The sequence below is a fragment of the Polypterus senegalus genome, chromosome 3, assembly GCF_016835505.1.
Source record: "Polypterus senegalus isolate Bchr_013 chromosome 3, ASM1683550v1, whole genome shotgun sequence".
In the NCBI taxonomy this organism is placed as follows: Eukaryota; Metazoa; Chordata; class Cladistia; order Polypteriformes; family Polypteridae; genus Polypterus; species Polypterus senegalus.
Window position 1 is genome coordinate 261,626,651 of NC_053156.1, and position 260,835 is coordinate 261,887,485.

At 37.4% G+C, this 260,835-nt stretch overlaps 2 protein-coding genes across 7 annotated transcripts; both read right to left on the reverse strand.

Moving 5' to 3' along the window:
• Positions 1-2,393: 2,393 nt before the first annotated feature.
• On the reverse strand, positions 2,394-130,035 carry mpv17 (mitochondrial inner membrane protein MPV17). 3 transcript variants are annotated; one of them, XM_039749010.1, is made up of 8 exons: positions 129,970-130,035; positions 118,983-119,067; positions 70,756-70,871; positions 67,082-67,174; positions 54,594-54,689; positions 14,022-14,054; positions 9,888-9,940; positions 2,394-3,212 (listed from the first exon to the last, which is right to left on the reverse strand). In XM_039749010.1, exons 2-8 carry the CDS (start codon positions 119,053-119,055, stop codon positions 3,143-3,145), a joined length of 534 nt encoding a protein of 177 aa, XP_039604944.1. In that variant the 5' UTR covers positions 119,056-119,067; positions 129,970-130,035; the 3' UTR covers positions 2,394-3,142. The 3 variants fall into 3 exon arrangements, with proteins under 3 accessions (XP_039604944.1, XP_039604945.1, XP_039604946.1); XM_039749011.1 differs by lacking the exon at positions 129,970-130,035 and adding an exon at positions 128,969-128,987; XM_039749012.1 differs by lacking the exons at positions 2,394-3,212; positions 9,888-9,940; positions 14,022-14,054 and adding an exon at positions 49,780-49,909.
• Positions 130,036-137,268: 7,233 nt separating this feature from the next.
• On the reverse strand, positions 137,269-224,534 carry si:ch211-243j20.2 (uridine-cytidine kinase-like 1). 4 transcript variants are annotated; one of them, XM_039749014.1, is made up of 17 exons: positions 224,399-224,534; positions 215,861-216,060; positions 200,459-200,565; positions 191,797-191,967; positions 188,225-188,296; positions 182,571-182,760; positions 178,461-178,522; positions 167,699-167,718; positions 166,228-166,266; positions 164,680-164,778; positions 162,629-162,722; positions 148,314-148,376; positions 146,980-147,102; positions 145,116-145,223; positions 142,442-142,598; positions 139,263-139,363; positions 137,269-137,561 (listed from the first exon to the last, which is right to left on the reverse strand). In XM_039749014.1, the coding sequence occupies exons 1-16, from the start codon at positions 224,479-224,481 to the stop codon at positions 139,287-139,289; spliced, it is 1,665 nt and encodes a 554-aa protein (XP_039604948.1). In that variant the 5' UTR covers positions 224,482-224,534; the 3' UTR covers positions 137,269-137,561; positions 139,263-139,286. The 4 variants fall into 4 exon arrangements, with proteins under 4 accessions (XP_039604948.1, XP_039604947.1, XP_039604949.1 ...); XM_039749013.1 differs by having other exon boundaries at positions 137,342-139,363; XM_039749015.1 differs by lacking the exon at positions 166,228-166,266 and having other exon boundaries at positions 137,342-139,363.
• Positions 224,535-260,835: the final 36,301 nt, after the last annotated feature.

Here is a 260,835-nt window from a genome sequence, read left to right on the forward strand (position 1 = left end):
GAAAGCAGATAAAAATCAGAAACACGCTCAATATGTGTGCTGATTCCAAGCAACTTATTAGTTATACAAAGTCTCAGTAAAAAGTCAAAGCATTTTGGTGACTTGATGCACTGGCTCAGAGACTGATCTCTCTCTTTAAGAGACTTCTATCTTGTCATTATCATTGTACAAATAAACTGCAAGAACGTAAAAACAATAGTAAAAGACAAGTTTTACTAAATAAATGCATTTTATGGTGTCCTTAACTCATACATTTTCTTCATTCCTGAGCATAATTTATAGTCCCCATTACACCATTCAACCTCTGTATGTATAGGACGGCAGAAGCATCAGCATGCCTATTGTGCTAAGGAAGAGGAACACTGAAACACTGGGAAATGGTTCTTATCTGTGGCATCGGACTAATGCAGTGCTATTGGTAACACCAGACATTTCCAACTGACAAAGTAAATTACTTGGTTTGTTAGGGAAGAGGAGCTGCTCTAGTCCCAGAAAAGGACAACATCTAGGATCCTTGTGTTTGAACAGAAATGGCAGCAAATGGTTGATCTAGGGAATCAGTTGAGTTTAGCAGAGTACATCTGCATGACTATCTTGAGATCTGACATTTCTGAGGTATCTGAATTGACAAGACAGGTGCTTATGCTGGGACTAACAGCTACCTGGGAAGACAGAAGGAAAAGGGCTAAGTACTGTATAAGGACCTTGTGGAACACTTTCACAGCCGGAGTGGAAGGTCTGATGCAAACCATCATGGGCTATAGGGGGTTTGCAGCCAGGTCCCTCAATAAAATCTACAGTTTATGGGGGATTGGGAGGGTTGACCAAGAGCAGAACCGTCAAGAGTGAAAGAGAGGTGGCAAAATGTTCATTTAGATGGCTGTGTGAGAGTACAGCCCTGGGACACAGGGCCTGATTAGCTCTTGCTCACCAGATTGAAAGTGTCTGATGTTAAAAGACCTGAAACACCTGAAGATGTATTTTTTGAACTAAAGTAAATTTAGGTCAAATGTCTTACATACTTCCTGATAAATTAACTTCCATTGGAAACCAACACATTAAAATGAGACTCATAACAGGGAGGAAAGGCCGGCATTTATTACATGAAGAATGTAACATGGTGCAGTAACTGCTGGATGGAACACACAATTATCTGTGCTTGGTCTGAGTCATGTGCAGAGTCAGTAGTTGATAGGAGCTACAGTGAATATTGTGGGAGCTGGGAGGTCTGGATTTGGGTCAGCTAAAATGAGACATGGCTAGGTATTTATTGGGCAAGTTTTCATTAATATTCCCACCACTAGGACATTCATGTGGGAAGTGCTGATGTCTGGAAGGTCACAGGTCCCTCCCAGGGCAGGGCAGACACAGTGCTACTTACTACCTTCTGAGATAAGGCAAAGCCACATGAGAATTTAAGATGCTTTTACAAATGGCTCTCTACAACAGGAGAAGATAGGCAGACTCATTTGTTCTTGGAAAAATAAGATGGGGCGCTTTATAAAAATATATTTTTACTTGAATTGGACTGGGATGCCTTCCATGTGGACTTTTAGAACTTCTTTGATCCAGTAAACTCCTTCAGTGAACCTCCTAGCACATTCTAAAGACATGCAGTAGTCTCAGATGAGGTACTGGCACTAAAGAGCTCCAATGGGTGTGTGTGTATGTGTGTATATACTGCTTCTGTCCAAAAGGAGAGGGCACATTTTAGTTTAGGCGTTCAGAATTACACTGCATGTGCACACTGGCTGTTCTGCCCCATTAGCTGTGCAACTACAGTATAGCGACTGATTATTAGAATGCACCTGCTGGGTAACTGGAGCCACGTAAGTAAGGACACTGCTGGCTTTGGAATAATGAACGTAAGCACGTACTTAGGCTGCACTTTTATTAATTCGTAAGAAGGCAGGTTTTGTTTACAGGGAGACTACAGTATGACACATCCAGGACTTGTCCCTACTTTGTGTCCATTGCTGCTGGCAAAATAGGCAGCAGAAACTCGGTAAGAAAATGACTGAATGAAAAGGCAAATGCTGTGCATAACCCCGGCTATAACATTTACTACTAACCAAAGTTTCATACCAAATTTATGTCAGGAATAAACAGAAGGGAAAACGAGCTATATTTAGCCCCGTATTAAGAGCATGGCCAAAGGCTTTAATTAACTTTTCAGAATGACTTAAAGAGCACCTGACGTTTAACTCTGAACTGCAGGCAAAAACAGCTATTAAGTTTTTCCCCAATATTACTAAAATATGATTAATATGTGTTAAATATAACAAAGAATATAATTAAATTCCTTGGCCATAATTACAAAGAAAATAGTTAACCTTTGATTGCAGCATAACACTAACAGTAAGTACTTTATTTAAAATAAAAACAGAACAATGTTTATGATAAGAGGCAGATTTATTGAAATTTTAATGTTAGAAATATTGATCGATGTATACAATTACCATTCTGTCTTTTTAATGCAGTATAATAACTTTATAAAACACTGTCATCCCCCTTGTATGGTAAAACTATAGTTTACGATCAAAGAAGACGAACTAAAAGACAACAGGTAGAACAAATGAAATACTGTATATCAGTTACAATGTTAAGTGACAGAAAATGAGAGAATTACATCTGCCGACATATGTAGAGGCATAGTCATTTTTGAGACTGGCTGAATTGCCACAGTTGGTGTTCTACTTTTCATTTCTGTGACTTTTTATTGTAGTAGACAAAACATAATTTCAAGACAATTTATTGTATTTTCATGATTTATGTGGTTTATATGTTTTGCCAAATAAATTTGGCAGGAAGCTGCTTTTAAAATGCTTAGTTTGTTAGATTTGCAACAATGTAAAAATGGGGTATTAGGCATGAATTACTCATCTTTATGAAAAGCATGCTTTTGTGTTACTTGTAAAAAAACAGACAGCCTATTAACAATATGAGATGCTGTGCCTCCTGAACTAGATTTCCAAATAAAGTTTAGTTTCAGGGAACAACACTAAATCCAGAGGAAAGTAACATTAGCCTAAGTATGACAAAGTATAACATAACAGCACTATAGACTTAATACTGATGAGTGATGCCACCGGGGGCAAATTATACAGATTACTGAGGTAGAAACATGATCCCCATAAACATTTCACATCTTATTCGCCTTCCATGACAGGTATGAATTCCAAGCTATCGCCACAATCTGAACTACTGCCAGCCTAAATGGGTAAAAAACAAAAAAAACAGTAGAAATTCAGTTACAGTGCAAACCAAGATGCCATTAACAAGAACAGCAGCATCAGTTCCAACACTTATAGCACATAAAGAAATATTCCCAAATCATTTATTTCATTTTCCCCTTTTTTAAATTCACCTCCCAGTAATTACTCAGGTTAACTTATGGGCTTTCATAAATGGGAACACACTTTAAGAGTCTCTAATTTTGGTAAATTTCATGAGCAAGGAAGACAAAATCACAGAGGATAACATTCTGAGGAATTTAGGTGGACACAGATGGACACTCTTTATTACTGCCGACTGACAAAGAGTGTTATTTTTAGAAGTATGTGTGGATCATTCAGTGTTGTGGCCTTGTCATAAAACAAGACAGCCAGTATGGATTGACAATACATTGTAGGGAACACTCATTTATGCCAGGTATTTTAAAACTGAAAATGAACCTGATTTACTGTCACCTTTGCATTGTGTGTAGGTGGTAATACATCAGTGACTGAGGATACAGAACTTAAGTCTATGATCTTTAATTTGAAGATTTTTCTAAAATCCTTGAGGCAAATAAAGAGTTAAAATAACACTGAGCTACACGTCATTTGAAACAGTATATATCGTTCAAGTAAAAAAACAATCTTTCAAAATTATGTACTGGATTAGAAATGTTTTTGCACTAATAATTGTGAACACAGATTCAATTTTCAGTAGTTTCTAAGGATAAAAAATCACTGTTTTTTGTTAATCATTATTCAGCATTTCAGCTCTCAGTCTTTTCACTGGATGACACTAACATGTATTTTTGTGCTTCAGAGTACCTTTTAAAGTATTAATGGAAACATATTTGATATATTGGATAGTGAGGACCACTAGACTAGGAATATGTGATGCCAAATTAAATAAAAATCAAAATTCCTTAGTCTGTCTTAAATCTTGAAAGATTTTTGAGTGAGACAAAACCATAGATTTGAAATAACTTATTCGAAGGAAGGTTGTTCTGCACATGAGTTAGTAATCTATACTAATAGAAGGCAAAGCCCTCACTGACTCACTCACTGACTGACTCATCACTAATTCTCCAACTTCCCGTGTAGGTAGAAGGCTGAAATGTGGCAGGCTCATTCTTTACAAAAGTTGGGCAGGTTTCATTTCGAAATTCTATGCATAATGGTCATAACTAGAAGCTATTTTTCTCCATTTACTGTAATGGAGTTGAGCTCGAAAGCCGTGGGGGGTGGAGTTTCGTGTGACATCATCACGCCTCTCATGTAATCACGCATTACGTAGAAAACCAGGAAGAGCTACAAAAAGCGCTGAAGAAAACATGCATTATATAATTAAGAAGGCAGCGAAACAATTAGAAGCGAGCGAGTGACATATAAAACCATATTCAGCGGCTCATGTGAACTGACGCAGTGCACAGACAAAAAGCAACAGTTCCAAAGAGTGCTGAACAAAAACCGAATTACACTGCTACACTCAAATAGACAAACCACACGCCGTGGCACAATAGTAGAGCCTTCGCCTCTAGCGCCGACGTCCGAGGTTCGATTCCCGAGAGGGATGCACTAAGTATGTACGGCGCTTCTCGATTCATTTTAGCCTCGCATCCCCTTGGTTTGAGACGTATGAAAAAATATGCGGTTAACGCAGAAAGACAGATCACCAATTGAAGCTTCATGAATAATGGATACTTTATTCGCGATCAATGATTGTTTTGGTAAAGCCATACTCAGTGTATTCATTAGATGAACGGTAAAAAAGTAAGAGCGAGGGGAGGGTAACTTATTGAGGCACGCAGGCAAAACCACAATAGCACGTGGGCTCAATGTACTGTAGTGCGCGTCAACTCGATCTGAATTGCGATCACATTCGAAAATATTTCTTTTCAAGTTCTATTTAGTCCATATGTGTCAAACTCAAGGCCCACAGGCCACATCCGGCCTGGCGTGTAATTATATCCGGCCCGCGAGATCATTTTATATACTGTATTATTGTTATTAATGGCCCGGGGATATGAAGCGCTGGTAACACAATAGACTACAGATCCCATAATGCAGCGCTTCAGCTGCCTTGCCGAACACTTACGCGTTAATCAAGTCTAGCTTATGATGCTGCAAGTTATTGCAAAGCTAGCCCACACGATGCCAAAGAGAAAAGGTGATTCTGAACATAGAGCCTTTAAAAACCGATGGGAGGCTGAGTATATGTTTACTGACATTGCCGGTAAACCCGTGTGTCTCATTTGTGGAGCTAATGTGGCTGTAATTACAGAATTTAATCTAAGACGGCACTATGAGACAAAACATCAAGATAACCTGAAAGACCTGAATGCAATGCACAAGATACAGAAAGCAGAAGAGTTAAAGAAGAATCTGACACTTCAGCAGACGTTTTACCGTGCAAAATCACAAAGTGATTTCAAGTGAAGCTGCTTTTATGGGAGACACAAATGCACCAGTGCAACTTGCCCCACTTTCCCTGTTGCCAAGTAATGTTGAACCAAGTCGCACTACGGTGTTCCCAAATCGCACTTTGCTGATAAACTGAGCACACTGCGCACTGAGTTCACACGGCACTTTGGTGACTTTGAAGAACAAAAAAAGAATTTTGAGTTGTTTACAACCCATTTGCCGCCAATGTGGAAACTGCACCTGTGCAGATTCAGATGGAGGTGATTGAGCTGCAGTGTAAAGGCACACTGAAGGCAAAGTACGATACTGCAAGGCCCGCACAGTTTATTCACTCCATTCCCGCAAAATGCTCCAGCTCCGTCTACATGCGGCTCGAACCTTGTGCATGTTTGGTACCACATATCTGTGTGAGAAGCTCTTCTCAGTGATGAAGACTAACAAAACAGCACACAGGAGTCGCCTCACTGATGAGCACCTGCAGTCCATCCTGAGAATCTCCACAACACAGAACCTCACACCAAACATAAACAAACTTGTTGCCAAAAAAAGATGCCATGCGTCCAGCTCTGATAAAATGACATATGAGTAAAGACAACTGAATGATTTGATTTGTTATTGCTGAAAAGAACAAATTTTATTTACATTTCCAGGTTTTGTTATGCATCATGTTCATATTTGAATTTGTATACTTTTGACAGGATATATTTTTATGGAGAGCAAAATCTTTGGGGATATTTAAAATTTAAGTTTATTTTTTATATAAAATTACATAAGAGTAAAGAAATTTGAATGTTTGTTCTTTTAACGTTTACTTTATTTCTAACTTGTATAATTTAGACAGGATATATTTTTATGGAGAGCAAAATATTATAAGTTATTTAACTCTTTGAGGGCTGAATATTTTTTGCAAAAAATTATGGTTTCCCACAGAAATCAACATAAAACGTCTGTTGCTGCATGCTGTGTCTGCCAGTTTGCCAAGAAGGGTGCGGCATGTGCTTGCCAGACTGTCTTCACGTGGCTGGGACAACAGCAGCGGCGGTCACAGTCGCAGTGCATCACAATTTGATTTCTACCTCTTATCATTGCTAAGTGGCAGTCCTCCCTGGGGAACATTGTCAATACCACGACTAGCTGGGGACCGATCAGCTGAAGCTGGAACCTCCCATTCGTTTTCGATCGCTTGCATCAAAATCTGAGTCTGACGAGTCATAGTCCAGTTCAGAGATAATATGCAAAATGTCATCGACAGAGTTTTTCACATTCGCTTTGATCTCTCGCGTGATGTCAGCACCATTTTTGCCGTTGTGTGCGCCTTGCTACTCACGTGATCGCAGGGAATCTCAGTCAAACCAATTAATCTAACTTTGCTTCTAGCAATGAGAGTCAATCGTAACGGCTGGTTTTGTCACAGTTTACAGTTGATTACCATTGTCAACTCCTCCTTTTGACAAAAGTTGACATCAGCCCTGAAAGAGTTAAGGTTTGAGTTGATTTATTCCGGAATAATATTCTGTCGACTAAATAAAAATTCCTTCTATTTAAAATTTAAATAGAACTTGAACAGAAACAATAGTTCATAATATCCGCGCAGACGTGCACGTAAGAGTGGGAGTCATCCGTTTTAACAAGCAGCGTATTGCACTGATACAAAATAGCCTGCCCATTTAATTATTTAGGAATGGATAAATAAATTAAGATTTTGTACAAATAATGTTTTTCATTTTTCTTCCTTCATGGATTCTGGCACCCCCAGCAACATATGTGTGTGTGTATATGTATATATGTATGTATATATATATGTTTATATATATCTGTGTGTATGTATATATATATGTATTTGTGTGTATATATGTGTGTTTATGTATATGTATGTGTGTATATGTTTAAATGTATATATGTATGGATATGAATATATATGTTTATATGTGTGTGTGTGTGTATATATATATATATATATATATATATATATATATCATATATATATATATATATATACAGACACTCATAACAGTGACAAAACAATTACATTGACAATCATGTTACGTTATTTTCAAAATGTTTCCTTTTCTTTTTCATTACTTCTTTAACACACTACTTCTCCGCTGGGAAGCGCGGGTGTTTTGCTAGTATAAAAATAAAAACAGACAGCTTAAACACCATTAATTTCTTAACATTGCTTTTTCATTAAGGGGTTAAGCAGAGCTGAAGCCCACACTGACAGCCTTGGAACGTACACACATACAGTACACTGATTCAGATGTGCTGCCCTTTATGCTAACTGCCACTTTTGGGATGTTGGAGAAGACTGAAGCACCCAAGAGGAAATCCACACAGACATGGAGAAAATGTGTCAAAAAGATGCAGTGACTCATACAAAATGACTGTTCTTTCTTAAAAAGTCTAGGCTATTAACTTTGTTATCACTTAAACTTTAGTGAAATTAGAGGGCTCTGCCCCTTGCTCGCCCACCCCTGGGTTTGGTTTACCGGATAAACAATTTAAAGAGATTGTTATTTTCATGGGAATTGTTACATATGCATTATTTTCACTTTTACTTTAAAACTTTTGTAAAAACAATATTTGTCCTTTATTTCCTGCCCCAGGTGTGGTTAAATCTCTTTCTCGCAGGACGTATAACGCTGCTTGTGCTGTGAAGGGGGGCATTGAACGCATGCTAAAGAGATGCACTCGGATCATCTGCTGGCTTGCTGCAGGCGAGCTGCGTGTTCTGCTTGTTGCTTGACGTTGTTTTACGAGCTGGGAGCACATGAAGTGTGTCTGCCAAAAGCATTCCAACAACTGCTAGGTTAGATGTCCGTGAACTTTTTTAAAATTGTTTGTAAGTAGGGCGTGATGTGCGAAAGTCACCGTCTCACGGGTTTTGCTTCCTAAGGTTGTAATGTCTAGTCTTGCGTGTCGTCAAAGTGTCTCTCCGAGATGATCTGGTCTCACGAGTCTCCTGCTCGCGTTATGAAGGGGGGAGCCGAACACACGTTAAGAAGATGTGGATGGATCAGCTGCTGGCTTTGTTCTCCTGCTGCTGAGGTGCGTGTTCTGCTTGTCGCGCTGCGCATCGATCATTTAAAAGCCTGTACAGCAGCTGCCCTCTGTCTCACTGCCTTGTCTCGTGGGACGTTAAAGTGTCTCTCGCGGGACGTCAGATTGTCTTCTGAGAAGATCACGTCTCGTTTCCCTGTCAAGATTTTTTTTATAATAGATGATAACACAGTATCTGTTAATTTTAGTGGGTTTTTATTTTTGCATATACAATTATTTTATAATGCAGAATACTGCCAAAGAGTTGGCTATTTGTTTTTGATTTAATGATTAAGTTTCCTTTTATTTATTAAATTAAAATTACTGTATCTTATTTTACATGAAAAAATGTACTTTGTATATATTTTTGAAATATGAGGTACTTTTTTACCATTTTATAGAAACAATTAACATATAAGGTAGGTGCAAATTGAATAAAAGAACTGATCCATACATCACCATGTTCTAAAATAATAATGCACAGCTTTTAAAACAAGGTGTACCGGTCTTGGGTTGTCTCATTTCATTTATGAGAACCAGTGTCACTACTTTACTCGTAATTTAAATAAATATACATAATAATAAACATTTAAATGATTTAGTGTGACCATCTGTTCATATTGTACATCCTCTTCTGTCTTTTCCAACTGCATTAAGATCACACAGGAAGCAATGCTGAATGAGGTGACAGTCTATCACATGGTACACCCAATCATACTGAGAAATTTAAAATTGAAAAATGCCCCAACATGAAGATCTCTGCAATGTGGGAAGAAACCCCTGTGAGTTATAGAAGAATAATCCCAATTTACACATAAAGGAACATATAAACTCCAAACAGTGGTCTAATGCAGACTTTGAGGGCATTAGGCTGCAGTGCAAACCACACTACCACCGTGTCACTCACACTTAAGTTTTATGAGCCTAAAGCATTTTTTCTTGCATAAAATCTATCAAAAATGGACTTCAGCGCTGAATTTCTTATGTAAATTTAAACAGTGGATTGAAATTATTGACTTGAATTCATGGTTGTCTTCAAGATGGAGGAGGAATGTGCACAAATACCTTATAGTAATTTGGTCTAATACAAAATGATATTGTTAAATCAATTGAACATTAGGCATCTAAAATATTTGGGTGATTCCAGACTTTTGACCTATGCCGTATACAAGTTACATTTAGTTTATTTGACTTATATTATATTTTGGTTACCTGTGATGTAGTGGTATAAAGTAGAAATTAGCAATCTGCACTGGGGGCCAAAGCTGAAAGAAAACATTACAGTAATATCAGTGTCAAATCCAATTAATCATATACATAATTACCAAGAATAAAACAAAAACTTAACAGTTTTTCTCACACTGAGATCATGATAGATAAATTAGTAAATATGAGATCATATCAAACATACAGTAAATGCATATCAAAAATATCACTAGTCAGGCTAATACTACAATATTTTTGTTACATCTTGACAAAGGAAAATCATATTTTGTAAAAGGCAAAAAGAAAGAAGAAGACAATATTGGTTAAAATCATGAGACTGCTGAAATAAAACTAAAAGAATTCAAGGATATTGTCAGTCAAGAAAAACTTGAAAGACTATCATTCATTTGATTATTAAGAATAAATAACAGGTAAAGTAATAAAACACAAAACGGAAAATGTAGATTACCTGTAGTGTCCACCATGCACTTCTAGCTTGTAATTGTAAAGTCTGCAGTTTTTAGGAATGCCATGTTATGACTAAAATTGATTTGTAGCATTAATAACCCAGACGCCCACACTCATTCACACAGGAGCACTTTACAGACACTGTTAACCTAACAAGTGCATCTTATCAAAATCTGTGAACGGAAAGTCAGAGCATTTATAGAAAAACTCACAGAAACAGAGAGAACATGAAAACTCCACACAAAGAGTGACCCCAGACTCCATGAGCAAAGCAACAGTGCTAATCAACATTCTTGTGCCAATAAAAATAACATATAGTAAATACAATTTTGGGATATTTTTGGGTGGTAGGTCAACTAATTTCTCGAAAAGCTGAAACTTAAGACATTGATTGAATCCCATCAACCAAATAATAAGATTTAATGAGACAATGACAATTTTTCCATTATCATGTATGTGAACACTATAGTTAAATGACATATATTTGGGAAGGATGAAAAAAGTGGAATGCTGAGTAAATTGGTGCAATAAAAATGATCGTACTGTAATTATCAAAAAGACTAAAGAATTGATATTTGACTTTAATTGACAGAAATCTGCATGTTTGCTCATTATTGTTCTGGAGGAGTAGATAGAAATAGTTACTGAATATAATTACTTTGGAACTATCCCAGATAATCTAATTTGAAATATTAAAACCAAAAATATCTACTCTAAATGCAATAAGTGCTTATTACTTGTAAACTCAGACTGTTTAAAGTGGACAAGAACTTCAATGTCCTTTTATTGCAGTCCTGTCTGTCATCTCTTTCAACTACCAAACATGCAACCAAAATTATTGGGAGCTGACGAAGATGATTTGGAGGTGAGTGTCAGAGGGAAACATCTCAGCTGTTGACAAACATCCATTATATGCAATACTAGTCGCATTAAAGACACACAAACTGCTTCAGAAATTCCCTTTTTCACAGTGCCAAACAGCTTTTTAGTAAGACAATATTGAAAATAATACAGATCTGAGGTGTGGAATTTTATATTAATCATGTAACCATTTTAGGTAATACTATTAGAAGTAAATAGCAAAATACTAATTTTTAAAAAATGTATAAATATTTCAGTATCTTTTCACATGGTTATCTCTATGTATATCTATTTATGTTTTTCTGAGAATACAAAATTCATGTTTTCTTATATAAACTTATTGAAATAAAAAAACAGAGCATTGAGTATTATTACATCCTTAATGTGAAATATATACCAAATTGTTAATTGAGGAGCAAAAAAATTATTACAACATCTGGACACTCAAAAATAAAAGTTAACAGAGTTAATTTTACAAAAAACACAAAAGCAAAAACCTTGTAAATATCTTTACAGATTTTTTTTTTACTTTTTGATCCTATGCAGAGTATTATGCAATATTTATTAACAAAAATGTCTGTCTGTCAGTTAGCTGAAAAAAATATTCTTTCCATTTATAGTCGATAAGTCATTAGGTCAACTACTTCCAAATAAATAAAAAAATAAATAAAAATTAAACTGCTTATTGTCAAACATTCCTAGCAAAATTAAACAAGTTTGTGACTTTTACTTTCAGTCTGGGACACTGGCAGGTACAAACATGAGGAGTGGTCTCCAAGTTAACATCGGAGGGTTTTTATTACAGAGTAATGTAGTTGAAACAGGGACATTTAAATACAACGTTGGGACAACTTATCTGTTAGATACCAAGATAAGCTTCTCGGAATGAAAAATCTTGCCATGAGCAAGACTGGAAACCTTAGAAATTAATGTATCATTTTTATTTTTGATTTAAAAGCTTTTATTTGTTTTTTGTAATATTTTTTCATTATATTTATGACATCACTTCAATGCCCTATTTTTACCACCGTTTGCAGCATTATTTTCATGAATGTGGTCATATTGTCATTTTTACCACATTCAATGCAAGTTATGTGATCATCGAAACTGTGATATGACTCTTGTTATAAAAGATGGCAGCATGCTAAGATTTGCTCTGTAGCTTTGGATTTATGAAACTAATCAAATTAAGTTTTGAGTTGTATTTAGGAAAAGGATATAAAATAGTTTTATGAAATTTTTGGATTTTGATTTTTTGGCTTGTGAATTGTGCTTAGTTTTTTCATCAATTGATCCTTGCCTACCTAATAACTCAAAATAGTCCAAGGGACCTTGCTTCATTTTTCAACTAAGCATAACATGTCTCCTTTTGTTTGTTAAATGTTTATGGTGTTATGATTAGAAACAATCACCAAGGGCCATCCAATCAAAATCCAGATAAAATCACTTGTTAATTGTTTTTTCTCTTTCTAAACACAGAAATACTAAGTTGCAAACAATGATAACTTTCAAAGCAATACAGATTTGTCTACAGGCAGCAGGGCAAATTTGACTGCTTTTTTGCAACAGCAAACTAAAACCTTACAAGGAGTCGAGCACTGCATGGTACAGACTGTTTTTTGCTCTTTTGAAATACATTTAGACTTAGTTTGCATTTATACAGACATTTAAATGTTTTTAGTACTAGAAATATTAGACAATGAGTTGCAAGACAATGGCAATACAGAACTAAGCACTTAAACAAGACAGAGCTGAAGATCAGGCTCAATATCTTTTTTATAGCCAAGAAGTTGCCAGAATATTCTAGTTACAGAGAAAAAGCGAGGGAGGTTGTGGCATCTGGGATAACTAGTGTAAATTATGTATTGCATTAATTCTTTTAAACAATATATGCATAAGTTGATGAGGAGAGTAGCTATCAAACCCTGCTGATTCCTGTCTGTCACAATTATTTAACATCTGAGTGCTGCCATGCTAGAAATTATGAAACTATCTAACTTCTGTAAGCCCACCAAGCTGGACAGGATGCAAGCATCAAGACCTCACAAACATACCACAAACTTGACAATAAGTCTACTGTACTGGAGCTTCGGCAAGTTATTTTTACCATTTTACCATTGCAATCTCACTGGTAATAATACAAGTTTAGTTTGGCCAGTTTATCTTTATGGAAACTGAAAATTCATCTTCCACATTTGTAGTTTCTTTTCATGGCTCAGATTCTTGCTTCTAATTCTTTATTGCCCAGGCATGAAACTATACGTGTCCCCAATGACAAACTGGCATCTCCCTCATTGATTTTTGCCATTGGTCGAACTGACTGAGCAAGAAAAATAAAATATACAACTAGAAAAAGTGGAAGTATACTTACAAAAGTATAGCAGGCAAAAATAATTGTAAGTAACATAGTGGGTGACAAAAGTGGATGAACTAAATCACTTTTTAACGTTTTACTTTGGAGAAATGAAGTCTACAATGGTAAGTGTAATCAGGTATTCTCATTGAAGAATTCACAGAAGAACCTGACCCTCATAAGTTGAGTTACGGGTGTATAAATGTAGTTATAGTGACTGATCATAATGGATCTGCAGTGTATGAATACTGTATGTACCTAATAATCGAGAGAGAGTGAGAATATATACAACATAAAGCACTTTCATGTAAAAATTATTAAATTACATGTATAAAATAAATATTGATTCAGTCATTCACATGAGTAAAAAGAAAACCTTTCTTGACATCAGAAAAAGTTAATGTCCAAGTTATTAGCAATCTTTATAATAAACAGTCAAAATTAATTATTTAACTTACATAATAATTTGCAATGAGTGCATCCTTATAGTCCTGCAGAAAAAAGAAAAACAGAATTTCAGGAATTTACAACCAAAGCTATTAATGTAGTTCTTCAATATTGTTTGAGAACTAAACAATGATCCCTTAAATTCTGCATGAGGACAAACAATCTGTTGGTTAGGATAACATGAGGAAGCCAGTTTTTATGTAAACCAGTGCAACTCCTTTAGGTTTGAAGAATATTTCTTGAGAGATGAAAGGTACACCACAACAACATTACCAAAATTCAGTTTGTGGCAAGCTACAATTTCACTGTGTTTGTTTGCATACCAATATTAAAACTATTACTTTCATTTTGTTGTAGTAGTAGAAATAATAATTGTGGTACAATCTTGTGTACGGAGTACAGGTGGTCCTCGGGTTACAACGTTTCGAGTTTACAACGCTCACTCCCATAAAAACTTAAAAAAATTGAGACATGAGAAGGAATAAAGGTAAGGATTTTTTTACACTCATTTTTTCTGTTACTACAGTACAGTATATTTATGTCCTTTTCTTTTTTCTCAGGCTTAGATTATGTTCTAGATCATGATTTTACAAATGTGCTAAGATAGGTAAGTGACTTAAGCTAGAGTGTGTTTTGACTTACACCAAAATTCGGGTTACATCACTGTTGTAGGAACGGAACTGTGTCGTAACCCGAGGACCCCCTGTACTGTGAATTTCTTATGTCTAACTAACATGTGACATTTTGACACACTATGGTGCCATGAGTATTAAAATACATAACACATATCAGCTTAACTTATACAATGTACTTATTAGTCTATTTCCATAAGTCCAAAAACCTCTGTCATTACACATGAGCTTGACAAATATCAAGGATACAAGACAAAGTAGGTAACACGGTTTCTAATCCAGTTTTTTCTTATATTTACAGGACTGACAATTAGATAAACTTTATTTATCCCATGAGGAATTCAAATGCATACAGTAACAGAAACATAAAGACAAGAATACAGATTCAGGACAGATAATACATTCATTCAATAAATCAACTGATAAATATATAAATAAACTTAACAAGTTTATTGGGAGGAAACATTGAATTGCCTGATATCACTGGGAGAAAAGACCCCTAGAGGCATTTGTTAGCACACCATGGTGGAATGAGCCTGGGGCTAAAAGTGCTTGAAAAGAATGCCTCTTGGAGGGTATTTCTCTTGATGGCATTAAATTTTGCCATCATCCTGTTTTCCACAACAGCTTCCACTATGTCCTGGGTGCACCCTGTGACAAAGTAGGCTTTCCTGGTAAGTTTTTTTTTTGGGCATTGTACTTCTTTTGCGCTCAAGAACAGTCTGCTTTGGCTCTTCTTGTCCAGCGCTACTGCTGTTAGGCCAGTCCAGTTTGCTGTTCATGTAAACCCTCAGGTTCTTGTAACTCTGCACCACTTCTATGTTCTCCCTTAAGTGGTGACTGGTCTCAGAGGCTTCTTGGCATATCTGAAGTCCACCACTAGCTCTTTTGTCTTGCTGATGTTCAGTTGCAAGTTGTTGTCCCTACTCGACAAGAAGTCTGCAACGACTTTACTGTACTCTGAGTCATCTTCACTATTAATGCAGCCTATGATGGACGAGTACTTTGAAAATGTCTGTAGTTGGCAAGTGCTGATATTGCTCTGGAATCTGTTGTATAGAGGGCAAACAGGAAGCGAGACGGGACAGTTCTCTGAGACATTTCAGTGTCGCACACCACCATTTCTAACACCCAGTCTCTCAGCCTCATAAACAGCTATCTGTTGGGCAGGTAGGCCATTATACAGGAGATTGTGAGAGCATCAAGATTCAAAACCTTTTTTTTTTTCCTAGTCAATGAGGCAGAATGGTGTGAAAAGAACTGGAAAAGTCAAAGAACAAATGAAACCAAACAAACTTGTGTAAAAACTATTAACAACACTTTCAGTCTCTGCATCTTCTGGTGGCTCTGGTATAATAAAGACCAGTACAGGATGTCATTAGACCAGTGAAACTCTTGAGAACTCATTGTCTGTTCAAAAGAAGTGACTTTTCTGTCAGTCCAACCTCTTTGTTTTTCTTTAAACTGGGATCGTGGCTGAGTCCCCAATTCTATTCACATCTCTCTCTTGATTTATCTTTTCATAGCTTACAAAGACTGAAACAGTGTTGGAAAAGCCAGAATGTGATTTAAACTGTGCATACTGTAGAAATATTAGCGTGCCCAATACTCCAGAAAGTTCAAGCTTAGAGTTTACAGTACATGGGAATACTATACATGGATTTGGTAAAGAACTTATAGCTTGATGAAACACTATGTATGCCTGTGTTCTGTGCTTTATTATAGGTATATTAGAATGATAAGATTACTAGAGGTTACAAGGTTATCTAAAACAAGATCTATAATAAAGTACTGCTGTTATTTTACAAAGTCTGCATTAATTGAGGGCTACATTTCTTTGTATTAGAAGGATGCAGCTTTTTATCTCAAGCACTAATAATGCGGCACATACCTCTGAGCTATTCAGAAACATACAGCATTTTCACAGGAGCATCTAGTAATGAAAGATTGTACAGTATATGTTTACGCGTGAAAGAAAAATGAAGAGTGAGACACATGGGTATATTTGGAGATGTCAGTTTCTGCAGCAATGATCTAAACATGCAGAAAAAATGTTCCTGATGTATAATTTATTTTGACAAAAGACAAACAAGCTATCAAGCAGATCAACTATTGTTAGAAGATACCTCATTTTGTTTTCTAAAAATACACACAAATCCAACAGCAAAAAGCCAAAGGAGTTTTTTTTTTATCTTGCCTTTTGGCTATTGATGAAATAGTAATGAAGGGGATAAAGGATGTGCAAAATTAGATGGCAATGATTGGTAATTACTGTAATTGTGAAAAAGACCAGTCAGCCAGTATCTTAGCCTGCAGGAACTGATTTACTGATTTGTCATATTGGGCTCCACGACTGTCAATATGTCCTGTGGGCCACAGTATATACAGTATGTGTGGGGTTCACAAAAATTGTGGTGTATGTAATGCAATATTAAACTAAAAACTACTAACGTAAAATTGAAAAATAACTGCATTACTAGGTATTACGCAGTACTTGTTTGACTTATTTGTAAATCAAAAAAATCTTGAAATATGACTTATAAAATATATTTTATAAAGTATATAAAACTAAACTAGATTTTACTTTTAACAAAAACAAACACATACATTTTGAAAATAAAATTACCAAACTTTACTTAAATTTAAATATTCACTTAATAATGAATACTTCAGTGGTAAAACATAGACATACGCACACATGCTTACTGCTTAGTCCATTTATCTCATAAATGCTGAAACTACACTGGTGGAATGTGACATCAATCTTCCATGACAAACTTTGCTTTCTATGAGAACATCATCTGGTGTTTTGATGACAGTGGTGAAAAACACACTCATGGGTGCTGCTCTATTATCTTCCTTAAGTGTTTAATTGGGCTGGTGATAGCCATGTTGTTTGAGTTATATTGTTAATGTTCTTTCTTTCTACTTGAAGCTTTCAATAGACTGAGCTTAATGACATTTCTTCTTCTACTTTAGGAGAACATCTGTAGTCACCTAATCCAGAGTAACTTGTCTCCATTCCTTCCAACTTTAGTCAATGAATTGACATCACAGTCAAGAAGTCAGCGAATTCTCCCACATTTGCCCATAGCCAGGGATGCCTTCTGCTTTTATTTCTATGCCAACATCATAACCAGTTTTTCTTGAAATATTTAAACAGTCTTGCTAATCCTGGTGAAATTATCAGCTATATATCAAAGTCTTTTGGGACTCTTCTTTCAGGCAAGAAACTCAACATGATATTAAACTGGATGTGTGCAGCAATTTTAAATATGACCTTAACCAAATAGAAGTTGGATATTTTTAAAATTTATTTTAGAGTTAGGAACAGACACAAGACAGTTTTCGAGCACACTACATAAACTAGCTGATTTGAAAATCAAGGTGTCTTTTGGGTATGTGTTATCTTAAATTGGACTTTAATAATGCAGCAGAAAAGTAAAAGACAAACAGGTCAAATTCCGTTATAACGAACTCCCAGGGACCTAAAAAATATTTCGTTATAACGAAAATTTCGTTGTAATGAGATTCTGTATTTGTTACTATAGTGCTTTCTTTAACCTGCGCCCAGGCGTTTGCAATCATTTCAATAGCTTCTTTTGTGTTTATTTTAATCTCCTCCTTGCCTACAAGTTATGCTGACAAGAATTTTTCTCAGCATTTCCTTGCAATAATATACTTTCCCGAAATGCGATTGCAGCATCTGTGGAAGATTGTTTGTCCATTGCCGGGGCAGGGCAAAAACAGGCTCATAGCGCTGCAGTGAAGTGACACAGAAGCAAATCATAAAAGATCAGGGTCGCGCTATAAGTCCCTGTCTTGTACCCCAAAACACGAGGCTGAGTCTCAGTACTTTAGGAAAACCAACTTTATTCAGCTTGAAACAGGAACAGCACACTTATTTATTGTAGCGTGATCTCAATCTCTGCTATACACAAATACAGCAGTCAGGCTGCATCACCCATCGATACCTTTTCTGTTTGCTTTGGTGGAGAGATGCAGTATAGCTGAGAGACGCAGAATATCTTTGAGCCAGCTGTTGCCCCAACAACAGATAAACAGTCTTCCATAGACACAGAGATTGGACTTCACGACGCTCTTCGGTGTGTCGTCCAGTTAGGGGAGGTCCCAAGAGAGTTTACAAACCTCACATTTACCTTGAATGAGTGGCACATTAATAGTAATGTTCCTTGAACGAGCATCTCTGAACCTCATAAAAACTGCTTTTTCGACGTCTTCAAATCCAGCAGTTCACATACGTTTGCAACCCGAGATTTTTTTTGCTCGGTCTTTCAAGAAAGTTGACAGTGTCGATGGCAAAATTCCGAAATTCACTGGCAACGTCTTTTTTTTTTTTTGCCGCAATCGAGAGCTGCAAAAATGTAACTTTTTTTTCTAATATGAACTGTTATCGTTTTTTCGTGTTCACCATTTCTATAGGAGGGTGACAATGAATTAAATTCCAATGGATGGTTTTTAAATATTGACGAGCAATAAGTAAAAGGTATCACTGCGAACCGCAGGAAAGAAAAAGGGCAAAAAAAGGAACGAGGAAAGTTTGAAGATCTGTTTGGGGATCATTATGCACAACTGAGCTGCGGCCACAAAACTAGCAGCTCTGCGGATGATTCATTCAGGCATTTCAAGGTCTTTTAGGCACTTCGTTATAATGAAAGTATCTGCTGAATGTACTTCGTAGTAACAAGATTTCTATAGACTCGTGTCATATGGGAAAACAGTCGAGACCATAAAAATACTTAATTGTAATGAAAATTTCATTATAGAGATATTCGTTATAACGGAATTTGACCTGTACTATATAATAAACATGTTTAAACTCCAAGACCATTTCAGTAAGAATTTCCTTATGCAGAAAAATGATAACTTTCTAAAATGAGACCAAAAGACTGTACCTTAGAACTATTTCTAATTGTGTAGTGTTAAAGAAAAAACACAAGCAAGCAATAATAGTCGATAACAAATTAAATTAAATTCAAAACTGAAACTTTTTTTGCTGATGTTTCTGATTCACTCCACGAGGTCAATGTTAAATCAGATTTAGAATATAGATGTTTATCATTTCTAAAACTGAATCTGCAAACAACGATCTTATTTGAAAAACATAAGATTTTTAGTGTAACTTTTACCTCGATCAAATCAGTTTATATGGTAGCCATAACTTGTGCAGTGACTCGGGTTCCAATAATGTCTGATGCAGGAAATTCTACACACATCCATAGCATTCTACTCCACAGTCTGAAGAATTTAGTTGGATTGCGAGAAGATGTTGTTTAGTTTTGCTTTTTAATATACATTATTCAGATGTTTGATGACAGTAGTCCTTTATTCTTGTATGCAGCTTGGTCAGCACTGTGGGGTACAGCCCGGACACAGACAGGTAGACATGATGTTGATCACCACACACACTGCAGCATGTGCTGCAGCACCAATCACCCCTTTAAGTCCAGGCCATTCACACACTGCCTTTCTCTTCTGACCGCCTCCACTCCACTCCTCTCCTCTAAGACTTTGTCCTTCTTCCACCCGACTCCAGCCATCGTATGGAGGGAGGCGGCCCCTTTTATGTCCACCCGGTTGTGCTCCAGGTGTCTTCCAGTGACCTTCTGCCGACATGCCCTTGTGTGGTGGAAGCACCGGCTGTGTACCCGGAAGCACTCTGGGTGTCCACGTACTTCTTTCCCCCAGCACTTCCAGGTGTGGCTGAAGTGCTGAGGTCCAGGGCTCCGAAGGCAGCGGGGCGCCTCCTGGCGGCGACCACGGGCTCCTACAGGGTTGAGCTTCCAAGCTCCCTTCCCGTGGTCCCCAAAGTAACCAGGGCGGTTGCCCCCACATGGTCTGGGGAAGGCGCAAGCCTCCTCCGGTCCTCCTGGGCATCCCGGCCGGGTCACCTCCCTAGCTGTCTCTGACACCACCTAGGGATCAAATGTGGAACCATTTAATAATTTAACTATATTTTATTTTTAATATTTATTTGGGTGTAACACTTAACCACAGTACATGTATCAATAAAACAATGATTCTTCTATCATGTCATTAATTAACTGAATTAGATACATGAGACATTGGGTAATTGAGAATGACTTGCTCTTAAACTCAGGAAGATCACTTTTCATTAAAAAAAACCAGATTCTTTTAGTAACTTAGAAAAAAGAAAGGTAATAATGACAGTTCACTGAGCTTAAACTTCAATTTGGATGAATCCACCACATTTCTGTACCAAGCTCAGCTTATAAATATTTCACACTTAAAGAGGTTTCTTAATATGACATTGTAGTTCAGTGTAGTTAAGTCATTTGCGTGGTTTACTCCAAAGCCTTCCGTTTTAATGGACTGCCTTATTTTCTGTGCTCCCAGGATAGGCTACAGCTCCAGTGAGGCAGAACCAGTTAACCAGTTACAGAAAGTGAATGGATAAATGATAAAATCCAGAATAAGAAAACATACTTAGATGATGGCTTCAGTGTTCATAATACCTTGAGACAAAGCCACATCAATAAGTTTCCTCATCCTGAAGTACATAATTTTGTTTTGAAAATCGTCACTATTTCATTTAAAATGTTCTCCTATGTATCATTATTGGCATCTCATAGCTGTTCCATTTTAAATCTATGCCTTGGTGTGCTAAATTGCTAGTTTGCTTAGGGGAGAAATTAAACCAAAATACGAAACAGCCAATAATCTGTTGAATAATTGTCAGGCTGCTTGCACCATTGAATTGTTGCTTAGTAAGCTGCAGTCTGACTTCTCCTGAGATTTAATTTGCTGCACATCAAGGTTTAAGAATATCTTAGTAAAACTATTAAAACTGACAAATGACAAAACTGTATTGAACAGGTACTCTAGAATAGCAAATGAGTTACTTTATTGCTTTACTGTCTTCTTCGTCAATGTAGCCCTTACAATATCTAGTCTTTCCCTAAATGGCTCCACTGGGGTGTATATCATCCTTGCCTTACTACTAAAATAACATTCCTAACAGTGCTGTGAACAAAATCTACATGACTGGGCTACAGAGGCATTCAATATGCTGCTCTTATGGTCAAATGTCTCAGGACAAGCATCATGGTCTTGTGTATCCATTAGTTATTTTTGGTGGGCAGTGTATTGAGTGCACTTTAGAGGAATTTGGCATGCTAAAAAGAAAACAAACAGTGATATACTTCTAAGCCCATTTTGACAGATTCCTAAATAATTCTACTTTTTTATATGAACGGAAAACTATTAAGCCAAATCAATTGTAAGGAGTAAAGTGAGCTGATTTACATTCAGTTACTGAATTAAAAATATTCAAAGAGGACAAAAACTACAAAAACAATAATCTTCTTCTAGCCAATGGTTTTGTATTTAATATATTGGCAAAATCATTCCCTCCCCGTTTTGGCATATTATTCCATTAATGTAACTTTCTTCAAAACATGTTAAGTCTAGTAAAAAAAAGTTACACAGAAGATATGAGCATTTAAAAAATGAAAGTATATAGTATTTACAGTACACTAGCCACATTACCTGTGGAAGACAGGTAATAAAATAAATTCTAAAATATTTATATCGTTTGCACTATGTGTACCTTCACCCTCGGTATCCTTGTGTGTCTGAACTGGTGCTCTGTCTGTCGTGTGTGTTCTCATCAAATCTGCTTCTCAGACTCTGTCATTTGAGGCAAATTGCTCACTTCCTGTCTACTTTTATAACTCGTGCCTTTGAAGGTAACTCTCAGCGTGCTTTCTACATCTTTATTTCTCCTTTTGTGTCTCACACTTGCACTTCCTCCTTCTATTAAGTCACCAAAGCCAAATCGACCAATCAGATTGCTCTGTGGGACCAGACATATACACAGACCATGGCAATTTATTACAGTATATAGTAGACACCCAATTTATGTTAAGCTGGTAAAAAAAGTAAAACTAAACCTAATTCCCAAAAATGGGGAATGTTTTTCATTGGGTTGTTTTCTTTGTTAGCATTCTACTGTTTAGCTCATCCTTAATTATCCATGTCTACATGGTAATTCTGTTTGCACAACTGAAACATGTTCAGTATTTCAAGTAAATTGCCCTGACTTGAGTTGCAAGGTACTGACATTCTTAAACTTTAATTTTGGTTTATAAAAATAGCCAAATCTAAACATCTCAAGAAAAACATAAATGTTTGTTGTCATTTTGTGAAATGTTATTCGTTATTCCAGGTGACAATTTTCTAAGAAGATTTCAAAGGTGCTCACTACTTGCCTTGGGAGATGAATGCAGACTGGATGTAACCAGGATAAAAAAGAGTGGAAGGCTCAGATGCACAACATAAGAGCACAGGTACATGAGAGTCTGTGGCCTGAGAAACAGGCACCTTACAGGTCCTAAGTTGACCGCTTTCTTTAACAGTTCAAGCCAAATACTAGTGCCATCAACAAAACATATACAGTATATATACAAGTATATTAGAGGTATCAGATCAAACGTTGCTGTTACAATGTAATTTGAATTTATTTAAAAACGATCTTATTCAAGGGCAAAAGCTAACATTTGATTGTAAAAGAATGGTTGCTTTTTTCCTGCACAAATTTTGGCACTGAGTTACTCCAGATGTGCTCTCTAAAGCCGCAGTATTTTACTGGTCTGTCTTTGTACTTCACGTCCACCTTCACTCTTTTGGTTATTTTAATGATTAGCTTGTTATCTTCATTAGAAAACAATTACAGCTAGACCCCTTCATGATTTAATTTTATTTTTTTTCCCCATTTTTTGTTCTATATCCCACTACTCTGTTAAAGAGCATCATTAGTGACAGCCAACATGCCGTGCCCTAATATTGGTCTCCGACATACATGGCTGCTGGCTTGATACATAATTTCTAAAACAATGAAGTAATTAAAAATATTTAGGCCACTTTTATTAAAAAAATTGCTGCATTTAACTTGATACTGTTCTGTAAGTCACACAGGAGTCACTTTTCATGGTGAGTCCACAGGTGCCGACTGCTTTTTATTCTGAACAGTGCAATTTAAATGGTACCCAATTGCTGCCCATTGGACATCTCCAAAATAATAAAAAAGTCCGCCTTCACCCTGACAATGTTGCATAGGTCCCATCTTTAGCAATCAGCTGGTGTCCTGCTGATTTTGTGTCTTAGTACTGTATGGGATTGAAAGCAGGGCTGGGGTGGCACCTAGGGAAAAGCATTTAACACAGTAGGGTTAAGTTACAAGGGTGAGGGACAGTGCTTTTATGCTCAACAGGCTGAGCCGCCAAAACTAGACTGAAAACTAGATGCCATTGCAGATACTTCCCTTTTACAGGGTGCAGCTTCTCAGGATTTCAATGACTCTTGGCTCTGTGGCTAAGGATCTGCACTGGCAATCGGAAGGTTGCTGGTTCGAATCCCATAAAAATGCCAAAAGAGACTCTGCTCTGTTGGGCCCTTGAGCAAGACCCTTAACCTGCAATTGCTGAGCGCTTTGAGTTGTGAAAAAAGCGCCATATAAATGCAAAGAATTACTATTATTATTATCTTGTATATAAATATTTGTTGCCTGAGTATTGCAAGGATTTATTTATTTTTTGCTGTTGGTGTTTGTTCTCACTGTAGCCGATCACCTGTTCCTATAACAATAAAGAATTAGAAAAGGCATGTACAAATGCAAATGTAACACCCAGAATTTCTAACTGAAGTTCAGATACAGTTAAAAGTTTACTTATTTTTAATTTGAATATTCAAACTGTTCTTTTTTGGCTAATTTATAGCCCTAATAGATAACTAATGTACAGAGAACTTTATTATTTGAGGAAGGATTTAGGGAGCATAGGCAAGTGAATCAGCCACCCCATGAACAGGCCTTACGAAGTATTAGGGGTTTGTTGTGCCTTCTTACTACTATTACACTAATACTAATTTAGTCTGATACCTCTCCTATTTGTTTTTTTTTTTCTGTGCGAAAAAAAATCAACTCAAAAATGGTTAACGGAACATAAAATAAAGCTTCTGCCTAGCCATCTCAGTTCCTGGACCTAAACCCCATTAAAAACCTGTGGGGTGAGCTGAAAAAGACAGAACCTAGGACTCTGTGAAGAGGAATGGTCTCAGATTCCCTGCTCTATATTCTCCAACTACAGTATATAAGATATTATAGGAAAAGACTATGTTGTTTTATTGGCAAAGGGGGTTGTACAAAATATTAAATACTGCGATGCCAATAATTTTGGCATGAGTGGTTTTGTTAAAAGTAATTGTATCTTGATGAGGAATTATTTTTTTGTAAAAATAACTTTACTTCAATTAAAACTTTTAGTGTGAGATTAAGGTAATTCATTAAAAGGAGATTTTTTTTTACCCTTTTTACTCATCTTTACCAGGGTACTGAATATATAAAACAAATTACACTAAATAGTGACAAGGTTTATTGGTAGTACAAAAACAGGACTTAGGAGTACATCAGGTAAGCTTCTTAGCATTTTCTACTAATTAATATGAAGGCCTATATTTTAATACGTTATATATCAAGGTTTTGGAGAGTGGTGACATGTTGTGTATTGGTTGGACATGCAAGTAAGAATTTCATCATACTCTGTATATGAGACAATACCACTACTGCTGGTTCTGACACTACATGACACATTCAGACAACAGCTGACTATCAAGAAATCTGTAAGATTTGTGTGTGCGTGTGTACTGTATATTTGAACAGCTATCTATTTCTGTATTAAAGGGCTTCCTCTTTCAGTTATGCCCCACTCAGATATGATAAAGTAGAAGGAGAGAAGCCAAATACAGTTCACATTTGCTCTTCCTGTGGAAAAAAAAAGCTCGGCCATAGTTGTAGCAGGGAAAAGGAATACACTTTGAAATAAATATGAAGTGTTCGAATATGTCTAGGCTAAAAACATAATTGCCAGAGTCATATCTCTTGATTTGCAGTGTTCTTGTAAGTGGCCACAGTATATACTCATAAATATATTAGGTCTTTAGTGTCTTCTTACTTTTTTATTTTAAAGATTAAACTTCATCTAATTTAATTTGCCTTTCATTCATATTTATAGAAAGACCAAACTCTGGAAATTCAACAAAATAAATATATATTGAACTTCAGTTGTCTTCAGTCCGTCCTGAGTAAAACTGTGAAGCTGACTCATTAGTATTCCACTGAAGATGTAATGCATTGTTCAGTAGCTGGTTTGTGCTGCCCCCTCTGCAGGCTGTTCTCCTTTAGACTTTGGTCTTACACCTTTCTGTTGATCAGTTTATTTGCAAAAAGAAAAACAAAGAAGAATTCTGCCTTGAATAATCAACAAATCCAGCCAGGCCTTTAATCTGCCAGAAAGACCGAGCATCATATCAGGCCAGGGCTTATCCTTAGTTTTTCTGTGCCAATGTGTGGATGCACCACAGCACATTTAGGGTAATTTGGACTGAAAATACAAACTCACTGTATAATTATTATTTAAATACTAACTTTTTATATTTGAGGTGAATCTACTGTATCTTAAGGTGGAATTGCTGTTTATAAATTGTTACCATTTTTGTGCTCTAATCATAAGCAGAATTTCTATACAAAAAACATAAAGCCTTCCAAAACCAACAATGTTTCAATCTCCATAACCTCGTTGTAGCATACATAAAGGTCTATTCATTCCAACATTTTCTGTCACTTGGTTCACAGCAAATGTGTCATTTGCTCCTTCTCTATTCTGGCACTGTAAGTCATTAACCTTGTCACCTCATTTTAACTGAATGGCATCTGTTATAAGAAGAATTAAACAGCTACTCATTAACAAACACCTTGTCCTTCTTTAAGTAAAGCTGCAAAAGCAAGTAATTTACAGGTACTCATATGCACTGTAGCATATTTCTTAAAATCAATTAAATTCAATGTTTTAAGAGTCAGTTCTCAAAGAAAAGGTCAGAAGACTAAACGGTGACAATACTTGAAGTAGACGTCATAGTTCTCTTGGATATACAGTGCCCTCCATAATGTTTCGGACAAAAACACTTTTTTTCCTTGATTTACCAATAAGCTGCGCAGTTTAATACAAACTAAACCATTCATACATGATTTAAGTGCACATTGCTGACTTTCATTTAAGGGTATTTGCTTACATTTTTACACTTTTTTTAACATAGTCCCTTCCCCATTTCAGGGAAGCATAATGTTTGGGACAGAGAAATGGCAGGTACATTAAAGCAGTCATATTTAGTACTTTGCTGCATATCTCTTACATGCAGTGACTGCTTGAAGTCTGTGATTCATAGACATCACCAGGTGCCAAGTATCTTCTCTGGTGATGCTGTGCCAGGCCTCTAAAGTAGCCATCTTTAGCTCTTGCTTTTTCGGGGGCTTGTCAAAACTCCAGTGTTGTCTTAGCAGTATGTCTGGGATTGTCATCTTGTTGTGAGATGAAGTGCCATCCAGTGTGTTTGGAGGCATTTACTTTAATTTGAGCAGTTGTTTCGATACACCTCAAAAATGTTATCCAGAATCCTGTGTCAGAGCAGGAGATAGAAAAGTATATAATGCCTCACCAAAGGTGAGATTGCAGTCAATTCAACAGGTATAACACATGGATAGATCTTGGGTTGTGGGACACTGTGTTAAGACTGAGTATTTTCCGAAAACGTTTAGCACAGGGCCATTCCAAAGTAGAAGTGCAGTCCTTTGACCTGTTACATGGATCATATATATATTCTTCAGGGATTTACTCTATTATTGCTAATTTCTGATGTAAAACCAAAATCTAATATTAGATAAAGGACACCATTCATAAGCAGTTATTAACTGCTGGTTAAATCAACCTTATTAATGGGAAAATAAGAGTGATCTGACAGGACTCAACCAAGCTTGGATATATTCAGCTCTGTTCAAAATCAGCCTCTTGTTTGAACCTCTCTCTGACTATACATCCATCCATTAAACATACACACACACAGACATAAAGATACAAATGTAAAATGATGTTCCCTAAAGCATACAGCTTGGACATTGGTAACTTTTATTTTTCCATCCAAGTTTCATTTACCAAATGTTGTGTAAATAATTTTGAAATCCTCTCAAAATTGGAAAGCAATGTGTAATCTATTCATAATTTTCCATGAAAAGTAAGGTATCTGTTCAAAAGAGGCTTCTGCATCAGGCTACAAGAAAACATGTTTAATGTACTAAGCTATTGTACTAGATTGTTTGGGTACTTTAATGTCTATGTATATAATTCTATACAATATGTTTGTGCAATTATAGCATGTGTACCTATTTGTTATGTTACAATATTAGCTCATTTGATTGGCTGTTTTTCCGTCTTACAAATTGTCTTGAACTGTTTGCCAGAAGGGAGGAGTGAGAAATGTGCAGGGTGGTAGAGGTCTTTAATTATATTTGGGTAGTGACTGGGATTAATAAGCTTGTGAATGTAACTGGACAGGCCAAAATACGGCTCCTGCATCAGGCTACTGGGCTTAGTTTCTTTTAATATGGGGAGGAGCTCACAGTAGAACCCCATATCAAGAGGAGGCAGTTGTTTGAGTAGAGGTGTTACTAGGATGACATCCTGGGGTGTGCTTCTGGATATGTAGGGAGGCAACCTAAATAGCAAAATAAATTAAAGCTATACTTCTGCAGAATTTTTCATTAGGAGGGAAAGTTACCCTTTTGGTTGGGCATTGTCCACCCCTCGGCCATCCACAGCCAAGCCCCTGCTTAGGCATGTGGTTTGAATTATTCCTAATCATTGTGGAGGTGTACAAGGTGCAGTCCACTAGGAGAAGATTACTGGAAAGGCCCAGGATGCACTAGAGAGAGGATCTTGGAACTCTCCAAGTGTTTTGAAATAAGATGCTGAAAAGAAGATGTCCTAGTGTTTCCACTTCAGCTTGTTGCTACAATGAACATCACTACTCTACAAGGAGTGAAAGTGAAGTGCAGATTTTGCAGTTTGAACATAACCTTCATAAAATACTTAGCTTTTATTAAAAAGTTCCTGAACCAGCTTTTTCCATTACATGGTGATATGAACCTGGTTCCTATCCTGGCAGCATCAGATGTAAGGCAAAAAAAAAAAAAGGAACCGGATGCCAGTCAACTGTAGGGCACAGTAATGTTCACACTTCGACTTTCTCAAAGAAGGCCAAGTTTATAGCTGTCAGTTAAATATAATAGGTTTAAGAGAGTGATACTATACAGTTCAGTGCCTTTTGTATCCCTGCATTGCTTCAGATGTGAAGGTGGATTTAAATGCACACTTTCTCCTTTAACTACACTATAGCAGTATAAGCAATCAGCAATGAATGGGATGCAGAACACACTCCTGCCCAAATCCATATTTATTGTACCCATGACAGTAGTACTGTACACTGTGTACTCTACATGTGACACTTTATACTACCAGTATGACAATTTTTACTGGATCACATCTTGCCTGAAGAAGGGGCTTGAGTTGCCTCAAAAGCTTGCATATTTTAATCTTTTTAGTTAGCCAATAAAAGGTGTCATTTTGCTTAACACCTCACTACTGGACCAATTTAAAGTCACCAATTAACCTAACATTCATATATTTTGGATGAAGAAGAAAAAATTAACTTGCTCAGGTATATTGTAATCAGGCACTGCAATTTGAAACCAGGTTCATAAAACTAAGATAAGACACCTAAAAGTTTGAGAAAATGATACACATACAGAATGTATCTGTACTTTTTTTTATATATAGCTAACAAGGAAACTTGCAAAATGTTGGACTTAAGTCACATTTTATGGCCCAATGCTAAAATGCTAAGTCTGGTGTAAATAAAACCATAATCAGTTCCAAGAACTGTCACCTGCTGTACTTCAAGAATTGACATAGGATGAGTGTTGCCTCTAATCTAAGGGCTCTAAACATCCACAACACAAAGTCCTGACAGGACCCTAATATAACTGTGTAGAGTAGGAAAATGAAGAAATGCAACACATCACATTTATTTTAACAAGAAGACTTGTTAAATAAAATGTCGGTGTGCTCACCTAGTTAATATGCAGCTCATTTCTGAAAGCTGTCAGGCTCTCAGCTATGGCTGTAGCATCTTCCATGCATTTTTGCCATTTGCCTGATTGCTTAGGTATGCTACAAGTTCCTGATGTACCAGATTTGCAGTAATAAATTTTCACTGTTACTTTTCTTCCTGACAATTTCTTCTTTTATCTAAGAAACCACTAAGTGACATGCCCATTACACCTCATAATATATCAGTGCTCTCAATGATTAAAAAAGAAGAACAAACCTCTAAAATAAAACAATGTATAAGCTGGTAATGGTCAAATGAGGCCATTATTCTGTGCCTTACTGGACTAAACAACATGAACACATCAAATCGAATATAACAAATAAGAGCTTATAATTGAAGGAGTTGAATTTACTTAGTAAAAAATTTATTTTACTGTAGAGGTATCACACCATCACACAGCACTTTCTAACACACACACCTGTACTGGGGTTCAATTCAAGCTGCTGTAAGAGACTATAAGATTATAGAACAAACTCACACAAAGATACAATGAACATGCAAATAACTCACTATGCCAATTCAAGTAGGTACAGATTAAAAGCAAATTAAACAACATAAAAATACATCATTTGATTAAGGTTTATATAACTCATGCTACACAAAAGCTAAAATAAGAAATGTGTTACATGAGCCAACTATGTACTACACACCTGGGCTATTGCAAGTTACAGTCGTATACGCACATTTACTCCAACTATACCAATACGTAGGCATGTAGTGTACAGAAAAAAACTACACAAGCATGAGGAGAATTTACCAAATGCACACAACTAGCCAAGAGTCAGGCAGAAGTGCTATGTATTGATCTACTGTAATATAAACATCATTTACAATTTATTTAAAATATGTCACCAGATAATGTGAAACTGTGCTAGAAACCGAATGATAAAATGAAACTTACAGATAATGAATTTAAATCAGCCACAGACAGAATACATCCTTCCACAAACTGTAGCATGGATTAATTTAGTTTAGAACTGCACATACATTGCACTCACCTCTCCCAGCCTAGACAGTCTAAAATCTATCTGGGATTAGAATCTACCTGTAAGAGAGATGTCAACAAAGTGCTTGCTCCCAATTTTCTCAGTTACCCTTTGGCTTCAACCTTCTCAGATGTTAATTTTTACTGTCATCTAGTAGCTGAATGTGAGGCAATAGTGGATGAAATGCAACAGCCTAATGAACACAATTAATGTGACAACTTTCACAGTGCTGCTTTACTGACACATTCTGGCTGAATCCTAACCTGCCTTTCACAATACAAAAATGATGTTATATACTACTTAAACATTATTAAAGAAAATGAAATATATGGCAACTCTTAAGTATTGCCATCCATATGTGGCACTCTTCTTAATTGATCAGTAGCTTGCCTTACCTTAATTGCTGCCAATCTCTTTGCTTTGGTTCTTTTTTTGTTTAATATTTATTTTGATCCTCTTTGCACTTCCTTTTGACTACATATAGTATAGTATATGTAATGTATAGCCTTTCTTCTTGGTCATTTAGGGGCATTAAATACCTTTTAGAAAAAATATCTAACACATTATTTCAAATTGTTTATTAACTTATAATGCAGGAATTGTACTCAATTTCAAACCACTAGTATGTAGCATTGGCTTTACAGGGAACAATATGAACGTGACACTGAGAATTCACGTCTTTTACTCTCTTAATTTGATAGACAGGAATTCAGTGACCCAGAGGAAGGACAATAATCTGCCTATGGTCCACATCCCAGTCTCCAGGACATATATAACCCCTTAAAGCAACAATATGGCATCTCAGTTATAGATGATCACTGAAGACTTTTCTAACCCAGGTACTTTTTAATCTTCCTGCTTAACAATAAATGGGGTTTTTCTTTTAGCAACATAACTCTTTTCAAAACTCTATTGTCATTCTTTTTACTGTATACGCAGTATATATATATATATATAGGTGTTCTATTGGATTTAGGTCAGGAAAGTGTGGTGGCCAGTCAATGGTATCAATTCCTTCATCCTCCAGGAACTGCCTGCATACTCTCACCACATGAGGCCAGGAATTGTCGTGCACCAGGAGCCACTGTACCAGCATAGGGTCTGACAATGGGTCCAAGGATTTCATCCTGATACCTAATGGCAGCCAAGGTGCCTTTGTCAAGCCTGTAGCGGTCTGTGTGACCCTCCATGGATATGCCTCTCCAGACAATCATTAACCCACCACCAAACTGCTCATGCTGAATGATGTTACAGGCAGCATAATGTTCTCCATGGCTTCTCCAGACCCTTTCACTTCTGTCATGTGCTCAGGGTGAACCTGCTCTCATCTGTAAAAGCACAGGGCACCAGTGGTGCATCTGCCAATTCTGGTATTCTATGGCGAATGCCAATCGAGCTGCATGCTGCTGGGCAGTGAGCTCAGGGCCCATTAGAGGACATGGGGCCCTTGGGCCACCCTCATGAAGTCTTTCTGGTTGTTTGGTCAGAGACATTTACACCAGTGGCCTGCTGGAGGTCATTTTGTAGGGCTCTGGCAGTGCTCATCCTGTTCCTCCTTGCCCAAAGGAGCAGATACTGGTCCTGCTGATGGGTTATTGACCTTCTATAGCCCTCTCCAGCTCTCCTAGAGTAACTGCTTGTCTCCTAGAATCTCCTCCATGCCCTTGAGACACAGCAAACCTTCTGGCAATGACACGTATTGATGTGCCATCCTGGAGAAGTTGGACTACCTGTGCAACCTCTGTAGGGTCCAGGTATCGCCTCATGCTACCAGTAGTGACACTGACTGTAGCCAAATGCAAAACTAGTGAAGAAACAGTCAGAAAAGATGAGGAGGGAAAAATGTCAGTGGCCTCCACCTGTTAAAGCATTCCTGTTTTGGGGTCATCTCATTGTTGCCCCTCTAGTGCATCTGTTGTTAATTTCATTAACACCACAGCAGCTGAAACTGATTAACAACCCCCTCTGCTACTTAACTGACCAGATTAATATCCCATAAGTTTCATTGACTTTATGCTATACTCTGATTAAAAAGTGTTCCTTTAATTCTTTTGAGCAGTATATATATATATATATATATATATATATATATATATATATATATATATATATATATATATATATGACAGCAACACTCATAACAGTGACAAAACAATTACATTGACAATCATGTTACGTTATTTTTAAAATGTTTCCTTTTCTTTTCATAACTTCTTTAACACACTACTTCTCCGCTGCAAAGCGCGGGTATTTTGCTAGTAAAGCAATAATTCTTATAAAAGTATACTATTAATATGTTATAAATCTACACTCAAATAAACTCTATTTATATCCAATGCATATTGTTAATAATGGTACCTACTTTTAATCACAAAATACAACATTAACAGATTACAAAATGTTCGAAATGTACTGCAGTCATTAGAATTCTATCTTGGAGCAAATGCACTTTAGCTAGCTCAATTATGCTGGCTTCCTGCCAAAAACAGAATTGTGTATAAACCTCTGCTATTAACTTAAAAGCTGTCAAAACCATAAGACAACCGAGCTCTTCTGACGCCAGTGTTCTTTTGTCCCAAAGCTTCACTACATGACCCTTGAAGCTCACTGATTTCATTGCACCTACTCTCTTAGCTACTTTGGTAGGTCTGGTTGCTCCATTCGATTGATCATGATATTTAAATTGAGACTGAAGGTCCTCTCTTTGATATGTAGTTTACATGCATGTCTTGCATAAACTCTCTGCCTCTCAAGTGATTTACTTTATTCTTATTAAATTTACTCTTTTACTTTCACTCCTGGTTCAAATAATTTACACTGCATAGATGACTGAACTTTATTCTTTATTTGAGGTTATCTTGCTTTTCAGGCTTCTTTTATTATAGGCCTTTTAAAAATTGTATTCTAGAGTTTCAATCCAGTACTACATTTGTAGTTATATTTGTTTTGAAACATTCCTTGTGAAATATTCTGATAAGCTGTATATATAAAATCTTAGGCATTTTATCCATACATGTTCAGTTTAAGTGTATTGAGTGAACAAACTAGGTCATAGTTGGTCATATTGACCTGGGATAATTCCCAGATTTGGCATTTGTGTAATAAGCCAGGCTCCTTTTTTTGATCACCTCTTATAAATATTTTTTATTTTAATTATTTTTTAAAAATAAAACAAGTGTAGTAAAATCAATTTGCCATCAAGGAAGTAAAAAGAGTAATTGAATGTATTACAACATTTGGCATGTAATTTGTTGCTGGTAGGTTATGAAAAATGCGTCCTGAAAATTTTTAGGTAAAGAATAAGGGTGTTATACTCACTAACCATGGCACTAGAGGGTTTCAATGTGCTGCATGTTGATTAGTGCATGAAAGTAAGAATTTCACTGTACCCTCTTCATGAGACAATAATGAGCCTAGAAAATTATACAAAATCATTAGGGAGAGATAAGAAATCCACAGTTGTCATACTGTAAATAAAAGTCTGCTAAATAAATTAAACAAACACATTATGAAGCATCCATATAGATATATAAATGCTGTGATTCTGCATTCAATTTTGGCATCAACCTCAATTTAGTTTCCATAATGTTTCCAGTTTTACAGTACAGACTGCTTCATTTTTTGTAGAAGAAATCTGTTCAAATGATTGGGAGTCACAACATTTTGACTTCCTATTTTATAAAATTTTTTACTGGTCCTTAGAATCATGGTTTAAAATGTTTGAATGCATTTTTTGAGTGTAGCTCAAAATTGACTTTCTTGAAATTCAGTGCATAAAGCCTTTCCTTATAATTTATTAAATAATGGTGACGGAGAGCTCACTTGTTAAGGCATTACCAGGAGAATCACAAGGTGGTGCTGGAATGTTTAAAATAACACAGAGTGCCTCAGAGGGAGAAGCACACTGGGAGTAAAAGTTGTCCTGCAAATGCTACTGTGGGAATGCAGCGACCATTGCTATAGTGGGTACACATAAAAGACAATAGACAGAAGCAACAGTATAGGAAATTAAAACACAGTCTGGGTCAAAATATGAAAAACTAACCAAGGCAGTACAGGACAGGTCATCCAGCAGATGCCATTGATAGAACATTCGTCACAAGCTAGGGGATCAAGGGCTAATCACCCATTTACGATTGAGAAAATAACCAATAAGAATCATTCCACTGTCCCTGTGTTACAGGAAGTGGGTTTCTCCTTTTAAGGAGAGGCTGCATGGGAGACTTGCCTTTTAAGGTGCACCTGATATCAGAGGCTGCAAGACAGAGTTTAAACCTGTAATTCAAGTCCTAACCTTACCCCTGTCTCTGCTGACACATTCATGGATTTACTCATATGAATTCACACTGGGACAATAACTTAACTTACTTTAATTCAGTGGGTTGAACAAAAAGATTGCATAAAAATGTAAGGGAACTAAAGCATTTTTTTAACACAATCCCTTCATTTCAGGGGCTCAAAAGTAATTGGACAATTGACTCAAAAGGCTATTTCATGGGAAGGTGTGGTGAAATCCGTCATTATGTCTTTATCAATTAAGCAGATTAAAGGCCTGGAGTTGATTTGAGGTGTGGTGCTTGCATCTGGAAGATTTTGCTGTGAACAGACAACATGCGGTCAAAGGAGCTCTCCATGCAGGTGAAAGAAGCCATCCTTAAGCAGCGAAAACAGAAAAAAACTCATCCGAGAAATTGCTACAATATTACGAGTGGCAAAATCTACAGTTTGGTACATCCTGAGAAAGAAAGCAAGCACTGGTGAACTCAGCAACGCAAAAAGACCTGGACGTCCACAGAAGACAACAGTGGTGGATGATCGCAGAATCATTTCCATGGTGAAGAGAAACCCCTTCACAACAGCCAACACTCTCCAGGGGGTAGGCATATCGATATCCAAGCCTACCATAAAGAGAAGACTGCATGAAAGTAAATACAGAGGGTGCACTGCAAAGTGCAAGCCACTCATAAGCCTCAAGAATAGAAAGGCTAGATTGGACTTTGCTAAAGAACATCTGAAAAAGCAAGCACAGTTCTGGAAAAACATTCTTTGGACAGATGAAACCAAGATCAACCTCTACCAGAATGATGGCAAGAAAAAAGTATGGAGAAGGCGTGGAACAGCTCATTTTCCAAAGCATACCATATCATCTGTAAAATATGGTGGAGGCAGTGTGATGGCTTGGGCGTGCATGGCTGCCAGTGACACTGGGACACTAGTGTTTATTGATGATGTGACACAGGACAGAAGCAGCAGAATGAATTCTGAGCTGTTCAGAGACATACTGTCTGCTCAAATCCAGCTAAATGCAGTCAAATTGACTGGGCGGCGTTTCATGATACAGTTGGACAATGACCCAAAACATACAGCAACCTAGGAGTTTATTAAAGCAAAGAAGTGGAAAATTCTTGAATGGCCAAGTCAGTCACCTGATCTTAACCCAATTGAGCGTGCATTTCACTTGTTGAAGACTAAACTTCAGACAGAAAGGCCCACAAACAAACAGCAACTGAAAGCTGCTGCAGTAAAAGCCTGGCAGAGCATTAAAAAGGAGGAAACCCAGCATCTGGTGATGTCCATGAGTTCAAGACTTCAGGCTGTCATTGCCAGCAAAGGGTTTTCAACCAAGTATTAGAAATAAATATTTTATTTCCAGTTATTTAATTTGTCCAATTACTTTTGAGCCCCTGAAATAAAGGAATTGTGTTAAAAAATGGTTTAGTTGCCTCACATTTTTATGCAATCTTTTTGTTCAACCCACTGAATTAAAGCTGAAAGTCTGCACTTCAACTGCATTTGAGTTGTTTCATTTAAAATTCATTGTGGTAATGTACAGAACCAAAATTAGAAAAGAGTTGTCTCTGTCCAAATATTTATATATTATAGCTGGCTTTATTATTATTTTTTTAATTACATTTCTTTAATTAAAATAAATATTATTTAGAGTAAATATTGAATTAAAATAAAATAAATGCATTTCTTTAATCTGACCTTAGTTGCTTTGTGCACACTGTTTAGTTACATTAAAGAATTTGGGTTAAAAGATAGACTGGTGGTTCTTACTTATGGCTTTGCACAATGTCATAATAAATGGAGAATATGGTGATTCTGTGGTTCTTCATTGTCATTTCAGTTCACTGTAGAGACTACAGCAAACCTCACATTGATAGAACTGGGCATTCATAAGTCACCAGAAATATTTAATTGTTAGTGAACAGTGAGTGATGAGTGATCCGACCAGTGACCTGATTGACTATGATGTGGTGCAATGAAAATCACAAAAAAAGTGTAACATGCATATGACAGTTTAGAAATACGGCCTGGTCAATGACAATTGCATGATTGCAAGTTTAAACTTGTCATATTAATGCAAAACCTTTCATTCCGCAGAGTTGGCAACTAATAGGACATAAATGTCATTCAGAATGACAATTGGTAGTCACCTGTCTCCAGACTCTATGACATGTCTGAGTTGCCCTCTGTTAAAGGCTACCTGCAAGCATATTCAAGTTAAAATGGATGTTCTCACCAGGTCATGCTTTCCAAAAAGGGATCAAAGGTGTGCTCGACCTTTCAAAACATTAATTTGTTTAACTTTATTCGACACAAAACCACAACAGCTACTTCTGCCTCTGTGGTACTAAACATCCATTGGTCATATAGCAACCAGAATTGACAGGTATTCGTTGTGACAGCTTTTGATTAATGCTCCTTCAAAAAATCCATCTTTGTTTTATGAATGAGATGCCACCACATCTCTGTTCAGATGATTAATCAGCATGCCAGATCTGCAAAAAACATTATTTTAACATGTTTCCAAGTATAGCAGCTTAATCTAAAGAAATTCACACTTGCATTGTGTTGCATGCATAATATAAGACTGAATGTTCAGTTGTCTGCATTTAAATTAGGTTAATTCACAATGTTCAAAATATTTATTACAGTATTAACTAAAGCTTAGAATAACTTAATTTATAACTTGAGTTATAACATATATCTGATATCATGCCAAACTAAGGAACGCCTTTCCTTGGTTCAATTAAAATGTACTAATGTTAAACATGTTTATAGTATTTTCAAAGTATTTTTAGTGTCCAGTGATTATGCAGTTAGAAATATTATACTCATTCACTGTTGAAATTCCCTATTAAATAATGGAAATAAACAACAGGCCATGAAGATCTTACACACATAAAGTAAAGTTAAATCCATGCCCTTTATCCATTTAGTGCAGACAGCAAAAAGACAGACAGCTGTGCTTTGCCCATTCTTGTGCATGCTTTTAGCATTGAGAGGTGTAGCATGCGTGATTACACAAAAATCAGCAACTACAAGAGTAAAACTCAATTTTCAATACCTGGAGTAAAAATGATTTCTCTTCTGATTCAGTTGCTCTTAACAATATATACTTGAAATATTTTTAAGGAAATATAAGCACTGTGTTTGAAATACATATTGCAGGAACATGGTGGGTACAATATTCACCTTATTATAATGCTTAGAGTCCAATATTTGAGAATCAATAACAAATATTTTATGAAGAATAATATGCTGAATTGATTTGAAATGACCACTGCTAAAGCTGCTTTCAGACTAAGCAGCACAGAGTGTGTGTAACTTGCTCTCTTGCTTTTTAGATCACTCACACCATAGGCACATCATGGCTTCACAACTCTTTTTGATGATATATTTGTTTTAAGTAAAAAAATACAAAGTGAATATGAAACAAAGTAGTAACTTATAGTATATGTTATATAAATACAATTAGAAAGACAATAAAAGCATAAGAATAAAATACTACACCTCAAACAGTGCTTACTCCAAAACTAACAAATATAATCACTTATAACCCCCAACCCCAAGGGTTCTGTGTGAAATAAATCATATGGTGAGGGTGTGAGTTTTGATTAAGAAGAGGGGAGCAAAGCATATGTATGAATGTTGTAAAGCACTTTGAGCTACATTATTTTTATGAAAATGTGCTATATAAATAAATGTTGTTATTGTAAGCTCTTTAGGAATGCACAAGTAGCAGTACGGCATAACACCTTTCAGGTGTTTGATATATGTGAACCAAATTGAATTGAACAAACTGGGGATTAGGTTTTTAGGTACAAAGGTTAATACTTTTTAAAATGATGCCCCAAATAATAAGCAGATCAAAATAAGGAGACATCATAACTCCAGGTGGTATGGTAAGAAAGTGATTTACAAACTAAAGAATACATGTCAGAAACCACTTTTGCAAAGCCAGCAATGTGGGGGGGCGGGGGGGGGGTTGGTTTGAGAACTGAGATAAAAATATGGTAATCCTCACAAAGATAATGAAACTTCCAAAGTAGCAGCTCACCAGAAAAGAACTCTGATGTTCAAAAATCCTGTAGATACCAGGAAAAGAAAGAACACATATTACCATTTATAGTCAAAAAATGATACTTAAAAATGGGGGGTTGCTTGTGTAGTTTAGGAATGGGGCTCATATTTTTCTCTACTAGTCACCAAATATGATTTACATATAACAGGATTGGGGGCACAGTATATTTTTGGCCGGCTTAATTTTGAAGCTAGTAACCTTCTTTTAATTTATTTGGAGCAGCAATTTCCTTCTTAAGGGAAGTCCATGGAAGAGACTCTGAAGGGCTGAACTAGTTTTTCGTGGGACAAATACTGAATGCTTAATATTTCAACTGTAGGTCAGAAAAAAAATACCAGTATTGCCTCAAAAAGAACAGAGTATTTTAATGTTGGTCTTTGCCTCCTTGAAAAAAATACAAAATTTCACATCAGGACCAATATGCATAGGGGAATCATGGCACTCATAAGTTAATTTAGACAATTGCTAAGTCAGACTTGATGAATGTCTTTGCCATGTTTATACAACAGTAATTTAAGTTATATAATTTAGTAACAAGCAGGTTTCAACTCCAATATACTCAATTAGTATAGAAATAGGAATGATAGGAAGAAATTATATTGTTTTCCATTTGAGAGAAAAGGTGAATATAGGTATTCAAATAGAAAATAGGTTTCAAATATTTGGAAAGACTGATGATTCATTTCCTAGGAAGATGAATCTATATATAGTGATGCGTGGATGTAGGCATTTATAATGTTCATGGAATAAGAATAGCAGGAGTTGTAAGCAATGGCCAAAGGTTCCAAAAAACAGAGCAAATAGAAGAGGGTCATTCACATTTCAATTGTAATATAGAAGGCTGACACTTTTTCATAACACTCATCCAATTATTGGGGAGCAGATGAGAAAACTAAGATACAATACTTACGTCATAATCTAGCAGAATTTGCAACCATACACCTTTACACATATACTGTAGTTTCTAGTAATTATATACCAGTATTTTAATGCAGAACACATTTATGGTTTCTCAGGTGTTCACACTCTTCCCCTCAGAAACTGTATTAATTTTACATTAGGTATGCATGAATATGTCTTATTTCAAGTCACTGAATTACATATTGTGGCAGATGGCCAGTGCTTGCCTGGCTAGGATGCCTTCAGACTAGAAGGACTGGGTGAGAGAACATGCACAGGGGCATTATTTCCCCTGGAGTGCTGGAAGGCAGCCCCCTGCACTGCAGCAGTGCCTTGGATTCCGACAGGGCTCCATGGAGTTGGAGTTCAACACAGCCCTGTTGGGTTCTCTGTGTGCTGCAGAGACACCAAAGCCCTACTTTGTTGGGCTTCCGCCCCACCCGGAAGTACTTCCAGACCACGCTAATGAGCCATCGGAACTACTCCTAGGTGCAGGACAAAAGGAGCCTACTGCTACTGCTCAAGGAGCTAGAGTTGGGAGGCAGAGGATGAATATTGCTGGAGGAGGACTGGAAGCAATCTGAGGAAGAAGAGAAAGACAGAAGAGAGAGAAAGAGAGAAAGGAATACAAAGAAAAGGAGTGTTGTGTGCTGCTTTATTGTGCCTGTTTTATAAATATTCTGTGCAGGTGGAAAGGCGAAAAGAAGTGTTTCCCACAGCAGAACAAAATGTGTGTGTCTGCTTATGTCAGGTTTGTGGAGCTGGTCCGCGCCTGTAAAGCTACAATATATTTGTTGGTGATGATTCAGGTGTAGTTTTATTTTTTCAGACACAGGGCAAATGTTGTTCTTTAAAATGGGTGTTTTACCACTAAAAGTAGTAAGCTATTGTACTGAAGCCACTTCGTCTTCATGTATGGTTCCTACATGCTCATGCATCACTGCTATCATCCTGTGTCACACAAGGTTATCTTTGAACTTTGTGCGGCAAAATTTCTTCTTAGAAGATATCAAAGTGAAATACTGCAATACTTCTGATTATTTGGATGAAACATAAAGCTCAACTACTCTAGGTTCCACCACCACCTGCACCTTTTCCTGAGATCTGCTTTCCCTCTCACAAAAACGTTTACGTGTATGTGACATAATTAGCTGATAAAAAAAAATTTGTAGTCAGCTATTTTTTTAATTTATGTTCTTGATAGCATTAGTTATTGAATCTATACTAATAAAAGGCAAAGCCCTCACTCACTGACTCATCACTAATTCTCCAACTTCCCGTGTAGGTAGAAGGCTGAAATTTGGCAGGCTTATTCCTTACAGCTTACTTACAAAAGTTGGGCAGGTTTCATTTCGAAATTCTACGCATAAGGGTCATAACTGGAAGCTATTTTTCCCCATATAATGTAATGGAGTCTTGAGTTGGAGATGGCGTGGGGGGGGAGTTTCGTGTGACATCATCACGCCCCACGTAAGTACGTAGAAACAAGGAAGAACTCCAAACAGCGATGAGCACAAAACGCCATTTCACAATTGAGAAGGCAGAAAAACATTATGAAGCAAATGATGCATACAAGCATATTCATAAGTACAGCTACTGCGGAAACAAAGCACGGCGTGAACCGTAAGTTTATATTAAATTAAGTTCATAGACAGGCTGCCACTAGCGTTTGTAATTTAGTGCCTGCCCATATAAGGCCGTCCATCAGCGGCAATCCAATACAAACACTGCCGGTAAATGTTCACGGGTGAAGGACTGTGCTTATGCAGAGGAAGATGAGATGGTCAGGGTGGTGTTTGGCACAAACTCATTGAAACTGTGAGAGAAACTTTTAAGTGCCGGGTCTTAGCTGACATTACACGAGATGGCACCAGTACAGCTGGGAACCTTCGATGCAAGAACACCAAGCGGCTCACGTGAACTGACGCAATGCGCAGACAAAAGCAACAGTTCCAAAGAGTGCTGAACAAAACCGAATTACACAATTGAGAAGGCAGCAAAAAATATGAAGCGTCTGATACATAGAATCATATTCATAAGTGCAGCTACTGCGGAAACAAAGCACACGGTGGAAAAAGTGAATGTCCTGCTAAAGGAAGACAGTGTAAAAAAAAAAACGTGCATGCAGTTTGTCACATCTCAGATAAAGAGGAAGACGAGCTGTTTATTGATGCAGTAAGGAACTAATCGATGAATGAAACCTCTTATCTTTACAACGATTGACAAACACGGAATGTAACTTGAACACATCCTACAAATACGAGCCTGATTGAAAGAAATAATGATAATCAAATCCTTGATGACAGCAACATTCAATAACACTCACAAAACAATTACTGTATATTGACAATCATGTTACGCTATTTTTAAAATGTTCCCTTTTCTTTTTCATAACTTCTACTTCTCCACTGCGGTACATGGGTATATATATATATATATAAAAATGTATATATATACCCCGATCTATACTTTAGCATAGACAAGCCACACGCTGTGGCGCAATTGTAGAGTCTTCGCCTCTAACGCCGACATTCGAGGTTCGATTCGAGAGGGTGTACTGACTATGTACGCTACCGATTCATTTTACCTTCGATCTCCTTGGTTTGGGACGTATGAAAAATATTAGGTTAACGAGAATCATGTTACGTTATTTTTAAAATTTTCCCTTTCTTAGCACAAGCACAGCTGAGAAGCTTCGATGCATGTACTCCATAACGCGTTAAAAATAACGATTTAATCACACTTTCAATTCCAAGCAAACGGAACTTTTGTCAATGCATGATTTCCTGGTACATCCATTACACTGATGCACACATCACAGCTACAAAAATGTTAGAGTCGGAATAAAGCGCGTTCCTACGACTGATCATTTCGACTACCCGAACGAAGCCTTGATAAAAGCATGGTTTTGTGCACACTGAAAAGCAAGCAAAATTAGATGCATTACAGAAAGCGGACTTTGTGGCTCTTACTGGGGATCATTGGACTTCCGTGACCGTTAGTAATTCTAAATACATCTAATTACAAAATGTTCAATGATCACACTGTTTTAGCCTAATGTACAAAATAATTTTGGCTAATGTTACTCAGAGTTTAAAGAGTAAGTTGGTCAAATTACCTTTTATGTTTCTGACTTATTTTTTTAAGAAGAAAACTGCACTTTATGTTGAAATTTTGGTTATTATTATTTAAAGACAATACTATTCTGAAAATGTACTTAAAGTACTTAAACTACCACTTTATTTTTAAGTCTGCCCAATTTTAACCAGGGATGATATTTTTGTTTCTGTTTTGAATTCAAATGCAGTTTAAAAGCTTTTTTTCAGAAATTAAAACAGCTTCAGTTTACAATATTCATGTCCATGTCTATTATTTGATTCTGTCGCCCACTAAAACCTTTTTAAATTAAAAAAAAAACATTTGCGATTTGGGGCAAATTTATGTGTGATTACATACGATTAATCAAGATTAATTCTTACACAGCCTCTAATTAATTGGATTAATTTTTTAATCGAGTCCCACCTAATATATATATGTAGATATATATATATGTATATATATATATATATATATATATACTGTATATATGTATGTGTATAGATGTGTGTGTATATATATATATATATATATATATATATATATATATATATATATATATATATATATATATATATATATATATATGCCAGCAACACTCATGACAATGACAAAACAATTACATTGTCAATCATGTTACGTTATTATTAAAATGTTTCCTTTTCTTTTTACTTCTCGCTGCCAATCGCAGGTATTTTGCTATATATATATATATATATATATATATATATATATATATATATATATAATATAAATAGATAGATATGACAACAACACTCATATCAATGACAAAACAATTACATTAACAATCATCTTACGTTATTTTTAAAATGTTTGCTTTTCTTTTTCATAACTTCTTTAACACACTACTTCTCCGCTGCGAAGCGCGGGTACTCTGCTAGTATCTACATAAACTCCATCCATCCATCCTTTTCCGCTTATCCGAGATCGGGTCGCGGGGGCAGCAGCTTGAGCAGAGATGTCTAGACTTCCCTCTCCTTGGCCACTTCTTCTAGCTCTTCCGGGGGAATCCCGAGGCGTTCCCAGGTCAGCCGGGAGACATCAGACATGAGTCCACCATCAGGAGAACACTGAACAACAATGATGTGCATGGCAGAGTTGCAAGGAGAAAGCCACTGCTCTCCAAAAAAAACATTGCTGCTCGTCTGCAGTTTGCTGAAGATCACGTGGACAAACCAGAGGGCTATTGGAAGAATGTTTTGTGGACGGAGGTGACCAAAATAGAACTTTTTGGTTTAAATGAAAAGCGTTATGTTTGGATAAAGGAAACACTGCATTCCAGCATAAGAACTTTAGCCCATCTGTGAAACATGGTGCTGGTGGTGGTAGTAGTCATGGTTTGGGCCTGGACAGCTTGCCTTCATTGATGGAACAATGAATTCTGAATTATATCAGAGAATTCTAAAGGAAAATGTCAGGACATCTGTCCATGAACTGAATCTCAAGAGAAGGTGGGTCATGCAGCAAGACAACGACTCTAAGCACACAAGTCGTTCTACCAAAGAATGGTTAAAGAAGAATAAAGTTAATGTTTTGGAATCGCCAAGTCAAAGTCCTGACCTTAATCCAATAGAAATGTTGTGGAATGACCTGAAGCGAGCAGATAATGTGAGGAAACCCACCAACATCCCAGAGTTGAAGCAGTTCTGTACGGAGGAATGGGCTAAAATTCCTCCAAGACGGTATGCAGGAAAGATCAAAAGATACCGGAAATGTTTAGTTGCAGTTATTGCTGCAATGGGGGTTTCACAACAGATACTGAAAGCAAAGGTTCACATACTTTTGCCACTCACAAATATGTAATATTCGATCATTTTCCTCAATAAATAAATGACCAAGCATAATATTTTTGTCTCATTTGTTTAACTGGTTTCTCTTTATCTACTTTTAGGACTTGAGTGAAAATCTGATGATGTTTTAGGTCATATTTATGCAGAAATCTAGAAAATTCTAAAGGGTTCACAAACTTTCAAGCACAGCTGTACATGGTTGTAGGCTTCTTGTTTATTCACAAAATAGTGTTTGATGTAACCCAAGAACCCCTTGTATTTCCACTAAAAGAAAGAGATAACCAGTTTCACATCACAATTATTCTTTTAAATTTAAAGTTTGGAGATAAATGTCTATTCTTTAGTAACCTTTTCTGAGAAGCAAAATAATGTCATCTATTTCTAATTGGAACACAAACCATGGTACCATTGATCTTCCTTTCCAGTTAGCATTGCATTGCTGCTCCAGTCTTCACTAGAACTTTAAACAATTCTTGACAATACTCACTCCTGCAGTTTTACCAGTATGGTTTTCAGTAACAAATGCTGCAATGTGACTTGAGTAATGGAATGCCTTCCACCATGAACATGTTTCTTTTCCCTTTAGACAATTTCTAGTAAATGTTTCTCTACGCTTGTTGAATTAAAATTCCACAGGCGGCAAAAAATATTTTTGCTAACATCTTTGATAAGTAAGATCCTTCTCCATTTCCTTTGCAGGTTCTCAGGAAAATGTTATTATTAGCATCAGAAGCACTTATTAACTGGTAGCATCATCTCTTTTTTTATGTAATTTCTTTTTGAAAGTACCACTCTATACATTACCTTCTAAATGTATTAAAAATAAATACATAGACCTGTGTTTCACAAAAATGACAACTGCGAGTTCTCTTATTCTGCAAGCACATTAGAATGCATGAGACAGTTTAGTACAAAGTGCTATAATAACATTACAGATTAATTTAATCTTTACTAGAATTGAAATTTCAAATACTCTGATATTACTAAGTATGGAACATCTAGACTGTGAGCCAAATGTGAGCATGTGGCTTGTAAGATTTCTGCCAAACTACATCTCTGCAGAATGCAGACAATTTAATGTTATATACAGTAGATTTGGAAAAAAAAAATTAACTTTGACTGTGCCAGAATCACTCTTTAGATGTCACCAGCTGCCCCTTTTCGTCATTAGTGCTTTCATTTAGTATTACAGAGGAGCTACAGCAAAAGACGCCATAGAGCAGGGGTGCCCACACTTTTTCGGTTTGCGAGATACTTTTAAAATGACTCAATATATATATATTGAGTATACTTCATACATAAAATATATGTTGTCGTACCTTGCTTAACTGAATAAACTTTATGGCACAATAACAATTCAATACATTTATGGTCACTACAGTATTTGGATTTAATAATCTTCATGTGGGAAAAGGCTGACTCGCATAAATAAGTAGAGCCGAATAATACAGTCAAGGAGGTTGCACATTTCCTCATGTTTGGGTACTTTTCCTCTGTGAGTAAGTTCCAAAACTGTCCAAGAGCCCCAGACTTCAGCTGAATGTTATCATGTACTGTCAAAATCTCATCCTCCACTGTAGAGAAGTTTTAGGTGAAACAGTGTTGCAATTTTTGATGCGAATGAATCACCCTCAACATCTTCCCTAAACGGATAGCACTTAAATGTAGCGATTGGCTCAAGTAAAGCTGAGTCTTGAAACCGTCTGTCAAAGTCTGACAGGCAATTTTCAATCTGCTCTGTAGCGTATGTTGTCAAGTTGCTCACATGTATATGCTACAGAGCAGACTGAAAATTGCGCCTCCAGCTCTGACGCAAGGTTTTGGATGTTCCCCAAATATCACCCAGAACGATGCTTAGGTGTGTCTGCCTTTGCTTTTGAATTCAGCCAGGTGAAAAATGACGGCTGCCCGATTAACTGCGATTTTAGATCCCTCTCCTTTCTCTTTCTCAGATTGCTTTTCGGAAGGAAGTCAGTTTCGTAGTTTTTATGAACAGTTCAAAAGTGTCTTTCCACATTTTCCTTCTTTGGAATAACAATGATAGATTGACAGATCAGACAGATGCACTTCGATTGTGACGTTGTGAGAAAAAAAATCCTCTTCCAATTCCACATCCAGCCCATACCCTCCCCAAATATATATATTTTTTTAAATCCCTTCTTTAGCTGATATAAATTGGAAGGCTAACTAGATCACTTAGATAGCTGGAGTTTTGCAGTAGCTTGCGTGTTTGATTGTGCATGCGGGATGACCAGTGTATTAGAAGAAAAGAGATCTCAGACTGGCCACCCTGTATGTCAATCAAGTGGCAAATGCCATAGGGAGGATATACGATAGACTAACATTTAAAAAAAAAAATTTTTTTTTTTTTAATGCAATGCATTCTACCGGTCGACTGTAATCGACGCATTGGGCACCTCTGCCATAGAGGATTATAGCTTAAACAAGAAATAATTCTGTGACAATGTATAGTTACTTTTTTATATGCACAGCTGGGGTAATTCACTGTTATCAATAAGCTCATCGCAGTGTTGTTGAGCACTTGGTTCTTTTTTATTGATATTTTGTAATGTTTTCAAAAAATTTTCATGAGCTGATATTTTAGAATTCTTGTAACTTGTTTGCACTGAGACATTATGAAGGATATTCCTTTGCCTGATTAAGCATCAGGTAAAACAGATCAGCTCATCATTCCGAATAAAGTATGTCAATTTTGCAGTATTTGTTTTTAAGTCATTAACTTTAAAATTTTCCTAGTTGCACCAGCATTGAAAAGTAATCCATACTTTAAATGACACCTACAGACTTGTACACTATATTTCTGAAATAAGAATGGCTGGAATAATCATATTAATGATCCTTCCTTGACTTGGATAATAAACACTGGTCGATTTAAAGTAATGTTTCTTCATATTCTCCTACATCATAGTCAAGCTCTGCTTTTCTGTACATTTTAGTGAAATTGCCATTTTTTTGTTATGTGTTTTATTTTTGCTGCTTTAGTACTGCATCTCCATTTGGTACTCTTGTGAAGTGAACAAGATATTCTTATTTATATTATTATATTTATTAAAATAATATAAATAAATCTTATTATATTTATTTTGTTGCCTTTCATAAATAAGTAACAGTCATCCCCCCTTACCGTTAATACAATTGCTGATTTTCTCTACTTTGAAGAAGGAACAGTAGTTACATCCCTTATTAAAAATCTGAATTTGCCCATACACAGTAGTCGACATACTCTGTTGATATTCCCATCTTGTTTAGTTCAATTCCCTGAACAGAGATTTTTCAGACCATGCTCATCTTGTTAATTACTTTTAACTAATGATCCTAGAGTGTCCTTGGTATGTCAGGGTACTGCATGGCAATCTCCAAACTCATTTTCATGACTGCTGCCTCACATTAAAACTATACTGATTAGATTTTTTTTAACTTCTTTCTAATTGCACAGACCAATAAATCTATTTTAACCCATTTCTAGAACTATTGTGCACACTTGTGATAGTTACAGTATAATCTTTTCTGTTAGTTGAGCATTACTGAAGAAAGCACAATGTTTTAACTATATATAAATGCCAATCATGTATAGACTGCCTTTGTGTCATGAAGGAAAGGCACTCAGAAACAGAAGGATATAAGCCCCTTCCATTGGCTTCACAAGACAGGTTTCCTATCATGATGTGGGGTTGAGTCTTTGCTGTAAGCTAGGTTATGATGGCACCTTGGCATGTATAGTTCAGTTTTAGTTTGTATCACAATTTTTCATTAACATCATACACCCCATAATGCCAGGAGATGAACTAATATCAGTAAAGGTTTTTGTATCTTGAATTACAGAATACTTGACAGACAGACCACAGCTTATGAGGCTATTTCTTACTATTGTGTGTTTGAATGGATTTCCTTATTTTCTAAACACAAGGAGCAGACTGCACCATCATGTTTCCTATACTTGGTATAATGTATGGTAATGGTAATAGTAATATATGAAGATGATTTCTTGATATCTTTTTTGCAAGTTTTTTGATAGGAAAGAAATACAATTGCAGCTGGTGCCTGATGAGACAAAAAGATGCCATTCCTGAGTTGTAATTAGGAGTCAACAACACTGGAAAAATGTGTGAGATCTCCAAAAGTGCCACAAAAAGCAGAGCAGGACCTAAACTGGCCAACTTCAAAGAGGCCCACCCATGCAGGCTTCAGGTGACAATCCCCAAAAAGGGAAAACTGCTTTTTAAAGTTCAAAACAAAAAACATCAAAATGCAGGAGGAAGAAACCACAAAAACTCCAAGTTGTAGAAATAAACCAAAATGATAAATCTTTATAAATGAGGGGTTTTAATCATTAATTAGGAAAACTATGAAAAAATGCTTAAATGAAAGGGGAAGGAGTTGCATTAAAGGCAATTCACAACAAGTCCCAAATTGCAATCCCTAATCATAAACCAGTAACCAAAGCAGAAAATAATCAGTAAACAAGAAATTATTGAATTAAAAAACAATACTTAATATTTACTTTAAGCGACTTCAATAACTGCAGCTGAATCTTCTTCTCAGTGCTACTTATAAAAACAGAGGGACGACCCAGCAGCAGTGATGTTAGGGTGGCCCCACCTCCTGGAGTTCCATCCACAATGGGCCCATACTGTTTGCCATTTAATGGTCAACATCCATCCATCCATTAGCCAACCCGCTATATCCTAATACAGGGTCACGGGGGTCTGCTGGAGCCAATCCCAGCCAACACAGGGCGCAAGGCAGGAAATAAATCCCGGGCAGGGCGCCAGCCCACTGCAGTAATGGTGAACATATTATTAATAAATAATAAACAAACTTAAAAGAAACAACATGAAAAATAAAATTAACACAAAAATAAAAAAAAAACATAAAATACTCATTCATCCTGGCCATAACACTACACCCTGTTATGGTATAAAATTTAGAGCTGTCTAGACCACCTGCTTCAATGTTCAGAGTGACAGTTGTCCATAGGAAAGTTCAGGAAGTTTGAAAAGTGGATTCATATGGTGCCTTTAGTCTTGATGCTTCAATATCAGTCTACAGTGATCAGAATCAGAAACAGAATCACATTTATTGACCAAATATGCACACATACAAGGAATTAACTCAGATCAGGAAATACAGAAAAATATGCACATTAACTATATCTAAGAATGTTGTGAGGTATTGAGGGGTTTGGGGGTACCCATACCGACCGAGGGCAGCTTAATTAACCATTTGTGAAACTGATTGACTGTGTATGGGCTTTTTATATCTGCTTGTTTTGTGTAGTTTAGTCTATAGCAGCTGGCAGATGGGAGAAGTTCATAAAGGTTATGGCCTGGATATGAGAGGTCAATGAGGATTTTCCCTGCCCACTTCACTACTCTGGAATAGTACAGGTCCTGTAAAGTTAGAAGACTAGTGTCCATGATCTTTTCAGATGGATGGGCTGAGAACATACTCAGTGATTGCTGTGAAGAACTTAATCAGCAACTCCTGTGGTACACTGAACTCCCTCAGCAGGACGTACATCCATTACTATACTTGAAAAACTTGAAAACTTGAAAGAGTACATGTGAATGTGTGTGTGGCTGTGTGTATGAGATCATGTGGTCTAAAGAAGGAAAAAGTCAAGATAAAATAATTCTTACAGGACACAGAAAACCCATCATAATGTTATGTGCAAACTTTCTCTTGTTTTCTATATTATACATAAAAATGACAACTATAAATTGGCTCTATGTGAAAAAATGTTGGTGCGTACATTAGTGCTGCACTGTGGTAGGCACAAGTGCCTCATGTAGGAGAATGCACCTCCTTGTGCCCAAATAAGCCAGAATGGACACCAGCTCCCACAGAGATTAGAAAATGTATGAACGGTTGTTTTGGTATTTACAGCTATTCATCATCTAGAAAATATTAAAAGCTCCCAATTAACAAAACATTTCTGAAAATGTAATAGTCATAGAGGGTTGGAATTCCATAATTTGTAAGCTTAGACTGATTACTAACACACCACAGTTAAAGGAACATGCACCAAGAGAAATAAACATTAATCTGTCCTGACTTTAAGAAGTAAGTCATGTCTGTTGAAGTTAATGTAGTATCACATGTAAGGGCCAAATGAGTAAGTTGTAATTCTGGTGATGCAAAATACAGTACAGCTGCTTCCTGAACCTGCTGAGAGAATTTTTTTCAAACCAGAATGAAAGTATAAGTATAGTCTTCGAGCACTATGTAATTAAGTCAAAGAAGAGATAAGAAAACCATGTCTTTTTAATTTTCTTGAAGATTTTGTCAAGTATTTATGTTACACCCTTATTTCTCATTTGTTTTTAGGAATTTTGTAAATTTTAGTCAGTTTGTATTTATTGCTCCCATTTTCCTGAAACTATTGATACTGAACCTTTAAAGAAAACAGCAAAAAAACATAAAATATTAGGCTTTCACAGACTTTTATTTTTTCATTGTTTGTCTGAGAGAATATCAGTTTTCTTTTTTCTTTTAGTTTCACCAGGGATCCTGTTCCTAACTACAGTCCTAATGCTTTTATGGATACTACCAACACTAAACAGTGGGAAAACACTTTAATAATGCTACATGGGCATTTTGAACTTTTTCTGCTTTAGAACTTTTGGATAAAAGTTTAACCAACTGTCAAAAAGTAAAAGTTGCTAAATAAGTTGTTACAGCAAATAAAATATTCTAAAGAGTGGAGCTGCAGTCTTAGTCTACACTACATTAAGCAGGCAGTAAATATTGGAATTTATTATCTAATCTGAAATTCTGAATTGGATTAAGTGGGCGTATGTGTTTTACAAGTGTTATGCTTGATATTGGTCATCTGATTTACCTTGATGACACTTCTAGCTAGGAATAATCAAAAACTGATATTTAAGCAATATCCAAACACAGATGAAAGCAGAATGCTACTTATAGGCAGAAATGTGTGTTAAAATACCAACAGTTAGCAATTCTTAAAGGTGTTGTTACCATGATAAAATCATCTGATATTATATCCTAAATAAATTTATACTATACATTATAGAATACTAGCCAAGAAATTTAATTTAGGAGCACCAGAAAGTGCAGAGTCTACATAAAAGACAGGTGACTAAGGAGGTACTGTATATGCTCTTAAACACAGTGAAAGGTACAAAACTTCCAAAACAATTTAGGCCAGCACAATAGCATGATGCAATTATCAAGAAGTGCTAACAGATGACAGCATAAACAATGCCAGAATTATCATTAACATTTTTAGTATGACTAATTTGGTGTTGAGGAAAGACTAAAAACAATATATGAAAAGCATACACCTTCAAGAAATAAAAAATGAACTTAGAAGAATCCAAGTAAATGAGAAATATGATCAATAAAGATGCCTTCTATCCTGCTTACTTTGGAAAATTTCTTTAGTCATGCAAGGTGGACCACATTTTAGAAGTGAAGTTTCATCATTTCTGAAGTACAGTATTACCTTCAGCTATACCATACAGTATGTATGATGAGATAGGCAATACATGCAGCACGACCATGTTTAGCTTATCACCTTTGCCATTTAAACAGTGACTTTGATATAATCTTTAAAAGACATAAGAGACCTGTGCGCTAATAACAAATGCTGCTCATCTCAACTTAATTTGGTATATCTTTTGATATGGAGGGCCAGAAAAAATATTGCTTTTGTAAGTTCAAGCTGTTGTTTACAGTCAACATAACCAATTAATTAATACATACCCTGTGTAAGAGCAGACAATATGGGTACAAATTTCAAAGTATCATTTTCTGAGGGTGGCTCTTTATACCACTTGTACTGTCATCAGCTGCACTACTCTCCATGCCATAACAATTCCAAATTAAACAATTAACCAACTTTTTAAACAAGTATACTGGACTTGCTTATCTTAGAAATTCATTCTTCCTGCATTTCACAAATACATAAAATATTCATTATCTGTGTCTACCAGAAGGGAGCATTTTCACTCCTTGATTGATAAGGTTTAAGTGCTGACAAGCTGTAATTACCAGATTTATTCAGGAGTTATTTTTGCCTGGGAAAATGTGATGTAAAGAAAGATACATGGATGTAATTGCTTAGGCATAGCTTATTATCACTATATAACTGTTTCAACACATGTATTAGATGCATTTATGTTTTTTTGATGTGATGGTATAATCTGCTTAACTGTAAAGGTAAGAACAGTTTGTGGCTAAGGTGTCTGGTACACTTTAAATGGCACAGGTTTTAATTTTTTTCATCTGAATGGATCTCTTCAACAGTTGAGAAGCTAGATTTTATGATTTTTTTTGATCTTTGGAATGAAAGAAGTTAAAAAGTATCCTCCCATTTCCTTGTGTCTCTCTGAAAATATAGGCTCTTCTTTTCCTTCTTCATTAACTTTTCCAGAATTCATTAAATATTTCATATGCTGGAATTATAACAGACTTGTCATGGAGCTCACAATTCTCACAAAGGATATTTTACAGTAAACAAGACAGTACTCCTCCAAAATGCCCAAGATGCTGTATATGATCATTCATTCATTACTGATCAAAATGCTATTTTAAACAAATAATTTCTTAACAGGTCTCAAAAAATATTAAACAATGTAAGATGGCTAATGCTCTCAAGCTGTGTTACACTCATGTCTTTCATGCATATGAATCAATATATAGTCATAAGATACATTCATATTGCCTTCAAACTATTAAGGGGGGAAATTGTAGCATGCAACACTAAAAACCCTCTTTGGAGTTACGCTGAACCAGAATAGCAGGCAGCAGTTCTGTGAACCATATTTGAAAGCTTAGACTTGTGTATTTTAAGGCCTTAGAGACATATTTCATTAAACTATTTAGGTGCATTCCTTTTATGCTTATGCAACTAATCCGCAAAATAGTTGTACTAGTGCTACAGTACCCCCACATTTTATTTTTATTAGTGCCAGGCTATTTAAATCTACATCATAAGATGAATCATATTTAGTTTCCAGCCCTATACAGAAATTGTTTGTGAAAATAAGTAATCCACTTTCTATGAAAAAAAGGGCCAAAAACCAAAGATAAACATGTTTAAGTACTTTTTGTTAGATTTGGAAAAAGTTGGTCTTTGAAAAGATCTCAAAGTCTATATTATACCCTGGCAAAGATATTCCCTTTATCCAGATGATTATTAGATAGTTTAAAGCCAGATGACAATCTACCATAATCTTGTCCCTCAGAATTCTGACTGTGGCAGATTTTCAGTTTAAAATGTATTTAGTGAAAGCCTATTTAAATATTAAAAAAATTGTTGTTTCATCAGTCTGTTTAGTATTACACATTGCAGCAAATTTTTTAGTTATAGAAAGTGTAGTCAGTTGGTCAGCTGAGTAAGGATTGCTGCTGGCAAAGAAAGATCTTTTAAAAATGTTGTGGAAAGACAAGTACGGCAAAGGAGAACTGCAAGCTCTGCAAAGGCAGTGGACTCTCTAGGTGCAAATTCTCTGCAAAATGGAGGGAGGAAAAAAGAGAGAAAGCAAGTATGGTCATTAAGGACCAGAACCAGGGGAAAATACATTTTTAAAACTGAAACAAAGTTAAAGTATCTTCAAAGTTAAATAAAGACTAACTTTACAACAAGCTGTATATCAATATTAACACTCAGTACATACAAAACTACACTAATTTGTAATGCAACTATATAAACTGTTCATTCTTTTATACTGCATAAAATAAATGACAAAAACAATCATACCCTCTTGAGTTTGTTCCAGTTTTCTTCCAAACTTAATCCATTCAAGGCTCCAGTGATTGTTAAGAAACAAGCCAGAAAGCATGGGGCCATTGCACCCTAGAATTAAATAATATTGTCAGTTTTGAACAAGCACAAATTAACAATTGACTAATATCTCAGTTCAGCATACTCACACCTACAATTAAAAAATATTCAAACAAATATTTAAAATAAATGCTATCATCTGGAAAACTTCTTCAAAGAACAACCTGTGGAAAAATTAGACAGTCCCTTGCCATAATGTATGTTGCATAAAAATTACATTGGTAGAAATTTACTCTGACAAACTGCTTAGATTAATTGCCTTTAAATGTGTTAATTGTTGTTATTACATGATATGGAATTAGAATCATGCATATCTTTCAGTCCTTGGTCCTCGTATTCATTTGTAGTTCTGAACTGAATATACCACAGCCTATGTAAAAGATAAGCTGGTGCCCATCCATTACCTGTTTAAATGACATGGTGAGGTGCAGTTTATGATCTTTTTTCTTTAATTAAAACTTGAGTGAGCTACAGGCTTATGAGCTGTCTACAGTGATGTTGAGACAGAGAGAGACAGAAAATTGAACTGTGGTTTGTTTCTGTGTTGGGATGTTTTCTGCATGTATGATCATGCTCTGGCCTCTAAACACATTCATGATCAAATTGTTGCTTATTACTACAATTATTAATGGAACATTTACTCAAGCTCAATTTTTTAAATCTCATAGCTAGAAAAAGAAAATCACTGCGAATGGAAAAAGTAAATGTATTTTGTTTTTTCTGCACTATGGTTAAAACATATTCCACCTTTTTTTTATTTATCCTATTTTCCATGTTAAAAATTATATGGTATTAAAATCTGTATGCTAAATCAATCTTTGGCCAGGAGCTGGCATTACCTGCTGCTTAATTTTTAGAGATAACTTATAAATGCAATCTGCCTGAGACTAACTTGACTGTTAATAAAAACCTAAAAAAATATCTAACAATGAAATTATACAAAACTTGATGAAAATTGTGACATTTGAATAATGTGTACACAATTTAAAACAGAAAAAGAAATGCTTATGGACGAGATATAGACAAACAAAAACTACCCTTACATAGCACAGTACAGTGCATCCGGAAAGTATTCACAGCGCATCACTTTTTCCACATTTTGTTATGTTACAGCCTTATTCCAAAGTGGATTAAATTCATTTTTTTCCTCAGAATTCTACACATAACACCCCATAATCACAATGTGAAAAAAAGTTTACTTGAGGTTTTTGCAAATTTATTAAAAATAAAAAAACTGAGAAATCACATGTACATAATTATTCACAGCCTTTGCTCAACACTTTGTCGATGCTGCTTTGGCAGCAATTACAGCCACAGGTCTTTTTGAATATGATGCCACAAGCTTGGCACACCTATCCTTGGCCAGTTTCGCCCATTCCTCTTTGCAGCACCTCTCAAGCTCCATCAGGTTGGATGGGAAGCATCGGTGCACAGCCATTTTAAGATCTCTCCAGAGATGTTCAATGGGATTCAAGTCTGGGGTCTGACCAGGCCACTCAAGGACATTCACAGAGTTGTCCTGAAGCCATTCCTTTGATATCATGGCTGTGTGCTTAGGGTCGTTGTCCTGCTGAAAGATGAACCGTCGTCCCTGTCTGAGGTCAAGAGCGCTCTGGAGCAGGTTTTCATCCAGGATGTCTCTGTACATTGCTGCAGTCATCTTTCCCTTTATCCTGACTAGTCTCCCAGTTCCTGCCGCTGAAAAATATCCCCACAGCATGATGCTGCCACCACCATGCTTCACTGTAGGGATGGTATTGGCCTGGTGATGAGCGGTGCCTGGTTTCCTCCAAACATGACGTCTGGCATTCACACCAAAGAATTCAATCTTTGTCTCATCAGACCAGAGAATTTTATTTCTCATGGTCTGAGAGTCCTTCAGGTGCCTTTTGGCAAACTCCGGGCGGGCTGCAATGTGCCTTTTACTAAGGAGTGGCGTCCGTCTGGCCACTCTATCATACAGGCCTGATTGGTGGATTGCTGCAGAGATGGTTGTTCTTCTGGAAGATTCTCCTCTCTCCACAGAGGACCTCTGGAGCTCTGACAGAGTGACCATCAGGTTCTTGGTCACCTCCCTGACTAAGGCCCTTCTCCCCCGATCGCTCAGTTTAGATGGCCAGCCAGCTCTAGGAAGAGTCCTGGTGGTTTCGAACTTCTTCCACTTACGGATGATGGAGGCCACTGTGCTCATTGGGACCATCAAAGCAGCAGAAATGTTTCTGTAACCTTTCCCAGATTTGTGCCTCGAGACAATCCTGTCTTGGAGGTCTACAGACAATTCCTTTGACTTCATTCTTGGTTTGTGCTCTGACATAAACTGTCAACTGTGGGGCCTTATATAGAAAGGTGTGTACCTTTCCAAATCATGTCCAATCAATTGCATTTACCACAGGTGGACTTCAATGAAGCTGCAGAAACATCTCAAGGATGATCAGGGGAAACAGGATGCACCTGAGCTCAATTTTGAGCTTCATGGCAAAGGCTGTGAATACTCATGTACATGTGCTTTGTCAATTTTTTTCTTTTTAATAAATTTGCAAAAACCTCAAGTAAACTTTTTTCACGTTGTCATTATGGGGTGTTGTGTGTAGAATTCTGAGGAAAAAAATGAATTTAATCCATTTAGGAATAAGGCTGTAACATAACAAAATGTGGAAAAAGTGATGCGCTTTCCGGATGCCCAGTACATAAAATACATCATAATTTTTAGGACTTGTTCTTGTTGCTACATTCATTTTTGATAAAAACATTAACTTGCCTCATAGTAGTGCATACATTTAGCCCTTTGCGCCCTTGGGTTAATGTATTTATTGATGCTGTGGTTTGGAAATTTGGTTAGTGTTAGGCCTTTTTTAATTTGATTTTCTTTAAATGCTTTCAACATCTGGTTGTGTTTTTCAAAATTATAAAGTAATTTTACTTCTGTACTTCTTTGGATTTCTTTACTTAGGTTTAACCTTTGGAATTTTCAATATTTTAATTTCTATTTATTTTTAAGTTCTGTTTTCCACTATCAAGATATTTTAATGTAAAGGTTTTTTGTGTTTTTTTTTTTGGTTTAGGCCTTGCCATTAGAGATCATGCCACAGTAATAAGGATACAGTCTGAGCGCTGGGAGCAAACCACTGGAACCACAGAGGAAATTCAGGGAGAAGGTTTAAGAATTCTGAATTATTTTTTTCCTTCATCAAGCAACACTTAAATTCACCAGAATAATAAAGTGAAAACAGCATTTTAGAAATTTTTGCAAATTTCTAAAAAAAAAACAAAAAAAAAACAAAAAAAAACGGAAACGTCACATTGGCATACGCATTCAGACCCTTTATGCAGTACTTAGTTAACACGCTTAACATGCTTCATAACTAACTTCTCTGCAGATCTTCTTAAGCTCTGTCAAGTTGGATTGAGACTGTTGGTGGACAGCTATTTTCAGAATTCTTTAGAGATACTTGGTGAGTTCAAGTCCATACTCTAGCATTTGCAGAGTTGTCATATGCCAGTCCTGCGTTTTCTTTGCTTTGTGCTTAGCGTCACTGTCCTTTTGGAAGGCGAACCTTCAGCCCTGTCTGTGAACCAGAGGGCTATAAAGCAGGTTTCCACAAGTAACATCTACGTGATTTTCTCTGTTACGCTTTCCTTCAACCCTATCTAGTCTCTAAGTCACTGCCACTGAAAAGCAATCCCACAGCATGATGCTACACCTACCAGGCTTCACTCCAGGCTTGACACTAATCTTGTTGTCATCAGACCAGAGTCTTTCAGGTACCATTTACAAACTATAAGCAGGCTTCCATGTGTCTTTTAGTGTGAAGAGGCTTCTATCTGGCCACTGTGTCATAAATAGGTGGAGTGTTGCATGATGGTTGCCCTTAAGGAGGTCTCTCCAATTTAAACACAGGTTTTCTGGCACTCGGCAAAAGTAGCCATTGGGTTGTTAGTCACTTAATTTCCAGCTGGCCATTGCTACAAAGAGCTGAGGTTATTCCTAACTTGTTCCATTTAAGAATTATGAAGGAAAATGGGCTCTTGAGAACATTCAAATCCCCAGGATTTTTTGCAGCCTTCCCCAGATCTGTGCCTCAACACAGTTCCATTTCTAAGCTCTAAAAGCAATTCCTTTGATCTCATGGCTTTGTTTTTGCTGTCATACACATTGACAGCTGTGAGACCCTCTATAGACAGGTGTGTACCTTTCCTAATCATGTCAATTGAAATACATTGACCACATGTGGACTCCAGACAAGTTGAAGAAACATCTCAGTGACGATCAGTAGAATCGGATGCCCCGAGTTAAAGTTCAAGTAACATAGCAAAAGGTATCAATACTTGTGTCAATGTGAAATTTCGATTTATTTTTAATAAATTTGGAAAAAAATTTTAAAATCTGTTCTCAGTTTGTTGATTCTGGGAAAAATGTAAATGATTTTAGAAGAAGGTAGTTACAATAATTGAAGAACATAAAAAATATACCCATTGATGCAAATGACAGTGTCTGTTAGATTACTGACTCATACTCATTGCTTTCATATTATTACATGTATTGGTTGAGATTTATACAATACCAGATTATAAGATGTTAAGTCCACAACATGTCGTTTTACAACAAAATCATAAATATACAAGAAAACTTTTCAGCTATGGAATTCGTCAAACATGACATTATCAACTAGCAATGTCTTTACCATACATCAGCAGGGTGAATTACTATTGTTACATGAATATCATGCTAAATATATTGTTTTCAGTATAATCCAACATATATATTAACAGATCCATCTTTAAAACATATTGACGTAATTGTAATTTAACTTATGGGAAACCAAAAGAAATTACAGACAAAAATATTCTTAGGAGTTTTAAAGCAGAAGGGAACATAACATGGTGTTACCTAACTTTCATCTTCACTATTGAGTTGTAAACATATTGTTGACTGTATAGGGTGTCAATGAGCTCCAAACTCCAGACAAAACAGGCAAAACACAAGTCCCAGGTTTAAATAAAGTATTTATTTTCCAGAATATACCTTCTTACACATTCTTTTTATCCAGAATGCAAATATAAATAATTCTTTTCTTTTAATTCTTTCTTACTTTCTCCTTCCCCCCAGGTGTGCTTTGCCTGACTCCACTCCTAACTTTGACTAACCAGGAGGAGGTGGAGTGGTTCCTTTTCATCCTAAAGTCAGTAGTACTTTTGGTGCAACAAAATTGACACCTGGAAGCACTTCTGGGCAATGCAGGGGAGCCTGGCCCTAACAACTTTCTTTAGCAGCACCCAAGGAACCCAACAGGGCTGCCCACCAGAACTACAAGCTGGTGTCCAAGCAGGAGCCATACCAGAAGAATGTCACCCCCCAATGTATTAGGGGAACACATGGCCCTAGAAGGCCATTCTCGTTTTGCCTTTCTGCTGTGATAGCCTCCAAGCTGGGAAAGGTACCACATAACAACACAACTGGGATGTCTGTCCATCTGCCTTTAGTTTATGTATTATGAAAGTATGGAAGAAATCAGAATATAATGAACATTGACTATGTTGTTGAGTCACCACAGGTATGTGGTGTAATAAAATAAGGGCAAATCATTAAAAACACAAAATGGTTAAACACTAAATGGTTTCCTACATAAAATGTGTTGCAGAAAATATGCCTGAACATCAAAAAAAAATGCAAATTGCTAAGCAGCATATTATTTAAAGAGCAAAACAGCTAACAGCGAAAGCAAACAAATTTGTAACTGTTAATGAGTAACTAAGCACAACAGGGTGCCAGATGCCAAGAAAAAAGAAAAGTGAAAACATTTCCATAGGAGAAATGATGCTATATGCATACATTAATAACATAACACCTTCTTGAAAGAAATTGTTTCTCAAATTAAGCTGGCGATACCTTGATAATAACTAAACTTAGCAGATCTGAGACACAAGCTGTACTAACCAATTGTGGTTATGTCGGTTCTTTAACTCACAGCTTAGGAAGATAAGTTTTTATTTTTTCATTCTCATATTTTCAGATGCTATGCCTGAAAGAATTTAATTTCAAAATAAATAGCAGTACATTTTTTAACTGAATCCAAACATATACTTTTTTGACTCAGCTGATACTTTATTATGTAAGATATACAGTAGTGTAATGTTGCTGCTTTTTAGATTTTATTTTGATGTTTCTATGCCTATTATTTGTACACCAGTAATGGGAGTACACTTGACTTGAGCATTCCTAGTTTTCATCCTCTACTCTGTACGCTTAGCATTCGTTTTCTCAGAGGTTGATGTGCTTACTGCTTCCTGAGCAGCTCTTCTCTTCTTTTGTCAGCATCTTTTTGCGTTAAAACTGAAAGTCAGTGTTTGTGTTGCAATTACTTAGTATGTTTTCCTTAATTTTTCACTTAAGTGCCTCTTCCTCAAGAATGATTTAAGATATGAAGAGGTAGGGAAAGTGACAGCAAAGGTGGTAGGGATGAGAATGGCACCCGGACCCATGTGCCGCCCTGCTGGCCGCTGCCGAGAGTTGATTCTACAATAAAATAAAATAAAAATAAAAAGAGAAATAACCTTGGAGGTCAATTACCACCCTGAAAGTGGATAGTAGACATCACGTAGTATAGGTGTATCAAATTTCAGTTCAATAGGTCAAATGGTTTGCGAGTTACAGGTGATTTAAAATCCTTGACAGACAAATGAACGGCCATTGTAGCGTATTATATATAAAGATTGTGGTGAGTCAAACCCTAACTGTCAATGAGGCAATGTTTTTTTGTGTAGGGAAAATACATTACACTGATCTGTGCCTGACAACACTTATAGATCTGCCTATGCCATTAAAAATAATTTCATTAGTCTGAATAAAAGGATTCATTAGTCTGTTTATTTAACTAGATATAATAACAAAGCACAAGAAATTCTTTAGCATACTGTCTGCAAATCAAATAAACCTTAAATGTAAGTGAATTAACTATAGTTTTAAGTTCAGTTAAATCACATTATTATAGAGTAAACTAAAAACAAAAACTCATAAAACTGTCTGTAGCTAACACTCACAGATGTGCATGCCTATTGGCTGTTGCACTGCTGATAGTGGGCACACCACGAGAGAAGGGAAACAGGACCAGGAGAAAAATAGGATTGAAAACTAAACCAAAAGGTCAAAACAGAAGAAATCAATAATACCTAGCACTTAAGCCAAAATGTCATCCAGATTCAAAACCATAAATTAAATAAATAACTTGATAAATTTTTAACACATATGGTTTGCTATTCTTTTAAAAATTCACAAAGAAGTTCAAGAGGCTAACCTTTATACCCTATGCACACAACTCTAGATGTCATTCCATAATAACCACTCTACAAACCTGAACAAAATGGTTTAGCCCAAAGAAACAAACAAGCTTTAAATGACAGGTTTCAAGTAAATTAACATTATTAATAAATACAGTGTCTAAAAAAAGTATACAGAGGGATAAAACCTGAAAAATTAATTTTTGTGCAGAGAATGCAGATCACAACATCACCTACATATAGCTGTTGACAGTAGTACAAACTCCACCTAAGCAGCATTTAGCTGAGAATTTTTATGCATTTCTATGCCCACCAGGGTCATTCTTCCAGAGGCAATGCTGTTCACAGAATTGAACCCAATAGAACAGTTGAATGTTGCAATTGTTTACACCAGCTCCTGATGTATAAATGATTGTATATACCACATTCTAATTGATATTTTCCTAGCCTGGATCTTGTCTCCTCCATGTCCTAAGTGGCACTGCACCCAACAGCCACCCCTTGCTTTATAGAGAGTGAACCTCAACATGGATTTAATGGACTTTTTCAGTTAAAGTCAAACAGAATCAAGTAAAGATTACAAAATAGTCAACTAACCAGAACCACATTTACTGGAGAATACTTTGTTCAAAGTAGGTTCAATTTGGACAGATTAAATAAAAGCAAAAGAAAAAGGCAGGTACAATAGGTAGGCAGAAAGAACTTTATTTGTCCCCAAGGGGAAATTTGGCACAGGATAGTAAGGGGTATCTACTATAATGCTTTCTTTCACAATTTTAATAGTGTTTTTGTAGTGACTGCCTGATTTCATTAAATAAAAACAAAATAAACCAAATTTATTTTAAAGACAGATATACTGTATCTGCACCTACAAACAGTACTCAAAAAATTATATTTTTCCAGCTGGCTAACAACACAGCAGTATTTTGGTAATAATATATCCTAGCTTGCTTCCATCTGTTTTTTTTTTTTTAAGTGATTTATTTGTTTAGGCATTGTTAGTTCGTTTATCACATCTGATTTCCCATACATGACCAACAGATGGTAGAGGTGAACATGTCAAGGAAATAATTAAATTGATGAGATCACTGCAAGCAGAAAGGCACATGAACTAGGTAAGCTTTGCAACATAAAAAGTTCTTTGAAGAATGAAACACTGACACAGAATATAAATGTAAATAGGAACATTTATTAGCTGTCAGAAATAGTAAAAGAAATCCAGACCTATTAGTTGTTCCCTGAAGAAGGACCATTTGTAATACTCTATTTCCTTTTTTCAGTTTTTGCTAACTTAAACTTTAAATTCAAACCTCTGGCAGTTAACTGCCTACCTTTTCACCATTTTAGGTCATTCACTGCATTTCAACTGATTAAATTTGAAGAAAAGCAGGAAAACTGAGGTGTTCTAAAGGTTTTGACCAGTATTATAGCTGAAAACACACAATTATAAACAGGATAAAAACTATATCTAGCGGTCAAACCACTGCATTTAAAAATTTGATAAAAGAAAAAGACTATGCCAATTTCAGAAATTTAAAATGAGGCTTAAATGAAACAGCTACATTACAGGGAAGGAAGCACAAGGAAGGAAGAATCTTTGGGGTTTTAGAAGTAACACAGACTGCTGTTTATGTAAATATGGGAATTTATATTTAGGACAGGATAAAATCTGTTTATCAAAAATGTTGTTTCCCATAAAGTAACTTTTGTGTAAACAAACTATATGTCAAATTTAGACGCCATTCTTTTCTGTCATGCCAGCAAGTTGTTTAATATAAAAGACTATGCAGAGCATTCTGTATAAATAATAGCACCAACCCACAGCTCATGTGGTACTGGTTTTAATATTCTTATTGGAATCTTTGAAATGGAGGAATGTATTTGAGCACCCCTAGATATTTTCAAGGAGCCCATATGTTAATTTAAAAGAAAGCTTTATCTGAAACCATGCACCTCATATTCAGGGGTACAGTTCACCATATCTAACATGTAAAGAATAATAAGGAGAGAGAACACAAAACAAACAAACAGAATTTCTAAAGATAAACATGGGATTATTGAAATACATATAAAGAAAGAAGCAGAACAAGTTTACTTAATGGTAGACAGAAAATGAGAGTCAGCCACTTTCCATGACAGAAGCAATGTCACTGATTTTTATTGAGATATAGTATAAAATTTATATTGGTAGGCTGTAAAAGGATTGAAGGTATTGCTAAAACACTCAGAACTGTCATAGATGTTAGGCCACTCCATCACAAGAAATAATGAGCTGAGTATAAAAAAAGAACCAGAAGTTTGAAAACATAAATGTATATTTCCGTACGGATTCCCCAAAAAAATCTGATTTTCAAACATAACTTTTTAATTAAATTATCTTGACAGAATGACATTAGAATGTCTACAGTATATATTATTCTAACACCTGATTTACCACATCAGTTTGAATACTGACATCAATTAGACATTTTAAGAATAATTTCTGTTTGACTGTACTTATTTCAGAACTATTTGAGATACTTTAGAAATGGAAAAGCAAAGCAGTTTAAAAAAGGATTAATGCCATTTTTATTCCTTTCCCTTGGAATTAGGCACTTGGCACACTCCACTTTTGAATTGGGCTAATACAATCACTCTACCAGCCACTAAGGACATGATTTAAAATGATTTTGAAAATTGTCATGTCTAAGATGAAATCAATGGAGAAATATTTTCATGCCTACTAGGAATTGATAATTGATGAACGTTTGTATTTATTATTTAGTGGTAGCCCGTGGGTGAGACTGCAATTATATCATTTTCTTGGATGTAGCATTAAAGGGTCAGTTTACAGTATTAATTATCAAGAAGTGAACTGAGAATTGTTTTCTGTTGTGTAAATTTGGCTTCACAATCACTCCTAAGATGGTGACAACTGGTGTACTCGCAGATGGGATTTACTGTAAATATAAAGGGAAATTGTGAGCCCATTGGGTCACAATTGCAGCATCATCCATAAGGACTGTTCTATCACCCGCCCTGACTGCAACTCTCCAATTGTGACACACTGGGCTGGCTACTTTGAGCAGCTGTTTAAAGCTGATCCTCTGGCTAGGATGTTGGGTCCAAGGTTTTTCTGGCCGATCCTCCAATTAGCTGTGAACCATCTGAGGGTAAGGAAGGCTGCGGGGATCTGTGAAATCTGGGGTAAACTTCTCCAGGCTGGTGTTAAGGCTGTCCTCCTTGCATTGCAAGGAATCTTTGCTTCTGTCTGGGAGATGGGTGTCTTCCCAACTAACTGGAAAACAGGACTTGTCATCCCTGTCTAGAAGAGGAAGGGTGATCGCCTGGATTGTGGCAACTACAGGGGGATAACACTGCTGTCAGTGCCAGGTAAGGTCCTTGCTAAATAGGATCGGGGATCACTTGCTCACCTACCAACAACCAGAGCAGTCTGGTTTTATGCCTAAGAAGTCTACCATCAACCGCATCCAGGCTCTGAGGGTTCTCATGGAGTGTAAACGCAAACATTGGCAGAGTTTCAATGCAGCATTTGTTGATTTTCATAATGTTTTTGACTCAGTTGATCGAGTTGCTCTGAGGCATATCCTAAGACTTCGTGAGATCCCCCCAGCATTGCTGGGTATTATGGCCGGCCTGTACACTGGTACTACGAGTGCTGTGCAGAGTGGAGGAAGAACCTTTGCATTTTTCCCAGTTGATTCTGAGGTTCGTCAGGGGTGTGTTCTTGATCCTACTCTGTTTAATGTCTGTATGGACTGGGTGTTAGGCAGGGTCATGGGGTCCAGCAGCTGTGGGGCCTCTGTTGGTGAAGAAAGATTCACTGATCTTGACATTGTCGATGATGCTGTGAGCTTCATGGAGTCAATGGAGGCTCTAATTTAGGTTCTTGAAAGACTTAGTGAGGAGTCTGAGCATGTCAGTGTTTTGCATAAAAAACAAAATCCAGTCCTTTAATGACCTCTTGGGCACAGCCATTAGCAGTGTGTCTGTCTGCGGAGAGAGTGTTGACCTCATTGAGAGGTTTACTTACCTCGGCAGTGACATTCATGTCTCTGGTGACTTTTCCTATGAAGTCAGGAGACGGATTGGGAGAGCATATGGGGGTCATGAGGTCTCTGGAAAGGGGTGTGTGGCGCTCCTGATATCTTTGCAAAAAGATGAAGGTGCAAGTCTTTTAAGTCCTTGTTCTTCCTGTTTTGCTATATAGTTACAAGACATGGATGCTATCCAGTGACTCCTTCAGTACTGTGTCTGTTCAGAGAATCCTTGGGTATAGCTGGTTTGACTTTGTAGTGAACGAGCAGTTGCTCACAGAGTCTTGAATGATGCACATTACCTATATTGTGAGGAAGCGTCAGTTATGGCACTACGACCATATGGTATGATTCACCAAGGGTGATCCCGCTCACAGGATCCTCATTGTGGCGGAAGTGAGCGACTGGACCAGGCCAAGGGGAAACCCACGTAACACCTTGCTGTGGCAGATAGGTGGTCATTTCTGGGGGTTGGGACTGGATACTGTGTCTGCCTGGGGGACTGTCAACTAGATCCCCAAGTTGTTTTGTGTGCTGGGTGCATGCTCCCCAGCCTGACCTGACTGCACAGGGAGAAATTGATTGTAATATCCTATACAACACTACTAACACATAGACTTATCTTTTTAACTGGAAGAACCCCTATCCACTTTCTAAAACTCAGTGGGTAAGCAACATTGTGTATTATCACAATTGGGGAAATGTCTAATTCTGTTTTATGTTCAAAACATTTTATAAAACATGGCAAGAATTTATTAATATAATCTTAGAATAAGAATGCCAGGCATGTGACTGTCTCTCTTGTGCAATTACTTGTTCTGTTACATTTTAAAATGTTATTTTTTTCAGCTTGTATATGTTCTTTTTCTCTTTTCAGGGAAGTTTTTTTCTTTGTATTTTTACTTTTGTTTTCTCTGGATTGATTTTTTTCTGGCAACTTCAGTCTTGAGGTATGAGACAACCATATATGAGGCAATTCTCTACAGTATTTCGGTTTAAATATGCCAGAAACAGATTTTAAAAAGTAAGCACAAATCTAAATTTTTAAATTTTGTTTTATTACTGGTGAAAAATAACAAAACATTAACTGACCTGGTCCAAGATCATCTTTTTAAATGCAACAGTTTTGTTTCCTCCAGGAACAAGATAATCAAGAGCCTTGTACCATCCTCCAATAACTGGGCCCTAGTAGAGTGAATATAAAACATAATATTACCACAAACTTTTATAAACCACCATGTGACATTTAATTTAAAAAAAGTAGTTAGGAATATATGTGTTTAGTCTGATCAACAAGTAAGGTTTAAAACAGAATATAAATGCTTTTATACTTGCAAGTGAAATAACAAATTTATATTTTTATCTGTCGTATTTGCCAAGTATGCTGTCATACAGTGGCCAGGAACACACGAAGGCTGTAGTACAAAACACACCATATATAATTTTGTCTTCTTGAGGTCTGTTCAAGTCCCAGGTATTTTACGACACCAGAGCAGGTTAAATAGGAGATAAAATCTTTTCTGGTAAGGAGAAAAGTAAAAGACTTAAGCCATAAGGAGCTTTATCCTGTTACTAGTCTATAGATTGCAAACATAATGAAAACTGCAAAAATGACTTATAAAAAATGTTTGCATTCAGCTTAGCAGTAAATGAAAACTTTAAATCCACTTATTCCTATGAATAAATGAAGTTCATTAAACACTAGAGTGATGATGAAAATGTTTTATTTCATCAGAGCAATTTCTTAAAGTATAAAAGAGACATGATACAATCATAAACAACAGTTTTATTTAGATAGCAATTAACCAATCAGAACAAGAGGAATACAAAGTCAGTTCATTAATGAAACAAATAAGAAATGGTATACATTACTGTTCCTTTTTTCACATGTTTCATTTTTAGAGTAAAAACTTCTTTATCTCCTTAGCTAAACTGTAAACATTTTAAATTTTAGTTTTAGAGAGTTTTGAATTATTGTTGTGTACTGGTAGACCCCTTTATTGTTTTTGTATAAATCGTATATGTATGTATCTATGTATGTACTGACTCTAACAATGCTTGTCGCATAGTATGATGTCCCTTGGGTTGTTTTATTTTATCTGTGTAGCAATGTCCAATATTTTTCACATATTTCATTCTGGGATAATAAAAGTCTATCTGCCTACCTAAATTAAGTACAACTGCTTTATGCATAAGGTGTTTTCCAAAACAAACAAAAGTGTAACAAAACCAGTCATTTATCATGCACTTTTTTCAGTTGTTTCTGTGCATAGCTTGAAATTTGATTTAATGCATATCATTTATTTGCATCACAAAGCAGTTTATGAATTAATTACAGACATTTGGGGGAAAAAAGATGGAATTACATATTGCAAAAATAATACTTAAACATTTTTTTTTGCAGAATACAATTCATATTTGGATCCGTGTAATGAAAAGCAATTCTGCTTTATGCGTTCCCCTCTGCTCCTTCACAGTAGGTAATGATGATAAAAAGACTTGCTTTTTTACTGCAGTGTTCAAGTGAATGTACAGTTTTCTAACATGGGGGTTAAGACTTATTACTGTAGTTTTTCTAGCTGATCACTTGAGCATCAGACAAAGGTATTTATGGCTCTGCTTCTTTAACAGAAAAGGACTACTTTATGTATGTACACAGCAAAATATATGGTAATACCTGGAAAAAAAAAATCACTATATCAAAATCAGTTATCACAAGTACATTATATGAGCAGGAAATGTGTTTTACTAAAACTGATGCATTAGGCAGTGTAGATCAGTGGCTAAGGCTGGCAGGTTAGTCTCACTATGTAACTCTTGAGTCATTTAAAATGCATGTTCAATGAGCGTAGATAATATTGTCACGTAATAACCAGACCACTACAGGCTGAAGTATTGGGATACCAGTATAGTAACCCCATTTAGTACTGACAAAAAGAAAAGTTAAACAAAAACAAAACAATTATCAATCACTGTATCCAAACAGGATAATAAGAGGTCAGAAAACAATCATGGTTATTCAGAGTTTCCCTCACTTTATCAAGGATCTAAAAACAATCCTTTCCAGTGTCATCATTGTCCATATACAGTAGAGCCTCTCCCAAAAGGAGTGATGGTTTATGAAGAAGGAGAAGATGTGGTCATGCAAAGTCCTTGTTTTAATCTTACCAAATCTAATGACAACAGGTGCTTTGGTAGTACATTAAGAAAGGTTAAATGTGTCTATTAGACAGTGTTCTGTGTAATTATGTTTACTCTGTTTTGGGGCTAGTACATTTACACCTTTTTCCCAATTGTCTGCAAATGGTCATATGCTTGAATTTTCCAAATATAAGGTCTTTTAAAAAAATAGGTAAGTTCTTTTGGCCTAAATAATCTCTTGACATCATCAAAATTATACCGTACCACATAGACTTGTCTTATCTGGTCTTCAAACAAACATGATTATTTAAAAGCCTCCTTTTCAACAAATACTCGTATTTATCTGTTAAGAAAAAATTGAAATTATATGATTAATTGGTGTTCCTTTAATGAACTTAGGACTCTCAGGCTGAAAGACAGCAGTGCCAACGACTATATCACGGTAACACTTTGTAAGAATTGCAAACCTCATAAAAAGAAAGTAAAAGATAGCTGTCTGTAAAATTTTACATTACATAACAAACCATCTTAAATTTGCTTAAATCACTTAATGCTTGCATCGGGCTGGAGCCCATCCTGGTAGCACTGCACGCCAGACAGAAAACAGCCCTGGATAGTGTAATTAAACATTACTATCATGTACTTAATGTGTACTTTAAGTAACAGTACAGGTGAATATGTATTTCTTATTCTCACCCTACAGTTTCGTTTGTATTTATCTACAGTATACTGTATACTGTCTGAGATGCACAAAAGTACACAGTAATTATATCTTGGCACAATGCAGTTAAGCGGGTAACTCCCACAGCCAAAAGACATGATTTTGTGTCAAATGATGATATGAAAATGGACTGGAGCTAATAAGGATAAGTGGGTAAATGTGTCCAGTGTTTACTGGCATGTCTGCAATGGTTAGTTCCTGCCTTTTATCCATCCCTGATAAGACAGCTTCTGGCTTTCAACCCTGTACTGAAAAAAAAACATGTTTACAAAATGAATGGAACAAAGCATCACTTACATAATACTAACAGAATAAAAAAGTATATAAATAGTGTTTATATTCAACATATTAGATGAAGTTACAGACACTGTAAATTAATACATGCATTCAAATCAAGTGTTCTTGTACCCATAAATCCCCACATTCTGGAAACTGATATACTGGCATCACTGAATGACAGAGAACATATAAATCATTTGGGATGTTTTATGGTCTCTTTTAAAGCACTGATTTAAAAATAAATAAAATAACAGTCTGTTCCTCCAGATTTTCAAAGGAAAAACAGAAAGAGCCTAACGTCGTCTTGTCACAGCATTGCAGCAGTTCTTGATGAGACAATAACTGGCACTCAGTATATGTTTGTGAAAATACACCTTGTATTATCTCTGCCAATGCAGCTGCTCAATTCTAATCATTCATCTTGTATCTTTCATATAATATTTGTACAGATAAAAGGAATAATTTTCACTAGAAACATACATTTACTAAATATCACATAATTCGGTATTAAATGGTGTTTATAATGTAAGCAATGAAACCTCTATTGTACTTTAATAACATCCTCAACCAAGAAAATTCACTAACAGCTGTCTGTTGAAAATTGTTGAAAGGAAAAAGTACTTACCACAAAGAAAAAGCCAATACTCATCATCTTTACTGTCCTTTTCACATTGTGATTTCTAAGTCCTTTCTTTTCCACAACTTGCTGTGAAATGACATCCCCTACACCCACAAGTGTTCCTGCAACAAGAAATATAAAAAGGTTTCATTAAAAATATAGGACATTTTATTCTAGATAATCTTTTCTAAGTTTGTTTCACTTTTTGTAATATGCATTGGCTAGTGATTTATACATTTATAGCATCTTTCTAAACTTAAACAGCAATTTATTTTAATTGATACACAGATGACAAGCTGCTGCCTGGATGTCATGCACTGCAGTTCGTTGGTAAATTTAAAATCCATTTATCCGATTTCTAGTGTCTACAATCAGTGACAAGCCAGAACAATTCGAATTTTAAATAAGATTGGTAACTAGTAAATAAATTTAGGAAAAAAAAAAACATTGAGAAATACAGTGCTCCTGTAGAAAGGTTTCTGCTTGTACCGAACCCAGAAGTAAGATACCAACTTTTCCCTAATTCAAGTAATAAAATCAGTCACAGATGTTGTATTAGTGACCATTCAGTCCATCAGACTTATCTTATTAGCTAAAAGTTAAGTTGTCCCAATATAGTTGTCCCTTTTAACAGAATAAACCTGTAGTTTGTTCCAAATTTCCATAACCCTTTCTCTGAAGAAGTGCTTCTTGGCTTTTGTCTATATTGAGCTTTAATTTCCTCTGGTGTCCATAAATATATAATTCAGTAATTAATTGAAAAAAAAAAAACAATTCTCATGCGTCAAATTTATTAGTTCCCTGATGAATTTTGAACACATGTCTTTGGCCCAATGCAGCCTTCTCTACTCAAAACTAAAGAGGTTTAGTCCCCTAACATACTTTTTACATCCTAGGACGTACTTGTTTGCTCTTTGCAGTTTCTGGAGCTGCTGTTTTCTGTAGTGTGCACACAGTGCTCCAGTTTCAGCCTCATTTACACATTATACTGCCTGACCAGGTCCCTTGATTTATAAGCAATAGTTTTTACAAAGTAATCTCACTTTTTGATTGCCTTTTTAATTGTTTATGCACATTGCCTAAACAATGAGAAAGTTGTTTCAATTTAAACATCTAAATCCCTTTAAGAATTCATGTTTCATTTTGCCCCCATGACATTTTTGGTACTTGCCTCCACTATGGTACTTTTTCTAAGTATTTGTCCATTTTCAGGACTGTTGTAATTTAGATGCACACCCACTTCTGAGTTCTCCTTACTTGCCACATGGCCTTAGTAGAAGAAAAGACTAATTCAAGAGTCTGAGGGCTATTGCAAGCTGTTGGAATTAGTTACTAGTATAGGTGAATGTTATAAAATTCCCCAGAAAAGAACAGTGACAAAAGTATAGGCCTCAAAAAATTCTAGGCCAGACCAATACTCACCTGGTCTAGAACACAAAAACAGACCTCACCCATGTAGCCTAGCCCCAGCTCAAAAGTCTGGCTTTAATTTAAAATAGTGTTATGGGTTTAAAACTTCAAGAAATCACAAAATTAATGAAAATTGATTTTCTGAGAAGAAGATAACAGTAAACATCTAGTGTTTATGACCAAAACAAAACCGAGCTCCTTTATTTTTCAAAACAGTATTTAAAAATCAACTAAAAAACAAACAATGCAAGACAAGACAAGGGAACAGAAGCAGAAATACTTAAAAAGGTTATACCTAAAAAGTAATCTATAATCCAATCCCTAAGTCACAAAAACAAATATTAGGAAAAAAAGAAAATCTAACAATACTCAATAAACTTGATCCAAACTTCACAACTCTCAACAATGTTCCAGAGGTCCTGACTATCTGTCCTTAAGCTGACAGTGATTGTGGTTCTGTCCCCTGATAACTTTATTTAATGGGAAAGAACACATAATAAAACACGAATGCCGACATACTTAACAAGCACTTCATAAAAAATAACGTTACAAACAAAACACACAACTGTACTAAACACATTACCAATAGCAAAATATACAAAAATATATTTAATAAGAAGCAAAAATATTATAGAAAACAGTACTTGAGCCAAGGACAAAACTCTTGCTAAACCATAACATAAATATCTTGAAGTAATTTAAATGGGAAACTTCAGCATCAGCCACTGGGAAACCTGGAAAATCGGAGAGCCTGCAACAGTCACACAATTTCCATTCTAGTGCTGCCAAGTGAATGGTCCTTCTAAGAAATAGCAAGCTACATAAAACAGTAATGACAGGAAAAAATACCCATTGGGTCAGCACTGGTAAACTGCACAGCACTGTTTTTTAAAGACACTATTTAATAACATGTTCAGTCCAATTCAACTATAAACTAGAGTTTCCTTTTAATTTGTCAATTTGTGTAAATATTTAAAGATCTTTAAAGGAAATAATTTTCCCTTAATGTATAACAAATTCAAATTTTCAGAGTACTAAAACTGAAAAGTGATTTTTCATTGCAATCATTTTTTTAGCTTTTCATTTTTCATAGCACTTTTCTATCTTTCCACATGGATCTATACCTTGTTTATCCAATATACTGTAAAACATCTAGCTGAAATGTATGCACCTTTTTTATTCCTCTTTATATAATACCTCATGCATCTCTCTGCTCACCTGCCTATGAGACTAGTATAATACAAATCATCAAGTAAGGCAGAAAATGATTTAATCACTCTCTATGACTACATTTGGAGTCTTACTTGACATCTGCCTAACATCCATCCATCCATTATCCAACCCGCTATATCCTAACTACAGGGTCACAGGGGTCTGCTGGAGCCAGGCAAGGCAAGAAACAAGCCCCGGGCAGGGCGCCAGCCCACTGCAGGGTGCACGCACACATACCCACCCACACACCAAGCACACACTAGGGACAATTTAGAATCACCAATGCACCTAACCTGCATGTCTTTGTACTGTGGGCATCTGCCTAACATTTCATTTCAATTTGGCTTGTTTAACCAAAACTTCATTTGCAGTAAATAAGCATTATTTGGGAGAGATGATGGCATAGTTCTGAGCACTGATGCTTCATATGGAGTAAAAGCCCTGGCCTGATCGTTGTCTGTGAGGCGTTTGCATGTTCTCCCTGTGTCTACATGCCTTTTTTGTGTGTACTCCTCTCAATATTACTGTATTGAGTGTGGATGTGAAGGCTGTCTCTCTGTCTGTGGTTGCTTCCTGCCTTTCTCCATATGCTGCCAGGATAGGTTCTCCATTTGGTTCTCTGAGAATAGATAAATGCAAGAATGTATTAAATAGCCCCAAAATTAGTCAAACACTTTCACAATAAGTTCTAGCTATGGTGCCTCATATCACAGAAGCTGACAATTTTAGTCATGGGTATGGCTGTCAATTTTAGGGTCCACTGTGCAACATCCATGCACTGCACTACATTGTTAATTATGCACAAAAAACCTTTAAAAATGAATGAAATCAAGCCCCACACAATGTATTTATAAGATTACAATTCAAAATAATAATATACTCTACCAGCACAAATGGTTGTCTTGTTTGTAATGTTTATCTTCCCACACCTATATAATTTCTGCATATGAATACATTTCTGGGCATCTATATGGTTAACTATTAACTGGAAATGTTATTCTGGCAGATTTTAAAAGAGATTAAAAAAATCTTAGGGCCATAACATGTCTTAAAAAAATCACTTGCCACTTGCGCACAGACATAATTTTATTTGAGAGAGCAAAAAAAGAAACTATTTTTGGGCCAAGAAATGTCCATCCAGAACTTGTGCATCACTGATTTAAATCTTGCAAACACTGCCAAGTAAATGCCATTTTTAAAAGGTTTTATCTATGATGACTCTTCTAGAAATCAAAAACACCCACTGCATCACAAACAGGCACCTTGTATTCGAACACAATGTTCTTCGTTTTTATACCATTATATTTCACTGTGGCATGTATGATGATACTGTAACAATGCATCAAAATATCAAAACGTGTGTGTGGACTGCATGTATACTTATTTATTAGATATTTTCAGCTGTACATTTTATTCATCTTATCATTTTTAACACATTCTCTTATTTAATCTACCATTTTAGCTTTCCCCTTGCTCCTGTGTTTCTTTATGACAGTCCCAAAATATTTACATGAACTTTTAAACATTTATTTCTTGCATAGATTGATTTTTTATATTGTAACCACATATTACATTAAGACCACCTTCTAGAGGCTAGTCCTGGACTATATAAGTCCTCTTGTGAAAGACCACTCAGACCCTTGGCAGTTTGCATATTGGACTAAGATCGGATGGGAATATGCAATTATAAATCTGCTTCACAAGGCTTATTCCTTTCTATTTGGTCATAGTTGGCAGCCCTTTGAGGATTCTGTTTTTTGATTTCTCCTGTGATTTCAATACCATACACTCATTCACATTAAGGTGGAAGCTCAGGGATAAGCATATGAATGAGCCCATGGTGTCCTGGATAATGGACTGTGTCTGTGATGTAGATGGCAGCAACACCAGAACACACTTTTTCTGTTTAGCCTCTACATCTTGGACTACAAATATAACACCAGGTCATGTCACTTGCAGAAATTCTCAGGTGATTTTGCATTAATGGGGTGTATTGACATGTTGGATGAGACAGAGTAAAGTTATGAGTTGAAGAACTTTGTTTCTTGGTGCAGGGAAAATGCTCTCAACCTCTGTACATTCTAATAACCAAATGACATGCTGCCTAAAAGCACCAGTGGCTGCATGAATGTTTTCCAGTCTCTGACCATCTTCTTCTTTTTTGCTTTCTGTTTTGGCAAGATAGACACACCTCTTTTGTGTTTGTACGTTCCAAAATACCCACTTTCTTCCCCTCTCCTTGTGGCTGCACAATATAATCTGTACTTTAACTTAAGCCTGCCCCTTTCACTTAGGACAAAATCAAACCTTTATTTTGGTGGGTTGCAGACCACTATGACTGATTCGCACAGGAAGTCACACTACTCAACTGGCAGTTATTATATTTCAGCCAGGTTTCCTCCCCTGGCTGGCGTTCAAATGCTGTTTTTATGTTTATTTTGTTATATTCTATGTCAACAGCGCTGATTATATAGATTCCTTATATGGAGGTGTATTCTGCTGTTTGTTTTTTTGTGGGTGGTTCCCCAAGAGGTAGGTACACTTGCCCATCACTTGCAAGGGTCTGCCATCAGCTCTATAAAGTTTGAGGACAACCCATAGTCTCTTATGGTCCATTCTGCATGTGCTTGTGGTGTGATGGGTTTAGTTGGATTTGTGATTATTCTTATTCTCGACTTTTTGAGACCTTTTGATCTGTTTTTGACTTTGTCTCTTGGATTTTGTATTTGGATGATGCTTGCTTTTAAAAATTGCAGAGTTTGAAGGAACTGTCTTATGTATCATTTTGCCTTGTGCTCCTTGGAGCTTATATTGTGCTACAGAACATTTTGTATAAATAAATCTTTTTATTTATAAAGATTCTTTGTTTCTCTTTCAGCAGACTTGCTGATAGGGTTGAAGGTTTCCTAATCTATTGGCCATTTTTGAGTATTTTTTGGACTTATTTTGCTTTGGAACTCTGCAGGTCATAACAGCAGTCACAGGTGCCTGATATAAATGTCCTTGACACTCTAAAATTATGTAAATTGCTTAAGGAATAAACAGATGTTTCCAGCTGTGCTCACTAACTTGTACAGGTACACATGGGAGTCCACTCTCACTGGCTGTATAACACTGTGGCATGGCACCTTTTCAGCTCAGGGCTGCAAAGCACTACTTTGGGTGGTTAAGTGGGCTTGCTTTAGAAATGCAAACAGTATTATTAAAACCTCAGCCGTCCTACTTTACTAGGACACATTTTAAAGGTATACTCCACCCAAAAATATTTATTTTGCATGTTACTTACCCACCTCTCCCCTTAATTCACTGGTCAAGTGTCCTGTCTTCAAATCAAAAGTGCAGTCCTATGTGAATGGGAGGCCTGTTTGTGAACTAGTTTCCTCTTCCTGAGATATTTATTTAACAATATGTTATTTTAACAATAGCAAAAAATATATGACTGAATGACTTAACATACTGATTATGCAACACAAGTAACATGAAATGTTTTTCATGAACATTTTTGATATTGTTTACTGTTCCATGTTAATCAGAAACATTTCTACTTCAGTTCACCATGAAAACATGAGATTAAAAAATTTCTTGCCCATCATTACAAAGGGGTAACTAACATGAAAAATATCATTTTTCGGTGAAGTATTTCTTTAAGGAACAGAAGTTATGTGTTGACTCTACATACATGATAATCACCTGTTTCAGCATCATTTGGCCTATGCAATATTCAATCTGTGGAAATCACGATATACAGTAACAGTTTTTGGTTAGAGTTTCAACTATTTTCACAGATGTTCAATGGGATTTAGATCAGGACTCATAACAGTTTACTTCAGAATTGTCCATCTTCTCATCTATTCATGGGCAGTTTTGGGAGTTATGCTTTGGGTAATTATCCTGCTTGAAGATCCAAGACCTTTTACATAGACAGAGGTTTCTAACATGGGACTGTGTGTTTCATTCCAAAATGCCTTGACAGTCTTCCGATTTTATTGTTTCAAAGAGACAAAGCAAAGCAACCCGAAAAAATCAATGAGCCCCCTCCGTATTTCATGGTAGAAATAGTATTCTCTTCTTTGAAAGATTTACCAAAAAGCTCTAATTTTGTTTCATCTGTCTAGAGAACAATCTCCCAGAAGGTCTGTGGCTTATTGACATGCATTCTGGCAAACTGCAGTCATGACTTTTTGTATTTCCCTGGGTCCGATTTTCATTCAGAAAGCCACAGATACTGCAACTTGAAACTGCTGAGCCTTGAGCTTAAAGGTCAGCTTGGACTGGTTTTAAACTTTTCCTTGGTTCATTATTAACCATTCAAACAATCTTTCTCTTAAATCTTGGGGCAATTTTCCTCTTGCTGCCATGTCTAGGTTTGTTGACTAAAGTCCCATGGGTCTTAAACATCTTTATAATATTGGCAATAGTTTTCATGGTGACATCAAGCTCTATGGAGAGGTCTTGTAGTCTTTACATTGACCACGCTTTCCACCTTTAGTGTGGCACATACAGTGACACAATAGGTAAGTAAATACATTTCTCCATTTAAAGTGGCTGAATGAGCGATAATAAGAATCACTTAAAATTATTATAAAATTGAAGACACCTAGAAATTGTCTGCTTAAAGTATCAGACTATAGTTAGTGTGTGTGTATACAGTATATATATATATATATACAGTATATATATATATATATATATATATATATACACACAGTTGTGCTTGAAAGTTAGAATTTTCTGTATTTCTGCACAAATATGACCTAAAACATCATCAGATTTTCACTCAAGTCCTAAAAGTAGACAAAGAGAAAAACCACTTAAAGAAATAAGACAAAAATATTATACTTGGTCATTTATTTATTGAGGAAAATGATCGAATATTACATATTTGTGAGTGGCAAAAGTATGTGAACCTCTAGGATTAGCAGTTAGTTTGAAGGTGAAATTAAGAGTCAGGTGTTTTCAATTAATGGGATGACAATCAGGTGTGAGTGGGCACCCTGTGTTATTCAAAGAACAGGGATCTATCAAAGTCTGCTATTCACAACACATGTTTGTGGAAGTGTTTCATGACACAAACAGAGGAGATTTTTTTTTTCAGAAAAAGAGTTGTTGATGCTCATCAGGCTGGAAAAGGTTACAAAACCATCTCTAAAGAGTTTGGACTCCACCAATCCACAGTCAGACAGATTGTGTACAAATGGAGGAAATTCAAGACCATTGTTACCCTCTCCAGGAGTGGTCGACCAACAAATATCACTCCAAGAGCAAGGTGTGTAGTAGTCGGCGAGGTCACAAAGGACCCCAGGGTAACTTCTAAGCAACTGAAGGCTTGCAGTCTGCAGTTTGCTAAAGATCACGTGGACAAACCAGAAGTCTATTGGAAGAATGTTTTGTGGACGGATGAGATCAATATAGAACTTTTTGGTTTAAATGAAAAGCGTTATGTTTGGAGAAAGGAAAACACTGCATTCCAGCATAAGAACCTTATCCCATCTGTGAAACATGGTGGTGGTAGTATCATGGTTTGGGCCTGTTTTGATGCATCTGGGCCAGGACGGCTTGCCTTCATTGATGGAACAATGAATTCTAAATTATATCAGAGAATTCTAAAGGAAAATGTCAGGACATCTGTCCATGAACTGAACCTGAAGAATAAAGTTAATGTTTTGGAATGGCCAAGTCAAAGTCCTGACCTTAATCCAATCGAAATATTGTGGAAGGACCTGAAGCGAGCAGTTAATGTGAGGAAACCCACCAGCATCCCAGAGTTGAAGCTGTTCTGTAAAGAGGAATAGGCTAAAATTCCTCCAAGCCGGTGTGCAGGAATGATCAAAATTTACCGGAAACGCTTAGTTGAAGTTATTGCTGCAAAGGGGATTGGGGGCTCATACCAGATACTGAAAGCAAAGGTTCACAAACTTTTGCCACTCACAAATATGTAACATTCGATCATTTTCCTCAATAAATAAATGACCAAGTATAATATTTTTGTCTCATTTGTTTAACTGGTTTCTCTTTATCTACTTTTAGGACTTGAGTGAAAATCTGGTGATGTTTTAGGTCATATTTATGCAGAAATATAGAAAATTCTAAAGGGTTCACAAACTTTCAAGCACAGCTGTGATAGCGTGTACAGTGCACTGCAGAAGAGCTCATCTTAACCTTTTGTCCTCAGCCTTCAACAATGTCTCTAAAACAAAAATCTGATGCGTGCTGGTGATACAGTAAAAAAGAGAAAAACCATCACCATGGAAAATAAAGTATAAATATAGGAAAATAAAGTTACAGTCGGTCAACAATAGCATTTATTAAAATAATGTACCTGTTCCAACTTACATACAAATTCAACTTAAGAACAAACCTACAGTCCCAACCTTGTACGTAACCTGGGGACTGCCTGTATATATAACTATTTATTTATTTCTTTATTTAAAGAGTTTATGTTTATATATATATATCATGTATATAAATACTTGTCAACCTGCACCAACTCACAAGTCAAGCAATATATTTTGGAATTACATTACAAATCTATTTACATAATAAAACCATACATTTATGACAGATAATTTAAGGTTATATTATACCATGTAAAAAACAACTATGAAAACATGCAAAAATAAAAGAATATAAACAAATCAATTGAAATTATCTTGTAAGGTGCAACTGTTCAATGTGATTTCCTTAAAAGGAGCAAAAACCACATAAACATTTAATGACTACATTTAAAATATGTGTTATTGAGCTGAACAGCTATTGGTGTTCCAGCTGCCACCCTGTGGCCATTTCAAGAATAATCATTTATGAGTAAATATCAAAGTACTCTCTAGTCCAGAGTGATGTCCTAGTAGAAAAATAACAACACAAAATGTATGTACTCATGTATATTTTAATGTCAGCATGCAACTTCGCATTGCATACAACGGCCACACTTAAAACTTTAACAATAATCCATAGAAGAAAAAAAATTATGTCAGTACAGAGCAGTGGCAGTTTCATTAATGTACCCAAAAGTCAAAACTGGTGACTCTTACCAAATTGATCCATGACCTTGTATATTTATTGCTACTATCTGGTATTTCTATCCACATGATTTGTCACAAACTGAGATTTACCATACATTGTAATTCTTTTCATTTGCAGTGAATGTGAAAACTGAAACCCCATTTTGTTCTAATGAGCAATTGTGAATTCCACTTTGAATATATGTAATGCTATAATTTATGTTATAGCCATAACACCACCAGATGCATGGAATTTGATTTTGTCAACTTTATAGAAGTAAGCCATAGCCAAAAATGTAACATAAACACAAAAATAGGACGGCATGGTAGGTCACTTCCCGGGTGATCCCTGGTGGAATTTGCATATTCATCCAATGTCTGCATGGGGTTCCTCAAAGTATTCTTAAAGACATATAGGCTAGGTGAATTGGTGTTGTTAAACTGTCCCTAGTGTGTGTATGTGTTCATCCTGCCACAGACTGGTAAGCTGCCTTATGCCTGTTGCTTGTTAGTGTAGGCTCCGGCTTCCCCAAGACCCTACTCTGGATAAGTAAGTTTAGAAAATAAATGGATTGATAGAAGAACAATGGCATCCATCCATCCATTTTCCAACCCGCTGAATCTGAACACAGGGTCACTGGAGCCTGCTGGAGCCAATCCCAGCCAACACAGGGCACAAGGCAGGAACCAATCCCGGGCAAGGTGCCAACCCACCGCAGGGCACACACAAACACGCCAAGCACACACTAGGGCCAATTTAGAATCGCCAATCCACCTAACCTGCATGTCTTTGGACTGTGGGTGGAAACCAGAGCGCCTGGAGGAAATCCACACAGACATGGGGAGAACATGCATAAAATATATGTAACCATAGGAGACGTGCAAGTAAGAATTTCATTGTAGTATTTACACATAATAATAAACTCGAGCTTGAACTTATTTCTCGTTGGAAAGAAAGCTACATCTCATAGTAGAAAGTTAAAGGCAACTGGACTTGCTACATAATCTTGATAGCATTTAGCCATACATTTAAGAGACTATATCAGCTCAAATGAATGGTGGGAAATTCCCCAGCATTTAAAACTCCATGGGTGATCGAACCCTTTAGTCTTGTTTAAAGGCACATTTTAAATACATGACTAGAGGAATAAATTGGGGTAAAACCACTGGGCTAAAAATGTTATGACTACCAGCTGTTAAGTTAGAGTCACCTTACTGAAACTGTGACTTGGGGTGAAACGTTTGTGGCAAAGATGTAACGACAGCATTGTTAGCTACTTACAACAAAGGTTCAAATGTTAAGAATTTTCCCATCATTCAAATGAACTGATTAATGACAAAACAGTTTCAAGATTATACAGCAAGTTCAGCTCCCTTTAACTCATTATTACAAGATACTATATCTTATGACCAGGAAGACTGAAAACTTTCATAGATAAAAGAAAAACACATTTAGTTTAAGCTTTCTTGATATTATTTATATTATGTTATTATTATTATTAAAGATTATTAACACAGGAAGCAAAGTGTATTGCAACTGTGAGCCATAGTTTTAAATAGGTTTTGTTAAAGTCTTCAGACTGTTTTGAAAGTAAACTGAAACAACATCTAGAAGTATGATAGCGAGGGCAAAATGAATTATCAGTGCATCATTAGATAGGTTTGATCAGCATTTTATGATTAAATAAACATATAAACAGGTATGATGTCTACACATAAACTTTTAAAGAAAAACAGAGAAAATTGAGGCATGAATGGAAAATAGATATTTAAAAGATACCTTGAGCTGTAACCAGTACTGCTTCATATTCACAGTATTTGAATACCTGCATTTTATTGAACTTTACTTATTTATTTTATTTAAGTCAATTCTTCTAAACTATGGAAAATTAGCCAATACATATATTCTCAGATTCTCTTACTGAGTTTTTCTGGGAGCAATAGCCTCGGCAGCAATGGACACCATAGAGAAAATTAACATGGATGGGAGCCATTCCAGGATCCACTCACACACAAATACGACTTAGTACCACCAGTTAATCTAATATGCACGTCTTTGGGAATAACAGGTAGAAAGGCTATAGAGACATAAGAAGAAATTCTACAGATTTGGCATCTGGGAGTGACATTCTCATATAGACTGCTGGATTTAGGAAGTTTCAACCCTAACAGCTATGCCACCATCTATGGAAAAAGTTAACTGAAATTGAAGTACCTGACTTGCTATAATATAAATTCAAAATTGACCAAATATGTCATTAAGTAATTAGCACAGGCTTATACATAATATAAAAATGTAGCTGATTTTCTAAAATTCTAAGAAAAATGCATAATTCTTCTTTGTGAAGAGCAAAAACTGACACTTAGAAAACAAGCAATGGGCCCAAGTACCCTTATTTAGTTAAGGTATAATATAAAAGAGTTTAATGGTAACCTTAGACAAGGATGGAAAAGTCTAGCACGGGAAGAATTCAGTGTTGCATATGCCTGTGTATGGAGGTCTTGCTCATTATGGGGCCTCCAGAAGGGCCGACATTAGATAGCAGTCTAATTTCCTGTAAATAAAAGTTCTTACATTAAAGAAAAACTTTAACAAATATGGGTAAATATCTCAAGACAGAAATGAAAGGGGTCAGTTATTGTATATTACTTTACTGATGTGTGTAAGGATATTTGATAAAAGTCAATTTGAAGACAAAGTAAATGTTCTTTCTTTTCAAACTAACTCTTGTCTTTTCAGATTCGAAGGGAACAAACTCTGATAGTTGCAAAAAATCTGAGAATTAATTTTGTGAGCAATCAAAAGGACTGATATAGAGAAGGTGAACACGTAAAGATCACAGTAATGACTTGTAAAGAGATAAAAACAAAAGCAGTATGAATGGGGAAAAATGATGAATGAGCCAAAGATGAGTGATCATTCATGCTAGAGAGGAGGACATTGAACTTGGCAAATAACCAAACTTCATTGAAGATTCTCTCATCCCAACTTTACAAATGCAATGCCTGTCGAAATAAATTTGTTCTGAAAATCAGATTGACTGAGCTGTCGGAAAGCAGCCTTATAGCCATTCTTTAGAAAATGTCAGGAGCTTCTGTTCTGAACTAAGTGACGTACATTCCCCCCAAGGTATCGATCACATCAAAGTACAGCATTTCAGCTAAATAAAGGGATGCATAATTCATTACATCAGAGACAGCTACTTATTTTGCAATACTGCACAGACTGCATATTAATGCTATTACTTTTTTTTTAAATGCCACATTGATCAAGCTGGTCACTACCACTGGCCAAAAGTGGCCAAAATTTTGCAAAAGCCAAAAACAGACTACAGTTCAAATGCTTTAAAATTCAATATTTCATTGTCTTTAGAATGGTTACAACTGAAAACTATTGTATAAGTGTAAATGAATATGTATTAGGCTTGACATTTTGACTACCATTTAACAATTCTGTACCAGCAAATTGTAGCTAGTCCAACACAGTGGGATAATCATGGTGTATACAATCTATAGACAATTAGATGATTCACAATAGTCAGTCTCATAATAACAGCTTTTCTACATCACCAACAGTCCTGCAGCATGATGCTTCCAGTTATTAATTTAAAAACACATGCTATAGTTGTATAATAGTCAGGAAAAACATAAAAATGAAGGGTCTAACAGTATAAAAATCTATTTTAATTTATATTATGCGCTTAAGAGCAGCTGTGATACCATTTAGGTTGAAAATTGGTTACATATGTGATTTTTACTAATGGTGTATTAGTAACAATAGTGGGACAATAATAAAATATATGGAACCCTTTATGTTTGCTGGAGATCGTTACCCACTTTCCATTACTGGAGCCCTATAACCAAATTGACTGTTATTTTCAGTTCCTGTTACATTCATGTGTTATTCCATCAATATCTGAGGCTCCCATCCACACAATTCAATACAACCTCAAATGGTCATGTAGAAAGCAGTTCCTTTCAGCTTTCATTTCTGTAAATATATGGCCAGCCACACTGTATGCTATGGATACAAGTTACCTGAAAATCTGAGTCTGCTTTACTCTACTCTAATATCTCACTACAATCACAGTAAGAGCAGCAACCCTAATTAAACAAATACTTGTCATTCAATCTATCAAAAACAAGTGCATGTATTCATAAAATATGCAAAAAATACATTTGTACTAATACTATGAAAGTGTTTATTCAATTTAAGATTACCCTTTTTTTCAAAATCACACTTAAGTATTTCAATTATTAGTACAGCGAAGTGACTGAAGCTATAAAATAAACTATAGATGGCATGTGTTATTGCTGCTTTCTAAAATCCATATTAGTAGCAGCAGCAGCATGAGGTGCTAAACGTGAATAATAATTTAAAAATGCCTCTTTTTTACCATCAGTCTTTGTTCAGTTCCTAGCCTTTCTCCTTCTTTCTGATTAGGGTTAGGGTCTGTATCTTTCTTTTAACTCTACATTCAAAGAACCTTTAAATCACAACCTGAGGCTATTATTAATCAAAATTCAGGGTCACTATGCTAAACATCACTGTAATCCATGCATAACAGTTCCCTACATTCCCATCTGTATGCTGACTTTTAACAGACTCCCCTGTGGTGTTATGGGTCCACAGCTCGTTGAGCAAAGGCCATTTTAAATAAATAATCAACGCACCCGAGGCGGCTTGGTGAGGGGGGCGTTGTTGAAGCAAGCCGTGGGTCAGTTGGCGATGTGGGCGTTTCTCACCGAGTGCACAGGTGAGGAACTGCCCACATCCGTGATTGCTCCCATGGCCAATGGCTGCAGCTGCGATGGCCCCTCGCGTTATAAAAAAAGAAGCGAGAGTCGGTTTTGGGGAGGATGAAAAAAAAACAAGATAAGGAAAAGAAGACGGAGGTTGTAGGGAGCGAGTGAGGAAGCAGGCGGTACAGGAGAAACAGACACGCGGAGCGTGTGGTGAGCGCGCAATCGAGCGCTCGTGGGCAGCTGCGAGGAAGCTGGGTATTAGGCCGACACCCAGGCGTTTGAGTTGATGTTGCTCCCGCTGAGTGACCAGGTAGCGGGAGTGACCAGGTGAAAGCGACGAGCCGCAGAAGGCCGCGGAAAGGCAGCGGAAGTTGGGAGGCTTGGTGGTGGAGTCCCCAATGTGTGCGTCCTGGTCATTGGTGGACATCAAGTCTCGGGGACTGGGATGAGAGCCAAACCGAAGCCAGGGATAAGGAGGTCTCCAGTCTCGTGGTTGTGTGAAATAAGGTCAGCTGCAGAGAGTGTCTCGCCTGTTGCGTGGGCCCGTATGGGAGAAGCAGGTGAGGCTCCAGTAACATAGAAGATGCACTGGGCTTGTTGTTGTTGGTTTTAAGAACTGCTTCCAGAGGAACATTTTAACCTCGTTTTAAAAGGATTGTGTTTTTTCTATTTATTGTTTTAACCTCCACGTTTTCATTTTAAGGATTATTTATTTATTTGAACTTAAGAAGCACTGCACTTTATGGACACTTTTGTTTTGATGGACTGTTTTTAATAAAAGCACTGTTTCACTTTTAACCATCCCCTTGCTCAGATGCTCAATTATTGCCTTCACTGACTAGCTCACTCGGTTTCATTATCGACGGTGTTGGGTTCAAGGGTTCCCAAACAGCAATGGGAGCGTGGAGCCAGAACCTGCATCGTCACCTCCCCTTAATAACTTCAAAGTAGGACTTTGAATATGGAATAAAAAAATGACTAAAGAGAACTGCAATCTCTCCACTAACACTAAAAACCTGTGCAATCCCAGTCCCTCTGTCACTCTGGATGATTATGTATGTCAGTGTACAGTATGATTCTTGTAAACAGACCACACTCAAGCCTTCCTGGATTAGCAGATTTTTTAGCTAAGCAGATTTTGCTCACCTGTTTAGCCTCAACACCCTCCGTTGATTTCTATTTCCTGTTCCATGTACTTGTGGAGTAGCCTAACCTGTTCAATTTATATTCCACTAGCAAAATACCCGCGCTTCGCAGCGGTGAAGTACTGCCTTAAAATTTTTATTAAGAAGAAAAGTAAACCTTTTTAAACTGAGGGAAAATATACCAATAATTATTTGTTAAGGATCTCTTTGTATGCCACGATGTCAGTTTGGTCCTCCGGTTATAATATGACCAAGCTGTGCACTGAGCTTACTCTTGAGCATGCAACGTACAGTTGGCCATGTGAAAAGCAATCTTGCCTCAAATCTCACAGCTTGGATTGCTGCTGTCATAATCGGTTTGAGTTTCATGGTTTGTTTCAATTACGTTAGTATTTGCTGGACTTGTGTTGAATTGACAATCGGCATCTGTCAAGCATTGCAAGCATACAACCAGTTTCATCGATAACTTCGCATCGAGCTTTTGAGAGTTTAAACATTCATAAACATCAAAATGTCCACTACTCAAATCGTCACCTGTGAATGTAAGATGTTTAAGAGGCATTGGCGGTTGTCCAAAAGTGCAAAATATTTGGCCATTTCGGTACACTTGAAAGCGACAACCGAACAATTCAACGGCAGCCATCAACTCACATGCAGAACCATAGGTGAAGGGCTTAAGCATTTCACTCTTATAGTGCTCCTGTGTAGTATAATTATCTACTGTACCATCATCAGTCCACACCTTGAACCTGTCCCAGTCATTCAATACATAAGACGCAATGTTCCTCCAGATATCAAGAGTGAGTCTGATATGGCCGTGCAATATGTAACACAAAGAATGGAAAAGGCAGGCACCATCTCCGGGCATGGAAACCACTCGGTAAGTGACAGTTCTTTGATCGATGGTGATCACCTCGATAGACATGTTAATGGGGGTACAGTTGGAACGATAAAGGAAATGGGTACCTGAACAATGTAAACTAAGTCTAAAATATCTATACAATAACTATAATCGTAATAAACAAACAATAAAACAGCGGAGAAGCCATGGATTAAATAAAAAGGCTGCGGTTATCAGCAGGGAGACGTGAATACCGTGGCAAAGCAAGGAAGGGAATATACAGGCAGACAGCCAACAACGTGGGAGGCGTGGGGATGGGGGACCCAACGCCCCCTCACACGACGACTGAGCTGCAGGCTATGGACATATATATGTACGTAAGTAGGATTCAGTTAGCGTTGGGAACCTGCGTACCAAATTTTTTGAAGATGGGCCTATAAGTAACAAAGACCGTTGGAAAGTTTAATATGGCGGCCAACAGTGGCGTCATACCAACGAAATAAGTACATACATTGGTTCCGGTTAGCGCAGAGAAGCCGCCTACCAAATTTCGTGAAGATGGTGCCATAAATAAGAAAGTTTAACATGGCAGATGTTGTCGACCATTATCACCGTTACGCGTAGAATTTCTAAATGAAACCTGCTTAACTTTTGCAAATAAACTGTAAGGAATGAGCCTGCCAAATTTCAGCCTTCTACCTACATGGGAAGTTGGAGAATTAGTGATGAGCGTGTCAGTGAGGGCAACAAAGACTGTTGGAAAGTTCAATATGGCGGTCGACAGTGGCGTCATACCACCGAAATAAGTATATAAATCAGTTTCGGTGAGCGCAGGGAAGCTGCCTACCAAATTTCGTGAAGATGGGACCATAAATAAGAAAGTTTAACATGGTGGACGCTGTCGACCGTTATGACTGTTACCCGTAGAATTTCGAAATGAAACCTACTTAACTTTTGTAAGTAACCTGTAAGGAATGAGCCTGCCAAATTTCAGCCTTCTACCTACACAGGAAGTTGGAGAATTAGTGATGAGTGAGTGAGTCAGTCAGTCAGTGAGGGCTTTGCCTTTTATTAGTATATACTAGCAGAATACCCGCGCTTCGCAGCGGAGAAGTAGTGTGTAAAAGAAGTTATGAAAAAGAAAAGGAAAATTTTTAAAAATAACGTAACATGATTGTTAATGTAATTGTTTTGTCATTGATATGAGTGTTGTTGTCATATCTATATATATATATATATATATATATATATATATATATATATATATATATATATAGCAAAATACCCCCTTGGCAGCGAGAAGTAAAAGAAAAGGAAACATTTTAATAATAACGTAACATGATTGACAATGTAATTGTTTTGTCATTGTCATGAGTGTTGCTGGCATATATATATATATATACATATATATATATATATTTATATATATACACACATACATGTGTACATATATACACACACACATATACTATGGGGTGCCAAACAGGCAAATACATAGATTTTCTGAATATATAAAGTCAAAACTTGAATATATAAAGTCAGCGTCAGAATATATAAAGTGATCGCTGGAATATATAAAGTCAAAACCTAAATATATAAAGTCAGCGTCGGAATATATAAAGTCAAAACCTGAATATATAAAGTCAGTGTCGGAATTTATAAAGTCATTCCTGATTATATAAAGTCAACATCGGAGTATATAAACTCACTAGCAAAATACCCGCGCTTCGCAGCGGCGAAGTACTGCATTAAAATTTTTATTAAGAAGAAAATTAAACCTTTTTAAACTGAGGGAAAATATGCCAATAATTATTTGTTAAGGATCTCTTTGTATACCACATTGTGAGTTCGGCCCTCCGGTTGTAATATGACCAAGCTGTGCGCTGAGCTTACTCTTGAGCATGTAACGTACAGTTGGCCATGTGAACAGTAATCTTGTTTCAAATCTCACAGCTTGGATTGCTGCTGTCATAATCGGTTTGAGTTTCATGGTTTGTTTCAATTACGACAGTATTTGTAGGAATTGTGTTGTAGACATTCGGCATCTGTCAAGCGTTGTAAGCACACAACCGGTTTCATCGATAACTTCTCATCCAGCTTTTGAGAGTTTAAACATTTATAAACATCAAAGTGTCTACTACTGAAATCGTCACCTGTGAATCTAAGATGTTTAAGAGGCATTGGTGGTTGTCGAAATGTGTAAAATATTTGGCCATTTCGGTACACTTGAACGCGACAACCGAACAAATCAGCGGCAGCCATCAACTGACATGCAGATGCATAGTTGAAGGGCTTAAGCATTTCACTCTTCTAGTGCTCCTGTGTAGTCTAATTATCTCCTGTACCGTCATCAGTCCTCACCTTGAACCTGTCCCAGTCATTCAATACATAAGGCACAATGTTCATCCGGATATCAAGAGTGAGCCTGATATGGCCATGCAATATGTAATAAAGAGAATGGAAAAGGCAGGTGCCATCTCCGGGCATGGAAACCACTCGGTAAGTGACAGTTCTTTGATCGATTGTGATCACCTCGATAGACATGGTAATGGGGGTTGGAATGATAAAGGAAATGGGTACCTGAATAATGTAAAGTAAGTGTAAAATACCTACACAATAACTATAATTGTAATAAACAAACAATAAAACAGCGGAGAAACAAACAAAAAGGCTGTAGTTATCAGCAGGGAGACGTGAATCCCGTGGCGAAGCAAGGAAGGGAATGTAGAGACTGGAGTGACAGACGGCCTTATATAGGCAGGCAGCCAACAACGTGGGAGGCGTTGGGATTGGGGACCCAACGCCGCCTCACACGGTGACCGAGCTGCAGGCTTTGGACGTAAATATGTACGTAAGTAGGATTCAGTTAGCGTTGGGAAGCCGCGTACCAAATTTCTTGAAGATGGGCCCATAAGTAACAAAGACCGCTGAAAAGTTCAATATGGCGGCCGACAGTGGCATCATACCACCGAAATAAGTACGTACATTGGTTTCAGTTAGCGCAGAGAAGCCGCCTACCAAATTTTGTGAAGATGGGGCCATGAATAAGAAAGTTCAACATGGCGGACGTGGTTGACCGTTATGACCGTAACGCGTAGAATTTCGAAATGAAACCTGCTTAACTTTTGCAAGTAAGCTGTAAGGAATGAGCCTGCCAAATTTCAGCCTTCTACCTACACGGGAAGTTGGAGAATTAGTGACGTTGGAAACTTCAATATGGCGGCCGACAGTGGCATCATACCACTTAAATAAGTATGTACATCGGTTTTGGTTAGCGCAGGGAAGCCGCCTACCAAATTTCGTGAAGATGGGGCCATAAATAAGAAAGTTCAACATGGCGGAAGTTGTCGACCATTATTGACCGTTACGTGTAGAATTTCGAAATGAAACCTGCCCAACTTTTGTAAGTGAGCTGTAAGGAATAAACCTGCCAAATTTCATCCTTCTACCTACACGGGAAGTTGGAGAATTAGTGATGAGTCAGTGAGTGAGTGAGTGAGTGAGGGCTTTGCCTTTTATTAGTATAGATTCCTGAATATATAAAGTCAAAGTCAAAATATATTGATTTAAACGACTCTGAACTGAATGAACTAAGTTAACAAAAACATATTCAGAAAAATAAATTAGAAAAACACTGTTCGGTTAATGTTTTGAAAGTGATGCATGTGCCCTGCCCAGGATTGGTTCCTGCCTTGTGCCCAGTGTTGGCTGGGATTGGCTCCAGCAGACCCCCATGACCCTGTGGTCGGATTCAACGGGTTGGGAAATGGATGGATATTCCATTGCTGACTTTGTATATTCCAATGCTGACTTTATATATTGAAGTTTTGACTTTATATATTCCAGTGCTTACTTTGTATATTCTGATGTTGACTTTATATATTCCAGCGCTGAGTTTATATATTCCGACGCTGACTTTATATATTCAAGTTTTGACTTTATACATTCCAGCGCTGACTTTATATAATCAAGTTTTGACTTTATATATTCGGGAATGACTTTATATATACAAGTTTTGACTTTATATAGTTAAATTTAGTCATCATTGCATAACTTTTTCTTTACCATAGAAATTTAAAGACTAAATCCAACTTCCATTCCTACCAAAGATATTTCTGGCGACTAAATAGAACCTACTTATATCCAAATTCGAGCTATTGAGCTGTCGCCTGCCTGCCTGAATAAGTCACCCTCACTTCGCTCTCACTTTTTTACCGTTCATTTAATCATGGCTAGTGGTGGAAAATTTATAAAATGGAAGGATTACACTGAGTATGGCTTTACCAAAACAATTATTGATGGCGAATCGATTATTCATAAAGATTCAATTGGTGATCTGTTTTTCTGTGTTAACCTCATATTTTTTCATACTTCTTCTTAAACCAAGGGGGTGCGAGGGTAAAATGAATCGGGAAGCGCTGATCAATGTAATCGGTGTACCAGGAAATCATGCATTGAAAGAAGTTCCCCTTTGCTTGGAATTGAAACTGTGATTAAATGCATTATTTTTCAACGCGTTATGGAGCACATGCATCAAATCTTCTCAGCTGTGCTTGTGCTAAGAAAAGGAAACATTTTAAAAATAACGTAACACGATTGTCAATGTAACCTTTTGTAAGTAGTGCCTGGAGGATTCAGTGTGGAGAAACTCTAGAGACAGCGTGTGTATTAACTTGTGGATTTTTCTGTGAGTATTTGGTAGCAGCGTCACAAAGTCACTTCCGTAAGACTGCGTTAGCTGCGGAGCTCAGCTCAGAGCGAAATGAGGTGAATGGGAGGTGAGATGATGACGTGACTCCCCCACCCGCCTTAACTGTCAATCCCCCACAAACACAGTCTCTTGGAATTTGCATAAGCACAGCCCTTCACCTGCAATTTTAACTTAGTTACAAAGTGATCAAAACTCTTCATATTATTTGGAAAATACTGTATAATATATCAATGATCTCCTTCTCACAACCGAGATGACGTGATAGATATTTGCCAACTGGCAGACCAACCACAAGTGTTACTTGCTGGGTAACCACCCAAATAATCAGATTGCAACTCAGACCTAAGAATATAAATTACATTATATATGCTGTTGGACTGATTGCCACTAAACAAGTAAATAATAACTTGGCTTTGTAATGTATTACAATGTGGAAAATGATTGTTGATTTAACAAACAAACTGTGTTACATCAGGTTTGCTAAAAGTAAAAAAAGTGAAAGAAGAAATTATATGTCTTTTAGTTAATGACAACATAAGCAACGATGAGCAATGCAACCATAGATGACAAGTGTAGTTTAGGAATAACAATTGTATTTTAGATGTAAGAAGAAGAAAAAGCAAAGCATTATTAAGAGCAAGAAATTGACAGATACAAATAGGAAAACAGCTAATGAACTCAAATGCATTGAATGAAGTACATAAATTCCTGGCAGTTAATCAGTTATCACTTCAGAGGGCAATTACTGTACAAGATCAAATGACAGTAAATCCCAATAACTCCCAGAAATGTCTTTCATATGGCAGGATTCTGGACAACTCCTTTCTCTTGCCTCTCCACATACTATGGACATTCTTTAACTTAACATCTCTGCATTTGTTCTCATTAGAAGTTTGTTTTACATAAACATGCCACAAAACTCCAAGGGAAAATAAAGAATGGCTAAATTGAATAGGTTTTTGATTAATTACCGTATTTTTCGCTCCTTAAAACACACCTGACCATTAGACGCACATAGGTTTAGAGGAGGAAAACAAGAAAAAAAATATTCTGAACGAAATGGTGTACTAATATTTAATAAAATATAGCAGAATAATACTTCAATCATGTAAAGTCAACAGCAGCATTAAGAACCATCATCACTGTCATTAACAAATGAGGGGAGACTTTAATGTTCAAGCATTCTTCTAGTTTTCTCTAAACCCCAAGACCTCCTCATCGCTAGTCTCAGAATTTATGGAGCTCAGTTGCTCACAATCACTTTGCAGGAGCATGTACCTATCACGTGGCATAACCTGTCCAACCTGTCCAGAGAACAAAGCACATTTTGACCAATGCTCCCTGAAGTTATATCACCAGTCTAGTCCCATCTATATTTGTAATGCCACAAAGCCCTTCATCTTGTCTTTTGTTATGGGTTTCCAATGAATGAGAATGTGGTGCAAGCGCAGCCCGTGATCCAAAAAATGGCTCTGCATAATTGTTTGTGTCATCTGACAGTAGCTGAAAGACAGCCTCAGGAAAGAACAGCCTGAAGTAGTCCAGCAGCTGGTAATCTGTCAAGTCCAACAGCAAGCTATGCTGTCTTGTGAAGTCTGGTAGCCAGTTTTGCTCCCACGGATCAAGGTCTGGGTATTCCTCCCACACGAACCTTGCCGTAGGTGTGTGCAACGGTTGCTCAAATGTGTGCAGCTTGGGGTGGCATCGGCTGGTGTCCGATCAGCTGATGCTAGTTCCTTACTCTCTTGCTCGATCTCCTGATCACTGTCAACAAAATCAGATTCTGAAAAATCGGAGTCCGACTCAGCGTTAATGTGCAAAAAATCGTCTGTTGAGTATTTTGTTTTCTGCACTCACTTCGCTCCATCGTGAAATGTCGATGCCATCTTGCCTTTGTTTACATGAACACGCAAGGATTAGATGAGTCTAACATTCCTCCAAGCAGAGAGGGAATGCCTGCAACATAACGGTGAGTTTTGTCGCCATTAACAGGTGATTGATGCCCTCTACCCCTGGATGTTGACTTTTGTCAGGTAATACACATCACAATCTGTGACGCAATATTTGGTCCATAAGACACACAGACATTTCCATCCTTCTTTTGGGGAAAAAAAGTACGTCTAATGGAGTGAAAAATACGGTAATTGATCAAGACTCCAAGCAGGTGAATAAGCATGTTATAACTGTTTAAGCAAAACTCTGAAGCAAATGTAGGAACTAGTATTGATGCTCACTAGATGGTTACCTTCCCACAGGATACAACTTAATACTTATTGGAGCAAATGTTATTTTAGTGGTGAGAGGTGGACTGATGTTTTCTGTGGGTAAAAGATTTAAGTGTGAACACAGTAAAAATTGGGTGGAAGTGATACTAAAAATATCATTCCTATACAGTTTTAAACCCACAGGTTCAAGTGCAGATGAGAGTACAAGCACAACAGAATTTTTAGAGACAAAGCATTTAGTGTGCATGTAGGAGTTAGTGGCACTTTGGATGGTTCTATTTGAAAATGACATTAAAAATTCAGACCCATGCAGCATCTTAGTTTTTACTGTTTCTGAAGGGAATGTCAGTGACAGCTTTAAGTAGGGCAAATGCTCGACTCCCAGGTAAATGTTCATCATTAATTTAATATAAAAAAAAAACTTACACAGTGACTTACTAAATGGCCAAATGGCAAAAAATCATACATCCTAGTGAACTGAACTGGGGTGGCGAAGACTATAGCAATAGCACTCTAATGGTTATATTACAGTGAGAAATGTATTTTTGAAATGTTGATCATAATATTAGGGGCAGTTTTTGTCCCATCTTGCCACTGATATTTGTTGATTTTTCATATAAAGTGCAGCTTTTGAGAATAAATGAATAAAAGTTTTTTATTTAAAAATAACTAGTTTTATGAACCACTTATTCAAGAGGTTTCATTTTTAGCAAAAAGAATACTTTACTACACAAGTTCTTTGAACTGTTATACTGTATATACAATATTGCGAAGACTAAAACCCAATGTACAAAATAAGCAAAACTGCTGATTACAACAAATTTCCAGGGATTCCTGTCCTTGACAACACATTCTTCTAAAAGTAGGTCTCACTTGACATATCTCTCCCATTTGAGTAATTATCTTAAATATATCTGGCAACATTCCTGTATACTTTCTTCAGAATTTATATCTAAAGATACATCTAAACAAATACACAGACAGCATTTAGTTGATTAAATTGTCCACTGGGCTCCACACAATGAAGAAGAATATGTATCAAAGAACTGAGCCAGAGCCTCTTAAAATCTTTGACACCTCAGAGGTCTGATTTAAGACCTTAAACATACTGTACCTACTTTTTTTTTTACCTTCATCATCATTGTCGTCACTGTTGTATTGATTATCAATATAGCAGGTTTGCCTTTAAAAATGAAGACCTTAATTTTGTATATTAATAGTTTTTATGTATTTTAAGGTTTTTTTGAACACTCAAATGCAAAACTGGACTCAGTGAAATCATTTTTTCTTTATTGTGACTTTTATTAACTATAAACTAGTTACCAAACTAGTTTGTGAAACAATCCTTTTAGAAATTTTTCAAATCCACAATGCTACTTTTTTAAAATGCATATCATAGTGGCATGGTGGGTAATGCTGTTGTTTCATACATCCAAGTTTTAAATTCCTTGCCTGGTCATTGTTATGGAGTTTGTACATTCTCCATTATTTACATGGGCATTACAATTTCACTTGTATAGGCATACAAATGAGAGAAGATAAAAGATGAGAAATGTGTTTTTTTAGGTCAGCATATTTATCCTTTTCCTTTAAGAATCTTGTTTCATATGTGCAGGAAAAACAGCAATGCAGTCTGAAGACATGATCAAAAATCCATTACTCCTAATGACCTCTCAAAGACAACTCTGAGGACTAAGGAGACTTAAAGGAATACTCCTCCCAAAATTGACCTATTTTGCTATATGTTACTTACCTTATTTAGTTTGTTTTGGTGGCTGAGAAAAAAACCTTTTAATCTCATGTTTTCATGCTGAATGGAGATAAAACATCTTGTAGAATATAGTGTCTACTGGACAACAGCAAACAATACTAAAAGTGTCCATTAATAAATCTTGCATTACCCCCATTTCAAGTTATTTTGCATCTGATTCCCTAATTGGGGTTTAAGAAAGAAGTGCATATCTGGCTTATGGTATAGCTGCATCAACAGATAAATCTATAAGGCTGTGATACAAAAGAGGGTGCTTTATTAAAAATAATAACACAGCAAAGGACACAAATACAATGAGATACAAAGTATTAAATAAACAAGTAAAGCTGTTCCACTCATTTCTGTCTTGCAAGGTGCCTCATGTCCTTGCCTACCTATAATTTGACCTCCCTTTACCAAACTCTTTTCGTGACCCTTCCCCTGGCTTTTCTTGCTCCTGCCAGTTAAGTCTTTTTTTTTTTTCGTCTTATACAATTTCTTATATTAGGAATTTGTTCGTTTTCGCATACCCCTTGGGGTCAGAGCGCAGGGTCAGCCATTGTACAGCACCCCTGGAGCAATTGAAGGTTAAGGGCCTTGCTCAAGGGCCCAGCAGAGTAGGATCTCTTTTGGCAGTGACCGGGATTCAACCTTCGGGATACCTGCGCAGATCCTTAGCCTTAGAGCCACTCTTTGACTCTAACTCCACCCTGAACTCCAAACCAATCAGTCTATGACTGACTCTGGACCACAGGAATGCCTTACTTTGAACTCCCTGCACAATTATGGGGGATAGTACCCCTTGGTGATAAATGTCCAGTTCCAACAGGATAAAAACAAAGGTTACCACTGGTGTCTTATAATTTACTTCTGTCCTGAATGGAGTAAAATGAGCTGCAGTCCCAGTCCCGATCATATCCTCCTACGCTGTATATTTAAACATACTATTAATATACAGCACCTAAATATTTGCAGATTAGAATATTCTGAATGGTAAAAACAGCTTAAACATATTTAGATAATTTAAATGCATTTCTCTTATTGACACAATATTTAAAAAAAAAAAACTTTCATTAGATGTAAATTCATTCATGACTTAAGAATTTTAATGCAAATAAAAGTTAAATATTTTAAATTATTTAACCCTGCATTCATTCCCATATTCCACAAATTACTTCAAAAATTCTAAATTGCATCTAAAATATCAACATAGAAAAGAGCAAGAAAAAAAATAACCTGTGAAAGGTCACAATGAGTTCCACATACGTATTGCTATTATATTTATGGATGCCTTCCTCCTCTTTAATCAGTTAATGGAAGTTTTTTTTTTATTATTTCTGTGATCCAGTAATTGATTCATCATTGAGATTAAAATGGGACCTATGAGCTGACATTTTATTGTTCCATCAAAGGAATAGACTGAACTACATACAAATATACATTTCAACAGTACAATCATTAAGCATCTGCTATACAATAAACCAATTAAAATCAAAAAAGGACTGGCAATTGTCAGTGTTCATGGTTTTTGAATGGTTCAGTTATAAGTTCGTCAAAGCCGGCAACATTAGATATTGTGTGGAAGTTTGTTTGAACCTGTCTATAATGTGCTCCAAATGTGTACTGCTTACATCACTTACTGCATTCAATGTTCTCAAGCAATACTTAATGCAAAACACACGTGCAACTTAAACATTTGAAGCTCACAGTGTAAATATGTTTTACTAAGCGGTTAACAATATGTCATCTTTGCAATGTTGCTTCTAAGCAGTTGCATCCAATGTGTTACATAGATAAATTGCTTTAGCTAAAAAATGATTGTGAAGAATCTTTAATAGGAAATCTAGGAGTCAAATATTTGAGAGCTATCTATTTTTAAAACTATTGGCCTTGGTTAAGGATTCAGAGTTAGTAATCTATAAAAGGAAGCCTCGAGTTCCAAGTTTTCACAAGACTCCAGTTCCTCCTAGTACATGGCTGGGCAATTACAAAAGCAGCTGCGAGATCCAACTCCTCCAGCATGTCTGGGCTGGCCACTGATCTCCTTACATTAGTCAGATAGCTAGTACAACTCCACTAGCAGCTGTCCAATCAGGATCCTAACCTGATGTCAGTTATCAGACTTTTGCTTACAAAGCCACAGCGAAGCCCACATACTCTTAATAATTATACACCCAATTCAAATGTACCATGTTTCTCTAAAATACATGAAAAAACAGACTCCACTCAGCTTCATTCTCAACTTATGCAGCAGGATATATTTGAGAAAGTCCAGTCTGGCTTATGCACCATAGTACAGAAAGCACTAACAAGTGTTGTAAAAAACATTCTAATATCCTTTGATGAAGGAAATTCCACAGTAATTATGTTGTTAAATTTAAGTGCAGCATTTGACACTATTGACCGTTCTATTTTATTACACAGGCTGGAAGATGACATTGCGCAGTCAGGCACTGTCCTTGCATGGTTTAGTTCTTATTTATCAAATTTTTACCAGTATGTGCTGAAATGTGCTGGCAGTACTCCATTGTTATACTCAGAAGTGAGATATGGTGACCCACAGGGCTCATTATTTGGACCTTTACTGTTTTCACTTTATATGCTTCAATTGGAAACTATCAGAAAACATAAAATTAATTTTCACTCACATGCAGATGAAGCCCAGTTATATCTGTCTTTTAGACCAAATGTCCAATTAGCTGGAGTTGACTTAATGGAAAGTTGTCGTGATTTTTGAGTCCCACAACCCTAATCTTAACCAAACCATAACCAAGCAGAGCTCTGGTGGTCTGCAGGTAGACTGTACTGCTTTTCATTGGACTGGGCTCCACTAACTTGGAGCTCCAGGCTGCAGAGATATATACTTTCGATGATGATGTCTAACATCATCTTCAAAATACTTGTAATGACTTATAAAGTTTAAATTCCACTATCTACGCCTCCCTGTAACCTGAGAGATTCCCAAGATCTTCTGATACTAAACTTTTCACAATTTTAATTTCATATTAAAAACATTGATTAACACTGTTTGCAGCTTCTTTGTGACTCCTTCCCTCTGAAACTGCCTCCCAGGGTCTATTGATGGCACTGCCTTAGATTTAACATTCATTTTGCGACTAATTAACTTTCCCTCTCATATTTTACACCAACAAAGCTAACGAATATTCTGTTTTCTCACTTCAGTATCTACAATGAGAATGTGCAGACCAAATATTGTCAGCCCTGTCTGTCAATCTACTCCAATATACAGTTACTTCAATTTTACTTTGTTAGGCCAAAATAATGCCTGTTTCTCTGGCATTCTACTAATATTTGGAAGGTCTTGTATTGCAACTTGTTATTTTTTGCCTTAAACTGCACATTTTTGTGTTCTGTGATGTCTTTACTCAGTTAAAGGTATAACAAAACAGAATCATTCTTTGATTGACTGACTAGCCCACCTACATAGTAGCAACAAACACATCTCCTCTCCTAACATTCTAATTATTTCTCTAACATCCAGGGCCTCTTCTCCCAGTGATGAGCTTTTGCCTGCTATACCTGGAATCAAAGTGCCTCTGGAATAACAATAATTTAACCCTAATACCGTGGTTACTTTCAGCCATGCCACAAAATCAAGTCAGGTGCAAAGGTGTAACCTTTTTCTGGGTGCAGGGGTCATCATGACCAAACTGCTGATGCTTTCAGTGTCCCTGCACCCTGCAGACTTTAGTGACCTTAAAAAGGGGACATCTTCAAGGTACACTTATACCGGAATTTTTCCTTACAAGAACAGCACTGTCTCACTCTTTTGTGCTGGGGTTTCTGTTCTGGCCTTTACAAACTGGGTTTTTTGATATACAACATGTTTCCAGCTTCTTCAACAAGCACACCAATGTCATTAGCCATGGAGATTTTTATGGCTTCATGCCAACTATCCATGCCCTCACATTATACTGTTTTATTAGTATTAAACCAGTATTAAAATGAGGCAATGTGCACACTTTCTCCAGTGTTCACTAGCTACAATTTTTAAGCAACACATCTTCAGGGAAAGCGATTTCTATTTAATACATCACTTGTAAACAGGCATTTCTGACAAAATTGTACTTCCCACTGTTAACATGCCATTAATAAAACACACAATTAAAACAAAAACAGTTTAAGTTCCTTCTGGGTTTATCTAAATTGGTCAGGATTCCTTAGTATTTACTTTGACAGAATGACTGTTTTTATCACAGGTTACCCAGTTCTCTCACCTCCTTCATCTATATACAAATCACTTTACTTTCCTAAAGGTCTTAGCCAACCTTTTCTACTGGAAGAGGGTGGTCTTCTGCCATAGCCATTTAAACTTCAGACAATGTTCACATCTGATAATCCTCTGGCATCAGTTCCAATGCCATGGGTAGCTTAAAACTATTAGGGTCAATTGCCTTTCCAATAAACAGATGTTACCTTAGATCAGGCATCCTTCAATGAGATACTTAGTCCCTCATTCACTACTATCTATGCGGCTCTCTCCCTTCATTATGGTAGGTCCTTATCTTTGCCATTGAACAACCATTTATACGCCTATATACAGTAGAATTATCATATTCTTCAGGGATTTGCAATTTCTACTTTTCTCTGCTTTCTGGTTTTTCTGTGGTGGCGATTTGTACCACCACTACCATTTGACTGATGCACTGTGCAGCCACCTGTGATGCTGGAATAAAGGCAGTCGCCTCTGCTGTTCATGAGAACGAATGCATTTGATCCTCTCAGATGAATCCTGAAAGCAATGAGGAGTGACGTAAGAACATTTATGTTAGATAGAATGCCCAGTAGAGGCTGGGCAGTCTTTTTGGCATTGGAGCCCCTGCAGATCTTGTTTTGTTCTCCAGATTAGCTGGAATTTTGTTTGTTTTTTCTGTCTTCCTGGTCATCTGACTTTATCATCATACTCTATTGTAGAGACTTAAATATGATATTCTATATAAGGATGTTACTTTTCTACTAATTATATATTTGTTTTATAAGCTCATGTTTTTCCTTTGTTACTTATTCGTTATTATTCTCACCTAATCTTTTTGTTATTTCTTTTCTTATAACTTTCTATTTAATATCTTGTAAAGCACTTTGAGCTGCATTCTTTGCATGTGCTATAATAATAAATATCATTGTTGTTACATTATTCAATTTTACTGGCAGACTATATAGGGGAAAGTTGCTTCCCTAGTCAGCACACTTCAAAGTAGTTGATCTGGATTTGATTCCCAGCCATGGTATTTTCTCTTTAATCAAAGATTTCCCCCACCGTCATTGCTTCATGTCACACCAAATGATGCAATATTATATTTTTGGTATTTTTAATTGAAATCTAGGGACAAAGGCATAATAAAAACTTGTAGCTTTCACTCCTCTGGCATTGGTATCTCACACCCCTCAAAGTTTTTGCTTTTTGGTTCTCTTCTCTTGTTGCCATTATCTCACCTTACAGGTAAATCTGTCATTACAGGTGCCGGTCATAAAATTAGAATATCATGACAAAGTTGATTTATTTCAGTAATTCCATTCAAAAAGTGAAACTTGCATATTAGATTCATTCATTAAACACAGAATGATGTTTATTTCTTTTAATTTTGATGATTATAACTAACAACTAATGAAAGTCCGTAAGAGGTCTGGGATTGATTCCATGTGTGGAATTTACATTTGGAAGCTGTCACTGAACTCTCAATATGAAGTTTAAAGAGCTGTCCATGCAAGCAAAAACAGACCATCAATAGGCAGAGAAAACGAAACAAACCATTTACAGAGATAGCAGAAACAAGAGGAATGGTCATATCAACCATTTGGTATTTTTTAAAAAATAAGGAATACAATGATGAATTCAGCAACATCACAGGGTCTTAAAAAACACAGAAGACAACTGTGCCGAATGATAGCAGAATTCTGTCCTTGGTGAAGATGAACCTCTTCACAGCATTTAGCCAAACCAAAACACTCTGTGTGAGGTAGACCCATCATTACCAAAGTCTAAAATCAAGAGAAGACTTTACGAAAGTAAAGAACGAGGGTGTACCACAGGGTGCAAACCACTGGTAAACTTCAAGCATTGGAAGTACAGATTAGACTTTTTTTAAAAGCCTGTCCAGTTCTGAAACAATTTTTTTCAAATAAAGGAAAGATCTATAACAGAATTTTGGAAACAGAAGAATATGTAGAAGAGAAGAAATCGCTCATGATCCGATCACATCATCCCATGGTGGAGGCAATTTTATTGCATGATCATGCATGGCTGTGAATGGAAGTCAGTCACTGGTGTTTATTGATGATATGACTGTTGGAAGAAGTAGCAGGATGAACTCTGAAGTGTACAGGGCTGTACTATCTGCTGATATTCGTAAAACGTACAGGACAACACTTGATGGTACAGCTGGACAATGAGCCAAAACACACTGTAAAAGCAAACCAAGTGCTTTTCAACGCAAAGTACTGGAATATTCTTCAAAGTTCAAGTCAATCAACTGACCTCAACCCAATTGGACATGCATTTCTCTTGCTGAAGACAAAACTGATGGTAGAAAGTCCAATGAACAAGCCACACCTGAAGACAGCTGCAGTAGAGGCCTGGTAAAGAATCACTAGGGTAGAAACAAAGCATTTGGAGATGACCATGGGTTCCAGACTTCAGGCAATCATTGACTGTCAAGGATTTTCAGGCAAATATTCAAAATTATCATTATACCTATGATTATATTAGTTTGTCGAGATACTTTTGAGCTTTTGAAAATAGGGGGACCATGTATAAAAATGTCTGTCTTTTCTAAACAGCACATACATTATTTTTTGTAAACCCTTTGAATTAAAGCAGAAAGTCTTGATTGCTTTGTTTCAAATCCATTGTGGTGGTGTACATAGCCAAAATCATGAAAACTGTCCAAATACTTGTGCACCTGACTGTTTAGTTATTTCAGGGTGGTGACTGGGCAGAATTCATGGCAAGTTCATGTGCACATATTTACAAGATGACTATGATTTATAAATGGTCATTTGAGTACAAATGTGCATATGCCAGGTTTTATAAATCAGATTTATTTTTTGCTGCATGCATGTTCCTGTTTTTTGGTTTGTGTTATTTTGTTACAAATATGCTGGAGATGCAACTCTACTCTAATTAGCTTGCTCCATTTCATTCCACAGCTGTTTGACTGAACAGAGATCTCGTGAATATGGTGGTCAACATGTTCTTATAAAGTTCCAGGAACTTTAGTTTTGTGGCATGAAGCATTATTCACATTAAATATTACATCAGCAAATGAGTAAAATATTTGCCATGAAGAGATGTGCTTTATTGAAAAATAATGTTCAAATATCCTACAGACTTCAAGTGATTACTCTCGTTACAAAAAGGTCCCCACACTACTAACAGCCTTGTCTACATTTGGCAGTCTTAATTATTTTACTTATGCAATTTTAGCCATATTCTTTTCTTTCTATTACTACATGTCTGCAGAAACCTGAATTCATCAATTTTATTTTCTGATTATATGGTGTCCTATGTTTGCATTTATTAGCCCACATTCTTGTTTTGCATTGACAAGAAGAATTATTTTGAGTCTTTGGCACCCACACCCCATCTGTGATAAGTTAGGATTAGTTGTTCATTCTTTGAGGCCTGTTTTGGCACCATTCTTATACTCGATGCATTCTGCAAAATTCTTCACTTTGAGGAATTGTTCCTCCATCATAACCGAAGCTAACCGCCAACTGGAATTTAGCTTGATTTATAATGCAGGCTATCATATAAAAATGAGGGTGGGATGTCATGCTATCACCAGAACTAAAATTGTTATTTTTATACAAACTGTCACAATAAAGGTGTCAGAATCACACTGGGACTCCAACGCTCTTTTTTCTCTTATTCACCTTGTTTGGATATTTGTCTCTGCATGTTTACACCTGTGTTTATCACTGGTCTTTGGTAACATTTTTTTAAAGTGGTTCTATTTTAGTTAATTACCTTTTGTTATTAGTTGTTTGCAATTAACTTAGTTTTATTTGATTAACTGGACTTATGACAGCAGATGCTCAAAACTGTTGTATCTTAACAAACAGCAGGCTTTCCTGGCTTCACTTAAAATAGTGTGGATGAAAACGTCCAAAGTCAGTGAAGATGCTACATCATAGTGGCAGCATCAGCAGCAGGGTTTGATAATTGATATTTTTTTTTAAAAAGGTATGTAAATGAAATGTCTACCAGTCCTTTGGCTTATTGTTTGCCTTCTTGTAGCCTGTTCCTGCCCAGAGGTTTGTACTTGTTAAGAGCCTTGCATTGTGCAGTTAAAATGTATTAATTCTAAAAAACTGGTGCACATATATCAGCAAAGTCATTTAATGCACAAATCTTAATGATACACTGATTTCTGATTATTCATTTTTTCCCCTTTCTTGCTCCACTTGACTATTATCTGAATGACCAGAATCTATTTGCTGCTCTGCAGAAGTTTACAACGTAGGTTGTGTCAGCCTTTTGCTACCTCTTTTATCATTATTGGGTGTTTGTTTTTCAATTCCTTTTTATAAAGGAAGAGAGCACAGTGTCTTAGTGTGCTACTCCACCAAACTCAAACTACTTTTTCAAACAACTATATATATAACAGTGAAATTCTTTTACTAAATAACACTGACACATCCAAAGTGATGGCTTCTTTATATCAAAATATTTGTGCAGGACACACCTTTGAAGCCTGTAGAGACTATTGATAGCACCGGTAGAGACTCTTAAAATGGAGTTAAATAAATCATGTAACACAGTAGAGTTTTTATTTGGAAGATTTTTGATTTTACAGCTGTTTAAATTCATGCTTTCAAAGTCTGTGTTGTATCTGCATGTATATGCTGTCACTAACTGGAAAGAACAGGCAAGTACAACTTACACAAAGTAAAACATCATTAACAGAACTTCTTAATTAGAGAATGTGTAGCATCACGCCCTAAATAGTTTTCAATTTGAGAACTTTTTTTTTTTATGTAACAAGTGGTGGAAGTGGTAGACCTGCACTTATAGGTACCTGCATCTGTGGCGTAGATATAAAAAAAAAAAAAAAAATTAAAAAGCAGTTTAAATAAAGTAGGCTGTCCTATCTTCAGCGTGGATTTATATGGGAACTTGGAAGTGCAATTACAAAAGAAAGACCTACAGTAGTTAGTCAATGTAGGAGGCAAAATAGGACAATGTTAAGACTGGAATTTGGCATTTCCAAAAATGCTAACATTATGGCCACATCGATTTCAGAAACTATTACAATATTTTTTTCCAATGTTTTTCAGCTGCAGAATGTAAAACTGTCCATATGTCTTCACCTCTAAACCAAAATGCAGCTTTGGTTTATTCCTAAACTGTAGTATGAAATGAGCAGCAAAAACCTGAAAAATAAACTAGAAGAGTGTACAGTATATTGTACCTGAGAAGAAATCTAACAAGAAATATAATGAACATTCTAGAAGCAATTTTTAATCTTATAAATTACAAAAAGAGACAAATATAACAAAAAAAAAGTTACTTTTGTAACTGCACTTATTTTCCAAGAATGCAGTGGGGATAAGATACGGACCCCTGGGTCCTGAATTGGATGATTCAAATTTAAACATTGATGGATTAATGAATAAATTCCTTTAATAAAAAATGGCACAATATATGACTCCTCACTACTTTTTTCTTCCTACTTTATTCTTACAAAGAAATTACATCAGTACTTTGTTTCAACTAAAAAAATAAAACATTTAAATGCTGTAATGTTAGCAGCTTATGAAGATTCACATCAACATTTTCACTTGCCTCTTTTGAGAAATGAAACCCTAAAAAATTCACAAATCCTGTTTTGGATATTAATTATAATATATACGTAAAGAAAAAGTTAGCCTTCCAAACCATTTAGGAGATCCAAATTCTGACTAAGAATAATGACTTTTATGCTTCTTTGTCTATAGCAGGAACTTAGCCTTTGTTCTTCATTACAGTTAGTCCCATTACACTAAGAAGAAGCAGTCAGAAAGTCTCTGTATTTTTTTTGAATGAATCATAAAATGTATCATAAGCGTACATTAGGTTAATTAAAATCATTACATTAAGCATGAGCTTTTCTAAAATAGAGACATTTTTGTTATTAATAACATTCTTACTACCCAAGCCAAGAAAATGAAACATTATGCAAATCATGTCTTTTTCTTGCTATATCTGAACATCACTCCAATCGACTGAGAAAACACTCCAAATCAGGCAAAAACATTTTTCACAGTGATAGTCTGTATGGGTTGATTTTTTTTTTTGCTTCTTTTCAGTAGCTAAACAATATCTAGATGTGTTCCCATGAGTCATACATCAAATATAAACTGTAATGAAATTACATGGCCTTTAACCATTCTTTCTTTAGACACAGCAGTATCTTGCCTGGCAATTTTTCAGAAAGTCTTTAATACAAGCCTAGACCCTAAACCCCCAAATCTCATCACAAGAGAAAAATAAAACATACACATTTAGATTCTGAAGATTACATAAAGTATATGCCTTCAGGTATCCTTATAAGTAAGTAAGCAAGTAAGTAAGTAAAATAAATAGACAAAACTTAAAGCATTATCTAGAAACCACCTATCCTTTTTCTGCACTCAATTTTGCTTGGTTTAAGTAAGCCAGAGCCTAGGGCTGACGTAAAATGTGTGTATGAAACTCACAGCTTTTCAGAATGTGTGGGCTTCTTATAGATACTGGGATTCAATTCAATTCATGCATATTGTTTTTTCCCCCACAGAGAAATCACAATAAAACAAAAAGAACTCAGCTGTCAAATGTGACTTGTACAATAAATAAAGTCTGTACAGGCTTTTACAACATAATCCTGTCATATATCAAAATGGTAACAATACCCACAATTTGTATTTTTAATCAAAACTGAAAATATTAAAGCAGTTTTAAAGAAATTGACTCTAAATGGACTCCAAAAATAGTCTTAAAAATCGCATTACCCAAAAGTATATCTTTTACTGATTTTAAATTTTATTGTGGAATTTAAAAAAAAAAAACAAAAAAAAAAAAAACTCTGGATTCACTACTGAAGGTCTCTTTGATATTGCCAAGATTCCAACACGATAAGGCACCCTGGTGTGAAGCTTTGTGCTTCTGGTTGATATTTATGTAAAATGCATATACTACCTCATTTGTCTCATCTTTTTTTTAGCCATTGCTCCACATAATTCACTTTGGATACATTAATTGCATGTCAGAAATATTTACACTATGGTATTGTAAATTAATTTGATTCTGGTATTTAAGGATTTTAGAAGGAGTGTCTTGATACCACTTGTGGCAATAAAATCTGCATTCTCCATATTCCGTGCTAGTTTCAGGGTAAATAAATTGTGACCATTATGTCTATTACAGCAAACACAACACTAACACTAGAAATCTACAGTAATGAATAAAGGTTACTGATGTGCTCGTGCAGAGTGGATAAATATGCCTGCATAATAAAACAGAGCTGCACAAAACCTGCCCTATAAAAAGTGAGTCTTTGTCAAAACATTTCATATTCAGTTTTGTAATATAGTAACATTTATATAAGCATCTGGCAGTGAATAAAGGGCTTACAAAAAGAAACATAGCAATAATTAAATAAGAAATGCATTAGAAAGTTAAACAAGTAAAATTAAAATTTTTGTCTGTGAATTTCCATCTTTTAATTCCTTTTCAGACTTGCTTTTAATGGGCTACAAGGAATAAGAAAATTCTGAATGGTAATTCATTAAGATAGGGATTAGTGGAGACAGCGTGACTCTTGGTGCTAAGTGACACCCTAATAGTGACACCGTTACAATAGCACTCTGGGACCATTTGCCTTTCTTTTCTTTTTTTCCCCCAACCTACAGTATTTCCACCCAAAGCCCAACAAAAAACCTTAATTTATTCACAGTTTATTAGCGATTCCAGTGATGTCTGCTAGAAGAACCCATAGTAAGGTTTCTAGCCTAAGAATAAAGCTGTCCATATCAAGAAATGCTCAGATGAAGCTGCAGGTAAGACTAATATGGAGGCCAGACATTTGCTGTGGCACAGATTGTTGCCATGAGAATCTCCAGGGATCTCAGCTTTCAAGAAGAACTAGGCACACTAAACCTCTAACTGAGATCAAAGAAGAGTAAGTAAAGACTACTATGGTGTTTGTGGGTGTTGATGAACATGACAAGTGGATTCAGGGTTTAGAATGACAAGCATCACCTTCAACTTCCATATGAACAGATAAGAAAGACAGAATTTGAAGGAAAAATGCTAACATGTTCAGCATCAAAAATGCTGAAATGGTGGTAATATTTTTGGAAAAACTTTGGCCAGTTATAGTTGCCAGGCTATATGACTTCTCCTTAATGACTGAAAGGTGCCAAATGGCATACTCCTAAAGAAAAATGTTCATGTCCTCGGCCATGACAATGAGGATTATTAATTTTGCTGGCTGTATTCTTTGCAGGCCAGTAAATTAATTTTCTCCTTAACTTTCACTCAACAAAAGATCAGGCTAGGAAGGCTGTGACTCCAGAACTGAAAAGAGGTTTTCATATAGGGTTGTAGCCATTTACTTGAGCCCAGCACGTCTCTAGCAGGCTCATGCCCCGTTAAAACACAATTTATGATGATCCAAAGCAACCTCTTAAGGCTAGAGAATTTCCAGACCTTCTTCTTCTTCTTTTGGCTGCTCTCGTTAGGGGTTGCAACAGCAGATCATCTTTTTCCATATCTTTTTGTCTTCTGCATCTTGTTCTGTTACACCCATCACCTGCATATACTCTGTCACCACATCCATAAACCTCCTCTTAGGCCTTCCTCTTTTCCTCATGCCTGGCAGCTCTATCCTTAACATCCTTCTCCCTATATACCTAGCATCTCTCCTCTGCACATATCCAAACCAACGCAATCTCGCTTCTCTGACTTTGTCTCCCAATTGTCCAATTTGCGCTAACCCTCTAATGTACTCATTTCTAATCCTATCTGTCCTTGCCACACCCGGTGCAAATCTTAGCATCTTTAACTCTGCTACCCCCCAGCTCTGTCTCCTGCTTTCTGTTCAGTGCTACCGTCTCCTACCCATATAACATAGCTGGGCTCACTACCGTTCTGTAGACCTTCCCTTTCACTCTTGCTGATGCCCATCTGTTACAAATCACTCCTGACACTATTCTCCACCCATTCCTACTGACCTTCATTCCTCTCCTCTTCAGAGAATATCTCCACCTCTCCAGGGTCTCCTCAACTTGCTCCCTACTATCGCTACAGATCACAATGTCATCAGCAAATATCACAGTCCACAGGGACTCCTGTCTAATCTTGTCTGTCAACCTGTCCATCACCATTGCAAATAAGGACTCAGAGCCAATCCCTGATGTAATCCCACCTCCAACTTGAATGCATCCATCAACCCTACCGCAGACCTCACCACTGTCACACTTCCCTCGTACATATCCTGTACAACTCTTATGTACTTCTCTGTCACTCCCGACTTCCTCATACAATACCACAGCTCCTCTCGAGGCACCCTGTCATATTCTTTCTCCAGGTCCACAAAGACGCAATGCAACTCCTTCTGGCCTTCTCTATACTTCTCCATCAACATCCTCAGAGCAAACATTGCATCTGTGGTGCTCTTTCTTGGCATGAAACCATACTGCTGCCCATTAATCATCACCTTACTTCTTAACCGAGCTCCCACTACTCTTTCCCATAACTTCATGCTGTGGCTCATCAATTTTATTCCACTGTAGTTACTAGAGTCCTGCACATCCCCTTTTTCTTAAATATCGGCACCAGTACACTTCTTTTCCACTCCTCAGGCATCCACTCTTTTTTCAAGATTCCCTTAAACATTCTGGTTAAAAACTCCACTGCCATCTCTCCTAAACACCTCCATGCTTCCACAGGTATGTCATCTGGACTGACGGCCTTTCTATTTTTCATCCTCTTCACAGCTGTCTTTACTTCCTCCTTGCTAATCCGTTGCACTTCCTGATTCACTACCTTCACATCATCCAATCTTCTCTCTCATTCTCTTTATTCATCAGCCTTTCAAAGTACTCTTTCCATCTGCTCAACACACTCTCCTTGCTTTTATGTTTCCATCTTTATTCTTTATCACAGTAACCTGCTGCACATCTTTCCCAGCCAGGTCCCTCTGTCTAGCCAATCGGTACAGGTCCTTTTCTTCCTCCTTAGTGTCCAACCTCTCATACATAATTTCCAGACCACTGGCATATTTTCTCAATAATGACTTCTTCAGTTTTCTTAATCCTGTAAGTCACCTTGACCTTATCCCATAAACGACTTTGATCTCTTTAATTTCTTCCAAGGCTTATGATTTCTCTGCTAATTATCCTGGCTTTATTTTGCATGATAGATTTTAAGTCTTGCATAGCACCTGTGGCAATGACTACATCAAGCCCACAATGATGCTCTAATACTGTTATCATCCTTTAGTTACATTCAAAACTTCACTACTGTTTTGCATTTGGAGATGCAAATCACCCATTCAAATATACAGTGCATCCGGAAAGTATTCACAGCACATCACTTTTTCCACATTTTGTTATGTTACAGCCATATTCCAAAATGGATTAAATTTTTTTTTTTCCTCAGAATTCTACACACAACACCCCATAATGACAACGTAAAAAAATTTTACTTGAGGTTTTTGCAAATTTATTAAAAATAAAAAAACTGATAAATCACATGTACATAAGTATTCACAGCCTTTGCTCAATTCTTTGTCGATGCACCTTAGGCAGCAATTACAGCCTCAAGTCTTTTTGAATATGATGCCACAAGCTTGGCACACCTATCCTTGGCCAGTTTTGCCCGTTCCTCTTTGCAGCACCTCTCAAGCTCCATCAGGTTGGATGCGAAGCGTCGGTGCACAGCCATTTTAAGATCTCTCCAGAGATGTTCAATCGGATTCAAGTCTGGGCTCTGGCTGGGCCAATCAAGGACATTCACAGAGTTGTCCTGAAGCCACTCCTTTGATATCTTGGCTGTGTGCTTAGGGTCGTTGTCCTGCTGAAAGATGAACCGTCGCCCCAGTCTGAGGTCAAGAGTGCTCTGGACCAGGTTTTCATCCAGGATGTTTCTGTACATTGCTGCAGTCATCTTTCCCTTTATCCTGACTAGTCTCCCAGTTCCTGCCACTAAAAAAACATCCCCATAGCATGATTCTGCCACCACCAGGCTTCACTGTAGGGATGGTATTGGCCTGGTGATGAGCGGTGCCTGGTTTCCTCCAAACGTGATGCCTGGCATTCACACCAAAGAGTTCAACCTTTGTCTCATCAGACCAGAGAATTTTGTTTCTCATGGTCTGAGAGTCCTTCAGGTGCCTTTTGGCAAACTTCAGGCGGGCTGCCATGTGCCTTTTACTAAGGAGTGGCTTCCGTCTGGCCACTCTACCATACAGTCCTGATTGGTGGATTGCTGCAGAGATGGTTGTCCTTCTGGAAAGTTCTACTCTCTGCACAGAGGACCTCTGGAGCTCTGACAGAGTGACCATTAGGTTTTTGGTCACCTCCCTGACTAAGGCCCTTCTCCCCCGATTGCTCAGTTTAGATGGTCAGCCAGCTTTAGGAAGAGTCCTGGTGGTTTCAAACTTTTTCCACTTATGGATGATGGAGGCCACTGTGCTCATTGGGACCATCAAAGCAACAGACATTTTTCTGCAACCTTCCCCAGATTTGTGCCTCGAGACAATCCTGTCTTGGAGGTCTACAGACAATTCCTTTGACTTCATGCTTGGTTTGTGCTCTGACATGAACTGTCAACTGTGGGACCTTATATAGACAGGTGTGTGCCTTTCCAAATCATGTCCAATCAACTGAATTTACCACAGGTGGACTCAAATGAAGCTGCAGACACATCTCAAGGATGATCAGGGGAAATAGGATGCACCTGAGATCAATTTTGAGCTTCATAACAAAGGCAGTTAATTCTTATGTACATGTGCTTTGTCAATTTTTTTCTTTTTAATAAATCTGCAAAAACCTCAAGTAAACTTTTTTCACGTTGTCATTATGGGGTGTTGTGTGTAGAATTCTGAGGAAAAAATGAATTTAATTCATTTTGGAATAAGGCTGTAACATAACAAAATGTGGAAAAAGTGATGCGCTGTGAATATTTTCTGGATGCACTGTACCACAGCTGGTAGTAGGGCGTGGCTACCTCTATCCTTTTATATCACAGATACTGCTGCAACCAACCTGTGCGCCATGAGAGCTGCCCAGCAGTTTGCTCTTTTATTGTGCTGAGCTCAGTACTTGTAGTACCATACGAAACCTCTAATGCCCCCTCTGAGCTGCAGTTATCCTTGGTTATTAATGTGTTTTGTTGGTTTGAATCTTTGCAAGTGTGTTTCATTGCTTTGTGTTTTTTAAGGATGTAGGGTCGGCAGGATTGCTGTGTCATGTCTACATAAGATATGGGCAAACTTTTCAGGTGTTTTGTTAAACTGGATCACACCAATGGGTATGATGAGGTAGGTGTTTGGGACAGTTTGTGGATTGGTATGAGGTTTCAGGTGGGTGAAAGTGTTGCTAGTTGAGAGTGTTGTCAAGTGGGTGAGGCTACATGATTGGGCCATGCTTTCTTGCATCATGCACTTTCATCACCCTTATGTTTAATTTAAACTCTGTACCCTGGAACATCCAGGCTCTCTAAAAGTATTAGAGAACAAAGTCCTAGATTATCTCAGTCAGGAAAAAATAAAATATTGCATTTGTACATAAATCAAAACTAGTTAAGAATGTGTCTCGATTTGCAACTAAGCAAGATTATGTGGCTGCTATTTCCCTTTACAAGCTGATGAAAATATGCCATTCCAATTTTAGTGTGACATGACCTATGCCTGAAAAAACTTGGTTCTGGTACTGACAATGCTGGCAGATTTTGATATTGGTTTAGCAGAGATATGCGGAGGATTATTATTCACCCTTTACTCCCCAACTCCGTACCAGCAGTCATTTTTAAACAACCTAGCAAAGTAAAAATGAAACTTCAAAGGCTCTGAATTAATTCTTGGCACTGATATAAATTCATATTTGAATCTTCTGTTTGTCAAACTCCATGTTCCCCTTCCCTGTTGGGCCCAACACTCCAAACATATCATTTTCTTTAATATATATACTGAAGTTTTCATATTGGATAATTTATTACAAGATGTTAATTCAACAAGACTAAATACATTCAAACAATGATTATGGGTGACCAGGAGCTTTGATTTGTATAACTGAATGAATTTCAATTGTAAAGTGGATGAACTGCAATAAAGAACAAAAAAGTGAAATATATTAATACATTTACTGTTATGGGAATGACATGTGAAAACTAGTACTTCTGGACCACAGACAGTTTACACCACAAGAAATTTATACTGAGCTGCAGTCAAATTTAATTCCTGAAAATCCTTGAAAATACTGTATATTGACAACTATCACTCAAGTAGAACACTTGTAACCCCTGGAGCTCTCAAAACCACAGTCACAGTTTCATTGTCCATTGACCAAATATAGAAAGTTTGTAACAGTTGACAATATTCCCAGGAGAGACTATTCTGCTAAAATATCTACGGAAGCAAAACATACAATTTTAATGAACTCATTAAGAAACCTAGAACAATATCTGTACTGTATACCGAATTCTCCTGATGAAGGTTAGTGTTTGAATTTTCCATGGTGTTTGAGAAAAAAGAGTAAGAATGTGGAAACCACTGTTAAGAGTAAATGTCTCCAGTTTATCAAAAAAGAAACCTGATAATCCTTAAGAGTTCTAGGTTTGTAGGCAGATGAGTCACAAGCTGAACTATTACCAAGCATATGACTAGTAAGACTAGTAAGAGAAATGCAAGGAAGAATTTTACTATACTCTGTAAATAAAACAATAAAACAGAAAAAGTAACACTACATTTGACAATAAGAACTCCATATCATAATTTAAGAGAGGAATTGGTAGTGCCTTAGGGATGCCATACTTACACAATTTTCCATCTTACTCTGTACCACAGAATTTTTCAGGAATCATACAAGAAAATATACTCATAGACCAGTCAAACGTAATATCTAAAGCCCATTGAGATGTTGTGGCAGGGTGAGAATGATTCATGCATGAAAACACACAAATGCCACCGAGAGGAAATAGTTCTGCAAAGAGTGGGCGGATATTCCTTCGATGTGTTGTGAGAGATTCCTCAGTAATTAGAGAAAACATCTGCAGTTATTGTGTTAAAAGAATGCATAATCATTTTTTATATCCATTGGAGCAGCTACTTTTTACATGTGGACTTGGCTATTTCATAACATTGTTCAATAAGTAAAGAAATATGATTCTGTATTTTGTGTTATTTGTTTGCCTCGGGTTCCTTTAATCAAATATTAGGTTGTGGTTGAAGATCTAAAATCATTCAGTTTGAAAACTATACAATACTGCACTAAATCATAAGGGATTAAATACCTTTTTTCATGGTACAATACATTAATAAAAAGTGACTTTTTTTTAAAAAGTAAATGATCCCAAAGAATGAACTAGGCAATATAAATGTGTCAGCAATATGGGGAAAGGAGCTATGACCCAGAGAACTGATAGTACTATTTACGGCAGTGTCTCAAACCAACAGTGGACATAAATGGACCAAGCCACAAAGGAACAACTTTTGACATAAGAAAGTGACACTAAATCTCCCCAGAGTAATTGTACAGAAGAAAATGGCCAGTAAACAGAAGTCAATCTAGTTAACAGAGCTCACAATGAGTCTGACATGTACCGGGAGATAACTCCAATCCTATTTTCTATTTGTATATAATGCAAAGTTGACTGACTGACTCATTCATTCATTCACTCACTCATCAACAAAAACACTATTCTCCATTTAGTTAAAAAGCTAAAATATGGCTAGATTACAAATCTAGCACATAAGGTAACTTCTAATAAAGGATATTTCAATATCAATATTTAGGTCTAAGCCCCCTCAATAGAAAAACTACATGCCCCAAAATCTTAAAAATGCTTTGACTGATTTGATTGAAATTCTATGACGTTACAGAAAAAGAAAATTAGCTGATCCATTTTTTTATTTAATTATTTTTAGTTGTCATTATTTATTAATATTATACTAACATTCATGTTGTGTGCTACACTGACAGGGAGCTTTATGTAAACAAAGGACACAGTAGAAGCAATTGACGGGCCAAGCCAGCAGCCCCTCTGACCAATACAGTGGATGGATGGATGGCTGAAGAAGGTGCAGTGTCCTTGACAGGAAAAACTAGACATGGTCACAATTGGAGTTCAGTAAAGTAAGTTGTGAAATGAAAGGAGAAAGTTTAGTGAAGCTCAATGAAGATGTAAAGCTCAATTGTTACCAACACTGTATAAACCTCGAGTGCTGGTGCCAGGCACAGTAGCTGTGATTGTAGGTGTTGCTTCACTGGAAGCAAAAATGGAGAGAGACAGAATGAGAGGTGGAAGTTATGTCCTTCGATCCAACACAAGTCAGTTTACACTTAAATGGTCCCCGACAAGCTATTCCATTGTCATACACATTTATATCTATGGACTTTAAAAGGGGAACCCCTCCCCCTAATCTGATACATTCACATCTGAGGGCTTTAAAGGGGAATCATATACAACTAATAAGAAACATGAAAGGAAATACTTCAATGAAGGACATATACAAAAAATAAATCTGTAAACATAACATATACTCAAATCATTCATTATTTCTACTGATTACCCATTTCAAATCAAAAGAAAATAGTTTACTGCAAAATTTTGTTTTGCAAAGACCTTTGACAAAAGCCAAGTCACAAGGAAAGGCAGAAATGTTTTACTCAGGGACAATTGTATATAACATATTCATGAGTAAGCAGCTCCAGTAACCTTATAAGATTACTTATGAATTGAATGACAACTTTAAACAAGGTGACTTAGAAGATCTGAGATGTAACTGGTTACATTTCTTTTGTTTTTTCAATTGGAGCACGGGCAGGTCAAGTGACTTGCTCACAGTCACACAGTGTCGGTAGCGGGATTTAAACGCGCAATCCTCAGGGATTAGGTCCAAAGCCTTAACCACTACACCACACTGCCTGCCAATCAAATTAATCCTCGGAAATTAAAATGCCAATATTGTATACGGAAAAGTACTTAGTTACATTTTACTTTTGAAACATCCGATTAACTGACAACACTATAATATTGTCTTATGAGATATTTTAGGCATAGTTGCGTAACACAGTTAGTTGTTTCAATAGAAGAACTGTGGAAAGATGAAGCCAAGCCCAGCTGCATCTTCCTCTAAAAGTAAGTGTTTATAAATAGATTAAAAATGAAAGCGGTGTTTACATAGAAGACACTCCATAGAAGACAACTCCAACCACTTCACCTGATATGTTCACATATGTTTAAAAGAAAAAAAATGTGTTTTCATGAGGTTTACTTTACATGACTGTATATCTTGTGATAAATAAAAGCTAAAAAGCAGTGAGTTTGCAAACCGTGTATGCTGAAATTAGCTGTCTCCCAAACAAGGGAAATTTTCCCAGCTATTTCATTTTTAAAACAGTTAAGATTTAAGACAATGCAAGAATAATAAAGAGAGACAAAACAGGGCCCTCAAGCACAACACTGAGTTACTGTACATTCCTAAGGGTATAGTACAAGTCTAAATAGGTTATTGTCAGCACATATAATTCACTAATGAGGCTGGATTACTGTGCAGTTTTGCTGTCAGAATTATAAAACAGTGCTAGCCCAAATCCAAAGCAGAGCAGCCACACGTTTTAAGACTGCAGGGTATGAGCTATGAAGAAAGACTGAATGAGTTTAAGCCAAACAAAGTGAAATATGGTGGAGGCTTAAGAATAAAGAAGAGCACATTTTCATTGGTTTCTCAATACTAGTTTAAAATAAGTAAAATAAACTGCACACCAACAAAAGCACACAGAACAAAATCATGCTGACAAGATCGCAGCATGCATAAAGAGAAATGATCGCAACGTTTCAACAACTGAGATGAAGGAAAGACCCCTTTTATAATAATTCTCCATCACATGTATAGCATAAAATAAAAATTATTATTTCAATTATGATATCTAAGCCTCTTGCAAATTGTGAGTTTACTACTAAAAAGATTATGTTTTACATAAAAATAAAATATGTAACACAAGGACAACATTATACACAAATGAAGATATAACTGCACTGTGTAATTTACTGTATGGTGCCACCTATGTGCAACATCTAGCAAGATGTCCAAACTCAGTCATATGAGGTTACAAAGAGCTGGCAAATGTCCATGTTATACTGTTTGCAAGCTCAGGATGTCTGCTTCCTTTTTTAAGTTTATGTTCCCATTGATTTGGGAGTGGAAATTCTGAGAAGGAAAGAGAAAGAAAAAAACATCTGAGAGTCATGGTCACACAACAGTTTGCACTGATGCTTCACAGGCTCTGTCTTTGTACATAGTGCATGTTCCCCTTGCATTCCAGGGTTCTTCTCTCAAATCCAAAGTGAAACATGCTTGGTAAATTAGCAATTCTGAATTGGCCCTGTATGAGTGAGTGTGAGTGTGTCCACAAGTGTGCTTTGCAACATGCTGGTTTATTTATGCCTTGTGCTCTCAAGTTAGGCTTTAGGCTCCCAAGATTCTGAACTCAATTAGGTGTTTTAGATAATGGAGAGATGATTGTTTGACAGTTTGCTATATGCACACTACAGAGGAAATAATTCCTGTTATATACACATTGACATGGTGTCTACAGTGTTTTTAGACATTGCTTTATCCAGCTCTTCCTAAAGATTTACATATTTAAATTTTAATTTATATTCTTAAGTATATTTAGATTTTAACTGACATGTATCATTATTATTACTACTAGAAAATTAAAGGCTGGGTGTAACTATAGGGTGGCATTGTGGCACCGCTGTTATTTCTACTACGTCATTGCTAAAGATTACTTGGTTTCAGTTTTGGGCCCAGACACTACCTACATGGAGTTTGCACAATTTCCTGTGCACATGTGGGTTTTTTTAAAATTTCAGTTTATCCCCCACATCTCAAAGATGTCAGGTTTACTGCCAATTCTAAACTGGAGCAGAGTGACTGAGTGTGGATGTGTGTAGAAGTGTTTTTCCTGTGATGAACATGAAACTGTCCTTGGATGGTTCCCACCCTATCCCCAGGGGTGATGAGATAGCGTTTATCTTGCTGAGACTGTGAACTAGACAACCAGAAAATGGATGAATGGATGGACAGGGTCTGGCAGGAATCCCACTGTCAACTTCTAAATACAGTCAGAGTCTATAAAAACATTGCATTAGTATTTACTGAGTTCCATTTAACAGGCTTTCTAATTAGAATAAATGTAAACAGGTTCTACACTATTGTACTTCAACAAATATATCACCTGTAGGGGGAACATGGAGGGACAATGCTTAGTGCTGCTGCTTTTAAGGATCTAGTTTCTTTGATTCGAACCCCAGTCCCATTCACTGCCCACGGGGAGTCTGGATATCCTCTGTATGTCTGCATGGCGTTTCCTGCCACATGCACAAAGAAATGTAGCTTAGGTGGGCAAGTGGTCCTTGTGAAGTATTGCTGCCTGGTCCAGAGGGTTTTTATCTTGAGCTTATTGCAATCAGGATAGCCTTTATGAAGTTGTGAACTTGATAAGAAGGTCAGAAAGTTGACAGCTATATGAATGGATGTGACTAATTACTAAAAAAAAAAGTAAAACACCTTCTTAAAAACGCCTCATTAGTATAACATGAGTTACTTTTGGGAAAAAAAATCTGAAAAGCTTTCTAATTGGAACAAATGAAAACAGACACCAGCTTCTTTATATTCCAACCCAGGTTTCGTCAGCAAGCAGTGCACTGTGTACACACTAGTCTGTGAGAGAAAAAGGACATGTACTTTCTTCACAAAGTAAAATAGGGACTATAACAATAAATAAATAATTAATGAATCAAAACTACAAGCTCCTGGTCTTTTGGGATTCCACTCTCAGGACTGGTAAATATGCTTTAAGAAATTGTCTTGAACTTTAAACTTCAGATGACAGCCTCTGAGCAAAGGCAATTAACACATTTAATAAGTAGTGTCCAGAACAAACAACTTTTTAAAAGAAAAAAAACTGAATGGTCTTCCTACCAGCCGTTAATATTTGTACTTTCCAGGGGTGTTTTGACATCAGCACCTGATAAGACCTCCACAAGCCAGCCATCTTTCTTTAGGTCTAAAACAGCACAGATATAGCACATTTTATGTTACTAAGTAGCCTAAGAAGTTGTCCGTTAGCATAACAATGTCATTATCTCATATATAAATACATATACAGTTTATATGTGTATAAACACTGTAAAACTATATATTTGACTATATAGTTACACAAACACAAAACACACTGAACAGGATACATCTACACAAGCAAAAAAAAAAAACAAAAAAACCAACATATACAGTGTTCACTGGCATTTCAGCATTGGGGGGCAGTGGGGCATTTAACATCAGACATTGTGCAAAATAATAATAAGCTTCCCCCACATTTTACTTTATTATTTAATTATTTAAAACATACCTTAATCATTAATTCATATGCAACTTTCTGTAGTATTCTATGATATGGTCAATTTAATTATTTATCTCGAAAGATATTGTTTTTTTGGTGTTTGTGAAATTGTCTTTGTGACAGGTGCTGCAAGACTATTTACAGCTGAAGGAGCTGGACCAATTGGCCCTGCCGTGTTCTCTATGCCCTTGGGGTAGCGTGTGTGTGTGTGCAACCTGAACTTTAATGTCTAGTCATGGGGCTTGAAGGTCACAATCTGTATTTCAATGAGGGCTGCCTGCTTATTTATTTATTTATTGTGAATTTTCACTTCCAGGTAATGCTGTGCAGTACAACAAAGAAGTACCAAAATTCCAGGTCCATCTGCTCCGTTAAACTAGCTTTAGCAATTTGAAAAAAAAGAAAGGAATTTAATATCAGGAATGAATCACTCCAAATATACTATGCTGCATCTTGATTTTCACCCATTTGATAATGCCACCAAAAGAGTGTAAGAGCCTAAGTGTACTCCCTTCCACTTCATGGAAAAGAAGCCAAAAGGATGCCCCTGATTTAAAAAGCACAGAGTCTCAGTGTAGAAAGAACAGGCATGTATGTAGAAAATCATTTTTTTTCATTTGTTTAGTGCTGGTAATGGACAGCCCAGCAGTCTGAATGTTGTGTCTCCGTTAGTCTAGCTTGTTTTTTCTCACCTCAAAGTCTTTTGATTCTAAACTTGAGGTTATGCTGCTTGAGTTTAGGCAGTTCTTGGTCAAAAGATTTCCTGAACAGCGAGTGGCTGTGAAGCTTTCACTTTCTTAACAGTGTTTAAATTTATATGTTTATAGTTTGTCAAGAGGCAGGGCCTGTTAAAGCCCATTGCGGCACTTCTTATGTGATTTTGGGCTCTACAAAAATAAATTGTCTTTTGTCAGATGATTATGATAATGCCAGAGGGTATCACAATGACCTGCTTCCAATCAAGACAGATCAGGCACCAGCATCCCATTGTTTAATTGATTTTTTTGTGATGTAAAAGGTTTATGAACCTCCACGTTTTGGAAGTCATTAGCAAAACAGGAAAAAAACATTAGTAGTTAGGTTCATTCATGTTTACATTAGAGAAGTCTGCACAGATATAACAAATCTCTGGTATGGCCCAAAAATATTTTCTTGCAAAAATGGTTACTCAAAAAGTACCAATGTAAGACCTCTAACTTTCAATCAGAGCCCATTTAAAATTGGCACAATAAAAAATGGCTGTAGACTAAACTGGCTCAATGTGCATGAGCATGGATTGTGCTCTGTTATTGAGTGTCCCCCTTTTCCAGAGATGGTTTCTTGTCCTGCACCCAAACAATGATAATCTTTGGCTCCTTACAATCCTGAAACTGGATTAAGTGGTTTTAGTAAAAGAATTGACATTTTGGCAATTACATGATGAACAGACCAGCAGCTGGAGAAAATTATTTGTAGAATAAAAATCAGTAGAGCTGCAGTCAACAAACACCATGAGTAATAATAATACTTTACGTGTATGTTTTCTCACTTCTCAAAGTACTTTACATAGTGAGTGGGGAGCTACTTCAACCACCACCAATGTGCAGCACCCACCTGGAAGATGCACCAGTACACTCCCCACACATTAACTGTTAGGAGGTGAAGAAGTGAGATATGGATAGTCAATTAGAGATGGGGATGGATTAGGGTCCAGAACGACCAGGCTGTGGTGGGCAATTTAGCTAGGACATCGGTATAAGAGCCCTGCTCTTTACAAAGGATGTCCAGAAATCTTTAATGACCACAGAGAGTCAGGATCTTGATTTTATGTCTCATCTGAAGGCTGGTGCCAACTTTACTGTATAGTATCCCCATTACTGCACTGGGGTATTAGGATCCACATTTAGACCACAGGGTAAACAGCCCCTGCTGGCCACGCCATCACCTTTTCCAACAACAATCCCAGCTTTCCCTGGTTGGACTCCCATCAAAGTACTGGCCTTTCTCTAACTGATTTAGCCATTTCAAAGTTGTGGGGAGCCAGTGCCTGTCTAACAGCATTAGGTGCAAGACAAGAAAGAAACAACCTTTGATGAAGTACTCATTCACTGAAGAGCACATCTACGTAACACACTAAAGTTCCCTCAAACAGAAAACAATTTGAGTTGCCATTTAACTGGATAATACATATTGGAAAAGAAAACTGGAAGGGAAGCCCACATAGACACGTGACAAACATGCACATTCTGTACAAGCAGGCTGAGATTTCAGACCAGGACTTTGACATCAGCACTGACCAGTACTGCTGTGACCTGGAGTTGTAAAGCACATAAGTCCTCAAAATACTTCCAAAAATGCTCACTATAGGAGGATTTACCATTAAACCCAAACTAAATATAATGGCAAACACACGATCTCTATAACATAAAAGATGTGTTTTTTCTAAATGCTGTGCAACAAAAGAAAGCTCCACAGAGAACAAAATGTAAAATGAGTTGGCTGTAACAAAAGCAATCTGATAGCAAAGTCCCAGTACAGTAAAGTCAGAAATCCAGAAAAATCAACAAGGAGCTCAATAAATGGCACAAGAACTCCAAAACACATTCACAATGAACCACAGGGTATTGTGGGACATCCCCCTTCTTTATAGGGCTGAGGGAAGAACCATGCGATAATGGACAGGTGTTCCTGCCTCTTGGGGAACCACCCACAAAACACATGGAACATAGGTATACATAAATAGACAAAATCAAAAATAAAGAATAACGTATGTATATAATAAACAGAAATGTAAACACAAACAAAAGGAGGGGAATCCATGGAACAGTATTAGTTGATGTAATTAGTAAAAAAGGATATGGAAAACGTTAATTCCATCCATCCATCCATTTTCCAACCCGCTGAATCCGAATACAGGGTCACGGGGGTCTGCTGGAGCCAATCCCAGCCAACACAGGGCACAAGGCAGGAACCAATCCTGGGCAGGGTGCCAACCCACCGCAGGACACACACAAACACACCCACACACCAAGCACACACTAGGGCCAATTTAGAATCGCCAATCCACCTAACCTGCAAGTCTTTGGATTGTGGGAGGAAACCCACGCAGACACGGGGAGAACATGCAAACTCCACGCAGGGAGGACCCGGGAAGCGAACCCAGGTCTCCTAACTGCGAGGCAACAGCGCTACCACTGCGCCACCCACGTTAATTCCATATTGGCAGAAAAGCACTGATTGGTCTGAAGGTTATGGAGGCAAAAGATATAAATATACATTGTCACAGGAGGCTGGGGGTCACCCAGCCGGGACACCTGGATGGACCGATAGGTGGTCTATATGTCCCCCGGGCCATGAGGGGGCAACCACCCTGGACGTTGAGGGGACCACAGGGAAGGAGGCTCAAGCCCAATGCAACCCATGGCCACTGCCAGGGGGCACCCCGAGCATCGTGGAGCCTGAGAGAGCAGCACTTCCGCCACACAAGGAAGTGCTGCTGGAAGAGTGTCATCAGACACCTGGAGCACATCCGGGTGGGAATAAAAGGGGCCGCCTCATTCCAATCAGGGAGCAGGACTGTGGGGAAATGGTTTCATTCTTCACCAGGACAATGCGCCTGCTCACACAGCACTTTCTGTAAAGCAGTTTTTGACGGAAGCACATTACTACACTTGAACATCCTCCATATTCGCCCGATTTAGCACCATGCGACTTTTATTTTTTCCCAAAAGTTAAATCAATGCTAAAAGGGACACGTTTTGGGTCAGTTGATGCTGTAAAGAAGAAAACGGCGGATGTGTTAAAACAGCTGACAGAAACTGATTTGCTCCATGCCTTCGATCAGTGCAAAACAAGACTGCAGCAAATGTATTAGTGCAAATGGGGAGTATATTGAAGGGGACAAGCATTAAATTCGTAATACATATAAATAAAGGTGAGTTATTTAATCAGTCTCGTTATTTAATAGACACACCTCGTATATGACCAGATTTCAAATACGTCTAGGAACTCTTGTAATTGAGTCTCAGGATTCCAAATTCTAAAGTAGTACTTTGTATCTTAATAGGTTATTTTATTTGTTCAAGCCAATCAAGCATGCAACTCTCTAAATCAACATCTCTAGCAGTTTGATGATTTGTCTGCCGTGATGAGAGTCTGCTAACATACCTATGCTTGACAGTTGCTTCTTGACCTTGCATCCATTAAATGGAAGGCAGTGTGATAGAGCAGATAGGCACTCAACTTTGAGCCGCAAATCTGCTGGTTAAGCTCCATCTCCTATTCATTATGTGACCGCAAGCAAGTTAACCTGCCTATGCTACAACTGTAAAGGTTATATATATATGTAAACAACAAAAATAAACACTGATCTTATAATTTGGCTTGCATCAAGATGTCAGTCAAGTAACAAACACAAAGGACACATCAGGATAAGTTTGGTATTTTTCAAGTTTCTTCACAAACAAGCAATATATGCATTTGCAACACAAAATTATGTTCTGAAATTAAACACCTTATATAACTTTAAAAATATACTCTGCCCACATTGGCTATTTAGATTGTAGTCTATAGGGCACAGAGGAAAAGCTTAAAAACAACACCAATATTACGAGATTCTGCCATTTTAAAAGAAGACAAGCTGTGTGTGATAGCTCAGCACTTAGACAACTGCAATAACCTTTCACCCCTCACGGAATGGTGGTTTCCTCCTGACAGACCAAATCACAGTAAAATTTTGGTGACATGTAGCTGCTTTTATTTTGAATTACTTCTGTATTTAGGTGACAATTTGCACAAACAATGGAAAATTTATCCTTACCACAAGAAAAATAGTGCCGGGAATATGAGATAAAATTATTCTTTCCAGATCCCTTTAGTTGTCACAAACATGCTTTGGAAGCACTGAAGGAACAGATCAATACTTGAAAACGGTCACGGCTTGAAAAATGGATATATTTGGTATGTTTTCAAGCTTTTCTTCCATGTTCCATACCCTGCACTGTAAAGCACCAGGGTGTTTTTTTTTTAATTACAGAAACTGTTAAACGTAGAGCACAATTTTCCCTGGCAAATACATTTATATCATGCTTGTGAATAAACAACTTCGACTTGAAAAATACCAATCTTATCCTTTAAGCTAAATGACATTTGGTTACAGTGTCAGTTTAATTTTAAGCATTAAATCCTTTTTCAAGTTCAGGATTATTGTCATGCTGATATATAGTGTATCTAGGTAACACACAACAGATACACCTTTTTATTATTAAAGGATAAAATTCAGTAAGAGTTAATCACATGTCAGTAATGCTAATTTGGTTAAAACACCAAATATAATTCATCCATCTATCAATATTCCAATTCATCTATAGATCATGAGAAGAAAGCAGCTACCCCTATGAATTCATCTCTCTCTCTCTCTCTCTCTCATATATATATATATATATATATATATATATATATATATATATATATATATATATATATATAAAATCAAACGTCTGTCTGTCCACTTTTCACAAGAGAACTACTTAACGGATTTAGATAGGGTTTTTTTTCTATAATTTGCTTGAGCATACCAGTTGATTTCGCGACATCTCTCATCGCGCCAAGTATCATAATTCGCTTGCGGTACTGATTAAGTCGTGCAAATCCAAGAGAGACACAGCGGGCCGAGAGGAGGGGGCAGGGACCTCCTCACTCATGTGCAAGCCTCTGGGCTTTTCTTACATCCGCTTAGCTAGCGAACAAAAGAACTACTTAACGGATTTAGATCAGGCTTTTTTCTAGAATTTGCTTGAACATTCTGGTTGATTTTGCGACTTCTCTCATTGCACTAAGAATCATAGTTCACTTGCATGAGCGATATATTCACGCTAATCTGAGTCATAGGCTGCGGGCCAAGGGGAGGGGGAAGTGTGACGTCAGGAGTAGGGAGCCGGGAAGGGCACTCCTCGCTGTCCTGTTTCACTTCTAAGCAGGCGAAGCCGTGGGTGACAGCTAGTGACTAATAATGGACTAGTACATTACACACTGGACTGTAAAGCACAACGCTGCTAGTTCAATCTTCACCTCGGACTACCTAATGATATAGACATTAAATATTATAGTTCCCCAAAACTACAAAATATACACAAAACAATTGCACTAAAGCTTTGTTCATGGCCACTAGAAAAAGGCACCTTAAATATTGTCTTCCCTTTTTTTGGAAGTTTGAAGGGTAATTTAAATCTTTTCAGTCTGAACCTGCTTTCTGGGGTGCTGAATTTTGTAAGTGATCAAAGATTATCTCCTATAAACTAAGATATAAAAATATTTCAACTATTTATGGCTTACAGTGTATGCTTCTTGCTTCAGAACAGGGATGATAAAAATAAAAATCAATTATTGCTTTTCACTGAATTTCTACTGCCACAGAATAGTATAGCTTTGGACATTCATTCTCACCTAGTCAACCTTTACCAGGACCAGAGAGTCCCAGAAATGAAGGGATTGTGTTAAAAAATGCTTTGGTTGCCTCACATTTTTATGTAATCTTTTTGTTCAACCCACTGAATTAAAGCTGAAAGTCTGCACTTCAACTGCATCTGAGGTGTTTAATTTAAAATTCATTGTGGTAATGTACAGAACTAAAATTAGAAAAAAGTTGTCTCTGTCCAAATATTTATGGACCTAACTGCAGGTACTCGCTAAGAAACGGTTTTCAAAATTTCATGGTCCAAGCGCGTTCTGTCTGTATGTCTGTCTGCTTTTCATGAGAGAATTACTTAACGGATTTAGATCTGTTTTTTTTCTATAATTTGCTTGAACATTCCGGTTGATTTTGCGACTTCTTTCATCTCGCTAAGTACCATAGTTCGCATGCAGTATCAATTTATTTATGCAAATCTAAGAGAGTGGCTGTAGGCCAAGAGCAGGGTTGCAGGGCATTCCTCATTCACTCGCCAGCCTCTGTTCAAATCAGTCTATGTCTCACCACGTGTTGAAGTGCACCTTGTCTCCGCTTAGCTAGCGATACCCGTTTGTTCAACAGACATTATCACCTACAGATTGTTAAGGAGTAACGTTTGAAGTTTTTGAGAGAGAGATCAGAGCTTCATGTGTTTTAGAGGGTAGCTGCTGACTGCCAGAGATATCATTTTCTCTCCACACAGGGAATGCTCTCCCATCAGAGCTGAATACAATCAGATACTCTGCCAACGTCTATTGACTTTTAAAGTTTGTCCTGTTTCAGCCACAGGGTACAGCTAATAGTAAATTAGGCCAGTGAAAAATTACTAGGGCCTTAAGTTACAATGATTGCTAGTCGCACACACTCTGGAGTCCCCAGCTTTACTCTTCTCCAGTGAACAGCGGCTGTTGACCCTGTGTTTCCAGGAGCAGGACGTGCGGAGTACAGGCTGTCACAATGTGAAGCATGTAAAGAAGAAAGCCATTGCCATGTTAGTGACAGTTCTTCTGAAATGGCCAGTGAGTGCCTGACGCAGGAGATTCCAAATTCTACCATTGGATAAACACATGAAGGTGATGACTTTTCTCAAAAGAGAAACTGTGACAACACTTCTGAACATGCGTGGACAAATAAGAGCTTTGGGTGACTGCCGTTTACTAATCTCAAGACATACGTATCAGTTATAGATGATCCCTCACAGCATTTCATTGACGGCACGTTACATGGAATTTTAAATGAGCCCAGATGTGCACAGCAGCGGCACACACTGAAAACAAATGCCAGGGTGCCCGTGAGGTCTGATGTCAGTTGATGTGAGCTGCTGGCTTTCCTTGCACTAAATGATTAGAATTCAAAAGCCTGGCAACAGAAGTGCCATTTGAAATCCCTCATGGACAGACGATCACAAGGGAAAACATGTTAGCTTGTTAAGTTTATTTTACTTCTCATTACTTCACACAATAGTGAGCAATCCCTTTGGAAACTAAAACCACTCCTTGACACACTAATGGAGAGATTCAATAGGCCTACACTCTTAAAAATAACAGTTCTAAAATTAACAAAAATTCTACACTGAGTTGTGAGGCTCCTCATCGAACCATTTCTGAAATATTTAATGTACCGTAGGCTACCTGGCAGGATACTAACAGATCAAGACCAACACACTTAGGCTGTGTTACTGTTCGCAGTGAGAATCCTTTTAAAATCAGGAACCCATTGGCATTTCACAAATCTGGTATCATCTATTTGTGGCCATTTACGCAAACTATTAAGGATCAAAATAAAGTTTCTCTCTAGAAACCTTAAGTGGATATTTCTTTTGAAAACAAAAAATGGTTTCCTTGTGGCACCACTCCGAAGGACCAGTCTTATTTTAGGAGTGTACATATCTGAACAGAACATTGCTGCTGACAAATCATTTATGGTTTGGAAAGATTATTTGGCACTGAAGTGATATAAACATTACTTCATTACTGAGCTGGACAGCAGGTAAAGTTTTATTGGTAGTTTGACAAAAAAAAAAAAATCTGCAAATTGAGTTACATTTTTTTTAATTAATGTTTGTTTTCATTCATTTCTTACTTTTACCATAAAAGTTGCAAATACCTGATACTAGGAAAATAAACAGGTAATAATAATACATTTTATTTATATAGCCCTTTCCCATGCTCAAGACACTTACAGAATATAAGAAAGAACAGCAGGGTATACAGTATATAGCATTGTACAAACAAATAAATAAATAAAGAAGATTACGACAGTAAATTCAGAGAGAGCATAACAGACAACAGAACTGATGGTCTCACACACACACACAGGTTACATGAACATCTTGACAGAGAGGTAAACTGAGAGAAGGGGAATGAAGTCAAGTAGAGCTAAAAGCCTTCCTGAACAGATGAGTTTTGAGTTGTTTTTTAAAAGAATTCATGGAGTCAGCTGACCTGATTAATTTCGGTAGGTCATTCCAGAGTCTGGGCGCTATACATCTGGAGGCCCTGCTGTCACCCATGGAGTGTAGATTAGTGTGGGGCACAACAAGATTGCCAGAATCAGAGGACCTTAGTGAGCGGGCAGGCACATAGTGATGGAGAAGATCACTGATGTAGTTTGGCGCGAGGTTATTTAAGGCTTTGTAGGTTATTTGTAGGATTTTATATTCGATTCTGTAAGACACAGGGAGCCAGTGAAGACGGAGCAGGATGGGTGTGATGTGCTCGCTGCTGCTGGTTTGAGTAAGGACTCTTGCAGCTGAGTTTTGAATAAGCTGTGATATAAGATTAAAAGGGGCGCCTGCCAGCAGCGAGTTACAATAATCTATGCGAGATGTGATAAAAGCAGGGACAAGTTTCTCAACATTAGAAAAGGAGAGGAAGGAGCAGGTGCCAGAATAATGTTTGTAAAAATGCTTCCTATAGAACACTATAGAAGAGTAGAGCTTGGACTCCATTGGTACGACTTGCTTGCAGATTTTGTTACATTTGTTATAATCAAAAGGGGTAACCAGCTGGTACCCCGACCTTTTGCTCACCTACCCTAGTCTGCTTTCCTAGCCACATTCCTATAAATAAATATTGTTCATTATCTCAGATTATTTTGGTGGCTAGTGGTACACATCTTTCATACTCTCACATTACTCACAGCTCTTGTTGAGTTCCTATTCACACTTCCGACAATACGTTCAGATACTTGTTTTTGTGGGGTTCCTTCAAAACATCTTAAATGACAGTTCAAGCCCAGGGTCCACTGATCCCTAACGTTCCCTGCATTTATCAGTTTCTTTATGTTTTCTTCTGAAGGTCAGCAATAGAGGTTAAGTAACACGGTGGGCAGCGGCCAGAATACCAGCCCACTCCTTCTGAGCAAACACATTTATCAATTTTTAACCTAACTCGCAGGTTCTTTTAAACTAACACAAGCAGAACGCGCACTGGACTGCTTTCAAACTCAGCTGTCTGATGTTTTAGGTTAACACACTACTAAATTAACTGTGAACAGATTATAAAGTTTATACAACTTAATGTAAAGCATGCGAGTGTTAACAAAAAAAACAAACGAACTTTTAATAACTGCTTTTAAAGTTACTCTTTCTATTCGAAAATTTGTAAGAAACAACACTGAAATGTCCCAGCAAATAAAAGTGGTCACCACACTGCTTTACTTGCCATGAAAAAGATAAAACCTTGGAATAGATGGTTGGCACTCCTGAGGCTACGATACAGAAAGACGGACATGCTAAAGATTGTAAATGCCGTTTTCTGACTCTTTGGTATTTTTAGTTTATTTTGTGCGAAATGCACCGAGAAGCCGAAGGTCTATCTGCTCAACTCTGAGTGCCGCAGCTCGGTGACACTCGCACGGTGGCCTCTCGTAGACCGTAAAGGGTGCGCGTAAACGTTACGGAGACATCGCTGAGCCTCCATCGAACTGCACGTTTACTTTCCGCAGACACCGGAGTGTCAGAAAGGCGCCCGCGACCTTCATTTGCCTTTATTTGTCCTTACTCTATCGTCGTGCTCCTAAATTCTTCATCATGCTGCTTAATTTCAAAGATAACCTGCACTCGTTCCCATGACTTTTAAAACTAATCGGTAACTACGACATCAGCAATGTATCATTTATAATGAAAAAGCAAGGCTCACTTCTTTCAAATGGCCAGATCCCTCCCGATGCGGAAAAACGTCACGGGGCGGAACTGTGACGCGTCGTGCAGAATCTGAACTCTACACGCGTCTTTTTACTGCCCTCTGCAGGCAACTTCAGAGACTGCAGTGTTAAGGCAGGGAGACGACTCGGGGAACAGAGAAAGGCCATCGGGCAGACGGACACACGGCGCGGAATGTGCAAACTCTCGTGAATAAGAAGAAATAAGTGGCTCAAAAGTAAGCCCCCGTCCTGTTCGCCTCAGATTGCAGTATATACGCTGTGTAGAGTAAACTAGCCACTGCAAAGCGCCATATCTCCGTTACACGCTGCTTGACTTCATAACGCCATGATTTATGGAAATCAGATCAAAAGTTGCTCTGAAGTTTGATGTAGTGAGACGTCAAGCAAAATGACACATTGTATTGGCTAACTACAAAGATTACAGTATGCAGATCTGCCTGAAGAAGAGGCCCGAGTTGCCTCAAAAGCTGCATACTGAAATCTTTTTAGTTTGCCAATACATTGTGTCATTTTGCTTGACTTCTCACTACATCCATAATGGCTGCAAACTGCACAAAAGATGCACGCTGGCCACAATACGCTTCTGCAGCCATTTTTCGTCAATTTGCCTATTTTAACCTTTTCTTTTTTTCTTTGAAACTCTTGTCTGTAAGCCCAGTACCTTGAAATCGTCTTTTCTCTTAGATCCAGTTTTTCCTCTTTTCTAAAGACATCAATAGACACCCTTGTATGAAATCTTAAATTTCTTGGCAAAGTGTCACATGAAAAAAAGACAAATAAAAACGACAGACTGACATGTTTCTTGAAAGAGATGTTTCATGTGCCCATTTTGTTAAGCGGTGCGTTAAGCACGTCAGCACTGTCCTGTGCTATCTCCTGATGGCGACTGATCCAGTTAGTCACACTGGGCCTTGATTACAGGGTGCACCTCTACTCTGAGATCTGTTCTAATGTGCTGCTTCTTTTTTTTAAATTGACTGACTATAACTCAAATGCCTGAAGTCGAGACGTGCTGGTCAACAAAACTTTGTTTGAAGTGACTTGTGTACAGAAGATCACAGGTGAAAAACATGTCAGCTTACCACTCAGGTGTTTGCCTTTTATTAACAGCGACTTATCGGTTACTTCATAGCAGCAGTACAAGTGAGATATCATTTTTAAACATAAAAACCCGTTATTGTCCATCTCTCTGATAGAGACCTTTACTAGTGCGTGGTTGTTGGCCAGTCACTCGTGCTTTGCAAATGTCATTTGGCAAGAAAACAAAAAGCACTTTGCTGAGCCGGTAGCATCTCTGCTGAACAATCGGCAAAGGTAATGAGCCTGAAAAGAGTGCATACACCTGCTGATGTCTTTTCATATCTGCTGTTTTTTTTAAGTATATTTTATGTTTTTGTTTTTCATAGCTGAAAATACTTGACATTGTGAAAAGTAATTTGGTGTATCACAGTAACATTTTAAAATGTTTCCCTCCCTTTCTCCTTCTCTTTCTTTGGCACTCTCTGTATGTCATCAATTTCTTATGTCTCCCAATTTCTCTCTGTCTAATTAATATATATCCACCTTAATAAACGGGTAAGTGTTATAGATGCCACAGGGGCTGGATGGGCATCCTGGCCAGAAGAGGGAATGGTCCCTTACTTGGATGGGAGGCTCCTAACAGGCAGAAGGGCATCCTGGCCAGGGAGGAGAAAGGGATCAGACCCAGAAGAGATGGACAGTCAGCCCACTAAGAAGGAAAGATGTCACTGGGGACTATTTTCTCCACCAGCACACTAGATGGCAGCAGCCCCGGATATCCTTGCCCAGTGGGAAGCTGCTGGGGTCATTGGGTGCCACAGGGAGACAAACTCCCTGTTGCAAGGGACTTCTGTGTGACCCAGAAGTGCTTCCATCAGGCAGTCGCCCTGGCGTAGGAAGTACTAGCGGGTCTGTAATAAAAGGGACCGTACTCCCTTAATCCAGGCAAGGCAGAGCTGGGAGGTAGTGGATCAACACTTCAGTGGAGGAGAGTAGTGTGGTAGGGAGATGGAAAGTATTGTGGAGAGGAAGACCTGTGTTTGTATGTGTGCTTTTGTTACTTTTGAAGGTAGTTATAATAAAACCTTCCATTATTTGAACCAGAGACTCTTTGTGTGTTCATGTTTGGGGCTCGCCGATGCCCTGGTATCCTTCACAGTGTCTGTTTGCCTCGCTCAGCCTCTGCCATTCCAACAGATGGTGCATCACAAACATTTAGACTGCCTTTACGAATCGTATAATAATGGGATATAACAGAGACACATGCATTGCAGTTGTCATTCCAGCAGATGGTGCATCACAAACATTTGTAGTAATGCATTTTATTACTACAAATGTTTGTGATGTGTCACCTGTTGGAATGACAAATAAAATAACATAAACGTTAACATTGAGGTGTACATTGATTACTTAGATTTCAACCTGCCATATATATATATATATATATTTATATTTTTTTTTTTTTCAGGTGCTGTTTCTGTGTTTTTGTGCTGTTAATCATACACTTATTTCATACTCTCACACAACTTCCTGAGTGGTGGCAATTCATTTTTAGCGAACTCATAAGCGTTGACATTACATATTAATTTTTTGTTTTGTTTTTCCCTCAGTTCAGCTAGGTGGGAACTGAACATTTGTTTTACACGCATGGAGCCCCTTCCTCAAGTCCCCCTCATGAATGGTAATCACAAATAGCAGGGTGCTTTGAGGAGAGGTTTTGAAATGGCTGGGCTAACACACACAAAAAATAAGTGAGCGATAGATAGATAGATAGATAGATAGATAGATAGAAAAAATAGGGTACCAGCCTGGATTTTTAAAATGTGGTGTTTAAGATGTCATGAAGAAATCTGAAGATACAAATTGAAGGAATAAAATGCAGGGAGAGATCCAAAAAGATGGCTGTAGCTGATGAACGACACTTAGCTGTCATTTACTTAACAAACAGAAGGCGATCCAATGAGGCAAGTACTGGTTGGTCACTGATATATGATAACAATCAGTCATGTTCATTTTTCATTTGTCTGGGTTGTGGGGTAGGCCAGCAAGACAAAAACTTTTTGTTTGGAGAAAAACATCCAAGCCCAGTTAAACAATACAAAAAGGTTTACCTGTCTCTCACAACCCATGTGGAAAAATGTATTATAGTCTGATGACACCAAGGTTGAAGTATCTGGCCATAATTAAAAAGGTATGTTTTTCACAAAAATAACACATCATCAAAAGAATGCCATACCCACAGTGAATCATGGTGTAGGTAGCATTATACTTTGGGGCTACTTCAGCTGGAACTGAGGCTTTTAGTTAAGGTGGATAGAATAATGAATAGCTCCAAGTAGCAGTCTATTTTAGCACAAAACCTTCAAGCATCTGCTAAGAAGCTGAAAATGAAGAGGAGCCTCACCTTTCAAGCATGGCAATGACCCAAAACATATGTTAAAATCAACAAAGCAAAGGCTCCATCAACTGGACATGCCATAACCCAGACCTTAATCCAACTGAAAATCTGTGGGGTGACCTGAAGAAAGCTGTACACAGAAGATGCACTCGTAATTTGACAGATCTAGAATTTTTTTGCAAGGAGAAGTGGGCAAAAATCAGCAAGTCCAGATGTGCCAAACTGATGGGACTCTTACCCAAAAACACCTGAGTGCTGTAATAAAATCGAGCGTTGCTTCAACTAAGGAGTTTAGGGGGTGTGCACATTAATGTTTTGTATGATGCTTTTTCCTTTTTCACTAAACAGTTTGATTTGTTGTCATCACACTTTTGCAATAAAAGTGGATTAAGTTCTAACAGGATTTATCTTGGTTTCATTTTTTTATTACACAGAATCTGAGATTTTGGCAGTGGTGTGTAGACCTTTTATATACACTGTATTTCTGTTGAATATTTTACAGTCGCACAGGTGACAAGACATCAGGGCAGATTTTCAAGGCAATGACGATCACATTTCTGAACACTGATTGACTTACTCAGAAGGAGTTTCTTTCCTGTGAACAGACTGTTAATCGGTGACATTACACTAAATGCTGAGGTGCTCAAGAGGAAGGAATCAGGGAAAAAAAATGTCCAGAGAAGTGGTGGACGCAAAAAACTGCACCTTGCACCATAATAGCTCACTTGCACACACCATGTTGTGAGTCGCAAAGCTTTTGACCAAAAACAATGTGCTTGCTGCTTTGTACCCCTTATATGTTCATCACTGTGACTTTTAGTTTCCAAAATTAAAATTAAGAGTGGAGGGCTACCATAGAAGAAATCCAGGGGAAAAAACCGCAGGAGCCCTAGACATGGTAGCTAGGAGTACAGGGAATGTCAAGATGAATGGGAGAGGCGCTGGGACAAGTGCAGTGGTGCTTGAAAGTTTGTGAACCCTTTAGAATTTTCTATATTTCTGCATAAATATGACCTAAAACATCATCAGATTTTCACTCAAGTCCTAAAAGTAGACAAAGAGAAACCAGTTAAACAAATGAGACAAAAATATTATACTTGGTCATTTATTTATTGAGGAAAATGATCGAATATTACATATTTGTGAGTGGCAAAAGTATGTGAACCTCTAGGATCAGCAGTTAGTTTGAAGGTGAAATTAAGAGTCAGGCATTTTCAATCAGTGGGATGACAATCAGGTGTGAGTGGGCACCCTGTGTTATTTAAAGAACAGGGATCTATCAAAGTCTGCTCTTCACAACACATGTTTGTGGAAGTGTATCATGACACGAACAGAGGAGATTTCTGAGGACCTCAGAAAAAGAGTTGTTGATGTTCATCAGGCTGGAAAAATGGTCGAGGGTCACACCAGATACTGAAAGCAAAGGTTCACATACTTTTGCCACTCACAAATATGTAATATTCGATCATTTTCCTCAATAAATAAATGACAAAGTATAATATTTTTGTCTCATTTGTTTAACTGGTTTCTCTTTGTCTACTTTTAGGACTTATTTATGCAGAAATATAGAAAATTCTAAAGGGTTTCCAAAATTTCAAGCACAACTGTAGATAAATAGAACTTTAGTTGTCACCAAAGGGAGTAAAGCATTTCAAGGAGAGAATCTTAAGGTAACCAAAAGGGAAAAAAACATTTTTAACACAATTTGGGAATTTTTGGGTTCCTTGTGCGTGTGTGTATATACGAGTGCCGTTCAAAAGGTTTCCGCACTTTTTTTAACATTTCAAACCACTCATAGATGACTCTACAAGACAGAACTTTAGCCCCATGCTGAGCACACATGCGAAGATGAATTTGTGTTCCTGGCACACTTTCTGCTCACTAAAAGCGCATGACAGAACGTTGTTCCTCTTTGGTGCAATGTAAGTTTCACAGCCATCTTCACCACGGGGTGACAACTCTTATACTAACTAAACTGTAAGGGTAAGCCGGTTTGCCAGACAGAACTATTCACATGACACTGTCAGATACGATCAATTACTACTGCTATTCCCGTCTTCATTGTTTACAAAAAAAATATAAAAGTCAGCAAACTTAAATATATGCGTGCGTGTGCATTTTAGAATAGCAAACACCAAAAGGCACTTTATAAGACAAGTACGAATAAAGTAAAGGACATGCTGGGCTGGTGCAGTGGTTTGTCCCACAAATCCAGAAATGTCTGTGCAGACCTAGCAGCATGTTGTCCCCAAAAAACAGCATGTCACTGTATTTGAGGACTCACAGTCGTCTTGCTATGGACGCATGTGGATATGTGTGCTAGTGTGGACAGAAATGGAGTGGAGGCCTGTCCAGAACTGGGCTGCTTTGAACCCAATGTGACTTTGAGACTCAAAGATTGGATTCAATAAATGTATGAAGAAAATTACACCATTAGATAAATGACAAGTTTGAAATTGTTTTAACATGAAAGCAAAATAAAAAAGAATGACCCAAATGTGCTTAACAGAAAAGGGCGATAGTCACCACAGCCAAGTCATCACTAGTATAGCGTATTCTACTATCAGTTGCTGTGTTAAGTATCACAGATAAGATGGAAAGGTGATGTAGAGATGGCTTAATGATTCTCTCTGTGAATTTTTCATCACTCTGTGCTGGTGTGAACATCCCTTACAGTCCAGTTAAACAAATCATTAAGAAATGGAAAGAGTAGGACACAGCTATAAATCTAAATAGAGCAGACAATAGGCAAAAACTGAGTAATCGGTAAGAAGACGACTAGTAAAGCTGGCCCCCAGGAGACCTAGGAGGACTCTGAAGGAGTTAAATCTACAGTGGCTGAGACTGGAGCGGCTCTGCATACAGACACGGCTGTCCAAGTGTCTCACCAGTCACAGCTTTATAGGGGAGAGGCAAAGACAAAAACACACAAGACATCTTGGTTAGAGTTTACCAGAAGGCCCATGGAAGACTCTGAGGTCAGCTGGTAGAAGGATCTATGGTCAAGTGAGACACAATTGGCCATCAGATTAAACCTCATGTTAAACTGCACGTTATTAAAAATAAGACCATTCCCACCGCGAAGCATGATGGCCACAGCAACATGTTGTGGGGATGCTTCTTGACAGCAGGACCTGGAAGGCTTGTGAGGGTAAAGTGTAAGATGAATACGGCAAAACATTGGCAAATCCTTGAGGAAAACCTAATGCAGCCTGCAAAACACGTATGCCTTGTGGAAAGAATTCTTTTACAGCAGATCTATGACCACAAGCATAAAGCCAAAACAAAGACATTGGGTAAAACAACATGTATGTCTTGGAGTGGCCGAGTCCAGATGTCAGTCCAACTGAGAAGTAGTGGGTGGCCACTCACAACCCCCAGCAGCCTGACAGAGCTTGAGGGGTTTTGCTAAGAATGGGGAATTACTGAAGTGTCCAGATCCACAAAGCTGACTGAGAACTGTGCATGCAGACGTGAGGCTGTCAAAATAAAATATCCATCATGAGAATACAAATGAAGTTGGACAATTTAAATAGAACTGCATTATAAATTTTGTATTCACCCTGTTCAAACTGTTATTTTATTGCAAATCCAGACTTTTAAGGGGAAAATTGTGAAAACAGAATAGAAGATACAAAAACAAAAATATTTTGCTTTTTCAAGACACTAGTATGTACAAATATTGTCTTGATAAAAGTATTTTTCAAATAAATTTATTTTGTAATTTCTTTTTCAGTTTTTTCCCCCCAAACTTCATATGGGTTACGTGGATGGAAATATTTTTGGGTTTGAGTTGTGTGTCTAGGAAATGCTGCTTGAAATAACAATTATTATGAGATAAGGCACAAAGATCTGCAAATGGAAGCTGAATACACAGCATTTAATATGAAAACTGTGAAGTATAAACTGACATTCAATGACAACAGCAAATGCAAAGCATTTTATTATTTTTGTATATTAACAAATAAAAATCAATCCTACATCCTACCAACAAAAGGTTTTACAACAGCCAAGTAGGAATGGTAGAACTTCAAGATCTTTCAGCATTCAAGTATCATGACGTAATTTGGTCAAAGGCATCACACTTTCCAAAAAGGCCTCGAAACATTTGGCTCGATTTGAAGCGGTGTCTTGGATCTTCCAACATATCTTGTAGACAAGAATAATTAAAAAAAAACCTTTGTGTAACACAGTAAAACATGGTGAAATCAACAGAAATAAGACTCAATAAAACAAAAAATACATAAAATGTAAAAAGAAAAACACATACGTGTAGGTTTTATATTAATAGTAACAAACATACGAGGCCATGGTAAATTTTAACTTTATACAATGGTGTAAAGAAAAAAATAAAAATCCCTAAGATTAATAAATAATTCTTGATGTTTTGAAGATGAATACAGCTATATTATTTTTCTTTAAAAAACATGTTTTAGTGATTCACTATGCTAAAAAATAAGCCATTTATTCAACTGCAAATGAATAAAAGTCCATCAAGCCAGTGATCTTTTGAAGTAAACTATTTCTATATAATCAAGTTCTAGTAGAGTAGCGCATGTCAAATGAATAGAGAACTTGCTCAAGTTTCACTGCTTAATGAGCACCTGTCAAATCTGGAAAGAGAATTTTAACAAAGAAACAGAACGTGAAAACATAAGCAGTTCCTTATTCTACATCGAGGCCTCCAGAGAGTTAAAGAACAAAGCTGGAGGTGTTGAGAGTTTGCTAACGTTTATCTTCAGACTCGTGCTCTAGTAATAAAAGAAGATCAGGTAGAGATCGGATCAATTCTTTCTATATCATTTTCTACTTTAAACGTGCATATTTTTAAAACTTTTACATTTTTCAGTGGTTATATCACTTACAGAATTTTTGCTTTAAATGAATGTATTTTTCCCTTTGTTAGAGCACTTTAAATTTGAAATGTTACATTTGCTAAGTCAGGCAGACATTTCCTATCTTCTTATAATACCAACTGAAAAAAAAAAAGATTATGACTTTTAAATATCTGGAAATTCTAAAGGTTTCATTTTAGAAAAATGCTTTAAAAATCAAATAAAAGCTTTTCTGTTGTATCCAAGCCCATCTGGGAAAGTTATATTAAGAAAGAAAGCTAAGTTAATTATGAACACTGTAACTACATCAACTGAAATGTAAAGATTACATTTTAAATTGTTATTTTTTAACAGTTAATAGTTTTATGTAAAGAATAAGTGCTTTAGTACATGAAAAGAAATAACAGCAACATCTTTAAATGAAGAATGTGGCTTTTTTTTTTAGAAAGTCTAGAGCATGAAAATTAAAATCAGTCCGTCTGAAAAATCGAAACACTTAAGTAAAGCTCAAGGTTGATTTTTTTCTTATAATATTACATATAGCAATATAAAATTGTCAAGCCTGCTTAATTCCATTCAGGGTTGGGGGGGCTGGAGCCTAAGCCAGGAGTACTGGGTGAAATGCAGGGTAGAGTCCATGGCAAGGTCCACTCCCCAATTTAACCTCTGCAGGTATGTGGCAGGTAAAGCAGATTACCTGCAGAACACCCCAGACAGACATGAAGAGAACGTGCAAACTCCACACAGACTAGAAACAATTTTCAACAGTCTGACAGTGCCATTAGAATAAATTATGCATGTATATATCTTTGATTATATATAAATATATTAAATAAGCTGTAATATATTTGGTTTCTACAAATATTATAGGCATACTATATAGTTTTTTGTGAAAGAAAGGAAATGAAGTTGAAATATGGTCCAGTGAATTCACAAAGAACAAGCATCTGTGATAAACAAGAATACAGGGACAGGAACTACTGGTTTCAAGCACTGAGCAGATCCACAATGTCACCTCTGATTTCCTGGATATTCTTTGTTAGTAGTCCATACTCTCATCACTCTCATACCAGTCTGATGGTGCATCTGTGCCAAAATATCTGTCCCCAAAATTACCTACAAAGAAGGGAAAAGACAAAACAAAATCAATTGCATTTAAAAACAAAATAAACTCCTAATTGTGTAACTATGTTAATGGTGTAAATTAGTGCTCTGCTACAGTATACAATTAATAATTACATTGCCATATTCACATTAATCTAAATGAATCCAAACTACCACATTTTAAAATTACTACTGATTTTTTTTTTAAACGAGTAATGAAATTCAGCATAACAGGGTCAAACATATATTTCTTTGCACGCACCATCTTAAGAACTGAACAGAAAATTCTACTTATGTTTTCTAAAATGAAAATACAAACCTGTCCCTTATGATCAGCCAGAAAAAGTTTTGAGTAAAATTCAGTTAGTATACAGTAACATTGTTGAGCCTGTTTAATCCAGTTTGGGGTCAGGGACAAAGAAAGAACTAACCGTGGAGAGGAGCAAACTCCTCCATGTGACACTGAGCTGGACTGAGCAGGTTAGAGAAGAGAACGTTATGTCAATTACTGTACTTGAAGCACCCATTCTTAATAGGTTGTTATTGACAGACAACGTCTTGGATGCTTGTTTTTATTGGAGAAATTAGATCTAGACCCAAATACAGTATATATTAAAAGTCAATGGGGTAAAAAGAGACTGAAAAAATGACGAGTGGATTATAACGGTGTAACAGGCTTTAAAGTCTCCCTGAGGGTGACGGAAATTTCTCCTAACTATGCTGGACTGATTACTGTAGTGAAATGGTGATTTGACCTGTAAGTCAGTCATGCTAACCACAGCACCACTGTGCCTACCTAAGATAAAATTAATAGAATTACTAGGGGGATCTGCCCCCTGCTTGCTTTGCTCGCCAACCCCTTTGTTTAATTGGATATACAATTTTAAAAGCTTTTTTTTTCTTTGAAATTGTTGCTTTAACTGTTGCGGGACCACAGATTCTCATAGTGTACGTCCATTATTGTGTAAATCCATGTTTTGAGCATTGAATTCCGAAGGCGAAAAGACTTTGTTTTTCACTCTTTGCCTTTTATTTCTGACCGCGATTTGTCCTGCAATTATTTCAATCACACCTGGTTCTGATGATGAATCACCTTTTGTTTGTGCTAATGTGATCTTTGTTTTTGATACTGTAGCGACTGACGTAATAAAGTGTTACAAAAGTTCTACTTGAACAATTGCCAAACACAACTTTCTAGCACCCTCTCCAACCCCTCCTCCTCCGGGTCTCACACCCCCTTACCACATCAATCAATACCCTGCTATCAGTCTTCCATGCTGTACTCCGCCCTCCATCAATCGGACATAACAGTCACTTAAAACAAAAAAGGCTTCAACTTGGCTGGGATGATACAATACTTTCAAATGTTACTGCTTTTATTTTAAAGCTTCATTAAAAACAATATTTGGAATTACCTTCTCTTCAATATCGCATTGAATTTTGATTCCATCTTTGGAGACACATTATGACAACACAACGTATAACTGCCCGTGAGTGAATATTGTTTCTGTTTCTCTAATAAATAATCCGAATTTTTCTAATGTTTGTTCCTGTGATTTGTTAATTGTCATAGCAAAAGCTATTCTCACAGTAAATGCTGCAATACAGTATTTTCGAATTTTACTGCTTTCATATTCTGTACCTTTCTCTGCATGTGTATCGCGCCATCGTTTGTTTGAGCCTTTCGAATTCCACTGCTTTCATAATCTCTTATCTGCCTTTTTTTCTCTCTAAACGCTTTTGTGTCTCTTTTCTCCGCACTGCTCTTTCTTCTTTGCTGAGAGCACATGGCTGTGCTCTTATTTGATAAGAAGGGCATGTCTTGCAAGAATCTCATGTTCCATGTCCCCGCGAGATGGCCCTGGGACAATCTCTTGGTACCAAGTCTCATGTTTACGGTCCCCGCGAGACGCTCCGTGGTCAGTCTTTTTTGTCTCGCGGGTCTTTTAAATGTCTTCCGAGAACTTTCGAGAAGATCACGTATTGTCGCCCTGGAAATGTCCTTTCCAGGATTTTTTTGTTTACATATAGAGACAAATATCAGAAAAAAATTCTTGCAGACATTGGCAACAGGAGGAAGGAGCATGCATTCACTGTGGCTTGACCCCCACTGATTCCACTGCAATTACAAATGGAAAAGAATCACTTTTACTGCATATGGTTTAAATAAAACCGCAACAAGATAATTTCTTAGAGGGCATGAATATTAATTTTGATGAATAAGCATGCATGCTACATTTTATCTTTGAAACAAACCACTCATTTAAGCACTGCTCACATTGCTGAATTATGCAATCCCACCTTTTTCCAGCTAAGATGTACAGGAAAATACAACATGGAATAAATCAAAGTGCTGTAACACTTCAGTCAATTCTTCTATATTTAACCTGCAGTTAATTCATAATCTGCTGCAAAGAATACCAAGACTGATGATATAACTCTTGTTCATACATCTCCACATTGATTCCCAGGAATCAACAGTTACTGACCCAGAAAGTGACCATAATATTTTACTATTGTCATAGAGTCCGTACAGTTTTAGACTTCAACATGGGGCGTTTCAAACTGGTAAAGACAAAGGGTTTGGTGGCCAGTTGTTTAGCAGGATTGTGATTTTACCTGTTACGATAAACTGTGGACTACCCAGTCATTCATTTTCTCCAGAAATGCTCTTTTTGTTTTCCTCACCTCCAGTGAAAATCATCCACATTTATTGTTAGCTGGAATTTATAAGCGTGACTTTGTTTATATTTCAGCCAAACATGATGATTTTGGTATTATTATTTATTTACCTTAATATGTATGCATCTATGTACGTGCATGTTGTATGAATGCAACATTATTTTGGGGAAATTTGTTTAACTACTCTGAGCCTCCACATCACACCAGTCCACAGCACAGCAAGTTTCGACATGCACACACTCATATGGGCAGTTTTTAGTTTTCAGTTTAATAAGCAGATTTAAAGTTTATAGCACATCTATTTAATGTTGGTCGTACCTTACCTATTACTAGCTATAAAATTGATGCTTCAATACACAGAAATGTGTCTCAGTAAAGATGCCATATCCTCATTGAAAATAGCCATACCTATTCCAGGAATTATGTGAAATTCATCATTGACTTTCTTATCCACAGCAGTGGTGATTATTCGAACTTTGGGAAACGCATAGGCTACAGAATGTACTCCCATTTCGGCCATAAGCAGGGAAAGTAGGAAGATTTTATCCTCTTGGACATCATGATCCTGGAAAATATTAAGAACAGCTTTTTACCAACACTTACTACCTCTGATATTTATCAAACAAAAATAATTTACCATGGTTTAACACAGAGAAAAATGTAACATAACACAATTCTTGGACACATAGTATATCTTTATGTTATGTTCATTGGGGTAAGGAGATGTTGATGGAAGCAGATTTACTGTAGCTGAAACAACTTCAAGCAATTCCTGACATTAAATTAAGATATTTGCAATACAAATTCGTTATTAAAATTTTAAATTCACTTGTAAAATTTTATTCAAAAAAACATGACAACATAAAGTACAACAAAATGTTCACGTAGTGTTAAAATTTCAATAGCATATTATATGTGGTTCTTTTGAAATTGCAGCTGACAGCACTGAAATAATGATAATCACCATGGAAAATAATTCTAAAAAATGCAGATAATTAAGTGAGATTATTAAGTTCAACAGAATGTCAAAAAAAGTATTAATAAAATTATCACTTGCGATTTGTGGTGTTAAGGATGCACTAAATAAGATGCAAGAAATGCGATATACAATTATCAATGTGCAAGCAAATCATGTGTGTAAGGCTGGCTAGCAAGACAAAGATGTGTGCATCCCCAGACAAAGTGCATAGTTCTTCAGTTCTTTAGTGGATTGTAACATTTTACAAAATATAACATATAATAAGTTTGTGTTTATATTTATGGTACTAAATGACAAAAAATATTAATGTAAGATACAAAAGAAATCCAAGAAAACACTAAACGACACAGTCCAATAATGCAGATGGTGGTGTAGTTATGAAATCCCCTGTGAACAGCCACCTGAAAGTTAGGTAAAGTTTTGTCAGACAAAGAATCTTTCCAACCTAGACAACAACTTAAGAACAAGCGGGCACAAAACAAGAACGTAAATCCAGAAAAAACTAAAATCAGTTGTGCAATGAAGTGTTGAAACAACAAAATGGGAGCAGATGATGTGTTAGTAAGTCCTGGACTGACTGGGGGCCGAGGATGTTAAGAGAGAGGTGTAAGAGAGGAAGATGTACAAAAATAGAAGATTTTATTCCACAAAAATTATTTTAAAAAGAACTCACAATTCCTTGTACAAAAATATGTAAAGTGAAAATAGCCAATGCTATTCTTACAAAGGGAGTTTCATCTCGCTCAATGCAGATAAAATGAAAACTCATACATAATACTCATTACATAACCTCAAATAAAAAACAATCTAACTTATTCAAACATAACTGAGCATGACAATACATACATCCAAGATCATTAAAGAAAATGAAAACACTAGTATACAGTTTCTTCGACAACTAAACTTAATGAACAGTCTGAACTCCCGATGTGGCTGTCGTTCTGCACTCTAGACTGACCATGGCTGCACTAAGTCTCAGCGATGATTTTAAATTCTCAGCCACAGCCAGCATTTTAACATGCCATGTGCAAGGCTCTCATCTGAAACTGGCAGCGGAGAGATGAAAACTTCCTTGAGAAACTATCAGTAAGCCCTAAACTTGTTGTGCTCTTTTGTTTCACTGAAACATACTGTAGTTAAAAGCTGTTTAATGTTGCTTGCAAAAGCGCTCCTAAAGCATCTTGCTTCGTCTACCACACTGTTGGCCTGCTGAGGCTACACTGTCACATAGCTCACTTTTAAAACTAGTGCCCTCATTTCATTTCACCCAGCAGCCCTCACGGCAATCACTCTATAAGTACTCGGTGTCACAGAGAGCCAGATATTAAATTTATAGCATAGACTACAATTAAAATATCAAAACTGAATGAGATGACATTCTATTTCAGAACATACAGTACGTCTACACACAACTACACACAAATTCATACACTGATTACATTTTTGTCCTAAAAATGCACATTTATTTTGAATTTAGTCACCTATAAAAAATTTAATTTACAGTAATTTCATGTATGCTGAAATGATCTACATTTTCTGCACATCCAAGCTAGAACTAGTGCTATGGACAAACCATAGAATGTGAACAATAAAAATGCCTTCTGAAATAAAACAAAATGCATTATGACTTAGATGTCCTAGATGACCTGCATGTGAAGCATACATAAAGTGCTGTGTATTCATCATTTTTGTTCTTCCAAGTACTGACATAGCATATAATAAATTGAACAGATGTAGAAAATGTTATATACATCATAACAGCCTAGAATACTGTCAGAAAAAGAAACATACTAAACTACAGTAATTACTGTTGAAAAAAACCTTGAATGCACTAAATGTTGGGTGAAAGTAAAATTTATGTAATTAAAAATGAGGGCTACATTATAATAAACAAATCCAGCTCCATATTACTTGTCTGCGATTTAACACTGCTGTTTTGTTTAGCACAAGACATGTACTACTAGATATCATAAAAGCAGTTTTGGGCTATCAAGGCCACTTAGGGAAATGTTATGCTACAGACACCTTGAAAATTAAAAGCAGTAAAATATATTTTCTTTTTTTCCTTGTAAATTAAAAATAAAAGAGTAAATCGAATCCTACCAGCAAAACTCTGATGGCCATCAGTGCTGCTGCTCCCGTAGAGACAGTGCTATCCATTAAAATCACATAATCCTCACTTATATCTTTTGGTAACCTTAGATAATGCAACTGTTGAAAAATAAAAGAAGGCAGTTTAGGTGTAGTGACTTCATTAGATTCACTCTCTTTATGTCCCTGCAACTCTGGGTCTGGTGATGTTATGCAGTTCTCTTCACAGCCATGCAACAGACATAGTGTAGCAAAGAATACTACAGTTTCCTGAATACACATGCATGTAATACTATTAAGCATCCTTCCAACTTTCAGATTAAATAGCCACAGATATTACAAAAATTAAATATTTTAAAGTAAAAGAATACTTTCTCAAAAAAGGCTTATTTACACATGAAAGGTTGCTGTTAAGGCAGAAAAGTTATTGTATTGGGATTAAAACCATAACTGAGCATAGTGCAACTGGAGAGAGTTTGCACAAGCTAAGTTTATAGCACCATAGGAAAAGTTTTGACAAGAACAGACTATTATGCCGAACAGTTCTATTTGCTTGTACACTATTATCAGAACGAGATGCATAAAGCAAGCCATGGTTGTTCATGTTATCCTAAATTAATAAGATTCATAAAAATACTGTTTGTTGTAATGTTTAAATCTTTAACTATTGAGTACTCATCTGTGAAAATAATTTTTAAGCAAAAAGATGCTCCATGACCTCCGCATTCACTCAGTCTGAATCTAATCATGTAGCTTTGAGATGAGGTATAATCAGCAATCTGAAATGAGCTAACTAACAACAATAATGGGACACAAGCATTTCTGCACTGCTCTTTAGATACCTTGTACAACTGTGCCCTGATGAATTCAAATATGACATAACATTTAATAATGCTGCTATTATCCTATTTTCAATACGTTACTAAAATGACAAATGGCAGTTGAAAACTTTACAAAAAAACGGGTTTCTTATGTTGTTTTTTTTACGTTCTTTATTACAGTAAATATGAGGTGATTCATAATTATAAACATTATTAATTAACAATAAAAATAAATCAACATGATTTCTAACATTTCACTTGTGTTACTCCTACTGCATTGTGAAGGTTTAAGCAGAAACAGTACCAGATATTTTCCCAAATATTCAAACCACTGAATGAGAAATGTATTTCACAGAAGAAACAAATTAGTAATGTTTTTTTTCCTTTTATGGATTTTTCTCAAAATATTAAGTCTACTGAGAATACTGGATTTAATGTACAGGAATTATATGTTTATAACCTGTTAAAGCATTTCTCAAATTCAGCTTGCTGTACAGTACTATCTCTGGCTTCCCAGTCCCTGTCTCTGTTTGAAGTCTTTAAACATTACACACACTTAATATGTGAAATATTCTGGTCAAATCCCTGAATAAAATCATTTACACTATTATCCCAGGAATATTGCAGCTTTATGTGTATAATGAACCATATGTTAGTGAAATAATTTGATCTTCAGGTAAGTAGCAAATAAAAAAAAATAAGCCTTCACTCTCCTGAAAAACAAATGATTATTTGATTTGACTAAAATTAGTTCCTTATGCAGCGGATTCATACAATGAGACTTCACATGACTTTATATTGCATGCAGGTTCTGCCCTATCACAACAGCAGAAGAAGCAATGTACTGTAAATACAGAATATAACTAATTATTGTCCCTGCGTTATAAAACAATAATATACTTTTCTCCTTACTAAAGCTTAGTAAAACACAGGAATACACATACAGCATTTCTATATTATTTTGACTCATCTGAAGATTTTACAAAAAATATTTATATATTAAAGGACAGCAAGTGATCTGTGCTTCCTAAAATTGGGTGGGGCTCCAAACTTACCTCCGGCTCCCCAGTGTCATGATTTGTTTGGATTAGAATCTTCCCCAGCCGAATATCCTTGCAAACAGCCATAAGAGCCTGCTCCATGGTTTCTCCAGCTCGGAGAATGGAAACACCAGTTATCTGTAGATTTCAGCAGATTATATTATCAAATATACAGTCAAACAAATTAATTTGAATAATAATTTTGTGAATTTATTTATCTTATAACCATCAAGTATTTACTTGTATATGTATTAATACTGCAAACACTGAACAGCTTACACATTTTTTAATACTTAACACAATAAACATCTGAGTAGACTTTGTCTTTTTCTAGTCTTGTGATCACAGACATAGTAAAGAGGCCATTCTTCTAAGCAGATCACCCTTATATTCAGAAAAAACTTGTATTTGAACTCTATATGTAATCATTGTAGTTGTATTTTTAGAGTGTATTATCCTATATACTTATTTAAAACTTTTGTATTATTATGTGAATCCTAATCTGTTTTAACCCAGATTTTGGGTAAAAGTTCTGCTTGTTCTTGAAAGTGTAAATTCCAGGGTTAAAAGGTTTAAAATGATTACAGATTTTAGCACAGCAGTTTAAGGATGCCTAGTATTAACAACAAACTGTTAAATGCTGAAGCAGATGATGAAATTTGTTTGCTATGCCTTTGCTTTACCCAAGTCCTGATACCAGCTGACATTTTTTATTTAAAGCACCATTCCTCTGCATGATTAAAACATCATATTACACACTTTTTTCAGGATATACAGTATTCAAATTTAAATCTAAAAAAAAAAAAAAATTATTTTACAAAAACATAAAACTAGATAAAAATTCACACTAAGAAAAAAGTCATACACTTTAAAAGACACAGTAAACACAGCATTTGAATGATCAGTGTAAAAGCAGATATGTTTATCCATTGATTTTATAGCTCATTTATCCTTCCAGAGTGGATATAACAAAATGTACAAGAAAGAAACCTTTGATGGTATGAAATATTTTAGATGAAGACCTGATTCTCTAGAACATAAAATGCACACTCTTGCACTATTCTGGGTGACAATTAACAGTTAATTAAGTCAAAATGGATGATACATGGGTTATAAAACATGCAGTAACTTACAGGTGAAGAGAAAATGATTTGCAGTGAATGTCAATTAGTTGTTCTTTTCCCTTATACGCCCTTCAAACATGCTTTTTCTATGCTTCTGTCATTTGTACCTCTAAATTTTTTAATATCTGCTACAAAGCAAATTATCTTTTAAGAGTAAACATAAACTGTAACTATACTAGCAAGATCACTTTCATTTTGCTGGAGAGAAATATTTCAAGGTCTTACCCTCTTACCACTGAACCTTTTTCCTTCATATATTGACCCCTGTGGTGTCTCTACAGTGACAGCCTAAAAGAAATATTGAGTCAGAGTTATTAAATTGTAAGTATTTTTCTATACAGGTTATCTTCAAACAAATGAAAGAGAGAGGTGTGTAATTCTATATAGTGGTTGAGGACTTAAGCAGATATTATGGTAATGTTACTTTAACATAAACAAGGCTAAAAGCAAGTAACCAAAAATATTTACTGTATGTTATCAGGCAATAAAAGAGACATCTGTTAATGTAAATGTCATCTATATAATGGATTCAGAAATAACTTAAGACTCCTTTCCTTTCTACAAACATTGTGTTGTAGATTTAGTTTTAAATGGATTAAATTTCCATTGTCCCCATCAATCTCAATAACCCATAATGATACAAAGTTTTGCAGAATTATAAAAAATAACAAGTATACATTTAAATGTTATTAAAAACAGCCAAAAAGTATAGCCTGTAAGTACTGTGTAAGTATAAGACTTAGTCAACTATTTATATTAAAGTTCAAAACTAGCTCTAATAAGCCATAATATATTTCTTTAGCACTTCAGTGAGGCAGTATTAAAAGATTAAATCTAAGCCAAACAAATGGAATTCATTTTATTAATTTTATGTTGATAAAGTTACAATTTTCTTAAATTTTAGTTTCTAAAATTAAACCTACTACCTGTCCCTTAGACCCGGTCCCAACAAAACTGATAGGAAATAGAAAGCTCAATGGCTGTTCTGACAGAACCCATTCTTAACCACAGTTCATCACTGTCTGCCACAGTTCCTAATGCAATAACAGTATCAGTTATCAGACCATTATTGAAAAAACATCAAAGCTAGACCCATATATGCCTGCTTTATTGATAGATAGATAGATAGATAGATAGATAGATAGATAGATAGATAGATAGATAGATAGATAGATAGATAGATATTCAAGTAAATACATAAATATATACACATACTTTAATCTGAACACATACTGGGATGACTACAAAGAAAAAAAATTCAAAATTCAAAAGAAAGTCATAGTGATGCAGTACACAGACATATTGTTGTTGGTATAAAGGAGTCCCAGTAGCATTTCTTTACACACTTTTGCTCAATAATTTGCTGGTTGGAAAGACTCGATGTGCAGCATTGTTCATAATAACACTCAGTTTCACCTTATATCGCTTTATTTGAGAAATTCCAGTCTAGGTTCCACACCAATCATTGTACAGAAATGGCACTAGCCTGTGTTATAAACAACATTCTAATACCCTTTGATGAGGGAAATTCAAAAGTAATTATACTGTTAGACTTAAGTTTAGCCTTTGACACCACTGACAACTCCCTTCTGTTACACTGTCTGTAAAATCAGGCACCGTCTTTGCGTAATTTAGTTCATATTTATCAAATCAATTTTAGTACATTCAGAAATGTGCTGAGAGTACTCTGTCATTATATTTAGAAGTTTAATACAGTGTCGCACAGAGCTCAGTTATTGAACTTTTACTGCTTTCACTTTAAATGCTTCCATTGGGAACTATCTTAGAAAACATCACATTCATTTGCACTCATACACAGATGGTACCCTGGTATATCTATCTTTTAGACAAAATGATGATGTTTCTTCAACAGTGTCATTAATTAATTGCATCAGTGAATTAAAATAGTGGATGAATGAGAACTACGTATCTCTGAATATAGGAAAACAAAAATGTTTCTTTTTGAGGGGCATAACCATATTCTGTAACTTTTTAACTCAGTTGGACTAATGCTTAGCTTTACTGAATTAGAACAGAACTTGGACAGGAGAGTGTTTTTTAAAAGCACACATTATAATGCTATCTAAAATCTTTTTTTTCCATTTTACAATTTGAAAATTAAGACAATTTCTAAATGCAGATATTGAACAAACTGAGTAATTAATTCATACATTTATTTCTATTAGGATTGACTACTGCATAAATAAATATGTCTGACTGCAAATCTCCAGTTATTGTTTTTACACTGGCCTCTTTTTATGGTTAGAGTTGATTTCAAAATCCTCCTTCTTACATATAAAGCCTTAAATGGTCAAGGCCCTGCTTACTAATCTAAACTATCATTACTCACAAGCTAGAGAATGCATTAAGATCTCAAGATGCTGGGCTACTAAGGATTCCAAGAGTTAACAAAATAACAGAGGGAGGCCAAACTTTTAGTTACAGGGCACAAAGCTACAGAACAATCTGCCTGCTTATATAAGAGATGCCCCTTCTGTTTCAGCTTTTAAATCCAATGAAGGGTGAAGACTCAATACTTTAGTACAGTACACTCTGAGTAGAGCTGGTGACTAAACTGTAATATTATATCTGTGTTTGTTAGTCATTTGTACAAAAATATATTTAATGCGATATGTATAAACTGTTACTACTACTGTTCTGCTTCTCTTCCTGGAATCCTGCTGTGGCACTTGGTGCTAGTGCTGTACTACCATGCAGTTTTCCTTTCCATGAAATAACATATGAGAAATTTGGTGCCTTTGAATCAATGAAAATAAAGATTCTGTTCTCAGATTACACAATCTAGCACAGACTATACTGTAGAATGCTCAGAAGGGGTGGGCAGCCGGTGGGCCCATGTCTTTGACTCTGCCTTTTACCACTGAAGACGGACTCCCAGTGGTTCATTTTCTCCAGGGATGCAACTGACTGGAGTTTTTGTTTTCCTCATATGCTCTGTCAGCTGGCCATATATCAATAATTAATTAATGGATAGTTACTCTGTTTATGGTAAACAGTTTCGAACCATTGTGTTTAATGTCTTTTTAAACAAATTTGTGTCTTTATGTACACTCATTTAGCTACAAATTTGTATTTATATACCTAACAACTTGCCACAGCACTCTACGCCTGCTATCAGTGACAAGTGCTATACAAAAAGAAACTGAATTGCATTGAATGTATGAAGGGGTCATCACTCACTGCATCTAAATGTTTTTTTATTTGACATGGGAAATATTTCACATGTATCTTTCTTGGATATTAATGTGATTGGATGCTAGTGGTGTTGCTTTTATGATATTGTGATATACAATGCATTGCAACAGTACTGGGAGGAAGGTCTACTGGACATGAAGATTAGGGTGAACACCACCTCTATTAGTATGAATATCACATCTGTATTTGTTAACGTGAGGAAAAATAGCATTAAAAATTAGTAAGACGGGTTGGGTCTGTGACCTACACACTTTACAATACAAACACTCTAATACTATAGTACAGTAATGATGAAATATCAGTATGCTTGTAATAAAAAAGAGAATAAAAAATCAGCTGGCATTAGGAACATTCAATTAATAACTGCTTTTATGTGCTAAATGAACAAATCGGTGAGTCACTGTGCTCCAGATCTTTTCCATTGTTTGAACCAAATGATTTGAATCACTTTAGCAGACCAAAATGCTTATCAGTACAAAGCAGCTGTTTGTGTCTTACTTTCACCTTGTGGAAAACAAAGCTAACCAAGGACCTTCACTATTCGAAAGATTGCTTGGCAATAAATTTGCTATTGTAATGAAATATACTGAGAGAAAGTATTCATCTCTACCTGGTAGTCTCTATTTTTGCATATTTGTCACAATAAGTAGAGTCAGATCCTTAGACAAAATGTACTGTTAGATAGCCTGAACCAGAATGTGCACTGCCTATACAAAAAAGTTATTTCTGCCTTAGTTACTCTTTCAAGCAGCTGATCAAAGTTACTGGATAATTAGACTCAGCTAACTGAAAACAACCAAACTTGACTGCAGTCAGCCCAGTCGAATCTAAACCTCACCATATATTGACCCTTACCATGAGGGTGAAATAGTCTCCACAAGGTTTCCTGAAGAACACTGTGGCTCGATCTAGAACATTATGTTGTTGAAACTTACCAATCAACAGAAGGGTACAAATCCATTTCTAAGGCTCTAGGACTGTCCAACACCACAATATTCTCAGGAAAGATCATCGTTCCAAATTTACTCCAACAGCACAGCAATGACTCATTCAAAACGTCACAGCAGATCTCAGAAGAAAATTCAAAAAATTACAGGTGCCTCTGACCTCAGCTAAGGTCAGTGTTTATGACTCCATGATCAGAATGAGAAGGGCAGCAAGGCTGGTAACTCTGCTATCCAAGAGTGATTACCATTGCTTATCTTTCATTTGAAGCAAAACACTGGGTGATTCTCAAGCTTTTTGGAATTATGTTTATTGGACAAAAAATAAAAAATACAACTCTTTGGACAGTACATGTTCTACTATCTCTTGAATAAATTAATATAGCATTTGACAGTAAGAATACCATACCTTCAATAAAACCCTACAGTTAAGGTGTTAGTGTGATGGTATGGGGAAACTTTGCTAACTTAGAACATGATTGAAACTCATGCCATGATTGAGAGAAGCATAAATACTGCACTTTACCAGAAAATTCTTAAGGGGAATGTCCAGTTACCCGACTGTGACCTGAATCTAAAGCTTAAATCGGCTATGCAGCAGTACAACAAACCAAAACGAAAAAGCAAGTCTACAACTGAATGCCTCAGAACAAACTGTTAGAGTGGCCTAGTCATAGACTTGAATCTAATAAAGATATTGTGCCATGACCTGAAAAAGAAATACCAAAGAGGTTCTACAGAGAAAAGTAGGTTAAAACACCTCAAGTGTTATATGAATGACTTATATCAAATTATACAAAATGTCTTCAGACGCAATTATTATTGGTAAAGGTCCTGCAATCAATGCTGAAACTATGGGGACAATTACTTTTCAACAACAAAATTTGTTCCTTGAATAAAGAAATTATCATTTAAAACTGCACTGTGTGCTCAATTAAGCTTCTTTTGTCTAATATTGCATTTTTTGAAAGTTCTGATGCAACTCATTGTGTTAAATATGCAAGAAGGAAATATCTTTTCACAGCACCGTATGAACACAAATATTGTGTGGACAGATGGCTAATCACCAAGCTAATTAGAAAAAAGGCTTGCTATACACAAAAGCTGGCAACTATTTTGAATGTATGCAGGACAATTAATAGGGATTTCTATTTGTATTTATAAATGCAGCAGCTGACAAAGTGGAAATTCTAATGTTAAACATAACCTCTACTGACCGATACATGCAAAATACTGCAAAAGATACAAATATTGCAACACTGCTAATATAATCAGTGTTTTACTGTTTTGAAGATGTTATGATTTAAAGATGGTGGAAAACTCACAAAAAATACACTCACCTAAAGGATTATTAGGAACACCATACTAATATGGTGTTTGACCCCCTTTCGCCTTCAGAACTGCCTTAATTCTACGTGGCATTGATTCAACAAGGTGCTGAAAGCATTCTTTAGAAATGTTGGCCCATATTGATAGGATAGCATCTTGCAGTTGATGGAGATTTGTGGGATGCGCATCAAGGGCACAAAGCTCCCGTTCCACCACATCCCAAAGATGCTCTATTGGGTTGAGATCTGGTGACTGTGGGGGCCATTTTAGTACAGTGAACTCATTGTCATGTTCAAGAAACCAATTTGAAATGATTCGAGCTTTGTGACATGGTACATTATCCTGCTGGAAGTAGCCATCAGAGGTTGGGTACATGGTGGTCATGAAGGGATGGACATGGTCAGAAACAATGCTCAGGTAGCCCGTGGCATTTAAACGATGCCCAACTGGCACTAAGGGGCCTAAAGTGTGCCAAGAAAACATCCCCCATACCATTACACCACCACCACCAGCCTGCACAGTGGTAATAAGGCATGATGGATCCATGTTCTCATTCTGTTTACGCCAAATTCTGACTCTACCATTTGAATGTCTCAACAGAAATCGAGACTCATCAGACCAGGCAACATTTTTCCAGTCTTCAACTGTCCAATTTTGGTGAGCTTGTGCAAATTGTAGCCTCTTTTTCCTATTTGTAGCGGAGATGAGTGGTACCCGGTGGGGTCTTCTGCTGTTGTAGCCCATCCGCCACAAGGTTGTGCGTGTTGTGGCTTCACAAATGCTTTGCTGCATACCTCGGTTGTAACGAGTGGTTATTTCAGTCAAAGTTGCTCTTCTATCAGCTTGAATCAGTCGGCCCATTCTCCTCTGACCTCTAGCATCAACAAGGCATTTTCGCCCACAGGACTGCCGCATACTGGATGTTTTTCCCTTTTCACACCATTCTTTGTAAACCCTAGAAATGGTTGTGCGTGAAAATCCCAGTAACTGAGCAGATTGTGAAATACTCAGACCGGCCCGTCTGGCACCAACAACGATGCCACGCTCAAAATTTCCCATTCTGATATTCAGTTTGGTCTTGACCAGGACCACACTCCTAAATCATTAAAGCAACTGCCATGTGATTGGTTGATTAGATAATTGCATTAATGAGAAATTGAACAGGTGTTCCTAATAGTCCTTTAGGTGAGTGTATACAACAAAGCTACAAAAGCAAAATGGGTAGATACTTCTGGTGCTTGGCCTCAACAAACTGTGTTAGGAAGCAGTAAAGTTAATATTATTTTGTAATTGGTCTAGCTCTGGGGTCGGCGGCCAATTTAGAAGAGGAGCCTCGTTTGGTATTTTATAAAAAAAACTTTTATATGATATCAACAACAAAGTTTAAAGATATTATTTTCAGTGTTTCATGGACTTTAAAATGACTGCCATGTTTGGTGAACTTTACAACAAAAACCAAACTTTGTACAGCAGTAATCCTTTATAAATGTTTTAGTAGTATTTCCATTTTTAGCACACCCTAAAAATTAAAAAAAAATGAAAGCTATGTGAATTTCCCCTTGGAATTAATAAAGTATCTATCTATCTATCTATCTATCTACTGTATTTCTGGTATTCCCTCAATTCTGTAAGAGGAATTTCTGTTTTTAATCAACTTGGGGCAGCAGGTATGCAATTTTCTCATTGATGCAATTGTGCATTTATCTGGAAAAAAATATATAAATGTTGTGCTGATATATTGCATGCTGAAACATTGTGTTTGCCTAAAATTTAATGTGCCTGCTTGATCATGGCTGCAAATTTAAAATATGTAATTTACTTGTTCAATGTGATTTTTGTGCCTGTACATCTTTGGATGGCTTCTTGCCGTCTAGACTGTACAAAAAACTTTGACTTTCAAGTAAGATTAGAAATGTCCATTGATCAGATGGCTTCAGAGTTTACTTTTGACACAGTTCATGCTTGAAAAAAGCCTTTTCACAGAAATACACTGACAAAAAAAAAAAAAACAGAACTCCAAACACATACAGTGGGATGCAAAAGTTTGGGTAACCTTGTTAATAGTCATTATTTTCCTGTATAAATAGTTGGTTGTTTACTGGATTTACAGAAAGTGTGCAATAATTGTTCAAACAAAATCAGGCAGGTGCATAAATTTGGGTACCGTTGTCATTTTATTGATTCCAAAACTTTTAGAACTAATTATTGGAACTTAAATTGGCTTGGTAAGCTCAGTGACCCCTGACCTACATACACAGGTGAATCCTATAATGAGAAAGAGTATTTAAGGGTGTCAATTGTAAGTTTCCATCCTTCTTTAATTTTCTCTGAAGAGTAGCAACATGGGGGTCACAAAACAACTCTCAAATGACCTGAAGACAAAGATTGTTCACCATCATGGTTTAGGGGAAGGATACAGAAAGCAGTCCCAGAGATTTAAGCTGTCTGTTTCCACAGTTAGGAACATATTGAGGAAATGGAAGACCACAGGCTCAGTTCAAGTTAAGGCTCGAAGTGGCAGACCAAGAAAGATTTCGGATAGACAGAAGCGACGAATGGTGAGAACAGTCAGAGTCAACCCACAGACCAGCACCAAAGACCTACAACATCATCTTGCAGCAGATGGAGTCACTGTGCATCGTTCAACCATTGGGCGCACTTTACACAAGGAGATGCTGTATGCGAGAGTGATGCAGAGGAAGCCTTTTCTCCTCCCACAGCACAAACAGAGCCGTTTGAGGTATGCTCAAGCACATTTGGACAAGCCAGCTTCATTTTGGAATTCAGGTGCTTTGGACTGATGAAACTAAAATTGAGTTATTTGGGCATAACAAGGGGCGTTATGCATGGAGGAAAAAGAACACAGCATTCCAAGAAAAACACCTGCTACCTACAGTAAAATATGGTGGTGGTTCCATCATGCTGTGGGGCTGTGTGGCCAGTGCAGGGACTGGGAATCTTGTCAAAGTTGAGAAACGCATGGATTCCACTCAGTATCAGTACATTCAGAAGACCAATGTCCAGGAATCATTGACAAAGCTGAAGCTACGCCTGGGCTGGATCTTTCAACAAGACAACGACCCGAAACACTGCTCAAAATCCACTAAGGCATTCATGCAGAGGAACAAGTACAATGTTCTGGAATGGCCATCTCAGTCCCCAGACCTGAATATAATTGAAAATCTGTGGTGTGAGTTAAAGAGAGCTGTCCATGCTCGGAAGCCATCAAACCTGAATGAACTAGAGATGTTTTGTAAAGAGGAATGGTCCAAAATACCTTCAACCACAATCCAGACTCTCATTGGAACCTACAGGAAGCGTTTAGAGGCTGTAATTTCTGCAAAAGGCGGATCTACTAAATATTGATTTCATTTCTTTTTTGTGGTGCCCAAATTTATGCACCTGCCTGATTTTGTTTGAACAATTACTGCACACTTTCTGTAAATCCAATAAACTTCATTTCACTTATCAAATATCATTGTGTGTGTCTCCTATATGATATATTTAACTGACATTTTTTATCGTAACAACCAATGATTTATACAGGAAAATAATGACTATTAACAAGGTTGCCCAAACTTTTGCATCTCACTGTACCTCTTCATGTCAATAAAACTATCAGGTAAACCGACCCACACATCAAAGACAAGATGGTCCTGCTTTGTATGTTCATGCATGTCCTTGTAACAGTGGTTCTGCACTAAAGCAGCTTACAGTCTCTCTAAATTCTTTAAATCTGGATACCTGGGTGCTTCTATTGATCTACCAGTTCAATTTCAATACCCATTTGAATAATCCTAGGAAAGCGTCAAACTGCCAAGTGAATTCAAGATAAATGAAAATACAGATTTTTCTTTCCTGAATTCCAGAAATCATGGGTTGAAGATTCCTTCATCATTACAATTGTTTCCTTCATTTTATTTGCATTGTGACATCTGAATGTTCGCTAAACTGCTTCAGAGAAGGAAACTGGTTCAGCACAGTACCATCAATATCTCTTTCAAACAATGAAAGTTTGCCCTTAAATATATAACCTCTTCTAAAAACAAAATAGTTCAGTTTCCCTTGAATTGCAGTTTCACATTAAGGTCATTTAAGTGTAAAGTTACATTGACCAAAAAATAAAACTTTTCCAACCAAAAAGGATCATCTAGATGAGTTGAGAGGTAACCCTACTTGTGTAGAAAAGCTTTAACATGCAACCTGTGCCGTGTTATCTACACTGCATGACATCACACGTTACAGAGAAATAGGGAGATGACTGCAAATCTTTTATTGCTAACTGCTAATATTGTTGATCATTTTCACAGTCCTCTCTCTGATCGTCTTTGTGGAAAAAAGCAGGTCCTTAATTTTCTTAATTATATTATTTTTCTTTGTGAAATCAGTAAATATGTTTCGCTACTTTGTTAAAAACACTCATTAACATATTAAGCATCGACAAAAGGCTTTCCATGTTTTATAATCTCCTAAGATACCATAAAATTGGCAGCAACCATGGATTGACAGAGCTACCTCATTCTACTCAGCTTTTAGTTTCAACTCTTTCACTGCTGCTTTCCTAGCATCTCGGAAGGGATACGTTTCAAAGAAAGTTGAATGTTTTGTTGTGAAATGTCTTCAGTGATTGATTGATTATTGATTGAAAATTTCTCTTGGCATATTAAGCACATGGATAAACCTGACAAGTAGCTGTGACTGCATGTGCCTCTGTCCATTCATCTCTAAATTCTCTTAATTCGTCTTTTATGTTCTGCTTTATTGGCATTTAGAGAACTCTGTTTCAGCTGACTTGTATCACAATTTATTTACATCTGTTTTGATACAGTTTTACTGTTAGGCTACTTTCCAAAATGTCTACACATGCTTAAAATTTAAAGTGGTACAGCCTGGACCGAAATTATCCAGTTAAGCTGTTTTGTGTGGAAAATCTTCAATTTTCCAACTGCAAACTGTGTATTAAATTTAAATTATTTTGCTCAGTGTGACACCACATGTAATGGCAAGGTTGGCATCAGACTACACAGTGGGCGTCTTGTAGTTCAGGACCTACCAGGATCAGACTTGACAGAAGTCAAACATGGAGACACAAACATAAAAAGGTGGTATTTTCCAAAAACAAAAGTAGGTTTTATTTACAGGTGCACAAAAACACAAAAATGTCCCAATCAAAAAATAGTGAATAATATTTACAGTGAATTTGCCAGTCCCAAAATGAAGACAAAAATGGATGTACACAAAATGGTAGTCTTCCTAAAGAAAGAAAGCAATCAGGAAGAAACTATACACCACGAAGTCTAAAGAATCCCAAAACATATTTACAAGGGTAAAAAAAGTATAAATGCAAGAAAAACAAAAAGCACCACAAACTCAAAATCAATATAAATACTTACACCAAAACAATATAATACCTAGGAGCTATCTATACAGTAATCCCTCCTCGATCGTGGGGGTTGCGTTCCAGAACCCCCCGCAATAGACGAAAATCCACGAAGTAGAAACCATATGTTTGTGTAGTTATTTTTATATATTTTAAGCCCTTATAAACTCTCCCACACTGTTAACATTATTAGAGCCCTCTAGACATGAAATAACACCCTTTAGCCAAAAGTTTAAACTGTCCTCCATGACAAGACAGAGATGACAGTTCTTTCTCACAATTAAAAGAATGCAAATAGATCTTCTTCTCTTCAGGAGCAGAGAATTTCAGAGGGAGAGAGAGAGAGAGCTCGCAAAGAAAAGCAAACAATCAAAAAATCAATACTTGTGCTTTTAAGTTTGCCGCAGCAGTATCTTCTAAGCAAACAGCCCCTCTGCTCACATCTCCTCCGTCAGGCGCAGAGAACGTCAGAGAGAGGGCGAGATTAAAGCAACAATCAAAAAATCAATACGTGTGCTTTTGTGCTTTTAAATATGCCGAGCACCGCAATAAACAGGCATTTTTTTAGAGGAGCGTCAGTATCTTTTAAGCAAACAGCACCTCTGCTCACAGCCCCTCCGTCAGGCGCAGAGAATGTCAGAGAGGGTGGGAGAGAGGCAGAGACAAGCAAACAATCAAGCTCCGCGAGGGATGCATATCTTATAGCATTGAGGAGTTTTAGTTAATATGTAATACATGCTCTGATTGGGTAGCTTCTAAGCCATCCGCCAATAGCGTCCCTTGTATGAAATCAACAGGGCAAACAAACTGAGGAAGCGTGTAGCATAAATTAAAAGACCCATTGTCCAGAAATCCGCGACCAGCGAAAAATCTGTGATATATATTTAGATGTGCTTACATTTAAAATCCGCGATAGAGTGAAACCGCGAAAGTCAAAGCGCGATATAGCGAGGGATTACTGTACTTCTATACAAAAGAAAATATATAAAGTAAGACACAAGCTGCTGTTTGGTACACTAAAAGAAATCACTATACCAGGGAGTGGGCAAAGTCATTCCTGGAGGGCCACAGTGGCTGCAGGTTTTTGTTTCAATCCAATTGCTTAATAAGAAGCACTTATTGCTCAAGAAACACTTCTCCTTCATTTTATTTGTCTCACTCGTTAGGATTTTGAACCCTTATTGCTTATTTTTGTCTTAAACAGCTGTATTCTCAGTTTTTAATTACCCCTTATTAGCAATAAGATGCAAATGATAAAAGGAACCATCTTTTCTCCATTTACCTAGTTTCCATTTACAACTGTGTGTATTTATCATGCACTATTTGGTTCAATTAAACACTTGGAAAGAAAGTGAAGAGAAAAAAGTAAAGGACTGAGAATTACTCCTCCATTTTTGACTCCAAATCATTTGGATGATATCCTTAGAAAAGAAAAGAAAATCTAGGATATGAGAATAACCCGACATAGAAGAGTTGACACACTAACAAGGAATGAAATAAAATTATTGGCAAAAATTATTTTGTAATTAAACGGCTGGGTTGGAACAAAAACCTGCAGCCACTGCGGCTCTCCAGGAGTGGCCTTGCTCACCCCTGTGCTATACCAAATACACCACTGAGTCTAAAGATGATTCTTAAAGGCAGGATGTGCCACTTATACTTGGGGAACAAATCTTATGGCCAATCCTGCGACACACTTCTCTTTTACACCAACTGCGACTGACGCAGGTACATACTGCACAAGGGCTACACTCAATTACTGCAAGATGTGAGTGAGTAGGAGTGCAAGCTTGAGCGCATCCCGACACGCTCCTTTCAGATAAGTCGATATGTTCTACAAAAGTAAGCTACTTTTTCTTTGTAACCTTACCTCTGGAATTTCTCTTGGAGATCCCATTCTCACACGAACGCATGCGTGCACAAAATTAACTAAACTAAAACGCTCCACACTGTTATCATTATCCACGGCAGGGACTAGGGAGACAATCGCCTTTATGATGGGCCATGAGCAGTGTTCTCCAGCAGGCCTGACCTGAAGGTGTGCCTAACCCATTATCGGCTTCCCGCTGTGTGAACCTGCTGAAGCCAAAGTTAAAATACTCATGAAACCAACCCCGTGCTTCAATGATTTAAACAGGTAAATGCTTTAACTTTTTATTTTGTGCAAGTTGTCTTTGCAGTATTCTTAGACCTTTTTTTCTTTAACGTGCCTTTTTTCTTTTTATATGCCTGGCAGAAAGAAGTTGACCACATTCAGATGAACCAGGATAAACTGAATTTACAGGACTTTTTATTATAGGCATGGCAAGCATGCTTTGTATAGTACTAGTAATTAATGCACTTGATCTAGTGACTTTCTTTTTCAATTACTTTATGACCTTGGAATGGAAAACAGGCACAGGCACAAATTAGTTTATAGCTTGAGAGAAAGGAACGAATGCAAAGGTACTTAAAAGATAAAACACTTTGATCAGAGTCTTTTGTTAACAGGACAAGGCTGGCAATCAAGGCTGGCTATCAAATATGTACAATGTCACATGTTATGAAACCTCACAAGTGCATTTTAACATAAATGCAACTCGTCTGATGGACCAGAAGGGCAGCGTCAGAGATCAATAGATATGAGATCATCTGAGTTGGACTTCAGAAAATGTAATCTTCTTATATAATACGCTACCATTGCTGCCTGTTTGTCTGTGCAGGATTTTAAATCACCTGTAGCTTGCACACCATCTGACCTGTAATTTGGTACAAATATACTATGTGACGTCTACTATTCGCTTTCGGGGTCATGATTGACCTCCAAGGTCAAAGGTCAACCCAGGAAGATCAGGCTCAAAAATCAAATAACCTGTAGCCAGAAATTTGGTAAACATATTCTACACTGAAACTCTGCACTACAGCTTTATATTAAAAGCGAAGAGTTTTGGAATTATTACTCTATTTATTTTTATTTTGTTTTATTGTAGAATCAACTCTTGGCAGCGGGCAGCGGTGTGATGCATTAGTACGGGCGCTGTTCTCATCCCTACCACCTTCGCCGTCACTTCCCCTACCTCACAAAGCAGCAAGTGCATCAACCTCTGAGCAAACGAATGCTATACCTACAGAGGAAGAAAGTCAACTATATTCACTGCATGTTATTGTGCAGTGCGCCGTTACTGGTCTATTAATAATACAGATTGCTAATCCAAAAGCAACCCAGGACATTGTGCCTGTGTGTATATTTGTGTATGTGTCAATGTTCAAGTAGATGAACCCAATAAAAATTTATGATAAAACTTCAAGATAATAAGCTAAATTAAAAAGATGAACATCATAAGCCACCATTAATCAATACATGACAACAGCAGAAGCCTCTTCAGATTTTTCTGAAGTGCTATGAAGTCTCCGCAATGTACTCACCTAATCACTACAAGCAGCATACAATAAGTCTGGTTCAGAGCCACAAACAGACAGCTAAAGTGCTGCATGCAGCTCAAAGCCCATGGGTTCCTGAACCCCTGTCTAGTTGAACAATATATTGAAAACAAATACAGACAAATAGAAGCTCATAAACAATGTAGATATTACATGAATGTGAAATTCTACATTTGTTTCTTTGTGATAAGGAAGCAAAGTGCAAGAAGCAGTATACTGAAAACCTATTTTCCTTCAAACACAGGGCTCACCTTGAGTGGTAAAAAGGAGAGCGCATGCTCAATCAAAAGCCTCATTAATCTCTTAGAGTAGAAAATAAATTCATCCCGATTTGTGTCCTTATTCCTGTGAGAAAAACAAATAATGATTTATTACATAAAGCATGGGACTTTGTATGTCAATTATAAAATAATTACAACATTAGCCTAGGAACTCGAAATTGAGTTAGGTTTAAGAAATATTTATAGGCATCTCAGGCTCAGCTGGTGACTGTTGAATTCTTGGCAGAAGCTTTATAACAGTTCAAGGACATTTTTCTACATTAATGAAATACTTCAGGATAATGATCAGTAAATAAGACAGTAAATGAAAAGGTAAACTTTTTTCCTAATATTAAAGCTGATAAAAAAAGGTTTGATTATGATAGTGTATCAATGCCTTTGAAAAAACATTTCACATTTAAACTGTATTTTACCATATTCAATAAAATGAATATATTTTTGTGAAACAGGACCACTGTCATAAGCACTTGTGTTTTATTAGTGGACATTACAAAGAGTGATGAACATTTTCCTCAGCTCTGTAGGCTTCATTAATATTCTGCAGTATAAATCAGCAAAGAAACTTCGGCTATGAAGTAGTACAGTATACATCAGAGGATACAGTACACTGGCACCCATTTAAAGAAATTATTTACAAGTGCATTAAATGTGACAACTCAAAACTTAACCAACTGAAGCTCAAAATGACTTAGTAGAACAAACAATTTCAGACGTAAGATTTGAAATTAATTAAGTAGATAAAAGTATGTATAATGTTTGATAGGTATAGTGAAGCTGGTGAAAGAAAAGTGTACAGTAAGCTTAGGGTGGCAGAAGCTGGTTTACAGTGGCTGATTAAAGGCAAACTTTAATAACAGAAAGAAAAGGAAGTTAAGATATGGAAGACTAATGAGAGAAAGTTTTAAGAAGGTGGTATTAAAGAAGACACAAATAGGTGGAGCCAGTGGGAAAATAAGGGAAAAATTGGTTGCAGAGGTATACGATCAGTGTGGCAGCATAAGATTTGGTGAGAAAGCAAAAATGAGAAGAGTACATGGTGAAATGAAAGTGTGCAAGAGGCAAAAATAATATAGGAAAAAGACGGAAAGAAGTAGGATCTGAAAGGGTTGCTAGGTAATAAGGAGGAGTATAAAGCAGCTAAAGGCAAAAGGACCAATCAAAGGGCAAATGGGAAAATGGGGGCACAAAAAGCATTAGCCCCAGATGAGGTTTTAGTGGACATGATCAAAATAGTGACAAGACAACGGAGTGTAATTATTGACCAGATAGTGTTGCAATCAGTATGGACAAGAAACAGAGTAGAAAAGAGAATACCATTTATTACAAGTAAAGGAAACAATAATGATTGTGTCAAATATAGGGGATTCATGGGTGGGTTGTATATACTGTTGCACAGCATGAGGAATGAATAAGAGTAATGGTGGAAGAAAAAGTACAGGAAAAACAATTTGGATTCCAGAGAGACCCTCTTCTAAGCCAATCCTACTGAGTTGTACCCATTATTGCATAGGTGCACAACTGGAGGAAGGAAACAGCAAATGTAATGCATGACATGGATAGAAGAATTAGTTTGAAAAAGCAACACCACAATATGCTCAGACTCAACTTAATCCAATTAAGAGCAGCAGGGGGAAGAAGTCTATACCAGCAGTACTGAGTGCTTGGCAGAGACTAGTCAATGGCAGGGCCAATTCCAAATTAGCTCTAACATGCACCGCTTTGGGAACCCCTATACAAACTCTTTATTCCTTATTTTCTACTTCACAAATAGGAGAGATAGCGAGAGAGAGAGAGAGAAATGATTGCAAAAAAGAATTTAGTATATATTCATATATTACTTAGTATATTCAGACAAGCAGCATTTCATACATACCTGTATTATAAATTTTAAAATCACAGACTAGAAACATAAAGCAAAAATGAACTATGCAAATTTGACAGTTATGCAGGAATGTTAATTATCAGTAAATTATTATGTGAATTAAACAAATCTACTAAACAGTAATGGTTATAATGCATACCTGATTATGGTGTGCATACCCCGCACCTGTGGTGTGCTCTCCATCACACTAAGCATTGTTGGCAGGGGCTGTCCTTGATGGGCAGAAGCCAGGGCTGCTCTGTATAAGAAAAAGGGATGTAGGATGGAGAGAAAAATAAAAAAGACTTGCTTTGAAGTAAGAAAACACTAAAACAATTTCAAAGCAAACTCACTGCAAGAACTTAAGCCAAATAAATAACTATACATATATAGTTATAGCATAGTTATAACACATAACTATATATATATATATATATATTTATATACACACACATATATACAGTACATGTACTTTATGGGAGATGGGAGTAGATGTTAATCAATTCAAAAGTAATCTACACCTTTCTGTAGAAGTAATGGAATCAGATTGGATGTTTTATTGAAATTGTTTCCAACCACCTAAAGAAAGCAGCAAACAGAAAAAGAAAGACCCGGAATGACAACTTTGGACAACAACCAAATCGTGTTTTATCCTGAGTTTCTCATAAATTAATATGAAAGGTATCAACTGCTGAATTTTTATTTACGAAAATAAGGCATAAAAATTATAAGGACAAAATTTTCTACTATCGTTATTATGCCAACCAGTTCTGTGCAAGTTAATAATCTGCACAACTTGGGCAACACATTTGTTTTAATCTAGACATGTCATGTCTGTCATGACTCGAAACATCACAGTAATTATAAAAATATTTTTTGTTTTTACAGAACATTCGTGAAAAACGTGTGCTACAACAAACTCTTTTAATAATGCCAATTAAGCATTTTTTTTTTAAATACATTTTAGTAAGAAGTAAATACTTATGCAGAACCACAAGACAGAAGCACTCTGTGGAAGGGCATTGTTAATTAAGTCTTTTTTTTCATTTTGTTTTGGTTTATTAACACAAAATCGGACAAAAGGCAATAATCACAATATTCTGAATTGGTCGGAGATCTTTATTATCTTTTTATCTTAAATATAACTTTATTAAATATTTAATTTTTTTTTTATATGGATTAGATTATCTGTATTTGTACAGGCATGTGTAAGCATATTTAAAAAGTTGTTTAGGATGAAGTGTGGTAAGAATCTGGGCTTCAATATTAGCCTTTTAATGCATCACTAACCAGCATGCCACCATCCATTTAACACTGTCTTTAAAACTCACTGTAGTGTGGGACCAAAGTAGTCTAAGGTCTCTTCCAGATAAAGAGGAATATATGCACAAAGCTGGCCTCAAAATCTGAGAAAAGGCACTGTCCTTAAAACTCACTATAGTTAAAAAGAAACCCAAAACCAAATCAAAAGGGAGCCCTGGACTCAAAATTCTGAGTTGCAGTGTTGCCTCGTGTCTCTTCCTGACAAAGTGGGATATGGGTTCCAAAATTTGTTGAGACTGGACCAGGATTGTGGAATTAAATAAAGAACAAACAAACAAACAAACACACACACACACACACACACACACAAACACAGATTTATATATTGACTTTGAGATTTTGCATTATCCCTCTGTTTTATTCTTGGTAATAATGCACTACTTACTTTGGTACTTCTTTTTTAGCTGGCTTGCACCTTTCATATCTGTTCTGACACACCAAATGAAAATGCTTTTACAAACAAAAACATTAAGCTATAGCCAAATTGAAGTGTCAAATATGTGTGAGTAACACACTAAATCATTTGCTTCATTTTTATTTAAAATGAATTTATTGCTAAGAATTATTCAGGATCTTTCAGTAAAACTTAAAAAAATTACAGTATGTGTGTATTGTGGACTTCTGACGGAAAACATAATTATTACTCTATGCAATGCAAATAAACTTCTGCTTTCTGTTTATTGTTTCTGTTTGAGTACTTAGGCTATCTACATTTGTTTTGTCATGAATATGAATTTATGCCAAGAAGATACCTTAAAATGGAAAACTGATTTTTGAAGTTTAGATTAAGTCCACTTGGGCTGGATGTTTTGTTTATGCAGATCAAAGTCCTTGTTTCCAGCACAGAATACATGTTTAGACTAGTGTCTCAAAAGTCGACAAAACATACATTTTATAATTTAATAACCGAAAATAATAAAGACTACATTTAAACAACAAAAAAGTAAGCAATCTCATTTTATAAACTCATGTTATACTTTGCTTCCAATTTAATTATTTACCAATGCAAACATAATGACTAATCATACATACCTAACAACAAGAACACACCATAAAGATGAAGCAAATGATTATTTAAGTTACTTATACGATTAATTAAAGATGTAATCAGTTGTCAAAAATTGTCATTCGCAGAAAATAGGTAAGATCTGGGTGGCAAAGACCTAATATAAAATATAGCAGCAGGTTTTACGCCATGCTTGGCTTTGCAAAACAATGAAATATGAATGACTCCCAACAAAGAATGTTTACTTTACTAACAGCATTTACAAAAGTACCAAGACACGGTGGCACTTTGACTATTGTACATCACACTAAGAAAACAATTTCTTAATGGTATTGTGGGTTTTGAAGGAAGTAAATAAGTTAAGAGGCCAAATCTAAAATTAAATTGTATTTTAAAAAATATTTTGCAGGACAGCCAACTCAAACCTAAAAGAAACAGGCAAATGAGAACCAACTTTTTTGGGAAATCAGATTTACAAATGCAAAGAAAGTTAAAAATACTACAAGTGTCTATAGTGATTATACAGTACTTTAAAGCTAATAAATACATTTTAAAAACTGAAGATAACTGGCTATTTTTTTGCAATGAGTTGCTAAAATGTAAAAAAAAAGAAACAAAAAAAACAATTCTTTTCAGTTCAATTCAATTCTGATAGTGCTGTAATCCACAAAAAAGCAAGTTATTATATAAATATCTGGTGAGGAAAGCCAAAGCGCAGGGAACCAGGTAAACAACAACAAAAAAAAGCAAGCCAAGCAGCAAAAAATAAGGGTAAATTAGAGGTCCTGGATGATTATTTGCACAAATCAAGCTGTAAAAAAAAAAAAAAGATGCATGGGTTTATCCTCACATATCCCAGCGTAGTTTCCTCTGTTGAAGTAGACAATTATTCAATGCAGGACAATTGATGTAATATACAAAGACAGAAAAAAGAAACAGTTGAATTAGACGGCAGCACAAAGAAGAGCATAAAGTAGATCTGACAGAAAGCTAAGAAAGGGGTGGGATGCAGCAGAGTCTCCAAATCTCAAAGCCTTCCTTCAATTTCAAACTGAAAGAAGAATTTAATCTTTGAACCCTCTTTGCCAGGGAATTATTTTGATGGTATGAAACTCTCAGCTGTGTGCACTTAACTTTCCATGATCTTAAAACACCTGAATTTATAATAAATTATTTTTCAGATGAAACATAACATGTTCCTGTAAAACATGTACATAGTGATCAGTGCATGAAGGTTTGTGTTTTCATATAATTAGATGATTAATCAATGCTTTACTGTTTAGATTTATAGGAGGACTGAACATTTTAGCTAAAAGTTCAAATGCTATACATGTCATTCTAATTTAATTTGGTCTTTTTATTGCTGGTTGTTTCTTTGTCCAGGATAATTAATACTGATTTCTACAAATTACTCTGTTATGTGTGTATAGTTTTCAGTTAAATAAACTACCATAAATGTAAAAAATTGAAGAATGGCATTTTATCATCAGGTAATTAGTCACACTCTTCCTAAAATCTGGTTCAGAAATACATAAGTTACTATATTATATATAGTGTTATGAACAATATATTTTCTCAGTTTTAAAGAAGAAGGTAAGAAAACATAAAACAGCATTTGAGAGGAAGTATATACTATCAAAATAACATCAGCCTGATGTCAGCAATAGCCATAAACCAATTATTTCTATTTATGAAAAGGAGAGATTCAAAACTGAAAGCACTTAATGACTTCACTTAATATATTCCTACATAAGCATTTAATTAATGTTTAGTTTTTCAGAATTATAGTTTACATATATTACTACTGCACAGAATATTACTTTGCCCATGGAAGGTACTGTAGGGGTCTCAAACTAAGCTCACAAACGGCAGCACTTTTGTAATAATAGCCTACTTCTGTAACATAACTGAGATCTTTTTATTGCTACCATTTTTTCTTCTCTTTTTCAAACTTAGCCTGTCACGTGGTATTTAATAGATATCTTTGCACCTTTCATTGTTTTTACAACAATACATCCTGACATCTTAAATACTGTTATACAAGAATACAGTCATGGTTTTGAGAATGCATTACTAGAAATTGTTTTCTTCATTAAGCTGGAAGAGTTCAAGAAAAGTTATTAAATAATGAACTCAACAGACAGATTTAGATTTTAAGTATATACAGTACGATTTAATCTTCTTATGATCAGGATGTCATATGCTCCTGTAGCTTTATATTAGAAATTTTCTAAACACAATTTAACGGAAATTATAGAACTGCTCCCTTAGCAAAAGTAAAATCAGCCTGCTAAAATTAAACAGGTTTACATAAGTAATACACGAAAAGATAATATACAAAAGGTAAACCCCCACTAACTTAAGACATAGATGTAACAAGATCAAATTAAAAAAGGATCTCAATTATGAGGCAGAATTAACCACTTATTAAAAACAGCTGCAGTAAACAGCAACTGCAGAATTAAAAAAAAATACTAAGCCTGAGACCGCTACTATAAAGGTACAATAGCACTGTTGTACGATTTATGCACGTAGTGAGCCCTTTGCAAAAGCAAAATACAATTGTTATTAAAACTTACTGTAAAATCATTTATAATTACAACAACATGAAATGTTAAACAGAATGCCAATTTAAAAAAATGCCTGTTGCATATGTCATGTGTACTTTTGATTTTGCTTCTCTCCATGAATTTCACTGATTGACAATATTTAATAATATTAACACTGAAATAAATAAATAAATAAATAAATGCAAAGTTATGAATAAATTGTATATGAGACAATTTTACATTACCCTCAGTCATACCTCACAGTGATTTCACGCTGAGATGGTTAGAGTACATTCGGTCAAGGTTTAGCAAGTATTTCATTACAAACACACATAGGGAGGAGAGAAATAAAAACAAAAATATATATGTATATATAAATAATGAAATGTCACTCTCAGGAGCCAAGCCATTCAAACAATCAGAGCAAAAAACAATGTTGCAGCCAGACTGCAGTTGCAGATTAAGTTTACATGCAATTAAGTTCTGTCTCAACATTTTGCCAGAAGTATATGTAATTAAAAGTGGTTAAATATCAATTTCCTTTTCTCATTTTTAGAGAATAAACATAACATTGAGAATGAACTAACATTAAATTATTAACCATAAAATTACTGGCATTGCAGAAACATTGGTTGTTAGTCAAAACAAATTACTAACACTTCTTATAACACTTGAATAAAAAGAAAATTTTATAAAATGAGAAATTTTATGCAGCCTCACGTTTTTTACAAAGAATACATTCTAGGGATCAACTATATTTACATGTATAAGTTAATGCTAATTGTTTGTTTCTGTTAGAAATCAGATCCATTGTTTCAGAATAATCTTGAGTATGCAATTCAAATTATGCACATGGTATGAATCTATGGATGTAATATGTAATATATAGTGTAATAGAGATAAAAAATATATATCAAGTCATACTCAAGTGCCCAGCAAGATACAAATAGTCTAAGAAAGCCAATGAAACAGCAGGTCATAAAGGAAGTGGCCGAGAAACAGGAGAAACTAAACCTGCATCATTCAAGGATTTATTTTGTTTTACTTAACCACCTGTCATATTCAACATCTAATTCATCCAGCACTTGCACTGTGTACTGTGAAAAATATAATTTTTTTGGAGTATGACACTTTTATAAAATAAAACTTATTTTTATAATCGGTGGACTATATGGATTGAAGTATGGCAAGTGCTTTTATTGTTAAATCAGTAAATTAGACCTATTAAAAATTAAATTATACTATTCAGAAAACAGTAATATCTGTATTCAGAATTTTTTCAATACAAGACTTTTAAAAATGAGTAAAAATGTTTAGATAGCAATTTATTGTTTCAGCTTATGTGTTTACAATGAACTAAAAATGAGAAATCTTTTTTTCCTTATAGACTTGTACTAGGATGAAATATAAAACAAACATCACATGCTGTATAGTACCCGCTAAGACTAGTGCTACTATTCATGGTAGCTAAGCACATTTAGGTAGAAAAAAATGTTCAAAAATACAACAATAAAAAGCCACAATAACCCATGGCAAAATGCACAGACTGAAAAAATCAACAATGCCGTATTTCCTTCAAAATAATAACCACACATTATCAAAAGGACATAATTTTAAATGTGGATCATACGTAAAGTAACACTTTAGTTTGTGGCGTTTTTTATGTATGTACTGTATTTCTCATTTTCATATTTTACATTATAAAGATTATGAGTTAATTAATATTCAGACAACTATACTGTAAGCAGTCAAATCTCTATATAACATTAAATCAGCTTTAAATTCAATAGTCTAGAAAACTCAACCAGTAATTATTAGACTGGTGTTAGACCTATTCTAACTCCTAATGAACAATGGAGATGTAAGATTTATGTATTATAACAAGCATATATTAAGTTTCTTTTAAAGTTTTTCTTTCTACCATGGTGCTTGTAAAAAATATTAATGGAAACAAAGCATACTGAGGCAAAGTGGAAAAGACCATGGGCATATAAACAAGTCACATCATAAAACCACTTCTGTATTGCAAATTATATTTGTGTACAATTTCAATATCCTTTAAATAAATGTTTAATACTCCTACAATCAGGCATGGTATGGGATTATTTTAAACTGCATTTGTAGTAGTTTTGATTACGCAGTCCCAGGCTTTTGTCAAAACCTTGGTTCTATAAAAATTTTAAAATAATGGGAAAAATGGGAAATGACTGAGATTGTCTCCAAAAGGACATTAAACCTCTAATTAACATGTATAAAATACCCTTCCTCACTGAAAAGTTTAAGCACAGGTTTGGAACAGAAGCATCAAATGATATGTATGAATACAAATGCATGTGTATTGTTTAGTTTTGGAAAAATTTTCATATCTTTGGAAAAATAATCTCAGTGGATCTAAACTGTAACACCATTTTAGTGCTGTTTAATTCTACATTTGTTGTTATCATTAATTAAGTAGTGTGCTAATAGTATTGTGTATATTTTAAAATGAAATAGCTTTCTACTTGGCTGATGGGAGTAGGTGGTTACAGCAGTAGTGCTACTTGTACATTACTAAGTGAACTATGACAAGAGTGAGCAGTAGGTGTTAACAGAAATGTTGATGTCTACATTAGTTTTCTTATCAGCTGACAATTCATTAATACAATGAATATATTCAATTAGTTTATAACAGAAGAACTGTCACATAAAGTACTTGCATTTAGAAATTCAAAATATGTGGCCTAACATAGATGAGATCTTTAACAAAAGCAGGTTCACTCAGCTGTGATGTGATGCTTACCTTGGCATACATGTGTGCAAACCATATACAGGTAAAATTCCGTTACAACGAATATCTTTAAAACTAAATTTTCATTACAACAAAGTATTTTTATGGTCCCGACATCTTCCCCATATGACACGAGTCTGTAGAAATCTCATTATTATGAAGTACATTCAGCAGATACTTTCAATACAACAAAGTGCACAAAAGACGTTGAAATGCCTGAATGAATCATCCACAGAGCAGTTAGTTCTGCGGCTGCAGCTCAGTTGTGCACAACGATCCCCAAATTGACACACTAATTTTTTTTTCTTTCTTCAAACTTTCCTCATACCGTAGATCCTGGAATACAGGCCGACCCGGTATATTAGCCGAACCCCTTCTCTACCTACTAAATTACATGTATTTGCCGATGACCGGTATTTAAGCCGACCCCCTTTTCCAAGCAAAATTTTCTAAATTTCCTTAAAAGTGTCTCTTCGGGTATATTTATAATGTTTATCGGCGAGAATTTGAGACTGTCGGCATTTTTGATATACAATATAATGTGCATAATTTACCAAAACACCAATCATTTTTCTAATGTACTAACAAAAAAGTTATAAAAAGTGCCAAGCCTACTTCGATTAAGCTAGGAGCATGGCGGCACGCAAGGTCGCAGCGGCTCAGGGCTCTCCTTTTCAGTGCACTTTTTTGTTGTTTTGTACTTTTTTGTCCTTGTTTGTGCACGATCGGTTTGGCAAACATCCGCTACACCATTCAGAACCTTATAGACATCGGTGTCCAGAGCCAGACATCTGTTTCGAGTGTTTTTCATCACACGCACAACATCCCAGACAACATAGCGAGACCAGCGGGCTCTCTGTGGATTGTTGTCGGGTCTAGGAGACAACACAGACGGAGGAGGGAAAGAAAGCAGAAGCGGGGCCGCAGATCCGGCGTTATGCTAAAGCTAAAAAACAACCATACAAGCCCTATACAGAACTTTTTCTGCACTGAAGGAGCTGCTTTTAATCTCATTGTAGATGCGTATAGTGACAATAAAAGGCATTCTATTCTAGAAACAATTTCATACTGTACTCACCATTTAATTTGACATCTTTGGGCTGCAGTAAGGAGGAGATATTTCCACACAATGTCCATCTTCGTTTCGATTGCGATCGCTTACTTTTACCTTCTCTTCCTTCCTTAGCAATTATGTGTCTTGCTTGCATGGTCTTAATGAATTATATATATAGGTAAATCACTGCAATGATGGAAATTACATCCACAAACACCTGTATCTGGGCTCCGACTGACGCTACTAACGCTCTCGGTTGTTTGTTTACAATCGCAAGCGGATACACGTGACCGCATCCGTTTCGTAACGCAAGATGTTGATCGTAAATCAAAACAATAAATTTCATTTTAAACTTCCCGATAATTTATTATAAATTTTATTAATAAAATCAACAACTAAAACACTTTTTTGAATAAATTCCTTATTTAATTTAAAGTACTGGCATGCAAAGTTACTTCATCTGAAAGATGGCTCTGTGGTTTCGTCATTATTTACTTCCGTATTCATCGGCAAAACCGGCATTACGCTGGAAATCTTGAATCTGAAACGATACTCGTTGTATAAACCGACCCCCAAACTCCAAGCCAAAAATCTAGGACGAAATTCTCGGCTTATATAACGGGATCTACGGTACTGTTTTTTTTTGCCTTTTTGTTTCCTGTGGTTTTCAGTGATACCTTTTGCTTATGGCTCGTCAACATTTGAAAAACATCCATTGGAATTTAACTCATTGTCACCATCCTATAGAAACAGCAGACACGAAAAAACGATAACAGTTCATATTAGAAAAAAAAAACTCGATTGCAGCAAAAAGAAAAAAGTTACCAGTGAATTCGGAATTTCACCATCGACACTGTCAACTTTCTTGAAAGACTGAGCAAAAAAAAGAAGAAAAATCTCAGGGTGCAAACATATGTGAACCGCTAACGTTTGAAGACGCCGAAAAAGCAGTTTTTATGTGGTTCAGTAATGCTCATTCAAGAAACATTCCTATTAATGTGGCATGCATTCAAGAAACTGGAGGTTTGTAAACTCTCTTGGGACCTCCCAGAACTGGACAACATGCCAAAGACAGTCCCGAAGTGCATCTCCACGTCTGTACGGGGCAACAGCAGGCTCACCGCCAAAGTAAGCAGAAAAGATCTCGATGGGTGATGCAAAGTTAGGAGCACGTACATTGTAAATGCAGATAATAGGATTACTTGCACTGCATGAAAAGAGCTGTATCCGGACAAATATGGTATGGGAAATCTCCGCTAAACTCTATGTCTGCCAGATGTATGAGGTAGAGTGCTTGGAAAGGTAGCATGCAAAAGGAAATTTTACCTTACGTATGTGGATGTATACAGGAATCGGTGGAAGTTTCAAAGAATCCTCACAGCTAGCAATGAGGTGTGATGGCTGTGAGGTGTAAGAGCCTTTCATATGTTAATGACTATCAAGTAGAGGTGTTGTCTTTGTTATCATAGCCAGGTGGGGGGATTAGCAGCAGGCTGCATACTGCTCTTCCCGAAGAGGCTATCCAGCGTCTTGATGCGCTTGAGTGTAAGTTCGGCGAGCAAAGACCGCAGGAAGAGTCAAGCCATGCGCTTAAAAGAGTCAAGAGGGCGCATAACGTAGGCATTGCGGTGAATTGAGCTTTATGTTAGCTGACAATATAGTAGAAAATTATACCTCGCCAAGTTAGACTAAGTTAGCGCTTGGCTACACATCTACTTTTGTTCCTTGCGTCTAGCTTATTTAACAGTTTGTCACGTCTGAATTATACGATGTTGTTTGAAAATTCTTTGTTTCCCATGCGTGTATCTACCAAAGCGTTTTTAATTCAATGTTACAGGAAGCTGTAAGGCGCCTCCATAATTCGTAAAACAGCCTGCACAAATATGATCCACAAACTGGGTAAGCAGTGTTTTTTTTTATATATGCTATGTATGGGGTTTTATGTAATTATTTTAAATGTAATTAATGACACTACTCTCTTTCCACACAGAATAAGTTCACCTCATAACCAGGCAGTAATGACATATCTGCTGGAGGAATTCAAGACTACTTTTACAGATGCAGACCCTGAGTGTATAAAGGGTAATTTATACACTTAATATTTGTATATAAAGGGGAATTGTTATTATAATTATGTTTATATCCCCTTTATTGTTGTCCCTCTAATAATTTGAATTGGTTTTGTCACTTATATGAATTATTTTTTCATTCAGCATGCTGTAGGACTTACTATGAGACATTGCGGAGGAAATACTCTTTGTCTCAGCCAGGAAAGTCCCAGCTAAGAGACTCCATTAACTCTTTGAGGGCTGAATATTTTTTCCAAAAAACTCTGTTTTCTGAAAAGTACACAAAGCAATGGTTTCACACATGAATCAACATAAAACATCTGTTGCTATGTGCAGTGGTTACTGTTGGCACATGTTTGGCATCCCTGGCGACAGTGGCTGTGCGGGGGCACCTTGATGGTCAGCAGGAATGAACGGTGGGCCAGCTGCCTGGCTGTTTTCGCACAGCAGGTGGGTGGCGGTGGCAGTCGCAGTGTGACGCAATATGGTTTGTACCTCTTATCAGCTACACAAAAGTGTTCAGTACCACGATCAGATGGGGATTGATCAGATAAGGCTGGTACCTCATTTTTGTTTTCGATATCCATCTCCAGATCACTTGCATCAAACTCTGAGTCCGACAAGTCAGAGTCCTATTCAACGAAATTATGTAAAACGTCCATGGAGTAACTTGCTTTGCACATTCTCTTTGGTCTCTCGCCAGATGTCGATGCCATTTTAGAGGTTGTTTGCTCTTTGCTACTCATGCACACATAGGGAATCGAGGTTGAATCAACAAAGCCATGTAACTTTCCTTCTAGGAAAGTGAGTCAAACTAAAACATAAAGGGCGAGTTTTGTTGCAGTTTACAGCTGATTACCGTCCTCAACCCCTGAATTTCGACAAAAGTCGACATCAGCCCCGAAAGAGTTAATATAGGGGCTAAAAACCAACAAAGGAAAAGACAAGTAAGTGTACAAATTAATATATATATATATATATATATATATATATATATATAGTTTGGTACATCTCTGGGTGTTTTTAGGGATTAACATATGGTGTGTTTTGCAGTTGCTGGAGTCCAGGTCTAGAGTCATCCAAACAGATGCAGAGAGAGAGAGAACTGTGGCAGACTGCAATTCTGGACCTGATGTCCGATGAAGAGGATGCCATCGTTAATGGAAGACCGTTGTGGGTTGTGAGGTCTCCACCTCACAGGAACCCACAATTGTCTGAGCTTTGCCAGCACCTTCAGTCCAGATTGGAGGCGGATACGCTGTCAGCGTGTAAGAGCTGATGGAATCGGGCCAGAAGAAGATTCATTTTTGGAACTTTAATAAGCACTGGTGCATGTTTGTTTCATTGTTTTCAATTTACTTGCACCGTCATATTTGCACATTTTTTTCTCCATATTTTCAGGTTTTTCTTATTCTTACGTTGTATATTTATTAGTGTTTGGTTTTATTTTAATAAACACATTTCTGAATCAATTTTATTCTCATTTTTTAAACGGTGTGGGGGATGTACAGTACAGTGGGGGTGGGGGTGGGGAGTGTATATGGTCCGTCTACATACCTGCCCAATAACCAATCAAGTCACTAAGCTATGAGGGCTTGGGTTGGGCTAAATAAAAAGTGTGACCAATTGAAGTGTTTTTTTTTTGGTTTTTTTTTAAAAGACCAATGTAGAACAGCAGAGTTGTGCAGAGGTGTAAAATGCAAATGGTTCTTGAGGTATGAATGTCTCCTTGAAAGAGCCTTGAGTGGATTATTTGCCATGGCAACAAATGGCTGTACCATGGAAGAATCCCTCAGCAAGATATATCCGAATTGGTATCAATCCGGAAGTATCCTAGGTTGGTGGAATTTGATGTATACGCTCAGTGGTACTTGTAGATACTTCCAAAAATCAGTGGTGCATACAGGAGTTTCCTAGTACAGATACACTTTTCATGCAGTGTTGGTCACTGACCTGGCCACGACCCTGCCTGACTGCTGTGTCTGTGTATAGCAAAGTGGCAGATCATGCTACAATAAATAACTGTGCCGTTCCTGTTTCAAACTGAATAAAGCTGGTTTTGCTAAAGTACTGAGATTAAGCCTTGTGTTTTGGGGTGCAAGACAGGGACTTATAGCGCGACCCCGATCTTTTATGATTTGCTTCTGTGGCACTTCACTGAAGTGCTGTGAGCCTGCTATTGCCCTGCCCCAGCAATGGACAAACAATCTTCGTACTTCAGCATGTCGTTCTCGTTGGGTGGGGAGTGGGGGGAGATCCCAAAAGTGTTCAGAAACCTCACAATATGAAGAAAAGGAGGATTCAGCTTCTGATTGATAACTGTGCTGCACACAACATGCTTCCACATTTAGATAATGTTCACATTGAATTCCTCCCACCCAATTGCACAGCAGTGCTTCAGCCATTGGATTTGGGCATCATTCACACCCTGAAAGTGTATTATGGCAAGGAAATGCTGGGAAAAATTCTCGTCAGCATAACTTGTACGCAGGAGGAGATTAAAATTAACGCGAAAGAAGCTATTGAAATGATTTCAAAAGCCTGGACACAAGTGAAAGAAAGCACTATAGTAACAAATGCAGAATCTCATTACAACAAAATTTTCATTACAAGAAAATATTTTTTAGGTCCCTTGGAGTTCATTGTACAGAATTTTACCTGTATTTTACTAATGAAAGAGTCAACACAACATGGAAACACCCTTGGGTAGGTAAAAAATACCATTATTGTTTTTGATTGAATTGAGCTTTATTTCAACATATACAAACAACTTTGAAATATGGCAGCATCCTATAGGCAGAAAGCCTTGGGCATAAGAGGTTACAAATTAATGTTACATTTTGCACAACCGATTTGGTTTGAAATTTTTTTAATTTGGCTTATTTGCAGGTGACTCATTTTTCATGGTATTTTGTTTAAAAATTCAAAGTTCAGCTTATTTATGGATGGACTTATTCGTGAGTATCTACACTATTCACTTTTCTAATGTGCTCATTCCAATGCTGTCTTTAGGAGTTGGTGTCTGCATTAAAGAGAATTAAGTAACTAACGCTTTAAAGTTGTTAGTCTATCACAGTGAAAGTTCCCTGAGACACATACACACACAATTTACTCACTGAGAAGCATAACTACTATCAGCTTCAAATAGTAAATGTGAAATACCAAGAACAAACCTTTTCCAGTTGACTATGGACATGCTGTACAATAAGATCCAATGCAACAAAATTTTCTCCACCTTAAAGAAAAGGCATGGAATATTAAAAAATTGTTAGTTTCTTCAAATACTATAACTTGGCTCTTTCTTACTATGTTTAAAAAACACATCCTTTCAGCCAGTCAATCTAAAATCATCAGATTTCTGTTACACCTGGAACAACATCAAAGTTGTCATTCCCAATCTGTCACTCAACTTCAATCAATCAACCTTAAAGTTATTCTCTAACATCATAGAACAGTGACTTTATGCACAAAATCACTAAATTGTATTTTCTTTGACAATGTTACAAGTTTGAAAAAAATCTGCTTATTTAAGGAATAAAATGATAAAAGATTTTTCCTGTTTTTTTGCATGCCTTTTTGCAAACTTCCTGCTTTATAATGTCAGGGTTGAACACTTTTTTGATATGGTTACAGAACCATAAAAACCCAATGGTATCCCCCTTATTGTCACTAATTGGAAAATTCATTAAAGCCTTGTTTAACATAGAACACAGCAGGCTAGCTAAACATACCATATTAAAAGCATGTTTATTTTTACTCAACACATAATTCTATCACGAAAGTGATGCTCCTAACAAGAGCACTGATTTTCTAGAAATACATGAGGTTTTGGTATTTTACAGACAGTTTCAGGCAAAGTTATTTGATTACCTTCTTCTTATAGGACATCTATCTATGAGTTTATTACAAATGAATTAGAAATAGTATAAAAGGCAAACAAAGTTAAAAAGAGCAGCTTTACATTACTGACTTACACATGACAGACAGGGCAGTAGTAGTGCTGTTGCCTCACAGCAAGGAGACCTGGGTTCACTTCCCGGGTCCTCCCTGCGTGGAGTTTGCATGTTCTCCCCGTGGGTTTCCTCCGGGTGCTCTGGTTTTCTCCCACAGTCTAAAGACATGCAGGTTAGGTGCACTGGCGATCCTAAATTGTCCCTAGTGTGTGTGTGTGTGTGTGTGTGTGCCCTGTGGTGGGCTGGCGCCTTGCCAGGAATTTGTTCCTGCCTTGCGCCCTGTGTTGGCTGGGATTGGCTCCAGCAGACCCCCATGACCCTGTGTTAGGATATAGCAGGCTGGATAATGATTGACTGACTGTCTTACATGACAGACAATGTGTGGGTGTTACCAAGATATTGAAGTGTGTTTGTTGTGTTGTGTTCTGGATCATTTTGCATACATTTTATTTCATCTTGGTATCTACTGCTAAAATTAACATTTTGATTGCACTAATTGTTCACTTAACATTTTTACAATCCAATAGAAGTGTTTTAACTGCATCTACAGTAGAATTCAGCTACTTTCTTATACATATTTTTTCGTCACAAAGTACCTATCAGAAATAGTGAATGGTGGGGGTGAGAGAGAATTTAGTTAATTTACTTTTGTTTAATATACAGTAATGATGCCAAATAATACTATTAGGGAGAAACAAACAGAAGTGAATTTTGTCGACAAATACACGTTAATCTGGGTTTAGCCAGCAAGGAGCCTGAAGCAAAAGTTAAACCCTCGAATGCACTTCAATGTTTGCCATCTGCACATTTTCTAACTTGTTAATATTTGCAGGATCTTGTTCTGGTTAGCACACATTTTATACATATATATATGAATGAATGAGTGGTCAATGAAAAAGGTTATTATATATATCACTAGGGGGCTCCGCCACCCCCAAGTTTGGTTTACCGGATATACAATTTAATTCATGGGAATTGTTACATATGTATTATTTTCACTTTTACTTTAAAATTTTAGTAAAAACAATATTTGGAATTAACTTTTCTTCAAGATTGCACTAAATTTTGAGTCTGTGTTTGGACTTACTTTGTGACAACGCAACGTATAACTGCCTGTGAGTGAATATCGTTTTTTTCTCTCTAATAAATAAAACAACTTTCTCAAATGTTTGTCCATGCTCTTTCTTCTTCGCTCTGTCATTGACGTGTCATCTACAGCATATAAAATTATTGTCCTGATAAAATTTATAACAGCAAAGAGAGCAGGAAGTGTGTCTGCCAACAGCATTCACATTACTAAGAGCTGAGCGCATAGGAACTGTGTAGCATTCACACGACTGAGGTTAGATGACCATGGTCTTGTTTGAAAATAGTTGTAAGTAGGGTGTGACTTCAAAGAATCTCATGTTAAAAGTTTCCGTCTCACAGGAATAAATACCAGGCCAATGTTTTTGGAATCTTTTAATTCTCGCTGGCAACACGGATTAGATGACCTACAAGTCACTTACTAAAAGTTTAAATCTGGACAATATATTCAATCACTTTTCGTTTTTCCGTTATTTCACCGAGTAATAATTTCCATTTGTTTGCGCTAATGCGATCTTCACTATCCTTTTTATGAGAGTTTGGAATTTTCGGACTTTCATTATCTCCAACCTACCCTGCTTGTGCACCGCGTCAACATTTTTAAATTCTTTTATGACATTCTACTTTTTCATCTACTCTTTGTCCTTTATTTCTGGCCCTAGGTGTGGTTAAATCTCTTTCTCGCAGGACATATAAGTGTCTTTCCAAGAAAATCACATCTCGTCTCCCTCCTAGACTTTTATTTATAATAGAGAGATATACAGTCATGAAAAAAATTAAGTATCTCCATGTAAATCCTTGATTTTTTCAACATATTTGAACAGGCAAATATCAGATCTCCATGCACACTAAAGATAAAGATGGTATATTCAAACAAGTGACACATAACATTGACATGGTGTTTTCATTCTCATTATCTAAATTAACAGAAAAAAATGCCACGTGGAAAAAATAAATACACCCCTACAGTTATCACCACTTTAAATAAAATTAGAATCAGGTGTTCCAGATTCGGTGCCAATGATTAGAACCTCCCTAGGCACTGTGCATGTGGAATCTGCCTCATTTTAAGGAGAAGTTTGAGAAGTTATTTCTTCACAATCATTTCATATATTACTTTGCCGCATAATTGTGTTCTAAAGTGAAACTTTTATTTATTTATTTTTTAAATAAATTTTAAAAATACTTTGTCTGTTCCTGCATCTTACAATGGGAATGAAGGGTACACGGGTACATAGGTGAATGATAAAGCCTAAAAACATACCAAATGTGTCCAATTTAAAGCACTATAGGTTTCAATTTAAGAAAATATGCCTTTCACATTTATAAGGAATCCTGGTTATAACAAAAGGAAACTGGAAATAATCATTTTATCACAGATACTTGGAACTACTCTTGATGTAAAAATACATTTCCTATTTGTTTGTCGGTTCATCTACAAGTGGTGAAGATTTTAACTGACTGATAATTTGTCAAGGACTGGCCAGCCCAGCAAATTCAGCACGAGGCATCTCATACTAAAAAGTCTTCAAGAAGCCCAAAATTTCATCACAAGCTCTGCAGGTAACTCTTCTATAAGTTGGTTTTAAATTACATGCATCTACAATTAGAAAGAGACTGCACAAATTTGAACTACATGCGAAGGTTTGCCAGGAAAAACCCTCTGCTCTCTACAGAAATCATTACAACAAGATTACACTTTGTCAATGAGAATATAGACAAAGACCAGGCCCTCTGGAACAATGTGCTCTGGACAGATAATCAAAGTTAAATATGTTTGGCCACTGTAAAAGTATATGTTTGGCAAAAACCAAACAGCATTTCAGTAGAGGACCATTTTCATGTTTAAATATGTTGAAAAAATCAACAATTTCCATAGTGTGTATTTTCTTTTTCATGACTGTATATGCTGCCTTATGCTAAAATTGTTTAAATTAATTTTTGCTCCCTCATCAAACAGCAAAGCAAAAACAGGGTTTCAGAATTTTCTGCAAATTTATTAAAAATAAAAAACAAATAAATAAATATATATTGGATTTTCACTCTCTGCTCCTTAGTCTGGTTTTCGGTATCTACTCCTTTCACTCAAATAACTGTTTGGGATTTGACTTAAAATATTTACAATGTAACAAACAGTCTTGTGTCACTTGCAAACTGTTATATCAGCAATGTAATATACAAGCAATATGTTATTTAATTAAGATGGCACACAAAAAATGTCAAGTATTGTGATATATCTCTTACCTCTTGGTACAACAATGTCTGCCACCTGCACTGTAGGCTCAATATATTGTTCAAAAGCAGGCTTCACAAACTTGTTATATTGCTTTATAACTCCTGAAATATCACGTCCTCTTTCTGTAATGTCCCTCTTCAAACGACGGACCAGACGAATATCAGAATCAGTGTCCACAAAAACCTTCATATCCAGGAGCTGAAATAAAAAGTGAAACAGCAGTGTGATCAAACTGAACTAAGATGAACTATAGATACATCATAGACAAGTCTTCAAATAGTAAATATAATTATGAGTAGCAAAAAGCATGGCATTTACTATATGTCCTGTTTACACCAGCTGCCTCAATATTTTCATTCTCAATTTTTCCTGGCTCTTTACTCTCTCTGATTTAATTATCTTTAGTTGAGCTCACTTTTAGGGCGAAACAACTAAAAATATTAATCAGAAACTTCTTAGTTACAATTTAAAAAACAACTCATCTTTAGGATATGAGAAGTGAATTACATTACATAAAGATTGCCTTGAGAGCTTACAGATTGTAATCTTTTTAGTTAGACAATAAATGTAGTCATTTTGTTTGACTTCTCATTACATCCATAATGGCTAAAACAAGACAAATACTCTAGTACCAGGATGTGAGATAAACACTAAAGTAGCTGGAGAATAACGTAAGCATACACAAAGATCAAATTATTTCCTTTTCTTCCTTCTTCCTCTATGGAATTGTATTTACTTCTTCTCATTTTAAATACTTATGTGAAATATTTATTTACTGCTTATTTTTAATTATTTGTACAGATGTTGAACCTATTTAGTAAGATTTTTAATTGTATAATTTGACACCATTCAGTTCGGAAGACTGACCTGAGGTCAGAGGTATTATAAAAATAAATTTTAAGCCAAAGATAAACAATATACAGTGGGTATGGAAAGTATTCAGATACTTTCCATACCCACTGTATATAAGTAACTCTCCTTACTGGTCATAAGTCGAGGTCACTAAATAGAATTAAATGGACAAATGATTTTAAAATAATGAGTAAATTTGTGGAATTTACTGAATACATTAAAATTGGAGAGGCAGGAAAGGGCAGAAGAAAGGAGAGTAAGCATGTTATACATATTATACACAGTGTGAAATTCCCCTTTCGGGATTAATAAAGTATCTATCTATCTAACTAACTATCTACATCTCATTTTATGCCCACATTGGTAAATATGAGAATTTGCTAAATGTATTATTGATGGAAGGGCTCAGCACTGGGAAATACAGTGAAAACAGTTTAAAAGATGTTTTACTTTTCCTGACCAAGATAAAATCTAAAATTAAAAATATCTCAACATGATTAACTGTAGATTATAAATTAAAGTTTTAAAGCTGCAATGTTAAAGCTCTCAGTCATGAACTAAATAGGAAATCACTGTTCTCACATCTAAGTTCCCTGTGGTCAGATATTGTTTTAGCGTTTTTGGACCACAGCTATTAACAATGTTTCAAGTACCTGCCATACTAGGTCAGGTGTTTGTAACTGCCCTAAACTGAAGACAATCTCGGGAGGAATATCTATTAAATTGTCAGGATTAATATTACTCCTAATCCTTTAATGCCACTGGTTGGATTACAACCACATGGAACAGGATTATGCAACAATAAATCTATTGTGATCTCTTTGACTACATTGCTTACACATCCATTTATCTTGCTTTACTCTTATAATCATAACTCATCAGGAGTAATAAGGAAGTAATATTTGAAAACATCTAAATCTAGAAAATAAAATTCTTTTGACAGAAACAGAATCATTTGAGAATTAAAATTGTTGCAAAAAATTAGTGTGCTGAGCCACTGTTTTTTATTTAAGGTCCTATCTTGTACTTGGGTTTTTTACTCATGTACTTGGACAGGGCATTAAGTGTTTACTGGGATTTAATGGAATAATTTTTAATCTCCATTTTGTAATGTTGCATTTTATATATAAATATATATTTTATAACAGCTATGCTACAGTCTAAGATGGATTGAAATCTAAGTGATTAATGTAGACCTCCGCATTAATATTTGCATTGCACCGTGCAACATATATGTCTCTATTATATGCCATCTGGTATCTGGTATGGGATTCGTAAAAACAGTGTTAATGTTTGTGATGCACCATCTATTGAAAAGATAAATGCAATGCATTTTATTACTAAAAATGTTTGTTGTGTGCCATCTTTTAAAAAGACAGGCACAGCAACCGGATGGACACACAGTCACTTATCCTTTTATTCAGGGGGGTGTATATACACTCCTGCGGTGGACTGGCACCCTGCCCGGGTTTTGTTTCCTGCATTGCGCCCTGTGTGGGCTGGGATTGGCTCCACCAGACCCTGTAGTCAGCATATAGCGGGTTAGATAATGGATGGATGGATGGTATATACACTCACTGGGCACTTTATTAGGTACACCTTGCTAGTACAGGGTTGGACCCCCTTTAGCCTTCAGAACTGTCATAATTCTTCATGGCACAGATTCAACAATGTACTATAAACGTTAATCAGCCAATGATTTTCGTCCATATTTACATGATAGCATTATACAGTTGGTGCAGATTTGTCAGCCGCACATCCATGATGCGAATATCCTATTCTACTATATCCCAAAGGCTCTTTATAGGACTAAGATCTGGTGACTGGGGAGGCCATTTGAGTAAAGTGAAATCATTGTCATGTTCGAGGTGATTTGAGCTTATTGACATGGCGTGTTATGTGTTATTATGCAGGAAGTAGCCATCACAAGATGGGTAAGCTGTGATCATAAAAAGATGGACAAGGTCAGCAACAATACTCAGGCAGGCTGTGCCATTTAAACAATACTCAGTTGGTACTAAGTGGCCCAAAGTGTGCCAAGACAATATTCCCCACACCATTACACCACCACCACCAACCTGAACTGCTGATACAAGGCAGGATGGATCCATGCTTTCCTGTTGTTGATGCCAAATTCTGACCCTACCATTCAAATGTCACAGCAGAAATCAAGACTTATCAGACCAGGCAATGTTTTTCCAGTCTTCTACTTTGTTCAGTCTTTCAATTTTGGTGAGCGCATTGAGAATTATACCCTCAGTTGCCTGTTCTTAGATGACAGGAGTGGCACCCGGTGTGGTCTCCTGCTGTTGTAGCTCAACTGCTTGAAGGTTCAATGTGTTGTGCGTTCAGCAATACCTTGGTTGTAATGAGTTGTTATTTGAGTTACTTTTGCCCTTCTATCAGCTTGAACCACTCTGGCCATTCTCCTCTCGCCTCCAGCACCAATAAGGCATTTTAGCCCGGAGAACTGCTGCTCACTGCATATTTCACCTTTTTCATACCATTCTCTGTAAACCCTAGAGATGGCGTGTGTGAAAATCCCTGTAAATCAGCAGTTTCTGAAATACTCAGACCAGCCTCTCTGGCACCAATAACTGTATTCAAATGTTTGAATCTTCAAAGCAGCAACCATTTACTGATATAACAGCCAAATACATGAGGGAAATCAAATATTGGTCATGTACTTTTTTAGTGGATACCTACTGCCCTAGATGTACCACCCTGACACATTTTTTGTCACCTTTTTATCTAAACAGGAAATAGTGTTTTTGTTGATGAGTGACTGAGTGAATTTTGCAATGCAGACACACAGATAGATAGATAGATAGATAGATAGATAGATAGATAGATAGATAGATAGATAGATAGATAGATAGATAGATAGATAAGATAGATAAGATAGATAAGATAGATAAGATAGATAATCCACTAACCTGAGCTTTACAACAATGTGACCAGTAGACATGTAAAAGTCAACTTGGATTTTGCAAAAAGACACCTAAGAGAAACAATTCTATGCATCATAACTGTACCATTTATCACCTGCACAACACTGGTGGTAGCATTGTGCTGTTGCATTGTTTTTCAGTGGCAGGGACTGAGAAACTAGCCAAGGTTAAGGGAAAGTTGAATGGAACAAAATGCAGTTATATCCTTAATGAAAACCTGTTTCAGAGTGCTCTGAATCTCATACTGGGCCGAAGGGTAGGTTCAGCATCCAACAGGACAATAACCCTAAGCTCAATGCAAAGACAATATAGGAGTGATTGTGAATATTCTCGTAAAAAAATAAAAAAAAAATCTTTGAAGAGACCTGTAATAGCTGGCAGCTGGCAGTCTCTGTTCAACTTGCAAGAAAGGAAACAGAGAAGAATGGAAGAGAATGGAAGAAAATCCCCAAATTCATGTGGGTAAAACTTGCGGCATCATATCCAAGAAAACTCCAGATTGTAACCTCTGCCAGAGCTGCTTCAACGAAGTGCTGAGTAAAGGGTCTCAACACTTGTGTCAATGTAAAATTTCAGCTTATTTTTAATAAATTTGCAAAAAATTCTAAAATACTTTGACTGCACTGTATATATACAAAAAATATGTATCTCAGTTCCATTACAGTTACTACTACACAACCATGGGCTGTTTGACTCACAGTGCTAGATATTCACTATGACAATATGACATGCTGATTAGAAATCAGAACTAATATTTCTTTTTTTTGTAACAAAAAACACTTAGTCTTGAGTAAAGGAAAAACACTGCTATACCCTATCACAGCATATCACTTTGATTAACAATGAGTTATAATGAAACAGACTTGTGTTACTTTACTATATTTTTTATACAAATCAACTTACAAATTACAATTCCTTATATGGTTTTGTAGTTTTAATGCTTATAAGTTAAATGAGTCTGAAGTGGACTTTGAACCACCAACTGTGTCATTAACTGCAAAACATAACAGGCAAACAAAAACACAAGGAATATTACAGCAAAAAGTATATCATAATCACTTACCTGACTCTTAGTCTTCCATTCTGGATATTGTATACTTACTTACAATCATCTCTTTAAACCACAATATAAACAACAAAGAGAAATTATTCTTCCCTTTCAAAACTGTTGCACCACTTCATTAATCTCATTATATTCCATCTCAACAGACTAGCAGCACTATTAATCATTCTTGTCTAGAATGGGACACAGGAATGTCAAGAGGTAATGATGAATGCAGTCAAAGATACCACCAAGCTTCTCTTGCTGACAACGCCATAATCATAAAATAAATGGGTTATTGCCAGCTTCTTTGCTTTGACATTTTCTTAAGTATTTGTATAAATGGACGAAAGTGTTTAGAAATATTGTGACAAAAGTAACAACTTGCAATGGAACATTTTTTCACATACTACAGTAAATATTGGAGAAAAACCAACAAAACCATACACAAGGACCTTCCCCATCAATACTTTCTCCTTTAAAACAATTCAAACCAATGTAATGCAAGGTTTGGTCTGCTGGTCTCATTAATACAAAAAGACAGTGTTTCTAATTTTTGAAATCAGTTACCCAGTCATTTGAACTTTTTGTCACTTTCATCCCTTCTAGATATATCTTTTAATGTGATATTGTTGATCACTGTGACACTGCTCATGCACCTTTAATCTGGGATGTTGGCGTGGCTTTCTTTTGGATTTCTTTTGTGTAATCTACCTATAATCTCTTGTTGCTAAACCACAGTCCATGGTCAACATGTTGAGATATCCAGACTTAATATTCCCAAACTAAAAACAATGCTAATAATAAAAAATATTACCTTCAACAGCTCCTTGTTGGCAAAAGCCAAGATCCCTTCAAATATCACCACATTAGCTCCATAGACAGTTTTCTAAAACAAAAATACAAACAGGACTCTTCAAAATAAAACAATAACCAGGAAATGCAACTATGATTACTGTAACACCTAAAAACCTAAACTTGGTATAAAGCCACGCACATTTTCACGCTAGCTCAAACCCTGGTGTACGCAAGTTCTCCTATTGGTTTTGCAAACTGGTGGCACCCAGCATCAAAGCAGTGGTTTTTTCCAGTATGGTTTCTCTTTCTTTTTCAGATCCACATCCCTGACGCGGCTTCATATACACTGAAATTACCCACATATTGTTTATTAGCTTAAGGCAATTGATTGTAATTAACCCGTAACAATATAATGGTCTACGGAATGGCCAAACTATTCCAAATACCATAGCTGCTTTAGCGTTGTTACTCTCACTGCACCTTCTTCTTCTTTCAGCTGCTCCCGTTAGGGGTTGCCACAGCGGATCATCTTTTTCCATATTACTCTCACTGCACCACTGAGAGTATTTACATCACTGTATCCAAGTGTGGAATCACAGCTCTACAGTAGCTGATCGGAAAGAGAATTATTGGTATATAGCATCTAGCACATGCTGCCTCAGCCATGCTGCCTATTTGAACTTCTCCCATACAGCAAACACTTCAGTGCCTTTCCTCTACGGACCTCACGGTTCAGAAACAGTTTCATCCAAAGAACTATAAATGCAATCAATCAGTCCATCAAGTGGTCCTTGTAGAACTGTTTGTACTTATAAGTACAGTATAAGATTAATTACTGTAAACTTGCGATACAGATACGATATTGCACAACCTGAGCCACTTTAGCTCGTATTTACATATGATGGCGATATCATTTTTAAGATGAAATGCAGCAAAATATCTTTATTACATTATACAGACAAAATGTTAACATTATTTAAATAATCTGTATTTTTAATAATTAAACATGTGAGAACATGGTGTCGCAGCGCTAGCAAGGAGTTGGCGCCCTGTTCAGGGATTGTTCCTGCCTCACACTGTATTCTTGATGGGGCTGGCACGACACTGGAAGGATAGATGGATAGAATAATTAAACATGTACTACAAAGATGTTTCAATGTTCCTTAAAAGTTTTGAAGAATCAGAGCTCTAAGCTTACAGATGGCTTAATGTCTATTACTGAGCTGATTGTGTGGCGATTGGGTACTTGGAGAAAGAAAGGACAGGAATTGGGGGTTTGTACGTTTGAAAGAGACAGTAATGCTACAATAAATTATTTCATCGAAGGTCGCGCACAGTGCAGCAAGCATCTTGCAGGAGGCAAGAAGAACAATCTCTGGATGGGGCACCAGCTTGTCAGTATCACTGCACCACTGTGTTCCCATATTTAATACATGCTTTAATTCCTAGCATCATGAAAATGAGGTCAAGTATACATCTCAGTATTTTAATTATTCAAAGAGATGTAATATCACGAATGTAATGGATTCTGTGTCCTATCGGAGAAAGAGAAAGCATGTAGTGATTCACACACATACAGCACATCAAAGCTTTTAACGTGCTACCTTAGTTACGATTGTGTTTGATAAACAAGAAAATTAAACGATTTTAAGATGAAGTTTATGATGTTCTACTTTAATGACAAAACAAACTATGTACGTGATTAAAGTGGAAACTTTGAGATTAAAGTTGACATTTTAAGCTTTTTTTCCCCACTGTGTCCCTATGTTTTTTCTTTTATCTGTACCCTAATAAGCTTTCATATGACACTCAGACGGTGGGCTACGACTCACCTCTTCACGGCGACTTTGATATCTGACAACTTTTTTAATTTGGGCACCGTGTGACTTTGTGAACTTGAGCTTTCGAGTTTCTCCGACACTCTATGTCACTTGATCAACATCCTTTTGTTGTTTATACCACTGTTTAAACCAAAAAATAGTATGCTTTTCCTTGCCTCAACTTGGTATTTGCTGAAATTCTTCTATTTTCCCCTGTGCTTTTGCCATTGCCTTTTCACAGAAACGCGGAGTTTAAGGGCTATTTATATTGATTTGCATATTTAAAGAGGCATAATTCTGGGAGGAGTTGGGGAGTGGTATGTGTTACTTTTCACTCTGACCGGGATTAATGGGGTGGAAGAACGTGGAAGTTGACATACACACAGATTTATGCATCTGGATTTTTTTGTGTGTATACAAACACTTCTGCTTTTGTCCGTACGCCATGTTTTAGTGTGAATTCTATGCACAGCTTTATGCATGAGGCCCCAGCTGTGTTAAAAGAGTCAAAAGTATATCCAACTGCACATGTAAAACAGCAGCACACTGTTTTAATGTCATATTACTGGGTTGCTGGGTGTATTCAATGCTAGTACAAAAATAATGAGAGGATGATAGGAGAAGTTAATAAGGTAGTATTAGCTGATGTTTTATTATAAATGTCCAGAGTGCATGGGTAATTAATACTGAACGATATTCAATCAATAAAATCACAACACAATGAATAGTGTTGTTTTGCTAGACTTTTACTGGAAAAATTTAGAGAATCTTTAACTGGTTTGTTTCAGAAAACTAACATAACATACTTGAATGTAGCCATGTAAGAAATATATTTTCCAAGAATAGCAATTTAATTAAACAAATGAGATAAAGTTAAGCACAAGCTGTCTATATTGTCTGTATGTCAACTAACTGTGTCAGATCAGGGGGAGCATGAACGAGACTGAGGGAATAAAGCTGAACAAAAAATAAATAAAACTCTAACTTTTACAAGTACCATAAATTTACACCAGCTGTTACAGCCATAAATGAAATGTATGTTTTTATTATATAATAGTAATAATAATAGCAGGCCACTATGCAAAATGCTAAATGCAGGGAGAACGTAGGCTCAAACAAGCAACCTCGCGATTATGAAGCAGCAGTTCTTACCTCTGCACCAGCGAAGCACACGGATCCCCTTTGTATCGATTGATATTTGGGCTTCAGTTTTTAAACATTGACAGTGACATGTAAATTGAAAAATTCATTTTATGTTCTTTAATTTTGACCTTTCATTTTAGTTATGTGTTCAACATTTCTTGCCTCACATTTCCTGTCATCCTACAGTATATTTACACAGATCATTCTAGACACGGAACACGCATGAAATGTATGCATTTCAAATAGCGATGTTAACATTTACCCTATACAAATACAGACACCATACTCCCGAATAAACAGACGTCAGCTGTGAGAATTTTGTGTCTGACCCCAGTGTGGGATGGGTGAGCAGGCCACCTGCTGCCAGTGCTAATTGACAAATTTCCACAACAAAGGCACTGATGAAGAGGTTAGAGGGAATTTAAGGTAGCCTGGCATTATTTTAATTTTCAAAGGTTTCGGGAATTCTAGTGTTAAATAACACTTTCTTGACAGACTATGGATAAAGACATTTTGCATGACTAATGTATGCTGAAAACTTTTCCTCATATAAATTTGTCAATTAAATTCTTACAATAACTAATAATATGTATCAAGATGCCAACACAATTAGACAATACTTTCTTACCCACTCCTTTCTTCGACTATGTAATGTAAAATCATAGACGGGAACTTTCACACTCTTTCCTTTCTTTAGCTTCCGCAGGACAGTGATCAGCAATTCAAAATCAAACGCATCAGGATGGTCAAAGTTATACTCATTCTTGGCAGCCAGCTCCTGTTCCTCTTTACTGAGTACCTGGCAAAATATATCATAGAAAATAAAAAAAAAAGTATATGCAAACATGGGTGAAAAAACTCAACTATGACAATGAACAAATTCAAGTAGTTAAAATAAGAACACAAATACATATAAAATGTAACTGACAAAAATATAAATATCAGGCATAAACATAAAATATATTTAGTTTGTATTTAATTGTGTATTAATAATATGCTTATTTCCTAATCAGACATGGGTCACCAATGTATAATATACTAAAGACACAAACTTAGATATTCTAGCTTGGCAATATGGAAACACACAAGAAATTCAAATATGAGTTCAGGTCAAAATCAATATTACTAATATCTTAAAGCTGTTGTGCAGTGAGACGGCTATCACGCATGCTGGTGACCCTTAGAAACTTGTCTTCTGATGGGGTTGTGACTTAGGGTCTGCCAGATCTCTTCCTATCAGCATTTCTTCCAGTTTTCAATTGTCTTTGGATTGTGTAGGCCACCATACTCAATGAAAATTTTTTTTGTTATTTTTTTGCAGTTTCTCTGAATGAATTGCCTCTTGCCATAATTAATTCTGGGAGCTGCTAATTGCCACACCTGTGCTACGTCCCCGTTTTAAAAGGGGAAGTGTGAGTTCTAGTGTGGGAAAAAAAAGAGAAAGAGTAAAGCTTGTAGAGTGAGAGTGCGGCACTGGGGTAAAGAGAGAGAGAGAGAGAACGAGCCAGTCGGTTAGAGAGAGAGAAGGCAGTAAGGTCAGGGGTCCTGTGACAGAGCGAGGGATCATGCTCTAGGTATGGATCGTACCCACTGATTCTGCTGTGGAGTGGGTGCGAGCAAGGTGGCGTCCTCTCTAGGTATCCAAGGTATGACTACATGAGTGAGAAGGATGATGAGAGGACAACTGACCCCGAGCAGTCTGGCAGACACCAATGGAGGCAGCCAAGATGGGGGGGCGGGATTGAGAGGACTGCAGTTGCTTAAGTTTCTCTAGCTGAACAAGCAATGGGTGAGCCGAGGAAGATTTGGAAGGAGTTGGGCTCAGCTCGTTTGACCCAGTGACTGGTGGTTTTTATTCCTGTTTTTAGCTTTGTTTTAATTACTTGGATTTTCCCTGTTTTTATGGATTATTTATTTATGCTAATAATAAAAAATATTACCTTCAGCAGCTCCTTGTTGGCAAAAGCCAAGATTCCTTCAAATATCACCACAATTAGCTCCATAGACAGTTTTCTAAAACAACTGTTTAGGTCTGATTTGTTTTTAATAAAAACACTAAACACTTTTCCACCATCCTGTTGCCTACAGTGTTTTGTCCCCACTTATCAGCTCATCTGGTTACATTATCAACAGTTTTGGGTTCAAAAGGCTCCCAAATCAGGAAGACAGAGCATGGAGCAGGACCGTCACATACACTTGCAAGGGTAATAATACTGTGTATCATTTCATTTGTTAATTGCCATTACTACTGGAATGCTGTCCAAGTAGTACTTCAGAGGATGTAGTAAAGTTTGTTCCAACTCTGCTTGCAGACATACAGGCACCCAGAGAGGTTGGGCCACCTGAGCAAATTGTCTGCTTCAACTTGAAAGATTTAATCTACTTTAATTGCTGCAGAATATCAGTAAGTACTCTGTAGAAGGTCTATTTGTAATATTCTGAAATGTCTTTTTTTCAGTTTTTGCTAACTTAAAATTTAAATTTAAACCTCTGGTTTACTACTTCCCCATTTTAGGTCATTCAATGCATTTCAACTGATTAAATTTGAAGAAAAATTGGAAAACTGAGGTGTTCTAAAACATCTGACCAGTAGTGTATCAACAGCTCTTCTGCACAATTTTCAGTTTCCTTTCCCACCTAATATCATGAACCTCAAGAGGACAGTCATGAGTGAATGCTATTGGACCAGGAAATGAACACATTTCTTGTAAAATTCCAAGTAAGTAAATGCTATTATATTCCTAGAATATATTAAAAAGAGGTTAACTATTGTATGGACTAATGATAAAACCAACTACAATTAGTGTCAATACCCATTTTTCAAATAGCTACTGGAATAAAATTATATACTTTAAAAAGCTTAGCTTTTGTTGGTGCCCTTACCATGGTTATTATGGTTTCCCATCACAATGTACTTTTTAGTTTATTTCACAAAGATATTTCTACTTTATTTTTATACTAGCGACTGGGAGCCCGATCAAATCAGGCTACAAATTCTAAGTTTGTGAAATCCATACTTTCTCTGCAAGGAATTATTTGTTTTTTTAAGTTCTTGAAATGATTTTGTTATCATGGCACTGATTTGTGCTTAAAATAGATCTTTTCGGCCAATGTAATGAAGAGCTTCCTGTTTAAACGGGGCTGCGAGACGTGAACTCAGCTCTTCCGGCGCACCTCATTTGATTTTTTCCAGCAAACAAATTTTCAAAACAAACTGTAATAATTATGTTGGCGTGGTCATTTTAGATCTGAGATCGGCTAAAATTTAAACAATGACCGTTGTTAATACCCAGCAGAGACGGATGCGCATTACACAGAGACGGATGCCAAAACTGAACTGCCCAAAGATAGATTTCGACGTACCAAGCAAATGGTGATACGTTCTAAATTACTTATGGTTCCAGAGCTGTCGAAGGGTTTAAGTCAGTCGACGATGTTAGTCCTGGAAAGTACGCCCCACCAAAGCAACGTTCCAAAAACCAACCAAACTTACTGTTATCTGCTCGAACCAACACCGACTTACTATACTCAGCCGTCCAGCGGCGTCACTGAAGCATTGGAACATTCTTAGCCAATCACGCAATACTGCGTCCGCGTTTGCCACATGATGTTCTAACTACAGAGGCAGAGTCTCATTGTATGGTTCTAACTTGTATTGAGTCGAGGTATTGACGCGAACACCATATATACGGGGTACTGATACAAACACCATACATACTGATAGTATCAAATTATATATAAGGATACAGTGCATTCATAAAGTATTCAGACCCCTTTATTTTTTTCACAAGTTGCTATATTGCAGCCATGTGCTAAAATCATTTAATTTCACTTTTTCTCCACATCAAACAACACTCAAGTGATATTTCAGTTTTCTAAAAAGTTTGCAAAAATGTCTGAAATCTTCTTTTTGCTTTGCCATTCTAGGGCACTGAGTGTTGCTTGATGTGGGGAAAAATAAATTTAAGACTTTTAGGCTAACATAAAAAAGTAAACTCTTTTGAGAAATCTAAAGCCAAAATCCATTCTATATATATAATTCACTAAGGGCACGCAAGACAGTGAGCGCAAGCAGGACAAAGAGCCCCGTCCGCCAACTCTAAGACCATGAGATATGCTCGACAGAGCCCAGCCCGCCAACTCTAACTAAGGGCAAGCAAGACAGAGAGCGCACACAAGACAGAGAGCGCACGCAAGACAAAGAGCCATGCCCGCCAAATCACACAGCCCCACCCACCAACTCTAAGACCATGGGATACGCACAACAGAGCCCCGCCCGCCATCTCTAATCCTACTTCCGCATCCACCGTCGCTCTCGATCAAACAGCAATAATTAGCAAACAAACAAAGATAAATTCACAATTGGTATGCCACTTTGGAATGATAAGTTTTGAGGGTAGTTTTAAAATGTGTTATTGAATCGAGCTGATGTATATGAGAGTGAAGAGAATTCCCGAGTTGAGGAGCACTATGAGAGACGCTCAAGCTCCCACAGCACAGAGGTTGACGTGTGGTACAGAAAGTACAGCTGCAGATGAGAATCTGAGTGAGCAAGACGTGTGTCAGTCTGTAGGAGATCAGTGAGGTTGTGGAGAGCTTTAAATGTTAAGAGCGGTATTTAGTATTGTATTCTATAGTTAACAGGGAGCCAGAGAAGTTGAGAGAGAATAGGTTTAGTATGTTCAGTGGATTTAGAACAGCAGGTTATTATCCTGGCAGCAGAATTTTGAATAAATTGTAAGCGATGGATACGTTTTTGTGGGATGACAGACAGAATACCATTACAGTAATCTATACGTGAGGTGACTTAGGCATTGATCAATACTTTAGTACTGTGTTGCATAAGAACAGGACAAAGTCTAGAGATGGAAGAAAGCAGTCTGAGAAATGTTACTTATACGGGAGGAATTATTTAATAATGATAATGATTATTATTATTTAATAATTGCCATTATTAGTGTATAAATGGATATAGATAATTGCATGTAAACGATTCGCCAAAATCTGTTGTATGTAAACGATACTGTTTAAAACGTTATTGTTTTTTCATCAGAAAACCCGGTTTCCACGTTTACCTGTATTAGTTTAAATGGCACTTTTACCACTCGCAATAGGGCGGACGTGCGGACTTATCGTGTTGACTGGGCAACACAGTGAATGCGGCGTCTATCTATATATGTCTATGTTTTCCGTAGCCTGCTACAAGAAGGTACTCTCTCGACCATTGGCATTGGTTTCGCTCCTTGCTATTTTCGTTATACTGTGACAGTGGTTTCCTAAGCCTTTGATATACTGAATTCATTTCTCTTCGTTTTCTGTTCCCATTCTTACACCGCTGCTTCGGCTAGTACACTATAAACAACACAGAAACTGATAAAATTTTTGTTAATATCATGTTGTTTTGAAAATTATCATTCTGGGGAGAAATTCTAATTATTAAAAATCCATCCAATAGAAATAAAAATCATGTTTGGTATTAACAAAAGTCCACATAAATGATTTAGAAAACTCAGTATCAAACAAGTTAGAAAATGCACTGTATAACATTTGGGCGAGTCAGAAGACTGTGCAGGCACTGTAGCCGTCGATGACTGACTTCAGTGGGTAGGCTCTGGAACCTTCTCAATCCATTTCAGGTTTTCAGCGGCCAAAGACTATTTCGCCAGAATTGGATAAAAAGTTTAAAACAGGCCTTAATGGGAGTCAAGCCCAACACAGAGACCACTATCACTCAAATATGCACATAAACATACATATACCCCACAATGTGCAACTACTAATTACCCAGGGCCTCATGTGTAAACAATGCGTACGCTCGTTTCCATGCTTACTTTGAGATGTATAAAAACTAAACTTTAAAAAAAGCCATTCCCACTTTCAAGGCAGACCCACACCATGCATATGCAAGTTTCTGCTCGGTTTTACAAACTGGCGGCACCCAGCGTCAAAGCAGTGCTATTTCTGTGTCATTTCCCTTCTTTTTCATATTTGCATCATTCTGCAACAATATAATGGTCCATGGAAAGGACAAACTATTCCAACTACCACAGATGCTTTGGCGTTATTAGAAGACAAGGCAAGCTGAAGAATTAGAACAGACAGCACATTTATAGGTGATGATGACTGGCTTCTAAGTTGATTTCGATATCCAAGAGCTATCCTCTTGGAGCTGTGTGCTGAACTGGCACTGGCTTTACAAAGGCAGACACTGAGGCAATGTGCTCCACCTACTCCTTTGCAAGAACTGTCCACTCTTGGGTTTTTAGCCACAGGAGCTTTTCAACATGAACTGGCTGACTGATTGGGTATTTCACAATCAACACTGAGTCACGCCATGCCAGCTGGGATGGTTTTATATGCTTTGTCATCCAGATATATAAAATTGCCTTACACTGTGGTAGAACTGGGAAACATCCCAGAGCAATTTGCAGGAACGTCAGGTTTTCCAAATGAAATCAGAGCAGTCACATTCCTATTGCAACGGCACATGGACATGGACAAGGACATGTTACATCAGCTAGGGATGAATCAGCAAAAGAATGAGCTGCCATTACATCATCTATAACAGACAAGCCTATAAAAACGGCAATTCTGCACAGTCACAGGTGCTTTTACCTAGTAGTGTGGCAAAAGGCAAGCAGGCCTTTTAAGGATAGTGAGTTACCTCAAAGAGTCATGTAAAGAGCAGGGAATCGATCCATTGTGGCTCTTGGTGCTGACGCTACACTATAAAGGCACCTTCTGAGAATGCATTTGTTTATGTAAATAGAAAGTATTTCCATTCTATTATTGTGCTACGCTATAATCCACAGAAAATACACTGCATTGTGCAAGCATGTAGCGTGCTGCATAATGTGGCACACAATCGTGGCTTGCTTGTACCTGAAGAAATGCATTATGATGAACCTGACAGAGACCCACTAAAAGATCACCCAAATTGGACAGCGTTACAACTTTGTCTGGATGTAATTAGCAGAATGTAAAAACAGGTAATCAAATGCAGCATTTATTTTTTAACCAATTCATTTATATTCTTTAGTTCATTGGGCACATCTCTTACAGCATACACTATTGTATTTTGTGACTCCAGAATAGTGTCTGTCAGCACACAGCCAGATGGTCGCCCAGTGGTTTCCAAGGCAAAGGTGTGTGTGCAGCCATCACCCAAAGATGTGTTGGTCACATCTTCATGCTGACTTTGATATCTGACCAACTCTTTTTTATTTTGGGCACTGTGTGACTTTCTCAACTTGAACTTTAGAATTTAGAACTCTGCCATGCTATATCACTCCATCACTTTCCTTCTGTTGCTTATACCACTGTTTAAGCCAACAAATAGTATGTTTTTTTTTGCCTCCACTTCACATTCACTGAAATTCTTCTTTTTTCCATGTACTTTTGACATTGTGTTTTAACAAGACACTGAATTGAAGGGGCTATTTATATTGATTTGACTATTGAAATATGTGAAATTCTGGGAGGAGTCAGGGTGGGGCTGTACACCCATGCACGTGTGTTAAATTTCACGTTCATTTAGATTTATAAAGGTGAAGTGTGTGGAACTTGCCGTATGCCCAGCTTTATGCATCTGGATTTTTTGTGCATATGCACATTTCCAGTTTTGTCCATATGCCACGTTTTACTATGAATTCTACACAATTCCTTATACATGAGACCCTGGAACTTAAAGTAGAAAAAATAAAACTTTTTTTAAATTTATTTCTTCCTTGCTTGAGAATGACTGCCCAGTGTAATTTTCATGAAATTAGACTTGCAAAGCTATTCAGTTTAATATTTAAGAAAAATAACATAAGAACAAGGCAAACTTCATTATAATGAGTAACCATTATCGATACCAGGTGAATGTGTCCCAAAACAAGACATTTGTATAGCATGTTTGCCAATGCATAAAGCCTATCCTCATTTGTTTAGTGCCTGCTTTATCTCATCATCATCAGAATGGTATCAGGGCACAGGGGAAAAAAAACAACAATTTCACAAATTTCCACATATGATTCCATACAGTGGCTGATGTAGAAACAAACAAATGGCAGTACTCTGTTTTTGGTCTTCCTAGTGATGTTGTTCGAATTTAACAAAAGTTCTTAATCAACATTTAAATTCCCCCACCCCCCCTTTAGAGTTTTGACAATGCCATTATATGTAAATTACTATACATCGAAGAGATAGTGGAGGGGCGAGAGTATGGATGAATGTGGGGGAACCCCTTGAAGCATTGGATGTTTGGTTTGGTGGAGCAATGTTTTATTAAATAGAAGCCAGTTAAACCCAGGACATTTTGATATTCTTCAGTTATTTATCGGAAGGCATAGCCTGAAATCAAGATTGTGCTTGTCACTGAGACATCTGGTCTCCCATCTAAATTATACTGATAGTGAAATAGTGAAACATTGTAATCTGCATATAAAGGTGCTGTGATGTGGGTTTAGTGTAAGGTATCGAGATAACCTTTTGTTTTTCTTTCTTTCTTTGATCTTGATAAACTTTATAAATCCCAAAAGGGGAAATTACCTTTTCGCATTACCTTTGGTACTCAGAGTACAGGGTCTTGCGTGCATGTTACACTTTTACAATTAGAAAGATTATTTAACTTACCTATTATGACTTAAAGCATCGGGGGAACCGAGGTGCTGATGCACTATTTCTCTTCTGCTGGTGCACAAGCCGCTGGGAAGACTTCATAAAGCAGGAACAATTTGCTGATGCCAGTGCCAACAACTTCCTACCCATGCACACACTCTTTTGGTGTTTCAATAACTTTTTTTCAATAACTTTAATTTACTGAGGATCTTTTTTGTGTTATTTGTGGATAATCAAGGTGAAAAAAATAAGAAATATATAAAATATATAAGTTGGTGTAACCACTTTCAAACTAAAATTGAAACAGTGAACTAATTCGTAGTTGAAGTCACAGAACATTTTTCTGTTTTAAGACAGGCAAGCAAGCAAATTCACCAATGCTTTTCAAAGGGACATTATGAAATATTAAAACTGTGTACAACACAATCTCAAGAATGGTCTCAACAAATTTCCATGAAGAGTAAGTGAGCCTCATTTCAACAAAACTGGTCCAAGGGAGACGAGTTATGTCATGTGGACAGATGGACAGACAAACAGACACCTAAAAAGAATAAACTTACAGTGGGAAAGGGATATTAAGAGATCTCATAAATTCTTTAATGAAACTGAACATGTAACATGTTGCTCTGTCTTGGTAATTACAAAAGAAGCAAGCGATTTGCAAACAGCGAAGTGTGTACTTAATTTACCTTGTAAAATGAATCCATGGATAGAAGAACTACCCAGGGCACATCCAATGCTTCAATAATCTTGTTTGCCACTGTAGTTTTTCCAGAAGCACTGCCACCACAAAGGCCTGAAATAAAATGAGATAAAAAATATTTATTGTCTGTTTATTGCAAAAATTTTTGTTTCCATAATCCATGCTCCTCCTGCCCAACATTCTACAACATTATTATAATTTTGTGCTATGCAGTCTAACAAGATATAATTTCCTCCTTGGATTCTATGGCGCCTAGTATTTCCAATGTCCTTCCATACGCAGTGATTTTACATTGCTTGCCTGGACTGAAATTGTGTAAATCATGAGTAGCTATTATTATCATTGTTGTTAGTTTTCATCTAAATATTTTCATTTTACCTAGAACATTTTAGTAAAAAATAAAAACAAATATTGTTTTGGATCTATACTAATAAAAGGCAAAGCCCTCACTGACTGACTGACTCATCACTAATTCTCCAACTTCCCGTGTAGGTAGAAGGCTGAAATTTGACAGGCTCATTCCTTACAGCTTACTTACAAAAGTTAGACAGGTTTCATTTAGAAATTCTACACGTAACAGTCATAAATGGAACCTACTTACGTACATATATACGGCCATAGCCTGCAGCTCGGTCACCATGTGAGGCGGAGTTGCATCCGTCATCGTCACGAGTGCCAGCCCATATAAGGCCGTCCGTCAGCAGCTATTCAATAGACACGCTGCCGCGAAATATTTGCGGGTGAAGGACTGTGCTTATGCAAACGAAGATGAGATGGTCAGGGATAGACTAGCGTTTGGCACAAACTCAGCGAAAGTGCAAGAGAAACAGCTGAGAACCTTCAATGCATGTACTCTGAGCGACTCACGGGAACTGACTTTGCAGGACTGGGAAAGGTAAACCCGTGCATGCGGTGTGTGATGTCTCAGATAAACAGGAAGACGAGCTGCTTATTGATGCAGTAGGAAACGAACAACACTCTGACGCTGAACAAGCCTTTGTACACATATCAATAGGAAAGCAAGGTGTAAAGCTTAAGTTTAAATTACATTTATAGAAACGCTGCCGCTAAATATTCACAGGCAAATCCACAACTTAATACTGGGAATGCCTGTTAAACATCTTAGATTCATGAGTACCGATTTGGGTAGTGATCACTTCGATGAATGAAACCTGTTCAAAAAACGCATTACACAATTGAGAAGGCAGCAAAAGAATATGAAGCGAGTGACGCATACAAGCATATATTCATAAGTGCAGCTAAAGCGGAAACAAAGCACGGTGTAAACCTTAAGTTTAAATTAAGTTCATAGACAGGCTGCTGCTGACGTTTGTCATGCCTACAACGAATACGATATTCACGAGATACAAGTTTAATGAGAAGACGCAGGGTATAAACGAGACTTTTGATCACTTTGTAACAGAGTTAAAATTGCTGTAACGGAGTTAAAATTTCTAGTGAAGGACTGTGCTTATGCAAACGAATAGGAAAGCAGGGTGTAAAGCTTAACTTTAAATTAGGTTCATAGACACGCTGACGATAGCATTTGTCATGCCTAAGACGAATACGATATTCACGAGATACAAGTTTAATTAGAGGACGCAGGGTATAAACGAGACTTTTCATCACTTTGTAACGGAGTTAAAATTGCTGGTGAAGGACTGTGCTTATGCATACGAAGATAAGATGGTCAGGAATAGAATAGTGCTTGGCACAAACTCAGCAAAAGTGCGAGAGAAACTTTTAAGTGCCGGGTCTGAGCTAACATTAAATAAAGCTGTGGACATCGCAAGATCGCACGAGATAGCACAAGCACAGCTGAGAAGCTTCAATGCATGTACTCTGAGCGGCTCACGTGAACTGACTTTGCAGGACTGGGAAAGGTAAACCCATGCATGCAGTGTGTGATGTCTCAGATAAAGAGGAAGACGAGCTGTTTATTGATGCAGTAAGAAAGGAACAACCCTCTGAATCTGAACAAGCCTTTGTAGACATATCAATAGGAAAGCAAGGTGTAAAGCTTAAGTTTAAATTAAGTTCATAGACACGCTACCGCTAAATATTCGCAGGCAAATCCACAACTTAATACCAGGAATGCCTGTTAAACATCTTCGATTCATGAGTACCGATTTGGGTAGTGAACACTTCGATGAATGAAACCTGTTATCTTTACAACGGTTGACAAACACGGAATATAACTTGAACACAACACATCCTCCAAATACGAACCTGATTGAAAGAAATAATGATAATCAAATCCTTGATGACAGCAACATTCATAACAGTGACAAGACAATTACATTGGCAATCATGTTATGTTATTTTTAAAATGTTTACTTTTCTTTTTCATAACGTTTTTAACACACTAATTCTCTGCTGCAAAGCGCGGGTATTTTGCTAGTTATATAATAAAATGCAAAAACAAGTCCTCAGAGTATCAAGGAGACATAAGAAACTCAGAAATCTGAAAATCACAAATGGTTTTTCAAGCACTGTGACAAACACAAAGGAAGGAAAGCTTAAACAAAAATAACTAATAAAATCAATCCACCACTAATCTATAGTTTTATTTGAACATAAACCCAAAAGAGAACAGGCTTATTTCAGTACTCATAATATCATTATGTGCATTATACTGCTTATTTCTTTGCCATCTTCAGATCATAACTTTGTCAAAGTTAAATAATTGTGAGGTCTGTCCTGTGCTACAAATGTACAGCAACATGTCTTGCTGAGTGAACGGGGTGAGAGAACGTGGTTTCGTGCCCAGCAAGCTGAGTAATTTATGGCTTGTATACCAGATATAAGTCCTAGATTGAAATCAAGACGGTATTACTGATGGTTCCCTTTTATAGGGAGCAGCTACTAAGGATTCTGGCTGCTCTCATATTTAAATAACAGCTGCCCAAGAACGGCTAGGATTTTTTTTTTTTTTTTTTGCTAATTTAGAATGTTTACTCATTTTGAATATGAATATTCACACCAGTTGTTGGCTGTTTTGACTGCCATATCCAAAAGACAGCAGACATTCCAAAACATGGTGATAATTTTGGTGGCACAGCTGTATTTTATTTTTAGTATATCAGTTCTGCTGCAACAATAACTTTGGTTAATCAATTTAAAATCTAACGATGAGAACACATCAATAGGTAATTTCTTAAATAAATTGTAACTTGTCATATTGTAGGTAGTTGACACTTTTTACCTATTACAAAATCTCACTATCAATTTAAGAAATCGTTTTAAAAATACAAGCAGAAGCAAAATAAGAACAGGTTACAATTACCATCAGATACTACAATGCAAAGGTAAAAATGCAATTACATAAAAAAACTGGCAGGGCAGTAGATCTTTTAATTTGTTTGAAAAAGAACACACTGCACAAAATGTAAGATTCTTTGACATCACCTGCACCAAGCTCAAATGTACCAAAATAAAAAAAAAAAAAAATCAGAGCACTTATGTTAAAATATCTGCTATATGGGACAACAAACTGAGGAAAATGTTCCAGCCTAGTAATTATTGTTTGGATTATATTGGGAAAACATACCATACCAAATGGAGCATGACATATAAAAGTACACTGTCACTGTAGTATCAGACTTGGAAAAGGAGCCATTTTATTTTTTTTACTAGACATTAAGCCCATTACAATAACGGGCGCTAGAACAGTAGTGCATAAACATTAGTAGGAACAGTCTATATTAAATGGCAAGGGACCCTGACCTCATTCTGTTTCTTGTCTTAATTTTGCGCAAGTACTGTGCAGTTCCCCAGCAAGTATTTTAATCTGAGGGGGCGTGCAACTGATTATGTTGTGTGGCGTCTCCCCAACAACGGATTTTATGTGCGCTGCCACACAGGGGTTTTATTAAAGAGGATGATACGCTATATGACTGAATAATTGACCTTGTGGCTTTATAGAGTAAAACATCTCTCATCAAACTAAAATAACCACTCATTATATTATACAATGAATAAAGGTATCACATTGAAAAACTTCATGACACATTACAAAAAGATGACATAGAGGGTAACTCTTGACCAATAATCTGTCCAATTATACTAATTCAATCAGTCCTTACCTCTTGTGGGTACAGATAATCCAACACTAATTTTCTTCTCTCCGATCAGATGCAATAAATTTTACTATTTCAGTGCTAAAAATGTATTTATAACTACTGTCAGTTTAATACTGCATTGAAAAGGGCTAAATCCCGTTAAAAGTATTTGTTATATGTTTCTGTTTGCTTTATCTCTTTACTTCTTCTAAGCAATTATTCTGAGGCAGATTATCAAGATTCTTATCCCTTTAGTGGATTCTTTGAAAGATATTTACATCATTATGGGTTTAACATTGTTAACTGCATTTAAACACAATGTAAAAAAATTTTTTGTTTTACTGTTCTAGGTACTTCTTTCATGTATTCCTTTATTCATTCTAATATCCTTCTCTTGTTTCTGCCCTTAATACAACTTCATTATTATATATCTCAAGGGATTCTGCCAGTTTCAAGAAATATTGTAGTGCGGCTAAGGTCATAAGGATGGGGTTTATTGGAATACAGTAATCAGCTGGGAAACAACCAAGTGTGAAATTGTAACCTGTCAGCTATGTTCACTGAAAGGTAATGGACTGCGTACTAATGATAATGGACACGGTCCCCATGGTACTTTTCACATTAAAAGGCGTTACACTATCTGGCTGAAGTTGCTTCTGTTATGTGGGCTACAAGCCTAATTTAATTCAAAAAAGGTGAAACAAATACTGCATTTAACTAAAAAGAGCAAAAATGCAACTGGATCACCAAACACGCATTAAAAACTATGTTTGTAATGAATATGGTGTCATTAGATAATCTTTTAAACCTACTGAGAGTGCTGCATCAACACAACACATTTTGCACCTAGTTTAATCTCAAACATGAAAATATATTCTCTATTCAAATTTGTTATTTCCAATTAGTAAGTTAATTTTCCTATATAGCATTGTTGACAAGGGTAAAAAAGTTAAAGTTAACTTCATTTCTCCATCTACCTACAGTGCCATGAAAAAGTATTTGTTTCTGATCTTCAGACAATAAAACAAATTTAAATAATTAACAGGAGAAAATTGCAGGCCTCTCACAGCATTTACCATTCCACCATTAGAAAGACACTGGGCAAATGGTATCCTTAGAACAATGGAAAGACAAAACCAATTGCTAAACAAAAGGGACATAAAGGCACATCTAACAATTGCCAAAAGTCTTAATACATCTGACATAAAGCTAATACAGCTTTCCACAATAAGAACATCATGCCCACAGTCAAACATGGTGGTGGTAGTATAATGGTGTGAGGTTGCTTGGCTGTTTCACGGCCTGGGCAACTTGCCATTATTGAGGAAAGCATGAATTCAGTTTTCTAACAAAAAGTACTGAAGAGGAATGTCCAGTCATCAGTCCATTATCTGAAGCTCAAGCATAATTGGGTAACACAGCAGGACAACAATATGAAGCGCAAGAGCAAGTCCTCCAGTGAATGGATGAAAGGAAAAAAAATTAAGGTTTTGGAGTGGCCTAATCAAAGATCTATCCTGAACTTCACTGAAATTTTGTTTTGGGAACTTAAACTTGGTTCAAATGTGGCTAAATTAAAACAATTCTACAGAGTAGAATGGGCCAACATTTCTCCACAGAGATGTCAAAGATTATGATTGCAGTTGTTGCTGTTAAAGATGGCAAAACCAAGTTTTACATTTAGGGGAAAGTTACTTTTTAAAATGGGTGATATAGGTGTTGCTGAACCCTATTCTTTCAATAAATCATACGATCATTTAAAAACTTCTTATTTTGTTTACTCCTGTTCTCTTTTGTATTATACTAAACCAGCTATGTTATCCATTGTCACACAGGACATTTTCTATATGAATGGACCTCAGTTATAGTGCCATTTGGTAACTGGACATCAGAAGTACTATGTAACTAGCTATTATTATTATTATTATTACTGTTTTGTATACACTACTTGTATATATTTTTTTTATACCAGGGCTAACATCATTAGTTCATTTGAGCTACTTACTGCTGAAAATGCTACATATAATCCTTGTTGATGTTGGAGTGAAACAGACTACAGCAGAACTCTGTATTAAACTGGAATTTGGTAATGTTCCAAAGGGAATTTAAAGTCGATTCATTCAAAGCTAAAACTACTAAAACTCTAGACTGTCCATTAGCATCAAAACCTAAAATTAGTACTACCTGAGTATACACTTAATTTGAATAAATGTCTATCAAAAAAAAAAAAAAGTTACTAATTTCTTTCATTCAAAGCACTGTCCCATTTTCCTCTTATCGAATTCTGATAAAGAGCATCTTTATCAGCTACAGAAAAAAATTGTGCTTCATTGATCATGGCTTGGCTCCATCAGTTAATTTGTCTTTTTTTTCCATCTTTTTATTTCTTCTCTCATTTAACTAGACAAAAAGCTTAATGGTGATCATTGATTGGCTTCTTCAAAAACAAAAGACTATGCAGTAGTGTATATATATATATATATATATATATATATATATATATATATATATATATATATAGTGGTACTGGACCAGACACAGACAGGCGGACATCGTTGTTTCACCCAACACACTCCATTATTTACAATATTTACAAGTATTTGGTGCACAAACCCAGTGCCTCCAGCACCGATCCCCCAAAGTCCAGGCCTCACAGTCACAAAATGCGTTTCTGGTCGCCTCCACTCCTCTCTCCAAGCTCTGTCCTCTTCCACCCGACTCTTGCCCTCGATTGCAGGGAGGCGGCCCCTTTTATACCAACCCGGATGGGCTCCAGCTGCTTCCCGGCACTCCTCCATGGACACGCCCCCGTGTGGCAGAAGTGCCGGCTGCGCACCTGGAAGCCCTCCGGGTGTCTCCATTCTTCTTCCCCCCAGCACTTCCGGGTGTGGCGGAAGTGCTGGGCTGCAGGGTTCTTCAGGCACCGGGGCGGTCGCGCCCTCCTGGTCGGAAGGAGACACCAGTCCTCCTCCGGTCCCCTCGGGCGTCCCGGCTGTGGTCCACCTCCAGCTGCCTGCGACAATATATGTACTCTTTTGTGTGTGAATTACTATGTGCTTCTTGAATGGGCTTTCTCTTACACCAACAGGATACAGAATACATTACATTCATGATGTTGCAGCTCTCTGAACAATTTAAACACTAAGATGTATACTTGATATTATTTTCATGATGATAGAAATTAAAGCATGTATAAAGCATTGAGGCATGGTGGCGCAGTGTTAGCGACGAGCTGGCGCCCCTTCCAGAGATTGTTGCCATCTCCTGCAAGATGCTTGCTGTGCCGTGCACGACCTTCAATAAAATAATTTATTGCAGTAGTACTGTCTCCTTTAAACGTATTAACCCCCGATTCCTGTCCTTCCTTTTATTTTAGGGAACATTGAAAAATATTGTTGTAGTAGATGATTAATTATTCCATCCATCTATCCATCCAGGATCACACCAGTCCCAGCAAGCATTCAGCACGAGGTAGGAATAATCCCTGAAGTTTCGAGTTCTCTGTCACTCGATCAACTTCCTTTTATTGTGTATACCACTGCTTAAACCAACATCGCTACTGCTGCGCCACCGACTCCTCACATGCTTAATCATTAACAATATACATTACTTAAATGAAGTTAAAATGTATCTGTATAATGTAATATATACTGTATACTTTACTGCATTTCATCCTAAAAATAGATATCAAGAGCTCCAAGAATATAGCACCTGGAAATCTAAATCAACTTAGAAGCCAGTCATCATCATCTGTAAATACACACTCTCTTTTATTCAATTGAATTTATTTATTGTTATTGTATGGTTCAATCAGATTCAATATGCAAATCCTCCATAAACTTACTTTCCAATAAAATGGCAAAAATAACACTAACAACAATAATAATCATAGGATAAAAAATAGTGAAAAATATACAATATGAAAGTATATGTGGCTCATGTTATACAATATTACAACCATAATGCAAGTTTACAGTGAGGCAATTGTACTTGCAATTATACCGGGAGCAGTTGTGCACTGATTTGAGTGCGTTCAGAGCACTTGGGAGGAAACTGTTTCTGAACTGCCAGGTCCCTACAGCAAAGGCTCTGAAGTGTTTGCCGAATGGGAGAAATTCAAATAGACTGTGCCCATGGCTGAGGCAGTGTATGCTAGAAACTGTATCCCGATATTTCTCTCCGCTCTTCGCACAATCTGCCAAAGAGCTTTCCGATCAGCTGCTGTACAGCTGTGATTCCACACTCAAATACAGTGGGTGAAAATACTCTGAGTGGTGCACTGACAGTAACAACGCTAAAGTGGCTATGGTATTTGGAATAGTTTGGCCATTCAGTGTACCATTATATGGTTAGAGGTTGATTACAATCCGATGCCATAAACTAAAAAACAATATGCAGTTAATTTTAGTGTATTTGATAAACCTGCATCAAGGATGTGAATCTAAAACAATAAAGGGAAACCATACAGGAATAGTAGCACTGCTTTGACGCTGGGTACCGCCAGTTTGCAAAACCGAGCCAAAAACTTGCATATGTAGTGGTTTGAGCTGTCGTGAGAATGTGCGTGACTTTATGGCAAGTTTAGTTTTTATACATCTTGATGTAAGCGTGGAAACAGGCGTATGAAACATTTTTGTTTGTACACCCCATTTATACACCAGGCCCCAGACCACACGGTTTTAAATATCTATAGCAAGCAGCTGGATTAAAACTAGGCTGATACTTTATAGATTTCTGTTACTGGATTGCAAGCAGCACACTCTTTTCTGCTTAACTGTGCAACTGAGTCCTAAAAAGCACTGGGGTACCACATTTGCTTCTTGTCTTATACCCAGTGCTGCTGTGAAAATCACTTCATGTAACCCTGAACTGGGAGGATTATATTTATCCCACATCACATGCAGGATTAAATATGTACTTGTAACTTTTATTCAGTTCTTTTTATTTGATTCCATGCTACGTATGTGCTTAACTCCCTTGTAACTTTTATTCAGTTCTTTTTATTTGATTCCATGCTACATATGTGCTTAAGTCCTTCCTCACTAACTATCACCAGATGACCAGAGCACAAACTGACAGCAGCATGCAGCATCTTAAAAAGGCATATTTTGGTGAAGTAACACAGAATTTTTATTGTAAAACTTCCATAGTAACACTTATCTTTTTTTTTTAAAAAATAACACTGGTATTATTATTTTAATAATACTTATTACTTTAAAAATTGTTTTTTAGAACCAGTTTCATTATAAATTTTCATATTCGCCTTACCTATGGGGTGACACATTTTTTATGGCACTCTGCTTAAAAATTCGAGTGTTGGTTTATTTTTGTCTATGTATAGCAGGGGTGCCCACACTTTTTCAGCTTGCAAGCTACTTTTAAAATGATCAGGTCAAAATGATCTACCTACATTAAAAATTATATATGTTGCCATACCTTGCATAAGTGAATAACCTTTATGGCACAATAACAATTCAATACATTTCTGGTCACTACAGTATTTGGATTTAATAATCGTCATGTGGGAAAAGGCTGACTCGCTTAAATAAGTAGAGCTGAATAATTCTTTTGGAATAGCAATGATAAACTGACAGATCAAATAAACTCACTTCGATTGTGACACTGTGAGAAAAAAAATACTCTTTCAATTCCATATCCAGCCCATACCCTCCCCAAACAATTTTTTTTTAAAATCCCTTCTTTAGTCGATATAAATTGTTAGGCTTAACTAAATCATAGCCGGAGTTTTGCAGTAGCTCGCGTGTTTGATCATGTGTGCGGGATGACCAGTGTGTTAGAAGAGAAGAGATCTCAGACTGGCCACCCTGTATATCAATCAAGTGGCAAGTGCCATAGGGAGGATATATGATAGACTAACGTTTAAATTTTGTTTTTTTTAATGCAACCCGATCTACCTGTACTACCTCTGCGATCTACCGGTCGATCACGATCGACGCATTGGGCACCCCTTATCTACAGTATGTCTTTCAGGAAAGTATGTACTTTAATGTTAATTTTGAACAATTAAATATTTTGGATTTCCAATATTTTCTGAAATTTGTTTGCATTATCTATACTAATAAAAGGCAAAGCTCTCACTGAATCACTCACTCACTCACTCACTAACTAACCCATCACTAATCCTCCAACTTCCCGTGTAGGTAGAAGGCTGAAATTTGGCAGGCTCATTCCTTACAGCTTACTTACAAAAGTTGGGTAGGTTTCATTTCGAAATTCTATGCATAATGGTAATAACTGGAACCTATTTTTTCGTCCATATACTATAATAGACTTCTGCTCGATGCCCATGGGAAGCGGAGTTAGGCCGTCCGTCAGCGGCAATCCAATAGAAACACTGCAGCTAAATATTCACGGGTGAAGGACTGTGCTTATGCAGAGGAAGATGAGATGATCAGGGTGGTGTTTGGCACAAACTCAGCGAAACTGCGAGAGAAACTTTTAAGTGCCATGTCTTAGCTAACATTAAATACAGCCGTGGACATTGCACGAGATGGCAACAGCACAACTGGGAACCTTCGATGCATGCACACCGAGCGGCTCACATGAAATGACGCAGTGCACAGACAAAAAGCAACAGTTCCAAAGAGTGCTGAACAAAAACCGAATTACACAATTGAGAAGGCAGCAAAAAAATATGAAGCGTGTGATACATACAAGTATATTCATAAGTGCAGCTACTGCAGAAACAAAGCACATGGTGGAAAAAGTCAATGTCCCGCTAAAGGAAGACAGTGTAAAAAAAAACCTGTGCATGCAGTGTGTCACGTCTCAGATAAAGAGGAAGACGCGCTGTTTATTGATGCAGTAAGAAACGAATCGATGAATGAAACCTGTTATCTTTACAACGATTGACAAACACGGAATGAATACAACACATCCTACAAATACGAACCTGATTGAAAGAAATAATGATAATCAAATCCTTGATGACAGCAACACTCATAACACTCACAAAACAATTACTGTATATTGACAATCATGTTACGTTATTTTTAAAATGTTCCCTTTTCTTTTTCATAACTTCTTTAACACACTACTTTTCTGCTGCGAAGCGCGGGTATATACATATATATATATATATATACGAGGTGTGGCAGAAAAGTAATGAGACTGATTTTTTATTTACCAAAGTTTTTATTTTTTTCAAACATCAATGTTATTCCCTTCAAAGTAGTTCCCTTGGGCAGCTACACACCGATGGAGACGTTGTTCCCACTGTTGGTAGCAGCGCTGGAAGTCTTCAACCGGTATGGTCTTCAGCATGTCCGTTACACTCTTGGATGTTTTCTAAAGTCCCGAAATGACGTCCTTTGTGGACATTCAGTTTAGGAAAAAGGAAAAAGTCACACGGACTGAGGTCAGGTGAATAAGGGGGCTGGGGAACCACAGGAATGCCTTTTGAGGTCAAAAATTCTGTTATGGAGAGGGCAGTTTTTCGGCACCATTTTGGCACAGACCTTTCGCATGTCAAAATTTGATGAACGGTAAATCAGTTCAAATTTAATTGTTCACTCAACACTCTTAATGTTAAACGACGGTCTGATCTCACAAGAGTGTTCACACGTTTGATGTTTTCATTGGTTTTCGAAGTTGAAGTCCTCCCTGAACGGTGTTCATCTTCAACGTGTTTTCTGCCTTCCAAAAATGATTTGTGCCAGCGAAAAACATGAGCTTGGGATAAAGAATGTTCCCCATAGGCCCGTTTTAACTTTTCAAACGTCACAGTTACCGTTTAATGGCACAACGTTGCTCCAAATTCCGCTGTTCCATTTTGCGCGACGCACAACCAAAAACACAACTTCGCTAATAACAGTCACAAAAATCATGTAGTTAACGGAAGGAGTTGAAACTCGCACTGAGCTATGGAAGGGTACTGATACACGTGCTTTATCAAGGACAACAGCGCAGCGTTGCCAGATCGCTTGCAGTGTTGCCAGTCTCATTACTTTTCTGCCACACCTCGTATGCATATACAGTAGGATGCAAAAGTTTGGGCAACCTTGTTAATAGTCATTATTTTCCTGTATAAATTGCTGGTTGTTACGATAAAAAATGTCAGTTAAATATATCATATAGGAGACACACACAGTGATATTTGAGAATTTTATTGGATTTACAGAAAGTGTACAATAATTGTTCAAACAAACTCAGGCAGGTGCATAAATTTGGGCACCGTTGTCATTTTATTGATTCCAAAACTTTTAGAACTAATTATTGGAACTCAAATTGGCTTGGTAAGCTCAGTGACCCCTGACCTACATACACAGGTGAATCCTATACTGAGAAAGAGTATTTAAGGGGTCAATTGTAAGTTTCCCTCCTCCTTTAATTTTCTCTGAAGAGTAGCAACATGGGGGTCACAAAACAACTCTCAAATGACCTGAAGACAAAGATTGTTCACCATCATGGTTTAGAGGAAGGATACGGAAAGCTGTCCCAGAGATTTAAGCTGTCTGTTTCCACAGTTAGGAACATATTGAGGAAATGGAAGACCACAGGCTCAGTTCAAGTTAAGGCTCGAAGTGGCAGACCAAGAAAGATTTCGGATAGACAGAAGCGACGAATGGTGAGAACAGTCAGAGTCAACCCACAGACCAGCACCAAAGACCTACAACATCATCTTGCAGCAGATGGAGTCACTGTGCATCGCTCAACCATTCGCGACTTTACACAAGGAGATGCTGTATGCGAGAGTGATGCAGAGGAAGCCTTTTCTCCGCCCACAGCACAAACAGAGCCGCTTGAGGTATGCTCAAGCACATTTGGACAAGCCAGCTTCATTTTGGAATAAGGTGCTGTGGACTGATGAAACTAAAATTGAGTTATTTGGGCATAACAAGGGCGTTATGCATGGAGGAAAAAGAACACAGCATTCCAAGAAAAACACCTGCTACCTACAGTAAAATATGGTGGTGGTTCCATCATGCTGTGGGGCTGTGTGGCCAGTGCAGGGACTGGGAATCTTGTCAAAGTTGAGGGACGCATGGATTCCACTCAGTATCAGCAGATTCTGGAGACCAATGTCCAGGAATCATTGACAAAGCTGAAGCTGCGCCGGGGCTGGATCTTTCAACAAGACAACGACCCGAAACACTGCTCAAAATCCACTAAGGCATTCATGCAGAGGAACAAGTACAACGTTCTGGAATGGCCATCTCAGTCCCCAGACCTGAATATAGTTGAAAATCTGTGGTGTGAGTTAAAGAGAGCTGTCCATGCTCGGAAGCCATCAAACCTGAATGAACTAGAGATGTTTTGTAAAGAGGAATGGTCCAAAATACCTTCAACCACAATCCAGACTCTCATTGGAACCTACAGGAAGCGTTTAGAGGCTGTAATTTCTGCAAAAGGCGGATCTACTAAATATTGATTTCATTTCTTTTTTGTGTTGCCCAAATTTATGCACCTGCCTGATTTTGTTTGAACAATTATTGCACACTTTCTGTAAATCCAATAAACTTCATTTCACTTCTCAAATATCACTGTGTGTCTCCTATATGATATATTTAACTGACATTTTTTATCGTAACAACCAACAATTTATACAGGAAAATAATGACTATTAACAAGGTTGCCCAAACTTTTGCATCCCACTGTATATACCCCGATCTACATACTCTCAAATAGACAAACCACACACCGTGGCGCAATGGTAGAGGCTTCGCCTCTAGTGCTGACGTCCGAGGTTTGATTCCCGAGAGGGGGTGCACTGAGTATGTATGCGCGCTTCCCGATTAATTTTACTCTCGCATCCCCTTGGTTTGAGACGTATGAAAAAATATGCGGTTAACGCAGAAAGACAGATCACCTATTGAAGCTTTATGAATAATGGATACAAAGCGCGTTCCTAAGACTGATCGGAGGCAAATTTCATTTTAAAAGACTACCCGATGGAAGCCTTGATAGAAGAGTGGTTTTGTGCAAACTGTCCAAATACGAACCTGATTGAAAGAAATTATAATCAAATCCTTGATGACAGCAACACTAATAACGGTCACAAAACTATTACATTCACAATCATGTTACGCGATGCATGTACTCCATTTAATCACACTTTCAATTCCAAGCAAAGGGGAACTTTTGTCAATGCATGATTTCCTGGTACATCGATTATATTAATGCACACATCAGAACTACAAAAATGTTAGAGTCGGAATAAAGTGCGTTCCTACGACTGATCAGAGGAAAATTTCATTTCAAAAGACTACCCGACTTAAGCCTTGATAAAAGCATGGTTTTGTGCACACTGAAAAGCAAGCAAAATTAGATGCATTACAGAAAGCGGACTTTGTGGCTCTTACTGGGGATTATTGGACTTCCGTGACCGTTAGTAATTCTAATTACATCTAATTACAAAATGTTCAATGATCACACTGTTTTAGCCTAATGTACAAAATAGTTTTGGCTAAGGTTAATATGAGTTTAAAGGTGACGCTGGTCAAATTACCTTTTATGTTTCTGCCTTATTTTTTTAAGAAGAAAAACTGCACTTTATGTTGAAATTTTTGTTATTATTATTTAAAGACAATACCATTCTGAAAATGTACTTAAAGTACTTAAAATACCACTTTATTTTTAAGTCTGCCCAATTTTAGCCAGGGATGATATTTTTGTTTCTGTTTTGAATTGAAATGCAGTTTAAAAGCTTTTTTTTTTTTTCGAAATTAAAAGAGCTTGAGTTTACAATATTCATGTCCATGTCTATTATTTGATTCTGTCGCCCACTAAAACCCTTTTAAATTAAAAAAAAATATTTACGATTTGGGGCAAATTTTCATGTGTGATTACATACGATTAATCAAGATTAATTATTACACAGCCTCTAATTAATTAGATTCATTTTTTTAATCGAGTCCCATCCCTAATATATACATGTAGATTTGTATATATGTGTGTATATACAGTATATATGTATATGTATATATGTGTGTGTGTATATATATATGTATGTGTATATATGTATATATATATGTGTGTGTATATATATGTTTATATGTGTGTGTGTATATATATATATATGCCAGCAACACTCATGACAATGACAACACAATTACATTGTCAATCATGTTATGTTATTATTTAAATGTTTCCTTTTCTTTTTCATTACTTCTTTAACACACTACTTCTCTGCTGCGAAGCGCGGGAATTTTGCTAGTTTTTCAATAAATCACAAGTCTTCAAAAAAGTTTGTTAAGAGGTGAAATTGCATAGCCTGGATAAAGAGACATTAATAAATGTACATATTTTAATACTCTGCAGAAGCACACACCATAATCACATTAATTCTTAAGAAATTACATGATTACCTATTACAAAAGCTTCTTTAAATGTTGTTCCTGTCACATTATACCAGGGTGGTCTTCCAGCTGTGTAGATTGTTCTCTTACTTGTTCTCAATAGTGGTGGTTCTGTTTTACTTTGGCTGGTTGTTCTCTTCCGTGGAGAAAGAGAGGGTGTCAGGTTACATCTAGGAAAAAGATTGTCCAAAGAATCTTCTCCGCTACCACTGTTAAATAAAAAGCATATGTCATGATTAGAATCTAGGATTTGCTCATATTAAAAAAAAAAAACCTAAAATGTTGCAAATTAATTAAATCCAGGATCTTGCTCAGAATCTTACATTGATTGAATTCTTCATATATAACACATTTATTATATTTATTATTATATTATATTTATATATAGTCCTTCCATGAAAACCCTAAATACAAAGAGGACTGTTTGACTCATGTTAGGTAGATTGCCCAGAGGGGATTGGGCGGTCTCGTGGTCTGGAACCCCTACAGATTTTATTTTTTATCTCCAGCCTTTGGAGTTTTTTTTTTCTGTCCACCCTGGCCATCGGACCTTACTTATTCTATGTTAATTAATGTTGACCTATGTTTAGTTTTTATTGTGTCTTCTATTTTTCTATTCATTTTGTAAAGCACTTTGAGCTACACTTTTTTGTATGAATATGTGCTATATAAATAAATGTTGATTGATTGATTGATCCATAGTAAATAGTTTTTTTTTTCAATTCATACATCATTCTGTTCTGCCAATATATGTGCTGACAAAATCTGAAATAAGTAAAAAATATAACTATATCTCAGAAGAACTGCTACTGAAGATCTCTGAAAGATTACTTTAAGTACCATCCTGTAGAATTTGGGGTTAGACTGCTTGAAGTGGCAAGGCATACTCCGTTGGTGGAGATCCTTGTTTTTTGAGGCTTGTGACCTTTTTTGACATTACTGAACTGGTAGCCTTGTGGAGGTTCAATGTTATTTGACCAAGACCTTACTAATAGTTTAAATATGTGTTGGAAAATGCTACTGTAAGAAAAAACAAAAAAACTACCCTTGAGAATCTATGCAATGGCCACCTTTTTGTGTACCCTAGGAGAAGTGATGGCTCTTTCTTTAGCTTTGCAGTCTGATGCATTACATAGTGAACTGGGGTTGCTTTGGCTGAAACAAACTCTACAATTTCAAACTGGTTTAAGCGATGCCAAATGGGCGGTGCATATTAACAGATAACGATACGGCACAAGTGTGCCTTGGGAAGGGGGCTACATTACAGAGATTTTTTACTTTAGGAGTATGTCACTGTTCATGGCTTCCTCTCTTCAAACCCTGGATATAACATATCCTGGCACATAACCTGGAACATTTTTGGTTCTGTCATCCAATAAATGTTCTGGATTTCCTTGTTTCCATATCCCACACTGTGGGAATTTTACATTTTGAGAGTGTTCAGACATACAGTCCCAAGTAATTTTGGTGGAATTCTGAAAGGTTTGGAAATGGTCTGCAACCAAAGACAGTTTTTTTTTTCCTTGTCTAACACAAAATATGAGGTTAGCAGCAATGTACAAGTGCTATAGGTTTTATATTACTTATACAGGTTAAATCATGTTATAGCGAATACCAAAGTAACAAAATTCAGTGTAACGAATACTTTTTTCTGGGCCAGGAAAAACGTTCATAGAACATCATGTTAAACTAATCTTGTTTTAACGAAATGTAAATCTCAGTACAGTAATCCCTCGCTATATCGCGCTTCGACTTTCGCGGCTTCACTCTATCGCGGATTTTAAATGTAAGCACATCTAAATATATATCACGGATTTTTCGCTGGTTTGCGGATTTCTGCGGACAATGGGTCTTTTAATTTATGCTACACACTTCCTCAGTTTGTTTGCCTAGTTGATTTCATACAAGGGACGCTATTGGCGGATGGCTTAGAAGCTACCCAATCAAAGCATGTATTACATATTAACTAAAACTCCTCAATGCTATAAGATATGCTTCCCGTGCGATGCTCGATTGTTTGCTTGTCTCTCACTGCCTCTATCTCACCCTCTCTGACATTCTCTGCGCCTGACGGACGGGGTGTGAGCAGAGGTGCCGTTTGCACAGAAGCTGTTTGCCTAGTGGATACGGACGCACCTCTAAGAAATGCCACTTTATCGCGGTGCTTCCAAAAGCACACTTATTGATTTTTTGATGGTTTTCTTTAATCTCGCTCTCTCCCTCTCTCTGACGTTCTCTGCGCCTGACGGAGGAGATGTGAGCAGAGGGGCTGTTTACACAGAGGCTGTTTGCTTAGAAGATACTGACGCTCCTCTAAAAAATGCAGCGGCAAACTTAAAAGCACACATATTGATTTTTTGATTGTTTGCTTTTCTTTGCGAGCGCTCTCTCTCTCTGAAATTCTCTGCTCCTGAAGAGAAGATCTATTTGCATTCTTTTAATTGTGAGAAAGAACTGTCATCTCTGTCTTGTCATGGAGCACAGTTTAAACTTTTGACTAAAGGGTGTTATTTCATGTCTAGAGGGCTCTAATAATGTTAACAGTGTGGGAGAGTTTATTAGGGCTTAAAATATATAAAAATAACTACACAAACATATGGTTTCTACTTCGCGGATTTTCATCTATCGCGGGGGGTTCTGGAACGCAACCCCTGCGATCGAGGAGGGATTACTGTATAACAAACATTTTTTCAAGCAAAAACGGCCACTGAAGATAAGAACGAGATCCAGAAAATACTTAATGCTGCTCCTACACTTTCCATGCAACAGGTTGTCTCAAAGAGAGTCTGTTGTGAAATTTCCAGTCTCGGACAATCTCAGCAAGCATGTTGGCATGACATTATACACATAGCCAAATTCTGAGTCAGTGCTTCACCAAGCATCCTCGTGCATACTGTTCTGAGTTTCATAGCACTTCTCCAAGTTTTCTTTGAATTGAACAAAAAAAAAAGTGAGAAGCGGCATCCATTTATGCTGAAAGAAAAATTAACAATCCTGGAAAAAGTTGAATGAAAAAATGAAGAAATTTTGCAATCACGCCTCGACTCATTTTCAGTCTGTATATTCATAAATCTATCCATCCATCCATTTTCCAACCCGCTGAATCCGAACACAGGGTCACAGGGGTCTGCTGGAGCCAATCCCAGCCAACACAGGGCACAAGGCAGGAACCAATCCTGGGCAGGGTGCCAACCCACCGCAGGACACACACAAACACACCCACACACGAAGCACACACTAGGGCCAATTTAGAATCGCCAACCCACCTAACCAGCATGTCTTTGGACTGTGGGAGGAAACCGGAGCGCCCGGAGGAAACCCACACAGACAAGGGGAGAAAGACGCTGCTACCACTGTGCCACCGTGCCGCCCTTCATAAATCTAGTTCTAGTAAAAAAATAACATCTAATGTCTCATTTTCATTCTGTATCATAGCTGTATTTCTTAAAAAAAGAGCATCTAATATCTTGATTTCAATCTGTGTTCATACCTGTATTTTTGTTTTGAAAAATTACACATAACGTCTCGTTTTCATTATGTGTTAATACCTGTATTTATGTTTAAAAAAAAAGTTACATTTAACATTGCACGTTCATTCTGCATTTTCATACCTGTATTTCAAAACAAAAAAAAAAGTTGCATCTATCATCTCATTTTTAAATAAAATATTTTTTGCAGTTTAAGAAGCAATGTTTTTTGTAATACATGTATTGTCAAGCTTGGGTCACAGAGTTGCATGTGAGACAGGAAGGCAAGTCCAGGTTTTCAAGGAAAATGCAGATAACTTTATTACTGTATAGAGAAGGCAGCAACAGTCTCAAGACTTCATTCAGAATAGGATCTGTTAGAAGCCACGGCACAGGCTCCCATTTTCAGATTTGAAGAACTCAGAATCACCAATGTGGCAGAAGCTATCTGGAGAAGACAGAAGTCCGGTATTAAATGATAAACATTGTGCAACTAGCACAATATGCAGTAATCCTTATCCTGCAGAGGACAACAATTGCTTTGCCCTTGGTATACTGTTTACCAGACGCAACAGAGCAGCTACAGAGCTGTCCTTGAGCAGCTGCTGTTAGACATGGTGAATCGTGGGCATCCCTGTCACAATACTATACGTATTTTCCCCATATTCAAATATAACAAAATTTCCATTAATAAGAAATATTTTTATTGTTACATGAGTTTTGTTATAATGGGATTCCACCCGTATATTTGTCTTTGTATGTTTATTGAATTAATTCCTTTTTACATAATTTTTAAAAATATGCTTGCAACTACATATTTAAAACACAAGCAATAATGTCAATGGGTTAACTGGAACAGAGCATAAACAGGTTACCTGGAAAAAAACATAAACAAAGTAACTCAGCCAATATCTGAAGACAAATTATAACTGTTCCTGTAAACTGCATTAAGCTTGTTTGCACTATGCTCACTTTCTGGTAGTTGACCAGAACGAGAGTTAGCTAGGTTCAATAGACTCCCTCCAAATTTCTGTTCAAACATAAATGTTAAAAAACACACTTTTTCAAAATGAAGAAGCCAATTGCCAACTTTCATTCATCAATGCTGGTGTCTTTCACATTAGCATAAGCGCATCTTAAATTTTGGCTAGTGTGATACGTTGTGCCTAACCTGGCAATTGTTTGGTTTTATTTAAAAAGTAAATTTACCATTATGTTGTTTAAATTTTGCTTTTGAATGTCATTTATTGAGAACATAATCAGATGTCTTCTTAGTCACAGAAGTTGATGATGACGCGTCCATTGTTGGAGTATGAAAGCGTACTTGTCTATCTTGCGTGTAACAGCAAGTGCTGCATTAAGAACTTATCTGATATTTGTTCATCACAAGTTATCATAATGAAATATTAAGCACCCTTTAGGTTTTTTTTTGCTTCTTCAAAATAATAAGAAGAAATTACTGCTTTGTTTACTAACTCCTAACTGAACACTATGCCTACCACTTACTGTACATAAAAATCGTTGCCACTCAAAACTAAACAATCCATACTGTTCTTTTCTTGATTTTTTCATGGATGGATCTACCCTGAGCATGCATCTAAGTATTTGAAGGTTTATTCTTTATCTAGAAAAAATAAACTAAAACATCCTGCAAGCAAAATCCAAATATGTTTCCAAGACCAGTTACTTGCAAAGTGACAAAGTTTCCCATTTCATTTTAAGACACAATAATATATCAAAAGGTGAGTACATACAGAAGCAAACCTGATACATCTGTTGTTGCAGATCCAATACATTGAAATTGTCTTTCCAAAATGATAAAGGGTCTGGGCACTGGTGGACTTTTTATGGTTAAGCAGTTTGAAAAATGGATATTTTTAGCAGGACGTGGATATCATTAGAGAGAAATATAGCTGATGACCTTAACAAAAAATGAAATCTTGCATCTGCTGTTAAATCGTCTTCTAAGTTTTTTGTGTCAGCACTTTTAAAAATGAAAGTACATGTGGGTGTATTAACTGGATTATACTGGGTCATACTGCAAACCTTACAGTACTGCATGTAATATATAAAGTTGACAGGCACCTTCAATAAATAGAACATTTATATTTAACATTTAATGTGAATAATTCACAAGCCACTACTCAATCCTCTTGTCAATTTAACAAATCATGCAAGACATTTGCAAAATAATATTTCCTTAAATTAGCTTTGTCTACACCAAGTAGTCAAAAATATTTAACTAAGTGGACTGTGGCACACTGCTATTCAAGCTTTTTTATTTAATGGAAGGTTATGTTGGGTGGCATGGTGGCACAGTGGTAGTGCTGCTGCCTCACAGTAAGGAGACCTGGGTTTACTTCCTGGGTCCTCCCTACATGGAGTTTGCATGTTCTCCCCATGTCTGCTTGGGTTTCCTTCCTCCCACAGTCCAAAGACATGCAGGTTAGGTGCACTGGCAATCCTAAATTGTCCCTAGTGTGTGCTTGGTGTGTGTGTCCTGCGGTGGGCTGGCGCCCTGCCCGGGATTTGTTCTTGCCTTGTGCCCTGTGTTGGCTGGGATTGGCTCCAGCAGACCCCCAGGACCCTGTGTTAGGATATAGCGGGTTGGATAATGGATGGAAGGTTATGTTTTGTAATATATTGATATGTTAAATGGTATGTCATAAATGTAAAATATATATTGTTAGATTCTGCCTCATTTACCAAAAATACAGCTGAACATTCTTTAGCAATAAAAAAGAAAACAAAAAAATATTTTTTTATGCACCTCCAAACCATTCTGCAAACAGCAGCATTTCTTAATTAGCTCTATGTGCTTTTCAGCTGCAGTTTTGCATCTTGGCTTCATAAAAGGCAACACACTATATACATTTACTACCAATTCAGCTGGAATAGCAAGTGATTAGTTCATCTCTGATCATCAGTGTGGGTTAACTGATGACCAATTGAGGGCACGACACAGGAAAATATGCGGGACCACATAGAGGTAGTCCTTGAGTTCTTAAGGCCTGTGCTAACCATCTTTGTGGTATCCCCTGTCACCTGTTCAGCCTGTCACTTAGGCTGCAAAAAGTGCAGCTGCTGTGGAAAACATCGTTCCAGTTCCAAAGAAGGCAGGCGCCTCTTTACCTAATGACTACAGACCATTGGCTCTGATATCTTACAGCATGAAGACCTTTGAAAAGCTGATCTGAGACTACATACTACTTTTGTGATAAGTCACTTGAACCAGATACTGCTTGCCTGATGGACAAACATTGGGGTGGAAGATGCAGTTATATATCTCCTCCACAATTGCTTATTTCCATCTGGACAAATCTGGCAGCAATGTTACAATGATGTTTTTATTTTCTCCAGTGCCTTCAATTCCATCCAGCTATTCTTGTTGTGGGGTAAGCTCAGAGATATGCAAGCAGATGAGCTGCAATACATCAATATAATCCCTCACTGTGTCTGCCAAGTCAGCAGTTTTTATTTATTTTTTTATTTTTCTATTTTTTTTTTGGTCATTATAGTGTGTATTTGAGAGGGGTTTGTTGTCTGCTGTAATATTTATTGATTGAGCTTTTTTAAAAAAATAGATTTCTCCCTTGCGACAAATTAAGTGCAATCTATCTATTATGACTGGGAATGTAATTTTAAACCTAAAAACATTTCTAATGCAGCATAGTCATTTTAAGCAGTGTATGGATCCGTAGTCTATATAACTACAAACAATGCTGACAATTTAGGTGAATAATGTAAAAACGAATAAGAAACAAATGTTTGTAAAACAGTAAAATTTGATCAATAAAGATAAATGTTCTAACCTTGAATGGAAAACTAAAAGTTGGAAAAGTGAAAAAATGCATTTAGGAAGACCACTAACTTCACAATTTTAGTTTTTTTTAAGAGGCTGGGTAAGAAAAGGGACGGGGAAATCTCCTGTGCTAGTGAAATTAATCATTGCATAATTTACAACTGAACAATTGCCATCTCATGCACATACATTATTCCAGTCTTTATAATAACTCGCACAAAAAAAAAAAGAAACAGGAAAGGCGAGACATCAGTAGAAAGTCCAACTGAGACATTGATTGATAGCTGAATAAAGTGATAGAAAACCTGGCTAAATAAAAGAAAATAAATACAACAGATAACCTAGGTTAAATAAATGAATAAATAAATAAAAACACAGCCTATAATATAGCCTGGCCATTACAGCGGCACGTGCAGTGCCAGGCAGTACACGCATCATGTTCCCACGGTGATGGCAGAGACTGACATGTTAATAGGATTGTCGCTCCTTTGTACCAAGTAAGAACAAAAAGATTCCTAAATGTACCAACAGTATTCAAACTTGCTCCCGGTCCCAAGCCCGGATACATAGCTAGGATTAATGACAAAATAGGCGCCCGGCTATAAAACTTTTGCCAAACCCTTAAACATGGAATTCAACAAATCTGCCTCGGAAATTCAACATCTGAATACTATAGGCAACCTATAAAGGATGTGTGACTAAAATAAGCTTACTAAGTATATTATCGACGAACACGAAACCTTTAATGTAGTACGTCAAACCAGCAAACCGTGTTCAATCCATCCATTCATTAATTAATTAATTAATTTATTTATTTATTTTCTAACGTGCTGCTCGAAGAATATTGCTACCACACAGGTTTACTGCTTTTTTTCTCTCTCCTTATATGTATAACGAAAATAGACTGTAACCACGTGTCCTTATCATGTTAATATAGTCTTTCTTTATAAGGCAGATAGCTCGACTTTTCTGTCTTGGCAATATCAGGCTACTGAACTAATGAACACTTCGTAAATGCATTTAGATATTTGAACGAAATTAACTAGTACCTAAAACAACATTATAAAAATCCTCATTTCGAGCTTATGCTAATGACATCTACTTTAAATATTGTAAAAGTACACACAATTATGATGCTGAATATCGTCAAAAAATAACCGTCAGATCATACGTTTCTAACATGTGCGCCGGGTAGACGGCCCTGGACGCACGTTTTCCTTAACACATAAAATTTCATTAACATGATCTTCACGAACACTGTCAGCCGTACCTACATACCTGTCAGACCTCGAAAATGATCTGTCTTCATCTCCTTCTCCTTTATTGTTATGCACCTCTGCATTCATAATTTCTGATGCCATAGTTAGGTCATGAAGTGATGGTTATGGTGGAAAGAAAGGAAGAATATGTTCAGCGTTGAGCATACTGGGAAATGTATTTCTTTAATACTAAATACTGTTATTCTAGAAACAACACTGAATAGATTCTGAACTACAAATCCCAGAATCCTGTTTTTGAAAACTGTAGTACGTGATGTACAGCGTGCTGCCACCACCGCTTGCCAGCCAACCCGCCCCCGCGCGCTTTGTATGTGGAAGTAAGGACTACAATACATGCATAAACTATATTGTTTTGTTACAGTTTGTACCAAATCCTCTTACGTTGAAAGAACTGTAATTTTCTAGTCTGATAAATTCAAACATCACTTGAGTAAAAAGAATATTCTTTTACTGAGACAATTAATAAAGCGCAAGCACGGGGGTGTGTCTCCAAATCTGACGTCATTATCGCCGCGTAATCCACCCATCGTGGAAACGTTAAATATGAAGGAGGTATTATGCAGCGTTCGCCTAAAAATCCACCATGTCAAGGAAGTGTGGTGGGTTAAAAGGCAGATACTGTGCATCCAGAAAGTATTCACAGCGCATCACTTTTTCCACATTTTGTTATGTTACAGCCTTGTTCCAAAATGGATTAAATTCATTTGTTTCCTCAGAATTCTACACACAACACGCCATAATGACAACGTGAAAAAAGTTTACTTGAGGTTTTTGGAAATTTATTAAAAATAAAAAAATTGAGAAAGCACATGTACATAAGTATTCACTGCCTTTGCCATGAAGCTCAAAATTGTGCTCAGGTGCATCCTGTTTCCCCTGATCATCCTTGAGATGTTTCTACAGCTTAATTGGAGTCCACCTGTGGTAAATTCAGTTGATTGGACATGATTTGGAAACAACAACATTTATTCATATAGCACATTTTCATACAAACAGCAGCACAAATTGCTTTACATAATAAAGAATAGAAAAATAAAAGACACAATAAGAAAATAAAATAAGTCAACATTAATTAACATAGAATAAGAGTAAGGTCCAATGGCCAGGGTGGACAGAAAAAACAAAAGAAAAACTCCAGACGGCTGGAGAAAAAAATAAAATCTGTAGGGATTCCAGACCATTAGACTGCCCAGACCCCTCTGGGCATTCTACCTAACATAAATTAAACAGTCCTCTTTGGATTTATGGTTCTCACGGAAGGACTTGAAAATGATGGTCACATAGACTTCTGCCTTTTAATCCATCCATCATTGTTGGAGCATCATGATGCTTTGAGTCTGCGCCACCACCACCAAGAAACTGGAAAAAGAAACAGAAGAGAGAGCAGGGGTCAGTATGAATTTTAGAGCCACCATGAATAGTTATTATGATGTGGCACACACCTGTCTATATAAGGTCCCACAGTTGACAGTTCATGTCAGAGCACAAACCAAGCATGAAGTCAAAGGAATTGTCTGTAGACCTCTGAGGCAGGATTGTCTTGAGGCACAAATCTGGGGAAGGTTACAGAAAAATTTCTGTTGCTTTGATGGTCCCAATGAGCACAGTGTCCTCCATCTTCTGTAAGTGGAAGAAGTTCGAAACCACCAGGACTCTTCCTTGAGCTGGCCGGCCATCTAAACTGAGTGATCGGGGGAGAAGGGCCTTAGGCAGGGAGGTGAACAAGAACCCGATGGTCACTCTGTCAGAGCTCCAGAGGTCCTCTGTGGAGAGAGGAGAACCTTCCAGAAGGACAACCATCTCTGCAGCAATCCACCAATCAGGCCTATATGGTAGAGTGGCCAAACGGAAGCCACTTCTTAGTAAAAGGCACATGGCAGCCCGCCTGGAGTTTGCCAAAAGGCACCTGAAGGACTCTCAGACCATGAGAAACAAAATTCTCTGGTCTGATGAGACAAAGATTGAACTCTTTGGTGTGAATGCAAGGCGTCACGTTTGAAGGAAACCAGGCACTGCTTATCACCAGGCCAATACCATCCCTACAATGAAGCATGGTGGTGGCAGCATCATGCCTTGGGGATGTTTTTCAGCGGCAGGAACTGGGAGACTAGTCAGAATAAAGGGAAATATGACTGCAGCAATGTACAGAGACATCCTGGATGAAAACCTGCTCCAGAGCACTCTTGACCTCAGACTGGGGTGACGGTTCATCTTTCAGCAGGATAATGTCCCTAAGCACACAGCCAAGATATCAAAGGAGTGGCTTCAGGACAACTCTGTGAATGTCCTTGAGTGGCCCAGCCAGAGCCCAGACTTGAATCTAATTGAACATCTCTAGAGAGATCTTAAAATGGCTGTGCACCGAAGCTTCCCATCCAACCTGATGGAGCTTGAGAGGTGCTGCAAAGAGGAATGGGCGAAACTGGCCAAGGATAGTGTGCCAAGTTTGTGGCATCATATTCAAAAAGAATTGAGGCTGTAATTGTGGCCAAAGGTGCATCGACAAAGTATTGAGCAAAGGCTGTGAATACTTATGTACATGTGATTTCTCAGTTTTTATATTTTTAATAAATTTGCAAAAAACTCAACACGTTGTCATTATGGTGTGTTGTGTGTAGAATTCCGAGGGAAAAAATGAATTTAATCCATTTTGGAATAAGGCTGTAACATAACAAAATGTGGAAAAAGTGATGCACTGTGAATACTTTCCGGATGCACTGTATTGGTTGGGTAAAGCTATAAAACAAAATTATGCAAGAGGACGGCGAAGAAGGGATTTTATTCTGAAATTTCTGATTTAAGTGCATGTCCATGGCTCAGGGAGTTCATTTTTCAAAACTGATTTAAAGCAAGATGTACTTTTCATATATATTGTAGCGATCATAAACATTGTCCTAGAATAAACAGACTTCTGCTTGTAGTTATAGAGTATGCTGAGAGTTCAGAAAGTGCTATATTTATTGCTGGGGACAAATTTAGAGTAACCAATAAACCAAACTTGGCATAACCATCCACTTTTACTAAATATAAAGTAACACTCTTAAACATCTTTACTCCATTTCAGGCTTGTAGGTGACTATCAGCATTTATCACAAAGCTGGAGCTAGTCCTAGATGAAACTCTAGTCCATCAGGGCCACTCAACTACACAGGCCAAATTTAAACAAATCTAAACAGCAAACCAACCCTAGTTGTACAAAGTGGGACATAATCACCCAATCACACGTAACCACTCATATTGGGCCAATTTTGAGACAGTAATTTACATATACACACATACGTCTTTGAGAAATAGGTGGAAAGTGCATCCAATATTTAGTCTATATAATAGGTTACAAGAGAGTACCAATCTAAAATTATACCAGAAAGACCACTGAGATACAAAGTAGAGTGTGCTTTATTTATAAAATACATAAGTCTGGATTAAAAAAGAGAGAGGATACAGTCCCACCAGGTTTGCCTTTTAGCCGTTTTTATGCTAAATTTGCTAGACAAGAGCTGCCTTTATTGGTTCCTTGCTTCCCTTAACTTCTAAGCTCTGACCTACTTCTAAAAGAATAGATCTCCAAAGCACCTTTAAGGCTGACTCCAGTCTTTAGAGGGCAGCAAGGTCCCACATATCTCAAATGGGATTTCTCTTCTGTCAGCTACTGCCATTTTGACCTCATCTTACGATCTTGCTCTCTCAATCGCTCTGTTGTTATTGGTAAGATTTCCTGTTGAGATACCTTTCACCTCAACAGGACATACATTTCCTTTGAAGCCCAGTCTTAAGTACACGGGTGTGTGGAGGGACTATTCATGTAGTAGTGATGATTAAACTGTCTTTCCTATGATGTTGACAGGCCCTACCCCGACCCTTAACCACAAAGATATCATATGTACACCTTGTCAACCTTTTGCAAGTGACTTTCAATATTATATTCCCTGGACTGGGACAGTTGTAAGCATTTCCACACGTGTTGTTCCTTCTGGATCACAGGGTTTGTGAATAGAGGTTTTATCACTGTTTATTTATTTATTTATTTATTTTGACATGTTTTTTTGATTTACATCAACAACAGTATACATTTTTATCATTGTTTGAGTTATTTCTTAGGTGCGTCTGTCAATATATCCGTCAACATGAAATAACTTGCCTCTTCCCATTGAGTGCTATAGTGCCTGCACAGCCCTTGAAAGCACCTTAATGTTACTCATTGCATACATTTTTTTGTTATTGTTTTTTGACCACGGGTGTGCCACCATTTTGTGTCTTTGCTGTTGGCCACAGAGCTCCACTTGCCACCATGTAGTTCCCAGGAATGCAGCATGTGGCACTACCACACCTAGCATATACTGTATAACATCGCAGCAGCATTTTCTCCATGTCCATATTAAAAAAACTCACAGAACACTCTTGATATCATCGAGAGGCATTGCAGCGCACATCTTGATGGCAATTTCGGTCTGTACCGGGAACTGAGAAGGATGTTTGTTAGAGGAATCTTTTCTTTGCTCTGTAGTACATTGCCTTATCATCTTTCAACTTCATGTTACTCTTCTCCTTTGAAGCATCACGATTATGCTACCACATTTCACTGTGTTTTTTTGTCCAGCCACAAACCTTTTTTTACCATACCATATTAATTCCAATAGTCTTCATTGCATCTCACTTACCATTCAAACCTAATGTTTGTGATGCATGCCTTGTACTTCCTACCAACCTCTTAGCCACTACACATTTTACACTTTTCTCATTCACCATTCAGAATTTAACCAGTTTTTACCCCAGTCTGTGGAATACCCCATATTAATTATGAGATGTTGTTGGTGGCACAGTGTTGGCTGAATACTAAAATCATACGATAATGCTATGGAACTTACTGTCACTTTGAATATACACATCTTAATTAGACAAATCACATCATATGGAGATACAGAATCTGCAAACAAAGGCGTTTCCACTTTGTATGTTTGAGAAGCAGTACACAATACAGCTGCTTTTCATAAATCATTTACACATAGAAATATATCCAATGCTATAATAGCTATTTCATCATGAGGACTAAAATAATGGGTTTTGTGAAATGCAGCACACAAAACGGCATAAAGAAATAAACAGGCCTCATCTCAGGCAGCCTGGCCCCAAAGTAAAAAAAACAGGCTTCAAGACCTGCACAGGCCCAAAATGGGGCTCAGGCTTAGCGGTTAAAAAAACTTTAAATGCTCAAAAACACAAAAATACTATCCAAGGCAGAAGGAAACCGTTAAAATTCCAGATTAAAAGGACAGGCCAAAACAACACATTTTAAATTGAATTTATTTAAAAAATAGTCAAAAAGGAAAAGCCTAAAAAGCCATACAAGGCCAATCATTATCCCATGGCAGACTTCAGAAACCAGAAGCAAAATTTCAATAAGCCTTCAAAATCCGAAGAAAACAATGCTCAAAAGGTGAAACACACTGCACAGTAATCACAGGTATCAGAGAACCTTCTTCCCAGACTCAAATAAAAAGGCTGAGGGCAGTCCCTCCACAGTGATGTAATGATGGCCCTGTTTCTTGAGGTCCCACCCATAGAAAAAAAGGAACATAGACAAACATAAATACACAATACATACGTCTATATATACAGTATATAAAAGCAAAATACCACTGACTCACTCATCACGAAATCTCCCAAACCATGAGGACTTGGGACTTGAAATTTGGAATGTAGGTTACCCTTGGCCCATAGGTGCTTGCTAAGAAACGGTTTTAAAAATTTCGTGGTCCAAGCGTGTAATTTCTTATTGTTCTTTAGACCCGTTTGTATGTCTGTCCACTTTGCACGAGAGAATTACTTAACAGATTTAAATCGAGTTTTTTTTCTATAATTTGTTTGAACATTCCGTTGATTTTGCAACTTTCTCATTGCGCTAAATATCATAGTTTGCTAGCAGTACCGATTTATTAGCGTGAATTCGAGTGAGACTCATTGGGCTGCGGGGCCCTCCTCACTAACGCGTCTGCCTTGGGGTGTAACCTTAACTCCGCTTAGTTAGTGAATGAGAGAATTATTTAACGGATTTAGATCTTTTTTTTCTATACTTTGCTTGAACATTCTGGTTAATTTTGTGACTTCTCTCATTGCGCTAAGAATCATAGTTCACTTGCAGGAGCGATATATTCACGCTAAACCGAGACAGAGGCTGCGGGATGAGGGGAGGGGGAAGAGTTAGGTCAGGAGTAGAGAGCTGGGCTGGGCTCTGCTCACTGTCCTGTTTGACTAATACATGGGTGAAGCCGCGAGGGATGGCTAGTACTAAATAATGTATAAACATAACCATTCTACTTCAGCAAGAGAAAATGAAAATATTTAGCTTAAAGGATGAGTAGATGAAACATGGTCAGAATTGTTGTTGGTCGCAACATTCACACCATGCACAAATCGTGTATTTTTATTTCACAAGTAATTCTATATTAGTATAAAAGAGGGAATAATAGAAGCTTTTTTTGCCTTTAAAGTGCAGCAGGATTTTAATGTTTTATTAAGTAAAATCATATAGAATTTTTAAATAATAGGCACCTACCAATTCTATTCTGAAATTCAAGCTCTTAAAGCACTTCTTAAAAGTATAATTACAATCACAACAACTTATTTCTCTCTCTCTTACACAGTGGGGCGCTCTCCCTCTTTCGCTCTGCTGCTCTTATTTTTGCTCCCTAGTATACCACCCAGTAATTCTTCATGTATCACTTGTTGAAAACCACTGGTTTAGAAAATTCACCTCCACTTGATGCACCCTAAATCAACAAGTCACGTATGGCAAAATTAATTATTTTTCATGTTAAAGGTGCACTCTCCCAAAAAGTTATTTTTATATGTTACTTACCCCATGTAGACTGTAGTCATGCCTCAGAAAAAAAAATGAATCCCATCTTTTCCTGTAGAATGGAAAGTGAAAATGTTATAATATAATACAGCTCAATGGTGACCAATGCTGTACAACAGCAAAAGAGGTGAAAACTCCCAGTGAGAGGAAAAAAATCTCATGTTGCTCAATTCATTTATGCTGAATATATCGTAAAACACATGCATTTTTTGCTAAAAAAACTTTTAAATTCGTACTTCAGAAAAATCAGTACACATCATAAACTGGAAATGCATTTCCACACTGCTGTGCTTCTGAACTGAAGACAGCACTCTTCACCAATGAAGGAGTGGAAAAGTCGGATCTTACATTCAAAAGTGTGTATTTTAAGTAAGCTTAAAAAGGGCTGGATTAAAATAACAGGTGTAACTGAACAAAATACTAGTCTCTAAAAACACTAAGTGAGGAGAAGTCTTGAATAATTCTGTTAGGGATACACAATAAAACTCTTCAAAAAATACAACTGCCTGCAGTTACAAATATTTTTTTTTCTTTTCCTGACACTTGTATTTTATCTTAATTTGTGCAGACTGAAGTCTCACTGTAGTCAATTCCCATTATGCCTCATTTAGAAAGCAAACAAATTACTGAATGAATAATGCAGTCAATTAATTAATCACTTGATTCTTAAAGAAGAAACACCAAGTGCAGACAACCATATTAAAAAAAAACAAATGTTCAGTAAACATTTTACTAAATATGTATGTATTCCATCCTTTTAAAGACATCAGCCATCCCGCATAGTCATTTTTTCATTCCTACCTTTTGGATAGTGGGACAGGACTATTGGCAATCACATAAAAATATTCAGGAACAGTTTATAGATTGTAACTGGCATCCAGGAAGCAGAGAAGACAAGGTTAAACTTTTGGGTACCACCCTGGTAACCCCATTTACTTTTTAACTTAAAAGTAAAGAAAAAAAACATTTAACAGAAGCAGATGCTCATGTAACCTGTATGTGTGTGTGCTAGACCATCAATTATATTGTCTGTTAGGCTTTTTTTTTCTCTGAATTCACTGTCATAATCTTCTTTATTTATTTATTTGGTTTGTACAATGCTATATACGGTATACCCTGACGTTCTTTCTTATATTCTGTAAGTGCCCTGAGCATGGGAAAGGCGCTACATAAATAAAATGTATTATTATTATTGTTATTATTATTATTATTATTTGTCCCAACAATCATGAACACAGGCTTCAAAGGAGCTGCTTGTAACTCAAATCTCATATACAGTATATCTCATATGTAACCCATAAACTGTTCTCTCCTCCATGGTGCTCACAAGACAATGTCACCTTCCTTGGGTTCCTTGGGCAACTTTCTTAATGACCTTACTGTCAGGCTTGGTTGTCCTCATTGGGTATCATTTTTAGACTGTGGGAAAAGGAGAGGAGACCATAAATGACATCAATTTGATTAGGCAGATTTTCAATTAGAGGGAGTTTTGCAACTGAATCTTATATACTCTGTGAGTGACATTTTCTTTTTCAGGGTATTTATTAACCAGGGGCCACCGCCTTCCGTTGATTGAACTAGAATTTTTGGCTTAGTTTTTTCCTTTTAAATTCTGGATCGCAAAACTTGTTTTCACTTATAAAAAGGTAACAGATGTGCATTTAAATCATTACTAAGAAACATCTGATATTTTATCTTATTTTATTTTTGTGCTACATCTTCATTTACTTGATTGTGTAGATGTTTATCTTAATGAGTGTAAAGTAGAAGTCAAAGAGCAATGAGCAGAGAAAGGAGAACTTAAACTAAGCAATAACTTGTCCCAGAGAGCACACATTTGATACTTATTGCAGTTTAAATACATTTAAAATGGATAACAAAATGTTAATGAGCAATTTTATGAGTGAAAGTTATCTATTTTATAAAGATACACATTAGCATATTTCAAAAAATTCAAATGCTGCCATTCTCTGTGTTTCTGAGACTAGAACATGATTAAAAACAAATTGATTAATTAATAAAAAGAAAATAATTAGCACTGATTAAGAATCTGGCTGAAGTAAAAACCTATGACCACTGAGAACCAGGACAGATTTTTTCTTGTTTTATGTTCAAATTATTTAAATTGATGATGATGAAACAATTAGAAATTACAAATTCACCAGCAGAGGGCACTGTTAACAGAAAAAACACATTTCATTTCTCATATAATATACTCTTATTCATGTTAAACTGTCAGACATATTTTATAAAGTGTCATAGATTTTTTAAAATAAAAATATGCATCTTAATAATTAAGTAAGCGTGTTCTGTTCTAGCATGTTTTATAGCTACAGACTCTGAAACAGCACAAATATCAATGTTTCATTAACCATCTTAGTTACTGTATTTGTTTCTTCAGCCAATAACACCTGGCTGTGCCAATGTATCACTGATAATCAAAGTTAGATGTACACTCATATCTATTCATCCACTTACTTTTTGAACCCACTTGCCCAAATCAGAATCTTAGGGACACCACACATTTTGGCAGGACTGATACTAAGTTTTTAAACTATTACCTATACAGTTGATAATTTATAATGTTGACACAATACTAGATTTCCTCACAATGAACAACAACAACTTCCCATTCTTACCTTTAATAATAAACAGGAAAGGACCACTTACTGGACATGACTTTTTAAATTGAAAACTCGCCTCTCTACCTATTATTAGTCCTGTCTTCAGTTCAAAAAGTCATTCCCATGAGGCTTTAGTTTCCTGAATATGATTTGCATTAATAATTCCAGAATTATATGTTGTAGGTGCCACAAGGGCTGGACTGGCAGTATAGCCAGAAGATGGGATGGTTCCTAACCTGGATGGGAGGTCCCTAGAAGGCAGACAGGCATCCTGAGACCCAGAGATGGCCAGAACAAAGAGATGGACAGTCCACCAGAATTGGAAGAGGTCACTGGGGACTTTATATTCCCCTCCAGACGCTAGGCGGCAGCAGCCCTCCATGAAGACGCCCTTTTGGGAACCATCAGGGAATGCTGGGAGATGTAGTCCAGCAATACAGTCCTGCTGGGGAACATGGATGTTGCTAGGGGGCACTGTAGGGAAATGCACTCCCCAATTTATGGGACTTTGGGGTGACCTGGAAGTACTTCTATCAGGCAATCGCCCTGGCTCCAGAAGTACTCCCAGGTCTGTAATAAAAGGGACCACAATTCCTTATCCAGGCGAGTTGGAGCTAGGAGGACGTAGGGCAAAATTCAACTTGAGTAGGGCAGTGCGGTGGTAAGAAGAAGTGAGCTATTGAAGAGAGAAAACCTGTATATTGTGTGCTTTTGTTACTGTGAAAGCCTTCCATTATTTGAACCTGAGACTCTTAGTGTGTTTGTCTTAGAGTTTGGGATACACTGACACCCCTAGGTTCCATCACAATGTTTAAAATTATTTTAACCAAAAAGTACGTTTTGAGCATACGACTAGATAAATGACATGTAGATTACGCAGCATAAGTAATGTGAGATTTGTATTTCTTTTCCACATTTTTTACATTGTTTGCCATTGTACCACACTGGTCATTATTGGCTTGTTATTATATTATACATTTTTTCTCAGCAATCTACACAAAAACATGACATAAAAAAAAATTTCTCGCTCACCACTACAAATTACATAAGGTAATTAACATTAAAAAAATATGCTGTGGGTGAAGTATTTCTTTAACAAGAATAGAGCGGAACAGTTACTTCAGTGCAGGTCATCATTCCACCATGCACGGCTCCTTAATTTGGCATATTGGGAATCCAATTGGGGAGATTAAAGTAATCCACTGCTGTGTACAAAGCACATATACATTTACTAAACTTCTCATTAAATTCACAAATGTACTGGAAATTGATAATACTGCTGAAAACAACCAGAACCGAGCTACTTAATTTAGTGCTTCATATCAACAATGATGATTATTATCTATGAGAGGTTTTTAATGGGAAGTGAGCCTACCTGGGAAGGAAGATGTACAGATTTAGGCTATTTTAAGATTTTTCAATGTAGTCTCCCTGAAAGTGAGTGCACTTCTCTCACCAGTGTTACAAACTCTGGATATCCTCAGATAAAAATGAAATGTCTCATGAGTCACAACACTGCACCTCACCATCAATGACACTGACATATGTGTCAAAATGACCACCACTCAGGTGTTTTATCATCTCGGGAAAGAGAAAGAAGTCAGAAGGCACCACATTTGGTGAATAAGGGAAGTGGGGCAACAATTCAAAGTTGTATTCTTGCAATTTTTCCACTGTCACATGCACTCTGCGAGGTGGAGCAAGATTACTCCGAGGGATGACTTTTTAGGACATGTTTCAACAATGGCAGCACAAGAAAAGGTTGCTGGGTTGAAAGGTGGTAGGAATAACTAACAAGGTCTGGTCTAATTCAGAAAAAAATTTTACATACCTGATGTTACTCCTTCATAGGTAGGCTCACTTCCCATCAGTCACCCCTCAAAATTCAAAAGTAAGTTTGAATGAAAACCCACTGCCAGAGACAGGATTGAGTTTGGTAAGCACAGCATTAAATGGGTCAAATACAGTAATAAGAAATTGCCATTCTGTCCAGTCTGGTTTTGTCTGGTTTTTGACTGCAGCGGGTGCAGATCAGCATCTCTCATAAGTGAGCTGGAACAGAATGGATTAACAGTGTTTAGGTGAGCGAGGAATGAGGTGGATTAATACTAATTATGGAAGCTGTAGTAGGATGGATTATATTTTTTTTGTGTAACCTGAGTGGTCTTCTTTCTTTTAAAAGAAGGTTCAATACTATTTTCCTTAGTGCATTTCATTTGCAGTATACTGATGTTGTGCTAGCAGAAACATAGTAGCTAACGCAGTCTTGAGGAACCAACTTTGTGACACTGCCACCAAATACTCACAGAAAAATCCACAAGTTAATACACACACTGTCTCTACAGTTTCTCCACACTCTGAATCCTCCAGGCACTACTTACAAAAGGTTACATTGACAATCGTGCTACTTTATTTTTAAAATGTTTCCTTTTCTTAGCACAAGCACAGCTGAGAAGCTTTGATGCATGTGCTCCATAACGCGTTAAAAACATTTAATCACACTTTGCATTCCAAACAAAAGGGAACTTCTGTCAATGCATGATTTCCTGGTACACCGATTACATTGGTGTACACATCAGAGCTACAAAAATGTAACAGTAGTAAGAAAGCGCGTTGCTATGACTGATTGGAGAAAAATTTCATTTCAAAAGACTACCCGACGGAAGCCTTGATAAAAGCGTGGTTTTGTGCACGTATGTATATATATGTGGATGTATATGTATATATACTGTATATATGTGTGTATATGTATATATATGTTTATGTGTGTGTGTATATATAAGTACTGTATATATATACCTGTATATATATGACAGCAACACTCATGACAATGACAATGTCAATCATGTTACGTTATTATTAAAATGTTTCCTTTTCTTTTTCATTACTTTTTTAACACACTACTTCTCCGCTGTGAAGCGCGGGTATTTTGCTATATATACTGTATATATATATATGAATGACCTCCAAAGAGCGCTGAGACTTTTGATCACGTGAACGTGTTCTGCAAAAGTGGCGTCTCCTGCCCTGCAAAAGTTGAACAGCCTGCGTGCGCGCATAGCTGTGCCGGCCTTTGAGACGCTGACTGCGCTTCTGCCTTAAGTGAAAGTGAGCACTTTTAATATTTTTCCTCCTCCCCCTGAGCTATAGCCCAGACAAGTGCAAACACGGGACCCCTTTTCTACACCGTGGCAAACTAATATTAAGGCGCTTCGCACTTTCTTTTGCACGTATACGATTATGAGTTTGTCACCTCGGATTATGAAGACATGCACAGGAGTGGAGGACCAACAGTACCATCACAGCCGATTAATGGCAGGGACGTCTCACCAGTCTACACAAGACCCACCGCCCAAAAGGCGCTCATATCGTCAGTCGAAGACGTCTCTCTACACTATATAAAAGAAAAAGGCAACTTTCCTTTCTTTACACCTTTTTTCCTTTTATCCCAAACCAAAGTCTTTTTCTCTTAACACTGCAGAGGACACAAAACTAATTTTCTTTAATTGCTGGTAATGCCGGTAAGGCACATTACCAGAAGCAGAAATTTGGACGTTCAAATAGCAAATGTAATTTCTATACCACAGCCGTCGTGTAGCTTTCAAAAGGGATCTACTACCGAGAGATCATCCATATACATTTTAGCTGCTGTTAGTACTACTTACCTGTTGTGTTACACCGTCTTTAAAATGTAGTTTACCTGAAACCACTCCAGTAGTGCTCAATGTAGCTTTACTTCTTAAAACGTTAATGTTTTACTGTTTAATAACTTATAGACTACATTTTATTATTTTTCCCTTCCACTCACTGACCAAAGCTATACACACACATATAGACACATACATATATATACAGTACACATATATATTACCTGTGTGTATGTTTGTATGTATGTGTATATATATATATATATACACACACACACACCTATCTACATTATATATATATATATACACACATACATATATACACACACACACATATATCATTTGCGTGTGTGTATGTATGTATGTGTGTGTACTGTATATATGATGTAGATAGGTATATATATATATATGTGTGTATATGTAGATATGTATATAGATATGTATATATGTATATAGATATGAAGATGTGTATGTGTATATATATATATATATATATATATATATATATATATATATATATATTAGCAGCTGGAGATCCACAAAGGGAGAAAATGAATCACGTATCATAAAGTAGTTTTTTTTTCCTGAGCTTTCAACCTCTACCAGGAGGGGTGGCTAGGTCCGTGTGTGGGGGGGGGTGGGGTTGTTGGGAGTAAAGTCTTGTTTATTAAGAATAAGTTCTTCTTAAGTTTGCATATGCTGGATTTATGTCCAAGTGTCTGTTGATGGCGTTTTCATTTGATAACCAGGATTCAGCCAGCTCTCTGGCACTTTTATTATTGGCTTTAAATTTTACTTGTACATCGTCCCGATTAAATGTATGACCTGTTGATTTAGTATGCGTAGAGATCAATGACAGTGCGTCCTTTCTTCTGACGGCATTGCGGTGTTCCTGTATACGTGTTGCGATTCTTTTTGAAGTTTGTCCTATGTATATCGCTGAGCACGAACTGCATGGAATGCTGTACACTGCGTTTCGTGTTTCTGCTGTCAATTTCTTGTTTTTAGCATTAAAGGGGACCGTGCGCAGATTGTTCGTGGGTTTGTGTGCTATTCTGACACCTGACTTGGCCAGGATGCGTGCAGCACCTTCAGACACATTGTGGTGATAAGGGAGTGAGTGCCAGGTTGGGTGGGGGTTATGATTCGAGTCAATTGTTTGTTGAGTTTTTTGGCATCTTCTGTGTAGGCTTCGATTAATGAATGTTTTCGAGTATCCGTTTGAAGTGAAAAGGTGGAAGAGATAGCGTCTCTCTTTTATTTTTGTTTCCTTCGTATTACAATGGGTGTGGACTCTTCTGAATACAGTTTTAACACAGCCCGCTTATGAGATATCGGGTGGTTGCTGGCTTAAGTGTAATATCTTGTCTGCATAGCATTCTTTACAGTAAACACTAGTAGTCAGGGTGGCGTCATTACTTCTTTCAATGTAGATGTCCAGGAAGCTGATGTGTCGGTTAATTTCTTTCTCCATTGTGAATTGGATTGCCGGGAATATTGAGTTGATGTGCTTGTAGAATTCATTCAGCTGATCATATATATATATATGTTGTGGAGCCGAGCCGGACACAGACAGGCGGACATGTTGTTACTCACCACCACATGTGTTTATTTACAATAATATATACAATTAAATGTTCACTAAGCCAGTTCCGTGCACAAAACACCCCAACACTCAGTCCTGGCCACTCTAATGCCTTTCTTCAGGCCGCCCCCACTCTCCTCTCTTGCCTCGTCCTCTTCCACCCGACTCTAGCCCTGAATGAAGGGAGACGGCCACTTTTATTGTCTCCCGGGAGAGCTCCAGGTGGCTCCTGGCATTCCCTCGCTGTTCTCCTGGCAGCTCTTCGGGTGTCCTTTTTAATCTTCCCCCCAGCACTTCCTGGTGTGGCGAAAGTGCTGAGGGAACAGGTCCTCAAGGCATTGGGGCGCCTCCTGGCGGTGACCACGGGCCCCTGCAGGGTGGGGCTTCCTTGCCCTTAACCCGAGGCCCCCAAAGCAACCAGGAAGGCGGCCCCCAAGTGATCCAGGGTGGGTGCAGGTCCCTCACAGCGTCCCGGCTGGAGCTCATCTGGTTTCCTATTCAAGGGTCCGCCTCCCGGAGGGCGAGAGTCGGCAGCGGAGAGGGCTGAACTGGAGAAGGCAAGAAGGCGGCCTGAAGAAAGGAAGGCATTGTGTGGCCAGGACTTTGGGGGTTTGTGGTGCACTGACTAACTGTAAATATTGTACATAATAAAGGGTGTGTTGGGTGAATTAATGATGTCCGTCTGTCTGTGTCCGGGCCAGCATTCACAGTGGCGTAGTCAGCAGGATGCTCCACCTGGGTCGAGGTGGGGACCTGTAAACAAAACAAATGATTCTGTGGACGGCCTGGCGCAGCAGCAGACCCCACACACTCGCCGCGGAGAGGCCCGCGCACAACCCGCTGAGCGGTTACCGCCGGCCGCCGGACCGCAGAATGGCCATGTTCCCCAGGTGCGGAGGAAGGAGAACGGGCGTCGCCAGAGTGCAGCGGGCTCCGAGAGTCACGCTGTCTGGAAGGACGGCCAGGCCGGCGTTGCGACGCAGAAGGCCACACCGAGGCAGGGGCCTCGGAGTGACGGGATCCGGGAGGTGAGTGCACTGCCCTGCAGTAAACGGCCCTTCGGGGTCAGCCTTACCTTATTTCCCACAGGGAGGGACAATCCGGATCCGCGGGCTGTCGGCAGCGCGAGGGCGGCAGCGGAGGAGGCTGCAAAATCGGAGCCTCTGCAGCTCAAAGAACCGCAGCAGCTGCGAGGCTGCCAGGAGGCACGCCACCACACCCAGAGAAGGGGAGACAAGTGGTGTGTCTTGTGTGCCCACCAATGACGGTACAGAGGCGGGACCAAGGAATGCCAGTCTCATGCCGGGAGGAGACCCGATTGGGCCAGAGGGAGTGGCCCACAGGAGGCAGACGACGAGTGCGGCTGATGGACAGATAAGCCCACCGACGTCTGTCTCCCAGTTTTCGCCAGTGGCTCTGCGCGAGCCGGAGGAGTCCCTTCGGCCCGCAGAGTCGCCTTTCTTACAGATGCTAAGTGCTCTCGCCGTCCAGCTGGAGAAGCTGAAGGGGAAGGCGGTTGCGTCATGCGAGACGCCATGTGACACGGAGGATCGGCACGACGCTGGCCGGCCACCCGATCCTCTAGAGACTCCAATTCCCATGAGCCTCCACGATGCCCGTCAGAGCACGTGCCGACAAAGGACGTGCTCATTGGCTCCCGGCCGATAGGTAAGGAGAATGCGGAACTTAACTTGCCTCCGGTCGAATTAAATAACTTTATGGACACGCAGGTACTCGAAAAACTAATTGAGCCCATGCATAGTTTTTTACAAATGCTGGTGGAGATTAAAAAGACCACTGAGGAGCTGGGAGCGACGGCTGAAGCGCCGCTGAAAAGGGTACAGGAATACCTACAGCGTTTTGGTCGGGAATCTCCCGTCATGATTGATGCGGTGGTACAGGTGAGTGGGACCGGTACCAGTATATTATAAGGGAACGCAGTGCGATCTGGGCCCGCCATTAAAAAGTAGCGGGTGCCAAGTCACTGCAAACCCAACAAGGGAGTGTGGCACGATGACTGAAGGGGTGGAGGAAGCGCCGATCGTACCGGAACAGCTAAACAGTGCTGAAAGGAGCGATGCGGTGCTGATGACGCCGCCTCTTAAAAAGCACAAGTCAACAGGCGTGCAGACAGCAAAGGGGCTCTCTTTTTCCAGTAGAGAGTCTCCAGCTGGGCTCAAGCCCCAGAATAAGCAGGAGATCCCCAAAATAAAACGCGGCTCTCCTGACAAGATAAAGAAACGGGTGGAAAGCAGCGAGGCGGCCGGAAAAACTCCCAGGGCAGAGTTTACTGAATTCCTGAGGTGTTTCTGGTCCCGATGGGAAAGACAACCGGGAGGACAACGGAGATGCTATAATTGTCATCAGTCAGGCCACGTTTGGCAAGATTGTCCCCGGAGGACAGGGGAATGGAGGGACACCGTTCCCCCTAGGTTCTCTGGGGGACTTAGACAACACGGCCGAGGCCCGACTGACGCATCCTCCTGGAAGAGGACGTCCCTCGCAGGGCTGGACGCTCTGCCCCAGTTGTCGTCGCTAAGGGGAGAGGGGGGGAATTGTGATGGATGGCTGGCTTCATATTCCGGCCCTCACCCCCAGGCTGCCAGGAGGAGCTCTCCCGAGAGCATAGACAGGTCCCGAGTTCCAGCAGGGTCTCATGGACTATGTAGTTTTTAGTTCTGTTTGCGCCTTCGAGCCCAAAGGAACGGACTCGGACATTCCGAAGGGGAAGGGGGAGGCGAACGAGGCACCGCCCACCCCACGAAAAGGTAAGGAGGGTCGGGAAATGGCTGATCGGTAGGTCACAAAAATAATAAAAAAGACAGACCGCAGCCTTCTAAAAGTAGCAGCCCGATCCTCAACCTGTGAAGAAAAGAACTCCAAGTCCCAGAAGCCTCTGCGAGACCCGTCAGAGCACGTGCCAGAGGCAGGCGTGCTCATTGGCTCCCGGCCGGCAGGGAAGACAGACAAGAAAGTAAGTCTTCTGCTGGTCGAAATAAATAATATTGACTTGCGGGAACTCGAGCGCTTGATCGAGGCTGTAAATAGATTTCTACAGGTCCTTACGAGTATTGAAAAGATCGTCGGGGAGTTGGGAGCTGCAGCCAAAGTGCCGTTGAAGAAGCTGAGGGACTACGTGCAGCGATTTGGTGGGGAGCCTCCTGTATATCATGATGTGACGGTACAGGTATGTGAAACCCGTACCGTATATAAAACAAGAGGGATGCAGTGTAAACCGTGCCCGCTTTTAATAAATAGCAGGTGCCAGTACACTACGTGCCCTACAAACGAGGTTGGTACCTTAACCGAGTGGTCGGCGGAATGGCTAATCGATCCAGGGCAGCTAGACAGTGCTGACTCCCAGAGCGAGGCAGCCCTAAAGATGCTGCCACCGGTAATTTGTAAAAGTAAAGGGGTGCAAACAGTAAAGGGTCTCTCTTTACTTAATAGAGAGACTCAGACTGTGGACAAGCCCCAGATTAAGCAGGAGATCCCAAAAATAAAACGGGGTTCTCCTGACAAGAAACAGAGAAAGCACCGTTAGAGGCGGCAGGGATTTCTCTCCCAGCAAGAGAAGGGGCGGACCTAACATTTCCTTATTGTTTTCAGTCCCGTAGGGGGAGAATACCAGGAGGACAGAGACAGTGTTAAGGGTGCCGAAGGTTGGGCCATATTTGGCGGAACTGTCCTTGGAGAGAGGGGGACAAGATGTTGGTTTGGACTAATATTCCCCCTAGGTTCTACAGGGACCAAGATGTTCGAATTAATCAAGGCTCAACCAGAACATCCTCTTGGAGGAAGACTTCCCTCTATCGGGGCAGGCTGCTCCGAATCATAATTCGTCGCTGGGAGGGGAATACTGTGGAGGATGGCCAATACCCCCAAGCCGCCAGGTGGAGCCTTCCTTGCAGCATGGAGGTCCCCATTAGGGGACCATTAGGGCATCATGGACAATGTGTTTTTTATGCACAGCCCTGCTGGATGCCATGGGGGACACAAGAGGGAGCTGTAGGGAGGGCCTAGGACTTCTTCGTGCCCTATGACCCGGAAGTTTGTCATAGGAAGAGCGACGGGCTTCCGGGTTGAAGAGAAGAGCTTTTACCTGACCCGGAAGTGACTGAGAATCACATGGACTGGGGATTGGGAACACTTCCGGGTCAGGAGATGTAAAGGACTGTGGGAGCTCCCAGACGGCGAGCTGAGCTGGGTGGAAGGGTGGCAACGCGTCTGGGAGCTGGAGGATTGGTTATTTGTGATTGGTATTGTGATTTATATGAGAATAGTAGAGGAGAGGGTGTTTTCTGCACTGTGCCAATTTAATAAAGTCAATCTGAGGACTTTTACCTGGTGTCTGGAGTCGTGGACAGGGGTTCAAAGGAGCGAGAGTGCCCCCTATCTACCACAATATATATATATATATGTAGATATGTATGGATATGTATATATATATGTTTATATGTGTGTGTGTGTGTGTGTGTGTGTATATATATATATATATATATATATATACTGTGTATATATATATATATATATATATACTGTATATATATATATATATGACAGCAACACTCATCACTCACAACATTGACAAAACAATTACATTGACAATCATGTTACGTTATTTTCAAAATGTTTCGTTTTCTTTATCATTACTTCTTTAACACACTACTTCTCCACTGTGAAGCGCGGGTATTTTGCTAGTTTCTAATATATTTTTCTAATATTTTTGCTAATGTCTGAATTTACTAAGATTTTCTCTTCATGTATTCCATCAGTGTGACCTTGCTTACAGCAATAGACTTTTGTTGCCTTTCTGCTGATTCATCAACTCAGTTGGTTTCGCTACATGCCTTCCCGAGCCATCTTCTCTGTGTTATCGCTTCCTAACTTCCTAGCCTTGAACACAGATGTTCTCAACCTCTTATCCTGTTCTAAGCTGGTTTTCAGTGCGTCAATTTTCTGTTCTTTTCTTACTCTGGAAATTTTACTGTAAGCTTAAAAAATAATGCAATATAACTGATTTTTTAGTTAACTATTTGCTTGACCTATCTCATTTGCTTAACATTCTAATTTATGCTTAATCTAATGTTTTAGAAGCTTTTAATTACTTTTTATGGCTCTTTATGTTAATTTGCTATCACTGCATCTTGGGTCAGAGGTTGCACAACAATGCATTGAAAATTCTACTTGACAGTTTATAACATCAGTGAAATTTGATTTTAATCCTCTCCAGGCGTAGCTCCATTCTTTAGCAGCAAATCATTTCTCTATTCTTTATTTAGAATACAGTTTCACTTGCATTTTATCAGTTTGCCCAATATACTGAAAAATTTTGAAGCAAAAAAATCTCTTTCAGATTTATCTATGTTAGTGTACTTAGTGTACTGAACTTTAGTCTGTACAAGACAAGATTAACAGGGCAGCTACTAAGTTGAACACAGCAGTTTCTCAGCTTCAAGTGGATTCTGGGATACAATACAATACAATACAATACAGTTTATTTTTGTATAGCCCAAAATCACACAGGAAGTGCCGCAATGGGCTTTAACAGGCCTTGCTTCTTGACAGCCCCCAGCCTTGACTCTCTGAGAAGACAAGGAAAAACTCCCAAAAAACCTTGTAGGGAAAATGGAAGAAATCTTGGGAAAGGCAGTTCAAAGAGAGACCCCTTATCAGGTAGGTTGGGCGTGCAGTGGGTGTCAAAAGAAGGGGGTCAATACAATACAATACACAGAACAGAACAATTCCTTAATACAGCATAATAATAAAAATTTTAGAAGTACGGTTTAACAGTAGATGATATGACATAATTAGGTTTGGATATTTTTAGAGTCCTGGAGACCTCATCCATCTAGCTGCCTCCCCATTTGGCCATGCCACGGCTGAAACGTTGCTCGATGAAAGGACCCTCTTTCCCATGATTCCTGTGATCCTCCATCAGGGATGACTTTACCATAGGCAGGCAAACAACTTGGCAGGTGGGCCGTGGCACCAATGCCACATTTGGGTACCGAGAAAGAAACAGAATAGGTGAGGGTTAGTATTCAAATATAATTATCATGTTACTTATGTTTAGTGCTAATGACTAACAACAGAGATGCAGTATGTACAGTTAATCAGCAGCTCTAGTCAGGATATGCTAAACTGAAGTAGTGAGTCTTCAGCCGGGATTTAAAGGCTGAGACTGAAGGGGCATCTCTTATGGAAGCAGGAAGACCATTCCACAGTTTAGGGGCCCTGTAACTAAAAGCTCGACCTCCCACTGTTATTTTATTAATCCTTGGAATCCTAAGCAGACCGGCATCTTGAGATCTTAATGTGCCTCAGGTTTGTAAGTCATGATAAGTTCAGACAAGTAAGCGGACCTTGGCCATTTAATGCTTTATATGTTAAAAGGAGGATTTTGAAATCTGCCCTAAACTTAACTGGGAGCCAGTGTAAAGATTTAAGAACTGGGTTATGTGTTCATATTTTCTTGTTCTTGTAATAATTCTTGCAGCGCATTTTGGATTAACTGGAGGCTGTATAGAGAACAGTTTGAACAGCCAGTGAACACCGCATTGCAGTAGTCAATCCTACTAGAGATAAATGCATGAATTAATTTCTCACAATCCTGTTTATTTAGAAAGCCTTAATTTCCTAACATTTTTAAGATGGAAAAACATGTTTTGGACGACTTTGTAATATGTGCTTTAAATGACATGCTAGAGTCAAAGATAACTCCTAGATTGCGGGCTGATTCAGTAAAATTAATTGGGATTCCAACTGAGTTAAATGATGACAAAATATTGCTGTGATCAGCGTCATTCCCTCCAACAATTAACATCTCTGTTTTATCTGTATTTAAAGACAAGTAGTTCTCATTCATCCATTCCTTTAATTCACTAACACAACTAATTAAAGACAACATCGGAGAAACTTCATTTGATTTAAATGAAAGGTATAACTGGGTGTCATCTGCATACGAGTGAAAATTAACATTATGTTTCCTAATGAGAGATCCCAGTGGAAGCATGTAAAGTGAAAACAGTAAAGGTCCCAGTACTGAGCCCTGCGGGACACCATATTGAACTTCTGTGTATAATGATGGAGTACTGTCAGCACATTTCTGTACATATTGGAATCGATTTGATAAATAAGAACTGAACCAAGCGAGCACGGGCCTGTAAGCCCAACATCGCTTTCTAGCCTGTGCAGTAAAATAGAATGGTCAATGGTGTCAAATGCTGCACTTAAGTCCAACAACATAATTACAGTGGAGTTTCCTTCATCAGAGGATATCAGAATGTCATTTACAACCCGTGTTAGTGCCGTTTCTGTACTATGACCAGTGCGAAAGCCAGACTGGAATTTCTCAAATAAATTGTAATGCGTAAGGTGTGACTGAAGCTGACTGGCGACTACTTTTCTAGTATTTTAGAGAGAAATGGTAAATTTGAAATAGGCCTATAGTTATTTAGTATGTGTGGGTCTAGGTCTGACTTTTTAAGTAAAGGTTTAATGACTGACACTTTTAGTGCATCAGGTACTGTGCCATGTAGTAATGAACTATTGATAATGGTTAGAATAGGCTGCAAGAACATCCATTGCACTTTTACTAGTTTTGTTGGCACTGGATCTAGGGAACAAGTAGTGGGCTTCATTTTAGTAATTAAAGTTAAGACTTCCTGCTCAGTTACAGGATTAAAATTATTAAAGTGCTGAATGCAATGTGGCAGGGTCTGCTAAGCTAGTATTTGGTTTGTACTGTGATGCTGAGATCTGGGATCTTATATTTTTAATTTTCTCATTGAAGAAGTTCATAAAGTCTGTACTGCTAATATCTGTTGGTATTTTGCACTGTTGATCTGAATTCCCATTTGTTAATTTAGCCACTGCTCTAAAAGTACCCTAGGATTTTTATTATTGCTATCTATTAATGTAGAATAGTATTCTGAGCGAGCTTTAAAGAGGGCTTTTTATATTTATTAACACTCTCTGTCCATGCAATTTGAAAGACATGTAGCTTTGTTGTTCTCCATCTGCTCCAGTTTTCGACACTCTAATTTAAGAGCTCGAGTATTTTCATTAAACCAGGGAGAGTTTCTATGTGCTTTGATCACTTTTGTTTTTAGGGGAGCCACTGTGTCCAGAGCATCTCTCAAGGTCACATTATAATGTGATGTTAGCTGATCTAAATTGTTTTCCACGTTTACATTTGATGTTAACTGATCTAAATGGTTTTCCACAATTACACTCGACTTACTCAAGGTATCTATAAATTTTGAAGCAGAATTACAATCTAGATGTCGCACTGTCTTTGTTTTAATCTGTGAGTGCTTGGCATGGGCAGAACTAAATCAAATGTAATTAAGAAGTGATCGGAAATAACTACATTTAATGGAGTAATATTTAAATTTTGAATTTCAACTTTGTAAGTTATAATTAAATCTAATGTATGGTTATGATTATGAGTTGGACCTTTGACAATCTGACAAAATCCTACTGAATTTAACAAATAAGTAAAACATTTGCTAAAAGTGTCAGTTTCCACATCAATGTGTACATTAAAATCCCCATCAGAACTACGTGATCATAATTTATAGCCAAATCAGACAGAAGGTTGCTAAATTCAGTCATGAACAATGAATATGGCCCTGGTGGTCTGTAGACTAGCACTATAATTGTGTTGGAATCTGTTTTAATATTTAAAATGAATGCCTCAAAGGATGTAAAGTTGCCTAAATTTTTAGGAGTGATTTGCATTTTGTTACAATGAATTATTCCAAGGCCTCCTCCTCGACCAGAATCTCTAGACTTATGAAGGAACGAGTATCCATCTGGTGACGCCTCAGCTAGGGAACAGTGTCACATTTACTAAGCCAGGTTTCAGTAAGAAGACACAGATCAGATTTTGTACTTAATATATATCATTTACCAAAACAGCTTTAGTGCCAAGAGAGCGAATGTTCAATAAACAGCATTTAAAACTGCATGGTTCTTTCTGAACTGTTGATATATTTTTTGTTTTAATTTGAATTAAATTTCTATTACAGATGTCCCTGGTGGAGTGTCTGGTTTTATCCCTTGGTCTAATTATACACCTTATTTTTGGTTATCAATTAATTTATGGTTTGTATCAAGACTAAATTTACTGGATGCCCCACAACAGGGATTATGGGTAACAGCTTCAGGAAAATAACAGGTGGGATAAACAACAGCCTGTGATTTAAGATCACATGACTGCGGCCTGGATGGTGCTCTAATCAGTCAACCAGGCAGTTTTGCTGCCATATTTTGGGATAATACATAAGATCCCTCCAGTTAGGATGAAGACCATCTCTTCTGAAAAATCCAGGCCTTTCCCAAAAATCATCCCAATTGTTCACAAATGCTATGCTTTTATTTGCACACCAGGTTTCTAGCCAGCAGTGAAAGGAATGCAATCTGCTATAAATCACATCCCTCTATATAATCTTGGTAAGGGACCAGATACAATTAAATTCCGACATTTTGTTTTAGCTTTGGTGCATAGAGATGAAGTTCCGCTTTAATACCTCAGATTGCTGTAAATAAATATCATTAGTGCCGACATGCAGCAATAAGGTAGATACTTCATCGTCGGCAACACGGTCCAATGCGCCTTTATGCCAGAAATCTTGGCCCCTGCAAGGCACTTAACATTAACTGCTGGTTTAACATAGTTTGGAATTCTAACATTCCATACTATGGAATCGCCAATTATGAGCACTTTATTATTCTCAGTTTCCACAGACGCGCTGCGGAGAGCTGAGAATCTGTTCTGGGTCCGTATTGGTGACCTGGGTGTCGGGGGACTACATTTTGGATTCTAGCCCCTGTCTTACTGTTACCCACTCGCCCTGTGGCTGAATTGGTGATGCTGATTTCGGCCGCCCACTGACTACAGTGGGACCTGGAGAGACTGAAGCGAATCAGATGTAGCGATTTGTCTAAACACACCGAGTCTATCCAATTTTCGGTTTGCCTAATCGCTATCAGATTCCTAACGCTGTCCTCCTATTCGCGTATTTTCCCGACCAACTCTAAATTAACGAAACACTTTTGGCAGGTAAAGCTATCTGCACTGTCGGCCGGAAAACCTGAGCTGTACATACTGCAGGACACACAACATATAAACACGCCCTCGATGGGCAGAGAGCAGATAGAACTTACGTTAAGTGTTGAAGTCATCTTTGCCGTTTTATAGGTGCTTCGCGCTTTCCGTGTTCAGCTGAATCACGCCACTTTAAGTTTCCACCACCCGCTGAGCGATCGACTTTAATTTCTCACTGCCGGTTATTTCTACTGGTCAGCTTCCGGCTTTACCTCAGGTGAACTTGCTCGTGTGCTTGCGAAGGGCTGCGTGCCTGTGGGAGACGCTGCTGCTCTGTGCTTCTGCTTGCTGATCCGCTCTGTGCTTCTGTGCTCTGTACTTGACATACGTACCAGTTATATATTCACCTAATGTTTCACACAGGCAGGGGGTATTAACTTGATTCTGACTCTTTGATAGTCTTGTGTCAATGGCAAGACTAGATGTCCATGCTTTCTCTGCTTCTTACTGCAAAGGTACCCTTCTTGTGGACAGGGAAGGTTTGGCAATTTCAAACAAAGACACATCATTGCTTTTGTTCCCGGGTCTCTCTATTTCCTTTTATTTATTTTTCTCTTTCATTTAGTGATGCTGCTCGTCGGATTCATTATTTAAAGGATTTGCACAACAATGTAGGTATGTTATAAAGTGTGATTTCATATTGGGGAATAACTGGCTTACAAAATAAGTGTGCGTATTCAGGGCTATGAAGTCAGATTTGGATTCATGGAGTCAGAGTCAGAAGCAATTATTGGGTTACTGCAGTCAAAAAAAAAATGTATTGACTCAGACTCCAGCTAAATGAAAATTGTAATATTATGTGTTAAAATTTCCAATTCCAGATTTACCAATTCAAATAAACTGTGTTCTTCTAGCCTCTTGATAAAAATGCAATCTCTTTCTTAAATTTGTAAGTTTTGTCTTTTGTTTAATGTTACTCAATGTTTGTAACTTCTTTAATAAAAAAAAACACAAAACCCAAACTTTAACAGGTTAAGGTGCTAAAAAGTAGCCTGATGGTTCACACTGGCAGTGATAAATGCTTTGTATCTGGTATGTTTGTGTGCTTTGTCCACATAGTAAATACAATATCATTCAAAAGGCTGGGTTCACCCAAAAATGTTCATGTTTTTGATAGAAATTGATACCTTTTTATAACTAGATATCATTAGAACACTGAAGGAAGTGATTCTGAAAAGGGAGCTTTGTAACCATATGTGAATAATACATTAAAATCAGTCATTTCAAGTAGTAATAACCATTATGCACATTAGTAATGGCTTGGCTATATTTTAGAATAAATTCAATTATATCTTTATAAAAATGTATGCATTTCTATCAAAAACAATAACATTTCTGGAAGACCTCAAACTTTTAACCAGTACTATATATTGGTTTAAATTACAAACAGTGGAGTCAGAGACGGTGGTACCATAACTTGAGGAGTCGGAGTCAGAGTTGATGGTTTACCAACTCCCAGCCCAGTGTGTGTTGACAATTAACTGCAACAGAAATACAGCCTGATGCATATAATATACAGTACATTTCCTTATTCTGTTAGTATACTGATATCAAATATGTCCTGAGAGTTTTCATGCAAGAAAGAAAGAAGTTTCAAGGTCAGGTAGCTTTGCTCACTAATTGTGGCACTGGATAGTGTTGCTGTGTTGCATGTTGATTAGCATGTGCAAGTACAAATTTCACTGTACTCCGTAGAAATGATAGCACTGGCCCTCCAAAGTTAGAATGGCCCTATAAATTCTATGCCACTATGTATATCAAATTGTACTGCCAGCCATTAATATTGAAGGCTAATTACATCTCTAATGTTTAGCTTATAATTTATTCCATTGTTGTTTTTGGAGTCTTTACTTACTGTAGTCTGGTCTGTGCAAATCAGATCACTGCTTCTAAAACTATTAATGTTGTCATAGAATACATAAAGTATAGTTTAATATAATAAAATGAACGTCCTGCAATTTTCTTAACCTGTGTTTATTATAATTTGAGTGTGTGGAAACAGAGTCTAAATGAATAAAAGTCACTGCTTAAAAATGGACCGTGAATTTTGCTCTTGTGGAAAAGTTAGTCTATGTTCTTAAAACCAAAATGAGCTAAAACTATTATAAAAAGTAGTATAAAAATGCACTTTTACTGTGCTATAGGAACTAGGAAAGAAGTGTTTTGTTCTGTATTGCTGAACACATAAATATTGCAAAATAAGGTGTCACACACGTGCGCATGGGAGGCAGCTAAAGGGCTTGAGTAAGGTTAATTCCGAATCAGACCGGGAAGTGGCAGAGCGCACTGACTCTTTTTCTCCCTTTCCTGCAGACCATTCACGGGAGATTCCACCTGGTCCTCTTGATGTCACTTCCTGATCTGAGTCTATGGAAGAAGATCTTGCCAGCTCCGGCCCCTGTGATGTTACATCCGGGCTTGAGCCTAAGGCTGAAGACCCCTATGAACCTGACCCCTTTGACCTCACTTCCTGTCTTCCCCTTTAAAAGCCTCCACCTTTTCCCTATTCCCTCAGCTCTGTTTTGGACTCGGTTTTGTGCACATCACTGCTGTCATTTATTTGCAATTTGCAGCCAGGAAACCAAATATATGGATGGCTGCCCCAAACCTTGTTATGGCTCTTTGTGGAGTTTGTGACAGTGGCGTAGTCGGCAGGATGGTTGGATTCCAGAAGAGAAGGGGACAGGACCTGCAATATACCCAGGTGGGAGTGTACCGTGGCGGAGTTTTCAGGCAGGGAAGGTGTCCCGTTGTTCGGAGAGACCTGGTATGGGCTCTGCTCCCGGCACGCTTAACTAGGCAACATAGACAGGCAAGGGAGTGTGCGGGAGGGGCTCACATAATTGGGCTGCTCCAGAGGGAGGAGGCAAAAAGGGCTTATTACCAATCAATCAATTAATCAATCAACATTTATTTATATAGCACATTTTCATACAAAAAAAATGTAGCTCAAAGTGCTTTACAAAATGAATAGAAAAATAGAAGACACAATAAAAAATAAACATAAGTCAACATTAATTAACATAGAATAAGTAAGGTCCGATGGCCAGGGCGGACAGAAAAAACAAAAAAATAAAACTCCAAAAGCTGGAGAAAAAAAATAAAATCTGTAGGGGTTCCAGACCATGAGACCGCCCAGTCCCCTCTGGGCAATCTACCTAACATGAGTCAAACAGTCCTCTTTGTATTTAGGGTTTTCATGGAAGGACCTGATGATGATGGTCACGTAGACTTCTGACTTTCAGCCCATCAATGTTGGTGCATCATGATGCTTTGAGTAAGTGGTGGTGGTGCAGGTCGCCACCACAAAGAAACCGGAAAAAGAAACAGAAGAGAGAGTAGGGGTCAGTACGGATTTTAGAGCCACTGTTAATAGTTATTATGAAGAATTGAACATACAGAGTATCAGGATTAAGTTAAAGTGAAGTTATAAAAAAGCCATGTTAAAGTAATGTGTTTTCAGCAGTGTTTTAAAGTGCTCCACTGTATTAGCCTGGCTTAATTGCATTGGCAGGCTATTCCAGATTTTAGGTGCATAACAGCAGAAGGCCGCCTCACCACTTCTTTTAAGTTTAGCTTTTGGAATTATAAGGAGACACTCATTTGAAGATCTAAGGTTACGATTTGGAATATAACATGTCAGGCATTCCGATATATAAAATGGAGCGAGATTATTTAAGGCTTTATAAACCATAAGCAGTACAGTATTTTAAAGTCAATCCTGAATGACACAGGCAACCAGTGTAGTGACATCAAAACTGGAGAAATGTGTTCGGATTTTCTTTTCCTAGTTAGGATTCTAGCAGCTGCATTCTGCACTAGTTGCAAGTGATTTATGTCTTTTTTGGGTAGCCCTGAGAGGAGTGCGTTACAGTAATCTAGTCTACTAAAAACAAAAGTGTGAATTAATTTCTCAGCATTTTTCAATGATATAAGAGGTCTAACTTTTGCTATGTTTCTTAAGTGAAAAAATCCTGTCCTACTGGTCTGATGAATATGCGATTTAAAATTCAGATTACAGTCAACAGTTACCCCTAACTTTTAATCCTAATGCATCAAGTTTATTTCTGATAACCTCATTGAATCCATTATTGCCAATTACTAAAATTTCTATTTTCTCTTTATTTAGTTTGAGAAAATTACTATTCATCCATTCAGAAATACCAGTAAGACATTGTGTGAGTGTATCGAAAGAGTCAGAGTCATCAGGTGCTATAGATAAGTACAGCTGTGTGTCATCAGCATAGCTGTGGTAGCTCACGTTGTAACCTGAGATAATCTGACCTAACGGAAGCATATAGATTGAGAAAAGCAGCGGACCCAGGATAGAGCCTTGTGAAACACCATATCGGATATCATGTGTCTTTGAGATTTGATTACCACAACTCACAAAGAATTTTCTCCCTGCCAGGTAGGATTCAAACCAATTTAAGACACTGCCAGAGAGGCCCACCAATTGACTAAGGTGATTTCTAAGAATATTGTGATCAATGGTGTCAAATGCGGCACTCAGATCTAAGAGGATGAGAACAGATAAATGGCCTCTGTCTTCATTTACCCGCAAGTCATTTACTACTTTAACCAGTGCAGTTTCTGTGCTGTGATTTGTTCTGAAGCCTGACTGAAATTATGCTCTCTCGGAGGAGGCTGCCCGCCTCCCTGTGAAGCCAGGGCCCCGATTTCCACCTAGGGGTGCCCCAGACTGGCAGGTGAGTAGAATAAGAAATTGGAGATTGGACTCAGAGCGGCTGACCCACAAAGAAGCCTGGCCCTTATGGGCAATGGTAGGACGGTGGTTACGACCACATGAAAACAAGCCCTACCAAGTAATAGAGCAGATGGCCTGCTATTTGTACCCAAAAGCACTACCCCGCGGTTTCACCCAGTCGGTCTGTGGTAATCATTTCAAGAACATGAAAGAGCTCATAGAGCAGGGTGCCCAATGCTCTGATTGCAATCGACCGGTTCATTGCAAAGGTAGTGCAGATAGATCGTGTTGCATAAAAAAAATTTTTTTTAAACGTTAGTCTATCATATATCCTCCCTATGGCATTTGCCACTTGATTGACACACAGGGCGGCCATTCTGAGATCTCTTCTCTTCTAACACACTGGCATGATCAAACGCGTGAGCTACTGCAAAACTCCGGCTGTGATCTATTTAGCCTTCCAATTTATATCGACTAAAGAAGGGATTTAAAAAAAATTGTTTTGGGTATGGGCTGGATGTGGAATTGGAAGAGGAATTTTTTCTCACAGTGTCACAATCGAAGTGCGTTTGTCTGTCAATCTATCATTGCTATTCCAAAGAAGGAAAATGTGGAAAGGCATTTTCGAACAGTTCATAAAATCTCCGAAACTGACGTCTTTCCAAAAAGCGATCTGAGAAAGAGAAAGGAGAGGGAACTAAAATCGCAGTTAAGATAGATAGATAGACTCACATAATTCACATAATCCAGCAGCAGTATACTGATACAAAAAACAATATTAAATTAAATAGTAATAAAAATGCATGTAAAAGCAGACAATAACTTTGAGTAATGTTAGCATTTACTCCCCCGGATGGAATTGAAGAGTCGCATAGTGTGGGGGAGGAACGATCTCCTCAGTCTGTCAGTGGAACAAGACAGTGACAAAAGTCTGTCACTGAAGCTACTCCTCTGCCTGGAGATGACACTGTTCAGTGGATGCAGTGGGTTCTTCATGATTGACAGGAGTTTTCTTAATGCCCATCGCTCTGCCACAGATGTTAAACTGTCTAACTTTACTCCTACAATAGAGCCTGCCTTCTTAACAAGTTTGTCCAGGCGTGAGGCGTCTTTCATCTTTATGCTGCCTCCCCAGCACACCACCACGTAGAAGAGGGCACTTGCAACCACCGTCTGGTAGAACATCTGCAGCATCTTATTGCAGATGTTGAAGGATGCCAACCTTCTAAGAAAGTATAGTCGGCTCTGACCTTTCTTACATAGAGCATCAGTATTGGCAAACCAGTCCAATTTGTCATCTAGCTGCACTCCCAGATATTTATAGGTCTGCACCCTCTGCGCACAGTCACCTCTGATGATCACAGGGTCCATGAGGGGCCTGGGCCTCCTAAAATCCACCACCAGCTCCTTGGTCTTGCTGATGTTAAGGTGTAAGTGGTTTGAGTCGCACCATTTAACAAAGTCTTTGATTAGCTTCCTGTACTCCTCCTCCTGCCCACTTCTGATGCAGCCCACAATAGCAGTGTCATCAGCGAACTTTTGCACGTGGCAGGACTCCGAGTCATATTGGAAGTCTGATGTATATAGATTGAACAGGACCGGAGAAAGTATAGTCCTCTGCGGCACCCCTGTGTTGCTGACCACAATGTCAGACCTGCAGTTCCCAAGATGCACATATTGAGGTCTATCTGTAAGATAGTCCACGATTGGTAATCGGACAGCCTTCATTTTCACTCGGCTGAATTCAAAAGCTCCTTGACTGCATTATTCGGCTCTACTTATTTATGCGAGTCAGCCTTTTCCCACATGATGATTATTAAATCCAAATAGAGTAGTGACCATAAATGTATTGAATTGTTATTGTGCCATAAAGGTTATTCAGTTATGCAAGGTACGGCAAACATTTTATGTATAAATTATACTTTATATATATAGATTGTCACACCGCATGTTTAGGAAACAACTAAAGGGCTCGAATGCATGTAATTCCACACCGGACCAGGGGGTGTCGAAGTGTACTGACTCTCTCTCTCAATCTCTTACAAACCATTCCAGGGAAATCCTGCCCGGCTCTAGGGCAGCCAACAACATCACTTCCGGTTCTGGTCCTGATGACATCACTTCCTGTAATGGCCTTTAAAGCCGCCATCTTGTGAATATTGAGTTAGTTCTGTTTTGGACTGAGTCATGTGAACATGGATCTAATGATTAAGAAGTTTCGCAGCCGGGAACAATTATACGGGTGGCTGCCCCAAACCTTTGCAATGTCTTCTGGTCTTTATTCTTACAATATATATATTATATATATATATATATATAGTGGAGGACTGCCGGCTTCTCATGCCAGTCCTCACCCCAAGGCCGCCAGGAGGAGCCCTCCCGACAGCAGGATAGTGCCCGAGGTCCAGCAGGGCGTCCTGGACTTTGTAGTATTTATACACAGCCATGCTGGATACTTTGGGGGCCACCAGGAGTCGCTATGGGGGGGCTTATGGGCTCTTTTGTGCCTTATGACCCGGGGGTACGTCACGGTCACGTGACGGGAAGGAACAACGTGCTCCCGGGTTAAAGGAAAAGACTGATTGCCCTGACCCCAAAGGAATAAGGAACTATGGACTGCTGGGACAGGAACACCTCCGGGTCAGGGGCTATAAAAGGACTGTGGCTCAGTCCAGACACTGAGCTGTGCTGGGTGGGAGAGGAGCAAAGTGTCTGGGTGAGGAGGAGTGGTTATTGTGTTTATTGTAGTTGGTTTATTATATGAGTAGTGTGGAGGGTGCTTGGTGCACTGAAGAACAAAATAAAAGATCTTGGACTTTTACCTGGTGTTTGGAGTCATACCTGAGGGTTCAAGGGAGCACTAGCGCCCTCTACTGCCACAATATATATATATATATATATATATATATATATAATATAGCATTTTTAATGTAGGTAGATCATTTCGAACTGGTCATTTTAGAAGTAGCCCACAAGCCGAAAAAGTGTGGGCACCCCTGTCATAGAGCTTCTGGAAACATGTAGGACAGCCTCACAATCTGAGGGAGCACAACCGTCCCTCAGTCAAGCTTAGCCGGAGTATGTCCCAAAATCGCCTCCCCCCCCCACAACCTGGAACTTGTGCCAACGTCCCCAGAGTCGCTGGTACGCAAACTGCTTATGATGAGGGGGAGGAGGGGTTGGTGTGCTCTGACTAACCCGTTGGCTGTCCCACACACAGGCGTGGTGATTGTAAATGGGTATAAGACCACAGCCTTGTTCGATTCTGGCAGCAACATTACCATTGTTGCCCGCCGGTTGGTGCTGCTGTGACAGTGGTTAAAGATTAAGACCAGTATAACCTGCGTCCACGGAGAAATCCGCTGTTACAGGTCCGCCACTTGTGTCATCAGTTGAGGAGGATTTGTACAGAAATTAACAGTGGCCATCCTCCTGAATCCACCACATTCAGTGATACTGGTGGGACTGGTCTAAAATGAAAAGCAGTGCGACACATACCACTCCTGGGTTCATCTTAGGCCTAGTTGTAGAGGGGGTGAGCTATCTCAAGCTGTCTCAATGCCGTGTAACCAGCCAGTGGAGAGAGACGAAGCATCCTACCTGAGTGACAAGGCAACTCCCGGACCGTGGCATGCCGATACGTCATTCACCAGCACCTAGACGGAACGGGAGGAAACCACGACCCTTAAGATCGGCCCGGACCCTCTCTCCCTTTTGCAGTTTAGAGAAACATCGGCTTGTTTTAAAAGGGAGCAGTGGAATGACTATTCCCTTAAGTTTACCAAAAATGAAGTGGTTCTGGTCAATGGTGAGCGCACTCACCAGTCGATGCCACAGGGTCCTCACTTTGTGTTGGACAACAACCTTCTATATCGCGTAGCAGAGCATGACGGGCAGGAGCGGAGGCTACTGCTAATCCCGCGGACCTTCCGGCAGCAGGTCTGTGAGTTAGCATACGCCTACCTCCTAGGTGGCCATTTGGGCTCCGAGAAAACCCTGGATCTGATTAAGTTCTGCTTTTATTGGCTGGGAATCAATGAGGAGGTTCGTCACTTTGGCACATTCTGCTTGGAGTGTCAATTGCAACTAATTCCTAGGAAGGACCGTGCTCCTCTCGTTCCTATTCCCCTAATTGATGTTCCTTTTCACGGAATTGGTTTTGATTTAGTTGGACCCCTAGAGCCTTCTGCCCAAGGACACAAGTATATTTTAGGCCTCATGGATTATGCTACCAAACACCCTGAAGCTGTTCCATTGCGCTCAGCTAATTCTAAAGCCTTTGCATGGGAATTTGGTAGGGGTCTTTGCGCGTTTTCGGCCTCCCTAAGGAAGTCCTGACAGACCAAGGGATGCCTTTTAATTTGGAGACGTTCAAGGAGACGGCCAAGTTACTTAAAATAAAGCATTTAAAGACTGCGGTATACCATCCTCAAACCGACGGTTTGGTAAAGAGATTCAATCAGACTCTCAAACAAATGCTTCATAAGGTCGTCAATAAGGATGGAAGGAACTGGGATCAGTTCCTCCCCCTCGTCCTTTTTGCCTATCGGGAAGTCCCACAAGCCTCCACGGGGTTCTCCCCTTTTGAATTATTGTATGGGCGACAATCCCAGGGCATTTTAGATATCTTAAAAGAAGGATGGGAAGAAGAGGCTCTTCCCTCTACAAATATATTGGAGTATATCACGCAATTACGCGATAGATTTGGTAAAATTCAGCCCCTCCTTAAAAATCACATTGAAGAGGTACAAGCAGCACAGGTCCGATATTACGACCTGTGGCACGTCTCTCTGGGAGTTCCGCCCGGGAGATCGGGTCATGGTCCTAGTACCTACCTCCCACTCTAAGTTACTAGCCCATTGGCTAGGTCCATACGAAGTTAAGGAAAGGAAAGGACTCGTCAACTATTTGGTGAGTCAACCCAATCGTTGGCCAAGGGAGGGGGTTTATCATGTAAATCTGCTGAAACCATGGAAGGATAGGGATCACGATCCCTCCTCCAATCAACCCCGCTCACTCTTTGCTCATGCAAGTGTGGAATTAAGTCCCAGACAGCGAAGGGAGCTGGAAAGAGTTGTCCTGTCCGTCCCAGAGGTAATGAGTGAAAACCCCAGAAGGACCTCTCTAATTAAGCATGACATTGTGACAGTGGCCGGGGTTGTAGTCCAAGAACGTCCGTATCGCCTTCCCAAGGCAAAAAGAGCTGAAGTGGAGTTTGATAGAGGAAAGTCCCAGTCCCATCACCTCGGTCAGTAAGCCTGATGGGAGTTGAAGGTTTTGCAATGACTTCCTTCAGCTTAAACAAGTCTGTCAATTTGATGCTTACCCAATGCCACGAGTGGATGACATCCTTGAGAGGCTGGGACAAGCTCAGTATTTGATCACGCTGGACATGACAAAGGGGTACTGGCAGGTTCCTTTAACGGACTCCACAAAGGACCGCATTTAGTACCCCTAGCAGACACTGACAGTTTCGTGTCCTTCCATTTGGGTTACATAGGGGTCCAGCAACTTTCCAGCATCTGGTGGACAAAGTGCTCAGGCCCCATAACTCATATAGTGCTGTCTACCTGGATGACGTGGTCATCTATTCCAGCACATAGACGGAACACCCACAGCAGGCAAAAGTGGTATTGTGGACACTTGGCGAGAACGGACTTCAGATTAATCTGAAGAAATGTTTCTTTGGATTGAACAATGCCAAGTATTTAGGCTGCTTGGTGGGTCAGGGTACCGTGAAGCCACAGTGCTCCAAAGTAGATGCCAGTGTGAAATGGCCCCATCTGCGAACCAAGCAGCATGTCCAAGCCTTTCTTGAGCTGGTGGGGTACTACCGCCGGTTTGTGCCCCAGTTCTCGGAGAGAGTGGCACCCTTGACTGATTTGACAAAGAAGAGGACCCCAAACATTGTGGTATGGACTGACAAGACAGGCGCTGCATTTTGTGACTTGAAGCAAGCCTTTACATCCGCACTTGTTTTGAAAGCACCTAACTTTTCTTTACCTTTCATCCTCCAGACGGACGCTTCGGACACAGTCCTGGGGGCCGTGCTGAGCCAAAGTGTCAATGGTGTGGAACACCCCATCATGTTCCTGTGCCGGAAACCGTTGGACCGGGAGACCAGGTATGCGGCAGTGGAGAGAGAGGCTTTGGTGATTAAATGGGAGATTACTCAGCTGAGGTACTACCTGTTGGGCCAGGAATTCACCCTTGTCACAGACCATGCACCTTTACAGTGGATGGCCCTACACAAGGAGTCGAATCCGCGGGTCACAAGGTGGTTTCTTGACCTACAGCCGTACAAGTTTTCGCTCATTCATCGTCAGGGCACACTTTAGGTGTTTTTGGAATCTGAACTGGCAACCTTATGATTACCAGTGCAGATCCTTAGCCTCAGAGCCACCACTCCAACCCACTAACAGAAGAGGAGAGGAGAGCTGCAAAAACTAGTGACTCTGTGTTGGGGGTGCATACACAAGAGACTCACGAGGGATAACAGTACAGGAGATCCTCATTTTGACATCTTCCATTGCATGCTAAATGATCGCCTGCATATGGCATCACTGGGCAGTATTTTCTTCACTTTACCAATTTCCCTTTGGAGGCTAACTTACATAATAATTCATCTCGACCGGAGGCTATATTTAAACATTACATTCAGAGCTACCAGTAAGCCTAACAAGCACAGGTTGTGTACGATATGTACATCTGGAGCCTTTAGAAAAAAAAAAAAAAAAGTTGAGTTGACACAATCATGCTGATCTAAAGGAAGAGTCTCAATCATATTTGGCAAATTCCACTAGCTAATATTAACTGAACAGTTGTCCTTCAGGTTATCTGGCTCAAACCACAAAGCTTGAGAGTTTCTCACTGAAATTACAGATGTTGTCATTTTATCCCA

Excerpts from the sequence above, each read along its gene's own strand:
- mpv17 (XM_039749010.1), bottom strand. The coding sequence starts at position 119,055 with ATGGCTGGCTTGTGGAGGTCTTATCAGGTGCTGATGTCAAAACACCCC. Across the intron at positions 70,872-118,982 it reads AGTACAAATATTAACGGCTG|GAACACTTGTGGGTGTAGGG; the intron begins GTAGGAAGACCA and ends TTCTTGTTGCAG. Across the intron at positions 9,941-14,021 it reads CACTCATTGCAAATTATTAT|CTTTGGCCCCCAGTGCAGAT; the intron begins GTAAGTTAAATA and ends GTTTTCTTTCAG.
- si:ch211-243j20.2 (XM_039749014.1), bottom strand. The coding sequence starts at position 224,481 with ATGGCATCAGAAATTATGAATGCAGAGGTGCATAACAATAAAGGAGAA. Across the intron at positions 162,723-164,679 it reads GGTATGCACACCATAATCAG|GAATAAGGACACAAATCGGG; the intron begins GTATGCATTATA and ends TTTTTCTCACAG. Across the intron at positions 145,224-146,979 it reads ATGACACTGGGGAGCCGGAG|TTGCATTATCTAAGGTTACC; the intron begins GTAAGTTTGGAG and ends ATTTTTCAACAG.